At 39.2% G+C, this 216,224-nt stretch overlaps 1 protein-coding gene, 1 long non-coding RNA gene and 1 pseudogene across 4 annotated transcripts; 1 reads left to right on the plus strand and 2 right to left on the minus strand.

Moving 5' to 3' along the window:
- Positions 1-54,148: 54,148 nt before the first annotated feature.
- LOC118630865 lies at positions 54,149-60,508 on the minus strand. Its single transcript, XR_004959696.1, has 4 exons — positions 60,383-60,508; positions 57,432-57,578; positions 55,439-55,542; positions 54,149-54,254 (listed from the first exon to the last, which is right to left on the minus strand). It is a non-coding gene; the product is annotated as an uncharacterized LOC118630865 (long non-coding RNA).
- Positions 60,509-69,927: 9,419 nt separating this feature from the next.
- Positions 69,928-70,413, plus strand: LOC118622745 (annotated as a pseudogene).
- Positions 70,414-74,592: 4,179 nt separating this feature from the next.
- RFX7 (regulatory factor X7) lies at positions 74,593-203,968 on the minus strand. 3 transcript variants are annotated; one of them, XM_036262888.1, is made up of 9 exons: positions 203,804-203,968; positions 138,569-138,602; positions 109,395-109,477; positions 107,569-107,691; positions 88,213-88,329; positions 86,669-86,753; positions 85,832-86,039; positions 81,852-82,147; positions 74,593-80,710 (listed from the first exon to the last, which is right to left on the minus strand). In XM_036262888.1, the coding sequence occupies exons 1-9, from the start codon at positions 203,962-203,964 to the stop codon at positions 77,444-77,446; spliced, it is 4,374 nt and encodes a 1,457-aa protein (XP_036118781.1). In that variant the 5' UTR covers positions 203,965-203,968; the 3' UTR covers positions 74,593-77,443. The 3 variants fall into 3 exon arrangements, with proteins under 3 accessions (XP_036118781.1, XP_036118791.1, XP_036118800.1); XM_036262898.1 differs by lacking the exon at positions 203,804-203,968 and adding an exon at positions 164,088-164,129; XM_036262907.1 differs by lacking the exon at positions 203,804-203,968 and adding an exon at positions 156,357-156,454.
- Between the last annotated feature and the right edge of the window lie 12,256 nt (positions 203,969-216,224).

The following is a 216,224-nucleotide window of genomic DNA, read 5'->3' on the forward strand; positions in this document are numbered from 1 at the left end:
ACGTCAGCCTTTCCCCTGGGAAACCGAGCTGCGGTTTTCCCCAGCAACAAGTCGCACTAGATCGCCCCAGATTTGGCCTCTGGGATCAAGAGTGCTTCATCTCAACCTCACCGCAGTCTGAAAATCAGAGGCTTTCACCCTGGCCGGGTAGGACAGTTGGTTAGAGCGTAGCCTTGGACCCTGTACACCAAAGTCGAGGGTTCAGCCCCCCGTGAGGGCACATATAAGAATCAACCAATGGACGCATAAGTGAAACAATAAGCCTCAATCTCAGTTTCTCTCTCTCTCTCTCTCTCTCTCTCCTCTCTAAAAATAAATTTTTAAAAATCAGATCTTTCTTGTGGGTTGAGGCTGTGATTCCAGTGGAGGCTGGAGGTTGGGAACTCCAGGAAAGTCCAGCCTGAGCGTGGCAGCAGATGGGGAAGCCTGAAGGGGTTCATCAGTCCTAGACTCCGGATCTGACATTCTCCGCCTGTGATTTATAAACACTGTGCCAGTTCATAAGCTATTTCCTGTCATATGTTCTATCTTTAAAGCCTACCAATAACATCCAGCCTCCAGGCTTATCCTCCAAACTATTTAGCTAAGCCTTGAACTGCAAGGTCACTGGAAGGTAGCTAATAAGGGAAACAAACAAAATGAAGGAGGGCCTCCTGTGTTATGGAATAGTTATGCTTATTTTATGGTCGTGTCTAACGGGTTTTATAGTTCCAAAGTCACAGGAGGACCCTTACCAAATAAGCACCCATAAAAGAGAATGGGGAAAATTATAAGCACTTATTGTCAGAATTAATGTTGTCATTTTTCTACAGTCGTAGAAATTTGCAGAACTCCAGAATCTCAAAATCTAATTTAAATTTTCTTTAGGAATTCAGAATAAACAGTTTAAAGTGCTGAAAGGTGGGAACAAGACTATAGTCCATATTATTGGTTTGTAACATAAGATTTTTGTCCTACTTTAATTATGTTTGGCAAGGTCCCCTTCGTTTATAGGATGTATCAGAATTCCATTAATATACAATCCAAATGTAATCATCTGTATTGTAGGGGGAAAGAGGTGGCGATTAATAAACAGGAGTGCAAAATGGTCAGGAATTGTTGGCTTAACTAAATTTAAAAAGCCATCATAGCATTAATTCCTTTGTTTTATAAACTGTCACATACCTATGTTGTTTAGTGGATTAGTAGTAAAAGAATCTGAAAATATTCATTATGTCTTTCTACTCTGGAAATAATACTTTCCCCTAATTTCTCTCTAATACACTCTTTAAAAAAACTTCACCTGAGGATATGCTTTTTTATTTATTTTTATTTTCTATCTTTATTGTTGAATGTATCACAGATGTTCCTCATTTTTCCCCCATTGACCCCCTCCTCCCCATTCCCATCCCCCTCCCACCTTTCCCCACACTGCTGTTCGTGTCCATTGGCCATGCAAACATACATATAAATTCTTTGGTTTATTTCTTCCACCCCCCAACCACCCTTCCCTTTGAGGTTTGTCAGTCCAGCAACCAATCTGCACTTACCAATCCCTTCACCTTTTTCACCCATTCCCCCTCCCATCTGGCAACCAACAAAATGTTCCCTGTATCTTTGAGAATGTTTCTGTTCCGCTTGTTCACTTTGCTTGTAGATTCAATTGTTGATAGATACATATTCACTGCCATTTGTTTGTTCACATTTTTTATCTTTTTCTTCAAGAAGATTCTTCAACATTTTATATAATAATGGTTTGGTGGTGATGAACTCCTTTACCTTTTCCTTGTCTGGGAAACTCTTTATGTGGCCATCAATTCTAAATGACAGCTTTGCAGGATAGAGTAATCTTGGTTGTAGGTTCTTGCTTTTCATCACTCTGAATATTTCTTGCCACTTCCTTCTGGCTTGCAAAGTTTCTTTTGAGAAATCAGCTGACAGTCTAATGGGAACTCCCTTGTAGGTAACTAACTATTTCTCTTGCTGCTTCTAAGATTCTCTCTTTGTCTTGAACCTTTTGCATTTTGATGATGATGTGTCTTGGTATGGGCCTCTTGGGGTTCATCTTATTTGGGACTCTCTGTGCTTCTTGGACTTGTATGTCTGTTTCCTTCACCAAGTTAGGGAAGTTTTCTGCTATTAGTGTTTCAAATAGGTTTTCGATTTCTTGTTCTCTCTCTTCTCCTTCTGGCACCAAGATGTGAATGTTGACACGCTTGAAGTTGTCCCACAGGCTCCTTACACTATCCTCATTTTTGGGGGTTCTTTTTTTTTTTTTTTTACTGTTTTGATTGGGTGTTTTTTGCTTCCTTATATTCCAAATCGATGGTTGGCTTCTTGGCTTTACCTACTCTACTATTGAATCTGTGTAAATTATTCTTTATTTCAGTTAGTGCCTCCTTCATTCCTGACTGGTTCGATTTTATGCTCTTGAGGCCCTCACTAAGTTTGCTGAGGTTCTCACTAAGTCCACTGAGCATTATATAAGTAGTATTTTGAACTTAGCATCTGTTAGGTTGCTTATCTCCATTTCGCTTAGTTCTTTTCCTGGGGTTTTGTTCAGTTTTTCATTTGGGACCTGTTTCTTTGTCTCCTCATTTTGGCTGCCTCCCTGTGTTTGTTTCTGTGTATTACTTAATGAGAGGTGTGGGGCTAGCTGAGACCAGATGCTGCTTGTTTGAAAGAATTTAGGAAAACCTGAAACAGGATCTGAGACAGGCCAATCCTATGGTAAAGCAACTGGCAACAGCTTGGGTGGGCTTGAAAGTTAGGTGGGGCGGGGCCTCAGGGAGTCAGCAGGGCGGGGCTACCAGTGTGAGCCAGGTTGCTGAGTCCCAGATATGGCGACTGTCTGCCCCCCAGGGAAGGGCTCACCAAAGGAACAAAGGCCTCTGTCTGCACATCTGTCCCAGAGAAAGCCCCCTCTCCAGCCCTCGCTCCAGTGCCAAATAACTCAGTTCTTCCCTGTATGTCTCTGGTGCCCCTCGAGCTGCCTCCCCTCCAAGCTTAGAGGGAGAGAGTCCAATAAGTCCGTGCGCGGGCCCTTTAAGAGGAGCTGCCTGGGGCTCCAGCCGCCTCAGCCTCCCTGAGCCTCAGTTCCCGCTGGTTTTCCAATCAGAGGTTATGGGGACTTCTCTTCTGGGCACTGGAACCCTGAGCTGGGCGCCTCAGTCTTCAGGGAGGACCTTCCCAGCCTAAGGGTCCGTCTGATTTTTATCCGCCACACGTGGGTGTGGGACCAGCCCGTCGGCCTCCGCCCCTCCTACCAGTCTCGATGCAGCTTCTTTAATTCCGTAGTTGTAGGACTTCCGTTCAGCTTGGTTTCAGGCGGTTTTGAATGATGGTTGTTCTGTAGTTTAGTTGTAACTTTGCTGTGGTTGTGGGAGGACGTGGTACCGCGTTTATCTACGCCACCATCTTTTTTCCTCAGGATATGGGTTTTTTTTCATTGATTTTAGGGAGAGAGAGGAAAAAAAATCCATGAGAGAGAGAAACTTTTTTTTAAATCCTCACCTGAGGATATTTTTCCATTTTTGTTCAGATAGAGTGGGAGGGAGAGTAAGAAAGAGAGAGAGAGAGAGAGAGAAACATCGACATAAGAGGGACACATCGAGTGGTTGCTTCCCGCATGACCGCAATCAGGGCTGGGGTCGAATTGCAACCAAGGTACGTGCCCTTGACTAGAATCAAACCTGCAACTCATTGGTCCGCAGGCCGATGCTCTAACCACTCAGGCAAACCGGCCAGGGCTCTGATACACATTTTTATGATTAATTTAAAGTAGGACATTCACGTTATTTCAAGGCATAGTGACAAACAGGTATAGAAACACTTGCATTAGTGCTACTGAAATTTTTAATGAGTGAACAAGAAGTATACACATGCCCAAAAGCCTGTAATATAATAACCAGAACCCCAAAGGTTTGTAAAGTAAAGCATCAGCTGATATAATACAAAAGATAATTCCAAATGCCACTGGTTTTACCCATGATTTCCTCTTCCTTCTGTCTGAACCCAAAATCATAACAAATTAAGCAGGCAGTTTCTGATCCATAATGACCTCTCTTTTCTGCTCCTGGCCCTTCTGCATCATTCTGTGCTTGCAGAGACTTAGGGCCTGCCTCCAGCCAGCTGTGGGTACTCAAGTTTTGCATCGCTCTCCAGTATTGCTGCCATTTCACTTGCTGTGTGGTGGAGATGGTGGGTACTTCTGCAAAGCTTTCCTTGTAAGACTGCACCCAGGACATAGGTCACCTATACGTGTGAATTCCACAAATCTAACTGGGGGTTCTGTCATTCTGCAACTTTGAGGGAAAACTCAAGTGTTATAAGAGGCTCAGACCCTCTTCTTGGAGATAGTCATTGTGTTCAGAACTGTCCGATAAAACTTTCTGCAATGAGGGAAATCTTATATATCTTCACTGTCAATATGGTGGCCACTAGCTCATATGGCTATGAGCACTTGAAATGTGGCTAGTGCAAATGAAGAATTTTATAGTTAATTTAAATGTAATTAGTCACGATGGTTAGTGACTACCACATTAGACAACACAGAAACTGTCTAACATGTCTAACAACAAAATGAACACTATAAGAAACCAACACCCACTATAAGAAAAAGAATATTACCAACAACTTTTTTGCTTCCTTCTTGCCCTCCTATTCCATCCCCTTTCCTCCCCCACTGAGAGATAACTACTATTCTGAATTCTAGGTTCATTATGTCCTTGTTTTTTATTGTTTCATCTTATCTATATGTATTCCTAAATAGTACATTGTTCATTTTTGCTTCTTTGAACTTTATATAAATGGAATTGTAATGTGAATTGCATTTTTTACTCACCACTGTATTTGTGGGATTGTTGATGTGGTTGTAAGCAGTTAACCTATTTACATTGCTGTGTAAGAATCCATTGAATGACTCTACCACAGTTAATCATTTTTCTATTCTTGGCCATTAGGGTGTTTCTAGGGTTTGGTTTGGTTTTGTCTTAAAAACCTTCTATTATATGATTTAGCTATTTCAAATGTTTGTGGCACAATGTTTAGGTAAATTACAATGGTGTCTCTGAAATTTAATGATGGTTCAGAATTTGTATCAGTTAAGATAAATGAGGTACTAGTGAGATTACTAAGCTTTTCCCAAAGCTGCATTATAGTCAAAGACAAAATATCAGTGTGCAGTGATGGTATTAAGAGATTGATACATTAGCTCTGGACTGTTTTGCTCAATGGTTAGAGGCTCGGCCTGTGGACCAAAGGGTCTTGGGTTCGATTCCCGGTCAAGGGCATGTCCCTGGGTTGCAGGTTTATTCCCCGGCCCCTGTAGGGGTCATGTGGGAGACAACCAGTAGATGTGTTTCTCTACACAGATATTTCTGTCTACCCCTAACCCCCTTCCACTCTGTCTAAAAATCTGGAAAAATATCCTCGGGTGAGGATTAACAATGAGAGAGAGACCGATCTGTTATACTTTTTAAAATAAAATCAACTATAAAAGTTTTCCTCCCAAATAAAACATTGCGCTTCTTGTTTTAACTTTCTTCTCCAAGTCATGTTAAGAAGTTTGGATTTTACATTTCAACAATGAGAGACAGGCTTTTCTTTTTCTTTCTTTCTTTCTTATTTTTTTGACAATTTTTTCTCTTATTTTGTTTTATCATTACAAATAATGCTACTTAAAACAGCCTTGTTGATAACCTATTTTTAAGAAACATATTGTTGCCCTGGCCAGTGTAGTTTAGTTGGTTGAGTTTTATCCTGTGCACTGAAAGGTTGCTGGTTTGATTCCCGGTCAGGGCACATACCCAGGTTGAGGGTTCGATCCCAGTCAGAGTGTGTGCTGGAGGCAACCGATCAATGTTTCTCTCTCATATCTATGTTTCTCTCTCTCTCTCTGCCTCTCCCTTCCTCTCTCTCTAAAAAACCAGTAAAAAACATTTTAAAAGAAACATTTGGTTGTGCCAGAAAAATAAAAGTAATGATGGGGACATGTCAAAAGGACACAGAACCAGCTGGAGGAGGCTCCCACTGACCAAATCTAGACTAATGTGAACACCGAAATAAATTATGATAGCAACAGATTACAATCCAGTGAGTAAATCCAGTACTGTGAATCCATGCTAACGTAAATGGACAAATTAAAATAAATGGATAAATTAAAAGTTTGACTAGTGAGATATTTACAGAGTTTGACCTATCTTTCTACAAATACAGATTAATTATATAGGGAAAAGGCTGAAAGACACCACCATAATCAGTAATCAAAGTGAAGGCCAGTAATCAGACAAATCGAAATCTTAAGCCTGTAGGATGCAGTGAGGACAGAGCAGGACTTCAGTGCTATTTCTTCCTAACCTGAATCTAATCGTGAAAAAACATGAGACAAATCCAACTTAAGGAACATACTATAAAATAACTGGCCTGTGATATTCAAAAGTGTCAAGGACATAGAAGTCAAAGAAATCTGAGGAACGATCGCCGACTGACAGAAATGAAAGACTGTATTAGTCAGGGTTCTCCAGAGAAACAGAACCAATCGGGTGTGTGTGTGTGTGTGCAAATAATTTTTTTCTTGTTATTGTTAATCCTCACCCGAGGATATTTTTCCATTGATTTTTTTTTTTAGAGAGAGTGGGAGGGAGGGAGAGAAAGAAACATCCATATGAGAGAGACATATCAATTGGTTGCCTCCTGCATGACCCTGATCAGAGCCAGGGATCAAACCTGCAACCCAGGTATGTGTCCTTGACTGGGAATCAAACCCTTGACCCTTCGGTTCATAGGCTGATGCTCTAACCACTGAGTCAAACTGGCCAGGGCTGTGTGTGTAGAAATAATTTATTATAAGGAATTGGCTTATGCGGTTATGGAGGTTAGCACATCCAAAATCTGCAGTGTGGGCCAGCAGCCTGGAAACCCAAGATAGCTAATGGTGCAAATAAACTCCAAAGGCTGACTGCTGAAGAATTCTTTTTTTTTGGTATGTGCCCCTAGTGGGAACCAAACCCAGGACTCTCTGGTCCGCAGGCTGATGCTCCAACCGCTGAGCCAAACTGGCCAGGGCTTTTTTTTTTTTTTTTTACTGAAGACTTCTTGCTTGTTCAGGGCAGCCAATCTTTTTCAAGCCTTCAACTAATAAGATAAGGCCCAGCTACCTTATGGAAGGCAATCTGCTGTGCCCAAAGTTTACCAATTTATTTATTTATTTATCCTCATCCGAGGACATTTTTTCATTTTTGTTCAGATAGAGTGGGAGGGGGAGAGAGAAAGAGAGGGAGAGAGAGAAACATCGACATGAAAGGGACACATCGAGTGACTGCCTCCTGCACAAACCCAACCGGGGGCCAGGGACAAACCGCAACCAAGTACATGCCCTTAGTGGGAACCGAACCCTGGTCTCTCTGGACCACTGAGCCAAACCGGCCAGGGCACCAATTTAAATATTAATCTCAAAAATGCCCTCCAAGCCCTGGCCAAGGTGGCTCAGTTGGTTAGGTGTCCTACGCTGAGAGGTTGCAGGCCCGATCCCTGGTCGGGGGCATGCAGGAGGCAGCCAATCGATGTTTTACGATCACATTGATGTTTCTTTCTCCCTCTCCCTATAAAAATAAATAATAAAAAAAATCTTTAAAAAAATATCCTCCAAGCTGACACATAAAATTAACTATCATAGAAACATGACAAATAAAGGCACGTCATAATTCTGAACCTTATTATTATAAAAGACATTATTGGGGCATTTGCTGAAACACGAATGTATCTGAAAATTGGACAGCTGTAATGTATGAACATTAATTGCCAGATTTTTTTTTTTAATCCTCACCCAAGAACATTTTTCCATTTTTTGTTTAGGTAGAGTGGGAGGGAGAGAGAGGAAGAGAGAAAGAGAGAAACATCGACGTGAAAGGGACACATCGAGTGGCTGCCACCCGCACAACCAACCAGGGCCAGCGACAAACTGCAACCGAGGTGTATGCCCTTAGCGGGAACCGAACCCGAGTCTCTGGACCGCAGGCCTATGCTCTAACCACTGAGAAAACCGGCCAGGGCAGTTGCCAGATTTTGATGATTGCATTATGGTTATATAGATGAGAATGACCTTGTTGGTAAGAAGTATGCAATAAAGTATTATGAGGCGATGGAACAGCAAGGCAGCAAAGTACTCTCGAATGCTACAAGAAAAAAATGTTAAACTATACTTTCGCCCTGGCTGGTTTGGCTCAGCAGTTAGACTGTTGGCCCGTGGACCAGAGAGACCCGGGTTTGGTTCCTGCTAAGGGCACGTACCTTGGTTGCGGTTCATCCCCAGACCCGGTTGGAGTTGTGTGGGTGGCAACCAGTCGGTGTGTCTCTCTCACACTGATGTTTCTCTCTCTCTCCCCCCCTCTCTCCCTCCCGCTCTATCTGAAGATAAATGCAAAAGTGTCCTTGAGTGAGGATAGAAAACAAACAAACAAACAAAAAACTATTCTTTCAACTTTTCTGTAAGTTTGAGATTGTTTCAAATTTTAAAATGAAAAAATGAAATTGTGCTTGTTAAAAATAAATAGTTTTATTTATAGTCAGTGGTTAGAGCATTAGCCCCACACACTAAAGGGTCTCAGGTTTGAGTCCCACTGGATGTGTCCCTTTCACTTCGATGTTTTTCTCCCCACCACCCCCCACTCTATCTGAACAAAAAATGGAAAAATGTTCTCGGATGAGGATTAAAAAAAACAAAAACAAGCCATAGAAACCTAAAGAGACTTGATAACTAAATATAATGTGGCATCCTGAATGGGAAGCTGGAACAGAAGAGAACATTAGGTAAAAACTAAGAAAATCTGAATAAAATACAAATTCTAGTTAATAATAACATCAACATGTGTTTATTCATTGTAACAAATGTTTATGCTAATATAAGATGTTAATAATAGGGGAAACTTGATCTGGGGTATAGAGGAATTGTCTGTACTAGCTTCATAATGTTTCCTTAAATCTAACTGTTCTTAAAAAGAAAGTTTATTTGAAAAATCAATCAATCAATCAATCTGAATGTCGTTCAAAACTTTTACAATTTTGGGGGGAAAAACGCTGTGGTACAGCTGCATAGTATCTTTTGAGGCAACATGGAGGGACCTGGAGAGTATTATCCTAAGTGAAATAAGCCAATCAGAGAAAGACAAATATCATATGCTCTCACTTATTTGTGGAATGAACAAAATAAACTGACGAACAAAACAGATCCAGAGACATGGACGTAAGGAACAGACTGACAAGCTTCAGAGGGAAGGAGGATGGGGGGCAGGGAGGGAAGAGATAAACCAAAGAACTTATATGCATATATGCCAACCAATGGACACAGACAGGGGCGGGGAGCAGGGAGGAAAAAAGGAGGGACATCTGTAATACTTTCGGCAATAAAGATACATTTAAAATTTTTTTTTTACAATTTTCTCCACTACAATCTTAAACATATTTTGCTACATTTATTCCAACATACTTTTTTTGCTATTGTAAATGTGGTATCTTTATTTTTATTTATTTATTTATTTTTTAATCCTCACCCGAGGACATTTTTGCAATTTTTGTACAGATAGAGTGGGAGGGAGAGAGAGAGAGAGAGAAACATCGACGTGAAAGGGACACATCGAGTGGCTGCCACCCACACGACTGACCAGGGCCGGGGACAAACTGCAACCGAAGTACGTGCCCTTAGCGGGAACCGAACCCGGGTCTCTCCAGACCGCAGGCCAAAGCTCTAACCGCTGAGCCAAACCGGCCAGGGCTAAATGTGGTATCTTTAAAATTTTACATATCTACTTTGGCCAGTTTGGCTCAGTGGTAGAGCATCGGCCTGCAGACCAATGAGTCGCCGGTTCAGTCCCGGCCAAGGGCATGTACCTCAGTTTCAGTTCGTCCCCGGCCCTGGTTGGGGTTATGCGGTAGGCAACCAGTCAATGTGTCTCTCTCACATAGATGTTTCTCTCTCTCTCCCTTTCTCTCCCTCTCTCTCTCTCTCCCCCACTCTATCTGAAGATAAATGGAAAAATATCCTCAGGTGAGGATTAAAAAAAATTTACATATCTTAACAGCTTATTACCCATGTACAGAAATACAAATGACTTTTGTGTATTTATTTTGGTATTCAACAAACTTACTGAACTTCATTATGTCTAAAATAATTTTCACTTTCATGTAGAAATTAACATCTTTGGACAGTAACTTTGTTTCTTCCTTTCCAATCCTCTCAAGTTGCATTTATTTTTCTTATCTTAGTGTTCTAATACTTAAGTAGCTATATTGATAACTTACATAATTGTCATGTTCCTGGCTTAAAGAGAATGATATTTGCTCTAGGGTGTTTTTTTGTTTGTTTGTTTGTTTTTTTCTTATTCTTTGTTTCGTTAAGAAGTTTACTTCTATTCCTCGTTCACTAAGATTATTGATCAGCCCTGATTGGCTTGGCTGAGCAGCCTATGGACTGAAGGGTCTCGGGTTCAGTTCCAGTCAAGGGCAAGTACCTGGGTTGCAGGTTTGATCTCCCTCCCCCACATCCTGTCAAGGTCATGCAATAGGCAATTGATGTGTCTCTCTGACATTGATGTCTCTCTCTCCCTCCCTCCCTTCGAGTCCCTCTAAAAAAAAAAAAAAAAAAAATCAATGGAAAAATATCCTTGGGTGAGGATTAACAACAACAAAAAATTATTGCTCATAAGTGGGCATTGAATTTTACTTAACAATGTCTTCTGTATCTCTTGAGATGTTCTTTTTTCTTTTAATCTTTTAGTATGGTAAGTTTGGTAAATTATGGTAATTAGTTATGGTAAATTTTATGTGCAATGAGGTAGCCATTCCAGATCTTCCCAGTCTTTTCAGGTTTTAACTTAATTCAGTGATTATTTTTCTTTTTTCCCCATAATCTCATGAGTGGACTTTAAGTACCGGGAGTCATAGTGATGAAGGAGGGTGTCTTTTTCCCCTGCTGTCCCTGAATATTGGACTACATAGCTGGTGTCACTTTATCTACCATCCTCTGGTTGTTGTCCCACCTCTAAGGGCTCTTCTGGCTCACTAGGCCTCTCATCCATTTTCCAACATTTTTTAGGATTGTGGAAACTTCCACATGCAATCCCCTGCTACTTTGGAGACAGAAATCTTGGGGGCTGGACTCGAGCACACTGTCAAGTCACCATATTGTCATTTCTACTACCTCTCCTCTTGCCACTATATTCAAAATCCAGGCTTTGGAGACTCATAGAACCTTTTTTTCTCAACCTGTGTTCTCGATGAGGAAATTCAAAGCTCTATTTGGAAACATACACTGAGCATTGACTCATATCTGTCTTTTCATTTCTGTATTAACAACCTCCCTGAGGGCAGTACCTCTAGAAAGCATTCGCTGCTGCCTGGGTGAGGGGACAGAAGAGGAGGCAGGATATTCCAGGAATAATAAGTAATTCTCAACAGTAAAATATTGTGCCACAGCTTTCACACCCTGATCTCTTTCCTAAGCTTCAAACACGTATTTCCCACCAGCTAACTGCCTGATTGTCATGAAAAATCCTCAAACTTAATAGATCTCAGACTGAACTCACCATCCTCCTCTATTCTTGGCCTCTGGAAATGGCATTTTTATCATCTATCTAGTCTCAAAGGGTAAAACTTCTGAGTATCCTCAAATTTTTAACTCCCACCAGTAATTTCTTATAGAGACTCTTCTCCCTCCGAGCTCAGAATGTTAGTGTTGCTTTTTCTTTCATCTTTTTGGTATCTATGGCCAACATCAGTGCACCCACCGTTCTCTGGTTATTGACCCAGACAGGTAGGTAACACTTTGTCCTTCTGGAGCCAGCCTGTGTCTTCTGAGACAAATGTTTGTATGCAGGGAGTTTGTTTGGGGACGCGCTCCCAAGCAGCGGTGTCCTGCACTCAGCTCCTGTTGCTCCCATGGGCCACTTGGGCACATCTCTAGCCAATTGCAGATTTGGTGATATCATGTTGGTGACTTCAAATTACCCACAGAGTGAGTATCTACACTACAGAAGTTAGCAAACACTGCAAACCAGGGTAACTTTTTTTTTTTATCCTCCCCCAAGGATATTTTTTGCACTTATCCTCAGATAGAGAGGGAGGGAGAAAGGGAGGAAGAGAGAGACACGTCGACTGGTTCCCACCCACACAACCCCAACCAGGGCCGGGGACAAACTGCAACCGAGGCACGTGCCCTTAGTGGAAACCGGGTCTCTCTGGTCCAGGGGCTAATGTTCTAACCACTGAGCCTAACCGGCCAGGGTAGGGTAACTTTTTTTATCCTGGAGAGACAGTTATTAAACATTTACTAGCATACAACTGATCATAGGAACATGAGTGAGGGCCTGAGAAGAATAAAAGAGAGAAGGAGGTAAAACTAATGCAATAGTTTTTGAGTTCAATCAATACTATTGAGTTGACTTGGGGCTCAGTCTCAGTAAGGACCCCAGAATTGCCATGTTGAATGCACTTCCGCATTATCCTGCCAAGAAAGTTTTATCCACAGGTTTCCATTCCCCACTCGATAGGGGTTGCCTCACAGGGTGTTATCGTCCTTCCATGTCCAGATGTGCTGTGTGTAGAAAGGCCGAGTGGGTTCCTTCAGGCATCTCGAGCAGCAGGGGCAGTGACACTCTGGTGCAGAAAGTGAGGGACACTCTAAACAGCTGACTACATCTCCACACGGCGGGTTGCTGCAGCAAGGACCGAAGTAAAGGTTAGCTGAGAGGCTGTGAGGCAGCCTGTAAGAGGAACCGATACAGGGGTTAGTAGGATAAGCTGCAGTACCTCCTGCAGTAACTGGTCTCACCATAGCAATTAAGATTCATCGTCTCGGTGCAACTTACTCATGAGTTCACCTGCGCCATTGCGTCCTAGCCTCTTTTCTGTACCCGAAAAAAACTTGCTTTCACTCTCAAAAAAAAAAGATGCATCATCTCTCTTCTACAGCACCCTGCCTAGGTTTCCCCCTCCCTTTCCCAGCATATCAGTAAGGCTGGGTTGTTGCCTGGTGGTGACTCAGGTTTTTATCCCCAAGGGATATGAACCATCAGTTACAGTAGCGTTATTGGGCCTTGGTTACTGTAATATCCCATTTACAGTTATCACTGGACATGCGAATACTAAGATATACCCCAGTGAATCCCCTGAGTTCAACACACTCTTTGTTATGTAGCCCAAAACTAGCTTCTCATGATAATCAGTCAGTCCCTCTGCCCCACTTCCAAGATGGCAACTCATTTGTCTGTGGGTCCACTAGCTGAACAGGACCAAACAATAGTCATACTTGCAGGCATGGTGGGACCCTTACAGTATCTCCTAGCCGACCTCAGGAGCTAAGGCTTCTAATCCAGAAAAGCCTAAGTTGTGGGAGCAGGAAGCACACATCCCACAAAGAAGTCACTGGGATGCTGGTGAGAAAAGTCCAGCCTACCTCCACCCTGTGGGTCACAGACCTGAGAGTCTAGCTGTTAGAGACAGCGCCGTATGGCAGCCATCTCACTGTCCACTGCAGAAACGTCCACAGGCCTCTGCTCTCCCAGAACCCTGGCATTCTTACAAATACAGTTTCATGATAATATCTACTAGTTAGCTCCAGCCCTGCCCTACAGAGGATAGCCAATGAGTGCGGATGCCAGTGTATTCCTTATGGCCTCAGCAAAGCGTCCTCTTAGAAAACAGAGTTGGATGGTGAGTTCTCTGGCCCCACGTTATAAACTGATCTAATATTCTTCCCTCCCTGAGCCTTCTGATTTTTTCTTCAGTGATCCCGCCAAGGCAGTTCAGGCATCGGTACCTCATTTGTTATGTGTCCCCGTCATGTCCAAACCTCAAGCAGCATATGAAGACTGGATCCAGGCATCCTTGCCAGGACCTTAGACCCTGAGTCAGGGGAGAAGGCTCCTGTGTAGATCGGGTCTCCTCACACAGCCTTCATGGTCGACGCCTTCAAGATCTGCCCTTGCTGTGCTCTCCTGGTTTCCATCGGTAGTGGCGGTTGTCATGTGTATCATATCTCTGCTCAGAACAGGGACTAAATGTCCAGGTTTAGGCTGCGCTGGGACCTGAGCGCAGAAGTGTTCATTATTTACTTGGAGGAGTGGACGGGACGGGATCTTGAGGAGGACCAGCATCACCTGGCGGGGCACCTGCCTCATACAACCTCTCCGCAGGGTCTCCAGGTGTGGGGGGCTGCTCCCCCCTAGAGAGGGCAGGCGGCTGCTTCTACCAGGCAGAGGGCAGGGAAATCTCAGTGCTTCGTTTCCTAGAGCCGCCGTTACAAGTCACGGCGAAGCGGGTGGCTTCACCAGCATGCCTTTATTTCCTCGTGGTTCTGGAGGCCAAAGTCCAAACCCCACGTGCCGGCAGGGCTGCAGTCCCTCCGGGGTTTGGAAGACTCTTGCCTCTTGCAGCTCTGGCCGCTGTGGGCACCCCAGCTCGTGGCCTCCCCCCCCCCCCCCCCCGCTAGTCTTCCCCTCGCCTTCTCTGCGTGATCTCCCTCAGCCTCATCGCCCTCCGCCTCGATCTTTTTTTTTTTTTAAGGTATTTAAATTCTTTTTTTTTAATTAATTTATTTTTGTTACAGATGTTTCTCCTTTTCCCCCCATTGACACCCCCACCCCCCAGCCTGGCTGTCTATTCAGGGCCCACCTGGACAATCCGCTTATCTCAAGAGCTTTAACATAATCGTGTCTGCAAAGACCCTTTTCCAAATAAGGTGGTATTTACCGGTTCCCAGGGCAGGGCTGGATATGCTTGGTGGCCGTTATTCACGTTGCTCTGCGCTGGGTTTCGAGAGTCTCCGGCTCTTCCAACCAATGTCCCGCCCTGAGGTTTCGGGCCCAGTCCTAGCCCACCAGAGCCGTCCCCGACTGGGGCGGGCCGACCTGTTGAGGCCACGTGTTCGGTCCGCTGTGTAGCTTTGCCGGTGCTGCTGTTCAAGGCGGACCTTGTTTCCCCACCGTCTGCCCAGAGCTGTAGGAGACAGGTCTCTTCAAACGCTGCCCGGACGGTTTCTGACGTCCTTGCTGTCATTGGAGCTGCCTGTCTGCCTGCGTGCCCGCTGCCTCACCTTGCTTTGACTGGAAGGTAGTTACTCATTTTTTGTTAAATTTTTGTTTGTTTGATTGATTGATTGATTGATTGGTTTGAGAGAGAGAGGGGTCAGTTTGTTGATTCACTTCTTATACGTGCCCTGACCGGGGATCAAACCCACAACTTTGGCATATCGGGACAATGCCCTAACCCACTGAGCTTCCCAGCCAGGACCTGGTTACGCGTTTTTTAAGATCCAGCTCAGATGCCATCTGCTCCCTGAAGTTTCTCACAGTTCCCCTGACAGACTTAGTTGTTCTGCTTCACAGCCCTCCATTCTTACCTTAAAAGAAAAAGAAAAAAATGAATCGGGTTTTATTCTTTCAAAAATTTATTTATACCTCTTTTACAGTACCTAGTATATTGTCTTATCTTATAAACTGTCTTATAGCTCTACCTGCACGAGTCTGTGGGTCCCTCAGATAGTGGGAATTGTGTGTGTTAGCTTAGTACCCAGTCAACAATTATGTGTTAGATGAATGACATGAATGAAAGATGATATTTCTCAGCAGTGGGGGGAAATGCAACACTCATACTTTACCTCATACCATTTTATATTTATGTCTTTATATTGCTTTCTTATTGCTCGTGACTACTCAGGTCTAGAATAGATACGCCATACCTGTGCCATTTGATACTCTGTAGCTCAGAAATTTGAGCAAATGCTGTTGTTTGTTTTCACTCCCAAATATAAACTTAAAAAGAACATTCAATTTTAGTTATTGACCATATTTGAATAATAAAATAAAAAAGGGGGGGTTAGGAAAAATATTAATAATTACCATAATTACCACAATTGTATGTCTTTCTACCATACTTGTTAACTTCTACCTAAGATGAATAGCATTTAAGATTTTAAATACTTGTTTAAAGTACTACAAAGATAGAACAGTAACAATTTAAATTGCAAAATGTTTTATATTATTTCCTGAAAGAATAAAAGACATTGTACTTGTGGGTTCTTTTACTCTAACATGTTTTAATCTGAATTAGAAAATCTATCCATAAAAGTAATTTTGAGTTAAACATTTAAGTAATTGCTTCTATTTTATTCTAATACATAGAGTAAAGGTATTACAAGTGAGAACTTCTACACTTAAAACGATTCAAATGTGTAAGTAAAAATAACATTACCTTCAGATATGACCAAGAAGACAAGTTGGCAAACAATTAGAAGCTCGATATCTTATTTAAAAAGTGAAACCTATGCTATAGGTAATGTGGTTTGTGTTTGTGTGCATGTAAGTGGGTGCAATTTTGTCTTCTTTCTCTGTATGCCACATTTCTGAGGCAAAGACATCATTTCTAAGTTGCAGATGGCCTCAAATGTCTTAGCCATTGAGAAAACGATCTTCAAATTTGCATAGTGAATACATATTAACATTCCAGTTTTGTTATCAAAAGATGGTGAGTAATAAAATGGCTTGAGGGTTTTGCAGGTAACCACTTACAAATTAAGCTAAAGGTCTTAGTCTACCTGCATAAGCTCCTTTAGCTTTTAGTTGAAGAAACTCAAGTGCAGATAGATAACTTGCAAGTAAATTGCTAAATAAATGTGTTGCGTTTGAAGTCTTCCTTCTTCTCTTGGCTCATTTTTGAGGCCAAAAATAAAATCACTCCTATGGTGATATTTTTTAACTTAAAGCACTATGCCTGTCTAGTGTACATGAAAGTATAAAAAACAACTTGGCACCCTGGCCGGTTTGGCTCAGCAGTTAGAGCGTCAGCCTGTGGTCCAGAGAGACCTGGGTTTGGTTCCCACTAGGGGCGTGTGCCTCGGTTGCGGTTTGTCCCCACCCCTGGTTGGTCGTGCGGGTGGCAGCCACTCGATGTGTCCCTTTCACGTCGATGTTTCTGTCTCTCTCCCTCCCACTCTATCTGAACAAAAAATGGAAAAATGTCCTCGGGTGAGGATAAAAAAAAAAAGGAATTAGTGAAGACATAAGTGAGAAAATCAATGAAAATACTGTTAAGTATACAGTGCTACATTAATGTAAGGTTTTAATAAGCAATATAAAAGTATTATATAAGATTTGGGGTAAGAAAGAAAAGATAAAGTATTTAACCTAAATTACTCCTGATTCTTATGTAATGATAATATTGCAACGAAATAATTTTAGAATTAGTAAGAATCAGAGGACTTTTTAGGAGAGCTTAACATCTCTGGTCAAATGAGGAACCAAAATGCTGCCCCATGACGGATCCAAGACACTGTCATTTAAAAAGAAGGGAGCAAGGCATGAGTATTTATTTATTTTAATTTTTAGAGAGAGAGGAAGGAAGAGGGAGAGAGCAAAAACCATCTATGTGAGAAACATCAATTGGCTGCCTCCTGCATGCCCCCTAACCAGGGCTTGACCCCATAACATGGGCATGTTCCCTGACTGGGAATCAAACCTCAACCTTTCAGTGCATAGGAGACACTCAACCAACTGAGCCACACCAGCCAGGGCAAGGGATGAATATTTAAATGAAAACTGTTGTAAATTATATATCATTTGCTTTTGTCTGCAAAATGGATCTTCCTTTGGAAAGCTTCCTTTACTCCCATTTCCTATAATTCGGAAAGAATGCCAATCACAAGTTCCCACACCCCTGACAAAAGGGATGAGAATGTGGTCCAAGCTAGGCCAATCAAACTCTCTCCTGGGAATTTAAGTTTTAGGTGTAGAATCTAAGACCTCGATTGTAAAAAAAAAAGGAGATTCCAAAATGGTGGCAGAGTGAATGAAAGCTACACAGACGATCTCCCAGGACCAAACTGGAATTACAACTAAAATAAAGACAAATTGTCAGGAAAAGGCAACAGAAAAGCAGCTGGAGAGGACCATATAACCAGGAACACTGAATCGAGCCTGGTAGGTCTGAGGAAGCATGTGAGGGCAGACTGGACTGGAACTACATGGGGACACTCAGGATTTGGAGGGCGCTCAGAGATTTTGCTGAGTCACAGCCACACAGGACGGTGGTAATCTTGCTCCTACCCAGAGCTCGGGGGAGAAGAAGCAGCCCCTCTCTCAGAGATTTAACCCCACCCAGCTGGGCCAAAGAAATGAAAATTGAGGCTCGTTAACAACCAGCATTGGCCCCACCCTCTGGAAATCCTCTTATGCTAAACATCTAAGGGAGTTTTCATTCAGCTGAGGGCTACAACCCAAGGCTCATCAAGTAACTGAGAATAATAGCCTCCAAGCAAAAAGCTAGAGGATAACTGAACCTTTCCGGAGCTTGAAAATCCACCCAGGAAAGTAAGACTTAACAGTGGTGTTGAATGTGGGTCCTCCCACACTCATCCAAACCAAGTAGAGGGCACCAGAAACAGCAGAACACCAACACCCACAGGGAAAATTTGGCGGGCTCCAAAACCCACTGAGATGGCTGAAATGGTGAAACAAAGAAACAAATCCCAAATGAAAAAACAAGAGAACTCTACTGAAGATGAGATAAATGAAATGCAGTTAAGCAAGTTATCAGAGGTAGAGTTTAGAGCGATGATCTTGAGGAAGCTCAGCAGCATGAGTAAGGACCTCAACACCATGAGTAAAGATATAAAAACATTGAAAACCAACCAAGTAGAAATGAAGAATGACATAGAAGAAATAAAAAATACATTGGAAGGAATAACCAGCAGAGTAGACGAAGCTGAGGACTGGATCAGTGAACTAGAAGACAAGGTAAAAAAAAAAAAAAAATCAACCAATCAGAAAACCAAAAGGAAAAAACAATTAAAAAACAGGAAGACAGCTTAAGAGAACTGTGGGACAACTGGAAACATAACAACATTCGCATCATAGGAGTCCCCGAAGAAGAAGAAAATGAGCAAGGGTTAGAGAATATATTTGAAAAAAAAAGTAACAGAAAACTTCCCTAACTTGGTGAAGGAAGAAAGCATTTAAGTTTAAGAAGCACAGAGAGCCCCAAGTAAGAAGAACCCAAACAGGCCCACACCAAGACACATGGTAATTAAAATGCCAAAAATTAAAGACAGAGAGAGAGTCCTAAAGGCAGCAAGAGATAAGCAACAGGTTACCTACAAAGGAACCCCCATAAGGCTCTCAGCTGACTTCTCAACAGAAACACTACAGGCCAGATGGGAATGGCATGAGGTAATCAAGGTCATGAAATGCAAGGATCTGAATACAAGACTACTCTATCCAGCAAGGCTATCATTCAAAATAGGTCAAATAAAGAGCTTCCCAGACAAAAAAAGAAAAAGAAAAAAAAAAGGCTAAGGGAATATATTAGCACCAAACCAGCACTGCAAGAAATGTTAAAAGGACTACTGTAATTAGTAGAAGAAATAGGAAGAAAAATATAACCACTCTAAGATGGTAATAAATAAGTACATGTTAATAATCACCTTAAGTGTAAATAGATTGAATACTCTGATAAAAAGACACAGAGTAGCTGGTTGAATAAGAAAGCAGGACTCATATATATATATATATGTTGTTTACAAGAGACCCACCTCACAACAAAAGACTCACATAGGTTGAAAGTGAAGGGATGAAAAAAAATCTTCCAAGCAAATGGAAAGTGGAAAAAAAGCTGGGGTAGCAATACTCATATCTGATAAAAATAGATTTCAAAATGAAGGCCATAACTAGAGACAAAGAAGGCCACTACATCATATTGAAAGGATCTATCCAACAAGAAGATATAACCTTGGTAAACATATAAGCACCCAACATAGGAGCACCAAAATAGATTAAAAATCTTCTGGAGGACTTCAAAGGAGAAATCGACAGCAATACAATCATAGCAGGGAACTACAACACCCCACTGACATCACTGGATAGATCCTATAGACCAGTGATTCTCAACCTGAAGGGTGCAACCCTTTTGGGGGTCGCAGACGACCGTCGGAAAACACGTATTTCTGATGGCAATTCATAACAATAGCAAAATTACAGTTATGAAGTAACAACAAAAATAATTTTATGGTTGGGGGTCACTGCAACATGAGGAACTGTATTAAAGGGTCACGGCATTAGGAAGGTTGAGAACCACTGCTCTAGACAAAAAATTAACAAGGAAACAGAGACTCTAAATGAAGCACTAGATCAAATGAATTTAATAGACATCTACAGTGAATTACACTCCAAACTGCAGAATTCACATTCTTAAGTGCGCATGGGACATTCTCAAAGATAGACCACATGTTAGGGCACAAACTGAGTCTCTAGAAGTTTAAGAAGATTGGAATCATATCAAGTGTCTTCCCAAATCATAGTGCCATAAAACTAGAAATTACTTGCAACAAGAACATGCAAAGACATTTGAACACATGGAGGCTAAATAGCATGTTATTAAACAATGAATGGATTACCAAGGGGATCAAGGAAGAAATTAAAAACTTCCTGGAAACCAATGAAAATGAACACACAACAACACAAAATCTGTGGGATGCAGCGAAAGCAGTTCTGAGAGGGAAGTTTATAGCACTACAAACCTACTTCAAGAAACAAGAAAAACACTAATTGACTATCTCACCTCACAACTTAAAGAACTAGAAAGCAATCAAAATGAAAACCCCAGAGCAAGTAGAAGGAAGGAAATAGTAAAGATCAGAACAGAAATAAATGACATAGAGACCAAAAAAAACAATTTAAAGGATCAATGAAACAAAGAGCTGGTTTTTCAAAAAGATAAACAAGATTGATGGACCCTTAGCTAGATTCTCCATGAAACAAAGAGAGAGGACCCAAATATACAAAATCAGAAATGAAAGAGGAGAAGTAACAACTGACACCACAGAAATACAAAGAATTGTTAACAAATACTATGAACAATTATACAGCAACAAATTAGACAATCTAAGTGAAATGGACAAATTTCTAGAAACACATAGTCTCCCAAAACTGAACCAGGAAGAGATAAAAAATTTGAACAGACCAATAACTCAGGAAATTGAAGATGTAATCAAGACTCCCAGCAAACAAAAGCCCAGGCTGGGAAGGCTTCAGCGGGGACTTTTGCCGAACATTCAAAGAAGAACTAACACCCATTCTTCTCAAACTATTTCCAAAAATTCAAGAAGCAGGAAGACTTCTAAACTTGTTTTATGAGGCCAGCATAATTCTAATTCCAAAACCAGAAAACAGCACTACAAAGAAATAAAACTACAGGCCAATATTCCTGATGAACATAGATGCCAAAATCCTTAACAGAATACTAGCAAATCGGATCCAGCAATACATCAAAAAAATTATTCACCATGACAAGGTGGGATTCATCCCAGGATGCAAGGCTGGTACAATATTTGCAAATCAATAAATGTGATACACCACATAAACATGGTGTATCATAAAACCACATGATAAAAACCACATGATCATATCAATAGACGCTAAAAAAGCATTTAACAAAATCCAGCATCCATTTCTGATACAAATGCTCAGCAATGTGGGAATAGAGGGATCATATCTCAACGTAATAAAGGCCATATATGAAAGACCTACAGCCAACATCATACTCAATGGGCAAAAACTAAAAGCATTTTCCTTAAGAACAGGAACAAGACAGGGATGTCCACTTTCACCACTCTTATTTAACATAGTACTGGAAGTCTTAGCCACAGCAATCAGACAGGAAGAAAAATAAAAGGGATCCAAATTGGAAAGGAGAAAGTGAAACTATCATTATTCGCAGAAGACATGTATTTATACATAGAAAACCCTGAAGACTCCATCAAAAATCTACTTGACTTAATAAATGAATTTGGCAAAGTAGCAGGATACAAAATTAATGTGAAGAAATCAATGGCATTCTTATATACCAATAATGAACTCACAGAAAGAGAAACTAAAAAAACAATCCCATTTACCATCGCGGCAAAAAAATTAAGATACCTAGGAATAAACTTAAAGAAGTAAAGGACCTATTTGCAGAAAACTACCAGACATTAAAAAAAGAAATAGAGGAAGATATAAAAAAGTGGAAGCACATACCTTGTTCATGGATTGGAAGAATTAACCTCATTAAAATATCCGTACTACCCTAAGCAATCTATAGATTCAATGCAATCCCCATCAAAATACCAATGACATATTTCACAGCAGTAGAACAAATTCTTCAAGAGTTCATATGGAACCAAAGATGACCCTGAATAGCCACAGCGATCTTGAAAAAGAAAGACAAAGTAGATGGTATCACAATATTGGATATCAGGTTATACTACAAAGCTACTGTAATCAAAACAGCCTGGTACTGGCACAAGTACAGGCGTATAGATCAATGGAATAGAACAGAGAACCCAGGAAATGACCCAAAACATTATGCTTAATTAATATTTGACAAAGGTGGCAAGAGCATACAATGGAGTAAAGACAGCCTCTTTAATAAATGGTGTTGGGAAAATTGGACAGCTACATGCAAAAAAAATGAAACTAGACCATCAACTTACACCATACACAAGAAGAAACTCAAAATGGATAAAAGACTTAAATGAGACCCGTGAATCCATAAAAATCCTAGAAGAAAATGTGGGCAACAAAATTTCGGACATCATACGCAGCAGAATTTTCACTAGGGCATCACCTAGGGCAACAGAAACAAAGGAAAAAATGAACACATGGCACTACATCAAACTAAAAAGCTTCTGCACAGCAAAAGAAACAACCATTGAAATGGAAAGGCAACCCACTGTATGGGAGAACATCATTGCCAATGTTACATCAGATAAGGGGTTAATTTCCAAAATATATAGAGTTCTCATACAACTCAACAAAAGGAAGACAAAGAACCCAATTAAAAAATGGGCAGAGGGGCTGAATAGACACCTCTTCAAACAGGACATACAAATGGTCAAGAGACATATGAAGAAATGCTCAACATCACTGCTCATCAGCGAGATGCAAATTAAAACAACAATGAGGTATCACCTCACACCTGTCAGAATGGCCGCCATCAACAAATCATCAAACAACAAGTGTTGGCAAGGGTGTGGAGAAAAGGGGACTCTAGTACACTGCTGGTGGGAATGCAGACTGGTGCAGCCACTATGGAAAACACTATGGTGTTACCTCAAAAAATTAAAAATTGAATTGCCATTTGACCCAATGATCCCACTTCTAGGAATATATCCTAAGAAGCCTGAAACACCAATCAGAAAGAATATATGTACCCCCATGTTCATAGCAGCACTATTTACAATAGCCAAGATCTGGAAACAGCCCAAGTGTCCATCAATAGATGAGTGAATAAAAAATCTGTGGTACAGCCCTGGCTGTTTTGGCTCAGTGGTTGGAGCATTGGCCCGCAGACCAGAGAGGCCCGAGTTTGATTCTCACTAAAGACACATATCTCGGTTGCAGTTTGTCCCTGGCCCCTGTTGGGGTTGTGTGGGTGGCGACCACTCATTGTGTCTCTCTCACATTGATGTTTCTTTCTCTCTCTTCTTCCCTCTCTCCCTGCTGCTCTATCTCAAGATAAATGGTAAAAAAAAAAAAAAAAAGCAGTGGTACATATATACAATGAAATACTATGCAGCTGTAAGAAAGAAGGATCTCTTATCCTTTGAGACAACATGGAGGGACCTTGAGAGTATTATGCTAAGCAAAATAAGCCAATCAAAGAAAGACAAATACCACATGATCTCACTTATTTGTGGAATATAATGAAGAAGGTGGGCTGATGAATGAAATAGACTCGGAGACATAGAAAGGAGTATGGTTCAGACTGACAAACCTCAGAGCAGGGACCTGGGGGAGGAGGGGGGAATGGATAAGATGAACCAAAGAACTTATATGCATGTATGCATAAACAATGGACATAGACAACAATGCTAGGGGGTGAAGAGGGCGGGGTGGGAAGAGGGCGTGTGGGGGGGGAGGGAGAAACATCTGTAACCAACATAAATAAATAAAAATTGAGGGGGGAGGGAGACAGACAACCCAATAAAATACTTAAATACTTCACAAAGTATTTAAAATACTTAAACAGGCACTTCACAAAGGCGGACCTCTAATTATTCAACAAAGATATGAAAAAAAGGTGCTCAACAAGGAAATGCACACAATGAAATAACACTACTCACTCACCAGAAAGGATAAAAAATTTTAAGGGACACTACCAAGCATTGGCAAGGATATGGAGTGATTGGAATTCTAATCCTCTACTGGTGGGAATGTAAACTGGCATAGCTTCTTTGAAAAGCTGTTTGGCACTCTTTACTACATCTGGGTATAAGCTTACTTTATTACCCAGGAATTCCACTCTTTTTTTTTTTTTTTTATCCTCACCCGAGGACATTTTTCCATTTTTTGTTCAGATAGAGCGGGAGGGAGAGAGAGGAAGAGAGAGAGAGAGAAACATCGATGTGAAGGGACACATCGAGTGGCTGCCACCCGCACGACCAACCAGGGCTGGGGACAAACTGCAATCGAGGAACGTGCCTTTAGCGGGAACCGAACCCGGGTCTCTCTGTACCGACGCTCCAACCGCTGAGCCAAACCGGCCAGGGCAGGAATTCCACTCTTAAGAATGAAAACATATGTGAACGAAAGACATGTGCAAGAGCATTCATTTGTAGTTTTGTCTACAATGTCCAAATTGGAAACAATCCAAATATCCATCAAGAAAATAGTAGAGTGGAATACTATATAGCAATCAGAACAAACTACTTTACATGCAATAATAAGGATACATCTTACAGGCATGATCGATCTGTGTACTTTATGTGTGTTACACTTCCATTTAAAAGGTTTATAAAATTTTTACCAGAGACAAACAGAGATGGAAGGCAGTTAGAGCTAAGTTATCCCAAGGGTGTTCCCTAAAAGGTCATGAGTCCCCACCCCTAGAGTCCCCAGAGCCCTTAGAGCTGTTCTAGCTTCTCTCCTTCCCAAGAACAGGTGGGTTAAGTTTGTTTTTGTGTTTTGTTTGTTTTTTTAATTCTCTGGATCCTTATAATAATTTTTTTCCCCCTTTCTCCCAACACACTTGATTTCTTACTGAGATCCAACTTGAATTGCCAGGGAAAATGTTGGTGTTATTCTTGAGGTAAATAGTAATTTTTTTCTTAAAGCAAATACCTTGTAGGTAATGTGGCCAAAAACAATCTTCTTATAAATGATAAATGCCTAATTGAATGCTTTGGAATGTTTGGCTATAAGCAAGAACTTTATATAACTGGCATCTGTACTGTAAGGGGATGCCATCTAACTTAGCAGCAATAAAATCCAGATCTAACACCAGAATTAAAAGAATAATATCCACAAAAGCAAGAGCAGCTAGAGTTGGGGTTCTCTTGCCAATTACTATTCATGGCACATGGACCTAAATATGATTAACTGATCCCTAAGATTCCTTAGTGCAAACAGGAAGACTGGAATGTTTCAAGAGGAATGTTTAAAATTGCTAATTTATAAGGACAATTCTCTGCTAAAGAGGGTGGATTACGTTATAAGAAGATCCCTTTCGTTCTGCTGAATACCTGGATAGCTTTGAATATGCAAAGTGAGCCCCTAGAGTTAAATTTGAGATTTAAGAGTTGAACTGTTCTGTATTTTAGAGGCAGAGAAAATTGGAGTTACTGGTGTATTCCTAAGCACATGGGATGTTGAGGAAAGAAAGGAAAAGGATGGCAAGAACCAAGGGAGAAATGGGTAAAAATCCCAGGGACCACATATCCTTTAAGAGTGTTTAACATTCCTCAAAACTGTTTGCATTTTTACAGTGTAAGCCCCATATCTGTCCCCAAAAAATATTAAATCAAGATTACTAAACACAATGTCGTGTGTGTGTGTGTGTGTGTGTGTGTGTGTGTGTGTTTCAGATAAAGGAGTTATGTTTCATATAAAAGTTGGTATGATGTTTAACAAACAGCATCTAGTTGAACATACGTTAGAGAGTGAGATGACCCATAAACAGAACCATTGCCAGCAGCGAACATTTGAACACGAGTTCATCTAGAATTCAAAGGCATCTGGAGGAGCCTGAAATCTGGGTTCAAGGCACTCTCAACACAACCTCATGGGCAAGGAAAATTCAACTAGTATATGGTCTGCCCAAGACCTTACTAAAGGTAGGCAACAACAAAAGGGAAGTAAACATACCACTATGGACAAAGAAAAGTGGGGGGTTGTCTATGGAAAGTAATCTCACAGGGGAATCTGATCATAAATTCCTAACTGGGTAGGTAATGGTGGGTAGTCACGCCCCAGGCCTAAAACTTCTCTAATGAAAGGTTTTAAACCAGCCCTGAACATCCTTTTTGTACATCTAGGTTAACACATATTTGAAATACCAAAAGCAATACCTCTCTAAGGGAGTATTAACCCTCAAGAGAGCACATAATCTTGCTAACTACCCTGTAATCCAGTCCCCGTCTTGCTTTGTCCCACCTCCATGTACATTCCCTCCTTAATTTCAAATACATAAAAGAAGCTGCAAAACTGTTATTCTCTGGAACATTTGAGATCTTGCTCCCCAGAATATGTCATCAGTTTGGCTCAAAAAAACTCTCTATAAATAAAAATTCTCCACAGGTTTGGACATTTCTTACGTCACTACCACATAACACCAAACTAGGTTGTCTTCTTGTGATTTGCTCACCAGAACTCCCACTCCTCTGTCCGGTTGATTCCATATTACAGTTGTCATTCGGGGGACTACACCTGGACATCTGTTGTTTCAGTGAAGAGGCTTTCTACTCCATATAGCAGAAAACCAGCCCAAGGCTTAAAGAATTTGGCTCACATTACCTAGAAGTCTGCACATATTCAGGCTTCAGATACAATACGATCAAGGCTCTTGCCCTATTTTCCTGCAGTTCCCTTAGCTCCATCTTCCTCCAATGTTTAGGTTCTGTTCTCAGGCTGACTTCTCTCAAGGTCACCATATGGTTGCCAGCAGCAAACCAGGCAACAGGCTCCTTTGCCTTCATTCTGTACGGATGAGTGAGATTGATCTTCCATCACTATCACTCAAATAAAAGGAAGGACTTCCCTAAAAGTCTTCAGTAACTCAAATTTTATTTGCCAGTACTGGGGCACATTCCCATTCCTAAATCATTTGCTGGCCAGGGGCAGGATTCCATGATTTGCTTACCTTAACCAGTCTTGCCTTTGTGAGCCAAGGATGGAGTGAGCTTTCTCTGAGACACAAAGTCTGTGTAGGATGAGGACCAGTACCCGAACAAAATTGGAGGTCAATGAGGAAAGAGGTTTGGCAAATGGATCATAGACAGATACCAAGGATATTCACTAAGTATATTTTCTACCTTCTTCAAATTCTTGCTCTACTCTTAACCCTTGCTTTTTATAACCCAACAACACTGGCCTTCTTTCAGATCTTCAACATGCCTTCTGTTCCTTCTCATTCTAAGGTCTTTGCTCGGGCTCTGTCCTTACCCTAGAATTTTATTCTCCCACCCCTTTGCTGGATAAATACTACTCATCTGGCTGAATTCCACCTACAAGTCACTTCCTTGGCAAAGCCTTCCCACAGCCCCAAACTAGTTCACAAGATTCTTTCAACTCAAACTAATTTGAGCAGAAAAAGAATAGAAACCTCCATAGGAAACAAAAAGAGAATGTAAATCCTTTGCTTCACATTCCCAACAACAGTGCACAAGGATTCCCTTTTCTCAGCCTCTCCAACACTTCTCTCTTGTGGTGTTTTTTTTTTTTATTATTGTAGCCATTCTGACAGGTGTGAGGTGATATCTCACTATGGTTTTGGTTTGCATTTCTCTGATGATTAATGACGTTGAGCACTTTTCATGTACCTGTTGGTCATTTGTATGTCTTCTTTGGAAAAATGTCTATTCAAATCCTTTGCCCATTTGTTTTTAATGGGTTTTATTTTTTTCTGTTGTTGTTTTGTTTTTGCTATTGAGTTTTATGAGTTCCTTACATGTTTTGGGTATTAACCTCTTATCAGATAGGTGGTTTGCAAATATTTTCTCCCATTCTGTAGGTTGGCTTTTTATTCTGCTGATTATTTTTTGTTGTGTTATTGTGCAGAGATTTTTAGTTTGATGTAGTCCCACGTTTCTTGCTTTTTTTTTTTTTACCCATTCGATGGTTTTTAATATATTCACAGATATATACAACTATCACCATAATTTGTGGACATTTTTATTACCTCAAAAAACAATTCATACCCTTTAGTTATCACATCCCTTGCCCCACAACTAATATCCTTCAGTCATCACATACACACACCAACCCTAGCAAATACTCATCAGCTTTCCGTCTATAAACTTGTCTATTCCAGACACTGCATATATATGTAATCATACAATATGTAGCCTTTTTGTCTGGCTTTTATCATTGAGCATAATGTTTTCTAGGTTTAGCCATGTATTAGTACTTCATTCCTTTTTGTTGCTGATGAGTATTCCACTGTTTATATACCACCACATTTTGTTTATCCAATCACCAGATGATATATATTTTGGTTGTTTGTAATTTTTGGCTATCATGAGTAATGCTGCTATGTACCAGCCTTTATGTGGATATAGGTTTTCATTTCTATTGACCACATACCTAGCAGTGAAATTGCTAGGTCATATAGTAACTCTATGTTTAAACATTTGAGAAACTGTCCAACTATTTTCCAAAACGGCTTCACTAATTTTCATTTCCACCAGCAGTGTATAAGGGTTCCAGGTTCTTTACATCCTTGTCAATGCTTGTTATTGTCTGACCTTTTTTTTTATCCTCAACCGACAACATTTTTGCTTTCATCTTCAGATAGAGTGGGAGGGAGAGGGGGAGGAAGAGAGAGAGAGAAACATCGATATGAGAGAGACACATCTACTGGTTGCCACCCACACGACCCCAACCAGGGCCGGGGACAAACTGCAACTGAGGTTCATACCCTTAGTGGGAACCCAGTCGGGGTCTCTCTGGTCTGCCGGCTGATGCTCTAACCACTGAGCCAAATCGGCCAGGGCTTGTCTGACTTTTTGATTATAGCTATCCTTGTGGGTCTGAGTGGTGTTTCATTGTGGTTATGACTCCTTAAGATGTCCTGAGTGTGAGCCTATGATTGTTTATCTTTGAGAGACTCTTTAATAATGAACATCCAAACTGTGTAATAGCTGACACATACCTAATATTGCCTCATAGACCAGGTTCTACAGTGTTACATTTTTAAAAAAATATTTTATTTAAAAAAAAATATTTTTCCATTATTGATATTAGAAAGTGAGGACGGGAGAGGGAGAGAAACACAGAAACGTCAATGAGAGAGAACATCGATTGGCTGCTTTCTGCATGCCTCTCACTGGGGATTTGGCCCACAACCTGGGCATGTGCCCTGACCAGGAATTGAACTGGCGACCTCTTGGTGCCTGAGTCAATGCTCAACCACTGAACCACACCAGCTGGGCTACAAAGGTTTAGATGTTTACATTTTTTTTTTTTATTGATTAATTTTTGTTACAGATGTTTCTCCTTTTTTCCCCCACTGATTCCCTCCTCTCCCTCCCTCCCTGCCCCTTCCCCAGATTGTTGTCCATGTCCACTGTTCATGCATACATGCGTATAAGTTCTGTGGTTCATCCCTCCCCCATCTCCCCACTTTTTAGGGGATTGTCAGTCTGTACCCCGCTTCCGCTTCTCTGGGACTACCCCATTCCTCAAACTGTTATGTTCATTATATTCCACAAATAAGTGAGATCATATGAAATTTGTCTTTCTCTGTTTGGCTTGTTTCACTTAGGATGATACTTTCCAGGTCCCTCCATGTAGTCTCAAAGGTTAAGAGATCTTTCTTTCTTACCGCTGCGTAGTACTCCATTGTGTATATGTACCACAGCTTTTTTATCCATTCGCCTACTGATGGACACTTGGGCTGTTTCCAGATCTTAGCAATTGTAAATAGTGCTGCTACAAAGATGGGGGTACATATATTCTTTCTGACTGGGGTTTTATGCTTCTTAGGGTATATTCCTAGAAGTGGGATAACTGGGTCAAATGGAAGATCAATTTTTAATTTTTTGATGTGACACCATATTGTTTTCCATAGTGGCTGCACCAGTCTGCATTCCCACCAGCAGTGCACTAGAGTCCCCTTTTCTCCACACCCTCGCCAACACTTGTTGTTTGATGATTTGTTGATGGCGGCCATTCTGACAGATGTGAGGTGGTACCTCATTGTTGTTTTGATTTGCATCTCTCTGATGATTAGTGATGGTGAGCATTTCTTCATATGTTTCTTAGCCATTTGTATGTCCTGTTTGGAGAAGTGTTTATTTAGTTCCTCTACCCATTTTTTAATTGGATTCTTTGTCTTCCTTTTGTGGAGTTGTATGAGCACTCTATATGTATTGGAAATTAACCCCTTATCTGATATATCATTGGCAATTATGCTCTCCCATACAGTGGGTAGCCTTTCCGTTTTGATGATTGTGTCTTTTGCTGTGCAGAAGATTTTGAGTTTGATGTAGTCCCATGTGTTCATTTTCTCCTTTGTTTCTATTGCCTTAGGTGATGTGTCAGTAAAAATTCTGCTGCGTATGATGTCTGAAATTTTGTTGCCCACAGTCTCCTCTAGGATTTTGATGGATTCATGAGTTACATTTAAGTCTTTTATCCATTTTGAGCTTATTCTGGTGTAGGGTGTAAGTTGATGGTCTAGTTTCATTTTTCTGCAAGTAGCTGTCCAATTTTCCCAGCACCATTTATTAAAGAGGCTTTCCTTACTCCACTGTATGCTTTTGCCACCTTTGTCAAATATTAATTGAGCATATTGCCTTGGGTCCATTTCTGGGTTCTCTATTCTGTTCCACTGGTCTATATACCTGTTCTTGTGCCAGTACCAGGCTGTTTTGATTACAGTGGCTTTGTAGTACATCCTGAAATCTGGTATTGTGATCCCTCCAACTTTGTTCTTCCTTTTCAAGATTGCTGTGGCTATTCGAGGCCTTTTTTGGTTCCATATGAACTTTTGAAGTAATGGTTCTAATTCTGTGAAGTATGCCATTGGTATTTTGATGGGGATTGCGTTGAATCTATATATTGCTTTGGGTAATATGGACATTTTAATGATGTTAATTCTCCCAATCCATGAACAGGGTATGTGCTTCCACTTTTTTATATCTTGCTCTATTTCTTTTTTCAATGACCTGTAGTTTTCTGCGAATAGGTGCTTTATTTCTTTGGTTAAGTTTATTCCTAGGTATCTTAATTTTTTTGCCGCAATGGTAAAGGGGATTGTTTGCTTAGTTTCCCTTTCTGTGAGTTCATCATTGGTGTATAAGAATTCCATCGATTTCTTGACGTTAATTTTGTATCCTGCTACTTTGCCAAATTCATTTATTAAGTCTAGTAAACTTTTGGTGGAGTCTTTGGGGTTTTCTATGTACAGTATCATGTCATCTGCAAATAATGACAATTTCACTTCCTCCTTTCCAAATTGAATCCCTTTTATTTTTTCTTCCTGATTGCTGTGGCTAAGACTTCCAGTACTATGTTAAATAGGAGTGGCGAAAGTGGGCATCCTTGCCTTGTTCCTGTTCTTAAGGGAAATGCTTTTAGTTTTTGCCCATTGAGTATGATGTTGGCTGTAGGTCTTTCATATATGGCCTTTATTATGTCTAGATATGATCCCTCTATTCCCACACTGCTGAGCGTTTATATCAGAAATGGATGCTCGATTTTGTCGAAGGCTTTTTCAGCATCTATTGATATTATCATGTGGTTTTTATTCTTCATTTTGTTTATGTGGTGTATCACATTTATGGATTTGCGAATATTGTACCAGCCCTGCATCCCTGGGATGAATCCCACTTGGTCATGGTGGATAATTTTTTTGGTGTGTTGCTGGATTCGATTTGCTAGTGTTTTGTTCAGGATTTTGGCATCTATGTTCATCAGGGATATTGGTCTGTAGTTTTCTTTCCTTGTTGTGTCTTTTTCTGGTTTTGGAATTAGAATTATGCTGGCTTCATAAAACGAGTTTGGAAGTCTTCCTTCTTCTTGAATTTTTTGAAATAGTTTGAGGAGGATGGGTATTAGTTCTTCTTTGAATGTTCGGTAAAACTCCCCCATGAAGCCATCCGGGCCTGGGCTTTTGTTTGCTGGGAGAGTCTTGATTACATCTTCAATTTCTTCTGTTGTTATTCTGTTCAAGTTTTCTATCTCTTCCTGATTCAGTTTTGGGAGCCTGTGTGTTTCTAGAAATTTGTCCATTTCGCTTAGATTTTCAAATTTGTTGCCGTATAATTGTTCATAGTAGTTGTTAACAATCTTTTGTATTTCTGTGGTGTCAGTTGTTATCTCCCCTCTTTCATTTCTGATTTTATGTATTTGGGTTCTCTCTCTTTGTTTCTTGGTGAGTCTAGCTAAGGGTCCATCAATCTTTTTTATCTTTTTGAAAAGCCAGCTCTTTGTTTCATTGATCCTTTGAATTGTTTTTTTTGGTCTCTATGTCATTTACTTCTGCTCTGATCCTTACTATTTCCTTCCTTCTACTTGCTCTGGGGTTTTCTTTTTGTTTGCTCTCTAGTTCTTTAAGTTGTGAGGTTAGGTGGTCTATTAGAGATTTTTCTTCTTTTTTGAGGTAGGCCTGTAGTGCTATGAACTTCCCTCTCAGAACTGCTTTTGCTGCATCCCATAGATTTTGTGTTGTTGTGTGTTCATTTTCATTGGTTTCCAGGAAGTTTTTGATTTCTTCCTTGATCTCCTCGGTGACCCATTCATTGTTTAATAACATGCTATTTAGCTTCTATGTGTTCAAATGTCTTTGTATGTTCTTCTTGCAATTGATTTCTAGTTTCATGCCATTGTGGTCTGAGAAGATGCTTGATATGATTTCAATCTTCTTGAACTTGTAGAGACTTAGTTTGTGCCCTAACATGTGGTCTATCTTTGAGAATGTCCCATGGGCACTTGAGAAGAATGTGAACTCTGTAGTTTTGGGGTGTAGTTCTCTGTAGATATCTATTAAATCCATTTGGTCTAGTGCTTCATTTAGAGTCTCTGTTTCCTTGCTAATTTTTTGTCTAGAGGATCTATCCAGTGATGTGAGCGGGGTGTTGATGTCTCCTGCTATGATTGTATTGCTATCGATTTCTCCTTTGAAGTCCTCCAATAGTTTTTTAATATATTTTGGTGCTCCTATATTGGGTGCATATATGTTTATCAAGGTTATATCTTCCTGTTGGATAGATCCTTTCAATATTATGTAGTGGCCTTCTTTGTCTCTAGTTATGGCCTTCATTCTGAAGTCTTTTTTATCAGATATAAGTATTGCTACCCCAGCTTTTTTTCCTTTTCCGTTTGCTTGAAAGATTTTTTTCCATCCCTTCACTTTCAGTCTATGTGAGTCTTTTGTTGTGAGGTGGGTCTCTTGTGAACAACATATAGATGAGTCATGCTTTCTTATCCAATCAGCTACTCTGTGTCTTTTTATGGGAGCATTCAGTCCATTTACATTTAAGGTGATTATTGATATGTAGTTATTTATTGCCATTTTTGTTTAGTGTGGTTCTATTTTCCTTCCCATTTGTCCTGGTAATTACAGCAGTCCTTTTAACATTTCTTGCAGTGCTGGTTTGGTGCTAATGTATTCCCTTAGCCTTTTTTTTTTGTCTGAAAAGCTCTTTATTTGACCTTCTATTTTGAATGATAGCCTTGCTGGGTAGAGTAGTCTTGGATTCAGATCCTTGTTTTTCATGACCTTGATTACTTCATGCCATTCCCTTCTAGCCTATAGTTTCTTGTGAAAAGTCAGCTGAGAGCCTTGTGGGGTTTCCTTTGTAGGGAACCTGTTGCTTATCTCTTGCTGCTTTTAAGATTCTCTCTTTGTCTTTAATTTTTGGCAGTTTCATTACTATGTGTCTTGGTGTGGGCCTGTTTGGGTTCTTCTTACTTGGGGCTCTTTGAGATTCTTGAACTTGAATGCCTTCTTCCTTCACCAAATTAGGGAAGTTTTCTGTCACTATTTCTTTGAATATATTCTCTAGCCCTCGCTTACTCTCTTCTTTTTCAGGAACTCCTATGATGCAAATATTATTCCGTTTCCAGTTGTCCCACAGTTCTCTTAAGCTGTCTTCCTGTTTTTTTTTTTTCTGATTGGTTGATTTCTTCTAGCCTGTCTTCTAATTCACTGATCCGGTCCTCAGCTTCCCCTTCTCTGCTTTTTAGACCTTCCAGTATGTTTTTCATTTCTGATATGTCATTCTTCATTTCTTCCTGTTGGTTTTTCATTTCCAACTGGTTTATTTTCAACATTTCTATGTCTTTACTAATGGTGCTCATGTCCTTACACATGCTGTTGAGCTTCCGCAACATCATGGCTCTAAATTCCAGTTCTGTTAACTTGCTTAACTGCACCTCATTTATTTCATCTTCTGTAGAGGTCTCTTGGTCTTTCATTTGGCTTTTGTTTCTGTTTCTCACCATTTTGGCTATCACAGTGGGCTTTGGAGTCTGCCAAGTTTTCCCAGGGGGTGTCGGTGTTCTGCTGTTTGTGGCTCCCTCTCCTGGGTTTGGATGCGCCAGGGAGGACCCACTTTATTTTTATTTATTTATTTATTTTTAATCCTCACCAGAGGATATTTTTCCATATTTTTGTACAGATAGAGTGGGAGGGAGAGAGAGGAAGGGAGAGAGAGAGAGAAACATCGACGTGAAGGGACACATCAAGTGGCTGCCACCCGCACGACCAACCAGGGCTGGGTACAAACTGCAACCGAAGTACGTGCCCTTAGCGGGAACCGAACCCGGGTCTCTCCAGACCGCAGGCCGACGCTCTAACCGCTGAGCCAAACTGGCCAGGGCAGGAAGACCCACTTTAAACACCAGCGTCAAGTCTTAGCTTTTCTGGTTAGTGTTGCACGCCCAGGGAATGGTAGTTATCCTCTAGCTTTTTTTTGTTTTTGTTTTTTGCCTGGAGTCTATTAGTAGAGGTCACCTGCAGACCCTTGGTTTCTGAGTTGCCTGAAAAACTCCCTCAGGTGCTCAGTGTAAGAGGAGGTCCTGAGAGTGAGGCAGGTGTTCCTTGTTAATGGGCCTCAATTAGCATTTCAATGGCCACCAGGTGGGGTTGAATCTCTGAGGGAGGGGCCGCCGCCTCTCCCCAGGGCCCTGGGAAGGAGTAAAATGACCACAGTCCTGTGTGGCTGCACTAAGCAAAAGCTCTTAGCACCCACCAAAACCCGAGTGTCCCCACACAGTTCCAGTCCAGTCTGCCTTCCCTCTGCTGGAGCCCAAGGTGAGTGGCTGCTGCCAATTTAGCCTCTGTCCGGACTCTGCGTCCTGGAGCCGCCTGGGACTTTTAACCCGAGGGCGCTGCTTCCAGCCAAGGGCGGCTGCGGCTGTGGCTGTGGCACCAGCTGAGGGGGTTGCACTCAGCAGAAGCCCCAGGACTGAGCCGCGGTAGCGGGACACTGCATAGGTGGCAGTAGCGTCCAGCACAGTCCCCTGGTCCCCGAGAGTCTGTGTGGCGCCGGCCGGGGGCTTAGCACGCAGAGTTCGCGGGACTCAGCCTTGGTAGCAGAGTCCCCCCGAGTCCCCTGGTCCCCGTGAGTCCGTGCGGCACCAGCCGAGGGCTTAGCACGCAGAGTTCGCGGGACTCAGCCTTGGTAGCAGAATCCCGCTGAGTCCCCTGGTCTCCGGGAGTCTGTGCGGCTCCAGCCGAAAGCTTAGCAAGCTACAGAGTTCCCAGGGCCCATGCAGGGTGGCAAGGGAGACGGTAAGAGTAACTTCCCGCCGAGTTCCCTGGTCCCGCCGAGTTCCCTGGTCTCCGCGAGTCTGTGCGGCTCCAGCGGAGAGTTTAGCAGGTTACAGAGTTCCCAGGGCCCATGCAGGGTGGGAAGGGAGGCGGTAGCAGTAATTTCCCGCCAAGTTCCCTGCCTCTGCCCAGGCCTCTGTGGACCGTGGGCTCCCGGCCCCCTCTCGCGTCCTCGCAAGCCTACCAGGATTGAGTGGGTGTTTCTGGTTAAGTGGTCCTCCAAGATGTCTTTCTGCTGCCCTTTCCTGACGATTTGCCTTTATTTTCGTTGTAAATCCAGTTTGGTCTTGGGAGATGGTCTGTGTAGCTCCATTCACTTCGCCGCCATTTTCAGGTCTCCCTACAGGGTTAGATGTTTAAAAGCATCAAGGCAAACATGCATTTGAGCTCTCTAGTATGGTACAGGATGCCGATGTTTTGAGAGAACCAAGAACAAAAGTTGGGGCTGGGTTTTACTGAACTTGGAAAAATGATGTGCATATAGTGAGTACCCATTAAAATTTTTTTGAATGAATGAAGATGCATGGGTACACTGTGACTTGGCTTGGTCCCTCCCATGTGACTAAGCGCTGCACAGAACCTTTATCTGTAAAAAAGATGTCAGAGATTTAGCCCAAAGTTCCTATAGGAAATTGTGACCTAACTGGGTAGGCAAGACAAATGCATGAACAGGTATACAATGAAATAAGATCATAAAATGTGCTAAGAGGTACCGCACTAACTTTCTATATGAGAAGTACTATAATAGATGCTATTGGTTCAGAAGAGAGAAATCACTCTGGCTGGAGTAAGGTGGAAAAACAGCATGCAAGTTTTTCTTTTAGTTAAACATTAAAGGATGATGTGATCCTGGTAGGTGGAGAGTGACAAAGATTCTCATTGATCAAATTCCATCCAGGACCCTTAGAGCCGTCTTCTCAACTAGGCCTCAACCTCGGCCCATAAAAACTACAGATTCTCAGCACAAATGATTTTGTCTACTACCCTCCTCCCATATTAAAAGACTTAGCTAACATAGTTTCTAACAGCTCAAGGCCTCATCCTTAGGATGACCCTAGCCCTCCTTAAAGTCCCTGTCTGAGAAAGCTCAAGGCTGTCCCCAAAATGTACTCTTTGGTTTAGCCAACACTTTATTTTCATTTTTGTTGCTTATGATTTTGGTGCCACATCCAAAAGTCTTTGCTAAAACCAATGTCAAAGAGCTTTTTCCCTGTGTTTTCCTTCTAGAAGTGTTATAGTTTGGGGTCTTACGTAAATCTTCAATCCATTTTGAGGTACTCTTTGGGAGAGTATAAGACAGGGTTCCAGTTTCACTTTTCTGCAGTTTTCCCAGAACCTTTTATTGAGGAAAATACCCTTTTCTCATTGAGTCTTCTTGGCTTCCTTGTAAAGTATTAGTTGATCAAACTATCTCCATTTGAAAGAGCAGAAAGGCAGTACAAGCCGAAAATACAGAGAAAAAATGTAAAAATGTGCCTGGAATGGCTTCTGAATAGGAGAAGGAACTTTCATCCTAAAACCAGCTTTCCAAGCCTGACAACAGCAAAATACGTATTTTGAGAAAATATAGTCCTCTAAGCCCAAGTCAAAAAGACTGGCTGTGCCCTGGCCCATGTGGCTCAGTTAGTTGGAGCATCATCCTGTGCACCAAAAGACTGTGGGTTCTATCCCTGGTCAGGGCGCATACCTAGGTTGCAGGTTTAATCCCCAACTGGGGCACACATGAAAGGCAACCGGTTGATTTCCCTCTCTCTGGAATCGATGATCATATCCTCAGGTAAAGACTGGCTTTTCTGATGAACTCATTATAGCACTGTCCTCCATGAATTTATGTTCTGGAGAAAGAGACAATGAAGTGGAATATATAAATTCATAGAGGAGATACATCTACTTTAGAAACCGCATGTTCAAGCAAGCATTTCTAAATGCTTACATTGAAAAGTAAGTGCACGCTTGAGGTTGGAGAGTTAAACTTTATTATAGCTCACATGGAGAACTTATATATGAACTGACAGTGATATTTACTGAAAATCATGATTCAGCGTTTTACCACACAGCAGAGTTCATTTAATAAATAGTACAACTCAATTAAACTATATATATTTAAATACCATTGATTTAAAATCTTATCCTTTCTTTCTTCCTTCCTTCCCTCTTTTTTTGGGGGACTCATCTCATCAACCAGTTTGTACAGAGCTAGTTTGCCAAAGAGCTTATTTCTGTATATCACATAAACTATACTAATTTTCGATTTATTTATTTATTTATTTATTTATTTATTTTTATTTTATCCTCACCCGAGGACATGTTTCCATTTTTTGTTCAGGTAGAGTGGGAGGGAGAGAGAGGAACAGAGAGAGAGAGAAACATCGACGCGAAAGGGACACATCGAGTGGCTGCCACCCGCCGGACCAACCAGCGACCAACCGCAACCTAGGCACGTGCCCTTAGCGGGAACCGAACCCGGGTCTCTCTGGACCGCAGGCCGACGCTCCAACCGCTGAGCCAAACCTGCCAGGGCCTAATTTTCCATTTAAAAAACAATTTAAACTCTCAAATAATTCACTATTTTCTTTGTTAGCTCTTTCTATCATATATAGTCTTCCAGAACGATAAAGAGATTGAGGCTCTATACGCAATTAGGTTCAGCTGTCAGGAATGATCGGCCATCCTCCTAATCCCCAGAACAGGTGTAACCAAACAAAGCAGCCATGCAAGTCAGGCTGGTGGTTTCCTCCCTTCAGATCGATGGTGCATCCCAGCTCAGAGGGGGAAAAGAGCGTGGTTTTGTACTAAGATTATGGGATGGAGAATGGGATACATTTTCTGGATTTTCTAAGGTCAGTCTTCTAGCAAGAGTTATTTTGCTTGAAGAGAGAGAGAGAGAAACATTGGTTGCCTTCCGCATGTTCCCTGACAGGGGATCCAACCCGCCACCTTCTGGTGCACTGGAAGATGCTCCAACCAACTGAGCCACACCAGCCAGCGCTGTTTCCAAAACAAGTAGACACCAATTCTCAAATATAAAATTCTAAGCATAAGTCATAAATTCTAAGGGATTTTTGAAATAGTCATTCTTCATAGCCATCTGTCTTTCCTTTTACTAGAATAAATAATTTGGAGTTAACTGTAGAGGTAATACTTAGGAAATAAACCCCACATGACTTTTCAGGTTAAAGGTGAGAAACGAGGAGAAAGGTCACTTCCTGTACCTTGGTGAGTCACGGTCCTCCATCTGCAGCAGTTGCGGCTCACGCGAGTGACTCACGTTGGAACAGGGCAGATGCACAAAGAGCACCAGGTGCTGGCCGCCAGGGTGAGATGACAGGTCAGTTATCTCACGGGGCGGAAGCAATCCTGGAATTTCCTGAATTGAGACACAGTTTAGAATCAGAAGAGAGGAAAAGGTCCGTGGCTGCCTGGCCTTTGGCTAATTCTGGCTCGCTCCCCTCATTTTCTTAAGCACCTGTTTCCTTCTGGTGTGATGAGGTGATGGTTGCGGACAGTGCCATGGTGCCAGGCATTCATCTGAATGTTTTACTCTTGTAACCTTTACAACACTCCTACGTTACAGTAAAGCAACAGAGAGGCAAAAATCACCCGTAATTGCTGTAGGTCACACGGGAGAAAATGTAAGACTGTTCTCTTGGAGGCTGACATCTGAGGATCTCTGCCTTCTTCTCTCGAGTTGTGTCCATTTTCCAGGAGGCCCCACTCCCGGAAAGACCATGGCCACTGTGAGCCGCGACAAAGAGGCCACCGCCACCTCGGTAAGCTCAGTGCTCTCTGTTCATCCATTTTGAACCTTGAAATTGGAGCTTTCTTTTAATCATATTCAAGTTTTATTTTCCTACGGTGTTTCAGATTGCTTAGTATTTTAAGAGAGTCTTTAGTGTTTCACTAGAATAGGGTCACCACCTAAGATTTCCCCTCACCTTTTCAGAATTTAAAGAGTGAGATTCAGCCCAGGCTGGTGCAGTCCTACACACCAAAAGGTGGCGGGTTCAATTCCCCGTCAGGGCACATACCCAGGTTGTGAGTTTGATCCAGGTTGGGGCGTGTGCAAGAGGCAACAGATCAATGCTTCATTCTCACATCAATGTTTCTGTCTCCTTCCCATCCTCTCTCTAAAAATCAATAAAAATAAAACAAAGAGTGTGGTTTATTTACTTATTTACAGGGGTTTTAAGATTATTTTCAGATAAAGGCAAATGATCAAGTCCTAATTTTTTATAGTTCATTATGTTGTTCTGGGTTTAATACCAATATTTATATAAATAAGAGATCAGAAAAATGTGCAAGGAATGGGCAGTTCGCAGGTGATCCTCAGATGTCCCACGATCCAGAATCCACACGCCCTTCACTTCTCGTCATCAGAGAGGAATGGGAACTGGAAACGCTGACGGTCCGGGAGGCCACAGAATGATGGGTTCCGTTCAGCCTCGGACATCATGCTGTCACAGCTCCACCTGGTAGCTACACCCACCCAGACTACACATTTCTACTAGCAACGTGCTGGGAAGGCAGGAAGCACAGAGTGAGTATGGACTGACTGCCCAAACTCACTCCCTGGGTCCCAGGTACCCAGCACGGGCTTACTCCCAGACAGGAGTGGAACTGAACAGTCAGAGTTAGTCCTGGCCTGAGGCTCTTCCTACTTCAGTTGACTCTGAGACAGAGTTTAACTCTTGCTCTCACCTGTTCCTGGAGTTACTAGAATGTTTCAAAGGTTCAAGTCAAAGTTCTCTGACCTTACCTAGTGCTGGTCATTCTCTTGTTAGGGCCTCTGGCAAATGCTACTTTCTTATCCATCAGACTTAACCTCTGTTTAGAAGAAGACACACCATACCTGACTAATGTAGGATAGACAGAACTCTCCTACTAGAACTCTTCTGTTAGAATATAAAACAAATTAAATGAAAAGTATGATTTATAATCCCATATACACAAAGAACCTAACATAACCTGAGATGGGCCAGTAAGCCAGGACGAGTAGAACAGGGAAACAGAGACAGCTGAACAAACAGGCGGATACAGAGGTCTTTATCTCTACTTCTTTAGTTGCATCTCAGCTCCAGGCCCAGAAAAGCAGCAAAACCAGATGGGTCACACTAGGACCAGCCACAATGACTACCCCCCCCCCCCCCTGGCGCTGACCAATCAGTGGAGACCATGACCCTGAAAGAGCACACCTGGAAAACTGATGAATATTCTGCTAAGACCCTCCCCTAAGGCCTCCCCTAAGATTCCCACCTGCGAGAGAGATCAAACCTCAGGACAAGGGACCAGTGAGCACTCTCCCTCTGGGGAGCACGCCTGCTTCCCTCTCTTCCTCCACAGGCAGGCATCCCCTAAGCTCCAAGCGTCCCCAGGAGACTTGCAACCAGGGGAGCAATGGACAGTGGCAGCTTGTCTCAGGCTAACCCTTGAAGCTGTCCCCAAGGCCCCCTTTTCTCTGTCTTCCCAGTGAGCTAACGCAGCCCAATCAAGGCTCTCCTGTTGCTTCTTCTATGCTAAGCCCTTCCTTGTTTTACTGTCCCCAACTTTAATAAATGCACCCTAATAGTGACCTGGACTCAGGCTATGAAATCTTTCCTGCACGACGTCAAGAACCCACACGCTACCAGCCAGCCCTAGGCAGACCCACTCAGGGCCAGGTCCCCTGTCTGGTAACAAATCGGTGCTTCGATTATTGCTTATTTGAAGACTAATTGCTATCTCTCCCCACCTGGTGACACGTTAAATGTAATCAGTAGACATACATTTTCATGATGGAGAAGTACCTGTGGATGGGAAGTCAGCTGATTTACCCCACAGAACCCTGGAAATGCTCAGGAATTAGAAGTGCTGAGTACCTCAGCAGACAGAGGGCGATATGTGTGTGTGTGTGTGTGTGTGTGTGTGTGTGTGTGTAATGAGCAAAAGCAGGGGCGTTGTTTGGAAGTCTGTATAAGAACAGTGAGATAGCCAAGCTGGCCCCCACGCTCCCAACCCCAGTTCCTCCCAGCACTTGCAGCCGAGGGGCTGCTTCTGAGAAACTGGACCAGCGGCTCTGCTCTCGCCGCCGGGAAGAGAGTGAGGGTGAGATGACAGCTTTCGAGCAAGGTCCCTGGTGTGCACACTGAAAGGTAAAACCTCCCTCTCCTTTCCTCGCTGACTTTCAGAATAACATTAACCAGTCTTAGGAGCACAAGCAGGAGATGGGAAGAGGGGCAGCCTCAGGGAAAAAAAATATCTGTGGACGCCGACCTTCGGGGTTACATGAAGAAAAAGGCAGCTGGCCACCTAGCTGCCCTGGAGTGAAGATCACCGACCAACAAGCACTGTTGTTCATACTACTCGAACTAGGTGTGAAAAACATACGTGTGTGTGTATCCCAGTCATAGCAACGAAAAACACCAAAATTTGTGTAAAAACTGCATTGGAAGGATGGATTAGGAGAAAGTGAGGAAGTGTAATCCCTTTTCTACCATTATAATAGATAATTTAGGTAATCTGTAAAATTGATGACTAGATAGATAGAAATATGAAAGTAATGCCAGAAGAAACAAAAAAGTAGTTACGCCTAAGGAACAGAACACGAAGATGAAAAGGAGATAGCTGTGCTTTGTTACACACCTTTAGATTATATGCTATTTTAATACTATGGACTAATATTACTTTGGTGAAAGTAATATCATATACAGTTAGTAGTAAATTTCTTTTCAATGAGTGATTGAGAGAGTGCACACCTTAACGTAGCTAAACATGTTACGGGTAAAGTGGCCCCGTGCCCTTCCAGAAGGAGCTGGAGTGCCTCTTTTAAGAATATGGCCTGCACAGGAGCTAACCCGAATGAAAGACAAAGAGAGTCCCCAGTGGGTGAATTCCCTGAAGACATTAGAACCCAGAATAGGGAATGGGAAGACTGTCTTTTGGTAGATGGATCACTCTTTCTAAATTAGTTTGGACATCTTTGCAATAAATGGCTATTACCTACTTTGAAATTCTAATGTTTCTTTGTTTAAGAATGTTGCTGAGCCCTGGCCGGTTTGGCTCAGCGGTTAGAGCGTTGGCCTGCGGTCCAGAGAAACCCGGGTTCGGTTCCCGCTAAGGGCATGTACTCTGTTGCAGTTTGCCCCCGGCCCTGGTTGGGTTGTGTGGGTGGCAGCCACTCGATGTGTCCCTTTCACGTGGATGTTTCTCTCTCTCCCCCTCCCACTCTATCTGAACAAAATATCGAAAAATGTCCTCGGGTGAGGATTAAAAAAAAAAAAAAGAATGTTGCTGAGCCCTGGCTGGTGTGGCTCAGTTGGTTGGAGCATCCTACCACGCACTCAAGGGTCATGGGTTGGATTCCTGGTCAGGGGAGGCAACCAATCAATGTTTTTCTCTTACATTGATGTTTCTCTCTCTCTCTCTTCCTCTCTCTAAAAAAATCAATAAAAACATATATATATATTTTTAAAGAATGTTGCTGAGCTGTATAGTCTGAGGAGATGTTTTGAAAACTATGGAGGTACTGCACAAACAAAAAAATATTCACAAGTCTTTGATAAATGCACCATTTCCTTATTAATTGCACAGGGTAAAAGACTCTTTACAAAATACTTTATAGCACATTAAACACATTTTCTTCATCAATGTTAAGCCATTCCCCAGGCAGAAATCAAGACCAGACACAAATACTAAATGAAAAAAGTCTGCAGGTTCAGGAGACATAGATCAGGGCTTAATTATCTGATATTCAGTACAAAGGGTTATATAGATTATTTAAGACCCCTTTGAAGAAACACTGATAGTTTTTCTAGAATTTTCTTCTTAAGCAGTAACCAAATATTATGAGTAAAGTGGAGAAGAAACGGGCTGTTAAATAAAGTAAATCTTCAATTTACTCCATTTCCTCAAAAATGTACCAGAACAAGTTTTAATTCAATAACTAATCAATTCATGTCTTTCCCTATAAAAATATCTCCCAGACTTGGTAGGGATTCTCTCTAACAAGTATCAGACTACTAGAGATCTTAACTAAATAAGAAGAAACAACCAAATGTGATGAGGGGATCTCTAAGCCCAGCAACACAAAGGGTCAAAACAAAACTATACAATCAGCAATAATTTCAAAGCATAGCAATGTCTTGGCATGTGTGCTGAGATAGTATTTGGAGGTTTTAACCTTGGACATCTTTGTGCCCTAAAATCATTCTGAAGCTCTCTACCAGTGGTAAAGACATTCACTGTCTGAATAGGGCACACGCTGTTGCCTACAAAAGAAATAATTCGAATAATATAATTGAAGGACTGAGTGAATTTTTTAATTCATATCTGGCAAAAGCGTCTGAAATCACAGCATTCTGGATTTGTATGAGCCAAGCCTTTGACTGAGAAATCGTTTTGTTTTGAATTCAGAGAAAGCTCGGTTCCAAAGTTGGAGCCAGATTGGAGGATCAGAGTTTAGGCTTTATAAAAAGTCAGCACAGAACAGGGAACAATACATTCTGTGACTCATGAGCAGTTCCTCACCCGCCACCCTCCCGCCCTAACACCAGGCAGGAAAACCAACGAAACTTTTCTGGGACTGGAGAGGGGATTAGAGTGAGGGCGAGAGCAAGGAGCGGTAGGGCCCAAGGGCTGGCAGCTGTTTCTGGGAGCAGGCTGCCCTGCAGGGGGACAGGCTGATGGAGCTGGATCCAGTGGTCAGAGAAGAGGGAGCCCATGCCCACATCCCACACGAAGTCTGGGAGCACACCCTTGCAGCACGCCCCACCCCACCCCCACCCCCCCAGCCCCAGGAGAGGAGAAATGGCACTGTAATGGGGTTGGTAGGTGACGACAGCCTGAGTCGGTGCCCACTGGTTCCCTGTGACCTGGGTGAGATCTGTGAGTTCCTGAGTCAGGGCAAGTGGGGCCCTTCGTCCACACACCGGGTGTGCAAAGTGGAGGTAGACACAGGATAGCCGGCAGAAGAAAGGAAAGATGGTGGAATGCTGTATTTCAAGCTTCTTTCTCGGGCTCTGGGGCGTTCAAAGAACTGAACCTGTTTTCAGAGGGATACAGACACGATGCATCAAGCAAATTCGTCCAGAACTCGGCCTCCAAGTGTGGAAGCCTGGGGGGTATTTGGAGGCTAGGCTTGTCACCAGCCCCAGGTTCGTGTGTCTGACGCCTCAGAAAAAGGCCAGTATTCAGAATGTCAAAGTTTGGTGTGAGGGAATGTTTCCTGATGGAGAAGGCACCAGCCCAAGAAGATGGGGGCCTTGTAACTTTCGCAAATCTGTCTTAAGAGAGCCCGGAATTCGGGCATCTTGTATGTCGACGGAAGGGAGGAGGGGCAGGGCGAGAGGGGTGTGACATCTGCGGCCCACGAGATCGGGGAACAGCACAGATCTCTAGATCTGTTCCCCGGGGGGTCCCTGCCGCCTGCTGATGCGGTTCGCCTGCGGCTCCGGCAGAACTGCTCGAATACGAGCACATCTGGAGCCGGGCGGTCTGAAGGCCTGGGGGAAAGTGCAGGTAGAGTTCCGACGGGGTGAGGGAGAGCAAGCATCTCCCTGTTCAGGCACCGGAAAGGGGCAAGATTTCACAGCTGGGCTGAGGATCGCTAGTGAGGCAGGAGCTGCGCAGACCTCGAGGCGCCGAGGAGGCAGAGGACACGAGGGGCCACACTGGGGGGCGAGCCCGAGCGCAGGCGGTGCTCACAGCCCTTTCTCAGCCCCCGCCAAGGAGGGAAGACAGAGGGAAGACAGCGAACCACCTTGGCGATGTGAGGCGAGTCACAAGCACACCCCTACCGGTGGGTGGTGGTGTGATGCGCACGGGCCAGGGTGAGTGGTGCCCTAGGGCGGAGCAGTGCACAGTGTGCTCCTCCGCCAGGCCCCATATGCCTGCCTGAAGCTTATCCCCACCAAGGGAGGCTCTGTCTACATCAAGGCTAAGGCTTCCTAAGAGGCGGGGTCAGTGGGAGAATGAAGGAGAGCCTGATGAAGCGATGGACATGAGGATTTTAAGACCAGGGCCACCTAGGTCAAGGTAGAGGGCTTGCAAAGAGAGAGAGAAGAGAGGTCGACACAGAGGGGTTCCTAGAAGTGGGGACATCTAGATGAGAGTAAATGTCTTTGTGGTGACGATGGATAATTCATCTGGAGAAGAAATATATTTGGAAATGTGAGTGAGACTTGAAAACTTTTAACCAACATTTGTTTTCTTTCCAAAAATGCTACTTGTTGCCCAATGATTCTTCACCCACTAAAATGGCATTCACTGCTTCAGAGAAAAGCCTACTTAATGAGGTCAAAGGGCAGTGAAGGGCTGAAAAGTAGTGTGTGTGTGTGTATCTGTGTGTGCACATGTGTGCGTGCATGTGCGTGCGTGTGTGTGTGTGTGGTCTGTCTTTAAACTGAGGGCAGGCACAATTGCCTGAAACCATGTACAGGAAATAGGTTTAAAGTTTAGGGTCATAATGGCTTAGATGGAAAGAAATGTAAGTTTCTTTATTTGTCAATAAAAATAGAAAAAAACCTGTCATTTCTACAAATTCAACATTTTATCCTGCCCCTTTAAGGTAACTCAGACATCTCTAATTTAAAACCTCATCTCTGTTGGAAAAATAAATGAAGAGTGGCAGAATATGCCACCCCCAAATATGCCACTTTGGGGGAAGAATTATTTTGAGCTAAAGGCAATTGAGAAGAAAGAGGTACAAGAAAAGTCAGGAGGGTGAAATGGACAGCATGGTGACTATAGTAACACCGTGTTGCATATTTGAAGGCTGCTAGAAGACTGGATCTTAAAAGTTCTCATCACAAGAGCCCTGGCCGGTTTGGCTCAGCGATTGGAGCGTCAGCCTGCGGTACAGAGAGACCCGGGTTCGGTTCCCGCTAAGGGCACATACCTGGGTTGCAGTTTGTCCCCGGTTGCAGTTTGTCCCCGGCCCTGGTTGTTCGTGCGGGTGGCAGCCACTCGATGTGTCCCTTCACATCGATGTTTCTCTCTCTTTCTTCCTCTCTCTCCCTCCCGCTCTATCTGAACAAAAAATGGAAAAATGTCCTCGGGTGAGGATTAAAAAAAAAAAAGTTCTCATCACAAGAAAAAAAGTTTGTAGTCATGTATGGTGATGGATGCTAACTGGATTATTGTGGTGATCACTTTGCAATGTATACAAATATCAACTCATTATGTTGTACACCTGAAACTAATACATTATGTTGTACATCTGAAATGAATACATTATGTCAATCATACCTCAATAAAAATATTTTAAAATGCTATTTGTCTATGAAACAGTTTCCTTAAAAAATAAATAAATAAAAGAAGGAAAAGAAAGAAAGAAAAGCTCCCGACCCTCCCTCTATTTTCCTAAAAGCAGGACATAAATTTACAAAGATGTCCACCTCCCCTCTCTACCAGGAAGGACAAAAGTTAGTCATGGAGACTTCTGACCCTATCAACCCAGAGATGGCACCAGTGAATCTGCAAAAGAAACGTGACTACCCAGCCTCTCTCCCATTAGCTTCCCACCACCCCTGGAGCCTTAAACTCCCTTTCCTTTGTCTTGTTCCTTCTCTAAAATGTATTTTCCCTTTGCTAAGATACTACATCAACTGGAGTTCTAACCAAACCTTTGTCACTCACCTCTGGGGCCTCCCATGTGTCACATGCGTGATACACATGTTAATAAACATCTGTTCATTTTTTCTTGTCAATCAGTCTTTTCTTATAGGGGTCTCAGCTGAGAACTTAGAAGGGTAGAAGATAATAATTTTTTTCTCCCTTACTCAATTTAGGGTTCAAGTGTAGTTAATTCAAAGTCAAACTCCCTGTGCAGACTTTTCTAAGTTGTCCTGCCGTTTGACCCCAAGGCTGTGCTCCGAGTCCAGGTGGCAGGTGGCACGAAGCCAGCATGGTGCTGGGGAGAGGAGTGTCCGGCTCACCGCAGGTCGGCTGACCTCTGCACCTTGCTGGCCTACGGTTCAGTGAGGCGCCTTAGTCTCCGCTGTGTGCACCACAAGCCCTCGGCTGCTCGGACCACAGTGCTCGCGGTGCGTGCCCTGTTCTGCTGGAATCCAGCCCCTCCCCAGGAGCACGCTTTTAGCAGCTGTGCGTCCTGCACAGAGGCACGTGCCCTCTGGATGGTGCCCAGGAATCACAGGATCCCAGAAAAGCCATGGAAAACTATCATCACAGACTGTTTCTGTGCCTCAACATCCCCCCTCCCCCAATGCTACTTCCACTGTCCTTCCCAATTTCCTGACCAAAAATAGTCCACGAGGCCCCCTCCTCTAGGAATCTCAGGCTTGTGGTTCTTGATCCCCACCGATCCCCATCCGTGGAGCTTGGAAGTCCTACCCTCCCCAGCCCTTTTCTCCAAGCTTCTGCTTCCAAGCCAGGGAAGGTTTTGGTGGCATTTCCATGTGACAGGAAACTGCCATGAGCTCATGTCCTATGCCCCGTGGTTTGCATCAAACACTCTAACCTTAGCCTTCCATGCTTTGGATCTAGAGATTTAAAGAGAATGTTGTGGAAGTTGAAAACAAAACAAAACAGAACAAAACCCTGTTCTATCTCAAATAGCTGGCCTTTGTGATTGGTGCGCAGATCCTGGCTCGTTTGCCCTCCAGTCCTTTCCTGCCCTGCCCCGCCAGCTCTGGTTGGCAGCTGAAGCCTGCAGGCCTCCAGGGCAGCTCGCTCTGGCTGGGCTCAGCCCCTGGGTAAGCCAGCAGGATGTGGGCCGGGTGTGAAGGGAGAGGGCTAAGCATTTCTCTCTGCCTCAGTGGTGTCTCAGCAGGCGCTGCCTTGTTCCCTGTGGACCCATCTCCTGCCAACACCCCTCCCTCTGTCTCTCCGGGCTTTCTGGTGTTCGTCTCTGGGTGTCTCACCTCGCCCAACTCTCTCGTATCCAGTTACTTATGTTAGGTCTCCTCTGTTTTAAATTCTTAAAGGGGTTTCTGTTTTCCTCATTAGACCCTAATTATACCCCTGGCTTTCAAGACTCTTGCTTCTGAAATGGGCTTCAAGAGTTAAACAATGCGTCTGTGCATTCCTGCTATTAAAATCCTAATCCTTCTTAAGGCAAACAGGCTAAAAATTCAGGGGAAAGCCGTGGTCAAAGAAGTACAAACATAAAAATACATTAATATATTTCAAAAAATTTCATGAACCCCCTGGCCGGTGTGGCTTAGTTGGTTGAAGTGTGGTCCTGTGCACTGAAGGGTGGAGGGTTCGATTCCCAGTCAGGGCACATACCCAGGTTTTTCAGGTTCGATCCCCTGTTGGGCATGTACAAGAGGCAATTTCTCTCTCTCTCTCGACCCCTGTTCAATAACGCACCTGACTGCCTGAACAAAGGAATATAGTTCATTGATTAGAGCCTCAAAGAAACCCAGGCTCCCCACAGGTACCCCCATCACCGATTGAATTAGTTATAATCCCTCTCTTTTAAATATTCTCACCTGAGAATATTTTTTCATTTATCTTCAGACAGAGTGTGTGTGGGAGGGGAGAGAGAGAAATATCGATGTGAGACAGACACATTGACTGGCCACATCTTGCATGATCCCTACCAGGGCCAGGGATTAAATTGTAACCGAGGTACGTGCCCTTGACTGGAATCGAACAAGTGACTCTTTGGTTCACAGGCCGACACTCCAACTGTTAAGCCAAACCACCAGGGCTAGTTATAATTTCTTCATCTTCCCATTTAAAGCAATATAGTCCTAACCTACACCTCCTCTTATCTCTCTGCTTAGAAAACTGTACTATTTGGTGTTCCATGAACACATTATCATGCTTTTCTGCCTCTGTGTTGGTTTATGCAGCTTGTTGAAATTCTACTTGAATATCAAAACTCAAACACTGTACTACTTCACTCAAAAACCTAAGTTTGGGGAGTAATTCTTTCCTTTTATTTTCCATAGAACTTATCTGTGCTTTGACATTTATATCCTGCTTTGAAATATAGATTCTTGAGGTCGTGTTTTATCTCCACTAGACTACAGAAACATGTAGGGCATCATTTACATTTTACTTTTTTTCTTTTTAATCCTCACCCGAGGACATTTTTACATTTACCATCAGACAAAGCGGGAGGGAGAGAGAGAGAGGAAGAGAGAGAGAAACATGGATGTGAGAGAGACACATCAACTGGTTGCCACCCACATGACCCCTACTGGGGCCAGGGACAAACTGCAACCAAGGTACGTGCCCTTGGCGGGAACCGAACCTGGGACTCTCTGGTCTGCAGGCCGATGCTCTAACCGCTGAGCCAAACCGGTCAGGGCTGCATCTTACTTTTGATCATTTGCAGGCCCTAGCATGAAGTTTTGCAAAGTAGGCGCTGGAGATTTGTCTCGCTCATATTGGTGAGTTCCCCATCTAGTGGTGAAACTAAAAATTTGCATGCAACTTTTGCTTTAACACAATTATGATACTACAGATTGCTTCAACTTTAATTTATTCTGAGGAATGCATTGTGTTACTTCTCAAGAAGACATAAACCTCTCTTATGGAATTTTTTTCAGTTTTAAATTATTTTTTATTTTTCAATTACAGTTGACATACACGATTATATGAGTTTCAGGTGTACACCCCAGTGATTAAACATTATATAACTTACTAAGTGATCATCCCAATAAATTTCGTACCTATCTGACACCATACATAGTTATTACAATATTATTGACTACATTCCCTATGCTGTACTTTATATCCCCATGACCATTCTGTAACAACCAATTTGTACTTCGATTCATCCCTTCACCTTTTCCACACAACTCCCCAACCCCTCTCCTATCTGGCAACTGTCAAAAAGGTCTCTGTATCTATAAGTCTGTTCCTGTTCTGCTTGTTCATTCATTTTGTTTTTTTGTATTCAATTGTTGATAGATGTGTATTTATTGCCATTTTTTCATCTTTATTTTTTTCTTCTTAAAGAAGATCCTTTAACATTTCATGTAATGGTTTGGTGGTGATGAGCTCCTTTAGGTTTTTCTTGTCTGGCAAGCTCTTTATCTGTCCTTTCATTCTAAATGACAGCTTTGCTGGGTAGAGTAATCTTAGTTATAGGTCCTTGCTTTTCATCACTCTGAATATTTCTTGTCACTCCCTTCTGGCCTGCAAAGTTTCTGTTGAGAAATCAGCTGACAATTTTATAGGAACTCTCTTGTAGGTAACGAATTGCTTTTCTCTTGCTGCTTTTAAGATTCTCTCTTTGTCTTTAACTGATGTGTCTTGGTGTGGGCCTCTTTGGGTTCATCTTGTTTGGGTCTCTGTGCTTCCTGAACTTGTATGTCTATTTTCTTCACCAGGTGAGGGAAGTTTTCTGTCAATATTTTTTCAAACAGGTTTTCAATTTCTTGCTCGCTCTCTCTCTTCCTTCCAGCACCCCCAAGATGCGAATTGATACACTTGAAGTTGTTCCAGAGGCTCCTTACACTATCCTCATTTTTTTGGACTCTTGTTTCTTTTTGCTGTTCTGATTGGGTGTTGCTTCCTGATAGTCCAAATCACTGATTTGATTTTCAGCTTTATCTTTTCTACTGTTGATTTCCTGTAAATTATTCTTTATTTCAGTTAGTGCATTCTTCATTTCTGACTGGTTCTCTTTTTTTTCTTTTTAATATGTGTTTATTGATTGTGTGTGTGTGTGTGTGTGTGTGTGTGTGTATAAGAGACAGAGAGGGAGAGGGAGAGAGAGAGAGAAACATTGATGTGAGAAAGAAACATCAATTGGCTGCCTCCTGCACATCCCCTACTGGGGATTGAGCCCGCAACCCAGGCATGTGCCCTGACAACCAGGTATCGAATCAGGATTTCTCAGTCATGGGACAACACTCTATCCACTGACCCACACTGGCCAGGCATGACTGGTTCTTTTTTATGCTATTGAGGTTCTCACTAAGTTCATTGAGCATCCTTATAACCAGTGTTTTGAACTCAGCATCTGTTAGGTTGCTTATCTCCATTTCGCTTAGTTCTTTTCCTGGGGTTTTGTTCTGTTCTTTCATTAGGGACCTGTTTCTTTGTCTCCTTATTTTGGCAGCCTCCCTGTGTTTGTTTCTAGGTATTAGGTAGAGCAGCTATATCTCTTGGGCTTGATAGAGTGGACTAATATAGTAGGTGACCTGTAGGGTCTAGTGGCACAGCCTCCCTGTTTACCCGAGCTGGGCCTTCCAGCTGTGATACTTCTGCTACTGTCTGGGCTGTGTACACCCTCCTATTGCAGTTGAGTCTTGATTGCTGTTTGCACATCAATGGGAGGGATTTACCCCCAGGCAGATCTGCTGCAAGGACTGGCTGGAACCACCAAGGAGGATCAGCTGTGCAGGGGCCTAGCCCATGGAGCAGGACTTATTTCTTAGGGTCTCTGGTGTTCTCTGAGTCCGCCCCTTGAGTGTGTCACTTGTGAAGGTGGTTGGGTGGTGCTTCGATGTGGTCTAAAGCTCTCCACTAGATGCATTACCTGTGGGGCCTCCTAGGAGGTACAGGCCAAGGTTAGCAACCTCCTGTGTTCTGCCCAGGGCTACAAAGTGATCTGCAGATGGCTGCTACTTGTGCTGGGCTTGGAGATGCTCAAGAGAGAGAGGCTGGCCCTAGTGCCCAGCCTAGGGCCACTTACAGGTAGAGGGCATGCTGAGGATAGATGCTGATTGTTTGAGAGATTTTAGGAAAGTCTGAAGCATGAGCCATTCATATGGAAAAGCCACTGGAAACAACTCGAGTGGGCCCACAAATTGTTAGGGCAGGGTCTCAGGAAATTGCCACCATGGGGGGAACAGTGTGAGCCAGGATGATGGAGACTCAGATATGGTACCCGCCTGCCGGCTCTGTGTGGGGAGGGTTCATCAAAGGAACAATGTCCTCTACCAGCTCTTCTGTCTGAGAGAAAGCTGCCCCTCCAGCTCTTGCCCTGATGCCAGACAATCCAGCTCCTCCCCAATGTCCCTGGTGCCTTTAGAGCTGCTTACCCAGGCTGGAGCACAGAGCTAGTGAGTTCAAGTAAGTCCATGTGTGGGCCCTTTAAGAGGAACATCCAGAAGCTCTCTGTCTCCCTCAGCTCAATCCCCGCTGTGTTTTTGTTTGTTTGTTTGTTTCTTGTTGTTGTTGTTAATCTTTACCCAAGGATATTTTTTCCATTGATTTTTAGAGGCAGAGGGAGGGAGACAGGGATGGGGAAAGACAGAGAGAAAGAGAGAGAGAGAGAGATCAATGTGAGAGAGACATTTATTGGTTGCCTCCCACAGACTCCCCGACTGGGGCCAGGGATCAAACCTGCAAGCCAGGCATATGCCCTTGACTAGAAATCAAACCCAACGCACTTCAATGCATGGGCCAATGCTCTAACCACTGAGCACACCAGCCAGGGTCCCACTGATTTTTACAGCTAGAAGTTATGGGGATTGTTCTTCCTGGCATTGGAAGCCTGGGCTGGGGGACCTGGTGTGGGGCTGGGACTCCTCACGCCTCAGTGGGTACCTCTGCAGCTGAGATATCCCTCCCAATTTTATCCACCCCATGTGAGTGTGGGTCTAGCACTTTCCGAGTCTCTGCCCCTCCTACCAGTCTCAATGTGGCTTCTTCTCTATATCCTTAGTTGTAGGACTTCCATTTAGTTAGTTTTCAGGCGATTCTGAATGATGGTTGATCTGTAGTTTAGCTGTGATTTTAATGTGGTTGTGGGAGGATTCAGGCACTGCATTTATCTTCGCTGCCATGTTGACCAGAAGCTTCTCTTATAGCATTTTTTTTTTTAATACTCACCCGAGGACATTTTTTGTTTAGACAGAGTGGAAGAGAGAGAGAGGAAAAGAGAGAGAGAGAGGAACAGAGAGAGAGAGAGAGAAACATCGATGTGAAAGGGACACATCAAGTGGCTGCCACCCGCACAACCAACCAGGGCCGGGGACAAACTGTATCCGAGGTACGTGCCCTTAGTGGGAACCGAACCCGGGTCTCTCCGGACCGCAGGCTGACGCTCTAACCACTGAGCCAAACTGGCCAGGGCTCTTATAGCATTTTTTATCAAAACACTTTGTCTAAGAAATTTCTCTAGATGAAAAAGATAATACAATCATATAGATTCCTTTACATGGGCAAGCTTCCTTTATCAAGCTCAGACAAGTGTTGTTATTGCTTTCTGACCCATGGCATAAATATCTTGGAATAAATGCAGATATTCTCTGACTCTTCATTGAGCCAACTCATATTTGTGGAATTTGTGAACTACATGATTCTCTACGAGATCTGGTTCCCAGTACTCTCGTCACTATTAATCACTCAAGGACAAGCCCAGAAAAGTTTAGGTTAACACTCGGAAATGCAGGTTATTACAGACATTTTCAGAGCAGGATTCTGAGCGGATCGGGACCTACCCAAGGATCTCGAGGTCTTACCTGACTAAGCTGTCGCTGCTGTCACACTCCACGCCCTCCGCACTCTCCTTCCCCAGGCTTAACGGGTCTCAGGGGAGAACAGCTCTCACCAGCAATGGCATCCTCGTGGATGACCTCAAGAGAGTAGAAATGTCTGGTGACTCGTAAAACAGTTTGGAGACCCTACTTTAGCATTTGGCATCTTTCTTTGAAAACTAGCTTTCTAAAGCTAAATAAAAAATAAAGTCAGGGTGAACATAAAAGGGGCTGCGTGGCAGGCCCGACAAGCTCAGGGATGAAAAGTCACCACACAGGACGGTGTGATCCTAAATTCCCACCTGCACAGGTCACGGCGGGTAGGCATGTCCCAGGCCTCCAGCTCCCTTAGTAAAGGTCAATCTTGACTTACGTGAGCTCTATCCATTATTCTTATGCTTTAGGACAACATACCTTTCACATGTCTGAACAATTTCATTTTCCAGATTCCTCGGATGCACAACCGCTGGCACCAGAGCACAGAACCAGAAACTGCTCGTTGTTACCTTGCTGCCCACGTACCATTTCTACTTGAGGGAAGTGTTCAGTGTCTTGCACTCGCCGGTGTAAAAGAAGTATGTATCTCTCCATGTTACTTTTTATTCAGTCCCAGAGATTCCCCCTCTTTGCTTAGTCCGCCTCTATAATCTACCACCACTAGATTTCGTGTAACCTTCCTTAAATTCTCTTTGATTCTAAAAACATTTTTTTAAACTGCTAATGCTATTCTCTAGAGCATTTTCTCAGTCTCTTGAGATCTTGCTTCTGAGCATGTCCTCAGATTGGCTCAACTACTCGGGTCTCTGCTAGGTCCCCATCTCCTGAATCGAGGCTGACAGTTTGACTTGCTTTGACCAGTACCTTGTGGCAGAAGTGACACTATACAGGTTCTAGAGACTCAGCTTCAAGGAGCCATGAGGCACCAGCCTTTTCCTCCTGGGAACGCTGCCCTGAGACCACCACCTAAGGGAACTGGTCTGGCCTCCTGAAGGAAAGGGGACACATGGAGGAGGACCAAGATGCCCCAGCTGCAGCGAGTGCCCACTGGCAGCCTTGGGAGGCCCAGCTAGCCCTCTGCTGAATGCAGCCCTATGATGGAGCCCAGGCAAAACCTCTGCCTTTTGATAGAAGAACCCCAAGGAAACTTGAAGCCATCTTTGGTCCATCACAGTATTTCTGTTGCATTCATCTATTGCTTTGTAATAGCTATGGAAAAACTTAGCAGTTTAAAGCAACCGCATGTATTTACTAACTGTTCTGAAATTTGGGTTTGCTGGACTTACCAGGACAGTTCTTTGCCTGTGGCTGGGAATTCAAGAGAGGTCCTCCCACAAGTCTGGTGTTTCATGGTGACGGCTGGGACGTCTAGGGCTTGGCCAGTCCGGCACTGTGATAAAATAAGACACACATATTTGATCTTTCTTCCTAGTGCTTGTCACAGAGCTCCCAAAACTCTTGTAATTCCTGAGTGATGGACTGAGAAGAGTATCTTTTGTTAATTATAATAAGCCCCTTTCGACCATACCTGAGTTTATGGTAGCATGATGACGGGGGCTCCAAAAGCCCCCAGATCTGTTAAGAAAGGGGCTGGTCACCAAAGGAACCAACCACGTGATTCGACTGGAACTTTAAACCCCACCCCTAATCTCCAGGAGGAGAGAGGGGCTAGAGATTGAGATAATCACCGATGGCCAATGATTTCATTAATCATGCCTACATTATGGAACTCTCACAAAATGACTAAACTACGGGGTTCAGAGAGCTTCTATATTGGTGAACAATACATCCATGTGCCAGGAGGGTTCACACCCCAACTTCAGGGTACAGAAGCTCCTGTGCTCAGGACTCTTCCAAACCTCACCCTATGAACCCCTTCCTTTGGCTACTCCTGTATCCTTTATGACAGCCTTTACAGTAAGCCAGTAGCGGTAAGTGAAATCTTCTCCTGAGTTCTGTGAGCCATTACAGCACTATCAAACCTGAGGAGGGAGTCATGGACTCCCGATTTGCAGCCAAGCTGGACAGCAGTGTGGGTAACCTGGGAACCCGCTGTGTGTGCCTGACATGTGAAGGTGGGGACACTCTTGTGGGATTGAGCCCTTCACCTGTGGGTGCTAAGTCTGGGTAAACAGTGTCAGAACTGAATTAAATTGTGGGACCCAACGGTGTACACAGGTCCACAGAGAGTTGGAGAATTGTTTGGTGTCAGAAGTGCTGCGAGTAGAGACGTTTTTCTTTAGCCGGGCACCCTTCAGCTCCCCATCTGAGCAGCCGAACCTCTTCCACGTAGCCGGGGGCTCCGAGAGGGCCAAGTAGAAGCTGCCCCGACTTGAAAGACCCGGCACAGTGTCACCGCTGCTGCATTTTGTTGCTCAAAACGAGTCACAAAGCCAATCCAGATTCAAAGGGAGGGAAGTAGACCCCATGTCTCCATGCGAAGAACAGAAAAGAATCTGTGGCCATCTTTAATCTAACACAGTCTCTCCTCAGTCCAAAACTTACTGGCATTTCTCCCACACGCAACATATTTTTCCCTTCTCAAGAGGTGTGCCAAGTCTCATCCAAAAGTCTCATCCAAAAGGGCAGCAGCTCGGTGTTCGGAATGTCACCACCTGGATCAGGTCTGGATGTGAATGAGGTGGCTTGGGTATAGCTTTTCTCAACCTGGAAGCCTGCGATCTAAAAATTCAAGTTATCTGCTATAATACTACCCCCCCCACCACACACAACAGAGCGAGATAACAGCAATAGACACTCCTGTTCCCGGGGGGGAGGACATTGAAAGCACATAGCAGGCACAGGCCCTTAGCCAGTCTGAAACCCAGCCACCACATGGTGCCAGTTTCCCCTGATGCAGAGGCGGGACTGTTAGTCCGTTAGGGTCTGTTTCTGCTCCGTGGACATGGTTCCTTAATCCAGCTGTTGGCTGTATCCTCCTCGGACACCGTTTCCTTTTCCAGGAAAAATGGTTCATGTTTGCAGCTGAGTAATTTCTCAATCTGCTTCTTGCTTATAGAAAGTTGGGGGCCCAGAGCTCTCTTTTGATTTTGAATTGTCTTTGTTCCTTTAGTCTGAGCATGTACTATTCCTTTAAAAACGTTGTGAGTATATTATTATAATTTACTTTATTAGACAAAAGTCATCCACACATCTCTTGGAGACAGGCCCTCTTTTCTTTGAGCTGTAAAGTTTAAAAACAGGTCTTACAGCCACAATCTTAACTTGACCTTGTCTAAGGTCACAGTTTGCTGGTAGCATCCTCATGCCAGTTCTTACTTTGAAAACCCTTTGGGGCAGGAGGGTCTGGAAAAGAGAGTTTTATTTTCCATTACAGCAAGCCTGAGGTTGCAGGTATTTTTTCTAAATGCTGCTTGAAAACTGAACTCCTTTAGTTCTTTCCTTTCCGTATTTTATCTCAGGTAGCTAAAAAAAAAAAAAAAAAAAGAAAAGCAAGTTAGCCTCTTTAGTATTCTACTTGGAACATTACTTTGGCAAGATCCACATTTTCTAACTTCTACATTACTATACTCATTAGCTTCACTAATTGTTCTATTACTTAAAAACACAGATGACCACCCTCCCAGCCTCCAGTCACAATTTCCTCCCTGCTTTTACCACCCCTCCAGCCTTCCCCCGGCTCAGTCTCAAAACCACCTTCTGTGACAGTACCACACCACAGGTACTACGTTCTGTTTCAATGATCTGTTGCTATGTAATAAACCATCCCAAAATGCAGGGGCTAAATTTACACAATGGTTTATAATTTCTCATAATTGTGTGGGTTGACAGCAGTAATGTGGCTACATTCCTCTGGGAGCTCACTGGGGCTGAACTGTCCAAGGTGCACGCATCCTCCAGACTGCGTCCACGTGGCCTCTCATCACAGTGGTCCAGCCTAAGTCAGTGTTCCTAGCTTCCCGAGACACATGCCAAGAGGACAAACACCAGCGTGCAAGTCTCCATCCATCATGCTTGCTAACGTCCCATTGGCCAAAGCAAGTCACATGAGAAAGTCCAGCGTCACTGTGGGAGGAGACACCAAGGGCATGAACACTGGGAAGTGTGTATGTGTGTGTCTGGGGTGGGGGGGAGGGTCACCGTCTACCGCATTGTCCAACTTTGTGTCCTGCCGTTTTCTCCCGGATTCACCATGCTGAACATGCACCACCTGACTTGCACAGGCATCTCTTCCTTGCCCTAGTCTTGGTTTTGTATCTGGATTACTCTATCTCCAGTCTCAAAACTGCTGTTTCTTTTATTTCCTTCCAGCATCAACTGAAATGTCACCTTCCCCCTTTATGATCACATGACCATGTTCCTTTATTTTTTGCAATCTGAAATTATCTTGTTTATGAATTTTCAAACTTGCTTATTTTCTTTTTCTACCAACATATAAGCGGAGGGGATATTTTCTACTCTGCCACAGCTCTGTTCCCAGCACTCCAAACAGGCCAAATACACAGTAAGTACTTAACAAATTTTTTCTGAACGTATGATGAATGAACAAGTGAATGGACAAATAAAGTGCTTAAATCTTAGTGTAAAGAAATTTATAATAAATGTGTTTATTTTTACAAAAACTATATCAAAATTTTAAGCAACTGTTGACTACTAAAACCAAGAGTGATCCAAAACAGTCTTTTTGGAGAACTGGACTTCACATTGGTTATAGCCCATTGAGATATTGAAAATAAATGATATATCTGAGATTTACTTCAAAATAATCTGGAGGACATGGGGAAATGTCGGGGCACAGATGCAATGAGATCGACTGTGACTTGATACTTATTTAAGCTGGGCTAAGGGTACATGAGACTTCATTATACTGTTCTCTTAACTTATAATTTGTTCGAAATTTCTATAATAAAAAAGTTTTAGCCCTCGCCGGTTTGGCTCAGCGGTTGGAGCGTCGGCCTGCGGTCCGGAGAGACCCGGGTTCGGTTCCCGCTAAGGGCACGTACCTCGGTTGCAGTTTGTCCCCAGCCCTGGTTGGGTCGTGTGGGTGGCAACCACTCGATGTGTTGCTTTCACGTCGATGTTTCTCTCTCTCTCCCTCTCCCTCTATCTGAACAAAAATATTGAAAAATGTCCTCGGGTGAGGATAAAAAAAAAAAAAAAAGTTTTAAAGTTACATGTAGATTAATAAGGGATTGAAAAGCATTAGAAAGATTGTGAAAGATTTTCACAATTATAAACTAATTTATTAATATTCCCATTTTTCCTACTTCTTTTGGAAAGAGAATTCTATGCATATATGATGGAAGAAAAGCATTTTTAAAGATTATCTAGAGCCCTGGCTAGTTTGGCTCAGTGGTTAGAGTGTCGGCCCGCGGACCAATGAGTCATGGGATTGAATCCGGCCAAGGGCATGTACCTCTGTTGCGGTTCATCCCCCACCCTGGTAGGGTCATGCGGGAGGCAACCAGTTGATATGGCTCTATCACATTGATGTTTCTCTCTGTCTCTCACCCTCCCTCCCTCCCACTCTCCCTGATAATAAATAGAAAAGTATCCTTGGGTGAGTAATACAAAAATTTTAAAAAGATTATCTAGAAACGTCATTGGCTAGATGACCTGAGGCTTATCTAGATGTTGCATGTAACCTGTAATGGACCTCATTTTAAGATCTTCCTGGAATTTTGCATGCAGAACAGATTTCTGTGGAGCGAATCATTCCCCCATTGATTTCCCTTCAGTTCTGAAGCATGCTCTCCTACCTCCTGTTGACTCCCCTGTCTGCTAATGATAGCTCAAGGCAGCAGCTCATGTAAGCACTGGCGTTTTGCCTTGATCTGGAGCTCAAGGCAGGTATCTGATGCAACAAATTTCTGTGTTTTCTGCCTGGATCAAGAAGCCAGGGAGAGCAGGCGTTGGTGCCAACAGATGCCACCCTCAAGCTGACAGCCGCTTTGCCTGGCTCCAATATCAGGCGGGGAGTTGCTCATCTCTTGGCAGAATTCAATTAATAAGGGACTTTTAATTATTATATATCTTTCATATGAGTGTTAATTTGGGAGAATAGAAAAAAATATATATGGCTTCGTCCCTGATTTCAAATGGCCTGAAGACTTAAAGGGCTCGGGCACAAATCCAGCCTTAGTGCATTATCTGACATTTCCCAGCCAGAATCAGAAGAACACCGTTACAAGGTTGAAGGCTGCCATGTCCTGAGCACTCATTTAAGGAATCAGGACCATGGAGCCAAAGCCTCCAGTGACAAAGCCTACCTGTGAAATGAGCCATGGAACTGATGATGTAGCTGTGTGGGCAGAAGCCCAGGACGTGGCTCTTCTACTCCTGAAAGCCCTGGTTTGTAACCAGCCTCTGCAGGAAGACCATGTTGCTTGGGCATCTCTGCCTCTGGAATAGAGAAAAGGAACCAAATGTGAATTTGTTTTCATGGAAGTCTCTGCACTGGGATTTGTCCTCACCCACAGCTCACAGACACACACTTCATGCAATGCTGCCCAGTTACAAAGGTGGTTGGAGGAAGGCCAGGGCAGAAATGGAGGTGTGGATGGGAAGAACCCCGCAGTAAGAGAAGCATAGCACTTCACAGGAAGCTACAAGCATGGTTTGCTTCCTCTAATCTCACCTCCCCAGGCAGCTAGCTGCAGCTCCTCAGGGAGGTCCTGCATTGGTAGTGGAGAGAGCGCCGGGCTGGCCAGGCAGCATGGGAGCTGGTCTTGACTCATTACTTGCCTCACCTTCTGAACCCTGATTTTCCATCTGAACAAGGAGGGAGGGAGATCTAACTGCTCTAAGATATCAGTTCTAAATACCCAAGAACCAGTAAATAAGTGATGAGATAAAAACTTGGAGACCGCTGGAGAGGGGCGAACTTAGGAGGGGTTATACTGTGGGCCTCCAGAGAACGGGGGCTTCCTGAGGGTGGGCAGCAGACCTCTGAGAAGTAGGAGGGATTTGTCTTCACTTTGTGATTATGTTCAAAGCCCCTGACTGACCTCAGCTTTTTGGAATAAGTTAAATGATGGTATCCACCACAGTGCTCAATAAATGTTAGCCTTCTGCTCCTTCCCTTCCTATAGGTGAAGCCTACCTTCCCTACATAGACCACCTCACCCAGACAAGAAAGAGAAGCACTTCTGATTTGCAAATGCAAACACACACCTATCTCTAGACTTTCTTTATAAAAGACTATTTTTAGTCCTGGACAGTGTGGCACAGTGGTTAGAGTGTCAGCCTGCACACTGAAGGGTTGTGGGTTCAATTCCTGGTCAAAGGCACCTACTTGGGTTGCAGGCTCCATCCCCGCATGCAGAGGCAACCAATCAATATGTATTTCTCACATCGATGTTTCTCTCTCTCTCTCTTTCTCTCCCTCCCTCCCACTCTCTCTAAAAATCAATGGAAAAAAAACACTTTTAAAATTAAAAAAAATATATATATTAATATAGCATAATTTTGCAAAGACCACAGTAGACTTCAGTTACCAAATTAAAATACAAAAATATTTTTATTGGAATTCAGTTGGATCTGAGAATGTTCCCATTTACAGATTCCCACAATAAAATAGTAGCTTAATCAAAGACTTATTTAATGCAAATATTTGGCATCCTACCAGAAAGACCATAAGGCTATTGTCAAATCAGTTTAATTTCTGTTACAAGCAGTAAGGGGGCCATCTGCTGTGGTTGGCAAAGAAATGAACATACTTCAAAATGCAAACACATCTCAGTCTCCCCTGCAGATCTCAAAGCAGGCACCTTGGCTATTGACAATTTGGATCTAAGATTTAATCCAACGTCTTTTAATAGGCAAGAGATATTAGATAATAAAATGTTCTATTTATTTGCTATTATGAAGGATGACAATTTCTTAGCTTAATACTTTGTGCCTTCTTAAGACACTCTATTCGAAAGCATGAGTGGCAATTCAATTCAGCAAACTAGGATAGTGCCCCTGCTGTGGGCAAGTCACCGAGCTCTGTGCTTTGAGGCATAGTGAGAGGGTAGGGTGTTTAAGGAGCTTCCAATTTAGTGGGGATTTAGACACATACATGGTTGTCATACAGGGCAGGAAGATACTGTCACAGAGGCCACTGGAATCTTCTTATTTTATAGACAGGGGTGGCAAAGGCTTCCCCCCCAGATAGCGGTGAGGTGGATTTTGAAGGAGAGTGTGATTCATTAGAAAGAGAGAGGGGTGGGGGACACCTGAGCAAGACTCAGAGGTGTGGGAGTGTGTGCTCTGCTCAGAAAATAGCAAGTGATTCTGTTTGTCTTGATACATTTTGTAAAACGAAGCTCAAAAAGTTGTGTGGGAACAATAGTGGACATCTGTTACGGCTTTTTTGTTTGTTTGTTTTCTTGGTTTTTGCATGTCTTTGATTCCCCTTCTCTTGGAAACAGCCTCCTGATTTTTCCTTTAGGGAAACTATCCCCGTTTATTTTTCAACTCATGCGACTTGAAGCTGATTGTGCAATGCCATGAATACCATCCAAAGAAGCTTGGAGTTTAAGTAATATATTTTAAGTATCTTATTTAATAGAACAGGGGATCACAGAAAACATTTTAAATAATGTTACGTTCAAACATATACAGAAGTTTAAAAAAATCTCTATAAACCCATACTCAGACTAAACAATTACCGAGATTTTATCATTCTTCCTCTGTCTCTCACCAAAGTATTTTAAAGTAAATCCCGGACATCCTGTGTTTTCACTTCTACATATTTTAGTGTGCATCTCTAAAAAGTATGGGCATTTTCTAACAAGCAAAATGCCGTTATCATACCTAATGATTCCTTGTGATTGACTAATACCCTGTCCGTATTCACTTTTCCCCAATTATCTCAAAAACATCTTTTCCTGCTGATTTGTTTGAATCATGTTCTAAACAAGGCCCACACATGGCATGTGGCTTTTATAGCTCTTAAGTCTATTTTAACCTATAGCAGCCCTCCTTACCACACTTCTTTTTTCTTTTCCTTTTTTTTTTATCCTCACCCGAGGACATTTTTCCATTTTTTTTTTTGTTCAGACAGAGTGGAAGGGAGAGAGAGGAAGAGAGAGAGGGAAACATCGATGTGAAAGGGACACATCAAGTGATTGCCGCTTCTTTTTTCTTTATGTCATTGGCTTGTTGAGAAAATCATGTCAATTGTCCTGAGAATGTTCCCAGTTCCGACTGGTCTGGCTGTGTCCTTGTAGTGTTATTTAACTTGTTTCTCTATCTCCTGTATTTCTTGTACATGGAAATTACCCAATGTCTGCTTGTCTCACATTTATTAATAGTAATGCTAAGAGGAGCTCAGTGGGTTAAGGTGGCAATGACCTGATTCTTCCACTATAAAATTTCTTAACTATCTACTGCCTATCGATTTCATCCATTGATGATCTTTGCCTGATCACTAGGGATTGTAAAGTATTGGTTTTGTAGCCCTGGCCAGTTTGGCTCAGCGTTTAGAGCATGGGCCCACAGACCACTGAGTCGCGGGTTTGATTCCGGTCAAGGGCACGTCCCTCAGCTGCAGTTCATCCCCAGCCCTGATCGGAATTGTGTGGGAGGCAACCAATCGATGTGTCTCTTTCACATCGAGATTTCTCTCTCTCCCTCCCTCTCCCTCCCACTCTCACTAAAGATAAATGGGGAAAAAATATCCTCAGTGAGGATTAAAAAAAGTATTGATTTTGTAATTTTATTCCTCTTTCACACTTATTACCTAAACTTTTTCACTAAAGAAAGATGTTCTGTGTCAAGTATGGCTGTTTGGTGATCCTAAATATAGTTGATCTAGGAAAGACAAATTTTCTTATAATTGTTCATCTTCAAGATATTACTTAAAAATCTTTTAAAACTGAAAAATATAAGATGTAAAATATAAATAAAATATAAATAAATATAAAATATATTAAATTAATACCTTAATAAATTATTGTAAGCAAACACCTTTGTAACCACCACCCAGGTGAGGAATTAGAACCGTGGCAGCCACCCAAGAAGCCTTCCGCCTGCCCAGTTACTGTGATTTCTACAGTGATCATTTACTTGCTTTTCTTTGTATTTTATGACCCAGTGTGCATCCCTAAACATTATACATGAGTTTCTTTATTTATATCTTTTAATTTTAATATGAACTTTTTTTTTATCCTCACCCGAGGACATTTGTGTGTGTGTGTGTGTGTGTGTGTGTGTGGCATTTATCTTCAATAGAGCAGGAGGAAGAGAGGGAGAAAGAGAGAGAGAGAAACATTGATGTGAGAGAGACACATCAACTGGTTTGCACCAACACGACCCCAATAGGGGCTAGGGATGAACTGCAACAGAGGTACGTGCCCTTAGCAGGAACCGAACCCAGGACTCTCTGGTCTATGGGCCGACGCTCTAACTGCTGAGCCAAACTGGCCAGGGCAATATGAACTTTTAATATGACTATTTTTTATTTTTTATTTTATTTTATTTTATTTTTTTCCTCACCCGAGGATATTTTTCCATTTTTTGTACAGATAGAGTGGGAGGGAGAGAGAGAGAGAAACATCGACGTGAAGGGACACATCGAGTGGCTGCCACCCGCACGACCAACCAGGGCCGGGGACAAACTGCAACCGAGGTGCATGCCCTTAGCGGGAACCGAACCCGGGTCTCTCCGGACCGCAGGCCGACGCTCTAACCGCTGAGCCAAACTGGCCAGGGCAATATGAACTTTTAATATGACTGTTTTTTAAAAGTCTCTTTTACTCTACAGGTTCCTGTTTCACTGCCCACCCCCCACCCCCCTTAAACGTATTTGTTAAAACACTTGACTGTTTGATCTACAGAGTTTCCCAGCCTCTGGATTTTACTGATTGCATCCCCATGACACACTATTTCATGATCTATGTACTTGCTGTAAATTGGTAATTGTATAGAGGGACTCAATTAGATTTCAGTATAATTTTTTGGAGACCAGACTACTTCATTGTGATTTGTGTTCATCATAAGACTACATCATGCCTGTTTGCCTCTTTTTATCATGTTGGTAGCTATCAATACCTATTGTCTGGATCAATTCAATTCATTATGGGTTGAAAAATGATGATATTCCAATTTTATCATTCCTTCCTCATTTATTAGTTAAAATACTTCTATATAGAACCGCAAGGTATTATTTGGTTATCCAGGGGTACAGCTGACATAGTAAAAGTAGGAACCAAAGAACTGTAGAATTAGAGTATCACACAGTTACCATTTGCATTGTCTTGCATTATACACACAACAGTCTCAGCAAAATCACCCATTCTACCACCACCATTATTGAAAAAGTTTAAAAGTTGTTTGCATATAATATGCAAAAAATATATAAAATAAAAATTTAAAAATTGTAGGCATATACTCTCTCCATTTCCTATAGTTGTATTTTATCTACATTTTCAGAGCATATATCTGATACATATGCTCTCCTCTTCAACCCTCATGTAGTCCTGGTTTTATTTATTTATATATTTGTTTAGTCCTGGTTTTGTAAGTAAACAGGTAATTTAGTGCTCACCACCAGTCTTTGGGGCAACATCTCTCTAGTCATTTGGACATCTGAAGTTTGTTCTCTAGAAGATTCTTGAGGAAATGTGTGAGGAAACAACACTGAATGACTGTGCCCTCACAATGTTTCCAACAGAGGACTCTGGCAAACTTAAGAGTTTTGCCCTGGCTGGTTTGGCTCAGCGGCTAGAGCAGTGGCCTGTGGACCAAAGGGGCACTGGTTGGACTCCCAGTCAAGGGCACGTACCTGGGTTGCAGGTTTGATCCCCAGCCCCCAGATTAATGCGTCTTTCTCACATTGATGTTTCTCTCGCTCTCTCGCTCTCTCTCCCCCTCCCTCTCTTCCACTCTAAAAATCAGTGGGAAAATATCCTCAAATGAGGACTGAAAACTCAAACAAACGAAAATAACTTAGAGTTTTTGTCAACCTGATAGGTGAGAAGTAGTAACTTGGTATAGTTTTAATTCGTATTTCCCTTATTATGAGTCAGATTGAGCATTTTTAAATGTTTAAGGATCATTTCTTTATCTGTGAATTGTCTGTTTATGTCTTTTGCCCATTTTTCTATTGGTTTATTGGCTTTCTCCTTTTTTTCCATTTTTACCCCTTTGTATGTGGGCTCTTCTGATTTTGTCATTTCTTCTATGACTTATAGGGATTTTGACATGTGACTTTACAGTATGTTTAATACCTTGTAGGGTTACACACTTAAAACTTTTTTTCCAGATTTGTGTGTATGTGAGGGTGGTGGTGGTAATAATAGTTTATGTTCTCAATTTAAATGCATATTAAACTTGTATAGCTCTAGAAAAAGTTATTGACATTTGTGTTGGGGTCATGTTAAGTTTATCAATTAGCTTAAGGAGAATTGCAATCTTTATGATGTTATCTCTTCCCATCTAAGAACATGGTTTCTCATTCCATAGCTCTGGTCTACCTTGCGTCTTTCAGTAAAAGTGTCTTAAAAGTTTTTCTTACCTAAGTTTTGCATGTTTCTAATTAAGTTCATGCCTGGATATGATGTAAGAGATAATTCAGTATTTCAAGTGAGCAATAAATCAATATCCCAGGGCAGGATAGAAGGGAAAAGAAAAAAAATAAAGAGACATGTACCACAAAGGTATATGATTGGAAACTAACTTGATGTTGAGGAGAGGATGAAGAAAAGGGCACATGGGTGACTGCAATGACAATAATGTTAACAGATAATAGGAAGAGAAGGAGGTTGGGGGAAGAGAGAATGAATTTCACTTCTGGACACTTAAATTTTGAGTCTGAAAGAGAGAGGTCAAACCTGAGAATTTAGATTTGGAAGCCGTCAGTTAGAGCTGTAGGAGTGTTTGAAAATAACTGGGGAGAGAAAGAAAAGAGAAAAGCCAGTGGTAGAATGTCAAAGAATTTCTATATTTACACAATGGGCAGAGGGATCTAGTCCCTGAGAGAGACCAAGAACGAGGGGTCTGAGGTAGGAAGTGAATCAGAATACAAAGGTAGGGAACCCAAAGGAAGTGTTACTGCATTTAACAATGATAAAATCACCAGTAATTTTTGAAAAAGCTATTTCAAAACTGTCACCAGGGTGAGGTAAGATTGTGAAAGATTAAGTAAAGATCATATCGACTAAGGATGAATTTGTGTAGTAAATTTAAACTGTGTGTACTTCAAACGTGCAATCCAAAGGTCTCGTGGCGTAGATAATCTTTGTAAGTATCAGTTTAACAAACATGCTCAAATGACAACAGTTTGGCCTAAATTAAATTTTATTAATACTTACTTCTTGTTATGGCCACATAATCCAAACTTAAAAGTTCAGCCCTTTGCCTAATATACATTCTAACTTTCTCTCCTGACAGATGTGTGTGGCTTCAAGTAAAACCCCACATTCAAGTGCTGAAAAGAATAAGAACTTTTCCCACTACTACATAAATGTTTGTCCTTTTATTTATTTATCAATTTTTTTTTTATCCTCACCCAAGGACATTTTTCCATTTTTTGTTCAGATAGAGTGGGAGGCAGAGAGAGGGAGGGAGAGAGAAACATCGACGTGAAGGGACACATCGAGTGGCTGCCTCCCGCACGACCAACCAGGGCCGGGGACAAACTGCAACCGAGGTATGTGCCCTTAGCGGGAACCGAACCCGGGTCTCTCTGGACTGCAGGCCGATGCTCTAACCTCTGAGCCAAACCAGCCAGGGCAAATGTTTGTCCTTTTAGGTAGGCATTTATAACAATCCTTAGGTTTTACAAACTATTGTTGTATCTCGTGTTCCTTCACAAGATTCTGGGAAGTAACCAGGACATGGGTCATTATTCTTTTTTTTTTTTTTAATTTTTGTTCAGATAGAGTGGGAGGGAGAGAGAGAGAGAAAAAGAGAGAGAGAGAGAGAGAGAAACATCAACGTGAAAGGGACACATCGAGTGGCTGCCACCCGCACAACCAACCAGGGCCGGGGACAAACTGCAACAGAGGTACGTGCCCTTAGCGGGAACTGAACCCAGGTCTCTCCGGATCGCAGGCGGATGCTCTAACCGCTGAGCCAAACCGGCCAGGGATGGGTCATTATTCTCAAGAAAGTGCAGAAAGGGGCAGAGAATGACAGAACCGAGTCTAGATCTTAGGTGTTCTTGACTCCTAGCCTCCAAGCATGTTATGAGTCACAGTTGAAAGTAGGAAATTCTTTTTCTAGGTATTTTAAGCAGAAAAAGACATAATGCAGGGAATTGGGCTCTTTTATATAAATGGAAGAACACGTTTTAGACTGTGTCTCTAAAAATGACTCTCAGAACAACATGGTCCAGTTGACCATCAGGGGAATGAGTGTATACCTGGAATCACTGGAGATCAGGAAGCTAGACCAGGAAGTTTCTGATACTGTTGCTGCCACCATCATATATCACTGCTACCACTCAGTGGCAGTTTGCCATTTGCAGAGCTGATGACTTGGCACTGGAACACGGACCCTTGATACCTAAGAATGTCAATAATGGCCTGTTAATCCGGCCAGTGTGGTTCAGTGGTTGAGCATTGTCCCATGCACCAAGAGGTCACCTGTTTGTTTCCTGATCAGGGCACATGCCTGGGTTGCGGGCTTGATCCCCAGCAGCGGGTGTGCAGGAGGCATCTGATCAGTGATTCTTCTCTCATCGGTGTTTCCATCTCTCTCTCTCAAATCAATAACAACATATTAAAAAAAAAAGAATAGACTCTAGAACACTGCTGTTAAACACCGTCACTGTGACCTTGCTTGCAAGAAAGTCACCAAAAGTGGGTAGGAGAATAGCTTCTGCTTCATTTTCATGCTCCAAATCTTTCAAGGATGCATTGAATAGAGGGAATGAAACGAAACTCATATCCAGAACCCAAGCTGTGAGGAAGTCTAAAAAATGTAGTTTTAGCTTCCTAGGATCTTCATACCAGGAAGAAGCTGGAACAAAATTGAGCAAGCCAATCCACAATACTTGCTACAGCAATTCTTTGTGTCTTCATTCAAGATGTTGGCAAAAATAAGGGTTTGAACCATGTAGCCCACCCCTAGAAAATGCTCTCCAGATGGCTATCATTACTATAGCTTTCCCAGGGGCATGGTTGTAATTGACAGAGCTGAGACTTAAACCCAGGTCTGACTCCAATAACTAGAATGTCTATACTGCCTTTCCGCTGCATTCATTGTCTGTGGTTGTTTATAATCCACCTAGTTTTATCTTCACCTTTTTTTTTTTTTTTTTTATCCTCACCCGAGGACATTTTTTGTTCAGGTAGAGTGGGAGGGAGAGAGAGGGAGAGAGAGAGAGAGAAACATCGATGTGAAAGGGACACATCGAGTGGCTGCCACCCACACGACCAACCGGGGCCGGGGACAAACTGCAACCGAGGTACATGCCCCCAGCGGGAACCGAACCCGGGTCTCTCGGGACCGCAGGCCGATGCTCTAACCGCTGAGCCAAACCGGCCAGGGCTATCTTCACCTTTTTTTGAGGGAAAACTATGAAACAATATTCAAATGCTGTGCTAAATTCAGGGTATTCTGACTTACCAATTCCAATGGAAAAGAGATGCCATTTCCCACGCTGGGGAATCCATGCCTGTTTAATGATCCTCATGCTAATCTTACTTTCCTCATAACTGCCTAAAATGTTCTGGAGGCTGGGTCGGCTAGAATCTGAATTCGTGGGCAGAGTTTGTGTGCAGCACATGGTGGTCTCTCCTCTGCTGAACTTCCTGTCGGCGGATAAGTTCAGACTGAGAATATTTAGCAGCTGCTGCCTCTACAGAGGACAGTCACCATACTCATGGCCAGGATTTTGCACTTGATAGCTCAGGGGCCCCCGGGCAGACGACCAGCTGTGATAAAAGGTGTGTAGTCTCTTATTTGTACAAATTGGACTCATCATAAACTTACCAAAAATTCCAGATAAAGTGTTTCAGCTTTCACCTGCAGATCATGGAAAACATGGTGGGGATCCACAGCACCCTCACACTGTTAGCAGAATAAAAAGTACGAGATGTCCATATTGGGGAAAAGATGTAATAAAGATGCTTGGATTAGAAAAAGTTCATCTTCCACAAGTTAACAAAAACATGCCTTTGGTGAACGCAAAACTGAAAGTGGTTAACATTTGATAAGGATCAAGCCCCTGAGGTTGCCACAAGGCCTCCCAACAGAGGGCACAGCTCACATCTGCCTCAAGAGCACTTGGGGGTTAGTAGTGCAGCGGTGTCCAAGCCCCGTGGGCCAGGAAGCAATTAAGTCAGAATGCCAGAGCTGTTTCAGATGAAAAAGTGCAAATTATTTGTATTTAAAAATGGCGAGAAAATGTTCTCATTAAAATATATTTTAAATGCTAAAAAAAAAGAAATTGAATTTGCATTAATTATGGCTTTAACCAGAAATTTCTCTCATGTGAAACACACGCAGAGGCCCACAGTTGGGACTGGTAGGGCCACCCACAGTCATCAGGGCCTCCTGTTTATTGCACATCTTCCTCATTATCTCGCAAAATTTCAAAATGGCAGGTGTCTTCCCTTGCACCTGGCCCAGAGCCGGACATATTTTAGGCACTTTATCATTTGTTTAACAAACAGCCTAGTTTTCATTTCCTGAGGAAACTGTAAAAGTGGTTTAAAAATGTGATTTCACTTATATGTGGAATCTAATGAACAAAATAAACTAACAAACAAAATAGAAACAGGAGGTAGGGACTGGGTGGAAAAGTGAAGGGATTTAGCAAAAAAAAAAAAAAACCCCAAACCAAAAAAACTCCCCAAAACCCAAACAAAACAAAAACATTTCATAGACAACAGTATAGTCATTACCAGAGGAAAACAGGGATGGGGGTGGGGGAAGCAGGAGAGAGTAAAGGGGGCATAAATGGTGATGAAAAGAGACATGACTTGGGGTGATGAACACATAATATACTGATGATATATTATAGAATTATACACCTGAAACATATAATTTCATTAACCAATGTAACCCCAATAAAGTCAATAAAAATATGATTATGTATACATCTAAGAAATGTGCTTAAAAAACTGTAAAACAAAATTTTGTATATAAATCTTGTTTTTCCCTTGAATTCAAATATTTTAGGTCATGTACCTCCATGCAGGGTGTGGGAAGTGGGGGGGTCTGGGCCTGGAGTAAAATAACTTGAATAATTTAGAGAAAGTTGTAAAATACAGGTAAAATCCAAAAGCAACAACAATGAAAAGGAAGCATAAAGATATAAGAAGCAGAGGTTAACGAGAAATAAAATCCCCATAACAATCAAACACAATCTTAAGTTTAAAAAACAATTTTTTTTTCCTTCATTGATTTTAGAGAGAGGAAATGAGGAGAGAGAGATAGAAACATCGATGAGAGAGAACATCGATTGGCTGCCTCCTGCATGCTCCCCACTGGGTATCTGGCCCACAACCTGGGCATGTGTCCTGACCAGGAATTGAACCGGCGACCTCTTGGTGGATGGGTTGATGTTCAATCACTGAGCCACGCCATCTGGACTTAACTTTCAAGGCAGAATGGAGATTTCAAACAAGCCACCAAATCAAACTATAGTAGACAGTCTGAACAAGTATCTTACGTATTATGTAGCTTAATGGTTAAGAACTAGGCTTTGGGACCTAATTAATCCCAGCTCTTCCTGTTATTAGCTTTTACCCCTACCAGTTAACCTCTGAGCTAAAATTTCTCACCTGAAAATATTCTTTCAGAATATTACAGTGAGAATATATGCAAAGCATTTAATAGTGTCCAGTGCAAAGAAATACTCTATATAGTAATACCATTCTCATGATAGTTTATTTATAAAATTATGTTCCTTTCTCTCCAAAATTAAGTACTTAGAAATAAAACTTATTTCAAAAACTGTAGGTCCCCCCCCCCGCTTTCTACCCTTATAAGCAGATTATAGTTCCAAAGCTGGTTATATACATTTAAAAAAATTTCAGATTGATAAACCCATCCACAAATTTGTAATTCTAATGATAAAAAATTCATTTATAGCAATGCACATCAAACTCTACCTCTGCTTTATAGATTTAATACAATAAAAATGTTGGTCTTCTATTATGGTGACAGGTGCTGAGGCAATTAACATTTATAGTAATACCTGATTTTTCAATTCAGAGAGGGTAGGTGGTACACCAGTTCCGTTTACACCAGTAAACAGTCTACTTCTAAATGCAGTCCTTACTAAGAACCTTCTTTTGCTTTGTTCTTGGCTCCTCAGTGTAAATTCTCACTTTTAAAATAAATTACATAGCATATTATATATACCTCCAATTGGCACTTCTTAAAGAATATGTAATTAGTTCTTTGCAAGACTGAGCGCCTCTCAAAGGTAGGTTCAAGATTTTTTTTTTATCCTCACCCGAGGATATCTTTTGCATTTATCTTCAGATAGAGCGGGAGAGAGAGAAGAGAGAAACATCGATGTGAGAAAGAGACATTGACTAGCTGCCACCCACATGACCCCAACCAGGGCCGGGGACAAACTGCAACCAAGGTACATGCCCTTCGAGGGAACCGAACCTGGGACTCTCTGGTCTGTGGGTCGACGCTCTAACCAGTGAGCCACATCGGCCAGGGATAGGCACAAAATTTTAAGTCCTCAATATTTTCTCTAGGTTATAGAACTCACTTTATTTTATTGAATATTATTGGGGTGATACTGGGGAATAAAATTATACAGGTTTCAGGTGTACAATTCCATAACACATCATCTGTACACTGTACTGTGTTCACCACCCAAAGTCAAGTCTCTTTCCATCACCTTTATCCCCCCAACATGAACTGCCCCCATCCAATCACCACTACTGTCCATTGGAACTCAAGGAAACGGACCCTCCTTACAGCTATAAAGGCTGAACCAAGAATCTAAGTTAGCCCAGATGGCGTGGCTCAGTGGCTGAGTATCGATGCATGCACCGGTTCGATTCCTGGTCAGGGCACATGCCCAGGTTGTGGGCCAAATGCCCAGTGGAGGGAATGCAGGGGGCGGCCAACAGATGTTCTCTCTCACTGATGTATCTCTCTCTCTCTCTCTCCTTTTCTCTCTAAAATCAATAAAGAAAAAATAAAAAGAATCTTAAGTTAATTGGCTTTTGGGTGGGCCTTTGACCTTGTTTTGTCCGATGAGACTAAATGGGGTTGGAGGGTGGGACAGAAGTGTCTAATGGGAGATTCTGGGATTTTTTCCTCTCCGATAAAAGCTTGACAGCTGCCCACACCCCTTGTTTGGAATATGTAAGATAAACTATTCGGAGCTCTGGCAGCCATCCTGACCGTGAGGCAATAGACAGAAAAGTAAAGCTTAAAACGATGGAACAGAAACACAGTATCTTGTTCTTGATAACATGGAGCCACTCAATGAACCCTGCTGTCTCCAAAATTCTCAAGCTAAAACTAAGTGTCCTTACGGTTTTAGCCCGTGATATGTTTTCTCTTACTTGTAATGAGAAGCACCCCAGGTATTACACAATATCCGCCCCCCCAATATTCATACTGGTTCATTATATCCACTGGTCCTTATGTTCTTGATTAAATTTTTTTCCTTCTGTCATTGATAATCCTAAAAATTATTTTAAATTAACATCTAGGTAGTTCATGACTTTTATCTTGAGTGACTGTCATTCTTAGGATTGGCTTCATTTTCTTCAATCAAGTACTTCGGAATTTTGGTTTGAGGCTCATCTTGTGTGGGAGTCTTCCTGCCCCTCACCTCCTCCCTTCCTTTTATAACTGCTTCCACACCTGTCCACACTCGGGGTTCCAGGCCTGTGTTGATAGTAGGGCTATCACAGACCTACACAGACAAGTAGGCTGTTTGGCTCAGGCCCTGGCTACAATATGTTAGTTTCTATAATACAAGTTATATTGCTTCATCTCAGCCCCTTTCAAGAGTGAGGACACTCCACCTCAGATCCTGGCTTCATTACTCCGCAGCTGACATTTCTGGCTGCTTTCTCCTGCTTCCAGGCCTACAACTAGGTTCTGATTTACAAGTTCAATACGCTTACCACTTTGTATTTCTGGTTTGCCTAAATTGCTTTTGAATACAGCTGTGCTTTAAAAATCTTCTCCATGTTTTTACCAAAATATCCCTATCTAGGTACTCCACTGGCTAACAAACACTTTAAAACAAACATTTTATCATTATAGGAATGAGCAAAAGAAAAGCTGTTTTTTTGGACAACGTAAAACTCGATGCCATGTGCTGTCCATTGGTAATAAATCCTAAATGAACAGCAGAGTTCTGATGAGGAAGAGCGGTGTATCCTTTTGGATGAACAAACAGCAGAGAGCAGATTAGCAGCATGGCTGTGCCTTGTATTGATTTTTATCCATTTGCCCGAATTTCATGAACTCAAAGGAAGAATGGCATCAGGTGTTTATAAAATGACATGCTGCCTATATAAAACAGACTCCATAAATCACTTTAAGGTCCAGTCAGTTTAATATAAAACGTTTTTAATTGATTTTGAAAACATTTAAAAAACAATTTTTGAGCACTTTCAATAAAAAAAGAGAACTGAAATGCTACTGCAATATTCAACTACTGTAGTTTTAGCAGGTACAACAGACAACAAAACATTGGGGAGATCTGACTTTTTGCACTAAATGAAACATGAAACAGGGCTTGTTTTTGTCATTTATGGTGTAGTTAAGCACATTATAGTACAAGACTATTATATGAACCTCAGATGCACTGCACAAAACACTTTCCTTCTTTTCAGTTCAAAAGTCAGTGCTTATTGCAATTATATGCAAAATTATTTACTTCATGAAGTCTTATCATGATAAACAGTATGCAAAATGTTTTAAACATCAAAACAATGAAAATAATCCAAGAAAAGGACATATTCAACAATAACTAAGCAGAATTAGTAAACATAAAAAAGTAAATAACTTGTGAATAACTATGCTTGCCTGGTTAACACTGAACCAGTCTCAATACAGCCAAGAAAAAAAAAGTGGTTACAGGAATACCTAGTACTGTACAAGATAAGTCAATAACACTCATGCACATTTTGTGATCATGTATTAACATGGTGAAGCAAACTAAACTTAATTCTTCCTGCTGTAATATTCTCATGTAAGAGAATAAGAAATAGAAATATCTCATTGAGATCAATGCACATTGCTACATAAGACAATTTTATCTGTCACTTTGATGACATTTTGTCTTTTCATAATGAAACACATTTAAAAAGTTTAATCTGTGGACTGTATTGGTTGCATTTATCCTAAGAGATGTGCCTGCCACAGGTTCAACAAATTTAGTGCAATAATATGAACCCCAGAAAGTTTGCTGGACGAATTCAACCAAATTTAAAGTGTTTGCTGCAATACTGTACAGGGGTTAAAAATCCTCCAGTTTTTATATTTTTATCAAAAAAGATTTCCATTATTTTTATATTAGTAGGAAGCTAATAATGTAAACATGGGATTAGAATGGCCTCAAAATCTCCTTTTCAGAGTATCTCATATAGAAAGGCTTCCATCATTTATTACAAGAAATCAAACAGTTTCCTTTGGGTATTGCATACTTTGGTGTGCAGTAGTGCTGTGTCTCAATGTACAGTGAAGAAGTAACTAGCATCAAGAAAAAATACCTAACAGATCATTAAATCAAGATAACAGCAAACATACACAAATGCCAATAACTAGGACATATCAATATATAAACCTCTGAGCCAACCCTAGCACCATTTATTTATCAAAATATATTAATACCCTACCTTGCAAATTTAGTGAACAATGAAATCTTATTAAATTAAACCCTTCATCACAACTGTTAAATATTCATTGATTGTAGTCTTCTGATTGGCTTACTAATTGAGGTAAAGGAAAACTTCGCTAGGTTCAAGGTAGCATAGCAATGGTTTAATGTTAGCTTTAAAAACCTAATGGCAATTTTTAAATCTATCTCCAAGTAATCTCGAAAAGTTAATGGAGCTGTCAACTAGTGAACAGATCTGTGTCAACATGAAATTTGTAAATAATTATTCATAAAACAAAATGGGAGCCATTGAGAGAAACATTTTAAAACAAATCCTGAGTGCTTATTTTGCAACTGTGGTTATCACAATAAATAAATTAAGCATGTAATAAAATGCTCCTCTACTTCAAGTACTATTGATACCCCCCTTTGTTTTATTAGCAATACAAAGATGTGTGGCTTCAGACCTCAGGTGGTGAATTGTTTGTGTTCAGTTTTTGTGTCATCTCTCTCCTGCTTGTTTCTCAGAGGGCCCACGATCAAACTGTATTACCACATTCAGGAGACGTGATGGAGTCAGTGACAAAACTGAGGACTTAAGAATATTGTAATTTAAAACACTTCAAAATAAATCTTAAATAGAATTTTAATATGTGCATGCAGCCATTGTGATGAAACTTTAAAAAAAAATGCTTTTATTGTCCTTTTCAATTCCCCTATCTCAATTACCAAATAATAAAACATAAAATATTTTTCTAACATGCTTGTATTTATTCTATTAAATTACAATGTCTGAAGTTATTTACTTGTTTTGTGTGTTTGCATGTGGTGTATGTTGGCTCCATATTAAAATGAACATTTTAAAGTAAGACGAATGCAAGGTCACAAATATAAATGGCTACTAGTTTTTCCTTTGAAAAATTATAGTGCAGTTTTCACTTTCCTTAAATTAATATTTAATTTTTCGTTATTTTTCTTTCCTATTTAAGCCCTTCATTGCAGGTGCACATGGTACTGAAATCCCAGAAAGTCCTACAGAGATTTTTCATTCTACAGTAGCTCTATGCTTCAAGCCTAAATACTTTAATAACCTGAATATTATCCCTGTTTTGAGGAAGAACTTCTTGTCTACAATTCACCTTATCTATGATTTCATATCTAGAAGATAATGCCAACGACAACAACAAAAAAAAGCTTATGCCTAAAACCAATGGTTTCCTCTAAGTTCTGTGCAGATCAACCAATGAATTAAAACGAACTTATACAAAATAAAGATCTAGACTGCTCTTGTAAAAGCTGGTTAGTCAATTGTTTACTAGCAAACAATGTGATAAAATGGGGAACATTATAAAATTTAAAACCTAATACTTGTTCTTCTACAGCCTACTGTCTTTTCAGAATCTTTTTAAGAACTGAGGCGAGTCTAACCATTTCCTATTGAAGAAGAAACCACTTCTGCAGCAAACTCTTTTAAAATGTCACAATTAATAGTAAGTGTTTCTGCTGCGGGAGGCACTTCCATTAAGACAAATACAATACATATGTCTTTAAATACAGTGTGCTACATATTATAAAACACAATTTAACCCAACATTTCAACAGTAGGATGGTCCTTGCTTTCTATCCATTCAAAACCTGATGAAGTCATAGAGCTCATGGATTCACTACAGATTTGTTGAAATAATGGGTCATTCTTTAATTCTTCCAGTGTAGCTTCATCATCTTGTCCCTGCTGACGACCTGGATCAAACAGTAGATTTGGGTCTAAAGTGTTCAAATCATTGATGCTGCCTGAGAGCTCAGAAGACAACCTGATATCACTAGAGAAATCAGACGCAGTATTAGTGAGATCAGATGCTACCTGACCTACCAGCTGCTGGTTGGTTTGCAAGCCGTCTACACTCAACAGGTCTTTAACAGTGCTACTGAAATCTAATTGTTGCTCTCCAATTTCTGATTGTGCTTGATCATCTCCAGGAGAAAAACTGATCTGATCCGTGCTATTACTTTTGGTGAGGTAAGATGGTGTTTGGAATTCATAAACAGAAGTGCTGGAATCGATCATATTCTGAGGATTGGCACTAGGAAAAACAGTGGAAGTTTCCAAAATCTGAGTGAGATTCATCCGAGCTGTGTAATTGGAGGGCAGGTTGTTCATGCCCAAGCCTCTCACTGCATCATCATTGTCAGAATCCAGTTTACTCAACAAAACATTGGTTATTTTTTTACTGTTTGTTTGCTTCTGAAGAGCGTTCGGGAAAGCTGTCTGCATCATGACTGTCAATGGAACTGACTGACTTCTTTGAGCTATGTTGTTGGCACATGCATCTGTGTGAACATTTGTAAAAACATGAACTTCTGGGGTTACCGGACTTCCAAAGGGGGTCACATTCGATCGGGGGATGTTAGATACTGGATAGAGGGTGCTTCCACTAAGATTACGTTGGCGATGAACAGCAGGGCTTACACTCCGGCATCTGAAGTTGCTGCTGGCAGACGAATTAGTTCCTTTATTATCAAGAGGGGCAGGGACGGCAAAACCCTCCTGTTTGTTGGTGTTATTTACAGTGGCACCTTGATGCTGCACAGGAGAGACAGGAGTCAAACGACCAAAATGAGTGTCATGATGTCTGGATTGGGACTGATAAGACTGTCCAGGCACAGCAAAAGCATGAGGCTTCCTGAAGCGGTCTTCCACTAGTTCCTGATAGCTTGGCAGAATGCCATGGCCAGACACTGATGAACTACCGACCCCACTATACCCATTATTCATCCATTCAAGCTTGGTTTTGTCAGGGTGTGTGGCCATGGGTCTTTGCATCGGTTTCACAGGACTACTTGAGACAATGCTGGCATCATGATATGCCATACTGGAGCTTATAGGGGTAAATGCAAATGGATTCCTGCATTCGACAGGGCTGGGAGGGACACTACTGCTGCAGTTAGAATGCGGAGTACCAATGGGTGTGTGCCGGCTACTGCCTAAAGCACTGTCCACAGGTGTGGTCTGGGCTAGCCTGGAGCAAGGGCTCTCCCGTGACAGACTCTGAGACCCAGCGATCATTTCAGATGTTGGGGTTGGGGTTGGGGTTGGAGTGGGAGTGGGAGTGGGTGTGGGTGTGGGTGTGTGGATCGGAGTGCCATTGCTATGGATTGGATGGTAGAAGTGGGTGCTGGAGGTGTGGGATGACATAGGAGCTCCCGGAGTTACTGACTGATTCTGAAGGGTCATTCCCAAACAGTTACCGTAAGAATGAGAATTGTTCATCGACATTTGCTGCTCCATAAGCACCAGCTCTTCCACAATACTATCTTGTGTAAGTTCATCATCAAAAGGAAAATAGCTTTCATTTGTTTGGGAAACAGAAGGCTCAAACTCTTTCAGTTCAGATTGTAGAGGTAACTGATCTGAAGACTGTGCTTGTATTTGATTCAGAGAAGTCTCTTGTATCTGGCTATGTAGCTGCTGGGTATATGTGTCCTGCGGCATTTCTAACTCCCAGACAGATTTCTCTAAGTCACTGATATCAGAGTGCTCAGGAACTGTCATAACACTGACCTCTTGTTGTTCACAGGCAGCAGATACAAACTCAGAGCCCTTCGTGATCTGGTGCCATTCGTTTGGATTAAAGCTGCCATCAGTTTTTGAATCACTGTCCAAGAGAAAGACACTCCCTTCAAGTTTTACTTTTATATCTGGAGATGATGATGGTGTTTGCTGTTCCAAAGCTGAGTCACTGGTAATAAGAGCAGAAGAATTCAAGGACTGGTTTGCCATCATGTGTGAGTTGACATTTATTGAAACTTTGCTAGGAACTGGAGCACCTGCTGTTGAACTTTCTGTTTTCCCTGAATGTGGAACCTTTTGGTCCTTCTTAACACTGCCTGGTTTCTGACCTTCTGTGATAACTGCAGAAAGCGGTTCCACAATTGGTTTCTTTACAGGAGGCACCTGGGACTCTTGTAATGCTGAAGATAGTCGCTTTCTTGGACTTTTAGTGCATAATTTAGGGTCTTTATTTATTGAGTCACCATTAGATGGTGAGCTGGTGCTGGTGAATGTTAAGTTCTGAGTGGCAACTGAGAGAGTGATAGTGCTTGGATTATTGCCTGTCGAAGTGCCTGGTGGGATTTCATTACAACGACTCTTACATTTGGTCCTCTGGTCACAGACCTTAGTTGTTTTAATTTCGGTGACACTGTCATTTGAAGGTTTTTGCACTACTCCATCTGTATTACTTTTCTGTCCCAAAAGGGCACTAGGCGTTGTTTTAGGAGCTTTAGTACCTTCAGCATTCTCTTGGCACTGTACAGGGTGCTCATCTGATGACAATTCCGGTTCCATCTTGACTTCCACAGATGTGCCCCCAGCACCACTGGACTTGGATCCAGGAGACTGAAGTGAAACAACAGAACCATTCTTGATCTGTGGAAAGGTCCTTGCTTCTTCTGTTGTTCCTGTAGCACTGTTTACTGAGGCAGAATGTTTAAGGGGGGCACTACTGTTGCTGGGTGTGAGGGATATTGCTGTCATTTTCACCACATTTAGAGAACTCATGTGAGAAGTGGGTACAACAGCGGTTTTGATGGGACTGCTAGTAAAGAGGACAGTCGTTGGAGAGCGAATGGTGAGTGCACTGCTGTTGGCTGGCTTAGGTAAGATCTGAGGGTAGCGGTTCCGGGCAGAACGATCCCCACCAGGACTGGCTGGAACGTTCTGAGGAGTCTTAGGTGCCTGTTTCACAGACTGCATGTGCTGAGTGACCACTTGTACATTGAGGGGAAGAACTTTGCCGTCAGAAGAACTCACTGGACTCGGTGATGTAACCAATTGCCTGGTCCTCTGGACCTATTAAAAAAGTGAAAAACAAATCAGATTTAATGAGTCTAGAATATTAATAGTAAGTCACATATCTATATAATATTTAGGCATTTTCATATATGTTAACCTAAATGAAAAAAAAAGGGCAGTTCCTATGTTAGATGAGAGTTCTTCTAGATTAGTTCTATAGAATTAAACACACAAATATTATAATAAATGCAACGTAGTGCAATACAGTTACAAAATACAATACATAAGAACATTAAGGTAATGAATATTTGCTAAAACAGTGATTTTTTAAAGGAGATTATAGGAAAAGGGGATAACATCGTGAAGAACCATACAACTATAAAGGTATCTACTGGAGTCTGTGCCAAGGAGATGACTCACTCATGGGGAGACTGTTCTATAACTGGTCTGCCTTGGACAGTAGTAACTAAGCCACTGTAGGTAGGTTTCAAATAAAACTAGTGTCTTTTCAAGTTTGCTCTACAGTGAACAGTGCAAGCATATGGTTACCAGGAAGTCCATGTTTTAATGACATGATAACAACGTCAATAAACCAAGATAAAATATCTCCTTAGTAATATCACCTTTAGCACGATGCACTCTTATTTAAAAGGCCCTGTCATCACAATCTCAGTGATGTGAGACAGGAAAGGAGAAGACCACAACGTCTATTTGTTGTTAAGGAAACAAGACTTGGAGTAGCAAGGGACTTGCCCAAGGTCCTAACGTCCAGCAAGCCACAGAGCTAGGTCTATGTTAAAGCATCATCAATACATATTATGATTTTGCTCCATCTGAATGTTAAAAAGAAAAAGAAAAAAACATCTGTGATTGCATCACCCTGGCTTAGCTAGAGATGAAACAACTCTGAAGATGACTCCGTTCTCACATAAAGCTCTAATTGGCTATATGTATACTTTATATATCTTGGATCTTTGTATTCCCACTTACGTTCATTTTGTAGCTCACTTTGTAACCAACAAGGTATATTCTAAATAAAAGGCAGCCAAGTAAAGCTGAATCTATCTGTGGTAACAAAATCTGTTTATAACTGAATCTATTCCTATATTTGCCTTCTTCTCATGTGCTACTTTTAATTAAATGATCAATTTAATTTCCCATCATCACAACAAGGTCAAACACTCTTTAATGGTATTACCGGAATGGGACTAGGGACAGCTGCCACAACGATACCAATAGGCTGAGGAGAGATGATCGCAGGATTTCCATTGGAAAGACTCGTCACTCCACTGGTTGTAGTGCCTTCTGATTTTTTTGCCGAGGATTCTCCTGGCAAAGGGGACTGTAGTTTCTGTTCTTGCTGCTTCTTCTGGATTTTCCGTTGCAATTGCTGTTTAGCATCAATAGGTGATGGCAAAGTCTTCACTTGAGGCTGAAAGGAATTACTTTCAGCTGTAGGTATAAAAGCAGAAGGCTGGGTAATTCCTTTAATTCCTGAAAAATAAACAGAAAAGAGAGCAAAGATAAACACTCTCCTTCATAAAAGGCAGTTACAATTTCTTTGAGTATGTATCCCTATTGAGTATGCTATTGGACAAAACAACCCAAACCACCATATTTTAAATTACAATTTCCTTATAAAGCATAAGTATTAGACTTCAATTTATAAATATTTGTCAATATGGTTTTATAGTGGGACACCTTAAAATATGGTTAGACTGGTGACAGTTTCAGTTAAACCAACAATAACATGAAGATTTTTTTTTTTATCCTCACCCGAGGACATTTTTTGATATTTTGTTCAGATAGAGTGGGAGGGAGAGAGAGAGAAACATCGACGTGAAAGGGACACATCGAGTGGTTGCCACCCGTATGACCCAACCAGGGCTGGGGACAAACTTCAACCGAGGTACGTGCCCTTAGCGGGAACCGAACACCCGGGTCTCTCTGGACCGCAGGCCAACGCGCTAACTGCTGAGCCAAACTGGCCAGGGTGTAACATGAAGATTTTGAAAAGTAGGAGCTATGTCATAAAGAAGCTAAGATAAATAAGTGCCAAGAGAGCATATTTTACATTTTATCAGGTATCAGAAATTTAACTCTCTCCTTCTCAATTAGAAATTTATGAATTTTCCTGGCTATCCAGCCCACAAGGGGCACTCAATAAATATTTGCTGAAATCATCCATCCATATCATAGAAAAAATTTATATGGGGAAGTCTTTAGTTCTACCAGAAATCATGGAAACAAGTACTACTATTTTAACTGCTACTGTATAATGTTCCAGTACAACCTATGAGAAATCAAGCAGGTTCTTAATTAAGACTGAGGTTAAGATACTTTGAAAAAGTGTTACTGAGAAAACATTTTATAGCAGTAGTAAAATCAACACTGAGAAAAAGGAATGATAAAATAAGCAAGAGATAAATTTTAATTTAAGAAAAATTGATCACATAACTTTTTTTTTTTTTAAGTTCATTTCACACCGAGGGTGTGGCATTAGGGTCATCAGAAAGTAAGCTGCGGATGGTAGAAACAGTGGAGAGGGGAAATGAGAGGGCAACACCATCCTGTGGTTCCCCCACCATCCCTTTCCCAGCCCTATTTCTGCTTTTCATTGTTCTGTTAACAACCCTTGAGGGGAGGGGGCAGGAAGGAGAGAAAGAAGTGACTACACACTCTCCCACTCCTCAAATAATCACACATCTTTTGACCCTCCCCCCACCTCTCTTTATCTCCTAAGTACTTTTTTTTCTGTTCAAATACAACTCAAATTGCACAACTCCTTCCTGACCCCCAACGTCAGCTCTGGCTTCTGGGCACCTGCCCCTGCCAAAGGCTCAAAGCTGTCTTAACTCCTCCTGCCAGGGTTTGTGGACAGGAATGAGTTCCAAGCAGCTGACTTACCAAACATGTGTAACACAACCTGTACTATATAATATGAGGAATAAATTTATAAAAACTCAAATTCACCTTTGAAGGATGAAGAGTAATCACTACGCCAAAGGCACTAAAAAAATGTGGCAATGGCCGAGAACAAAATTTCTAGATATTCTAAAAATGTTTTCAAGCTGACTACTTTCACAAAGGGAAAACACATGTTCATATTTGTAATTTTTAGTATTTTTGTTTAAAAAACACACACCTTTCTTCACATTTTATGCTTTGGACATTCATTCAACATTTCATTCAGATTTTGTGAACAATGTGGGAAACAAGAAATGTTTCTTTCCCCCATGATACCTCCTAAGTCCTCCACTGGTTCAAGACCCTTTTAGGTGTAAGCAGGGGTAGGAGAAAAAGAGCACCAAGATGAAGGGCCCCTAACTTTTAAAACCTTCTTTTGCCAGAAGATAAGAAGACAGTATAGAGTAATGGAATTAACCTGGGTTTTTGAGACAGAAAAATCAGATTTTAAATCCTGGCCCCACTACTTGTCTGCCTAGGGACAAAGTACTTAACCTCCCCAACCAAGTCTGTTTCCTGATCTGTAAGATGGGAATAAATAGCACCTGCCTCACAGGACTGCTGGGAGGGGGGTAAGTGAGGTGACAATGAGAGCTACCCAGCTAGATGAGCTGCCCACACTCTCCGGCTCATGTGTAAGTATATGCAAACAAATCTGGGTTAAGGGTTTACATCCAGACAGGAAAAATTATGACAAGGCTCTAGAAAGAGATTATTTTGCTGAAGTGGGTCCTCAACTGACCGTAAAAGGAAAGGACAAAACAATTAAAACACGCACACCACAAAACTTTAAAACTTCTGATAAGTATAGATGGAATAAAAAAGATTATTAAAATGATTAATATAAAAAAAGTGAAGTTATGTCATAGACTATAATTCTGGCTGAGATAAATCTTTTGTAAATTTAAAAATATTTACAAAAATCAATCAGAATAATCATCTCTGGAAAACAAGTTTCATGGTAATACATTTTTTTTTTCATGGAAATTATAATTTCCTAGAATAATAACACAAGTTACTCTTTTTTAGGTTCATAAGGTATGACCGAAATGAGACATTAAAAAAAATTCCACCTGATAATATACACAATTAATTTAGGAAGAAATAATTTATCCCAACAATACTGTCAATTCCTAAAACTGTCAATTCTAAAATTTCTATCTGAATGAAAATATTCATTTACATATTAAAAATCACTCATTATTTTATAGTAATGTTTCACAAAGTTTATTTTAAAATTTTTTTATGTTTATTTGAGCCAAACTGACTACATAAGCAGGGGAGTGAAATACTCTGTGGGAATAACAATTTTGCAGCTTCTTTTATGCACCTGAAATAAGGAGGGAACTCCATGGAGGTGGGAGAAAGCAAGGCAGGGATTAAATTGCAGGGTCACTGACAAGACTATGTGCTCTCTTGAGGGTTAATAACCAGATAACCTAGGTCTGTCTTAAACCTTTTACTAAAGAAGTTACAGGCCTGGGGCATGACTATCCACCATGACCTGCCCAGTTAGGAATTTATGATCAGAAATACAGTTTATTTTCTGTGACTTCTTACAGTGTCCAGAGATAATTTTATTGATTTTTTTTTTAAAAGAGAGAGAGGAAGGGCGAGAGAGAAACATTCATGTGTGAGAGAAACATCTATCAGCTGCCTCCTGCACACCCCCCACTGGGGATCAAGCTCACAACCCGGGTATGTGCCCTGACCAGGAATCGAACTGGGACCTCCTGGTCCAAGGGATGACACTCAATCCGCTGAGCCACACAGGCTGGGCCAGAGATCATTTTATTTATAAGCATTAGTTATAGGGTAAGAGTCGTTCAAGTAATTTTAAAATTTAACCTTATCCTATGTTTATTAATTTAGATACACACATATATTTAAAAGTACATATACACATATTCTTTAGATTTTAAAACAACAATGGAAAAGTTCATATCAAGGGGAAAATCTTAAGTTTCATATTTTAGCAGAGCAATATATGTAACTACAACTTTAAGCTTTAAAATGAAAGGACTGTCATTATTATTTTTGTTGGCTCAACAAACCTACATAAATTGAGTGTTAAGTGAAGCAAGAGTGAATTGATACAAATACTAAAAAGACAACGAAGTTCTTTGGCTAAACTCTTCTTTTGCTACCATCTCTAAAGACAGCAACACCCAGTTACTGTCAGTCAGTTTTAGTTTGTTAACCATTTTGTACCTGGTGGTGCTGCTGCCATTACAGTGAGAGCTGCCATCGACTTGGTGCCAATATAATGACTTTTTACAAGGAAGCGGGCTAATTCCAAGACTGTATCAAATGGCTGGCTCAACACTTTCTGGGCCCACTCACACACAAGACGGCAAGCAGAAGAAATAACTTCCTCGTCAATATTTTGAAGCTGCCCAGAAGGTTCAGCTCCTTCCAACTAAACAAAAGAAAAAGAAATTGTTAACTTTTAAAAGAAAGTTCAGAAAAATTAAACTGAAGCACATTCAAGATATGTATTATTAATCAGAATATATAATCTAAATCTGCTGGGTTGAAGTATTACGAAGAGACCTGATGGGAGGCATGTACGAGCCTATCCCGCCAGTGCACAGCTATTGGCAGGACAATGATTATGACATTTAAATGTTCGTCAAGCATATATGAGGACTGAGAGACACTTTGAATGTTTCAAAAAGCCTTTTCTGATATTAGTAAAACTCTATCACTAGTATATTTTCTCTTCTGTAAACATTTATAATATGCTTATTACTCTACAACTTGGTTTTTCCTCCTGACAATATATACTGTCAATACAAACTGTAGACAAATTTATATACCAGTATGTTTAGATTTTTCTTGTTCCCCCCAATTTCAGAAGTCATGTTGATTTAAGTCACATACACTAACATTTTTGAGCCACTGTTTAATTTTTTTTTTCTCATTTATTTTGTAAAATGCAGAGTTCCTAATCCCTGGTTTTATCCAAATGAGACTATGTAGTATGCATTTCAATGTTGATATTAAGGTACAATTCAACTTATTAAAAAGAAAAGGCAGAATTCTTACCCCATCTCCAGTTTTGTGAAAGTCAAGGTTGGGCAGTGTTGGCATATGAACAAAAGCTTTTTTCCTTAGTCCACTGTAGCAATATGTAATAAACAGTTAAGGTTTGTATTCTAAATTAACTGCTTATATCATTAGCACCTGAGAAGTAACCATATATAAAATGAAAATAAAATCAGAATGAAATAACATCTACTTTCTGAGTTCTGCAAGAAATCTTAATTTTATAAACTCAGGATTTTTACTCCTTTGAAATGGGAAAGTCTTTATAGAATGTTACTGTCTTCAATGAAACAAAATAATTTGCATCTGTTATAAATTTAATGAATAAATGTTTCTAATAAGCCGTGCCAGCCACCAGTAATAAACAGGTCAGAAGGAAAGAAAGAACCAGATGGAAACCTGGAACAGAGAAGGGAAACTTTAGCCTAGGGCCCTGGGACAAAAACAGCTCTTAAGAGTGTCACAAGGGCTTTAACCTTTTCATTTCTCTTTTTCCACTGAAACACACAGGATTATCACCTGCAACATGCCAAAGACACATCAAGACAATTTTGTTTGTACTCAGAAAACAAGGACAGATCAAGTAACAAGTGGTTAAAGAACACCTGGAACCATTTTAGAAAAGCAGTCTTCCACCTCCCTCTTCCTCTCCTCTCCTCCATAGTAGTGAATTTTTATGCTGTGAAAAAGGCCAGGAGCTAAGCAAAAAGAGACAAAGTACTTCTAATATGATACAGAGACCCTCTATCTTCTCCAAGAGTAGGAAGAACTTTAATAAATTCTTAATTTTCACTTCCTTATTTCTGTTTATGCCTAAGTATTCTCCATCACAAGAGGGACTTGGCTTTAGTTTTTATACAGGCTTTAAACGGTTGGCTGAAAAATACTTTGCAGAGAGCATTAATCTTCCAGTACAAATTCCACAAGAAATTTTTTTGAATGCTATGAATTTTGCAAAGGAAATCCCATGTTTCTAAATTAGAGTAAGGAAAGAAGGTAAGCTAACATCTCTCTCCACTTTTATCAATAATTTACAACTGCTGTACTGTGGCATGCCTCAGTCATTCTTATTGTTAGGAGAAAAAGGAGATCAGACCGTTAAGAACACCATACAGTGACAGAACAAGGTGAAATCTATCACAATCCTTTTTAAAAAATATGTTTTTATTGATTTTTTGTTTTTTTAGAGAGAGAGAAAAACATCAATCACTGGGGATCGAGTCCGCATCCTGGGCATGTGCCTTGACCAGGAACTGGGAATCGAACCAGGACCTCTCAGTCCATGGGACGACGCTCAATCCACTGAGCCACACTGGCAAGGCTATCACAATCTTAATAACTAGCATTTGTTATTTCTCTTGAAGTCTGATAAGTAGCTGGGAAAATAACATTTGTAATTATTCTACTAAATACTTTTGAGTTGTTTATATTTATCGATTTAAATTTATTTCTAAATATAGCAGCTGGTTGAAATACTACAGCAGATGTTCTGTAATAAGTGAAAACTTACAGAGACTACTAAAAACTATTCTGGTAAAGGATATTTAGATTTGCCTCTCGTGCCCAGACGACGTGCCTTCATGTTTGGAAAAACATTTTTCATGATCTTTCCAAAGTCAGCAGCACTTAGTGGATGATAACCAAGATTGTCACAATAGCTCCTGCAAAAGAGGGAGGGACCAATTTAGAGAGCAACAGAACTCATAATTATACAGCACAGTGCTATTTCAACATAATTTGATCCCTCTGACAAAGTGAAACACAGATCTTCAAGTCATTCACCATAGTTTTCACCGATACATGATCACCATTCTCTGGAGGCTAACTCAGGGTTAGTTGGCTTGTTTTATCCTCAGGGGATGAAGCACTGCTGCTTTCAGTAGCATTCAAGAAGCTTTCAGCACGAGACACTGGTGGTATAACCCTGTGTTCTGAAATGAGTATATCCAACTCAAACTGTAAGGCTATACATTTCCACATATAAATTTCACACACTGGGACACAATTTCCAATATAAACACATGTATATCAGATATTAGAGACAAAACTACTACCCAGTTTAAAATAGAAACATGACCTATTAGAAGTAAAAGGGACCTCAGAGGTCATTTACACCAAAATTCATTTTACCCATAAGGGAAACAAACGAAGCCACAGAGAGAAGTTCCAAAGGTCCAGGTTCTCTCCTCACTCCTACCATCCTTACTATTGCCATGAAAAAATACTGTGTAAGGCAGTAACTTCAAATGAGACCAGGGAAACAAACTAAGTCTTAATTACTACTAGAATAGGTGTTCTGTTCTTCTCTAAAGTTGCCAATTGTAGTAAAAAAAAACAGTCCCTCCTCTACCAGTTCAGCAGCAGGCCAAGGCCACATCTTGTTCTGGCTACCAAGGCCTTCCTCCCAACAGCTGGCCTTTGGGAGAACCACTACCTGAGAAATACCAGAGAGGAACTCAGAGGAATTCCCAAGTACTTCAATCAAGCTCCCTCCACCCCCATTTTAGTATCAACCAGAGCAGCTTCTTGATGAAGACATGCTGTGGACAGCCAAAGAGAGAGATTTAGGATGAAAAAACAAAGGAGAACAACTGGAAGGCCTGGTGGGCAGGGTAAAATTGCAACTGAGACTTGTGTGTGTTTTTTTTTTTTTAAATATGTTTTTATTGATTTTTCTTTTCATCCTCACCTGAGGACATTTTTCCATTTTTTTGTTCAGATAGAGAAGGAGGGAGAGAGAGGGAGAGAGAGAGAGAAAGAGAAAGAGAAACAACAACGTGAAAGGGACACATTGAGTGGTTGCCACCCGAACAACCAACCAGGGCCGGGGACAAACCACAACCTAGGCACGCGCCCTCAGCGGGAACCGAACCTGGGTCTCTCTGGACCACAGGTCGACGTGCTAACCGCCCAGCCAAACTGGCCAGGGCTTATTGATTTTTTTAGAGAGAGACAGAAACATCAGTGTGAGAGAGAAACAGGCCCCCTACTAGGAATCAAGCCCGCAGCCAGGACATGTGCCCTGGCCAGGAATCGAATTGGCACCTCTCAGTCCATGGGACGATGCTCAATCCACTGAGCCACACAGGCTGGGCGGAACTTGTGCTCTTGTAGACTGCTGAGTAACCATCCTGGCAACTTTCCTGAAGTCATGTGAACACAAGAAGATGAGTTGGGAGATACTCAGGAGGAGGGAGAGACCCCGGGAGTCTTAATAGAGAAAAGGGGTAGGTCTGGAGACAGTGTACTTTTCTTGATCATGCCCTACCTAGCCACACACCAAAACCCATTATTCCTTTGGTGGTGGTGGAGAGGAAAAGAGATGCCCAGCAAATACATCCCCAACAGTGCTGAAGAGGAGGGAGAAGGAAAAAAGCTAACACATATTGAGAGTTCCCTCTACATAAGTGTTTAGACCCATCGTATACTTGAGACTAAATGTAATACTCTGGGGTTCAGGGATCAAGGTTTAAGTTATAACCTGAAGGGTGACCTTTTTTGGGTGCTAACAATGAAAATGAATTATATTAAGTCATACCCATTTTGATAGCAAGTTAAACCAGTCATCTTTACGGCTTAAACCAGCACAGGAAGAAAATGTGAATGAGTCTCCTTTGCACCTAAGGAACTGTCCTGACACGTTTCCCTTCCCTGGATCATTATTATTCTTACCCTTCGGGTCCCAGCTTCAATGTTATGATTTTGACTACCCTAATGCAATGCCCTCCTGCACACACTAACCACATTTCCTAACAGGGCCTCTTTCTTTTCTTCTCATGACATATCGAACAGCCCTAACAGCCGATTTACTTGTAGTCTCTCAATCAGGGCAGTGACCATATAAAGGGGAAGGCAAAAGTAGGTTTATAGCTGTAATACAAATGAAATGATATAATAATTAATAAATAGTAACACAAGAATAAACTGAAAATGTACTCACAACTGTACACCTGCTTTTGCCCACCCTATATATCTGATTCACAGCACTAGTAATAAGATTTAAGACTCACATTAAGCTTTAATATGACATTAAATATGTCTCATTTAAAATGAAAAGAAACTTTAAAGAAACACACAAAAAGACCAAAACAAACAAATAAACAAAACCACCCCAAAACAAAAAAAACAAGAACCACCAAACCCAAAGTACACTACTGTCTCCTATGACAGCATGGGCAGATGGTCCTAAAAAAACTGATACCAAATAAAGAGAAGCAGGGCAATGAGACTAAGGAGAAAAAGAATATATTCATTCTTATTCTGTCTCTGTGATTAGATTCTAATGGTTTTTTCTTTATATCAGTATACCAACATTTTCAACATGGTAGATGTGGTAGGTATAAGGTGGGCAAAGTTAAGTATCAAGACGACCAATTTGCTCATCAAACAACTAATCCTGAGTGTGATTTCAGATGCTAACTATCCAATTTCATCTGGATTTTGATTCTTAATTATTCTGCTAAAAAAGAGAAATTTTCATTTGGAATAATGATTTTTTTTTTTTTTTTTACAATGACCTTATCTTTAGTGGATGAATATAAAAAATATCTTACAGACCTATAAACAGGTCAAAGTATTCCTCCTTCTGAATCAAAAAGTGGGCAAAGTTTAAGAATAAACCTTATGTTTCACAATTCTATACTGTGATATCTGTCAAAGAGAAAATAAAGAGAGCCTCAATTTAGAGGCAATAATAATACTACTGGAAATGTCCTCAATTTCTTGAGTTTTGTGAAATCCTGGAACTGAAAGTGAGTTCAGTGGTTGTCTAGTTCAGCTTCCTGCCAGATGTGGAAAGGGCCGCACTCCTACATGACGGGTTACCTCAGTGTGAACACTTCCCCTGATGGGGGAGCTCTGTATTGCGAGGCAGTCTGTCCAGTTTTTAGCAGCTCTAATTTTCAAAGAAAACAATTTCAATGTTAGAGAGAGCACTTTCCCCGTTGGGAAGGTCTAGATAGTCAATGATTGTTTTTAATCTAATTAAGTAGGTATTTATAGGCTTTGTATTCATAATTTTTAAAGCCAGTGCTATATGAAAAAACAGTCATTTCAGGCCATGTGGAAATCTTGGTTAGTTTACATCTCATTTCCCTGTGTCTTAACTAACTGCACATTGATCAAGCAAGATATGAGTTAGGTATCAATTAACACCTAACTCAGGTCAGGGTATACTTATGTAAGACTCAAAAATGGGGAAGAAATAGAGAATGTTCTGTTCATAATAAACTTTAATATCATTCTTAAAATGAGATCTTATTTTGTCCCATTCTTTTTCTTTTTTAAAAAAATCCTCACCTGAGGATATTTTTCCATTTATCTTCAGACAGAGTGGGAGGGAGGAAAGGAGGGAGGGAGAAGGAGAGAGAGGGAGAGAGAGAGAGAAGGAGGGAGGGAAGGGGGAGAGAGAGAGAGAAGGAGGGAGGGAAGGGGGAGAGAGAGAGAGAAGGAGGGAGGGGAGAGAGAGAGAGAGAGAGAGAGAGAGAGAGAGAGAGAGAGAGAAACATTGATGTGAGCTAGAGACACACTGACTGGTTGCCTCCCGCACAACCCCGACCAGGGCTGGGAACAAACCGCAACCAGAATCAAACACGGGACTTGTTGGTCTGCGGGATGATGCTCTAACCGCTGAGATAACCGGCCAGGGCCTTTTCCTCTTTTTTAAAAGTATGTTTTAAGACTTTGAAATTAAGTTTCACATTCAACATGACCATCAACACATCACTCAAAATCCTTGATATCAAGTCATTCTTTAATGTAATCATATCATTTGTAAATTAATTTTATAAGTTAAAGGTATATACATTGTTTAAAGGCACAAAAATATAAACAAAAACCATAAAAGACTAATGGCAAAATACAGGGTGGAGCAAAAAAGGTAGATTGATAGTTGTTTGTATGAAAAATAATACAATAATTAATAAAAATATAAAAATAAACTCTTTTGCATATTCACAAGTGTAAACCTACTTTTGCCCCACCCTAGAGTCATAGGATGCCTTGTCATACCTGGACATTTTCTGTGTGCTTTGTATGCATTACATCATTTACTCCTCCCAAAAATCTCGAGGCAGATTCCCCCGCCCCACCCAAAGTTGTTTCTATATTCCTTTTGAGACACTAAGTTTTAAACCATTATTCAGAAACTTCTATTATAGATGTAAAAAAAAATGCCCTCAGAATTATTTGTGAAAACATGCACACATGTTTCAATATAAATAATAAAGATGACTATTATTTATAGTGCCTGAATTCAATAAACTCCAGTTGATGAAGATGATGATTAGTCCCTAAAATGAATGTAAGCTATGTCACTGTATGGTACATTACTGCCTACAAAAAGTGTGATGTACATGGATGATCTACACTATCACACAGAAAACCAAAAATACATCATTACATGTGTATAAAATGTTATAAAGTTTAATTAACTTACACTCTTTTACTTTGTATAGGAAAATTCTAATTGGTATATTCTCAGCCAAGGATTCCCAGAATTCATGACATACTATACCTCTGTCTTAACATATGATATCAAGACCCATACTTTATTTTTAACCCTTAGATTCCCTTCACCCATTTCTCCCAACCTCTGGCAACCACCAATCTGTTCTAACTATGAGCTTTTTCAAATTTCTTTTTAGATCCCACATGTAAGTGACATTATACAGTACGTATGTCTTTGACTTACTCAACTTAGCATAATGCCCTTGAGGTCCATTTATGTTGTCACAAATAACAAGATTTCATTCTTTTTTGTGGCTGAGTAATATTCTATTGTATATATACACACTACAATTTCAGCATCCACTCATCCATCAATGGACATTTCAGCTGTTCCCATATCTTGGCTATTGTAAATAATGCTGCAGTGAACACAGAGGTGCATATATCTTTTTGAGTTAATGCTTTGGTTTTGGGATAAACACCCAGAAGTGGTATTGGTGAATCCAAGTAATACTACTTTTAATTTTTTGAGGAAACTACATATTGTTTTCCACAGTGGCTGCACCTATTTACATTTCCACCCACAGTGCTCAAGGCTTCCCATTTCTCCACATCCACACCAATAATGGTTGGTTGTTGTCTTTTTGATAATGGCCATTCTAACAGGTCTGAGGTGATTATCTCAGTGTGGTTTTTATTTGCATTCCCCTGATGAATAATGATATTAAGCATTTTTCATGCACCTGGCCATCTATCTGTATGTCTTCTTTAGAAAAATGTCTATTCAGAGTTTCCTATTTTTTAATTAAAAAAAATTTTCTTTGGCTATTGAGTTGTATGAGTTTTTCATATTTTAGATATTAATCCCTTATCAGATATATAATTTGCAAATATTTTCTCCCTCTTTATTTTGTTGATGGTTTCCTTTGCTATGCAAAGCTTTTCAGTTTGGTATAATCCCACTTGTTTATTTTTGCTTTGCTTTTACTTTTAGTGTCACATTTAAAAAATCACTGCCAAGATCTATAGCTTACTGCCTACATTTTCTTCTAGGAGTTTTATGGTTTCCATTCTTATGTTCAGGTCGTTAATCCATTTTGATTTGATTTTGTGTATGGTGCAGGATACTGGTCAAGTTTCACTCTTTTTCATGTGGTAGTCCAGTTTTTCCAACACCATTTATTGAAGAGATTGTTCTTGCCCCATTGCATATTGTTGTTTCTTGAGATGCATATTTATCACTATGAACATCCCTCTTGGAACTGCTTTTGCTGCATCCCATAAATTTTGGTATATTTCCATTTTTGTTTGTCTCAAGGTAATTTTTTTATTTCTCTGTCATTTCATTTTTGACCCACTGGTTGTTCGGTAGCATGTTGTTTAATCTCCACATACTTGTGAATTTTCCAGTTTTTCTTTTGTAACTGGTTTCTAGTTTTATGCCACTGTGATTGGAAAAGACGCTTGATATAATTTCAATCCCATTACATTTATTAAGACTGGTTTTGTGGCCTAACATGCCATCTATTAAAAAAAAATGTTCCATGTGCACTTGAGAAGAATGTATGTTCTGTTGATTTTGGATACAATGCTCTCTATATAGCTCTGAAGTTCATGTGGTCTCTAACATGTTTAAAGCCAATGTTTCCTCATTGATTTTCTGTATAAATGATCAATCCATTGAAGTAAGTGGGGGTATTATAGTGCCCTACTTTTATTGTATTGCAGTCTATTTCTTCCTTTAGGTCTGTTAGTCCTTGCTTTACATATTTAAGTGCTCCTATGTTGAGTATATAAATGTTTACACATTATATTCTCTTGTTGGATAGACTGCTTTATCATTATATAATACCCTTTTTTGACTCTTATTACAGGGATTGTTTTAAAGCTGATTTTATCTGATATAAGCATAGCTACCCCAACTTCCTTTTGGTCTCCTGTTGCATGGAATATCTTTTTTCATTCCTTCACTTTGTCTCTGTGTGTCCTTATTTCTAACTTGAGTCTCTAGTAGACAGCATATAAATGGGTCCTTTTCAAAAAAACCCTTTCAGCCACTTCTCCTCAGATTGGAGAATTAAGTCCATTTACACTTAAAGCAATTATTGTTATTGCTAAGTATGCACTTACAGTCATTTTAATTATTTTCTGTTGTTTTTATAGTTCCTCTCTGTTTCTTTCTTTTCTATTGTTCTCTTCCTTTGTGACCTGAAGATTTTCTTTAGTGGTAAGCTTAGGTAGTTTTCTCTTTATCTTTTGTGTATTTACTATAGATTTATGCTTTGTCATTACCAAAAGGTTTACATATAACAACTTATATCTATAATCATTTATATTAAGTTGATAACTTGTTTGATTACATTCTAAAGCTCAATGTTTTATCTCTCCTTCCCCACATTTTATTGTTCTCTATAAAATGGAAAAACTGAAAAAGCTGGTCAATATCAACTCTTAAGAACTCTGAAAATTAACCCAAGGATTACAGACAAGTGGTGGGCATTTATCCAAGAAAAATAGCTGGTTGTCAATAAGAACAGCTTTGTATCATTTTTAACTTGCCCGAGGGATTCCCCATTCTCTAGCAGTAGCACTGAAAAGTAACAACCCATATTCCTGGTTCAGCCTGGTGGCCACTGGAATAAACATAATACAGCTGGAGTGTTATCATCCCAAAGAACTGTCATTATATGTCTTGTGAGGTGGATTCTACAGAAGACTCCACCTATAGGCTGTTATCTGACATGTCTTGGAGCTTGCCCACTGTAAAATGCTTTCTCCTTTGCAGGGGTGAAAGAATGGGGTGGGGAGGTTGTTAAAAAGAATTATAGGCCCTGGCCGGTTTTGCTCAGTGGTTAGAGCGTCCGCCTGCGGTCCGGAGAGACCCGGGTTCGGTTCCCGCTAAGGGCATGTACCTCGGTTGCAGTTTGTCCCGGGCCCTGGTTGGTCGTGTGGGTGGCAGCCACTCGATGTGTCCCTTTCGCGTCGATGTTTCCCTCTCTCTTTCTCTTACTCTCTCTCCCTCCCACTCTATCTGTACAAAAAATGGAAAAATGTCCTCGGATGAGGATTAAAAAAAAAGAATTATAGGCAAGTGTCTTAACTTCTTGGCTGCCTGAGAGTGAGTAACAGTTGGGGCAAACAACAGACTAACCAAAAACTTAAAAGAAAAAGCTGGGAAATAAGATGTCCATTGAAACTTTGAAAAACTCTGACATATTCCTGGGAATCTAGAAGGCCATGCACATGTAAACAGCTGTTTGCATTTCAAGACGCAAAAAGGCTCTAAGCTCCCACCTCTGGCTAAACTTGAAGGCTCTGCAAAAGCAGGAAGTGAAGGCAAAGGAAGGGGTTTCAATTAATTAACTGAGTGTTTATGATGTCCACCCTTCTCCACCCCTCTCCACCCCTACACACACATATCCCCACCTTTGACAAAGACTAGGAGATTTAATTGGTTCGAAATGTTAAAGAAATCTCCATCCAACCCATAGCTGACCACTAAACTAATCGAGTAGAGACTTCAATGAACAAAAATGAGAGAATTACTCACTAGCAAACCTGTCCTACAGGAAATACTGGAGGCAGCCATTCAGGTTTAAATGACAGTACACAAAATAGTAACTCAAATCTACGTGAACATATAAAGAACATCAGTAATGATCACTTCATAGGTAAATATAAAATATAGTCTAAATGTATTTTTTCTTGTAACTCCTTTATTCCTACCTGATCTAAAAGACAACTGCACAAAGCACCAAATACAATCTGTGCTACTGAACGAGTACACAACACATAAAAATGAATGGGAATGGGGAAGAGGTTAAATATATACTTGTAAAGTTAAGCTGGTTAAACTAGTTAATCCTAACTAGTTTTTATAAATTAAGGTGTTAACTGTAATTTCTAGGACAACAAAAGAAAATAATTTAAAAAGTATACATAGTAAAAGAAACAAGGAAATTATAATGGTTCAATAGAAAATAACCTACTTCACACAAAAAAAGTCAGAAATGATGGAACTAAGGAATAAAAAGAGACATAAAATATTTTATAGAAAACAAATAGCACAATGGCAAATATAAATGGATTAAACCCCCCTCCCAGTTAAAAGACAAGGATAGGCAGAACAGATTTAGAATAAAATATGATCAAACTATATGTCATCTACATAGTATATATATTATGAGTATGTGAAGCAGTTTATTCTTGTAATATTTACTCATTATTTCTTTATTTTTTATATGAAACATATAAAAAATACTGTAAACATACTTTTCCCCACCTTGCATATTTTAGATTCAAAGACACAAATAGGTTGAAGGTAAAAAGAAAGAAAAAGATATAGCATGAATGCCTCTAGAAAAAGACTTTAAGACAAAAATTGTTACTAGAAACAAAAAATGACATTATTTCATAAAAAGTCTGTCCATCAAGAAAATAACAATCAGAACCTATTATGTACCTAACAACAGAGCTCCAAAATACATAAAACAAAAATGGACACATTGGAAGAAGAAATAGATAATTCAACAATAATAATTGGGAGACTGCAATACTTCACTTTCAATAGTGGATAGAACGAAAAAGATAAACAAGGAAACAGAAGACATAAAACCACAGTATAAACCAACTATACCTAAAAGATATCTATAGAACATCCCACCACCCAGCAACAGCAGAATATACATTCTTCTCAAATGCACATGGACTATTCTCCAGGATATTGTATGTTAGGCTATAAATACAACTCTCAGTACATTTAAAAGCAATAACATTATACAAAACATTTCCCCAATTATAATTGAATGGAATTAGAAATTCACAACAAGGAAATGGGAAATTCACACATGTGGAAGTTATAAACAGGTCAAAAATCACAAGAGAAATTAGAAAACACTGTGAGATGAATAAAAATGAAAGTACAACACACCAAAGTAGTGAAAGTACTTAGAGGGAATTTATAGCTGCTTATGCCTACATTAAAAAAGAAGTAAGATCTCAAATGAATAACATAATCTTCCATGTAAAGAACTTAGAAAAATAAGAGGAAACCAAATCCAAAGCAGACAGAAGAGAGGGAATAATAAGGATTAGAGTGGAAATAAGTGAAATAGGAAATAGGAAAAAAAAAAAAGAACAAATCCAAAAGTTATTTCTTTGAAAAGATCAACAAAGCTGATATACCTTAGCTAAAGATCAAGATGGGAAAAAAAAAACCTCATTAAAAGGTAAAACCGTGAATGGATGAGGGACATTACTGCCAATGTTTAGAAATAAAAGGATTATAAGACAATACTATGAAAAACTGAATGCCAACAAATTGGATACCCATGTGAAATAGACAAATTCCTAGAAGGACACAAACTACCAAAATGGACTCAAAAAGAAGTAAGACACTCTGACCTATAAAAAGTAATTGAATTAGTAATAAAAAAATACCCACAAAGAAAAAGCCTATGCCTAGATGACTTCACAGATGAATTCTACCAAACAATAAAAGATTAATACCAATTCTTTATGAACTCTTTCATAAAAATAGAAGAGGAAATACTTCCAAACTCATTCTGTAAGGCTCTAACTGCTGAGCCATACCGCCCAGGGCAAAATCTTTAACACAATACTAGCAAACTGAATCTATCACTGTATATAAAGGATTATACATGAAAAATATAATTTATCCCAGGAATACAAGACGGGTTCAACATACAAAAATAAAAAATGTAATACACAATATTAACTGCATAAGGAAAAAAAAATCTGTTTTGGTCATCTCAATAGATGCAGAAAAAGTATTTGAGAAACTTCAACAACCAACAATTTGGTAAGAGAATGCAAATTCCTAAACCTGATAAAGGTCATATGAAAAACTCATAGCTAACATCATACTTAATGTTGAAACATCGAAAGTTTTCTCCTCCAAATCAGGCAAAACACAAGAATGTCTGCCTCACCATTTCTATTTAACATTGTACTGTTAGAATCCAGGCAGGGCAATTAGGCAAGAAAATGGAATAAAAGCCAGATAAGAAAGAAAGAGATAAAACTATCTTTATTTTTCAGATGACATACTATACATAGACAACCCTAAGGAATGTACTAAAAAACTGTCATTAGAACTAACAAACCAGTTCAGTAAGGTTGCAGGATATAAGATCATATACAGTCAGGTCCAAGCAAATGAAAAAGAAAAAAATGCTGGGGTAGCAATACTCATTTATCCAATAAAATAGATTTCAAAATGAAGGCCATAACTAGAGACAAAGAAAGCCACTACATCATATTGAAAGGATCTATCTAATAGAAAGATAAAACCTTGGTAAACATATATGCACCCAATATAGAAGTACCAAAACACATTAAAAAACTTGTAGAGGTCTTCAAAAGAGAAATCGACAGCAATACAATCATAGCACGGGACTTCAACACCCCGCTGGCATCACTAGATACATCCTCTAGACAAAAAATTAACCAGAAAATAGAGTCTAAATAATGCACTAGATCGAATGGATTTAATAGGTATCTACAAAGAATCACACCCCAAAACTGTAGAATTCACATTCGTCTCAAGTGCACAGGGGACATTCTCAAAGACAGATCACATGTTAGGACACAAACTAAGTCTCTACAAGTTCAAGAAGACTGAAATCATATCAAACATCTTCTCAGATCACAATGGCATAAAACTAGAAATCAATTACAACAAAAACATGCAAAGACATTTTAACACATGGAGGCTAAATAGCATGTTATTAAACAATGAATGGGTTACCAAGGAGATCAAGGAAGAAATTAAAAGCTTCCTGGAAACCAATGAAAATGAACACATAACAACACAAAATCTATAGGACACAGAGAAAGCAGTCCTGAAGGGAAGTTCATAGCACTACAAGCCTACATAAAGAAACAAGAAACATTTCTAATTGACTATTTAACCTCACTACTTAAAAAACTAGAAAGCAAACGAAAAGACACACCAGAGCAAGTAGAAGGAAAGAAATAGTAAAGATCAGAGCAGAAATAAATGACATAGAGACCAAAAAAATAATTCAAAGGATCAATAAAACAAAGGGCTGGTTTTTTGAAAAGATAAACAAGATTGATGGACCCTTAGCTAGACTCAACCAAGAAACAGAGAGAGAACCTAAATACACAAATTAGAAATGAAAGAGTAGTCACAACTGACACCACAGAAATACAAAGGATTGTTAACAAACACTATGATCAATTAACTGGCAACAAATTGGACAATCTAAGCGAGATGAACAAATTACCATAAAGACATAATCTCCCAAACAACCAGGAAGAGATAGAAAACTTGACCAGACCAATAACAACTAAGGAAATTGAAGAGGTAATCAAGACTCTCCCAGAAAACAAAAGCCCAGGCCCAGACGGCTTCACAGGGGGATTTTACCAAACATTCAGACCTTACACCCATTTTCCTCAAACTATTCCAAAAAATTCAAGAAGGAAGACTTCCAAACTCATTTTATGAGGCCAGCATAATTCTAATTCCAAAACCAGAAAAAGACACAACAAGGAAAGAAAACTACAGGCCAATATCCCTGATGAACATAGATGCCAAAATCCTTAACAAAATATTAGCAAATCAGATCCAGCAATACATTAAAAAAATTATTCACCATGACCAAGTGGGATTCATCCCAAGGATGCAAGACTGGTACAATATTCTCAAATCAAAAAATGTGATTCACCACATAAACAAAATGAAGAATAAAAACAACTTGATCATATCAATAGATGCTGAAAAAGCATTCGACAAAATCCAGCATCCATTTCTAATAAAAACATCCAGCTATGTGGGAATTTTATGTGGGAATATTATATCTCGACATAATAAAGGCCATATATGAAAGACACACAGCCAACATCATACTCAATTGGCAGAAACTAAAAACACTTCCCTTACGAACAGGAACAAGACAGGGATGCCCACTTTCGCCACTCTTATTTAACATAGTACTGGAAGTCTTAGCCACAGCAATCAGACAGGAAAAATAAAAGAGATCCAAATTGGAAAGGAGGAAGTGAAACTGTCATTATTCACAGATCACATGATACTGTATACAGTAAACCCTAAGGCTCCATCAAAAATCTACTAGATAATACATGAATTTGGCAAGGTAAATGAATAGAAAATTACCATCAAGAAATTTACGGCATTCTTATTGACGGCATTCTTATACACCAATAATGAACTCACAGAAAGAAACTGAAAAAAAAAAAAAATCCCATTTACCACTGCAGCAAAAACATTAAGATACCTGCCCTGGCCAGTCTGGCTCAGCGGTTAGAGCGTCGGCCTGCGGTCCGGAGAGACCCGGGTTCAGTTCCCGCTGGGGGCACGTACTTCGGTTGCAGTTTGTCCCCAGCCCTGGTTGGTCGTGCGGGTGGCAGCCACTCGGTGTGTCCCTTCACATCGATGTTTCTCTCTCTCTCTACCTTCCTCTCTCTCCCTCCCACTCTATCTGTACAAAAAATGGAAAAATATCCTCGAGTGAGGATAACAACAACAACAAAAAAATTAAGATACCTAGGAATTAACTTAACCAAAGAAGTAAACGACCTATTTGCAGAAAACTACAGGACATTGAAAAAAATATATAGAGGAAGACATAAAAAAGTGGTAGTACATACCTTGTTCATGGATTGGAAGAATTAACATCATTAAAATGTCCATATTACCCAAAGCAATCTATAGATTCAATGCAAGCCCCATCAAAATACCAACTACATATTTCACAGAACTAGAATGAATACTTCAAAAGTTCACACGGAACCAAAAAACAACCTGAATAGCCACAGCAATCTTGAAAAGGAAGGACAAAGTAGGAGGGATCACAATACCGGATATCAGGTTGTACTACAAAGCCATTGTAATCAAAACAGCCTGGTAGTACTGGCATAAGAACGGGCATATAGTTCAATGGAACAGAACAGAGAACCCAGAAATGGACCCAAGACATTATGCTCAATTAATATTTGACAAAGTAGGCAAAAGGATACAATGGAGTAAAGACAGCCTCTTTAATGAATGGTATTGGGAAAACTGAACAGCTACATGCAAAAAATGAAACTAGACCATCAACTTATACCATACATAAGAACAAACTCAAAATGGATAAAAGACTTAAATATGACTTGTGAATTCATAAAAATCTTAAAAGAAAATGTAGACAACAAAATCTCAGACATCACATGCAGCAGAATTTTCACTGACATAACACCTAAGGCAAGAGAAGCAAAGGAAAAAATGAACACATGGGACTACATTAAACTAAAAAGCTTCTGCATAGCAAAGAAAGAACCATCAACATGGAAAGGGAACCCACTATTATGGGAGAGCATAATTGCCAATGATGTATCAGATAAGCAGTTAATTTCCAATATATATAGAGTGCTCATACAACTCAACAAAAGTAAGACAAAGAACCCAATTAAAAAATGGGCAGAGGAACTAAATAGACACCTCTCCAAAAAGGACATATAAATGGCCAAGAGATATATGAGAAAATGTTCAATGTCACTAATCACCAGAGAGATGCAAATTAAAACGACTATGAGGTATCACCTCACACCTGCCAGAATGGCTGTCATCAATAAATCCTCAAACAACAAGTGCTGGTGAGGGTGTAGAGAAAAGGGGACTCTAGTACACTGCTGGTGGGAATGCAGACTGGTGCAGCCACTATGGAAAACAATATGGTGTTATGTCAAAAAACTAAAAATTGAACTGCCATTTGACCCAGTGATCCCACTTCTAGAAATATATCCTAAGAAGCCTGAAACACCAAACACCAAAATATACATACCCCTATGTTCATAGCAGCACTATTTACAATTGCTAAGATCTAGAAACAGTCAAAGCGTTCATCAATAGATGAATGGATAAAAAAGCTACGGTACATTTACACAATGGAATACTATGCAGCTGCAAGAAAAAAGAGCTCTTATCCTTTGAGACAACATGCAGGGACCTGGAGAGTATTATGCTAAGCAAAATAAGCCAATCAGAGAAAGACAAATATCACATTATCTCACTTATTTGTGGTATGTAATCAACAAAATAAGCTGATGAACGAAACAGACCCAGAGACATACAAGTAGTTGTATGGACTGACAAACCTCAGAAGAGGGGCTGATGTGGGGAGGAGGGAAGAGATAAACCACAGAACTTATATGCATGTATGCATAACCCATGGACACACAGACAACAGTGCTGGGGAACAAGCAGGACTGGGAGGAGGATGTCAAGGGAAAAAAGGAGAAACATCTGTAACAAAAATAAATTAATAAAAAATGTTTCAACAAATATAAAAAGTTCACAATCATTTATAAACTAAACTGTCTTTGCATGACCAAAGCTCCTTCAAGCTTTCTGGTTCTATTAATATCTTAATTTAGCATGAAAATACAGTTAAAAGAAGCCATATGTTTTAGATTAAATTTTGATTTTTTTCTCTCAAAGGGATTTTCATTTTAACAACTATTAAAGGGACTGACTTTTACATGTAAACATCACTGTAATAAATTATACAAGAGTTCATATTCAATACAAACAGCTTAAAATAAAGGTATGTCATATTACTAATATTTTTCCAGTGATATTTAGAACAGAATCTGTTAAGATTGGTCATTCTATTATAAGTTATTATTCAGGAAACCTGATTAAGGCACTCAAATAGGAAGATGACTAGTCTAAGAGGCCTTTAAGAAGGTACAAAATTTCTCTAAAAATCTTTACAAATAGAAAGTATTATTTTGTGTCTAATTGCAATCTCTCTTGTGATTTAAAACTTTTCTTCTTTAAAAAGATAGCTATACTCTATTTTGATTATTTTAGACAACATACTTTAAAAACTTTTAACTAGTTATTTCCTAATACTTTGATCAACTTTTTGCCTGTCTATAGTCTATTTTTCATATCTCTCAAGTTATTTAAATCCACACGGCAAATTATGATTTTCGGCAATGTATAATCAAATGAGAGAAGAGCCTGCAGCTCCCACATGCTATAATTCTGTGGAAACAGAAATATATTTTCTTCTTAGCACCTGTCATGCTGCTAATACCCATTACTGTGCTGTGTCTCTTATAATACACATACTATTTGTATGCATGTACACTAATTATATATATATGTACAAATTCATACCTTGAGCAGCTTATTTACTCACATTATGTGACGTCCTAGCGAACAGTATTTTGAGCAACTTGCCTAACCTTTTCTACCTAATCAGTCTGATATTACTCAAATTTAACAAGTTTGCCTTTTCATCTACTATGAACCACATGAAATCTGACTTCTAAGCTTATATTCACCCCTATGTAATTTTGTGACAGCGGAAGAGTCAACTAACTTCTCTGGGCTTTAATGTTTTCAGCTACACAATGGGGAAAAAGTGTTTATAATACAAATTTTATTATCAGTATCAGATCAGATTCCATCCTATTTACTCTTAATATTAAATTAATGACTTCTATATGAAAACACTGTGGGGAAACAATAAAGTATGTTCTTTAAAATTTTTTTATATGTTTTTATTGATTTTTTAGGGAGAGGAAAGGAGAGAAATAGAAACATCAATGTGAGAGAGAAACATTGATTGGCTGCCTCCTGCACACCCCCTACTGGGGATCAAGCTCCCAACCCAGGCATGTGCCCTGATCTGGGAATTGAACTGGGACCTTCCAGTCCATGGGACAACACTCAATCCACTGAGCCACATAGGCCAGGCAATAAAGTATGTTCTTAATGAAATGTTTTGAACTAAAATACACAGACTAAAGTATGGTACTATAATATATATATAGTATTACTATGGTTAGAAAGGCAGGCATACTCATTAGCATAATTCTTTCAAATTTATTTTTATTTTATTTTTATTTTTTATTTTTTTATCCCCACTCGAGGACATTTTTCCATTTTTTGTTCAGATAGAGCGGGAGGGAGAGAGAGGAAGAGAGAGAGAGAGAGAAACATAGATGCGAAGGGACACATCGAGTGGCTGCCACCCTCACGACCAACCAGGGCCGGGGACAAACTGCAACCGAGGTACGTGCCCTTAGCGGGAACCGAACCCGGGTCTCTCAGCACCGCAGGCCGACGCTCTAACCGCTGAGCCAAACCGGCCAGGGCAATTCTTTCAAATTTAATAGACAGAACTGATATTTCTTCCCTAGTCACATTATTACCAAGAATTTCCCTTACTTACTACTTCCTATTTATTTATTTATTAATCTTCACCGGAGGACATCCCTGCATCCATCCTCAGACAGAGCGGGAAGGAGGGGGGGTAGAAAGAGAGAGAAACATCGATGTGAGAGAGACACATGACCGGCTGCCACCTACACAACCCCAACTGGGGCGGGGACAAACTGCAACCGAGGTACATGCCCCCCGTGGGAACCGAACCCGGGACTCTCTGGTCCGCAGGCTGATGCCCCAACTTCTGAGCCAAACCAGCCAGCGCTACTACTTCCTTTTTAAACTCTAGTTTAAGTCACTTCCTTTCATCTCTGTTGCTCTCTACTGAACTGCAAATTAATTGCTCAAAGTTGGAACACCCACTCCACATACCAAAAAAAATGTTGTTTTGATTCTCTTTTAGGAAAACCCTTTACTTTTTTTTTTTTAGTAGAAAAAAAGTATAAGAATTTATGAAAACCTTAAAAAATGATTTAATAAAAAAATTCAGAAAAATATTTATAGAAAAATATAATCACGCCTTGCCAAAGGCAGATGATTTTAAAGAACATAGGATTGCATTGATGAGACAGAGTCACACTTCCACAAATGTAGTATGCTGTCTCTAACAGTGATACAAAGTGCTGGGCAGTGGAAGGACATCACTTTAAAAATATGTAAAACTCCTGGATTCCCTTATTAATTCATTATGGTAATGTCATACGTTAATTTGTCCAATTTTCCTTTTGGGAAACCAGTGAGACATTTTTGGGTAACTAGTTCTTTAACACTTTCTTACTTCAGACAACTTTTAGAATTTTAGAACTAAAAGAAAGTCTCACCTCTTAAATTGCCTCATTTTATAGATGATGCAACTGACAAAAAGAGTGGTTAAAATATCTGTCCAGGTCACAATAGTTCAATGACAGAATCTATTTTCTTGGTCCTCAAATCAGGGTTTGAACATACTCCACATTTGCCTGATATTAATTAGCTTTTAGTGAACACAAATTTGCTTCTTTGTAGTGTCATAGAGTTATCTCTATTTTAAGTAACTTGAAGTCAGTGAGGGCAGGAGCTGTGCCTTATTCATTGTATCCTCAGAACTTACTACAGGGTAGGGTACATAGCAGAACATAGTAGGTATTCAAAAGATGGTTGTAGAATGAGAAAATGAACTTTATAGACTTGGATCACAAGCACTCTTAGCTTTAATTTTCCTAAAGAGAAAAAATTCTAGTCATTCAGTTTAATTTTGTTCAAACCTTGGTCATTTCAAACATTTTTCTCTAGACTTTCTGTAGCTCCAGTATGTTTTTAAGGTGAGAAAACAAAAATTTTGAATGAGGGTAGAGAAAGTTTTCTTTCTAGACACCAATAATGTTCTTACTAAGTGAACAGAAATTTCCAAGTAAGATTTCTTCGCATCATCTTACACGGGTTAAAAAAGCACTTATTTGACAATTTTCTTCCACATTGTGTAAGTACAACACATTATTGCTTGCTGCTTTGACATTTCAATACCCAGAAAATTTTGGTTTTATTTATACTGCCTGAATAAATCTCCTTTTCCAAGTAAATTATAAAAATGTTAAACAAGACTAGATTTAGCATCTATTAACTTTTCTCTATTGAGAAAGGCTCATTAGCCTCTATTCTTTTGTTTCCTGTGTTGAAATAAATGATCTGTATAATCAAAATTATTTGAATGTCTAATATGTGCAAGCCACCAAACTCTCTAATCCACGAATAAATAATTCACAACACTCCAGAAACCTATCTTTTTCTTTGGTTGGTACAGAGAATGATTTTTAAAGTTTTAGATTCATAAAAAGGCCTTTAAGAAGTCTAAATTAAAAAAAAATAAAAAATAAAAAGTCTTAGTTTTTCCATATGCAATGATTTATTTATTGCCTTCCACTTTGCTCCTAACCCTAGACACCCTTCCTGTTACCTCCAGAACTCTCTACAGGAATCCTTTTATTCCGCAATCCTGTCATTGTTCCTCTACCCTGAGAGCCCTCCAGTCATCCAGATGAAAGCTAGAGAAATCCTTCAATTTAGTAATCCTGTCCTTTGTTACATATGCTACCAGAGAAATTTAGAGATGGAAGGAATATCAGAGATTTTTAAGTTAAACTCCTACACCACTGTGATATTCACCAATGATAAATCATTGTAGCCAAGTACAGTACTTAAACTCTTTAACACATCAGCATACTTGATGTATATACATAATACTTACTTGTACTCATCATAGACTTCCTGTTTGGGTAGTGAAGTCTCAGGATGTTCCTCCAGAGTATTCCGAATCCAGAAAAATGCATGCTTTTGTTGTGCCCGACTAGATGACATGGCATTCTGATCACTAATCATAAATCAAAAACATGTTTTAGCTGAACTAGACAGCAATTCATTGACAACCTTTGAGTTAGGCCTAAACATTCCATGAAATAATTGTGTATAAACACACTATAAATGACCAAACCAAACTCAGAATACACAGGGGATGCCCAGTTATCTATATACAAGTCATCCACCTGTGGTTGTGGGAAATTTTCTATAGCTAGTGTTGGACTCAAGGTACTACCCTGTTCCAGTCCACTGTTTCTAAAGTGGAACAGTTGATGAAGCTCTGGCAACAGGAGGTATTTGTTTTGGCCAAAAGTTTTTCTAGTTGGATATTTGCTTACTTACTTTACTTGCCTGTTCATTTGCCTAAACTTACCAAATCATCAAACTTTAAAAAATAAAGTTACGGAAGCAATTGTTTACTTTCTATTTGCTTAGTATTCACAAGTAACGACCTAGAAGTCTTACTAAAGCATTCTATGCACCAGAGAGATCTTAGAAAGACAAATATCTCCTACATTCCTTCCTGTAATTGGGCCCCCTCTCCAGGCTAGCAGTACAACTAGATATTATAAGTTTTTGTTATATGGCAGTGTATTTATAAATTAATTCCATGAAATGGACACCCAAAGTAGACTGAGGAAGCTCTTCTATTGATTCTGACATTCATCTCAGCTAACTATAACAATAATTTATTTAATTCTAGAGAAGACACTAAGCAATTTTCTAGGACAGAAAATGATTAAAATATTTGTAAAAGTTGTCCAAGGAAAAAAAGGCACAAGCAACAAAATTTTCATCCCATTTATTTTTACACACAATTTTAAAGTAACAGAATTTTCTTTTTATAAATTATGTGAATGAAATTCTGAGAAATACTTAAAAGGATATAGAAACTTTAAGAGCAGAATGCATGAACCACCGTCTCTAAATTTTCTAGATGAGACAGTAATTATTTTTTAATAATGAAAATATAGTAATACTCCCAAAACACTTAAAACATCTTGCATTTTGTGTGTGTATGTGTGTGTGTGTGTGTGGGGGGGGGTTGATCCTCACCAGAGGATATTTTTCCATTTTCAGATAGAATGGAAGGAAGGGAGGGGGAGAGAGAGAGAAACATCAATGTGAGAGAGACATATTGGTTGGATTCCTGCCCCACGACCCTGACTGGGCTGGGGATTAAACCTGCAACCCAGGTACATACCCTTGACCGGGAATTGAACCTGAGACTCTTGGTCCTTGGACTGATGCTCTAATCACTGAGCCAAACTGGCCAGGCAAAACATTAATCAAAAATTCATGCTTCATACAAGGCAACTGTTTTTTTCTTTTAATCTGTGATATGCTCCCCTAACAATACCTAAAAAACTCTTGCAGTTACTTTATTGCTCACAAACTTAGGTATCTATTCTTTGGTTTTCTATTCAATTTTCACAATCCCTATGTACTGCATAAATAATTAATCTGTTTATAAAATGTAACCCAAATTGCATTTCACAGCATTTACCCAGGTGCACAAATGAATTAGCAAAAACTGTAAACTCTAAACCAAATATGATCAAAGACTAAAAAGATCTATTGTTTGTCACTCTGTTTTCTGATGATTTTTGGAATCGTGTAAACCATAACAACTAAAACACACAGCCACACCACACTTACATCCTAGCGATGTCCTCCTATAAACACTGTAATTAGAGCAAAGGCAAGCAGACATACCATTTCTCTCCATTGCTGAGACCAGAAGGCAGCTGAAGGTAGAGGTAGAGTTTCTCTAGATCTGTAAACTTCTCAACTTCTTGCTGTTTACAAAGGATTAAAAAGAAAGATCATTTAAAAAATACTGTTTATTTCTTAAAATTTACTGACATTTCTTTAAAAACAAAACACTGTCTAAATTTAAACCAGATTGAATGAATCATCTGCCAAAGAAAACAAAATCTAGGCTTTTTCCTCATCATTAAAATAATAAAATAATACACTTGTTTGATCAGTTTTTCTGCATGTAAAAAGTAATAAAAAATGGAACTTTCCTATTAATGCTTATATTCTAGGTCTAAATAAAATCATAGACAAAAGTTTACCACTTTTAATTAAATTTAAAGAACAAAAAGTACTAGAAAAGTACTAGACTGGGAGTCAAGAGAATATTTATTATTAGTTAGTCTTAGACTAAATCTTACAACTATAAAATGGATGAGATGCTTTCTAGGATCCTTTCCTAATTCTCAAAAACCCAGAACATGTAACTAATGATGCCGTCACCTGTGGATAGAACTGAGGTTTAAAAATACTGAAGCATGCCTGGCCAGTGTGGCTCAGAGGCTGAGCATTGACTGATGTACCAACAGGTCTCTAGTTTGATTCCCAGTCAGGGCACATGCCCAGGTTTCCAGCTCAATTCCCAGCAGGGGGCATGCAGGAGGCAGCCAATCAATGTTTCTCTCTCATTGATGTTTCTTTCTCCATCTCTCTAAAGATCAATAAAAACGATTTAAAACAAATACTGAAGCATAACCGCAGCCCTTTTTACACTGTGTAGATTTTAATCATTCTTTGACTTGCAATAGTGGCTGCTATTTGGAGAATCGATGTATACAATTCTCTTTCACTACTGTTCTGCAACTATGTCTTTTGTCTATAAATGTACCCTTTAAAATAATTTCTGCCACACATATGACTCTATAGCTTTCTTTCCCAGCTGAGTTTGCCAGAGAATAATAGCTTTAAATGTACCACAAATTCTAGTGCAATAAAAATATGCCCTGACCCTGGCCAGTTTGGCTCAGTGGGTAGAGCGTCAGCCTGCTGACCAATGAGTTGCAGGTTCGATTCTGGTCAAGGGCACATAAATCGGTTGCGATTCGTCCCTGGCCCTGGTTGGGGTTATGCGGGAGGCAGCCACTCAATGTGTCCCTGTCACGTCGATGTTTCTCTCTCTCTCTCTTCCTCCCACTCTATCTGAACAAAAATGGAACTATGTCCTCAGGTGAGGATAAAAATAAATAAATAAAAATATGCCCTGGTCGGTCTGGCTCAGCAGTTAGAGTGTCAGTCCAAGGACAAAGAATTGTGGGTTCGATTCCAGTCAAGGGCACGTACCTTGGTTCAGTCCCCGGCCATGGTCAGGGTTGTGCAGGAGGCAACCAGTCCATGTGTCTCTCTCACATCGATGTCTCTCTCTCTCTTTCTCTGAGCCTCTCTCCTTCCCACTCTATCTGAAGATAAATGAAAAAATATCCTCAAAATTTAAAACAGTGTGTGTGTGTGTGTGTATATGTATATGAAATTATAAAATTTTGATAGACTAATTCATTGTATTGTAATTGAAAGTGTGGACACATTATTCGAATTCCTGGTGGCAGAATTTATTCTTACATAATAAAGCACAGCTTAAATATAGATCCAATTTTTAAAATAGCTTAAAATAATAGAACTTAGTCTATTCTTATTCTCATCAGAATGCATCCACTAAACAGCTTAATTTTAGAATTTGTCCAAAGAATTATTTAATCTATCAATTATGTGTAAATAACTCCTAAGTCCATATTTTTTTTTTTCACTCCACTATCTATGGGGTATTTTCCAATTAGAACTCACTCTAATACCTAATAGATTTACCAGCAACGTCCTTATCACTTTCCCGTTTAAAAAAAAAAAGGAAAACACACAGATATTTCCTTTCTCAACTGTTACTTAACACCTTCTTTTCTCCAGTTCCCCAGTGTTCAGTTTTGGAGTTTGCTTAACTTTGTCTGTCTTGGTGGAGTGGTGCATTCCACTTTAATTCTTTATTTATCCATCTTAACTCTTTTCCCCATATTCTCCCAGTCTCTTTATCTTCCCAGCCACCATATTAGTCTAGGTCTTTAGCTATCTTTCTTTGAATAATAAAGGACAATTCACTTATTCATTTATTTATTCAAGTTTTATTTTCTGCCATGTTCCACAAATGATTTATAGTAACTATAAACTTACACTGCACATCACAACATATACAAAGGCTGGAAATACACAGATGAACAACACAACAATTGTCCTTGCCCTTAAGTAACTTACAATGATTCTCAAATTATTAAAATGCCTAGCTGGTTTCCCTCCCACCAACCTCTCTCCACTTTAATCTGTCTTAAATAGAGTTCCTAAGATACTTCTTATTAAATATTATTAACATCAACCACTAATGCCAACAATGACTATCATATTAAATCCAAAGTAGATTATGTTACAAAAAAAATCTTTTAAGTATCATTATGGGCAAAGCCTGAGAAAATGTAATACAAAACATAAAGAAAATGTGGTATATATACACACAATGGAGTATCATTCAGCCACACAAAACCCTACAAAAATCTTTCCATCTATGACAACATGGATGGACCTTGGGGGGCATTATGCCAAGTAAAGTAAATCAGATAGAAATAGATAAACATGTGGGATCTAAACACCACCAACCAACCAAAGCAAGCAAACAAACAACCCCTTTCTTCTCCTCTCCCCACACAATGAGCTAAATGGATATAAAGAACAGATTGGTGGTAGCCTGAGGGTGGGGCTGGGGGTGGTGGTAGTGATGAATTGGGTGAAGGGGCACAAAAGTTACAAACTTCCAGTTATAAAATGAATAACCCATGGAGATGTAATGCACAGGATGATGACTATAATTAATAATACTGCATTTCATTTTTTAAAGTAGCTAGGAGAGTGTCTCATCACAAGAAAATTTTATTTGTAGCTATGTACTGTGATGGATGTTAACTGGACTTAGTGTGGTGATCATTTTGTAATATACATAAATATGGATCACTATGTTATACACCTGAAACTAATATAATTTTATGTCAATTGTATCTTAATTTAAAATAATCGAAGGAAAAAACCCATTTTCGATGACTAACAATTTTTAAAAATCTTACACTGTTGGAGAAACCTTGGATTCAATAGTTTTCAAATTTTATATGCTACAGAAAAGAACGGAGAATAAATTCCAGAAGGAATTCAGAAGATAATACAAGTTAGGATAACTTGGATATACTGTCATTTACGGTTATCTATTAGCTTCCAAAACAGTGATTAGTGTAGTAGAGACCTTAACCTTGTTTATGAAGGCAAGAACATCAGGTGGAAAGTATGTTAAACATCAGATTTTTATTTATTTATTTATTTATTTATTTATTTATTTATTTATTTTCAGAGAGAGAAGAAGGGAGAGGGAGAGAGAGATAGAAACATCCATGAGAACATGGATTGGCCCCCTCCTGCATGCTCCCCATTGGGGATTTGGCCCACAACCTGGGCATGTGCCCTGACCGGGAATCGAACTGCGACCTCTTGGTGCATGGGTTGATGCTCAACCACTGAGCCACACGGACCAGGCAAACATCAAATTATTTGATATGCTTTGTAAAGATTTAAATGTCAAGACTAGGAGTTTGTTACATGTTAAGATTCATTGGTTGTCAAAAAGAAATATGTTGGCTGGATTTATGAAATGAAGGATGAAGTTACTCAATTTTTAGAGCATTAGAAAAAAGATCAACTGCATTAAGTTTTAAAAATGGTAACTTTAAAATTCAGCCATAAAAAGGAATGGATTACTGATACATGCTGCAATATGGATGAATTCTGGAAACACTAAGTGAAATAGCCAGACACAAAAGGCCACATACTGTATGATTCCATTTCAATGAAATATCCAGAATAGGCAAATTGAGAGAAAGAGAGAGAAATGCTTGCCAAGGATTGGGAGAAGGGAAGTAGGAGGACTGACTGTTTAATGGGTTTCCTTTTGGGGTGATAAAAATGTTTTGGAGATGGATAGAGTTAGTGATAAATATACTAAATATCACTAATGGTACATTTTCAGTTATGTGTAACTTACAACAAAAATGACAATTTTTAATATAGCTTGGCATATTTGGCAGACATACCTGACATAGTTGACTTACAAACTTCAAATGACAAGTAGCAACTTCCCTATTCATTAAACTTGAAAGTTCATTTTCTTGAGTTGAGAACGTTAAGCTCTCAGAAGCAAAGTTATTGAAAATGGATTCAAGTTTGGGGAGAAACCTCAAATATTACCTAGTCTATTGAATGAACTAAGGTGATAATTTCCTACCACTGTGGTTGAAATCTTGCCAGAAAGCTAATGAGGACTTCCCTCTCACACAGTTCAATCTTTAAATCTTCCAGAAGGAATCTTTGAACTAAAGTTTGATTTATACGTGAAAGACATTCCAGGAAACCACTTATGAGAATTTTGGTAAAAATTTCCATTTACTCCAAATAAGCAAGCAGATCTGTGTGCCATCACATCATTCACATAAGCATATATTTATGAAACATTTTTTGAACCTTTGCCTATAAAAACAAAGCAATGCTACAGACTTAATGTTGCCAATGACCTAGATATACTTTAATCTTTCACATCCTGGACAGAGAAGCTTGTGGCTAACAATCAGATTCAACATTTACTTAGGTATCATGTGGTCCAGAAAAAAATAAAGGTGTAATGCAAAATATGCAAAATCAAGTTACTTTTAGAGGTTTCAGGTGAAGTTGAGTGTTTGAATCCTACCACTTAATCTTGTTCCCTTCTAAAGTTTTGGTTGATGAAGAAAATTCACACAAGGACTAGTAGCATGTAGCTATCTGGGACACAGATCGTGTTCATCAAATATCCCATTGTTACTGTTGTAATTAGCTAGTTAACATTAATAAAGGAAAGAAAGCAAAGGGAAGTCAGATATAGTAAGCAGGGTCACCTGTGAAGCTTTACCAGGAAGCTACAACTTCACACAGCATTGTTCCTCCATGAGGATTAACACCCATCCCTTCCCCCATCTGGTACTAGATTGTTGGGGGGAGAAGGGGAGATAGGCACATGCATAGTAGAAGTTGGGGTGGTGCAGGGGAGGTGCATGCCTGTCGGTCTAGCCTAGTGAACAATGTATTGGCTACAGGGTAGACTCCATCAGAAGCCTGCAAACTCTTGGAAAGTTAATTGGTTAGTTTGAAGAAGCTCTTGGTTAAAATCCCCAGACAGAGTTCTCTCTTACTCCGTGACCATCACTTTCCCATGCGTTCTCTCTCCACAGCCATGTGGCCTTAGCAGCTGCATAGCCCATGGCCATGTGGACCTCACATGTAGTATGCTGGACTGGACTGGACTTTAATATGGAGCAGAAACTATAGGCAATGGCCTTTATTCTGGCCCTGCTGAAGACAAGATTTTACTTCTTCCATGGTGAGACAGACGAAAACGGGACTTTGGAAACCCAGGGGTTTATTTCCACCCATCTAAATATTACCCATTCTTCCGTGCAAGTCTGAGGAGATTCTTTTCCTCACAACATGGAAAGAACTCGATTTCCACTAATAACACCATCTGCTCATCTACATTTATCAGCCTCCTTTGCGGTTAGCTTAGGGCCAGGAACTAAGCAAAAGTGATGTATGTATATGATTTCTCAGTTGACATGGTTAAGAATCAGTGTGTCATATCTATCCTTTTTCTCCTTTTGTGGCACCTTTGAAGCCATGTGTTTCCCTATACTATGCCTGTATCTGTCAATGGAGTTCCTGAGGGGCTCTGTGAGGCAGGGGCCTCCAATGATTTGTGTGATACACGTAATGTGAATGAAAATAAATGTTTGTGGTTAGGCCACTGATATTTCAGTCTTACTTTGTTATAGCAGCATATCCCAGTCCATCTTGATTAATACAAAAGTTAAGACTTTTCCCTGTAGCACTTCTGAGAGAACTAAAGATCCCTTTTATATATGAAGATAAAAATGTGGGGAGATGAAAAGGGCTCCTTTCTGTAATCAAAAAAACTTTCATTCACTCATTTTTAGAATATTTAACTTATATTGAAATTATATTAAACAAGAATATATGATAACCATGTTTATCAAAATGGAGCTTGAACTAGAAAAAGGTTGAGAAGCACCAGCTTAGAATATACAGCCTTCATGCTCTCTTCCACTTAACTTTTACTTTAATAATTATTTTTAAAAATCTAGTTAAAAATTAAACTTTAGTAACTTTTGAACACATGATCCTGCATATTCCTGTTTGTTCCTCTATGTTGGGCCACAGCAACTACTCAGGAATTTATACTCAATAAATTCACATTTACTGATTGTTTTAAAACTGTTTTTCAGTGTCTAGTTATACCTTCCCCCCTCAACTAGACCGAAATCCTTGTTCCAAATTCAATCACCTTTTGAAGGAAAGTCCTGGAAGATAAGACAGAGCCAGATGGGAATGCATTTAATATTTTAACACCCCACTTAAAATTTAAAATTATAAAGTATTTCAAATAAAGTCTACAAAGTAGATACATACGCATCACTATCCATATTTAAAAGATGCTAACTTTTTGCCACATTTGGTTCAGAATTCTTTAATTTTTAAACAGATTTATACAACAGTGTTATAAGTAATTAGTTACTAAAAAAAATCTCACTATTTCAAATAGTATTGCTATGAAAATCCTTATTTGTGATGGCTGTGTCCTTGTACAAGAGTTTTTCCTATGGTATGTACCTAAAAGTAGAAGTACTTGGTCATAAAGGATTTACATCATCAATTTTATTGGCTATTTCCAAACTACTCCCCAAAACTGTTATGCCAATTGATAAATCCCACAGCAATACTACAATTTCTCTACATCCTTGTGAAAATTTAAGATTAAAATTTTAGCTAATCTCTTGGATATAATTAAGCAAAGTATCTCATTATTTTACTTTACATTTTCTGATTGATGATCAGACTGAATATATTTTCATATTATTTATCACTCAAGTTTAATACAATGGCTATCAAATTTTAGCATGCACCAGAAACACCTGGGGAGCTTATTTAAAGATTGTAGGACCCCACTCCCAGAATCCTGAGCTTCTGATTCTGTGGGTCAGGAGTAAGGGCCTGAGAACCTGGATTCTAATAAGTTCCCAGTCACAGGATCACATCTGAAGAACCACTGCTCAAGGAACTGCACTTTTTAAAATGGGGATACTTATTGTGTGGTCTGTATACTAATCCTCTACTGGTTTTCAGTGCTGCTAATATCTTCCCCTAGTTGTAGTTTATCTTTTCATTTTGTTTTTGAGTCATGTGATAATTTATAGGCAAATATATCAATCTTTACATTTATAATCTGTGCTTTTTGCATCTTGTTTTGAAATCCTTCCCGATCCCAATGTCATAAAGATATCCTATGTTTATGTTTTAAACTTTTGTTTTTCATATTTAGGTGTCTCTGGGTCTTTAATTTCTCTGGAATTTATTTTTCTATAAGATATAAAGTAAGCAGAGAGCTAATGAAAAGTTTTTCACAAGGCTAGATTAATTGTCCCAGTAATAATTTACTGAATCATTCACAGATTCCTTTCTAATTTTTCATGCTACATCTGTTATGGTATTCTTGTTTATCACAGGTTAAAACCAATGCCATTTTTATTTTTAGTATTTAAAAGCACATTTCTCAGAGTTGGAATTGATTTTAGAAAAAAGTTAACAATTTATTCTTAAGAAGGACACATGATTTTTCTTCTTCTTTTTTAATCCTTACCTGGGAATATGTTCATTGATTTTTAGAGAGAGGGAAAGGTGGTAGGGAGGAAACATTGATCTGTTGCCTCCTGTACATGCCTGTATTAGGGATTGAACCCACAACCTAGCTATGTGCTCCGACCAGGAATCTATCCTACAACCTTTTGATGTATGGGACGATGCTCCAACCAACTGAGCCATCTGGCCAGGGTCACTGATCCTTTCTGAACTTGTGTCACAGAAACTTTTCATATCAGAGTATCGCCCAGTAACTGATTAGTAGAATAATAAAACAGCTTTGTGAAGCTTTAAAAAGCTGAGGTTAACAGGAATGTATCCTATTGGTAAATTAATAGCTAATAAAAATATAAGACCTATATTATATATTATAGATGCACGAAGCAGCTGCTACTTTAGCTTGATTGATTGACCCTTCAAATCTAGTCTATCCAAAACAGTAGTGGTAAGGTATAGGATACAGAATCAGAAGGCCTGGACCTGATTCTAGATTTGCCTCTCACTAGCTTTGTGACATTACACAAGCCATTCAAACTGGGCATTAATGTTCAAATATGTAAAACAGTGGTAAAATGCTCAATGTTTTGGTATTAAAAGCAATTTCTAAAATATATGCACGATAGGTATTATTACATAAATATTCTGAAACACAGAATTGCTTAAAATCAGATTGGGTAGGAGAGTTTATAATTCAATTATCAAGTATGGATTCTTTTATTTGAAAAAGCAAGGCTTTTTAAACAAATTTAGAAAATACTTAGCCTGGTGACCTCCACTAACTTGGGAGCTACACCGTAAGAGCAAGGCTCCTAGATTTTACATAAGCATCAGACTTGGCCATAGTTACTGAAGACAACGTTCCACCAGCCTGACTTTCCTCACGGTGAGTGTAAAATAATTCGAATCTCCTCCTGAGTCATTAAAATTAAATCCAAGTTAGAAAATATTTCTAATAATTGGGATACTAGAGAGGAAAAGTAATAAACCTAAGCAGAATAGGTCAAAAATACAAGCTTTTCCCAGGGTAGACTGGAAATGAAATGTGTAACTTTCCACTCGTCTTCTGTCATAAAAAAATACCTAAAACAATATTCCGTATTTCAAAAACAGAGTTAATATTTAGTGTTTCTGTTTGTCTGCTTAGGACATCTGTCTCTGAACTGTCAATACATACCAGATGGACTGCAGAGAACCAGCAAGAATTTTCAATGTCTTATTACTAAAACTTGAAGACCTTCAAGCAGATGGTAGGGAGTATGTTCCCACTATTTACTGGCAAAGAATACAGTATAAGGTAGTTTGAGTGGAGATCTGTTCCAGTTTTTTAGGACCATCTTGAATCAGCCATCTTGAAATGGTTCTACATTTTCTCAAAAGTTAACAAAAAAATTTTTTTCCTGTTTGGCATAAATTTCTCTGCAATGATATATTTTCTGTTATGACACTTCCCTCGCAGGTGTTAAGATAACCCACCACCACCACACCAGGTCACAAAACTGGGAAAGGGCTGATGCTTATAAAGACTTAATTGAAAAAAACAGAAAAATATCCTCGGGTGAGGATAAAAAAAAAAAAAAGACTTAATTGAGAAGTTTCTGTGTAAATCCTTGATGGTGAAACACATCCAAGGTATACTGGTTTTACTTCCAGAAGAAGCAGAAACTCTCCCTTTGAGATGAACTTTCAAAGAACTGTCCAGGTTGACAAAGACTGAGTTCTGATGAAAGATGACCAACGGGGTATCATAATTAGTTCTTTAAACTTTTACTTTTCAAACTGGTATTTTTTTTTTTTTTTTGTCCTCACCCGAGGGCATTTTTCCATTTTTGTTCAGATAGAGTGGGAGGGAGGGAGGGAGGGAGGGAGGGAGGGAGAGAGAGAGAGAGAGAGAGAGAAACATCGACATGAAAGGGACACATCAAGTGGCTGCCTCCTACACAACCCAACCAGGGCTGGGGACAAACTGCAACTGAGGTACGTGCCCTTAGTGGGAACCGAACCCAGGTCTCTCTGTACCCAGGGCCGACGCTCTAACCGCTGAGCCAAACTGGCCAGGGCTCAAACCGGTATTTTTAAAAAAGGTTTAAAAAAGTTTTAATTTAAATTTGCATTTAAAACAGTCAGCTTAAAAAATCCAGAAACCGAAATTCCCAGTTTGACTATTTCTTCATGAATGGAGAATATATATACTAATATGATAATCACGTTAGACTTTGTCCTTGATTTTGTAAACTACAAAAACAAAATGTGCAAAAAATTCTAAGTATGTTTCCTCTCAGGTGACACTAATTCAGGAGCATAGTTACTAAAAGGTCTCTTTCTTCACCAGTGTCACTGACATGAAGGACCAAAAGGGAAAAGTCTAACCTTATTCTATAGTCTTTTTATAATTTATGGAAACAATGAACATAGTTGATACTTTATTTTCTCAGGCCCCAGCTTTTGTGAAAGCTGTCCTTCCAGAGGACTGAATAAAGAAGATAGAAAAAAGTTACAGGTAATGCTTTTGGTTTAGAATTTTTATTTTTATTTTATTTTATTTTATTTTATTTTATTTTATTTTATTTTATTTTATTTTCTTTATTGAGTTTAGAGAGAGAGGAAGGGAGAGGAAGAGAGGTAGAAACATCAATGAGAGAGACCATCAACTGGCCACTTCCTGCATGCCCCCCCACTGGGGATCAGGTCCACAACCTGGGTATATGCCCTGACCGGAATCGAACCGATGACCTCTTGTGGGTCAATGCTCAACCACTGAGCCACACCAGCCGGGCTAGAATTTTTCTTTTTAAATGAGAGCATGCCCTGGCCGGTTTGGTTCAGTGGTTAGAGCATCGGCCCACAGACCAGAGAGTCCTAGATTCAGTTCCCACTAAGGGCACGGCACGTACCTCAGTTGCAGTTTATCCCCACCCTGGTTGGGGTCATATGGGTGGTAGCCAATCGATGTGTCTCCCTCACATTGATGTTTCTCTCTCTCTCTTCCTCCCTCTCTCTCTCTTGCTCTATCTGAAGATAAATGCAATAAATAAATAAATGAATGAATGAATGAATGAATGAATGAAAGTGAACTTTTCCTTTTATTTGAGATGAATGAATGAATGAATGAATGAATGAATGAAAGAAAGAAAGTGAACTTTTCCTTTTATTTGAGAACTCCATCCGGGCCTCAGATACATATTTACAGAATAAAAGTTTTTAAGAAATAAGAATAAAGATGAAAAGAATTCAACTCACGTAGAACCTTTCATCACTGCACTACCCAAGATGGTAGCCACTAGCCATATGTAGCTTCTTAATTTAATTACAATAAAAATTCAGTTTCTCTGTCATGATAGCTCATATCAAATGCTCTGTGGTCACATGTGGCTACTTTACTGGAAAATGAAGATAAAGAATCTTTCCATCATTGCAGAAAGTCATATTGGATGGAACTGTTATTGGAGAAATGCAGGATGGTCTTTCTCTGTTGCTACTGGGAAAGTAGGGTTCTTGGGGTACCATCAGAATAAGCATTTTCCAAGAACCCCATGGGAGGATGGGATGTAGTAGAAAGTTTATTTGTGTAAACTTACATCCCTGCATTTCCAAAGTCCCATTTCCCTTGTTTAGAATTCTTTTTTTGGGGTACGTGCCCCTAGTGGGAACCGAACCCGGGACTCTCTGGTCCATCTCTGGTCCACTGGCCAATGCTCCAACCGCTGAGCCAAAGTGGCCAGGGCGTGTTTAGAATTCTTAATTTTCAGTTTCCTAACTTGCTATGAGAACCATGGGTGTGTGTGTGTGTGCATGTGTTTGTGTGCGCGCATGTGATATTCTTTTGAGAGCTACCTACTAAAAACAATGTAAGAAAAAACAGTTTTTCCTATTCTCAGTTCTAAAAAATATAAATCAAACACAAGAGTATTTTTATTGTACTTGTATTATTGTGATGATTTACTCTATAAACCTACTAAATTAGATGTAAAATGAAAATTATTTTCATTTTCTGTTCAAAATGTTCTGTTCTGAAATAAGGAATGTGATCTGGGTCCATTTGCAATACATCTGTTACGAGGACATAGCTAAGAAAAACTGAATTAAGGCTGACAGGTAAACTTCTGCAAAACTAAGAATCTGTCTCTTGCTTTCTTCTTACTAATTCTGCTGGAAACCCACAAAATTCATGACCATCTGAAAAAAAGCTAACAAACAACCCCTTTCAACTTGCCTGAACTACAATCAAGCCTAGAGAAATTCTGACCTCAAGAAGCCCTAAGGGACTGCAATGGAAACACTGAAAGTCACACTCCAAGGTAGACATGTAAGGTATTTCTGGGTAAATTCTGTGTATGCTGGAAAGGTTCTGCACATAAAATTGAGACTAGATTAAACTGTAAAAAACAAAAGTTAAAGAGAGTGCCAAGGACATTAACTGTATTTAAACAGTGGTCATTTTTATGAATGTGCTCCAAAATATATTCTTTGATCCCCTCCCCACCCCCGGCTTCCTAAAAAAGGAGGAAGCTGAATCTCTGAAACTGAAACAATGAATAACAAGGCAGCAAGTTTCATGGCTACATAAGTGCCCAAATGGCTAAAGACCAAATAAAATGCTATGACAAGAGCATATTGCTAAAATACTCATATAGGTACTAGGGTTTGAATAGGTAGAGGGTACATAAATGCATAGATTTGAATCCCTTTGAAATACGGAGAAGGCTGTGTCCATAGTTAATTCTATAAAAAGTGACCATCATGGATGATCATGTAATGTTTCTCTGAATTACTCAGGTTATTATCAATGTTTCTGTATGCTGTCTGAAAAGGCTCCTATGCACTAGTCGTTGGGGACAGGGGAGGAGGGCACTAGAGAGAAGGAACAGTAAGGTTTGGATCATTCTAGTCACTTTTTTTGTTGTTGTTGTTAATCCTCACCTGAGGATATTTTTTCCATTAATTTTTAGATAAAGTGGAAGGGAGGGAGGGAGCAGAAGAGAGAGAAACATCGATGTGAGAAAGACACATCAACTAGTTACCTCCAGCACAACCCTGACTGGGGCTGGGGATCAAACTTGCAACCCAGCTAAGTGCCCTTGACTGAAATCAAACCTGTGACCCTTCGGACCGCAGGCCGACACTCCAACTGCTGAGCCAAACTGCCCAGGGCTCTAGTCACTGTTTTTAACTTTTCAGCATGGAAAAAAAGGGTGGTCCCTGAGAGCCCAGCTACTATTATGCTTCCAAAAAACTGTATTTCTAATTGATTCTTCAAAGCTACAACCTCAACAAAGGTATAAGCCACAGAGGAAAAAGTCAGTTCTTCAAATCCTGTCTCTGCTCCTAGGAACCTTTCCTTCTTTCTCTCTTAGTTTACTTTTCTGTAAGTTTGAAATGACTTAAAACACAGAGAGAAAAATTAGAATACTGTAAGAATTTATTTATTGTCTATCAGAGCACATGTTTATGTATTATGCCATTCTCTGAATCTAATATTAATGAAAAGTAAGTTTCTTTCAGGTAATAGTGAGAGGTTGCCATTGTACTCTTTCCTGCTCCTCTTTGTGACAATAAAATGAATTTGAAAGCTAGCTGACAATGGTTAACAGCATTTTTCATAGTTAGGAAACAGAAAAGTTAGCAAAATTCATGGTATGGGCTTAGTGGCAATTTAGAATTGAGTCTGTTTGAGTCCCAAACAGGAGAAAAAAAGACAAAACAAACAAAAAACATTTATCTATACAAGTGGGGCAAAAGTAGGTTTATAGTTGTTTGTATGGGAAAATAATACAATTAACAAATAATAATAATACAAGAATAAACTCTGGGTTTTGTGTACTCACAACTATAAACCTACTTTTACCCCACCCTGTATTATCCTCCCATACTAAAGATAACTCAGAAGCTTAATGTATTATAAAAGAAGCTTTAAAAAATATTCCAAATGTCATGGCCTTATACAGATTATTTCCTTTTGTGATACTCAAAAAACAAGACCAAACCAGTTATTTAAATCTGGCCTGTTTGTCAAGTCCCCCCCCCCCCCAAGTAAATTCTACACCTCTTTCTTTTGAAAGTTACCCATTTCTTCTCCACCAAATGCCTGAAAGTAAAACATGAGATTCTGAGATAGGTCTTTATAAACAGTAGCCCCAGTGCCCCATCACAAGATAAACCCTATTTTCTATTCAACAATAAGCCCTTTTCAAGCCATAATAAATTTTAATTAGATACCCCAAACAAAATTTTTAGTTTCAATCAAGTCTAGATCAGGAAGTTGACACTGGTCATCTCCTAGCACTCATTACTAAAAGGATTTGAGGTGAGAAAGTATGCTTCGCACATAAAGGAGAAAAGTCTCTTTAAGTTGCATACACCTTGTACATGCCTGTGACACATTACAGACCCCTGGAGGCAGGAGAGGAGGGGTGCCTCTTGCTGAGAATTATCCCTTGAGTGAGTTACTCACATTTATTTCTGAGAGTGTGTATCTATCTTAGAAAGTCCCACTCTAATAATACTAGTCTGGTTCTCAGGAGCCAACTGTCTCACATATCTTTTAGTTCCCGGCCAATGAGTACAACAGTAGGCACATCAACAGAACTGGCTTCTAACTTCAAACATAAACCATGGAATAGATTTGAGAAGTTTAAAAAGTAAATGAGATTATTCATTCATGCATCCATCCATCCATCCATCCATCCATCTACCCATCCAGCACTGAGTGCCTACTATGCTTTAGGCATGACCTTTCATTTTGGTACCAGGGAGACAGAAAATAAACAAGATTTAAAAGTAAAAGATATGCTACATGATGATGAGAAATGCTATTAAGAAAAAGTGTTGGAAGGAGGTACAATTTAAACTAGAGTGGTCAGGGAGGGTCTCGTGGAAGAAGATAAAAAATATTTTGCATTGTGAAAGATGCAAGAGAGTTACTATTCTTTCTTCTACCCTACTTACTGGCTTCCTACTGACCGACTGTTTTTTTTTTTTATCCTCACCCAAGGACATTTTTCCATTTTTTGTACAGATAGAGTGGGAGGGAGAGAGAGGAAGAGAGAGAGAGAGACATCGACGTGAAAGGGACACATCGAGTGGTTGCCACCCGCACAACCAACCAGGGCTGGGGACAAACTGCAACCAAGGTACGTGCCCTTAGCGGGAACCGAACCCGGGTCTCTCTAGACCGCAGGCCGACGCTCCAACCGCTGAGCCAAACTGGCCAGGGCTTGACCGACTGTTGTAATGGCCAGCCAGAGCAAGAATTGACAGTAAAGAGAAGCCACATAACTAAGAGACAAAAACAGAAGCTGCCTTCTCACTGTGTCCTCATGACTACTATGATAGATCCCCAACCCTGTAAAGAATGGCCCTCAGAAGAACCCTGCCCACAAAACAATCTAACATAGAGGTCACAAACTCAAATGCCAGGCAGGTAATGCAAATCAGTAAAGTAGACTACTGGAAACAAAAATATCTATGTTGAGGAACTAAACACATGTCAGGGTCTGAGAAGAGTGGAGAGCACATGTCATGTTTGAAAGGGATAACTGCTACCTAGGTCCAGCCAGCCACTGTCATGTAGAAATAAGACCTAAGTTTTCAAGAGAAACCAGACACCTACTTTTTCTTCTGTGAACTCCTCCAATTTTGAAAATTCAATTTTGAAATGTGGCAACCAATTTTAAATTTTAAATATAGTCTGTGGGCCCTGGTCAGTCTGGCTCAGCGGTTAGAGCATCAGCTCGTGGACAGGACAGTCCTGGGTTCGGTTCCTGCTCAGGGCATGTACCTTGGTTGCAGTTTGTCCCCGGCCCGGTTGGGGTTGTGTGGGTGGCAACCAGTCGATGTGTCTCTTTCATATTGATGTCCCCTCCCCCACTCTATCTGAAGATAAATGCAAAAAATGTCCTCAGGTGAGGAGATATATATATATATATATATTTATATTTATAGTCTGTGCGTCTCCAGTTTAGCTCTTCTGGTCCACAGGGTCAAGGGATGAGTTCTTCCAGGGCCATAAGCACTAGAATGTTTGATCTGCTGGACCAGGCCTGCTTGTCCTTACTATCCAGTCCATATCTGAGCAACCATATGTTTTAAAATCCAGGATCTCTGATATATACATTTGATTCAGAGCCAGCCATATGAATAAGATGCCATAAACCAAGGTGAAATGATACTAGAAAGGTTAAACCTAGACAATATTCCCTATTGCAGTACTCCAGATATGACCCTGGTGAGAATCCAGGTACTGTTGAACTTCCACATAAATATCCAAAATAAATGAACAGACTTTCTACAAACAGACTGCTTGGCCTGCTTTCTTTCCCCTTACCAGTTTCTAACCAGCTTATTACTATGCTAAATAGGATTTTTCAGAGAGGGTAGTTAGTACCTCTGTTGTGATTCAGGCTTTACAGTTTGTAATGGACAATTTGTGTGCCCAGAAAGTTGGTTCTTAAGGTTTATCTAATAACAGGCTTTGGTGCCCTCCAAAGAATTTTTATAGAACAAATCTTAGGCTGTTACTTTCCTGGAGAGAACAAACACTATTCCAGCGGGGGTAGGAGGAGAAAGCAGAGACCCTAAAGGATTATTTACTCAGTCCTCAGGACCTATCAGATAGACTGACTACAGATTCAACACAATTTCAACCTTCCAAGTTTTCTACCGTATTCCTTTGCTGGAGGACCCCTATTGAGAGTTTTTCCTTGGCCTATCTCACTACTGAACAATCTGACTGATGGCACCTGTCAGCTATTTTCAGGTTTCTTTACCCCTCCAGAAGAACAGGCATTCTGGCAATCTCACATCCCTTTCAACCTCCTTCTCCTAATGATGATCCTAGGAAGTCCTCCTTTGGTCAACTCTCGTGAATAAACCCTACTCCAGCAGAGCTGACTTAGGTCAGGAAGCCCATATACTCATCTGTGACAAGGAACTCTCTGGACATGTTCGATTTTTGCCCAGGTGAGTTTATTTCACTTTCCGGGTGCAAAACATAGCTTTCTCTTCAAAGCAGTAGTTTTACTGGGCTATGCTAAGTCACCAAAAAAAGGCCAATACTGTATTTTTTAAAAACTTAGAAGTAGCTGGCAATATATAAGTCTTTTCTTAGAACACTGGTCACTTACAGAGCCCTAAAAATAAGGCAGAATATACTTTTCCTGGGGGATTTAAAATATTAACTTAAATGGATTTAAAATACTTAGCCTCCCTCATTTCTGGTTTTAAACCTTTTATTTCTCCAGCTGACAGGAATACAGTAAACAAAGATTATTTATTTTTACTTTTATAATCTTACTAGGATTGCTGTTGAATGGATTAGTCCATCAGACAGAAATATTTTTCTTCTTACTTTCAGCTGATTTCCTGACAAGTTGAATGTTATTTACTGTTTATATTAGCCTTTCCTAATAGGAATCAAAATATATGGTCATTCCCCTCCTTGCCTTCCAACCCCCACCCTACTCCTTTTAACTGTTACTACTTCTAATAACCCCAAAGCAGAACTAATCAATTTAAGGGATCTGTATACTGAAACTGGTGGGCAGATTGCTTCCTGGTGGTATACACACCTAAAACACAGTAATAGAAACAGGAAGTTCACAATATCTGAATGGTAACGTGAGAAACAACTTTATTCTAGACACTTAACCAATGGTTTTTACCAATCACTTCCCAAACAGTATGCCCTAGATCACCAGTTTTATGAGGGAAAAAAGTTTGGAACACATTGAATACTCTCTAAGATTCATGATATACAGCAGTATGTTAACACTAGCTTTTAAGACACCTTTTATGCCAGAGTTCATGAAATGCATTTGACTTCTGGAAACTTTTATTGCATAACATTAACATCCTATGGGATTACTCTTCCAAGGACCACATTTTGGGAAACAAACTATTATTTCCCATCCTCCTGTGGTTGACTCTCACCAAACCATGCTTTTTCTATGCCAAACATTCAGTTTTATTTTTCTCACATTTTAGGCCTTGCTACGGCTATCAGGTTAGGCCAATTTAACTGAACTAAAATATAGACTAGTTAATATGGATGGAGCACTTTCAAACTCTGCTAGGGTCTAGCTAATCCTCTAGTGTTGAATATGTCAAGGGTAAGGTTTTGCCTTGACTATCACATTGGTTACAAAAATATAATTGGATCAGCTTTACAAATGTTATGACATTATAGATCTAAAATGGTTACAACTCAAGAGAAATTTAAGACATGGTTATTATTAAAATTAAGTAAAAATCAACTGTTTTTATTGCAAAAGCCCTTAACATTAACAAAAAACTTATTTACAATTATGCTACTGCAAATATTTTCATTTGTCTTTACTGATAAGTAGGCAAAGTGCAAGACTTTAAAAATATAGGTACAATTTTATATTTTTCACTTTTAGCATATTTCATAGTGCCATAGTCTTCACAACTGTAATTAATTTAAATAACTGAAATTATTTTAGCTATTTTGTTTTAATGAGCATACTAGAAGTTTTAAAAATTGCATTAAAAAACCTGCTTGCAAAAAACAATCTGCATTTAGAATTACTGATTATTAAAATTCAGTAAGATAAGGCCAACTTTTAATATTTTCATTTCACATCAATTTTAAAGGTGGAAAATTAATTTTAGAAACATTTTCTTAATTATAAAATAAACTGGAATTTAAAAAATTCATATGTAACCTCATATTTCAAACACTTAAAAAAATGTTTTAGTATATCATAGTTTTTAAAAGCTCAGGCTCTGGTGCCCTGGCCAGTTTGGCTCAGTGGATGGAGTGTCGGCCTGCGGACCAGAGAGTCCCGGGTTTGGTTCCCACTAAGGGCGCATACCAAAAAAAAAAAAAAAAAAAAAATACTAAATGCTTTTTTTTTAATCAGTGGGGGAAAAAGGAGAAACATCTGTAACAAAAATAAATTAATTAATAAAATAAATAAATAAATAAATAAAAGCCCAGGCTCTGGAGTCTGGATTCAAAGACTAATTCTACCAATTAGCAAGTTTTATGACCTTGGGTAAGTCACTTAAGCTGTCTGAGCCTGGTTCTTCATCTGTAAAATGAGGAGGATAACAGATTAACCTCATAGGCAAATTATGAGAACAAAATGGTGAAATATGTAATGCACTTGTCTGGCACATGTTAATACATACTCAATAAATGCTAATAATAACAAAGAAATTCTTCATTTAGGGGATATTATATGTATATTATACATTCTTTTTGATAATTACTATTTGTGAATAATCATTCAGCAATTATTTACTGAGTGTCTTCCATGAACCAGTTACTGTGCTAAGCACTGGAGATACAAAGCCCTAAAAAAAACCCTGTCCTTACTTCCAAAAGATTTTTGAAGGAGAAAAATTAATTGGTGATTAGCATACTATCTGGTAAAAGCTTTAATAGGGGGTGCATAAAAGCAGGGTCATGAAAGCAGGTATACCATACAGGTTGGATTAGTACATATTGCTAACCACCTTCTGTTTTGTCTTCCTCTGGTATAGAGGCTAGAAAACAAAATACTCTTTGTCAGTGGTTCTCAACCTTCCTAATGCTGCGACCCTTTAATATAGTTCCTCATGTTGTGGTGGCCCCCAACCATAAAATTATTTTCGTTGCTACTTCATAACTGTAATTTTGCTACTGTTATGAATCGCCATTGGAAATATGTGTTTTCCGATGGTCTTAGGTGACCCCGGTGAAAGGGTCGTTCGTCCCCCAAAGGGGTCGCGACCTACAGGTTGAGAACTGCTGCTCTATGTCCTTGTTTCCCTTGTGGCTAGGGGTACCCAAGAGACATTACTCCAGAGCAGAAATTTTCAACCTTTTTCATCCAATGACACACACAAACTAATTGCTAAAATCGTGCAGCACATGAAAAAAAAAGTTCTTGCTGATCTGACAGAAAAAAAATAGGTATAATTTTGATTCATTCATACTGGATGGCTACTGTCATGTTGGCTGTTACTTTTTTATTTGACAATCTAAGGGAGAAGAGATCAGCGTCCCTGACTAAATAGTCGGGTATTGCATGTTTTAAAAGTTTTTTGTGGCACACTGGTTAGAAATCACTACTGTAGAGAATATTACTCTAAAGTTCTGAAGTGGGTTTTCAAAATAAAAGCAAGTGTCCTGAAAATACAAACAGAGCTTCCCTAGAAGAAAGCCCTTGGCCCTTCCTTCCTTCCTCCTGCCTCAGCACTTGGACAGAAGGTATGGAAGTGCAGCTGCCATAAATGATGTAACAGGACAAAAGATGACAGCAGAAAAGAAAGAGCATAAGACTGGTGGCATCGCTTAGTTATTGCACCATTTCTCGAATGCCTAACTTTGGACTTATTAGATAACACAAAGTCTTACTTCTTTAAACCCCCGATAGCTGGCGTTTTCTTTTATCTAGTTGAATGCATTCCTAGTAGATAAATGAAGCTTTCTGAAAAGGTTTCAGAGCCAAGCCCAACAGAAAGAGTTAGGAATTATCCAAGTGAAGATATCTGAGAAGGGCACAGCTGGCAGAGCATCCAGCTCTGGAGGGGGGAGGGAGTATGGAGTGTTGATACTGGCATCTGCTCTACAATATGCACCTTCTGGCTTCCTGGAGAGCGTTAGCCAGATGATTCCCAACCTTCTCCATCTTCTACTTCCTATGTTTGAGAGATTCAATACTCTCCCCTCAGTGGTTCCATATGGCCAGTTCTGTGGTAAACATAAAATGTGATCTTTGACTAATGTTTAAACTTCTAGAAACATAAATTTATAGCAATTAAGTCAATTAGATCCACATACAATTAGCAATTTACACATACAAAGCCCTAAACTGAAGCTGCCATCAATGCTTACTATGAGCTGGGCACTGCATATACACTAGTTATTTCTTTAATATGTATTCACAACAACTCAGCAGGATAGGCACTGTTACCTCTCTCTCTCTTTTTGACAGAACTAAGTTAGGTTAAAACTATCCAGAGTCAGACAACCATGGCGATAATGGCAGGGGCAAAGATTCAAACTCAGGTTTGTTTCGCTCCACAGCCTTAGCTCTGAGCCATTCTGCTATACTGCTGATCAGTCTGTCTTAGTTTCTGGCCTGTATGTCCCACTTCAGTTGCTTAAATCCTCCGTTTCTATACAATAAAGTTTTAGTTTCCCATCTGTGCTCTGGGGATGAGAGTAGGGTGATTCAGGATGGTTATCTCTTCAACAGGAGAATATGGAAGGCAGTGGCATAACTAAGCTGAGTAAATGAGAAGAAGAGAGAAGGATGTTGGGGGGGGGGTCTTGCCCTCTAACGCAGCAGTTCTCAACCTGTGGGTCGTGACCCTTTGTGGGTCGAACGACCCTATCACAGGGGTCACCTAAGACCATCGGAAAACACATATTTCTGGTGGTCTTAGGAACCGAGACACCGCTCCTCTGTCTGTCTCCAGGAGGGTCCACCCACATGCAGATACGCCCACATACAAGTACCCGGCATGATGACATCATCGCGCCAACCCCATCACATACACCCTGTACAAATACAGGTGTATATGACAGGGTTGGCGCCATAATGTACTTATGCGGACCAGTCACACATGTTTAGAGAGCAGCTACTGTGTAGAAAGAAGCTACTCTGTTAAAAGCAGCTACCGTGTTGAAAGCAGCAGTATTGGAGGTAAAATGACACTTCATGAATTATAATTACTGGGTAAATGTAAAATCATGTACTGTAAAATCATCAACTACTGCAAATAAAAAATATCTGTACCATGGAACTTAATCTGGATGCTGATCGGTCTTTTTATATTCAGCTGTGGTTGGTGTGAATATTGCCCCCCTGTGATAGTAAGTTATGTAAAAAAAAACAACACAGAATGGTAAATCATAGGAAACTTTAATGAACTATATTGACTAAACTATGCCATGTATCATCTTTTGTATTAGTAAAGCTATTGTTATATATTATTTTCATTAGCAAATCATCCCATGACAATGGATCATGTAGAGAAGAATGTAAAGAAAAGAAAATATAGTGAGGATTTTTTACAGTATAATTTTACCTCAATAATTACAGCAGGAATTGAGAAACTGCAATGTGTTATTTGTTGTGAAGTTCTATCAGCCGAATCTATGAAGCCGAACCTCTTGAAATGACTACTGCATGTGATGTATTTGGTTCATTTCTGAAAGAGCATAAGATCTCTTGGGAAAAGGTTTGTGGTGTTTGCACAGATGGTGCTCCAGCTATGCTAGGATGTTGATCTGGATTTCAACGTTTGGTACTGAATGAGTAACCAAAGCCATTGGAACTCACTGTATGATTCAAAGGCAAATATTAGCAATGAAGACGCTGTCACAAGAGTTATAAGAACTAATGAAAAGCGTGATGAGTTCTGTCAATTTTGTAAAGGCGAACACTTTAAACAGTCAACTGTTTTCGCAACTGTGCAACGAATGGATGCGCCAAATAATGCTCTGCTATTTCACACTGAAGTGAGATGGTTGTTGACAGGAAAAGTTTTAAAACGTGTTTTTGAGCTTTGTGATGAACTCAAAAGGTTTTTTAATCAGAAAGCAAGTTCGAAGCACTTTTCAGCGATAAAAGTGAACTGCAGAAAATAGCTTACTTGGTTGCCATCTATGCCATCTTGAATGAGTTAAAATTTATCACTACAAGGACTAAATGCAACATGCCTCGATTTGTCTAAAAAGATCCGATCATTCCAAATGAAACTTCAGCTTTGGCAAAAAAAATTGGATGAAAATAAAATTTACTTATTGCCTACCTTATCTGCTTTCTTTGAGGAACATGACATTGAACCAGACAAAAGGATTACGATGATAATTTCTGTGAAAGAACACTTGCACATGCGTACAGACGAAATTTCACCGTACTTTCCAAATCTACCTGACACCCCATTTGCACTTGCCAGAAGCCCATTTACAAAGTTGAAGATGTTCCTGAGACAGCACAAGAGGAATTCATTGAACTTATTAACAGCAATGCAGCAAGAACTGATTTCTCTACAATGCCAGTTACAAAATTCTGGATCAAGTGTTTGTAGTCATATCCTGTTCTGTCTGAGACTATGTTGCACCTTCTTCTTCCATTTCCAACAACATATCTTTGTGAAATAGGGTTTTCCAGCTGGTTGTTTATCAAGTCTAAATACAGAAGTAGGCTTGTTGTGGAAGATGATCTTCATTGTGCTCTTGCAAAGACTGCCCTGAGAATTTCTGATCTGGTGAGAAAGAAGCAATCTCAACCTTCGCGCTGATGTTGGCTTTTTATGAATATTGTCGCAAAATGTAGCAATGTAGTTTACTGTTATATTATACTATACTATACTATACTACACTATACTATTCTATATTATATTATATTATAATATACTGTTATATACTGTTGTTATATTAAGACTGCTACTCATGCTACACCATGCTTCAAGACAAAATTTCATTTACTTGTAATTAGAATAAATATTTCACAATATATAATTACATATTGTTTTTGTGATTAATCACTATGCTTTAATTCTGTTCAATTTGTAACAACAAAAATACATCCTGCATATCAGATATTTACATTATGATTCATAACAATAGCAAAATTACAGTTACAAGGTAGCAACAAAAATAACTTGATTGGGGGTCACCATAACATGAGGAACTGTATTAAAGAGTCGCAGCATTAGGAAAGTTGAGAACTACTGCTCTAAAGGAATGTGATAATTTCTGTTCTTACTGGCAAACTGTGAATTCCAGAAAATAAATCCTAATATTTTAACAAATGTATGGTCTCTACAGGGCCTAAACTGAAGGTGGCAATACTTTTTAATATTTTAACTTGCAATATGTTTAATAATTGATTCATTAGTTTATACTCATTCATACATTTAACAAATATTTATTGATCATCCTCATGTGCCTCTGGCATAATCCAATGAATATGTTCCTATACACAAGAAGCCAAGAACAAATAAAAGTGAAATTATGATTATCATAGAGATGACTACACAATACAAATGAAGGTAAACAAAGGATTTTATGGGACCGAAGATATATCAAATTCAGACCTGAGAAATCCGACAGTTTTCCAAAGAGGGTGATATCTAAGATGACTCTTAAAATATAACTAGGTGTAGCCAAAAATAAAAAAAAGGGGTGTGTGTGTGTGTGTGTGTTGAGGGGGTGGGTCTAGACCACTAAACCAGAGTTTCTTAACTTCAACACTACTGAGAATTTCAAGCTGATTAAGACTGTTATGGGGCCCTGGCCAGTTTGGCTCAGTGGTTAGAGCGTCGGCCTGTGGTCCGGAGAGACCCGGGTTCGGTTCCCGCTAAGGGCACGTACTTCGGTTGCAGTTTGTCCCCAGCCCTGGTTGGTCATGCGGGTGGCAGCCACTCGATGTGTCCCTTCACGTCGATGTTTCTCTCTCTCTCTCTCCCTTCCTCTCTCTCCCTCCCACTCTATCTGTACAAAAAATGGAAAAATATCCTCGGGTGAGGATTAAAAAAAAAAAAAAAAGACTGTTATGGGGTGGTGTCTGGTGTCTTGTAAGATGTTTAAACAGCATCCCTATCCTCTACTCACTTAATGTTGGTAGCACACCCTGTGTGTGAAAACCAAAAATGTTTTCAGATATTGTCAAATGTCCTGAGAGGCAAAACTACCTCCAATTGAGAACCACTGTTCTAGACCAGCACCATCCGAAATGATTGCCACTAGCCACATGTAGCTATTTAACTTCAAATTAATTAAAAGTAAACAAAATTAAAAGTTCAGTTCCTCATGCTAGCCACATTTAAAGGGTTCCACTGCTACCCATGACTAGTGGCTACTATATTGAAAAGCACATATAGAGAACATTTCTACCACCAAAGAACGTTCTAATTGACAAGGCTGTCGTAGACTAAGAGTATCTAGTCTCTTCTCTAACTCTACAGCTATTCTCTACAGCTTGCTGATAGCCGATCGAGGGAGTGGAGAAAGACGAGGTTAAACAAGACAAGTGAGGCCTGAGGATGAAGGGTCTTCAGTACCTTAAGATGGAACAATGGGAGAGCCAGTAAAAGGTTTTAAGCAATGGTGTAAAATAAACAGATCCACATTTTATACAGATGATTGTGATGGTACTCTGGAGAATGAAATAAAAGTGGAGAAACTGAAAGCAGAAAAACAGTTGCAGTAATACCAAGTATGGTGATCTGGATTAATGCAGTGACAGTAGGGTTAGACAGAAATGGAGCAATTAAGGAGGCAGAACTGATGGGACTTGGTGAATGACTAAATGTGAGGTAGGATAATGAAAACACAAGATAACAAATTTAAAGGAAGCAGCTAAACCAGTGCTTAGAGGAAAATTTACAGCATTAAAATGCTTGTAATAGAAAAAATAAAGTTTAAAATTTCTTTATAAAGGAGCTAGAAAAATGAGTAAGGATTCCTTATTAAGGAGCTAGAAAAATAAGAGTAAGCACAAGAAATACATATTACGAAAGAAAGAGAAAAACTGACAAAAACGAGAGAAAAATCAGCGAAGTAAAAACCTGATTTATAAGGAAAGATGAATAAAATTATTAAACCTCTAGCTAAACTTGATCAAGAAAAAAAAAAGAAAAGGGAGATACAAATGGCCATGATCAGGAATGAGAGATAATAGCTACAGATCCTACAGACAGCAAAGGACATATGGTAATATAAATGTCACACCAACAAATTTAGTAATATAGCAAAAATCAACAAATTCTTTGAAAGACACAAATACAAAGTAATGGGGTGGGGGCGGGGAGAAGGGGGGTTAATGGGGGGGGAGGACAATGGTAATACTACCAACAATAAAGAGAAATTTTACAAAAAGAATAGAATAATTTAATAGCTTTATAAACTTTTTCTCACAAGTTTTGATGCTGTTGTAATTTAACTTAGTTATTAAGTAATAGGAAAGGAACAAAGCAAAGGTGAAATATCATAGTTATTTGTGCAGCTTTGTCAGGAAACTGCAGTTTAACACTCCCCAGGTAGCCACTGGTCTGTTCCCCGCTGGAAAAAGGGACTGGACAGGTGAAGTTTAGATACATGCCCAGTCAAGTCTGGGTGACATAGGGAAGGTACTTGCCAGTCAGTCACACCTGGGAACAGGCCCTTGGCCAGAGTAGGCATGGCCACTTGCAAGTACAGGAAGACTTGAGATACTTGAACTCTAAACAAAGGAGTTTGCTCTCCTGGTTCCAGCTCTTGTGCTCTTGCCTCTTGCACTGCTAGCTGCTCCTGGTTGTGGGACTCTCATGCTCCTGCCTTAGCCCACATGGCCCACAGTCATGTGGACCACACACAACGGACTAACTTTCTGCAACTAGATTAATGCTAAACTGGACCTGGCTGTAACATGGAACAGAAACTTTGGGTGCTGGCTTTGTTTCTAGCTCTATTGAATCCCCAGTTGTACATCTATCAGGACTGGATTAAGGGAAATGGGACTTTAGAATCCCAAAGATATAATTCCATGAAAATAAAGCTTCCTACCACATCTCACCCTCCTGTTGGGGCCTCCAGAAATGCTTATTCCAGCAGCACCCCAAAAACCCCACTCCCACTAACAATGGAGAAAGACCATCCATGCATTCCTCTGATTAGTTTCACTAGTGAAATCTATCAAACAGTTAAAGAAGTATAATTAATTTTAAATAATTTCTTCAGAAAATAGAAAAGGAACACTTCCAAATTCATTACATAATGGCAACATTACCCAGATATCCAAAATAGAAAAAGGCAGATCAACAGCCCTAGTTAACACAGACCAGATGAGTCTTTAAAAAACCAGCATGTCCAATGTAGCAATATATAAAAGTATAACACAACATATGAAGTTTATCACAGGAATGTAAAGATGGTTTACTTAAAAAAAAAAATCAGTGTAATTTACCACATTAATAACATATAGTAGTACAATGTGATTATTTTCATAAGTACAGAAAAATCATTTGATAAGATCCATGTATTTATGATTAATTCCCCTTAGCAAAACAGGAAGAGGGGAACACGCTCAACTTGAAAAGACCATTCACAAAAAAGATAATGCTAACATCATACTGTAAGGTGAATGAAAGAATAGTTTTCCCCCTAGATTGACAACAAGGGAAGGGAATCAACTCTAACCATTTCTATTCAACATTGTCCTAGAGGTCCTAGCAGTACAAAAGGTGAGAAAAATAGACATTTAGATTGAAATGGAATTAAACTTTTCTTTATTTATGTGCAATATGATTGAGTAGGCAGAAAATTCAAAGGACTCTTCATATAAGCTACTAGATTCTAATATGTGAACTTTGTAAGTTTGCAGACTATAAAGTCTACATAAATATTGGCAATAAAACACTGAATAACAAACATTTTAAAATGCCATTCGTGAAAGCATCCAAACTCTTAAAGTATTTATTTTAAGCAAAATAATTTAAGTAAAAAATATATAAAATATTACAAAACACTACTGAAATTACAGAAGAACCAACTGATATGAAGATATACCATGTTCATGGATTAGACTTGTCATTAAAATGTCAAATGCCCCCAAACTGATCTATAAATGCACTATAATCCCAGTCACCACCCTCCTAGGTCTTAACAGCATTCTTGAATATATATTGACAACAGACTAAATTTCTCTTTTCTTTCTTTTTTAATCCTCACCTGAGGATATGTTGTTATTGATTTTAGAGAAAGCAAAATGGAGAGAGAGAGAAAGAGAGAGAGAGAGAAACATCAATGAGAGAGAGAACTACCAACTGGTTGCCTCCCGTATGCTCCCAGATTGGGAATTAAACCCGCAACTTAGGTATGTACCCTGACCAGGAATTGAACCAGCAACTTTTTGGTGCTGATGATGATGGGACGATGATGCTCTGACTGACTGAGCTACACAGCCAGGGTCAGACTGAATTTCTTGAGAGCAAGGGAATACCTTTTTTATTCTGGCATTGGCAGATGTGGTATTGAGTAATAATTTTTTTAAGTAAGTGCAAAAGCATCAGTTTCTTCATTTATAAAAGGGAGATAACAAGATTACCTGCTTCAGAGAATTATTGTGAGGCAAATAAATAAATAAATAATGAAAAAAGAGTAAGTGAAAGGGGAAAACATCTCCATGAAGTCTACTTTCTCAACTATTAGGTTAGAAAAGCATAGAGATGATCAAGTTTACCTCTTCTCCCCTGAACTGACTAATCATTTACCTACCTAGAAGCTAATAAGCTAATAAAATCAAAAGCTAATAATATATCAAGTACTATTTCAACACCAGTCACTAAACACCATCCCTTCTCCACACTCAAAAAAGTCAGCTTATAAGAAAGAACCAAACCTTGAATAAGAAAGTTCTGCTGTCACAAGTGGAGAAAGAAGACTAACTACAATGACACTTAAAGGAATCTAACAGTGTAGTCATTAAATATTCTAGAACATATGAAGTATTCCATCAGCAGAAATTTCATGAAAGTCAATTCTATTCCAGTAGCCCTGGTAGCTGCATGCTTCTTCCCTCACATATTTACAAGAAGACCTAAGAAATTACAAATACAATCTAAATTTAAACTATTATAGTGGCTTTAATTCCTAAAGATCAGCAATTCAAACATGAAAAGTAAATTATAGCAACAAAAGCTAACCCATGAAGCATCTTTTTTATCCTTACCAGAAGATATGTTTTATTAATTTTGAAAGAAAGAGAGAGAAACATTGATCAGTTACCTCCCATATGCGCCCTGATGGGGGATCAAACCTGCAACCTAGGTATGTGCCCTGACCAGGAATTGAACTGGCAACATTTGGTGTGCAGGATGATGTTCCAACCACACAGCCAGGGCCCCATGAAGCATTTTAAAAAGCTTTCATTTAAACAAATTCTTAGAGTTCTGTAACTACAATCTAAATTTAAACTATTATTGTGGGATTAATCCCCAAAGTCTAGCAACCCCAATATGACAAAATATGCTATCTCAACAAAACTAACCCATCAAATATCTTAATTTTTATCTTTAAACAAATTTTTTAAAGTTATTAGGACAGAAAAATAAACATCCATGTTATTAAATATTTATGTGATCTTTAATGTAAGTTTCAAAAACATGCAATTACCTCAAATTGTGATCACATTGTTGATGGAATATACGAATGTAGATAGTTTATAGCCAGTTCACCCCTACGGTTGTAATTAAATGTCAAGTTTTATTCACTAAAATTGGGTTAGATATAAAATAAATACTGGCTTGGTAACAATATATTTTATATAGTGGTAAAAGCCTTATTAGACAAGAATTTTAAGATGAGTTATTTTACTTACCAAAATGCAGTCCACTTTAGATTGTACAGTTTTGCTGGGGGAAAAAAGAAAAAAAGAAAGGTTAACAAGAATGACGTGGTAATTAGTCTTCCCTACTATGAAAAAAATAAGTTAAAACTCCTTATTAGATCAGGCATTACATCCTAAAACTACATTTTCATACACACACAAAAAAATCTACTTCCCATTCACTGTACTATATTGAATCCCAAAGCATGATCAGAAATGTTTTCTGAATTCACTGCTACAGTCAAACTGTTACTACACAATATCATTTTAACAGATGTTCTGAATAAATAAGTTTTTAATGACATATAAAGTGAAGATGTATTATATTTAGATATAGGATACAGAGTTTACAACGAATTATGATTTTTATTGTACGCCTGCTCCTCTGGACAATAATTTGTTTAGCATTTAAAATGCATAATGGTATAATATTATCTGAAGTTCTAAAGACTTGTTATAGAGTCTCTCTTCCACCACCCCCACCTATTTGTGTATACACGCACACACACACCCCCAGAAAAGGATTCCCTAGACATAAAAGTAATAACAGAGATTAACTAATATGGTAATAAACTGGAGAGAGAGAATATATTTAGAAATAAATAACACAACAAAGCCAGTATATATCAATTTAAGTGAGCTGCTAAATATAAATGAACTATTAATATATAATATAAATGAGGCCAGTATAAAATAACTGAACTGTCATTTGGATTCTGTTGTAACACATTAAAGTAAAAATGCAATGAAATCATGCATAAATCCAGATTTAGTTTGTATAATTTTTAAAAGATGTTACAAATCAAATTATTTTCCATAAATATTTAGAGCCAAATAAATGTCAAAAAAAGAAAAGTGGTTATCTGCCTTTGCATATCGCTATAGAGTAAATAAAAACCAGCATTTAAATCCTATTTGTTACTGCAATCAATAATCTCAAAACTTTACACCTGTACTCAGATTTCAAATTTCATTTTCTAAAAAACAAAGTATGACCAAATTAAATTCAATTGCAAAGTTCAGAATGACTAAAACGAAGCAAGTAAATAATACCTCTAGGTAAGAGGAACGGAAATCCCCTTACCATAGTACTACAGAATATTTTTAGAGGTCTTGAAATTTTTTGGGATCATCTGTATAGCTTATTACCCATTAACAGCTGAAGTGTGCTATTTTTTCTCTCTTCTTAGTAACTCCCAGTTTACCTGAGAAAACAATCTATACAGTTAGAATTGCTGCTAAAAAGTAATACAGCAAGAATCCACCCATTCTCAGCACTACAATCATTTCCCGTCTAAAGTGTTATTATAACGTTCTAACTGGTCTTCTTGCTTCTGCCTTTATTCCACCAACAACAGGCTATTTCCCTCAAAGCAACCAGAGTGATTCTCTGTCCAAACCAGGTTAGTCCTTTGCTCCATAGACTTTCACGTAGCCAACAAAGCCCTGCATGGTTCACCTCTCTATCCCTTTCATCTCCTACTCTACTCTGCTACTCATTCATTCAGCTTCTGCCACACTGGCCTCCATGCTACTTCTCAAGGCAGGAGCAGGGCCTTTGCACTAGCTTTGTTGGTCGCTGCTGATACTCTTCTCCCACATAATTATCTGTTCATTTTCTTTTGACTTTGCTTGATGTTTTCTTTTACAGACAGTTCTTCCCATAAAAATAATTCTTCATCACTCTTTATCCCTCTTCCCTTGCTTTACTTTTCAGTACTGCACTTATCACTAGTTATTGTGTATTTTTATTAATTCATATGTTTATTATCTTCCTTGACTAGAATTTAAACTCTGTTTGAGAAGGCTCTGTCTGTTTTGCTCACTGCTATATTATTATCTGGCACATGTTAGGTACTCAATAAAATCTGTTGAATGACTAAGTTTCAAAAGACATATGTTGTCTCCCATATGAAGAAAATTCTGGAAAGATAGGGACCATGTAAGAAAAAGATTTTAGAGAAATTAACATGAAATTTAAAATGTGATTATTTTTATTTAAAAAACTTTTTTTCTTTATTGATCTTAGAGACAGAGGAAGGGAGAGGAAGAGAGAGAGAGAGAGAAACATCAATGAGAGAGAACAACTTGATTGGCTGCCTCCTGCGTGCCCCCCACTGGTTGATCCAGCCCACAACCTGGGCACGTGCCCTGACCAGGAATCAAACCAGCAACCTCTTGGTGCATCGGGTCAACACTCAACTACTGAGCTAAAAGGGCCAGGCAAAAATGTGATTATTTTTAAACAAAATATATTCCTATTCTATCAGAAACAGACTGCTCTATGGGATATATAAAGAGGATCACTATGTCTCACAAATAATGTGGTAAATCCCTAAAAGGTATATGTAAAAGACACCTTTGAAGAATAAGTTTATAAAGTAAAATAAAAGTACTTCTCAGTTAGATAGGAACCTTGGCAATCATTTAATCTAACCTTTGATTATTTTTACTTCATACTTAATACAAGCATAGTAGAAGGATATAGATGGAAATTTAAGTCCCCTTTGTTCTTCTGACCACTCTCATACCACCCCCTTCCTTCCCAGATGACCATCTGATATGTAACCTTCACAGTTGATATTTCAATACTGAAATCAGATACACAAATATCTATAAGCACCATAGACTATTTTTCAGTGAAGCTTTTAAATGTTGATATAAATGCCATTACAGTATATATTTTGTGCTTTGTCTTTTTTCATTCAACATTGTTTTTAAGACCTACACATGTTGATACACTTAAGATAAAGTTCATTCACTTTAACTGCTAAAAAGTATTCCATTAAGTGAATATATCAAATTTATTCATCCATTTCTCTACTGAAAGCCAACTTGTACTTTCTAGTTTTTCTACAAAACTGATTGTTTTTGTACATGACCTTGCACGTGTATCCTAGTATACACATGCAAAAATTTCTCAGTAATAAGTCAAGAAGTTGATTTTCCGGGGTTCACAGTAATATCTTTCCAATTTTATTATATATTACCAAATTTCTCTCCCAAGAACTTGTATCCATTTATACTTTCACCAGCAGTATATGACAGTCCCTGTTTTCTCACAACCTGCGTAAATATATATACATGCCTTTTATATGACATAAAAAATACAGATACTAACTCGCCATTCTAATACAGACTTTTTAATTTGTCATTTTCCCAATTGCTAGCTATGCTATGTACCTTTTCACCTGCTTTATTGTTCATATGAGTTATAATCTTTGCCCATTTCTAAGTTAAGTTAACTACCTATTAAAATGCAGGAGCTCTTGCCCTGGCCGGTTTGGCTCAGCAGTTAGAGCATCAGTCCGTGGACCAGAAAGTCCCAGATTCAGTTCCCACTAAGGGCACGTACCTTGGTTGCAGTTTGTCCCCAGCCCGGTCAGGGTCGTGTGGGTGGCAACCAGTCAGTGTGTTTCTCTCGCATCAACGTTTCTCTTGCCTTCCCACTCTAACTGAAGATAAATGCAAAAATGTCCCCCAGTGAGGATAAAAAAAAAAATAGTAGCTCTTTATATATTCTGGATGCTAATCCTTTGCTAAATACATTTAATTTTGTTGATATATTTTAATGATATCTTATGAAATGAAAGTAGTAATGATATTTGCTAAAGTTTAAAATTTTGACAAATGTATTAATTTTTTTCCTTTAAGACTTATGTTTTGCCCTGCCAGTGTGGCTCAGTGATTCAGCGTTGTCCCACGCACCAGGAGACTGCCAGTTCAATTCCTGTTCAGGGCACATGCCTGGGTTGCAGGCTTGATCCCCAGTAGGGAGCCAATCAATGTTTCTCTCTCATCAATGTTTCTATTTCTCTCTCCCTCTCCATTCCATTCTCTGAAATCAATAAAAACATATTTAAAAAAAAAAGACTTGTTTTTTTTGTCTTAAGAAATCCTAACATCTAGCTAAGATGTTAGACTTTCTGTATTTCATTATAAAAATGCTTAAGTCAGTGTTTTCAATCTTGATCTTTATTCTAGCTAAAATTTATTCTTATGTATGACGTGTGTGTGTGTGTGTGTGTGTGTGTGTGTGTGTTGTGTGTGTGTGTGTTTCCCCCTACCTGATAAGCCAATTGTTCCCTACTCTATTATATTATGCCAAGTTTCCATATATACTGGAATGTGTCTCTGGCTTTTTTTTTTAATTATTAATCTACTTGTCTATCCCCAAGCCAACATGACAGTTGGATTTTTTTAGTGCTTTAAAAATTAGGCCTAGTTATTTGCTTGCATGACCCTCCTTGCCCATTTTAAGAACAGTCTTGATAATTCTTGGAGCTTTAATTTTCCAGGTGAGTTTTTCAGTTCCAATTCCATAAATGTCCTGCTAAAATTTTTTTGAACTGTACTAATGTTATAGATGGAACTGGGGAAGTTGATTAATAATTAGATTTATTTTTGTCTAACCTTAAAAGTCTTGTGATTTTCTCTTTACCCTTTGTTGGAAAAGGTCCTAGGTAGCTTATAAATGGTATTGTGAATTGTACTTTTTTATTATAACTCAAACTATTTATTGCTGATGTGCACAAAAACTATTAATTTTCTATGCTAACTTTATATCCAGCAGTCTTCCTAAACTCTTATTAGTTCTAATAGTATGTAGACTCTATTGTAGGTAATAATTTCACTTACACATTAATGAAAACATTTCTCTTCCTTTCCAATTTTTATACCACTTCCCCCACCCCCTTTTCTTATCTAATTACTTTGGCTAAAATCCCTAGTCTAATGGTGAAGAGTAGTAGTGATAGCTGACATCACTGTTTTATTCCAAATTTTGTTTTAAAATTTTAATATGATGTAATATTCCATTTAGTTGGTGATTTTTTTTTTATCTTCACCAGAGGACATTTCTGCATTTATCTTCAGATAGAGGCGGGGGGGAGGGGGAGAGAAACATCAACTTGAGAGAGACACATCAAGTGACTGCCACCCACACCACCCCAACCGGGACCGGGGACAAACTGCAACCGAGGTACATACCCTTAGTGGAAACCGAACCCAGATCTCTCTGGTCCACAGGCCAACACTCTAACCGCTGAGCCAAACTGGCCAGGGCAGGTTGGTATTTTATAATTTCCTAAAACATTCCTTGAATACTGGATGCTTTGACTGACTCAAAATAAAATAATGTTTTAATACTGTAATGTTCTGCTTTGGAAAATGACATGGTTAAGTTACACTGGGGTAATTTTCCCACATGTAACCATTACGTATTGTGGACAAAATAAAAATGAACACAAGATGAAAGAGAGTGACCAAAAGCAGGTAGCAAATGGAGAGAACTCATCCTTAAAAGAAAAGAACTACACTTTGCATATAAGGCTGTTTCTGTGAGCACTTATCTGCCCACACAGCAATAATCACTCAGCATCGAAGCAGAAACCAGCTGCCTTCCCAGCAGAGGAGCCAGAGGACAAAGTGTGGGGCTGTCAGAGTGAAAGATGAAATCCCAGAAAGGAAGGTGCCACAAAATTTTTGTATAAACTATGTCCAAATATTTGAATGACCTTCGTGTGCAGAAGACTCTGAGGTTTTCAGCAAAAAGCAACAGCAGGAAGGTGGAAAGATCTGAGTTGAGCCTTCTGCTGCTGCCTATCTCAGGAGAGACAATGTTGGGAGTTTGAATCCAGCCATGTTAACTGTCTACCAGAACAACAACAACAACAACAAACAACACCCATCAGAAAAAATAACAGAATCCAAAGAGTACAATATATTTCCCACAATGCTCATTACACAAGCAAAATCTACCAGAATGAAGAAACAGAAAAAAAGAACCCAGAGTTAAGAAAAACAAAAACAAACAAACAAAAAACAGCTCATAGAAACCAAATTCTAAATGATCTAGCTGTCAGAATTAGCAGAAAAGGACTTCAAAGGAGGTATTATAAATATGTTCACGTATTTAAAGGAAAATAAAATCATGTTAAACGTATACACAGTAAAAAATCTCAGCTGAGAAATGGAAGCTATGAAAAAAACAAAAACAAATGGAAATTCTAGAACTAAAAAGTATATCTGAAATGAAAAAAAATACATCGAGTTACCTTAACAGCAAATCAGATACAGCAGAAAAATAAAAAGGTCACTAAATTGAAAATAAATCAATACATCTTACATGGCCAAAATTTCCCATGAAATACAAACTTACATATCCAAAAAGCTTAGCAAACTCCAAACAGGATAATTATAAAGAAAACCATACAAAGTTGCATCACAGTTAAAGGGATGAAAACACAAAGATGAAAAGCAAATCTTAAGGCAGCCAGAGTAAAGTGACACTATACATATACAGTAAAAAGGTGATATGAATGACAGCTGACTTCTGCAAAAGAGATACCAAAGCAGGTCAGGATGTACAGAAAACTCCTTTCAACAAAGGCTGATGGACTATCTGGACATATCTACCTATAAACAGATGAATATACCTCCTTCTACAGAAAGTTTTGAATTGGATCATAAAATTAACCCTAAGAGTTTAAACTATAAAGAGCTTAGAAGAACTCTTAGGAGAATATCATGACCTGAGAATATACAAAAGCATCTTAGGGTACAGAAGCAATACCATTTAAGAAAAATAAATAAGCCTCCATCAAAATGAAAATCAAGTTCTACTTTTCAAGACATCATAAGAAAATAAGCCACCAACTGCAAGAAAATATTTGCAAAATACATATCTGATATAAGACTTATACCCAGAAAATATAATGAATTCCTACAACTGTGGATCCTAAGAAGATAATCTACCAATAAGGACTCCTGGTGGCTAACTGGGCTCAAATTTAAAAGCAGAGCTTAGCAGCCCTTTCTAAAGAGGGGCTTCTCATACAAGCCACACTTCAGGGAGAAGCATGCACTAAGCTGCCTGCCTTCCACACTGTGTTCCTGCTACCTGAGCCAGTCCTTATAAAATTCCTAGACTAGTATTTCAACAGAACCGAGGCTTTCCCCGTCCAATCAGAGCTACATAGTTATATTCTCCATCAATGTATTCACCAACGAATCAAAGAGGTTCTATTCTGACCAATCAGGACAGTGCTTTCTGGGCTAATCATACTGCAAGGATTTGGAGTCCTCTTTCATGAGGACAGACCAACCAGGCACTAGGGGTGGAGACCTCTGTCTATATAAGTCAGCTCCCCTCTGGCTCAGGGAGCAGCACACTTTCCCTTTCCACTGAAGGCTGCATTTATGTAGCTGGAGCTGAAACACAGAAACTAAACTCCAAAGGTATCTGGAAGGACCAGAGTGGAGAAGAGCAGGCAGAACAAAGCAGACCAGCACAGAGCAGAGCTGTCAAGTCAGAGAGGGGCCTGGCCCCAAAGCTTCCTCACCACCATGCTGTTTCACAGCCTGCTGCTTCATAATTGAGTTGTAACATGACTGAGCTGTTCTCACCAGACGTGCTATATCACACTGAATGAAGTTTCCTTCTTCATCACACCCCACGCTGGGGGCTCCTGTTGGTATTGAATTGATGTCAATGACCATTGGTTGACACAACTCAATTAACAAAGACAGGTAACTCCATTACTAAATGAGCAAACAACTGGAATAGATAATTCATAACAAAAGTATACACAAATGTCCAGGAATAGATAATTCACAAAGAGAGGGTGTACATTTGTCCAATAAGCACATGAAAAGATGTTCAACATCATTAGTCATCAAAGAAATGTAAGTCAAAATCATAATGATATACTATTATATACTCAATAGGATGGCTAAAATTCAAAAACAAAAACAAAAAAAATTAACAAGAATTTGGAGCAACCACCACTGTTATACATTTCTGGTGGAAATTTAAATGGTAAAACTTTGGAAAAACTTAGTAATTAGGGCCTGGCCGGGTAGCTTAATTGGTTAGTGCCTTGTTCCAATATGCCAAGGTTGTGGCTTCAATCCCTGATCAGGGTACATACAAGAATAACCAATGAATGCATAAATAAGTGGAACAACAAATCAATGTTTCTCTCTCTCAACATCAATAAAAAAAAATTAGTAAATATAAACCTACCTTATAATACAGCAATTCTATTTCTATATATATATATGCAAAAGAAATGACACTGTGTCCCCAAAACAGACTTGTATAATAATGCTGACAAAATCTTTAGTCCAAAACTAGAAACAATCCAATGGCAGTCAATATATAAATAGATAAAAATGTGGTATATTCATAGAATGAAATATTGAGCAATTAAAAAAACACCTGTAATACACAGAAAATTAATAAATCTACTGTATATCATATTGAGCCAAAGACAATACCAAGAAAAGTTTATTGTGTACAATTCTATTTATATGAAGTTCTAGAATAGCAAAATTAATCTTTGATGAAAGAAAATTTAGAAACAATGGCTGTTTAGGAAAGAGTATGTATGGTCTCTATAATATACTGCCCCATTTCCCTTTTTCAGGAAAGGACATTGTCCTCCAGCTGCTGGAAGTGTTTTCAGCAGAAAGCCCTCAGCTGTCAGCCCTGTATGGGGATTGCCTCTGCTAAAATATCTTCACTCCTTAAGATCACATCTTCTCCAGGGACAGTCCACATCCAGAGGCTGTTCAATGAAGAGTTCAAAGACCCAGCTCTTTGTCTAAACTGGGGACTACTCTGATGGGTCATTCCAGCTTCAGAACTCTCTAGCACTGCAGCTTAACTTCTTCTCTGCTTTCTTCCTGTCTATTCCTTCCACAGATGTGAATCTCAAGAGCATTCCCTAACAAAGTGGGTCTTACAATATAATTACTGGACTAGCATTACCTGAGACTAGTTAGAAAGGAAAATTTGTGGCCCTCACCCCAGACCTACTGAATCAGAAAGCAGAAGCCCAATTCACCTGCAAAGAGCTTCCTATTAGCTTTGTGTGCATCTCTGAAATACATGCAGATAAGTATACAATTAAGACAGAACATTCCCCTTTAAAAAGGGGGCATGAGCTCTGGCTGGTTTGGCCTAGCGGTTAGTGTGTCGGCAAGTAGACCAAAAAATTGCAGGTTCAGTTTTCAGTCAAGGGCTCGTACCTGGATTAAAGTTTTGATCCTTGGCCCCAGTTGGGGTCATGTGGGAGGCAACCAATCCATGTGTCTCTCTCATATCAATGTTTCTCTCTCTCTCTCCCTCTCCCTCCTTCCCATTCCATCTAAAAATCAATAGAAAAATATCCTTGGGTAAGGATTAACCAAAATAAAACAAAAACAAAAAAAGAGGGGGTAAGGGGGCATAAAATCCCTACTTGGAAGAAGCAACAAAATTTAAATCCTCACAAAAGTAAAACACAAAAATTGGTGTGTGTGTGTGTGTGTGTGTGTGTGTAGAACTTTCAGAGAGCTAACGAGTGATGTCTTAGAAATTAAAAACTATTGAGCTAGATATTTGCTGTTTGCTCTTCCAAATCTACTTCCCACCCTTTGCAACAACCAAGGAGGCTGGCCTTTATGCATTGTATCTATATGGCTTCCTTCCCCTCTGATGGATATTAGTCACTACAAGGAGATAAGAGAGCAAAAGAAAGGATAGGAAGTATTTATTCCACTTGGCTTTCTCTCTGATAGGCAATGAGGCAGTGGTTGGGGAATTGTGGTTCTTCTTAGCAAATCTTGTAAGACCTTTCAAATATGAAAATCAAATTAAACATTTACAAATTTAAATTTAAATATTTCAAAGTTATCAAATAAGATATGGGATTACCATATTGGAGTATATTTGGAATTAACTTCTATTTTCACCATTACTCCAAGTTTAAGAAAATTTTTCAGCAGCAAGAAAAATACGTACCAAAATATACTCACTACTCAATAACAAACAATTGATGCACAGACTGCACTGTTTAAAAGGTAGATGATATTTGGTATTTTAATATTTCATTGTTTAAAAGTTCATTTTTCTTTTTGAAAATTATTTTTGTTAATTTAATTTACAAATAACTTATGTTCAAATAATAGTATATACTGAACTTTGGTATCATATTTGATATGCACTGAATGTTTGGTCTTACTGGTTTTTAAAAAATTATTACTTTTGGCCCTGGCCAGTTTGGCTCAGCGGTTAGAATGGCAGCCTGAAGACCAAAGGGCTGTGGGTTCGAAAACGGTCAAGGGCACGTACCTCAGTTGCAGTTCAATCCCCGGCCCTGGTCAGAGTTGTACAGGAGGCAACCAATCGATGTGATTCTCACACTGATCTTTCTCTCTCTCTCTCTCTCCCTCATACCCACCCCCATTCTATCTGAGGAAAAAAAAAAAAATCAATGGAAAAATATCCTTGGGTAAGGATTAAAAAAAAACTTATTTTTTTAATAAATAAAAAAAATTATTTTGTAAAAATTTTAAATAGTATCAATTTGGTATTTTGGTATTAGATAAAAACAACAAAAGTATTGTATCATAATTTTACTGTGGTCTATGGAACATTCTAATCATTCTAAATCTTTCAGTTCAAGCTTTTTCTTCTTTAAAAAAATATTTTTTCTTTTATTGATTTTAGAGAGAGAGGGGAGATAGAAACATTGATGAGAGAGAACACTGACCAGTCACCTGCTGCATTGGGGATCGGGCCCACAACCTAAGCATGTGCCTTGACCGGGAATCAAACCTGTGACCTCTTGGTGCATGGCGCTCAAACACTGAGCCACACTAGCCTGGCTCAGTTCAAGCTTTTGCATATCAAGTCAGACCACCACAAAGTAGGAAACACAATGACAAGGAGAACAGAAAATAATTTAAGGGAAAGAGATAAAGTCTCAGAAAGCATATTGTTTCCCTAAATCAAATTATAGAGTGAAGAGCTGGGGGAAAACACTTGTACTAAGTGGGCCTAAACAACAGAGACAGCAAACTTAGGAAGCACGTGTTTAAAAAAGAAACAAACAAAAACACCATTTAGTCTAAGCCTACTTTACCTCACAGAAACACTACATAAAAACACCACCTAATATTTCCCTTTCTTCAGAGTTAAACATGATACAATTAAATAAATTAGCAGTCTTGGGCCAAATATACATAGCACATAATAAATTGTAAGTAACAGTATGCCTAAAAGAACATTTAGAGACTTTGTTGCTAGGAACATTTCATAATCTGTCTCCCTGCCTATTTCAACAAATTGTTTATAAATAATTTGTTTATGCAGATAATATCATTCTAAGACACTCCCACTCATCTCTTCCAACACTAGCCTTGACCTCCATCCAAAAGTTCAATACTATTTCCACATTTATTTGGAGCCCCCAAGTCTGAATTCAGAGTGACTCACAATTCCTATATGATTCAAAGTTCTTGTGTTGCAGAAATAGAGATCTGTGAATACTAGATACTAGACTTCACCCATGAAATATATGAAGTAAGGAAGGTACAGTGTAATATATCAAATGTAAAAAAGCTCTTGCATTCCAGTCTTGCCAGGAAAAATAAAACTCTCCCATAAAATAATAAATTGTTAAAAACCTATTGACCTCAGATCCTTTTTGTGGATCAGGACTCTGCTCACAGTCCATCATAGTAAAACATATTTTTACCTTGTACTTGTCTATAACAGATGGGAAGCATTTACTTTTAGTTTGCTCCTCAATGAGAACATTTTACATTAAAAAAAATAACTATAACAATAGTGACTAATTCTATGAAGACTGAAAAGGATAGTCAGAAAACTATAAAAAAGAAAACAGAAACTACCCTGAATTCCCCACCGGACATTTTGATTAATTTACTTAGTACGTTGTCTTAAAAATAATTCGGATCTGCCCTCTCCGTTGTGGCTCAGTTGGCTGGAGTTGGTTGGAGTGTTATCCCATGCACAGAAAGGTGACAGGTTCAATTCCTGGTCAGAGCACATACCCAGGTTGTGGGATCAATCCCTGGTTGGGGCACATGTGGGAGGCAACCAATCAATGTCTCTCTTTGTGTGTCTCTAAAAATCAATTTAAAAATAATTAAAAGTGATAATAATTCGGATCTGTTGCTGATAATGTAGGGAAACTGGAATCTGCTGGTGGGAATATTAAATGATATATAGCAGCTGTGGAAAAACAGTTTGGTGTTTCCTCAAAAAGTTAAACATAAAATTACCATGTAACCCAGCAAGTCTACTCCCAGGTTTATATTTCCAAAGAAATGAAAATAGATATTCCAACAAAACTCCCATGAAACTATTCATAGGTGCACTTATACACAAGAGCCAAAAGGTGGCAACAATCCAAATGTATATCAATGGATAAATGGATAAACAAAAGGTAGTACGTATATCTATACATACCATGGAATATTATTCAGCCACAAAAAGGAATAAAGTACTGATACATGCTAAAACATGAATGAACATTTAAAAAAATCTGTGCTAGGTAAGAGAAGGCAGACACAAAGGGTCACTTATTGTATATGAAATATCCAGAATATCTCCATCTATAGAGATAGAAAGCAGACTGGTGGCTGCTAGGGATGAGAGCCACTGCTGGAGACTGTAGAGAACTGTGCTGAGTCACATATATGAAGGTTCAATATTCCACAAATGAGTCATTTTCAAATAGGATAGAAGTGTTTGTTAATTTTACCATAAAACTCAATTTAATGATTAACATTAAACACTCTGAACATTAACACTAATTTCAAATAAAATTAATTGTATTACCAGGTAACATTTGGCTACTATTTAATTATTGATAACATTAAAATTAAATTTTCAACTTCTTAGTGATATTATTCCAGTCACTAAGCTATTCTTTTCTCTTATTTTTAAATAACAAAGTTGCAAGTATATAGGAAAGTTATAAGAATAATACAGCAAATGTAAACATTTAGTCTTTTTTTCCCCCATAAGAAAAACTTTATGGAAAAAAACTGAAGCCCTTAAGGATCATTTTCCAATCTCATTTCACTCTTCTCCATGGTGATCACTATCCAGAAGCTGCTGTTACCATTCCCATGAATGTTTACATTTTTACTACAAATGCTGAGTATATCCATGAGCAATATAAAGCAGTTTTGTTTACTTTATAGACATGGAGTTATGATACATATATCATTGCATTTTTTTCTTTTACTTAATAGGCATTAGAAGAAGCTTATCTATTTTGATTTGTACTATTTTACCCATTTTAACTGTAACATAGAATTGTGTGTTGAATGGTGTACTTCCCACCCCCAAATTCACACGCTGAAGTCCTAATCCTCAGTACCTCAGAATGTGACCTTATTTGGAGACGGGATCTTTACAAAGGCAACCAAGTCAAAATGAATGAATCAGTCATTTTAGTAGGCTCTAATCGAATATGACTGGTGTGCTTATATAAAAAGGGAAATGTGGACATAGAGACACACATAGGGAAGATTATGTAAAGGGATGTAGGGAGACGGCCATCTACAAGCCAAGGAGAGCAACCTGAAAGAGGTTCTTCCCTCATGCCCCTCAGAAGGAATCAACCCTGCCATCACCTTGATCTTGGATTTCTAGCCTCCAAAACAGTGAGAAAATACTCTTCTGTTGTTTAAGCTACCTTGTCTGTGGTACTTTGTTAGAACAGCCTTGGCAAATAATACACATAGTACTCCACTGTTTGAACATACCACCTTTAACTTATACATTATTTCACTGAAGGACTCTTATGGTCTTTCCAGCTCTATACTGTAATACACAATATTGCAACAAACACCTGGCACATTGATCTTACTATACACCACTGCAAGATTTTTTCTCACATACACAAATACACACACACACACACACACACACACACACACACACACATACCTTGCAGTGGGATTCTGCTATGCTGATCTTCAACTTTCTATTATTGCTGAATTGCTTTTCAAAGTATATACTCCATCAATTGTGTATGAGAATGATTTTTTTCTATTCTCTCCAAAACTTGGTAATGACAGACTTTTGCCATTTGCCAATCTGATGCATGTGAAATATTTTGTTTTAATATGAAATATTCAGTGAACATTTTTACATGTTTATTAACCACTAAATTTTCTTTATAAACTGGCTACTCATATCTTTACTCATTTTTCTAACTTGGTTGTGACCTTTTAAAATTATTATTACTATTATTTTATTTACTTCTAGGAGTCTTCTTTACACTCTGAATACTAATTATTTGCCAATTATTAAAATTACAAATTTCTCCTCATCTGCAAACTTGTTTTTCTTTTCATGCTGTTCACTGTTACAGAAAGCTTCTATTTTAATAAAGTTACTAACATTTTTCTTCATGAAAGTGTTTTGGTGTCTTGTTTTTAAAAATCCTTATCATGAGGTCACAAAGAGATTTATTTTCTTCTAAATGTGCACTTTTCACATCTGAGGTTGAATTTCCCTAGATTCTGCGTGATGTGGGGTTTTTTCCTTTTTCACATAGATAACTAAAGGTGCCAGAAATCCTTACTTTTCCTTGCATGTCTTGTTGATCTGTTTCCTACGCCTAGCACTTTTTCTAGTGTGCATTAGGCAATGAAATCTGTGAGCAATAAATGGAGGAACAGAGGGAAGAGAACAGAGGGGAGTCAAGGTAGAAACTGGAGTGTGGGAAAAAGTATTTGGATTATGGTCCTTGATGCAAATTAAGTTTCAGAGCCATACAAGACAAAGGTTATTAATCAGATTCAAGGGAAAGACCAAAAGATAGGCTTTCCAGAACTCTGTAATGCTGGAGGCAAAGATATTGTTCATGTACAATCAGGTACTGAGTCTGCTTTCTCTCTCCCAGGATAAGAATATGACCTAACCTTGGCCGGTTTGGCCCAGCGGTTGGAGGAGCGTTGGCCTGCAGTCCAGAGAGACCCAGGTTCGGTTCCCGCTAAGGGCACATACCTCGATTGTAGTTTGTCCCCAGCCCCAGTTGGGGTTGTGCAGGAGGCAGCCACTCAATGTGTCCCTTTTATGTCAATGTTTCTCTCTCTCTCCCTCCCACTCTATCAGAACAAAAATGGAAAAATGTCCTCGGGTGAGGATAAAAAAAAAAAAGAATATGACCTTGCTGGTGCTGAATTAGTTCACAAATCCAGAAAACTGTGACTTTTTTTGCAAGTATCACTTGATTATTATGTTAAGTTTCTGCAGAATATTCACAAAAGCCTAGGTATAAAGAGCCAAGATATATCAAGAATTTGATATAGCAACTCTAGCTGAATTTTCCCTGCAGGAAAGATGCTACATGCACCATCAGAAATGCAGAATAATCAAAAAAGTTGTTTAAAAAGATGCTGCATTTACTACTATTCAGACTGGCCATCTAACTTCTATGTCCTTAACTAAATAATCTAGGAACATGTAACAGGTGGGTAGATAGTCTCTTCCAACAATCTCTAACCTGAAAGTCAAACTGTGGGGGTATGGGGACGCACAACAGAAAACAAAGGAAAAGAAGAGTGGGACCTAGAATGACTTTTGCCTCAGTGTCCCTCAACAGAAAAATAGCTCCCTAGAGCAACATCATGGTTGTCAGTATAGTAGAGGAAGTATGTTACAGAAGAGTAAAAGGGCACTTAGCATCCTGGCATACATAACAACAACCTATGAAGTATTCTTGCTGAAATACTGAACCATGTCTACATACTGAACCACATCTACATCTAACTACCAATATGTAGGAAATAGAGGGGAAGAAAAGATATGAAATCAATAAAACCCAGATGGTAGAAACTCCAGAGAATAAATGATCCAGTTTATTCAACCATTAAAAAACTGCAAGTACCCTGGCTGGGTAGCTCAGTTAGTTAAAGCATCATCCTGAAACGCCAAAAAGGTTGTGGGTTCAATCCCTGGTCAGGGCACATACAGAATCAATTAATGAATACATAAATAAGAGGAACAACAATGTTTCCCTCTCTCTCTCCCTGACAGTATGCTTGCTGATACTAAGGAATTCCTCTGATTTTTTTTAACGGTTAATCATATAACTGTTTACATATGAAATCATATGATGTCTGGGATTTCCTTCAAAATAATCAGGGGGGGCGGTTATATAGATTAGCTTAGAGACTAGTTGTTGAAGCTGAATAATAAGGACATGAGGGTTCACTATATTTTCTCCCGTTTTGTATATAATTTAAATTTTTCAAAATAAAAAGTTGAGAAAGAGGGTAGTTCTTAGCAGGTCCATTTCAAAAGAAAAAGCACATCAACCATGTAGGTCCTACAGCTAAGAGACTAGTTTGAGATCTAAAAACCTTCTGATGTTGACTAAAAACATGAAGGACTGAAACTCTATAAGACTATATAGAAAACTAAGACTTACGAATTCACCCACTGTAACCAATGTCTACTGACTTACTGTTAATCAATGTTTACAAATCAGCCACTGCGTGATACTGAAAGAATGTTAGTAGTATTAGGGAGTTTAGACTATAATGACACCTTTTTATAAAAAACTTTGAGCTGTTTTTCCTTTTTTTTTTTTCTGTTCTTTCACAGATAGGTATCTTTCATTATATGATTGTTGGTTGCTCCAAATGCTGAATCTTACCATTAGAATCTGCTCTAAAAGGACTGTGAAAATCTGTACTTTGGGGAGGCAGGGTACTAAACAAATTTAGCTGTTCTCTTTAGTCTCAATCTACTTCCCCAGTTTTTCTTTTTTCAACGCAAACAGATTTTTCAGGTTGGTAATAAAAATTCAGAGAGTCAATAAGATTCAAATTTGCATTCAAATACGAGGAAGGTATTTTCTCATACAAACTTTTGAAAGTTAAAAAGAACCCTTCAAACAAATTTATCTAGTAAGAAACACCATGGTATATATAGCAAGAAAAAGAAAAGAATTCCAATCTTGCCACTAGCTATATGCATGTTACTTAGATTAACTATTTCCTTCTTCAAGTATGTGACACGTGCTCCAACGTTTCTGTGAAAATTAAACAAGGTGGTTTATATAAATGGCCTTAGGGCAATAACAAGGAAGTAGCAGATTCTTAGTAAATGTTAACTGAAACTAAATCTAGTCTAACCCTTTCATTTACAGTAAGGAAGCTGAGAATCAAAAAGGTTAAATGACTTGTGCAAAGTCATACATAGATTTTTCTTTGGCCGATTATCTAGTAACAAGTCTACTTTTATACTCAACACTAATGCCACTATTTTACACTGAGTTTTTAATTAAGAAAAAAAAATTGTGCCCTGGTCTCATTATTTTGGAACTTCCTTCTCCAAAAAACATTAAGTATTGCCAGTAAGGGAGCAAGATAAAGGTTTTGGCTAGTCCCCAAGTCATGCACTCTTTGTTGGCCTTCAATGCCTTCTAGTCCTAATCTGCAGAGGCACCCTGAGGTTCCTAATACAGGAAGATTTACCTGGTACATAGCACAGGTAAAAATGCTCATAAAAATAATGAAATAAAAAATGGGGTAGGGCCTTGGCCAGTTTGGCTCAGCGGTTAGAGCGTCAGCCTGCAGTCCAGAGAGACCCGGGTTTGGTTCCTGCTAAGAGCTCACACCTCGGTTGTGGCTCATACCTTTGTCCCTGGCCCTGGTTGGTCATGTGGGTGGCAGCCACTCAATGTGTCCCTTTCACGTTAATGTTTCTCTCTCTCCCTTCCTCCCTCCCTCCCACTCTATCTGAACAAAATATTGAAAAATGTCCTCGGGTGAGGATAAAAAATAAATAAATAAAAACAACCCCCCCCCCAAAAAAAAAACCCTGTGGGAAATAAAGGTAAGTTACCTCATATTGTTTGGATGTACCTATAAATCATCAATATACTTACAACGAAATATGTTGTCTTTTTAAACTGAAAAGTGTCAAATCAACCTATTGTGTTTATTATTGGACTCTTACCTGAGATTCTAAAGGAAGGAAACCAAAGTAGGAATGGCTGTAGAGGACCAAAGTTAAAATGAAATTTCCTCTAAGATGGCAGATTCAGCCCTGGCCAGTATGGCTCAACGGTTAGAGCATCATCCTGTGGATGAAAGGGTCGTGGGTTCAATTCCTGGTCAAGGGCACATACCTGGGTTGGTGGTTCAATGCCAGGCCCCAGTCAGGGTCATGCAGGAGGCAACCAATCGATGTTTCTTACCACCCCCTCCCTTCCACTCTAACTAGAAAGTCAATGGAAAAATATCCTTGAGTGAGGATTAACAACAATAAAAAAGATGGCAGACTCAGGCAATGATGCTTGATGTGCAGACTGGAAACTATGTTAATGTCTCATGTAAACTGCTACAAGAATAATTCAAAGTTGAAATGATCCTTGTGTATACTGTCTTTACTCTTGAGACCTGAGTTACTACTTTTTTCTGGATTTTATTTGGACAATATAGGGAAGGTTAGTATCCCAATATCTGTTCCAAAACAACAACAAAAACGAAAGCCACCAAAGGTTTTGATGTCTTGTTGTCCTCTGTTTAATCAAGAATCATAGGACTGCCTGGCCGGTGTGGCTCAGTGGCTGAGCATTGACCCATGCACCAAGAAGTTACTGCTTCGATTCCTGGTCAGGGCACATGCCCAGGTTGTGGGCCAAATCCCCAGTGGGGGGCATGCAGGAGGTGGCCAATCCATGTTCTCTCTCATTGATGTCTCTGTCTCTCTCTCCCTCTCCCTTCCTCTCTCTCTAACGTCAATAAAGAAAAAAAACCAAAAAAAAAAAAAAAAAAAAGAATCATAGGACTTTTGTCATAATATAAGGCGACAACATGAAAACCAATGTCTTTGTTAATATTAAAATTATCTCCCCAAAGCTCTAAAAGAATCAAAAGCAGAGAGCCTAATCTAAAAATGTTGTTCCAATCTATAAAATAGAAGGCTACCTTAGGAGATCAAAGAATACTTCAAGTTCAAATGATGCTTTAGAGAGGAAGATACCAAGACTGACATATTTTGAAGGTAGAATAGTTATCAAGGGAAATAGGTAAAATAATTTATTAATGACATAGTTTGAAAAGTCTAGATTTTTCATCTTTCTTTCTGTACCTAGAGTATAATCCCACACAGGAAGATCTGGTAGTAATCTCTTGTTGGGATACTTCAAAGACACTTATAGGATAAAGGATCATTTGATCTTAGGCCAAAACAGAGATCTTCCCTGGGGAAGAAGCCTTTTCAAAAACCTAAATAATGAGGTTCAGTCTCCGAAAACTGTCAGTTTATGAGAAAAGTATCTATAGTCTCACTGTCCAAAAAAAATATAGCCACATAAGTAATCTTAAATTATCTAGTAGTCACATTAAGTAGTAAAAAATAATTAAGTTAACTGTAATAAAATATTTTATCAGTACATCAAAAATATTACCACTTTCCTATGTAATCAATATAACAATGAAATATTTTAGAACCTTTTTTCATACTAAATCTTTGAAATCCAGTATGTACTTTTCACTTAACCACACATTTCAGTATGATTTAGCCACAATCACAAGTAGCTAGTGGCTAGTGTACGACAATGTAGATCCATGGCACAGCACGTCTCATGGGTTACACTTAAAAGAAAGTAAGAAAGTTTTACAACTGATTCAGAGGTAAGCATGCAGAGATAAAACAGGTTATCTGTTATTCTCTAATTATAGGACTTAGTCTTTTATAAGTATATAAAACTGACTGCCTTCAATCATATTACAAGCAGAGAAAGTCCTTTCTAGATGTCACTAGATCAGTACATTGGTATCTCCCTCCCCTCCACCCACAAAACATCACTAAGCTAATATCCTAGTGTCCTTCACTTAAAGCCAAGAATCACAGGCAAAAATGATAAAGCATTTATATGTTGTAGTCAGTAAGGGATTATATATTATAACACAGAGACAGCTGTCAAGTATAAAGGAGTATAAAAATGTTAGAAGCCAGCTTTCTGGAACATATGGAACCTAAGACTATCTGGAACAGAGAACTGCAAAGTTAGTATGTATATATACATTAGTGACTAGAGCTCATTTTGTGAGGATTGTTCCTCCCAATATAAATAGGTATCCCATGGGAAAGGTAGTCAACATTCAAGTAAATTTAGGAACCGTGGAGTTCAATGAAATTAAACATATTCTAGGCTCCCCTTTCCCTATAACACTTAACAATTTATAGACCTTAATGTGCTATCATGTACTATGTCCATTTTAGAGTGGGTTAGAAAAAGGACTATAGTATGCAGCATTTCCCAACTAATTTAATACAGAAACTGTTTTCACAGATCATTTTAAGGAACTAGTATCCCAAGTTGGAAAATAATGATCTAGAAATATAGGTAAGACCACTCCCATAACCCCAGGGAGAATCAATGCTCAAGTACTGGTAAGGATGGTAAGAAAAAAATATATTGCTCGACTAGCTTTGAGGGTCAAATTATTAACATTCTAACACAAATTCTAAGGACTAAATGATCAGGGACAGCTTTTTAATTTGGTCAAATATAAAAAAGTCTGTCTTTAGAGATGCAATACCCACCCTGCTCCTACATTCAAATAATAGCTATGAAATAAAAATTAATTAAAACCCTACCAAAACATCTTATTTTTGCCCTATACTCCTACAGACCAAAAAAGAAACTTTATAAAATCAAATGGGAGTGGTTCATTGGATTCTAAAACTGCTGCAGTTAAAAGTAGGCATGTTTACAAACTTAGTGAACTTCACAGCACAAAATTAAATAAGTAACCAAGCAACGAGAATAATTAATGTACATAGAAACATCTAAAACAGCTATGGTGCAAAAACAAAAGGGCTGAAAAACCTGTAAGAGTATCATTAAAACAATACGAGTACAAAAAGTTATTTCCCCAAAGGAGGGAGGTTTTTCCATGGCTTGTGGAAGGAGGCTATCATTGGTAAAACAAAGAACACATACCAAAAAGTAATCTCTGATCTTTCCAAATCCCTAACCTGAATTAAATGCTCCCCCTAAATGATCAAAGGAGAGAAAACATAAAATGAAGGTAACACTTAACAAAGTATTCAGGAAAGATAGTTATGTAATAACTGCCAGTAGCAGGATACATTCGATTTTTGCCCATCTGAGAGGTATGAAAAGGTTCTCTTGATTTGTCTTTCCCTGAGCACTAACCAACTTCTAGTGCTGCTTTATATGTTTTACACATATTTGTTACCATGTTTCCTTTTTATGATATGTCTGATTATGCTTTTGCCCAAATGTATTTGCTCGTTTCTTTTTCTTAATAATCTTCCATATTTCTTTATATATTTCAAATACTAACATTCTTTCAGTTGTGTTGCAACTATCTTCTCAGTTTGTGATATCCTTCCACTTTCATTATGTTGACATAAGATAAAGAAAACTTTAGAATTAAGCCCTGGCCAGTTTGGCTCAGCGGTTAGAGTGTCGGCCTGCAAACCAGAGAGGCCCCGGTTTTGTTTCCGCTAAGGGCACGTACCTCGATTGCAGTCTGTCTCTAGACCTGGTTGGGGTCATGTGGGTGGCAACCAGTCAATGTGTCTCTCTCACATCAATGTTTCTCTCTCTCTCTCTCTCTCTCTCTCTCTCTCTCCCCCTTTCTCTCTCCCTCCCGCTCTATCCTCGGGTGAGGATAAAAAAATAAAAAAAAGAAAACAAATTAAATATAAATGCCCAGAAATGCTAAAGAATTCTACCAAACGTTTAAGAGAACAGTTCACAAAAAGAAAATGGTGCTGGAGCAACTGGATGTTTCTAGATTAAAAATTGAGATACCACCTTAAGTCATTAGAAAGGCTACCATAAAAAAACAAACAAACAAGTGTTTGTAAATATATGAAGAAACTGGAGCAATTGTGCCATTAATACTGTAGTCATGACTGTAATTAGTTTTGGCATTTGGCATTGCCAGTTTTTTAACTTTGTCCTTCTTCTTATAAGAATACCTTGGCTATTCTAGGCCAGTTTCTCTTCCATAAAAAGCTTAAAATCAGATTGTGTGGTATAATAAAAAACATTATTTTGATTAAAAGTGCATTGACTCTGTAGACCTTCTTGTTAAGAAATTTAAAATTCTTTTTAAAAAAAAAATATTTTAGCCCTGGCCGGTTTGGCTCAGCAATTAGAGCGTCGGCCTGCGGTCCGGAGAGACCCGGGCTCGGTTTCCGCTAAGGGCACGTACTTCAGTTGCAGTTTGTCCCCGGCCCTGGTTGGTCGTGTGGCTGGCAGCCACTCAATGTGTCCCTTTCACGTCGATGTTTCTCTCTCTCTCTTTCTTACTCTCTCTCGTACAAAAGATGGAAAAATGTCCTCGGGTGAGGATAAAAAAATTAAAAAAAAAAAAAATTTATTGTTGGTAGTATTACAGATGTCCCGCTTCCCCCTCTCTGCACCCCTCCACCTAGCCTCTACCCCCCAACCCAGGCCTTCACCACACTATGTCCACGGTCTATGCAAAAAAGTATTTAACTTCTTTGGTTTATTTAAAATTCTTTATGGTAGTCTTTACATCAACAAACATGGAATGTTTCTCCATTTATTTAGGTTTAAATTATTTTAAATCTTTCAGTAAGGTCCTACAATCTTCTAAAATAAAGGCTTGCACATCTCTATTTAAGATTTACTTATAAGCTCTAGCCAGTAGCAGAGTTGGTTAGAGAATCATCCTGATAAACCAAGGTTGTGGGCTTGCTCTCTGGTCAGGGCACATCCAAGAAACAACCAATAAATGCATAAATAAGTGGAACAGGGAATCAATTTCTTTCTTTCAAATCAATAAAAAATATTTTTGGAAATAAATGACATAAAGAACAAAAAAACAATTCAAAGGATCAATGAAACAAAGAGCTGGTTTTTCAAAAAGATAAACAAGATCGATGGACCCTTAGCTAGACTCACCAAAAACAAAGAGAGAGAACCCAAATACACAAAATCAGAAATGAAAGAGGAAAAGTAACAACTGACACCACAGAAATACAAAAGATCATTAACAGCGACTATGAACAACTATATGGCAACAAATTCGACAATCTAAGCAAAATGGACAAATTTCTAGAAACACACAGGCTCCCAAAACTGGACCAGGAAGAGATAGATATTGAACAGACCAATAACAACTAAGGAAATTGAAGAGGTAATCAAGACTCTCCTAGCAAACAAAAGCCTAGGCCCAGATGGCTTCACGGGGGAGTTTTACCAGACATTCAAAAAATAACTAACACCCATTCTCCTCAAACTATTTCAAAAAATTCAAGAAGCAGGAAGACTTCCAAATTCGTTCTATGAGGCCAGCATAATTCTAATTCCAAAACCAGAAAAAGACACTACAAAGAAAGAAAACTACAGGTCAATATCCCTGATGAACATAGACGCCAAAATCCTGAACAAAATACTAGCAAATCGGATCAAGCAATACATCAAAAAAATTATTCACCATGACCAAGTGGGATTCATTCTAGGGATGCAAGGCTGGTACACTATTCACAAATCAATAAATGTGATACACCACATAAACAAAATGAAGAATAAAAACCACATGATCATATCAATAGACGCTGAAAAAGCATTCGACAAAATCCAGCATCTATTTCCGATAAAAACGCTCAGCAATGTGGGAACAGAGGGATCATATCTCGACATAATAAAGGCCATATATGAAAGACCTACAGCCAACATCATACTCAATGGGCAGAAACTAAAAACATTTCCCTTAAGAACAGGAATAAGACAGGGATGTCCACTTTCGCCACTCTTATTTAACATAGTACTGGAAGTCTTAGCCACAGCAATCAGACATGAAGAAAAAATAAAAGCTGTCATTATTTGCAGATGACATGATATTATACATAGAAAACCCTAAAGACTCCATCAAAAATCTACTAGACTTAATAAATGCATTTGGCAAAGTAGCAGGATACAAAATTAACGTCAAGAAATTGACAGCATTCGTATACACCAATGATGAACTCACAGAAAGAGAAACTGAAAAAAATCAATCCCATTTACTATCGCGACAAAATAATTAAGATACCTAGGAATAAACTTAACCAAACAAGTAAAGGACCTATTTGCAGAGAACTATAGGACATTGAAAAAGAAATAGAGGAAGATATAAAAAAGTGGAAGCACATACCTAGTTCATGGATCGGAAGAATTAACATCATTAAAATGTCCATATTACACAAAGCAATCTATAGATTCAGTGCAATCCCCATCAAATACCAATGACATATTTCACAGAACTAGAACAAATACTTCTAAAGTTCATATGGAACCAAAAAAGACGCCAAATAGCCACAGCAAACTTAAAAAAGGACAAAGTAGGTGGGATCACAATACCAGATATCAAGTTATACTACAAAGCCACTGTAATCAAAACAGCCTGGTATTGGCACAAGAACAGGCATATAGACCAGTGGAACAGAACAGAGAACCCAGAAATGGACCCAAGGAATTATGCTCAATTAATATTTGACAAAGGAGGCAAGAGCATACAAAGGAGTAAAGACAGCCACTTTAATAAATGGTGTTGGGAAAATTGAATAGCTACATGCAAAAAAATAGAAACTAGATCATCAACTTACACCATACACAAGAATACACTCAAAATGGATAAAAGACTTATATGTGACCTATGAATCCATAAAATCCTAGAATAAAATGTAGGCAACAAAATTTCAGACATCATATTCAGCAGAATTTTCACTGAATACATCACTTAAGGCAACAGAAACAAAGGAAAAAATAAACACATGGGACTACATCAAACTAAAAGGTTTCTGCACAGCAAAAGACACAATCATTAAAATGGAAAGGCAACCCATTGTATGGGAGAACATCATTGCCAATGATACATCAGATAAAGGGTTAATTTCCAAAATATATAGAGTACTCATACAACTCAACAAAAGGAAGACAAAGAACCCAATTAAAAAATGGGCAGAGGAGCTGAATAGACACCTCTCCAAACAGGACATACAAATGGCCAAGGGACACATGAAGAAATGTTCAACATCACTAATCATCAGCAAGATGCAAATTAAAACAACAATGAGGTATCACCTCACACCTGTCAGAATGGCCGCCATCAACAAATCATCAAACAACAAGTGTTGGCAAGGGTGTGGAGAAAAGGGGACTCTAGTACACTGCTGGTGGGAATGCAGACTGGTGCAGCCACTAAGGAAAACAATATGGTGTTACCTCAAAAAATTAAAAATTGAACTTCCATTTGATCCAGTGATCGCGCTTCTAGGAATATACCCTAAGAAGCCTCAAACACCAATCAGGAAGAATATATGTACTCCCATGTTCACAGCAGCACTATTTACAATAGCTAAGATCTGGAAACAGCCCAAGTGTCCACCAGTAGACAAATGGATAAAAAAGGAGAGGTACATATACACAATGGAGTACTATGCAGCTGTAAGAAAGAAAGATCTCTTATCCTTTGAGACGACATGGAGGGACCTGGAAAGTATTATCCTAAGTGAAACAAACCAAGCAGAAAAAGACAAATAATACCACATGATCTCACTTATATACAGAATATAATGAACATAACAGTCTGAGGAATACAGTAGACCCAGAAACATGGAAGTAGGGCACAGACTGACAACCCTCAGAAGAGGGGATGGTGGGGGTAGGAAGAGATAAACCACAGAACTTACATGCATGTATGCATAACCAATGGACATGGACAACAAAGCTGGTGATGGGGCGGGGGGGATGAGAAGGGGGTGCCAATGGGGTAAAAAAAGGAGAAACATCTGTAACAAAAAAAATAAATAAAAATTAAAAATTAAAAATATATATATATTTTAAAAATTTACAGAAGTTATTTTTACTGAATAATTTTAAATTACATTTTATATTTATGTAAAATTATCATTGTATATACAAATGCAAATAACTTTTGCCAGACTATTTTAATTTCAATAACTTTATGCAGATTGAGTTTATCATACCTATTAATATATGATGTTTGTTTCTTCCTTCTACTTATTCCTTGTACTCATTTTATTTTCTTTATTTCTGAAAGTGTTAAGAACCTCAATAAAATGTGGATATAGGGATAAGAAGCATACCCATTTTTGTTTTTAATTTTAAAAGGGTGTTTTAAATCTTTGTCACTAATAGGTATGTACCCTTTATCAAGTTAAGGAAGTGCTATTCCTAGTTTGCTAAAAAATTTTCTCATAAACAGATACTGAATGTTATGAAGTTATTTTCCTGCATCAATTCACACAATCAAATAATTTGTCTTCTGTCATTTCTAGTGGACTAACCTTGCACTCATAATAAAAGCTGGTTAAGATTTATTACTTTTCTTATACATTTTTGTCTTCAAGTTTCTAATTTTTGTTTTGGACTTTCTTATTCCTATGTTTGAGTGGGATAGTAGAATTAAAAGCCATTTTTATCTTCTATCTGGTTTGGGTGTCAAGATTATACTAGCTCCATGCCCTGGCCAGTTTGGCTCAGCAGTAGAGCGTAGGCCTGCGGTCCAGAGAGACCCGGGTTCAGTTCCCACTAAGGGCATGTACCTCGGTTGCAGTTTGTCCCTGGCCCTGGTTGGGCCCTGTGGGTAGTGACCACTCGATGTTTCCCTTTCACGTCAATGTTTCTCTCTCTCCCTCTCTCCCTCCCCACTCTATCTGAACAAAAAATGGAAAAATGTCTTCAGGTGAGGATAAAAAAGATTATACTAGCTCCATAAAATAAGGGGGGGTAGCCCTGGGCAGTTTTGCTCAGTGGTTAGAGTGTTGGCCTGTGGACCAAAGGGTCATGGGTTCGATCCCCAGTTGAGGGCATGTGCCTGGGCTGCAGGTTCGATCCTTGTCCCTGGTTGGGGTCCTGCAGGGTCAGCCAATCAAGACATATCAATGTTCATCTCTCTCTCTCTCTCCCCCCTCTCCCTCTCTTTAAAAATTAGTGGAAAAATTCTCTTGGCTAAAGATTAACAAAAAAAAAAAAAAAAAGAGTGCATATTAGTTATTGCTGTATAATAAATTATCTAAAAACTTAGTGGTTTAAACAAACAAATGTTTGCTATCTAACAGTTTCTGTGTGTCAGAAACTTGGGAGTGGCTTAGTGGGTGGGATCTGCCTAGTTAGTTTCTCATGAGGTCTCAGTGAGGATGTCAGCAGGGGCTGTCATGTCTACTTCAAGATGGCCCACTCACATGCTATTCCTCATCCATAGGTCTCACCATGGGCTTGAGTGTCCTCATGACAAATAGCTGGCTTCCCAGGAATGAGTAATGAAACAGCAAGAATGAGGAAGAAGCTGCAGTGCCTTTTATGAACTATTCTCTAAAGCAACGATTTTCAACCTTTTTTCCTCTCATGGCACACATAAACTAATTACTAAAATTCTGCAGCACATCAAGAAATATATTATGATTTTTGCTGATCTGACAAAAATAGGTATATTTTTGATTCATTCACACTGGTCAGCTATTGTTGAGTTGGCTATTGTCATTTTTTCATTTGACAATCTAAGGGAAAAGAGGTCAGTGGATATAGGGATATCCACCCCTATAGTGAGGGACTGCACATTTCAAAAATTCTTGTGGCAGAACAGTATGCTTCTTGTGGCACACGGGTTGAAAATTGCTGCTGTCAAGTCCCACACCATCATGTCTGCTTTTTGATTCCCTGTTAGAATTGCATCATTAGGTCCAGCCCATATTCAAGGGGATGGAATTAGGAAACTCATAAAAGGAAGAATATTAAGAGTTTATCATATGTTATAATGACCACAGAGTATTCCCTCTTTTTCTAATTTCTGGAAGACGGGAATCATTTGTTCCTTGAATATTTGGTAGATTTCACTTTAAAATGACTGGGACTTGGTATTTTATTTATAGGCAGTTTTTATGTATTTACTTATTTTTAAAGATTTTAAAAACTAATTTTTAGAGAGAGAAACATTGATGTGAGAGTGGAACATCAATCAGCTGCCTCTGGCACATCCTCTAGAGTCCTCAACACAGGCATGTGCCCTGAGTGGGAATAGAACCAGTAACCTTTCAGTGCACAGGACAAGGCCCAACCAACTGAGCCACACCAGTCAGGGCTATAGGAAGTTTTTAAAGAGTTGATTCAACTTCCTTAATGAATACAGAGAATCAAGTTTTCTGTTATCAAGGTAATTTCAAGTTTTCTGTTATCAAGGTAATTTCGAGTTTTCTTGGAATTTATCCATGGCATTCAATTTTTAAAATTTACTGGCATCAAGGATGCTTACAAATTCCCTTATTTTAATCTCTGCTACATCCATAATTATGTCTCCTTTTTCATTCCTAATATTATTTGCATCTACTTTTTTCTCAATACATCATTCTGGAGTCTTGGTCATTTAACAAGATTTTGCAAAGAAACAAACTCAGATGTTGTTGATCCTATCATATCTTAGTTTTCCACTTAATCATTTTATATTCTTATCTTATTACTTCTTTCAATTTTCTTTGGGTTAAGTCTGTTGTTCATTTTTCATCTTAAACTGAAAGCTTAGCTAAATTTCTATTTTTCCTTTTTCCCAGTACAAGCCAGTAAAGCTATACATACCTCTATTAAGTACCAGTTAGTTACACACATACATTCTGATAGGGAATCTTTGCATTATCAACCAATCCTCAATTTTTTCTAATTTTTATCCTGATTTCTTCTTTGAAGGTATTTTTTTAAATTGCCAAATGTGTAGAGGTATTCTCTAATTTTTAAAAATAAAAATAGTTAAAAACTTTTTGAAAGAACAGTACAATGAGCTGTATACACTTCACCAGGATTCAATAATAATTTGCCAAGTTTATTTTCTCTTTCTACATACATACATACATACATAGTAAATATAACACATGTATTTTGCTGTATCACTTAAAAGTAAATTATAGACATTAAGACACTCAATCACTTTAAAAAGCTGTGAGATTATATATATATATATATATATATATATATATATATAATGGAATATTACTCAGCCATACAAAAAGAATAAAATCTTACCATTTGTGACAGTATAGAAGGGCCTAGAGAGTATTATGCTAAGTGAAGTAAGGCAGAGAAATATAACTACCATATGATTTCACTTATAGGTGGAATCTAAAGAACAATATAAATGAACAAACAAAACAGAAACAGATTCATAGAGAACAGACTGATGGTTGCTAGAGGTGAGCAGCACTGGGGGACTGGGTAAAAAAGGTGAAGGGATTGAGAAGTACAGACTAGTTGTTACAAAAGAGTCATGGTGATATAAAGTAAAACATAGGAAATATAGTCAGTAATATTGTAAAAACTATGTATGGTGCCAGAGGGGTACTGGAAATATCAAGGAGAACATTTTGTAAAGTATACAACTAACTACTATGCTGTATACCTGACACTAATACAAAATAATATTAAATGTAAACTGTAATTGAAAAAATAAGACACCTAATCACTAATTTGGCATTCATTTCCCAAGAATAAGAAAAATCTCCTAAACAAATCATAATTCTTTTGTCACCTAAGAAAATTAACAATGATTCCACAATGTAGCATGTTGTTCACATTCATGTTTTTCCTAATTATCTCAAGAATGCTTTATAGAGCTTTTATCCCCAAACAGATCAAATCCAGATTCATGCACTGTAAGTGGCTCTTGTATCTTTTGTCTAAAATAGTCCTTCCACCTTTTCCCCCTGTTGTTTACTTTCTGAAGTGTCTAGGACAGATGAGTTCAGAATGTCACATACTCTAGATTTGTGTGATTGCTTCCTCTTGATGGTGTAAGTGAATGAGCAATAGACTATTTTAAAACAAATGCTTTATTTTTTAACACTGAACATTTTAAGTTAGGTGTCAATGTCCATATAATTTGAGTACCAGTTAGGATGTCCGAGTACACATTAACTGAAATATATGATATGTAACATTTATTTCACACAAATGTAATGATATGTATAATTGTTTCCTGTGGTAAAGCATTCAGGCATGAATACTAAATAATAGCTCATGTAAATGAAGTAATCAACATTCTTTTACTCAGCCACACCAATTGTCACAATTTTTTCTTCATTTTTATTTCTCCAGCAATAAGCCAGCACCAATGTCTATTACATATGAGCAATAGCATAGAGTTTAATCCTCAGATTCAATCATTCACACATTAAAAGAGGTCCAAATTCCCTGTTCTTGCTTTCCTCCCTTGTACAGTTATGACTGAGACATAATCTAATCTTTCTCTATACTGTCCCTAAAAGGGGACTCCTTAAGGAATCAGTCCTTCAGCAATTCATTAACTACTGATTGTCCACATCATTAGTCTCTCAGGTCTTAAATGCAAAACAGAAGAAACACAGTGTCTCTAGACCGTGAATAGCCCATTTGAAAAACCACAGCTGGGGCAATGTACTACCAGGCTTATGAAGTAGGAAACTAGAGAACACAGTAAGCCTGGTTTATAGATCTACAGCATCTAGAAGGAAGAGGGGATAACAAAGTACAGTTATTTTCCATTTGAGAAGAAAGTAGAGACCCAACTTTAATAGTGAGCAACAAGAAGGCTCTAATCACCTCCATCTAAAAGAAACAAACAATAAAAAATAATAAAACAAAACAAAATAATAATGCTACCATGTATTGAGTGCCAATACATACTATGGTATATACATTAATTATAAAATGAGGTACAAAGAAATACAAATCTAGAAGATGAACCAGAATTCAAATCTAGGTCTGTCTTACGACAAATCTATATTCTCACTATTTACCAATACCAGATAACAGAAAGACCTAATTGCACAATTAAAGAATTAATGTATATTAAAACAGTAAATAAACAAGTGAAGAAATTCACTGGACTGCAAAGTTTCTATTGAGAAATCAACTGACAGTCTTATGGGAGGCTCCCTTGTAGTAACTAACTGTTTTTCTCTCGCAGCTTTTAAGATTCTGTCTTTAACCTTTGCCATTTAAAAAAATAACACCTGGGCCCTGGCCAGTTTGGCTCAGCAGTCAGAGTGTCAGCCCACAGAGCAGAGAGTCCTGGGTTCAGTTCCTGGTAAGGGCACGCACCTCAGTAGCAGCACTGTCTCACTCAGTCACAATCTCTGCTGGTTTTCACAGATAGAAGTTATGGGGACTTTTCCCAGCTCTGAGACCCTAGGCTGGAGAGCCCAATTTGGAGCTGAGATCCCTTGCTCCTCAGGAGCCAAGATAACCCTCCCAATTTTAAACTACCACACGTGGAAGTAGAGCCAGCCCATTCTGTGTCTCCACAACTCCTACCAGTCTCGACACTGCCTCTTCTGTATATCCTTAGTTACAGGACTTCTGTGCAGCTAGACTTCAAGCTGTTCTCTAAGATGGTTATTCTGTACTTTAATTCTAATTCTGATGTGGTCATGGAAGGAAGCAAGAACAAGCATTTACTTACTCTGCTATCTTGATCCAAAGCCTTCCTTTGTTTTTACTATGCTTTGAGCTTGTTGACTTCTACAGCTCTGAGGATATTCATCAAATTTGAAAATCTTTCAACTTGTATCTTTAAATATTCTTCTGCTCCAATCTCTCTTCTCTTTCTGAGACTCCATTTACACATATGTTTTACCATCTAATAGTGACTCATGGGCTCCTGGGCTTTGTTCATTTTTTCTCTCTCTCCTTTTTCTCTCTGTGGTTCAGTTCACTGAAGTTTTCCTCTGAAGTTTCCAATTTTCCATTAAACATATCCAGTGAAATTTGCATTTCAGATAATGAATTTTTCTCCTCTAAATTTTCCATTTAATTCTTATTTAAATTTCTACTTCTATTGAGATTCTCTATCTGTGTATGATCATGCCCATCTTTTCTTTGAAATCCCTGAACATATTTAGAGAAAAATTTTAGTTTCTGCCTGCTAATTCCACACCTTTGTCATCTCTGGGTCTGTTCCAACTGCCCCCCCCTCTCAGATGAGTTGCATTTTCCTGTTTCTTCACATGTCTAATAATTTTTTATTTAGCTGAACATTGTAGGTACTAGATATTATTGAGCGTCTGGAGGTCTTTCAAAGTAGGTTTTGTTCTGGCATGAAGTTAATTCACTGACGTCTCAACTGATATATCTGAAGGTTAGTTTTTAGATATATCTGTTAGGCCCTGGCCGGTTTGGCTCAGCGGTTAGAGCGTCGGCCTGCAGTCCATAGAGACCCGGGTTTGGTTCCCGCTAAGAGTGCGTACCTCAGTTGCAGTTTGTCCCCGGCCCTAGTTGGTCATGTGGATGGCAGCCACTTGATGTGTCCCTTTCATGTCGATGTTTCTCTCTCTCTCTCTCCCTCTCTCTCCCTCCCACTCTATCTAAAAAAAAAAATGGAAAAATGTCTTCAGGTGAGGATATAAATAAATAAATAAATAAATCGATCGATCGATCTGTTAGAATGGGTCTAGAGTAGCTCTTACTCCATAGGTAAATTAGCTTTAGTCCTAAAATATGACTTTCTGGAGTCCCAACTAATGCTCAAGGTGCTGAGCAAGGTCTTTTTAATCTGGCTGGTTGAAATTCTGTCTCTTAGCACTATATGTAACCTCCAAAATTTCCTGTTCACTTTTTGACCCCGGTAGTTGTTCCTGAAAAGAAACCTTCTCAGCACATATGGAGTTCAGTATTCAGCCAAAGAATTGAGGACCCCAGTGGAGATTTCTGAAGTTCCTTCTCTAAGTACCTCTTTCCTTTCTAGTACCCCAAATTTCACCTGCTTCAGAAGCCATATACTCCAATCACTATTTCTTCAATCCTGCTAGACTTCCGGTCTCTGTTTGGACTCTACTTCCCTGAGCTGCAGTTTTGAAAGCCAGAGGGAGTTTGCCTCTTGCATTTTCCTTTTCTTAAGGATCAGAGCCCTTACAAAAAACACAAACAATCCAATTAAAAACTGAGCCGAAAATCTAAACAGACATTTTACCAAAGACGACATACCAAAAAAAGATGCTAAATGTCCTTAATTCTTAGAGAAATGCAAATCAAAACTCAATTAGATAGCATCTCACACCTGTTGGAATGGCTGTTCTAAAAAAGTCAAGAGATAATAAATGCTGGTGAGTATGTGAAGAAAACGGAATCTTTATGCACCATTGGTGGAAATGTAAATTGGTGCAGCAACTATGAAAAACAGTATGGAGGTTCCTCAAAAAATTAAAAATATAACTACCATATGACCAGCAATCCCACTTCTGGGTATTTATCCAAAGAAAACAAAAAACCTAACTCGAAAAGATATGTACGCCCCCATGTTCACTGCAGCATTACTTACAATAGTCAACATACGAAAACAATCTAAATAACCATCCATGGTTGAATGGATAAAGAAACTGATATATATGATGGACTAATTTTCAGCCCTAAAAAAAGAATGAAATCTTGCCATTTGTAACAACATGGAAGCACCTCAAGGGTATTATGCTATGTGAGATAAGCCAGAGAAAGCAAAAAATGTTATGATCTCTTATATGTGCAATCTTAACAAAACAAACACCAAACATAGAGAACAGACTGGTGGTAGTCGAGGCATGGGGTGGGAATGGAGGAGAAATGGGTAAAGGGAGTTAATAGGTAAAAAGAAGAAAAAGAGCAATGCCAGGGACAGTTAGACTGTATGCCACTGTACTGCCAGAACTCAATTGTGCTTTTCATAATAAGAGAGCAAACAATATTTGCTGAATGAATTATCTAGTCAACTCGTTTAAAAAAACCTCTATTATGTATGTGTGTATATATATTTATATGTAATATCCCTCTATAAATACAACTCCTTTATTCTATACTTTATATTAAACATGGAGAGTGGAAACTGCATGCTGCAAAAATAACATAAAACCTCTTTGTTTCAAAACAAAAACAAAATGTATAACAGCAATAACAAAAGATGACAGCCCAATGCTTTGCTATCTAATGCTAAGAGAAGTTTCAGTTGCTTCATATATTTTATCCAGTTTAATAGTTGATTATGGAGAAAGGGTAAGTTCAATAACCGTTACTCCATTATGGCAGGACCTGGAAGCTAAGATATATAAAAATTAATTTTAAGTACTTTTTAAAATTATATTAATATATACAGTGAAACCCTGGTTCTCAAACTTAATTCGTTCCAGAAGGCTGTTCAAGAAGTGATTTATTCGAAAACCGAATCATTTTTTCCCCATTATAAGTAATGTAAACTGAATTAATTTGTTCCAGACCCCCCAACTGATTCCATTTTAACCTTATATTTGGTACATGCTTAATGCACTGTTGAACCTATAATCAAACATTTCCTTTCTTAAATTTATTGAGCCACCCCCTCCTCGCCATAAACAAATCACTTTCAGCACTTGTTCTGGGGGTGTCTTTCATGAGGTCAGCATGCAGCATCTTCACTTTTCCTCTATCATTGCCTCTGAAATGCTGTCACCAGCTAAATGCTTTTTGTTTATCCAAATCAACAACAGTTTTACCTCTTCAACTGCTTGTGATCACTGTTTCTTTTACACTTTTAGAAACATTAGCACTCTTGATGGCCTCTTTGTATTTTAAAATTGTGCTAACTGTCCATTTCACTAGCAAAAAAGCCAAAAAACAAACAAACAACTCCACAAAAATATTCACAGCACAGTTTCCTGACATGTTACCAAGGTGGGGTTTAGCAGTAAACTGATTTGAATCTTTCCTTTGTGGCCAGAGAGATGCTTTTTGTCATGCTGATGTTCCAGCATTAAAGAGATGTCTGAGAATGGAAGTTTTATTCAATGACCAAGACATTTTTTTCTGTTAACAACTTGGTCCAAAACCAAACTATTTGAAATGGGAGACATTCAAGAACCGAGGTTTCATTAAGAAAACTGAGAAACAAAAATAATTTTAAAAAATTTAAATCAAGACTTCATCCCATATAGAACTTCTGGTGCTTTTCCTTCTGGCTGTATTTGTACTGTATACAGTGATACCTCGGTTCTCGAACGCCTCGGATTTCGACCAAATCGGTATTCGACCAGGAGATTCGAGAAACTTTTGTCTTGGAATCCGAACAAATATTTGGAACTCGAACTTCCGAGATGAGCCGAGTTGAGCCGAATGGCGTTCATTCGGCCCAGCGCGCCTTGCTGCGTCATCAGTGTGAGTGCAGAGAGAGAGTCACGCTTTGGGGAGAGAGTCACGCTTTACACTGAATTTAACCCTTAGACATACTGTACACTTTTATTTCTTGTTGAGACTTATGTTTTTCTACATATTATATACAAGTTAGGCCAGTAAATAGGCATTTTCTGGGGCTTGGAACGAATTAATCCAGTTTCCATTATTTCCTATTGGGTTTCATTGCTTCGGTTCTCGAACAATTTGGTTCTCGACCGTCCTCCTGGAACGAATTATGTTCGAGAACCGAGGTATCACTGTACCTTTTTTTTAAAATCCTCACCCGAGGACATTTTTTTACATTTTTTGTTCAGATAGAATGGGAGGAAGAGAGAGAGAGAAACATCGATGTGAAAGGGACACATCAAGTGGTTGCCACCCTCACGACCCAACCAGGGCTGGGGACAAACTGCAACCAAGGTACGTGCCCCTAGTGGGAACCGAACCCAGGTCTTTCTGGACCGCAGGCCGACTCTCCAAACGCTGAGCCACACCGGCCAGGGATATATATATACATTTTTTAAAATCTTTTTAAAAATTAAGGTTGCCCTGGTCGGTGTGGCTCAGTTGGTGGGGCATCAACCAGTGCTCCAGCAGGTTACTGGTTGGATTCCTGCTTAAGGACACATGCTCGGATTGTGGGCTCGTTCCTCAAGAGGGGGCCTGGAGGATGTGCTCTCACACTGATGTTTCTCTCTCCCATTCTCTTCTTCTCTAAAAATCAATAAACTATTCTTCAAGAAAAATAAATTAGGGTGAAATTAGTTTTATATTTTTCTTTTCCCTATTAATATTGCGTGATAGGCATTTCCCCAACTCATAATATATTAAATGGCACAGGATCTTTCCATGGCTATACAATCAAATCTTGATAGTAATATTAAAATAATAAGCATTCTCTTTTTGTTAGATATTTAGGTCCCAGCATTATAAATAAATGCTTTGTGTTTAGATGCCCACATGGCTTACTTCACAATTCAGGTCTTTATTCAGATGTTATCTTTGTGAGGGTTCCCTGAACAATATATTTAAAACTGTCTTCCTCTCCCTGACATACATAGTCCCTCTTTTTCTGTTTTTCTTTCCTTTTTTTGTGAATCCTCTCCCTAGGATATTTTTCCATTGATTTTCAGATAGAGTATAAGGGAGGGAGGGAGAGAGACACATCGATTGGTTGCCGCCTGCACTACCCTGACTGGGGCTGGGCATCAAACCTGCAACTCAGGTACATGCCCTTGACCAGAAATCGAACCTGTGACTCTTCAGTCCAAGGACTGATGCTGTAACAGCTGAGCCAAACCGGCCAGGGCCCTGCTTTGCTTTTCTATAGAGAATTTACCATCACATCACATAGCACATTTTATTCAGTGTTTATTATTTCTCCTTCCACCACAATGCAAGTTTTATGAAAGCAGATTTTCTTTTTATTTTACTGCTATAACCCCAGAGTTATAAAAGAATACTTGCCTAATAGCAGGTACTTATTAATATCTGTTGAATGAATGATTAGATATAATTAAGAAAGGATACACTACACAGTGATTTAAAACAGACAAAAACAATCAAAAAAGTTATTCTTAGGAAAAAAGAATAAAAATATTTTATATAAAGTGAAAATAAATTCCTTTTGTGGTTTTCTATAATTAATATTCTTTGCTTTGAAGATAAAAAATATTCTTTTTAAAAAAAGTGTATTGCAATTAAATTTCAAATACGAAATGCATATGGGTAAAAATAGACTAAACATCTTTCTGACTAGTGATAAACTGTGAAAAATCATTATTTAAATCAACTTAAGACCAAAAATATTTGCAAACACAGCACTGTGGGAGATACCAAGATGAGTAAGATAGGGTTGCTGCCCATCAGGGGCTCAACATCTACTGGGAAAGAAAGACACACAGTAAAAAAATACCGTACGTGCAAACTGTGATAAATACTGTACTGGAAATACAAGGTGAAATGGGGGCAAAAACAAAACAAACAGTGGGAAGAATATAGTCTACTGAGGCGGCCCACTCATGGTCTTGAAAGCTGTCTTTGAATATGCAGAGGAAAAAGGGAAGCAGCACTGCTAAAGGGTAAAGCCAAAGCCAAGGAAAAGAGGTAGAAGAATATAGGACAGACAGCAAATACTCCAAAGCACCTATCAGGCAAGGGGTGCCAGGCAAGGATATTCTTTAGGGATAGACATATAACTTAAACATGTGATAGAGCTAGACATAATACAATTAAGATATGGTAGGCCATGTAGTAACATGGAACAAGTTCAAGTTATTAACATTAAAATTTTTGTAAACACTTGTAAAAAGCACTGTTAGTCCCTGGTAGAAACAATTGTGCGTAAGAGAAGGGAGGGCAGAGAAGATGAGCTTGAAAGCCAAGCTGGACAAAAATTATGAAGTGTCTGGATTTGATCCTATAAGCAATTTAAATTATATATATTAAGTAAATTGCTTTTTTCAGAAAGCCTCAGAAATATACAAAAAATAATATAAATTATTTTGAAAATTACTCATAACACCAAACCCAACATTATTGAAAGGCAATATTTTGGTGCGTTTTTCTCCCATTATCTTTTTCTAAGATTACGGTTATATGTATGTATGTATGTGAGCATGTGCACACATATGTGCATTTTTGGTTGTGGGTGAAATTGTGTAGCTACGCTGTTTTTTAGCCCACTAATATTCTACCAAAAAAATTTATTCATTTATTCTCCTTAAACACTTTTAATGGGTAACATAATCATTCAAATTTTATTCTGTTGTGATTTATCTTTTAATTTGGAATAGAAAGTGAAAAAAATTTAATACCTATGTATTTTTGTTTTTCATTTTAAGTAGTAAAATTTTTTTTTTTTTTGGTTTGTTCTGAGATTGTCTTCTACTATTTCTAATAAAAAAAGAATCTTTCACTTCACCAGAAATTCATTTCTATTTTGTTCTAGGTTTGTTTGTTTGTTTTAATAACTCCAAGTTTTTCCCCAATTCTTCCTTTTAATATTATTTTTAGTCCTCACCTGAGAACATGTTTTTATTGATATTTAGAAAGAGAAACATCTAGTGGTTGCCTCCTATACGAGCGCCCATCATTGATCAAACCTGCAACCAGGTATGTGCCCTGATTGATTATCAAACCTTCCACCTCTTGGTGTACAAGGATGATGCTCCAACCAACTGAGCCACCCCACCATGGCAATACTATTTCTTAAATAATCCTCCTGCTGATTTGTGATGCCCCCTTATCACATATTTGTATTTTAATTGAAATTCAACTTTATGATTCTAAATTTAAAAAGGAAAAACAGTAACCAACAAGATTGTATTATTAAATATTTCTGAATGTAACAGTTTTATATTTGAAAATCAAGGGATAAACAATTGCAACCCAAAACAGCCAAATTATGCAAGTCCAAAATATACTGTTTTGTTTTTGATCTGCGAAGCCCATTCATCTCTTAAATTATCACAATGGTTAAAGACATGTAACCTTATGCAGTTTGTCCCCGGCCCTGGTTGGGTCGTGTGGGTGGCAACCACTTGATGTGTCCCTTTCACATCAATGTTTCTCTCTCTCTTTCTCTCCCTCCCACTCTATCTGAACAAAATATCAAAAAAAAAAAAAAAAAAAAAAAAGGACATGTAACCTTAGCTACATAATCAAGTAGCTATATAATCAAGTACCCCTGACATCCCAGAACAATTTCCTAAAAAACTGGATTTCTCTGGCCGGGTTTCAGTTCTAGACCCTCACAGCTAGGACACTCTCTCCATCCAGGACAGCAGCTGCCTGAGCAACCTAAGTTTTCTTTTTTTACTTTATTTTATTTTATTTTATTTTTTATCCCCATCCAAGGATGTTTTTTCTATTTTTTGTTCAGATACAGTGGGAGGGAGAGAGAGAGAGAGAGAAACACAGACGTGAAAGGGACACATAGAGTGGCTGCCTCCCACAAGAGCCAACCAGGGCTGGGGACAAACTGCAACCGAGATACGTGCCCTTAGCGGGAACCGAACACGTCTTCCTGGACCGCAGGCCAATGCTCTAACCGCTGAGCCAAACTGGCCAGGGCGCAACCTAAGTTTTTCATAATGCACTGCCAGTGCTGGGCTACACATTCCAATTTCCTTTAAAAAACTGATTTTCAATAACAATAGAGAACTTGTTCCATTATTTAAATAAAGTAAGTTGTACCTCTATCCAAATAGGCTGAAACTTTAGAGAAGTTACATTTCACATCTCACTTCAGGAGTTAGGAAACCCAAAGTGTCCTTTTTGCTTCACTGCTCTCTGTCCTTAACTGGTTGTAATTTAGTAGCCTTATATCTGGAGACTAAAGCAAGCAAGCAATTACCTAGAACACTTCTGTTAAACTTGCCTGCTGGCTCACACTTTCTCTACACTACACTATTAAATGATTTTGCATAATTTTTTTTCATATCAAAGGCTTATCACATCTTTTCTTAAACAACCTCATTAGGCTTCAAAACAACCTGATAAAGAAATGTAAAACTGTCAACTTCACATACTATAAATGTAAGAAAAGTAGAAATAACATTTTAATAAACTATATAATTTTTAAAATAATGGGGAGAGGAAGGTGGGAGACAGGTAAAAGAAGTGGGGGGAGAATAACAGAGTTCAAGACAATAAAAAGGGATAAAGAAAAATTCAGGCCCTGGCCAGTTTGGCTCAGTGGCTGAGCATCAACCTGCAGATCAGAGTCCCAGGTTCAGTTCCTGCTAGGGGCACGTACCACCAAAAAAAAATTTTTTAAAAAATAAAAATTCAGGGAGACAAACTAAGAAGTTCTAAATTATCTGCTATAAACACCTTGTACTATATTAATACGAGTGCTGCCTGTGAGGAAATACTTCTCTTCATGATTTAATGGAAATTACCTAGTTTTAGACTAAATGATCCACACGTATAAAATACAAGTTTAAAAAAGTGGATATAATAGACTGATGCAGATATTTTGTGGCCAGAGAAAATCTACCTAAAGTAATGACTAGAAGGAAAGATGAGGTGATTTAATTATAAAGATTAAGAGGAAGTACAGGTATCAACATTCAAAATTTGTTATCCAAAGGGAAGTCACCTAGAATCAGAAAGCAAGGAATAGCTTAGGGCATGGTGACAAACAGATATGTGTCAACTTCAGAGGAGGAACTAGAGGAAAAAAAGACAAAGTGATGAAAGGAACTGAGAAAGAAAACCCCGGGCTTAAATGCGCTAGAGGCAAAGATGGAACAAGAAAGTAATACAGAGAGAAACTGTACATACACCTACACATTGTGTTAAGGCCTGCTCTTCTGCGCAACCAGTGTGACCCTGATGTAAATTATCTACTAGTATTCAAGTCTGTATCCAAAGATGTCCTTATCATGATATATGTGATATATAAAATGATAAACTATAAATAACTGTGCATATACTATGCGAAACCCTCCAGAGACGAAAAGCATAAAAACAAAACCACAGCCTGAAAAAAAATTGGCAACAGTAGGATGGCAACAAGAGTGGTAAACCACTAGCCAAAGAACAAAAGGGAGATTTCTTTCTGTTTGGAGGTTTTATATAGGAGAAGTTTTTTTGAGTTCTCTGTGTTTTGTTTAAAAAAAACAAACTCTGAAAATCCCTGTGATTTTTTCCCTCTCCAAAGCGGGGTAGGGGTGGTTAGAATTATTTTTTTAAAGAATTGAAATAGACATAAAAGCTTAAATGTGTAGTTAATCTTGAATTCTCTGGGAATGGCCTTTAAGAAAGAAACCACATCACCCCCAAATTAAGCCTTAAGGGTCACAGCTAAGTACATAGGTTGTCAATATGCCAGACCTTCTCTCATACTTTGTTTTCAGTAAGAAGTCAGGCTACACTAATCTGACATGTCATAATTTTCAGAGGTCAAAACTAAAAAGCGTGGCAGTGACACCTGAAAGTTGTTTTTTCTACTCCTCTATCCCCAGTGAGAAATTATAAAGGATTTAACAAATCTCTATTACGGGCACTTAACAGTTCTTTACAATAAAAAATTATATTATAAGGCAGCATCCAACATATACCAGTAAAATCTACATACTAGGGAAAAAGGGAACCATGCAGGTAAGTTTCAGAAACATGTTTTATACGTCAAATTAAAACAACTTGAGATTATATACACTAATTTTAATTCTGATAAAATGGTTTGTTTTTGGTAATACTGTCTATAGTAACATAAATTAAACATTGAAAAAAGTTATCTGTAAACAAAAATTTACAACAAGCTATACTTTTATACTGTTGAAAATTATATATATCAAGAAAACAAGATTTTTAATGGTAAAAACAAGTTTCTATTTTTATTTATAACTTCTACACTTAGTACCTTAAAACTTAAAACACCATGAGGGGTGGACAGAGGAGAGTGGGAAGAGGAACAGAAGGAACGAATCCCCACCTGAAGTCTGAAAGTCGGCTAGTTACTGAGTTAGTGCCTGCGCTTGTGCACGCATTCATTCCGCACTGGGGAAATATCTGAGACACTCATACACAGTCCCTGACTTTATGGTGCTGGCATTCTATCAGAAGATACTAAGACATTATGCCAACAACTTATTACAATTGTAATGCGTAGTAACAAGAATTAGAGCCTAGGAAGAGAGTGATTAAGGACCTAACTTACCTTAAAGAGCCTTTACTTTTGTAGTTAACAGAGGTGTGCTCTGAAGGAGAGTAGAAATTTACTGGGGGGAGGGTGGGGGTTGTCAGTTTGGCAGAGTGTGGACAGGTGGCAGAGGACAGCAGGTGAAGGAAGGCAAGAACAAGGCCAATTAGAGATCTCAGAATCGTGTTCTAGAGTACTGAAACCATTATCTAAATTAAATTATTTACACAAGAGTCTGAGAGTTAAAAAACAGTTATTTACAAAACTCCACTGCTAGAGGAAACCAGTAGTAGTAAGGCTACTGAATTGTTATCATGATAATCATTCGTATGTCTTTAAAATAGAACCTCTAATTGTTAATCCAGTTTCATTCCAGTTATTTAAAATAACTGTATTATATTAAAAATATTCTATATTCTAATTCTCACTTTTTACTAATTTAGTTAGGTCATTTATTCCAAATTGATGATAATTCATTATATTCCAACAGACAGATTATGAACATTTTGTCTCTTTGATGGCAAATCATTCAAATTTAGTAATAGCACTTGTATTTAATATGCAAGTGTCCCTCTAATCAGAGACTAATATGTGGCATAATTTTTTATCTCAGCTCTATTTTTTAAAAATGGTAAGTTGCTTATGATTATAAAAATATTTATTTAAACGTTTTAGAAAAGAGAACAGGAAAATGAAGTCCCTCATAGCTAACTGCAATACCCTGAGACCATCACTTAACAACTACTGAGAAGTATTTACTTCATCTTTTACACACACACACCCCTAGTGTAAAATGTCAGTAACCCATCACAACCTGTTCTCCCTGTTTCTGCCCTGGCCCCTCTAGAGTCTCTTCAACATACAGCAGCCTAGTGAGTCTTTTAAACCACCAGCTGGGTCATGTTACTTCCATGCTCAGAGCCTTCCAATGGCTCCCATCTCAGAATGAAAGCCCAAGTCTTACTGCTTACTAGACCTACAAGGCCTCATACCAATCTGCCTCTCTGCTACCTCTGAGATCACTGTTACACTCCACCAGACATTTGTCATGTGGCCTCCTGGAGTGGCTTTCTCACGACCTTTACATTTGTTGTTTCTTCAGCCTGGAAAACTCTCCCTTCAAATTCATCGTGGTTCCCTCTATTACAGTAAAGTAATACAGTAATAAGAATCAGAAGTAATCATATAATCTTATAAACAGACAGTGTGTTAAAGTTCTTTGAATTTTATTGTGGTTAAAAAAATAACAGCCAAAATTGATTGAATACTTACTATATGCCAGATTCTATACTAAATGTTTTATACAAATTATCTCATTTAATCTTCACTACAACCTTATGAGACAGGCACTATTACTATTTCCATTTTATGGAAAAAGGAAACAACTTCAAAGGTTATGTGCTTGGATAGCAAACCCAGGCAACTAATTTCAGAATTCATTATGACTTATACCACTCCACTGGACTGCCTCTTTGTGACTCTGATTATTTTCACTTTAAAACTGCTAAATATGTAAGGTTTTTAAAATAAAGTAACTCTATTAAGTGTTCATGCTTAGCAGATAAATTTTCTAACCATCTTAAAGAGAAAATTTAAGAAAATATAATCACCTCACTGTATAAAAATGTTACAGAAAAGTGACAGCTCGCATTGTGCTCCATAATTACAAATATGTGAAGTAGGAATGTCTGAAAATAACATGTGTCATGGGAAGACTCACACAAGTATTTGACTGGTTATGATGAAGCTCAAGGCAATGCTTAGTGAATTTTCTTTAGCAATAAGAAAAAGAAAACACACAGAGCCAAGAGCAACATCATCTTTTAAGTTTCTATAAACCCATGTCCCATGGCTAACTAAGTCTTATCAACATGTAAAACAAAAATGCTACCTCTCCTAGTGCCTTTGAACATTCGGAATTATATAATTAAATAACCTTTCCACTTCTAGTCAAACCAGTCAATATAATTCACTTTCAACTACTTAAAAAAAGAAAGAAAAAGATTCTAAAACTAGATTATGGTAATGACTGCATAACTTTGTAAATATACCAAAAGCTATTAAATTGCATGCTTAAAACAGGTGAATTTAATGGCATGTAAATCATTCATGCTGTTCTTTATCATTTAAGTACCTCACCATTTGCTTGCAACTCTTATAGCAAAGGTTCTGAAGTATGTTACAAGTAATTGGTTATTAAATGATGAAGTACCACAGTCTGTGAATGATATACTTGTAAACATAGTTGGGTCTTGTTTTTTTTTTTAAAGTGTTTTTTTTTAATGTTTTGACAGTTATCTATTAATTGGTATATTAAGAACATTCACATTTAAAGTGACTATTGATATACAGTGATACCTCGGTTCTCGAACATAATTCGTTCCAGTGATACCGAGGTATCACTGTAGCAGGATTAATATGTACCATATTTGTAGCTATTTACTATTCATTCTCCTTTTTCTTTGGTCTTCTAGTTCTGTCTTCTCAGTTTTATTTGACACTTTATGTTATTCTTTTTTTTCTACTCTCAACATATCAATTTCACTTGCTTTTAAAATTGTTTTAGTGGTTATTCTAGGGTTGTCAATTTTTTTTTTTTATGGCTAATCCAAGTCCTTTCAAACACTATACTGCTTGTTAGTGCAAGTACCTTTTTTTTTTATCCTCACCCGAGGACATTTTTTCATTTTTTGTTCAGATAGAGTGGGAGGGAGAGAGAGAAAGAGAAAGAGAGAAACATCAACATGAAAGGGACACATGGAGTGGCTGCCACCCACACAACCCAACCAGGGTCGGGGGACAAACTGCAACTGAGGTACGTGCCCCCAGCGCGAACCGAACCCGGGTCTCTCTGGACCACAGGCCGACACTCTAACCACTGAGCCTAACCGGCCGGGGTGCAAGTACCTTTTAAAAATATGCTCAATTCCTCCTGCTATCCCTTATAACATTGCTGTCATTCATTTCACTTGTCCATGAGGTATAATCACCAAAAACAAAATTATCTGTTAGATCAACTAAATTTAAGAATGATTTTATCTTCATTTATTCCTTTTCACTCTTTATGTATATCTGAGTTCCTGACCTATATCCGTTTCCTTCTCTTTATAGAATTTCTAACATTTCTTGCAAATCAAGTATACTAGTAATGTTGTCAGTGGAAATCATGTTCTTTCATGGGACTGAGAGAAAAGCATTTCACAGACCCACACACGGGAAACTATGGTGCGGCAAGATTTATTTGGGTGGATATAAAAGGCTGCCCATCCGGGGTTTCCAATTTCCCATCTCCGTCCATCCAGCCATGGAAAAAGTTCAATCTTGTCTTCATCAAGGCCAAAACAAAGGCCAATGTCCAGAGTCTCTGTTTCATATTAAAGTTTAGTCCTTTGGAGCCCCTGCAGTCTGCTGAGGGCCCCAGTTGGCTGCTAGGCCTGCATGGTTGAGTGTTTCTGGGAGGGAAGGAGGGAGGGAAAGAAGGAAGGGGAAGAGCGCTCTTCTTTGTTCCCTGGGGATTATATCATCTTGGACTTGGGAAGAACCAGAACCAAAATAACCAATCAACTTCCCAAGCTTTTGGGGCTTCTGCTGGGTCCACTCCCTAGTCAATGATCCCTTTTCCAGGATAGACTGACAGAACTCTATAGTCAAGCACCACCCCTTGCGCCATTCTGACTTCTATTGTGCATATGCTGACCTCCCTGTGCCCCTTCCCACAATCCAGTAACCAGAGTTGGTGGGAAGGGAGGGGTGTTAATCCTTGGTGAGGCAATGCTGGGATCCCCTGGAGTATATGTGAAGCTGTAGTTTCCTGGTGAAGCAAACAGGCTCATGCTCCCCAGTGTTAATATTCTTAATAATGTCTGATTCCCTTTGTTTCCTCCCTTTAGCAGTATCTAGCTACCTAAGCTAACAGGAACAAATTGCCTCCATTTTTTGGAAAGTTTCTATTGACATACCTTTATGAAACTCACTCAATCTTCCTTGGTCATGTCCGTCCAGTCTACAGACGGGCCATCAAAGGTGTTGTTAATTTCTGTTACAGTGTGTTTGATTTCTAGCATTTCCTTTGGGTTTATTAGAGTTAAACCTCTCTGCTTATATTACCCATCTGTTTCTGCATGTTGTCCACTTTTTCCATTAGAACCCTTAGCATATTAATCATACTGATTTTAAATTCAGTCTGATAATCCCAAAATCTGTGTCGTATCTAGGTCTGGTTCTGATACTTGGTTTACCTCTTTAGATAGTGTCTTTTGGCTTGTAATTTTTTATTAAAAGCCAGACAACATTGGGTAAAAGTATCTGAGGTAGACAGGCCTTTAGTATGATATTGTATGTTTATTTGGCTAGGAGTTAGGCTCTGTTTACTGTTTGCAAAAGCTATGGGGTCTGAAGCAAAAATTCTCTCTAATGTCTTTATTCATTTTTTAATCCTCATCCAAGGATATGTTATTTTTAATTGATTTTAGAGAGAGGGGGAGAGAAAGAGAGAAGTATTGATAAGACAGAGAGACACTGATTGGTTGCCTCCCCTATGCACTCTGACCGGGGATCGACCCACAACCTAGGTATGTGCCCTGACTGGGCATTCAACCTGCCACCATTTGGTGTATGGGATGCTCCAACCAACTGAGCCAGCTGGCCAGGGCCCTAAAGTCCTTGTTTTGTCTCCCATGTTCTCTTTGGAAGTCCCTAAAGAATTCTTAAAAGTCTGAGGCTTATGGTTGCTTTATCAGTAATCCTATTATTATACAGGATCCCTATTGATGTAGTGATAAAGTAGAGGGCAGAGGATGCTCTTGTCCCATGTTTCCCTTCCCCCACACAGAAGACTAGAGAGGGCTGGAGTTGGTTGGGTGTTTCCCATCCCCTAGTTGATGAGGATCTAAGAAAATAGTTTCCCTAAGGCAGGTCTTGTTAAAGAGAAGAGAGAGCTCTGGGCTATTTCAAATGGTTACTTTTCTCCTCTTCCCACTGTCCCTCTCACCCCTGCTCCCCCATGTAGGAAATAAGAGACTTTTCTCTCATTTCACAGGGAGAACCTGGTAGGGCTCCTGAAGGTTAAACTCAGGAAGATGTGGGGATTTCCCTAAGACTGGGACATTCTCAAGGCATCTATAGTGTTTTTAGCTTTGGGCTTCTGCCATCTATCTGTAAGCTGCGACTCTCTGTAAAGTGTGATTCTCTACATTTGCCTGCCTATCTTCAGTTTTCAAGGCAACAGTTTGCCCTCTGACCTCAATTCTCTCATGGATTCAAGAAGAGTTGTTGATTTTCAGTTTGTTCAGTTTTTTTTTCTTGTGATGACAGGAGTGAGGCCTCCCACGCTCTTTACGTGTCAGACCAGAAACCAAAAGTCAATATATTTTATCTTCATCACTGGGAGGTGAGTTAAGAGTATCCCTGAAATACAACTTTTACTCAGTTTGCATTCTAATATGCTTTACACATAATCCTGGGTTTACCCAAGGAAAAATTACAAGACAATTAATATTAAGCAGGTGACTATCATCCACTGTTTGTTAATAAAAGGGAGAGCAGATTGAGAACTGTTGTCTGTATTCTTTGAATAGTTTTCCCAGTGATGGAATACAGGAGTCAGGAGTCCACAAACTGCTGCCAAAGGACCAAATCCCACAGTGAAACAAATCTGGCCATATCCATTAATTTATATATTGTCTCTGTATACTTTCCTGAAACAATGGCAGCATAAAGTAGTTGCAACAGAGACCCTATATCCTACAAAGCCAAAAATATTTACTATCTGGCCCTTTGCAGAGAAAAAGCTTGCTGACTCCTGGGTTATACATCCCATGCTTTCTTGCACATGTCATCACTGGTACTCTGTGTGTGATTATGTGTGTGTGTGTGTATATCTGCACGCATGAATGTCTTAATTGTTGACCAGGGCTGAGTGCAAAATGACTATGCTATCTGTTTAATTTTTATGAACCGAGTCATCCATCAATTCATTTAATATACAATTACTAAGACTAACAATTTAGGTTTAGTGGATATCTTGTACAAGGCAGTGTAAATGATGCAACAGCAGAATTATATTCAAATGAAAATTAAAACAAAGGAGTTATTAACTCTACCTGAGTTACTCAAGAATTAAGAATACAGAAGTTTTGCCACAAAGTAACTTGGCTTAATATTTGTTTATTAGAAGATATATCCTCTAAGCTAGTGGTTCTCAAATTTCACTATCAGAATCACCCACAGGGAGGGCTAGTAAAACAAAGACAGCTTGGTCATACCCTCAGAGTTCTTGTTATAATAAACCTGAGGTATAGCCCCAAATTTTACATTCTAGTAAGTTCCCAGGTGATGTATCATATAGATACATTTTTTTTTTTTTTTTATCCTCACCCGAGGACATTTTCCCATTTTTTGTTCAGATAGAGTGGGAGGGAGGGAGGGAGAGGGGGAGAGAGAAACATCGATGTGAAAGGGACACAATGAGTGGCTGCCACCCGCACAACCCAACCAGGGCCAGGGACAAACTGCAACCAAGGGCCGGGGACAAACTGCAACCAAGGTACATGCCCTTAGCGGGAACCAAACCCGGGTCTCTCTGGACCGCAGGCCAATGCTCTAACCGCTGAGTCAAACCGGCCAGGGCATAGATACAATTTTAAGCTAACAGGGTCTTTTAAAGGTAATCTCTCTAAAAGAAAGAATATCAGACCAAAAAAAGCAAACAAACAAAAAGGCTCTGTATCAGATCGAAAGCTCCAGCAGTCTAGCCTGTTTTATGAACTTGAAACACTTGGGGCCCCTCAGAATTGTTTCCTATTTTAGTCATTCCCTCCTTATTTCCTAGATAAATCCACCTCCCTCTGTTATTTGCCCTTAGCATACAGATTTTCTTTGCCATCTGGCTTCAGGCTTTGGCTATGACTCAACAAGTTACCTTAGCCTTATGTCTTGGCTTCTAAAATGAACAGGTCAAACCCTCCATCTGGGCCACACTTAAAAGAAGCTATGTTGCCCTGGCCAGTTTGGCTCAGCGGTTAGAGAGTCAGCCTGCAGTCCAGAGAGACCCGGGTTTGGTTCCCGCAAAGGGCACATACCTCGGTTGCAGTTTGTCCCCAGCCCCTAGTTGGGTCGTGCATATGGGAGGTAGCCACTCGATGTGTCCCTTTCATGTCGATGTTTCTCTCTCTCTCTCTCCCCCCCCCCTTTCTCTCTCTTCCTCTCTCTCCCTCCCATTCTATCTGAACAAAAAAAATGGAAAAATGTCCTCAGGTGAGAATATTAAAAAAAACAAAACTATCTCTAGCTCAACATTAAGGTGGAGGGTGAGGGCGGTCTTCAAAATCCAAGTTTATCTCTTGGGAACTAGGATGGGACACAGAGAGTTGAGCAATCCATAAAACCCTTACTAAATACTACTGTATACTCATTCATGAAAGGCTACTGAACTATGCAGTTGTCATCTGCTCAGTGTTTTTGTTTTTGTTTTTTCATTAATTAATTTCTTTTTGTTACAGACATTTCTCCTTTTTCCCCCAGTGACCTGCTCAGTGTTTTTAAAATGAGGAACACAATGGCTCTCACTTGAGGTATACATTATTTTAAATTTAGATATATGGTGAAAGATATTTGACTAGTAGAACTGAAACTCTAAATAATTATTTCAGTTTCACCAGTGCAATCAAAAAAATCAATTGCTGTAGGTCCTCTATTCTGTAAAACACAGTAAGAGTTTAATATTTGTTTTGGGAGAAAATTACCACATTAAAAAAATCAAATATAGAAACATTAATATGTAGAAAATAAAGTCCTTCTAAGAATACAGCAGACAAAAATGGTATTCACTATACTAGTGCTAGATGAAAAGTAGAAAGATGCAAAAGGTACTGCCACCAGCCTCAAGGATTTGTTTATTGAAACAGCATAGGTCAAGATGGCAGTGTAGGTAAACACAGTACCAGCATCCTCCAAAAACCACATAAAAAACACAACTAAACAATGTACAACCATCATGCAGAACTTCCTGAAATCTAGCTGAACGGAAGTCCTACAACTAAGGATATAAAGATGAAGCCACATCTAGACTGGCAAGAGGAGTGGAGATGTGGAACAGGCTGTTCCCACACCTGAATAAAAATCAGGAGGGATATTTAGGCTGTAGAGGTCCCTCCGTGAGAAGCAAGATGTCCCAGACCCACACCAGAGCTCTCAACCCAGTGTTCCAGTGCCAGGAAGAAAAGTCCCCATAACTTCTGGCTGTGAAAATCAGGGCGGGTTGTGTCTGAATGAGAAACAGGGCACCTGGAGTCCCAGACCGATCCTCTTAAAGATCCTGCACACATGGACATACTCACTCTGAAGGGAGAAACTGAAGTGCCAGATCTAGAGGGGCAGCTTTCTCACAAACAGAAGTCTTGGCAGAGGGCACTGTTCCTTTTCTGAGCCCTCTCATCACAGAGCTGGTAGGTAGGCACCATATCTGAGTCTCCATCAACCTGGCTCACACTGTTTGCCCTGTCCTAGTGATTCCCTGAGATCCCACTCCACCCAACTTGCAGGCCCACCCAAGCTGTTTCCAGTGTCTTTTCCATATGAATGGCTGGTCTTGGCTCGAGCGTCAGACTTTTCTAAAATCTCTCAAATAAGCAGCATCTGACTACAGTGTTCCCTGTACCTCTAGCTAAGTGGACCCATGCCCGGCACTAGTGGCAGCCATTGGCAGATCACTTTGTAGCTCATGATAGATAGCCCCGGGCAAAACACAGGCAGTGGCTGACCTTGGCCTGCACCTCCTGGGAGGCCTCAGAGGGAGTGCACCCAGTGGCCAGCTTCAGACCACATCGAAGCACCACCCAACCACCTCCACAAGTAACACACTCGAGGGGGGGACTCAGCAAACACCAGAGCCGCCCTGAAGTAAGTCTTGCTCTGTGGGGTGGACCCCTGCACAACTGATTCTCCAGTGGCCACAGCCAGTCCCAGCAGCTGATCTGCCTGAGGGTAAATCGCCTCCACTGATGTGCCTTCTTCTCTCTCTAAAAAATCAATAAAAACATGTTAGAAAAAAGCATATCCTCAGGTGAGGTGAGGATTAAAAAAAAAAGCATAATTTACAGGGAATCAATAGTAAAGTAGATGAAACTGAGAATCAAAATAGTGATTTGTAATATAAGGAAGCAAAAAACACCCAATCGGAACAGCAAAAAGAAAACAGAATCCAAGAAAATGAGGACAGTTGTAAGGAGCCTCTGGCACAACTTCAAGTGTACCAACATTTGCATCATGATGGTACTGGAAGGTAAAGATAGAAAAAGAAATTGTAAACCTATTTAAAAAAATAATGATGGAAAAATTCCCTAACCTGGTGAAGGAAATAGACATACAAGTCCAGGAAACACAGAGAGTCCCCAACAAGAAGAACCCTGAGGCCCACATCAAGACACATGACAATTAAAATGCAAAAGGTTAAAGACAGAGACAGAATATTAAAAAGAGCAAAAGAAAAGCAGTTAGTTACCTACAAGGGAGCCCCCATAAGACTGTCAGCTGATTTCTCAACAGAAACTTTGCAGGCCAGAAGGGACAGGCAAGAAATATTCAAAGTGATGAAAAGTAAGGAACTGCAACCAAGATTACTCTACCCAGCAAAGCTATCATTTAGAATTGAAGGAGAGTAAAGAGCTTCCCAGATAAGAAAAAGCTAAAGGAGTTCATCACCACCAAACCAGTATTACATAAAATGTGAAAGGGTCTTCTTTAAGAAGAAAATAAAGATAAAACATATGAACAGTAAGATGGCAATAAATACATATCAATAATTGAATATAAAAAACAAAATAAATGAACAAGCAGAACAGAAACAGAGTCATAGATACAGAGAACATTTTGACAGTTGCCAGATGGGAGAGTGGGGTTGGAGGTTGGGTGAAAAAGATGAGGCCTGGCCAGTTTGGCTCAGGGTTTAGAGTGCTGGCCTGCGGACCAATGGGTCGTGGGTTTGATTCCAGTCAAGGGCATGTACCTTGGTTGCAATTCGTCCCTGGCCCTGGTTGGGGTCGTGCAGGAGGCAGCCACTCGATGTGTCTCTTTCACGTCAATGTTTCTCTCTCTCTCCCTCCCATTCTATCTGAACAAAAGTGGAAAAGTGTCCTCCGGTGAAGATGAAAAAAAAAAATGAAGGGACTAAGAAATACAAATTGGTAGTAACAGAATAGTCATGGGGATATAAAGTATAGCATAGGGAATAGAGTCAATAATATTCTAATAACTATGTATGGTGTCAGAGGGGTACAAGATATATCAGGATGATAACTTAGTAAATTATATAATGTCTAATCACTGGGGGTGTATACCTGAAAGTAATATAATCTTGTATGTCAACTAAAATTGAAAAATAAAAAATTATTTTTAAAAAAGGGATAGTAAAAATTATTAAGAGTATTTAAGTGCTTAATTGTACAGAACTCGCTATACGTGAGGTCAAGAAAAGGTCAATTTGGACTACAGTAGCTAAAAAATGTTTCAAAGTCCTATAATTTCAGCTGTGACTTAAAAAATGATTAAAACATGATTAAGTAGGATTTGGAGACAGGGAAGTGTAGAATCCACAAAAGTATAAAGCAGGAATAAAAGCAGAACCACAGGAATAAAAGCAGAACCACAAAACATAAGGCAGACAGTGAAGTGCCCACTGGACTGAAGTGGAGTTAAATGCTGATTAACGGCAAAAGACAGGGTTGGATGGATGGTACAGGGCTAGATTACACAGGACACTGAAACCTAATGGAAATCTTTTTTTTTTTCCTTTTTGGCACATGCCCCTAGTGGGAACCGGACCCGGGACTCTCTGGTCCGCAGGCCGATGCTCCAACCACTGAGCCAAACCAGCCAGGGCCCTAATGGAAATCTTTAGATATGACATGGTGGGCAAGGTGAAATTGTTGAAGGTTTTTAGAAGAGGACTACATGAGAAAGGCTATTTTAGAAGACTTATTTGGCAAGAATATGCAGCATCGTTCAATGAGCCAGGAGGGAGGAGGTCCGGGCAGAGAGCAGCTATGTTGCTGCTGTAATAATCCGGGAATGAGACGGTAAAGCACTGAATTATGGTCCTGGAGTATAAATAAGTAAATAAGGAGAAACTTAAATGACAATGCAAACTTGGCAACTTGTTAAAATACTGAGCATAGAGATGAGAGAAAATCAAATATGAAGTTAATATTACTAGCCTGATAGAATGAAGGAACAGTGATATCTACCACCAGAAGTAGAACTGGAAATCAAAGCAAACTGAGGTAGCAAAGTACCATGGCACAGAAGGGTTCTTGTGAAAATGCCAAGTTTAAGATAACAGTGGTAGCTCCCTGTACCCTAGTGAATGAATGAGTAGATATGGTCGAGTTCTCTGTTTAGCCCACCTATATATTTTTTTTTAATCTCACCCGAGAAAATGCTTTGATTGATTTGAGAGAGAGGAAGGGAGAGATGTGAAGACAGAGAGAGAGAAAAAAATATTGTTGGTAGAGTGAAACATCGATCACTTCTCTCCCTTGTGCACCCCAACCAGGGATTAAACCTGCAACCTGGGTATGTGCCCTCCTAACTGGGAATTGAACCTGTTACCTTTTGGTGTATGGGACAATGCTCCAACCAACTCAGCCACACGGGCCGGGTCCAGCCCATCTATTTCTTGACTTTAGCAAAGAAGTGAAAAAAGAAAAACAATTGATGGCTGAGAAATAGGGTTTGGACATTCACAATTAAAGAGCATCTAGAGGAAGGGAGCAGGAAAAATAAAATGTTAATCAAAAGTAAGGTCCATGAACCCAAGACAATATGCTCAATTAATATTTGATAAAGGTGGCAAGAACACAAAGTGGAGTAAAGACAGCCTCGTTAATAAATGGTGTTGGGAAAATTGGACAGCTACATGCAAAAAAATGAAACTAGACCATCAACTTACACCCTACACAAGAATAAACTCAAAATGGATAAAAGACTTAAATGTGACTCATGAATCCATAAAAATCCTAGAAGAAAATGTAGGCAGCCCTGGCCAGTTTGGCTCAGCGGTTAGAGCGTCGGCCTGCGGTCCGGAGAGACCCGGGTTCGGTTCCCGCTAGGGGCGCGTACTTTGGTTGCAGTTTGTCCCCGGCCCTGGTTGGTTGTGCGGGTGGCAGCCACTCGATGTGTCCCTTCACGTCGATGTTTCTCTCTCTCTCTCTCCCTTCCTCCCATTCTATCTGTACAAAAAATGGAAAAATATCCTCAGGTGAAGATTAAAAAAAAAAAAAGAAAATGTAGGCAACAAAATTTCAGACATCATACACAGCAGAATTTTCACTGATATGTCACCTACAACAACAGAAACAAAGGAAAAAATGAACACATGGGACTATATCAAACTCAAAAGCTTCTGCACAGCAAAAGATACAATCATCAAAAGGGAAAGGCAAGCCACTGTATGGGAGAGCATCATTGCCAATGATATATCAGATAAGGGGTTAATTTCCAATATATATAGTGTGCTCATACAACTCAACAAAAGGAAGACAAAGAACCCAATTAAAAAATGGGCAGAGGAACTAAATGGACACCTCTCCAAACAGGACATACAAATGGCTAAGAGACATATGAAGAAATGCTCAACATCACTAATCATCAGAGAGATGCAAATTAAAACAACAATGAGGTATCACCTCACACCTGTCAGAATGGCCGCCATCAAGAAATCATCAAACAACAAGTGTTGGCAAGGGTGTGGAGAAAAGGGGACTCTAGTACACTGCTGGTGGGAATGCAGACTGGTACAGCCACTATGGAAAACAATATGGTGTTAGGTCAAAAAACTAAAAATTGAACTGCCATTTGACCCAGTGATCCCACTTCTAGGAATATACCCTAAGAAGCCTGAAACACCAATCAGAAAGTATATATGTACCTCCATGTTCGTAGCAGCACTATTTACAATAGCTAAGATCTGGAAACAGCCCAAGTGTCCATCAGTAGACGAATGGATAAAAAAGCAGTGGTACATATACACAATGGAGTACTATGCCGCTGTAAGAAAGAAAGATCTCTTATGCTTTGAGACAACATGGAGGGACCTGGAAAGTATTATCCTAAGTGAAACAAGCCAAACACAGAAAGACAAGTGTCATATGATCTCACTTATTTGTGGAATATAATGAACATAACAGTCTGAGGAATGGGGTAGTCCCAGAGACATGGAAGTGAAGTACAGAAATGACAATCCCCAGAAGAGGGGGAGGTGGGGGAGAGATAAACCGCAGAACTTATATGCATGTATGCATGAACAATGGACATGGACAACAAAGCTGGGGACAGGGAGGGGAGGGAGAGAGAGGGGGGAAAAGGAGAAACAAAAATTAATTAATTTAAAAAAATAGAAAAGAAAGAAAAGAAAAAAAAAGTAAGGTCCATGAAAACAGGGATTTTGCATCCTTGCTCATTAAATCCCCAGTGCCAGGTAGAGTAGCTGATACAAAAGTAGCTCTCAAAAAGGAATGTATGAGAATTTTAAAAATGTGAAGGAACCATAGTGACAAGAAGAAAAGTTAGAGATATAATGAAAGATAAAGACTGAAGTTGCCACTGAGTTGGCAAGAAAAGCAGGAAGCCAGACTGCAAGAGTTGAAAAGGAGAAGAGTAGAGAGAAAAGACCTCTTGGAGTATGGGGGTGGAAGGCTGGTAGACAGACGTCAGCTAAAAGGAAGAGCAGCAGGGTAGACAAAGGACATTATTTTACTTGTTTGGATATTTTTCGAAACTAAAAATAACACTTGCTTCCTTAAGAAAATTTGGAGAACATAATAAAGTGGGATAAAAAATATCATACATTGTTCTACCACCTAAGAGCAAATGCAGTTAACACTTTGAAGATCTATGTTCGAACCTACTTCACCAAAACTTTGAGTGGGCTTACATATCATACACCAGGATAGAACTTGAGAAAGTGGAGGGGAAGGAAAGGAAGAAGGAAAAAAGCAAAACTCAGGGCAAGTCAGCTAGCAATGGTTACTATAGTTTTGTTGGTTTGTTTGTTTTTTATCCTCACCCGAGGACATTTTTCAATATTTTGTTCAGATAGAGTGGGAGGGGGAGGGAGAGAGAGAGAGAGAGAGATCAATGCAAAAGGGACACATCAAGTGGCTGCCACTCACACAACCCAACCAGGGCTGGGGACAAACTGCAACTGAGGTACATGCCCTTAGCGGGAACCCAACCCGGGTCTCTCCAGACCGCAGGTCAACGCTCTAACCGCTGAGCCAAACCGGCCAGGGCTGGTTACTATAGTTTTTAAATCTTTTTCTTAGTGGTCAAAAATAGTACTTTTCTGCTTTATTTGTTTTTTTATTATCAACAGTAAAGATTTTTGCATATTCGTTAACTGTTTAAATTTCATGTTATAAAATGAGTATTTACATTATTCATTTAGTTACCTAATGACATTATTTTTCCCCTTAGAACTATGAATGAGCTCGTTAGGTCACTGAAAGTTCAACTCTGTTTTAACGCAAAAACTTTTTCTCCGAGGTTGTTGGTGCTGTTTTAAGGACGTCATAAGAATGTATAAAGTCACAGGAAAAGTGGCTGGTAGAAAAGAACAATTTGATGATGCTTACAAAAACAGGGTATGTGTTAGAACAAATTCCATAAATACATGGAAAGAGATGAATCCAAAAGGGGAAAACAAACTGCTTCTGATAATGGAAAAGTACAGGTAGGTGCCACAGGTACCATGATACAGAACTGGAGATATGACCGTGGCCAGTTTGGCTCAGCAGTTAGAGCATTGGCCCACATTCCAGAGTGTCCGGGGTTTGGTTCCTGCTAAAGACATATACATTGTTTATAGTTTTTCCCTGGCCCCAGTTGGGGTCTTGTAGGAGGCAACCACTCGATGTGTCTCTCTCACATTGGTGTTTCTCTTTCTCCCTCTTTCCCTCCCGCTCTATCTTAAGATAACTGCAAAAATGTCCTCAGGTGAGGATAAAAAAAGAGGACTGGAGCCGGTTTGGCTCAGCGGTTGGAGCGTTGCCCTGCGGACCAGAGAGTCTTGGGTTCGGTTCCCGCTAGGGGGACATACCAAAAAAAAAAAGAGGACTGGAGATATGGGCTGAATGAGATCCATGAGGGACCTCACGCCAAATACTCCAATCATCTTCATGAGGTAACCATCCTTCACTGAGAGTCAATTCAGGGTACACAGTCTTCCAATACTGCTCCAGAAGCAGCTCCTGGTCCACTGCTCAAGTTCCCACCCACATCCAACCTCTTCTCCATTATTACTTTAAATTCTTTCTTCTACCTTTGTACATTAAAATTTAGGGAAGAGGATTGTGATTGATAGAAACCACACTCCTCAGTCAGGCAAATTTTGTCCTAAGCTATTTTTCTTTAATTATTCTCATTACTAACAAGGTTTACTGTTATCAACAATTCTCAATATCACTCCTCTAGTGGGGATAAAGATTTCTCAGTAAGCATAATGATAAATGTATTTGGATCAACAGCCTATCCCCTGATTTAAGCTACCATCTTGAACTTTGCCAATAAAATTATTCTGTCCTCCCTGAATCCCTCTCTCTTCTAATTCTGTACTTGTCTATACCACTAATTACACTTTCAGTGCATTTAATAACATCTTTCTTTTGTTAGATTCAATTGATGACACATAAACTACCACACAAGGGATGACTGCTTTAAAGATAGAGAGTATTATTTTTTAACCTTCTTCTGCCTGTATGTAGTAGTCATTAAAATACAAATGTATTGAATTCAGTTTTCCCTGACCATTATATTCTGTAAATTCAGGATTAGTTTTTGACCTTCTCACTTTAAAATGCATGTGTACAGAATTTGGCCACATTCGTTGCTAGTATCTCCTCCTTCAGAAAAAGGGATCATGCATTTACTAATCTAAGTTAAATTTTAGATCACATTGCATACACACACACACACACACACACACACACACTTAATAGATCTAATGACTGTAATCAATTTAGCGAAGTGATTCACTTACACTAACTAAAGCACCTTATTCAAATAAATTTCCCAAACTCCCAGAAGCACCAACTTTACTCTAAGCCAGATGTCACTGAAGTGACACTTTTATCCAATTACATTTTTAAAATTTCATATATACAGCAAAAACAATGGCAAGTTCTTGGCTACTCCACAATATTTTATTTCATATTGTAAATTACTTATTATGTAGTGATTGTTTTGTTTCAGGCATATTCAGTCTCTGAATTTTACATATAAACTTTACACATTAGAAATGTTTACATAGGGAATGTTTCATTAATTCAGTAAAAATTCACTAAAACAGACTCATCTCAGGTAAGACTAGTCTAAATTACTGAAAAAAAAAAAATTAATTGACACAACTTAAATCTTTTTTTCCCTGGAAGTTGGGAAGAATTTCATTGAAGCAGTGGCACAGGAGTTGGATATTAAAGTCAGGCACTTATATCAGTAGAAAAAAGAAAAAGGTTTTTAAGGTAGCAGGTAAAGAGACCAGCACAGGCATGATTAGAGAAACAAGACAATGCAAGTGAAGAAAAGGTTTATGGATAACGCAAACTGAAGTAGCCACTTAATACAGTAATCCCCTATTCTCATGTTGTAGCTACTTGGCAATACCAGGTGATCAAAGTAGGAAAGTCATAAAAAATAAATAAATAAAAGAATACAAGTAGAAAAAAGGCCTGCATCTTAAATTTAGATATCCTAAATGTAAACGCCATAGTCCTAGGGACTAATGTAATACCCTCTAAGATAACCAATAGTTCTGATGCTTTACTTACCTAAAATAGAGCTCAAATTCTAAAAATTACAGATTTCAGAAAGAAAGCAGGAGGTAATTATAGGGCATATATACTATCATCACTTCCTATCCCAATGGTCCTTGGTAAGCATCACTAATTAATCAGATTGAGCATTAAAATTCAAGTGAATTTGCTAATCCAGTGTTAGAATGAGTAAAACAGTAACTTTTGCTATGTGAACCTTTGCTATCCAAACCCAGACTATGAATGGATTCAGGTAAAAAAAAATTTTTCTTAGATAAGGTTATTTGGAGGAGATGGTATTTCACACCATATGGATTCTTGTTTTCCAAAATTTCAAGATTTAACAGATTGTAATCTGTCACTCTTTGAATTTAGAAACCAAATAGAGATTCAAGTAGCAAGGAATATCTGTATGTTTTCAGTTTGTTCTATGATATGATGAATACAAAAATCTCACCTCCCACACAACTTTTTGTAATATATATGGGAGCTACCATAATAGATGGCTGACAGAGGTACTCTGTGCATAATTAACCAAACTTCATTGTTTTCTACTTCCTCTTATAAACTGGAGGTACATAAATCATAAAACAAAAAAAGTAAAAAAGTCTCAAGAAAAAAAAATTAAATGTTTTAGTTTTTATCTATGTGGGTTAAAGTTAAGTGTTAACTATCTTAATCTCATAGTCAGCAATCAAGTGCATTAAGCTTCACAGCTTACTGTTCCTTATTTATTATCCTTTCCAGGGCAGAAAGATTCTTCTTCCTACATTCTGCTCATCTTTAACCTGAACTTTTAGAACCCTTGAGAACACAACTAGATAAGAGAGACTGATGGAAAAGGAGGCACTGGATAAATGCAGTCTAGTTTTCCCTGGCCTTTGTGGTCACTGTGTGCACTGGAAGCTCAACAGTTTGTTTCCAGGTCAAGGCACATACCCAGGTTTGGGTTTGGTATCCAGTTGGGGTGCGTAGGGAGGCAACCAATCAATGTTTCTCTCTCACATAGATGTCTCTCTCTCTCTCTCTCTCTCTCTCTCTCCCCCTTCCTCTCTCTCTCCCTCTCTCCTTTCCTTTCTCTCTAAATCAATAAAAACATATTTTTAAAAAAGTTGTCTAGTTTGGTCAGAGATATGGAGTAGCAACCATTTTATTGTCTTGTTCTCTATACTTAGAAAGAACACTCTTTGTAATAACTACACATTAAAATGTCTACCCTAGATGAAGAAAAATTAGAAGCTCAACACTACCCTAAATTATTCTGAAAAGAATACACACTTTTCTTTTTTACATAACCAAATTTACAATAAAACATTCACCACTGCTTTAAAATATTAAATTATTACCACAGGGAAAAGTTCCTGTGTGAGGCGCTAATAAGAATTGAGCACCTGTTTTTAAACAAAACAAGTACACTAATAACTACCCCCAGTGCAATCTCTCAACTAGCAACTAGTAAATTTCCCAACAACAGGGATTATTGCATAGCCTTACTTATATTTTTGCATAATCACCAACAACTCTTAGAATAGTTTAAGTAGAATACTAGTCCAATAAATATTTTCAGATTGAATTACACATAAAAGAACTCTTGCATAAGGTAACAGTAAGTGAATAACACCTTCAGATAGTCTTCCAGGGCTAAAACCCAAGGGAAGACTGACAGATCCTAATAATATGTCCACTGAGAATGTACTGCTGATTGCCTGTGATTAGTTAATGCTGTTAGTCTTCATTGTGCTTATGGTATGCTTTATTATTGTTGTCAATATTAATTTAGTAACAAGAGTCATAATTTAACCTAAAGGAAGTTGCAAGGTCATCTAATATAAACCTTTCATTTTCTAGAAAAGGAAACTAAGGTCTACTTTTCCCACAATTAACACTCTGGCACTTGTCACCTCTTTTCCTGGTCGCCTAACTGAATCAAAGAGATGTTTTATTGCATACTTTTGCTTAGGTTAATATTACAAGTGAATGGACATTCCTCAAATGCCAGTCTCTAGCATAGTACTTCATATATAGATACTCATGTGAGTACTTACACAATGATCTTGTATAACGTGCTCAAATTTGAGTAAATGTCAATGTTCATTTGTACAATTTTATGTGCGACATTTTTCTAATATAAAAAGAGTTTAAGTGTAAGTTTTCATTCAAAGCAGGCTTGATAACAAATGAGACACTTCTGTCATTTCTACCACTGTTAAGCTCATTTCTCTCAATAAGACCAAAAACTAATAGTGATATAGAAACTAAATCACTTCTGTACATAACACCATTAAAGAAAACTCCCATAGGGAGAGCAAATTGGTCAATTATTTATACACACACACTCATTGCCTAAGCTAAACAAGGCCAGAAAGTCAAGGGGCTTGAAATTGCTTAACTTGCCTTTCTGGTCAATAGAGAAGACAATTTCATCAGTTTCAAATCACAGAGGAGAACAAGGAACTGCCTTCTTCTGGAATCAGAAACACTTAGTGTTGGGCTGCAACCATCACAGCTGGCCTCAATACAGACAAGCAAAAAGCACCCTAAGTCTTCAGTGTGAAACAGACTAACCTCAGGGCAGACAGCAGGTCAACCAACTAATGGAAAATATATGAAAGCCAGTTATTGTACTAGTCAATCTCTAACTTTAAAGCAAAATGAAGATCATGGGCTACGATTAAAGTAAACTCTACAGTTAGGACCTTGATATTATATGTGACCTAGTGCAGCTGAAGGACAGTAACTGTTTCTCAGACAGGGTTAATAAATGCCTGACCCAAAACCAAGGACAAAACTACCAAGTTCTAGGGCAGGGGTAGAAATCAGGACTAATATAGAATCATTCTGTAAACCTTAGGATTTTACCATACTTTGCTCATTGTAACTAAGAATTAAGAAAGTTAAACAAAATTGCTCAATTTGGGATTAAATTAGAATTTAGATAACACCCAAAATGGTCCACATATGTAATTCTAATTTAATATTGTAAATCTAAAATGTACCAGATTCAGAAGTCTGTATGACTTTCAAGACTGAATAAAGACAAGGAGCTCTGGTCCCTGCACTACTTCTAGGGTCTGATAATGAATCAGAGGAATCCTGCAGTTTACCTGTCATTCAAATTACCTGTTTCCATAAAGTAGGTAGAACAATGACACATCTGTAAGACTTTAAGAAATGGTTTACAAAGTCTTACTTGAAAATAAAGAGTCATATGAATAAAACTAACAATTAATAACTACGAATTCTTTTAAGAATCACTGAATTTGTTTGTTGAGTAAATATAGTATTGGAATATTATCTACAATAAAACATCAGGATTTTTTTAGACCTTCTAGGAAAAGGTTTGTAGTCTATACATTAAGGCCTAATTGCAAATATGTTAATTGCTGCCACCCATGTAGGTATGGTTATTCTTAAAAAATACTAATCATGGACAGAAGAGAACACAAATGTAATTTTTTCTATATGTTTTCCCCATGGCAATTTTATTCTATTCTATCAGGGTTTCAAGTAAAACTGCTTTAAAAAGGAAAAGAAAAGCACTTAGTAAATTCGTTTTGTTTAAACTAGACACGATTTTTAAAAACCCCAAAACTATGAAGACATTTGGAGATAAAAGAAAAACTTGCCTTGGTTCTTTTTTTAGGTGCAACATAAGTTAAAGAAGTTTGCAATAAGATTAAGTTGTGGCTTTGTTTTAGGTTGTCACTATGAGTCTTTATTTACAGAAAAGACATGGGTTACTAGTTTTCTTTTTTATTGAAAAGTTTATTTTATAATTCTATTGTTTAGAAATATACATAACAGTCTTATAGTATATTCAGTATTAAACACACCTCTGCAAATAAATCTCCTTTCAAGCAAGTAGTGTAAGTGATTTGGACCTTTGTCTATGGAGTGGGAATGAGGAAGGTCAAGAAAGGTGCATGCAGGCTTGTGAACTTGGACTTCAGTTGAAGAGAGTCATAAATATATTACACAAATATTATACCACTATCAAGTTAGTAGTATCTTTATTTTATAGAGTTATCTTAAAAATACGTATTTCCAATTCTTAAGAAATATAGTTTCTGATCTCATTAAGGGCCACAATTTCAACTTTGACTACTTAATCTTTTTTTTTCAAAGACTCATTTGATGCTTGAAATTACCATGGGCATACTTTTATCAAATAGCATTTTAGTTTAACAAATAAAAATAATTATGAACTGAGATAATAAATAACTCATTGTCCAGCTAATGGCCTACATCACACACTATATTTATATTTGTTGAATAGGAGAACAAGTACAGACATGTTTGTGATGTGCAAGTCCAATATACTCTAATCAACCTAAATGCAAAACCCACTTAATAATTTTTAAATGTCACATTTCTGTTTAATGTTACTTTAAATTCTCATTAGTAATGTTACCAAAGATTGATATAGGAAGTGACAAAATTTATAATCTCTCAGAATATTATCAGGTGGTAAAAAAATTAATAAGATAGCTATTAAAAATTAGTTTAACATATACACACACACACTATTTCTTAGAAGATGGTATTGTAGGTATACCATTTTTCATGTCTTTATTTTATATAGTTACTGGATAAATACTATAAATCCAGTCTTGTGGAGCATTGGATATGAGACTATACGTTAAATATATCCACTAATGTTGCTTATGACCACTAATGTTTTTATAAAGTTTTAAATATAAAGAAAAATTTTTGCAAATAGAATTTCTAAAGTTGAAAATTAAATGCCAGTAAGTGTGCCATTATAATTTTAAAATAAAGATTAAAATTGTACATTTGGGAATTAAGGTGCTTGTTGCCAATTATTTTTTCAGAGCAAGTTACGAAAACTAAAGTGCACTCAGCTTCAGGATAGTTTTCTCACATTAAAGTCAATACAGTTAAGTTGTAATGGATGTGTAAACATAAATTATCAATGAAAGAATAATTAAATCACATGATTTACCAAAAAGAGCACTCCACTATCATTATTATTCCAACACTCAATCAGTTGCCCATACAACTTACTCTTACTTTAAAAATATAAAACGGAGGTTCCTTTCCTCCTATTGTTCTAATAATAAATTAAAATATATATTACTAATTCAACTTTTTAAGTAAATCTTTCTTAAAAGATTTTAGTCCTTTTAACTTGGATGTCCCTTACCTGAATGTAAAACCCAAAGTGCTTACATTCAATTTAATGATGATTCCAGGGACACTTAAGTTATGTCAAGTCAATAAGGGGGTGGGAAACACTCTGGTTTCTGTAAGCAGGAACTTAACCATCTTCTTCCTTTAAATCACATCTTTAAAAAGGGGGTGAGGTTATCTATTGAAGAATAAAGCCCTCTCTCTTTCTGTCTGTCTTGTCTCTCTCTCTCTCTCACACACACACACACACAAAATACTATTTTTCTGACCTATTCAAGTTGCCACAACATGACTGTTGTCAAAGTCAAAAAAATTACCTTTAAAATATTTAAACTACACTATAAAATAAAAACTGAAAGCAAGATACTCAGCTGCCAACTACTGTTAGTATAAAACTATTAAAGCCTGCACTGACCTACTTCATATTAGCATCATGACAATATGGATGTACACCAGGAATATAATGAAAATTATCATATAACAAACCTTAATTTTGTATTTCAAAAATTGTCACTGTTTTTAAATGTGTAAATACTGAACAATGTTCGTTATTTTATGGTATATTTATTTTAAACTCCAATATAAAAGGAGTTTTGATATTTTAGTAGTCATATTCAATGATGGACATGCAAGATTTCATTTTAAAATCAGAGCTTTTTTATACCACATTTAATTCTATTTTTTAAATGTCTATAAAAAGTAGTCTCTTAGACCAAACTCCAAATATTGCTTTGCATTTTAAAAATAGCACTACACTTTTTTAAAAATGTCAGTTAATGAAGAATCCTACAAAAAGAATGCAAGTTCATGTTCAAAGAGTATTTGCAAAGGCTCTAAAAGGAATAGAGCCATTAACTCAGTGTATTTAATTATTTAAAGACTGCCACCAGTCTTTCCGAGTTTAATCTAATGCAGAAATATTGGAAATTCTCATACAAAAAAGTACAGGAATGGCAAAAGATATTTCATCTATGGTTCTAAAAAAGACATACAAAGTGGTAAAACATTTATTTTAAATTAAAGATATCTTTTTAAATTAAAAAAATCACTTTACAGTGTAAACTACCACCTAAAAATGTCTTATACTAAAGAAGCCTTTTCTTCACAATTAATGCAAAGAATAAACCCTGGAAGAGAAATTTAATCTCTGAATAAAGAAGGCAAAAACATTCAGAAACAGCCGCTAAACCAACTGAAAGGAAGAGGCACATTAGGTTTTGTGCTGCCTATTAATATTCCTACGCACAATGTCTGTTTGGTGAAAATTCACAATACACTTCTTCTTCCCTGTATGACTGCAAATAGGAGTAAACACATTTCACATTCCTCGGTCCCAAATGCATGCTATCATCATGCAAGATGACTTAATTTCGACCCATATTCCTCTTACACAAAAGTGAAAACCACAAATAACTTGTTTATCTGCACTCACAATTGAGGAGGGGTGAGTAAAAGCATTTCGGGGCTAAGCAGACCAAGGGCTGATGCACATTTCCCACACATCCAAGGGCCCTATAAATATGCATTTGACCCTGGATACCCACATTCAATGAAGGCATCAGCCCGCTCCTCCGCCCGCCGCCCCCACCCCTTTTGCAGCAGAAATGTGCCTGGGCTTTTTTACCCCGGCGATGGTGGATCCTCTTACCAGATGGAGTTCTTGATCTCGTGTTGCAGCGCGCTGGCCTCTGTCCCTGGCAGCCCAGGCACAAGCGCTGGCAGAGCCACCCCCGAGTTGGGGGTGCTGGGGGAAAGCTGCTGATGGGCATCAGGCTGCTGTGGTGGCGGCTGTTGTTGTTCTTCTGCCATCGCTGCTGGAGGGGTGGGAGGGAGGGGGGGAGGGAAGATGGGGGCGCGGGGAAGGGTGAGGGAAGAGACGGGGAGGGGAGGTCGAAGGGGGAGAGAAGGAGGAGGGGGAGGGGAAGAGGAGGAGGAGGAGGAAGGAAGCTGGATAAGCTAGGCCTTTACCCCAGGGCTCGAGTGAGTCGCTTTCGCCTGCCGCCTGGGGGACATCACCGGGGAGACCGAGAAGCTCCTGACGGCCGGGGCGCTTCACCGCGGGAGAGGCATGGCGGCGCCCCTCAGTCCCCGCCGCCGCCTCCTCCCGTCAGCGGCCGGGGCTGGGGCTGAAGAGGGAGCGTCTGAAGACGAGGTGGGGGGCAAGGCTCCCCCAAATCCAAGGAGAATGGTTGCTCAGGGACTTCACGGCCTGGCCTTTCTTTCTTGCCCCCGGGGCTGACTACTCCGGGAGCCCCGCGCTGCTGCAGCCCCAGGCTCAGCTCCACGCCACTCCCCAAGCTGCCGCCGCTCGCTCCCGGCCCCGCCGCCGCCGCCGCCGCCGCCGCCGCGGCCGCCGCTGCCCTGCCAGCCCGGAGGCAGCCCAGTGCGCGCAGCCGCACTGCGGCCCGGCGCAGACGGCAAAACACCTACCGCTCGGCCGGGCGGGGGGTGGGGGGGCGTGGACCAGTGTGTGCGGGTGACCCGGCGCGGGCGCGGGGGGCTGGGAGGGGGGCGCCCGGCTGCGGAGGACGGGTGCGGGCCAGCCGGGCCCGGAATGCGCGGGGCCTGGGCGAGGAGGCAACTGGCGGAGCTGGTGGAGGAGAGCAGGAAAACGTGGGGGAGGTGCTGGCGAGGGAAAGAGGACTTGCGGGAGGAGGAGGAGAAACCAAATTTAATATTTGGCATAGAAATGGGATTTTTTTGTTTTGTGTTTTGGCATCTTCAAAGCAAGGAAGGTAAAATTAATTAGCATTACCACCACCACCACCACCTTCCTAACCCAAGTGAGGATTACTTGCTCCCTGGGTAAATGAAAAAAACTGAAGCAGGTAAGAGGATAAGCTGACTTTTCAGAAGCCCCCAAAGAAAGCACCCGTTGGAATTAACCACCCTATAGGTAATTCAGTCTCGAACGGAAATCGCAAGTCAGGAGCTGGGTTGAGTGCTCCTCAGTCGGGCATTCAAAGCCCTCCAAATCTGGCCCCACTTTAGCTATCCAATCATAACTGCCTCCATCCCCCTGCAAGAACTCCCCGCTCCAATCAGTGAAGTCTCCATGCCTTTCTCAACGCGCAGCAGATTCATTCTTCCTTCGTGCCTTTGCTGATGCTGTTCCCCTCGCTTCCCCACCTCACCCCCTTTCCAGGAATGCCCGCCCTCCTCTGTGCCTCTCACTAGCCAACCCAGGCTCTAAGGCACAGCTCAAGTCACAGCTTGTCAGGGTCCCTGGCAGCCAAGGCCCCTGCCTGCTTCTGAAAGAAGAGCGTGTAGTTCTCTCTACATGGAGGCTCAGGCTCCAACCACAAGCTACTTACTTTGGAGCCAGTTGAACCCCTGGACTCACTCTCTGTCCCTTTCCCCCTATTCCTACTTAAGAGATACCTTTGCCCACTAAGAGTAAGACTCCCTACCAGAAACAAGCAAGTTCCCTTTAAGAGCAGAATTGGCTTTTCTAGGTGGGGCTGATCAGGGAGGCCTAAACTGCCTGGGTGTAGAAGACAACAGCCAAGTCCCCTGGCACCAGATGGAACAGCTGCTTAGCTCACACTGACCTTTCTCTGGGCCCGTGGGTGTTATGCGCTCTTCAGCTTTAACTTCTTTTATAGTTTCTATCAGGTCTCTACCTGACAAGATTCTCTGGCCACTTTCCTGCTGTGCTTGGACTTTGGGCCATGAGGTTCTGCCACCTTTTAGATTCCTGGTGGGTGGGGAATCTGATTGGCTTGGGCTTCCTGGCCTTTGGAGTGCTGGGTTCCCTTCCTTGGCCTGGAACCCTCTTGCTTTTGCACCCCTGTGCCCTCAGGCCTGGCCCACAGGCTCCACTCCCAGATTCACTCTGAATGTTTGCTATGATGGGGTTGGGGGAGGGAGGAAGGACACCTGTGTGCAAAACACAGCTCCTCTATGCAGATTCCAGGCCTCGGGTTCCTTTGGACTCTGAATACCCTTCACACTGTTTGTTTCACACAAACGAGCCCCCTTTTCCATAACATAATATCACTGTTAGCTTAGCCACTTTAGGAAAATACAGGTTGTTTATGAATTCATTTGCATATGTACCCTGAGTCCTATGCAAATATGGTATTTTTCTGTACAAATTGATAAGCATACTGTGCACTAGACAGAAGCTTTGACGAAGAATAAAAATAGCTAATGTTTGTTGACCACTTTAAGTGTGCCAGACCTAGTACTTTCCATTCATTACCATAGTTATTCCACTCCAAACTGTATATTGTAGGTACTATTCTCCATATTTTATAGATGAAACAGAAGCTTAAAGAGGTTAAATAACATTCTTAAAATTACCCAATTAGTAAATGAAAGAGCCAGGAGTTGAATCCTGGAAGTCGAATTCCAGAACCTGCAAGCCATGCTGGAAATGAGGTTATATTGAAAAATCTTGAATGTATATATAAGCTCTGTATTCATGGGGAAGATGAAGGAAGTAAAAAGGCATTGGGGAAAGTTGCCAAGTCACCCACATTCTAATTTTCTACCTGGCCAAGAAAGAATGATGGTTCCACATTGCCAATACCCTGGGAGGGTGCGATCCTAGGGAGTGGGAGATTCATCCAAGAAAGGTAATATATCTGAGACCTGCCAAAGGCCTTAAGAAAGGAAGCTGAGAACCAAGACGCTTTCTAAAAAGTTCACTACCGGGTGTCACGTAGGCTGGCTTCCCTAGTGCAACTTCTGAGTTTTTTATGAGTTTCATGAAAGAGCCAGGTCACCCCAGCAGCCACTAGAGGGCTCAGCAAAGCTGCAACCCTGAGCTGCCCTCTAGCGGCGGTGCTGAAAAGAAGGCATTGTGTAGCCTTTGGGGCCTTCAAGAATCAAGCAGGTGGCTGAAGGAGACATCTGGGACTCTTAGGTTTCAATTGTCAAATAAGAGGGGTGGCAGTTAGTATTGGACTAAAGAGATCTTATTGCCAGAATGAGGATCCTTGCAGGGAGGAGAGGAGCAGTCCCCACTTCTCACTTAACACCTGGGAGTAGAGTATACATTTTGTTACAGTCTTCAGAGATGGCTGTAAATACAATTATGCCAGTAGAAAACTAAAAGAAAACATGATAAAGTTAGCCCAAATCTTGAGTTGGAGCTCAAGCCAAACCCAGACATCCCGAGTAAAGGTAGCCTTGTAGCCATGTGCTTCTGAAATTGTATGTGTGCCCCTCTGGTGTTGAAACCCTATACTGAAGTCCCTCAAGGACCCAGAGTCAATGAGGCTTATTTTCTCAGACCTTCAGTTTGACTCAGTGAGAAGTAATGGAAAACATTATAGTAAGCATGAATTTTAAGATTACACACTAGATTTTGAGCTTATATTTCCCAACCCTGAGGAATATAAGTCTATTCTCCTTATAAAAGTGTACTCAGAAGTGGAAGATTTTGAGAAACACTGATGTAGTGGGCGAAAAAGACTTCAGTCAAACCCTCTGTTTCCATCTCTATAAAAATGAAAATAATGACCTACCTCACAGGGTTGTTATGAGGAACAACATGGAAAATGTTATCTAAACCACAGGAGTGCTGTACACATACATATAAAGACAATCTACAAGGTGAATGGATTGTGAGCACCTCAAAGATAGTGACTGTGTATCCTAGTATCCCTGGTGCATAATTCTTTACTCCTAGGTGTTTAGTAAATGTTTGTTGAATTCAGTCATTATCTAATTTTCTTAGCCCATTACATATACCATCTTCCTCTCCTATGTCTTTGAACCTTGTCTCCTTTATGAAAATGCAAACTTTTTATACTGTTCATACTGTAGCATGTACATGTATCCTATATTTAACATGCTTGATACATAATAGTATTGGGCACAGAAAATATAAAGGAAAGAAGGAAGGAAGGGGAACCTGGTCCCGATTTGAAGTAGGTTACATTCTTTGGAGAAGAGAGACATATTAATATATAATAATTTTACAACATGATGAGATCTAAAATAGAATCATGTCTACTAATGCTATAGAGACATAGTGGAGAGAAATATTAGCCCTGCTCAGGGTAAAACTTTTGGAGAAAGCCTCTTGGCTAGCATTTGAAGTGGTCTCATTGGGTAAAACAGAAGTTCAAAAGGCTGAGCGCTGAGGGAAGGGAATTTCGGGTCAAGAGCAGCATGAGCACTGGTGTGAAATCATGACAGATCACGTGGGATGTGCGAATAACGCATAGCCCAGTGTTAGCTCTGCTCTGATCCTTCATTAAGTATATAGGAGAAGGAAAAGAAGGGGAAGGAGACACAAGCCCATTTTACAGACTGTTACTCTATGTTATTAGTTATGATTGTTCTGACAAAAGGTGAGGCCTAAAATAGATTTTGTCAGTGGTAAATATGTGCTTAAAGTTTACATTTCATTTTCACAAATTATGGTTGTTTATGGATACAGAAAAGATAAGGTTCTATCCTATTTTTTCTTTCCCCCTTAAAAATAAAAACAAAGTATTTTCTCATTCTCTTTTCCCTTAATCATTACTTCCTCTGCCTTTTTCCATTGCAAACTTTCACTCTAGGAGCTGAAAGACGAATATGTAACCACCTTCATGTTATTATTATTTGGAGGAACAAGGAAGGAAGGCTGCCCACCTCCAAAAAATGTTTCTTCATATCAGAAAGTGATAGTTAATTTTCTTAGTCTAACTGATGTCTTTCAAAATGCATATAGTCCTAAAGGAGCTGATGTATTAAGTTCCAATGTTGTAATATAATTGAGTCTTCATTCTTACTTTTAATAGCATTAGAGGGAGTGAGGTAGGGAGAGTGGGCAGGGGGCCAATAGAAAAGAAAGCAAGATTACAGAAGAGGAAGGCGGTGGGATTCGAAACCAAATGCATATTGGCAAATTTGGATAAATTATCTACATGCTGTACTTACTAACATAAATATAATGTGAAAGTAGGAATTGTCCTGTTAGAGCACAAATATTCCATTATGTCATTAAAACAATGATATGTTAAGGCAAAATAGCCTAACTGTTCAAATATTGGGCAAGACAGCAGGCTGTTAACAACACTGTCACTACCTGGCTATGTGACCCTATTCATTCAGGTCTCTCCCTTTACTTATCTCTAAGGATTAATGGGATAAAATTCTCATAATGTACTTGGCTTTCCAAGTGAAAGGTATTATGAAAATGAATGCTAGGTACTGCTTTGATTTCACTTAGAGATCTTCCACTATTGTTAGAACCAAATACATATGTGTGTTGTGATCCACAATTCTCTTTATATTAAAGAAGGTTCACGTTAATATCATCTGTCTGAATTTTAAAAGAACTATTTACTTTTACTTAAGACTAGAAAGGTCCCAATATGGAAACATCTACACTTATATAAAATGTTAATGTAACATCTAAAAAAAAAAAAAAAAAAGGCTAGGAAGGTCCCAAATACAAATTGATATCTCAGAAATTCAGGCCAGCAGCAGCTGTGAACAGAAGCAGGTAAAGAAAAACCATACTTGCCTAACCCTAAAAGTGACAAGGAAAAGACCCTAGAGCCCCTACAATGAGGAAGTCAGCCCTGGTGCTGTCTGAACTGGTGGAGCCAAGTCAGTAATCCACAAACTCTATTATTCCTCAGTTCATTTCAAGGCACTCATAAGTACCTATTATGTACAAATTATTATGCCGAGACCTCTGAAAGATTTAACAATAAGTGGTAAACACAGTATTGTTCTAATTTTCAAGAAGTTCATAATCAAATTGGAACACTAGACGTATCAGCTCATATATCTTTTTTAAAGTGAAGTAAAAATACAGGGGACAAACAAATAAAAGAAGTAAGTGTGTGACAGGATAATTTATTGGGCTATTAATTTGGTTTATGTTCTTATATTCTCCCTCCCATCCATTCTGAACAGGTTTCCAGGGAGTATTCGTAGGCATAACGAAGCTGTCTGACAGGATCTCTCTCTTAGACTGGGCACCACTCGCATTTTAAATAAAACCTCCTGGATCACAGCTCCTTAGACTGCAATGTCAGTGTTATCCCTGGAGTTGTGCCCAGCAATCTGCCTTCCAGATTCCTTGCTCCTTGAGATTTTGCTAGGGGATTAAGGAGGTAAGAGCATCTGGGGAGCAAGGCAGAGAGAGAGGGAGAGAGGGAGAGGGAGAGGCAGAGGGAGAGGGAGAGAAGGAAGTAAGGGTTGTGGGTAGGTGGAATTGCAGAAAAAGAAAAAAAAAAATCCCCCAAACTGAAGCCCTAGCCAGTGTAGATCAGTTAGTTGGAGAGTCATCCCATGCACCAAAAGGTCGTGGGTTCGATTCCTGGTCAGCGCACATGCCCAAGTTTTGGGGTTTGATCCCTGGTTGGGGTGCATAAAAGGTCAGGATTCCAGTAATGGGGACACCAGCCTTTCTTCCTAGAGGGATCCCAAAAGATACCCAAACCTCAGATGTATGCATGATGGCCCTGGAGAGCTGGGTGCCCTGCCACTCTGGTCCATGAACAGAGTTTTGCCTGCCTTCTAGGGACCATATATTCCTGAACAATGAGGATGCAATGCCCATCATCCACCATGTTATAGGCTCAACATAAATCTTCCAAGACTCCAGTGCACCCCTAGGAAGGAAGGGAGGGAAACCCAATAATAACTGGGATTTGATATCCTTCTACTCCAGCAGAATTAAAGCTGGGATTACTGCAGGGAATTTAACTGAATTTAAACAAAATAAAGAAATGTGGCATTTCTTGTACGCCCCAATGTATACTTGCAAATTAATACCTACTAGTTGTGGATACTATATGCAAAACAGTATTAGGTGAGATATGTAATATTAATAACCGCAGTTATTGGCACAGCTAATAACTGCTGCGAAACTTTAGAGAAAGAAAAGAGCTAAAGGAGCTAAAGTAATCAAAGAGGGCTTCATAGCGAACTTGGGACAGAGCTAGACCTTGGAAAGGGAAAAAGTTTATAAAGGTGGAAAAGAGTGGAGACAAGCCAGAAGAGAAAAGCAGTGTGAACAGAAGCAGGAAAATGAGCAAGTGCATGAAGAGACTCACAGGAGACTGGCCTAATTGAAGTGAACAGCTGATTATAAAGGTTATATAGGGTATCAGATTCCAATCTGAGCTTCTATACTCACTGTGTAAGGCAGGCTCTGTCAAAGAACAACTAGTAGGAGGTACATGAGTATAGATTTTGTTATGATATTATACTTTATTATAATGCTAATTATTATATGTTTACTATAATATTTATTATAATGATTTTATTATAATATATAATTGAAGGAATGGGCTTATATGATTGCAGGAATTGACAAGCCTGAGATCTGTAAGGCAGGCCAGCAGGCAGGAAACTCAGGCAGGAGGAGATACTTCAGTCTGCAGGTAGAATTTCTTCCTCAGGAAAATCTCAGTGTTGCTCTTAAGGACTTTCACCTGATTGGAGGGAGCCCACCCAGATTATTGAGAATAATCTCCTTTACTTAAAGTCAACTGATTGTGGAAGTTAACCACATCTACAGAATACCTTCACAGCAACACCTAGATTAATGTTTGATTAAATAACTGGCTGCCATAAAAGTCACCCGTAAAAGTAACCATCACATTGACTACACTCTTTTTTTTTTTTATCCTCACCTGAGGACATTTTTCCATTTTTTAGTTCAGATAGAGTGGGAGGGAGAGAGAGGAAGAGAAAGAGAGAGAAAGAAACATCGACGTGAAAGGGACACATCGAGTGGCTGCCACCCGCACAACCCAACCAGGGCCGGGGACAAACTGCAACCGAGGTACGCACCCTTAGCGGGAACCGAACCCGGGTCTCTCCGAACCGCAGGCCAATGCTCTAACCGCTGAGCCAAACCAGCCAGGGCACATTGATTATACTCTTTATGTCATCCATTGTGTATTTGAGAAGAGAATGAAGTCTTCAGACTTTTTCTTATGGACTCCAGGAAAGATAATTTCCTATGAAATAGGGCAATTTGTCTCCTTTCCTTGGATATATATTTTCTATGCCCTTTCTTGTATATAAATACATTTGTTCCCAGCAATTTTCTTCCTTCTCCTCCCCATCCCCCCATCACCACCACCATCACCTGAAGTTATGCCAAGGGAGTATTGTGGTTGTATTAGTATAGTTTTGTTTTTGTTTTCCATTTATAGCACCTCTAATGTATCTGTTAGTGTCATTCTCATGAATTGGCCAAGCCTCAGGTTGTCTGCCATACCTACAGTCCCCTTCTAAATAAGACTGCCTTCTGTAGGGCTCTATCGATGTAAACCTCTGTCCTTGTCACCTGTAGCCCTGGGCCTCTGGTTGAAACAGGGCTCAACCTCTGACAAAAAAGCAACCAATCCGCTGGCTAGACAGTGACCTGTGAGCTGGCTGAATGTAAGACCTTTGCCCAAAGAAGAGGTTAGTAATTATTTAACAAAAGCATTTTTTTTTTTTTTTTGAGAATATGAGTACGATAAAGAGAGAGCTTCAGGTAGTTGGCAGTAAAAACAGTCACTAAAAGACACACGAGAGAAGGCAGATCTCAGAAACCATTAGACAACAGCATCTAGCGGAGGCAATAAGGAAGCAGGAACTGTGAGAAGACAAGCTGAAAAGGCTCACAGAAGACAAGATAGTTGTTTAGTAAAGGTAGTAGCAATAAGCCCAGGAGTTCATAGGACCAGTAGATTTTCTGATGGAGCTCCAGAGGGAGGGAGCAAAAATAAGGAAGAACAGATAACTGGCCAGGTCTTATTCTGGGAAACCCAGAGTAACCACCAAGAAATCCAGGAGCATGCATACAAGTGACTTCATAGAGACTTGAAGAAAACTTGGGACCTAAAAGTTCATCTAGGTTCCAATGCAGTTCTAGTAACTGGTCTGTTTTCTTAGACCCCCCAGGAGGAGACTTTCATTGCTTCCTGACTTTGGCGTGATTCTCTCTTCCTCCAACAGAGTCTTACACATATAGTTATGGTCCTGATCATTGGAAAGGCTCAGTCATATGTCAGGAATTGCATCCACTCTGAAGTCTTCCCTTATCCTTTCCCCACCCCACACCTACCCCGGTTGAGTTAGCCGTCTCCTTTCTGTAATCCTAAAGGACCTTCCGCAGCCTTATGTCAGACACTTTCTTACTATATGGTAATTGTAGATTTACTTATAGGTTGTTGTATCTATCCTCCCTACACTTAGCTTCTGGTACTGTTTTCCCTATATCTCCAACATATAGCATAGTCCCTACCATAAAGTAACCAAACAATAACTGTTTGTTGAATGGAGTTACTGAATTATTTAGGCTAAGGGGCAAAATCCCAGAGAAAGCAGAAGTGGCTAATGAGAAAACTCAATAGCTTATCCATAGTAGTAGTGCAGGGGCTAAGAACTTAGTCAATTCATAGTTAAAATAGACATCTCCATGATTCTACAAAAATTTCCCAAGCAGCCAATTCTGTCTGTTCAGCTTGATATCTGGTGCTACAGTTCTGCTGCTTCAAAGGTACTTTAGCCAGTCCTATTCCTTTTAAAGAGAGGAGTCAGCCATATTCTTCCTTCAGCCTCCAGTTTCTCATCTGAATACAGACCCACACTCTTGGGGGGCCAAGCTTGAGGCTCACTCTGAAGCGGATACCCTGGGCTTTGGAGCTTAGAGTCCAGGATCCAAAATCCCAGCCCTACCACTTACCACTTTTGTAGTCTCAGGCAAGTTCTTCCCTTCTCTGAGTCAGTTTCCTAATTGGTAAAAATGAGGATAATAACAACATCCTCACACACATATACTGAGGGTTTGATTAAAAATATTTATTAAAATACCTAGCACAGATGCATACAGTAAGAGTCAAATAAATATGAGTTTCCCTTTCTATTCCTCAGGTGGTGGAGAGGAGCAGGGAAGTCATAGGGTGATGGTGGACAAGGGCCCCGAGAACGACAGCATCCTTGAAAAGCAAAAGTGCCAGCAGTCTAGGAACCATGTGCCACCTCTTTAAATCTGATAAAGTACAGGTCATGGTCACCCAAAGCCACACTGTACCTGAGACAGCAATATTGGGAGATTCCTTGATCAGAGCTTGGAAGGATATTCAAACCCTGCAATAATGAAATTGGGGCACAGCAGATAGTGAGATAGACACTCTTGATGGCAAGGGAAAAAAGGTTTGCCTACTCCCAGCAAAGAAAATTGAGAGATCCATCAAATACCTTCTCAGAAAACTCTGGGACTGTACAAAGATGTCTGACAGCAAACCCCTGCAAATCACAACCCCGGGACTGAAGAAGAAGAGAGAGGGGAAGGTGTTAATAATCAGCTGGGAAATCTCAGAGTATTCATAGGAATTTCAAGTACATATTTATCCCTTCTGAGGTCCCTAAAGAGAAGCTACTGAGACCAGCTACTCAGATTTTCAAGGACTTAAAAGCCAAATAATGTGGAGGTTCAGGTCTATGCTTTCTAGTTGCTCTAGGAAGAGTTCCCTTAAATTTGTATTAAAAACTGATAATGTGGGGTGGGCCTGGGGCTGACTCCTGGCCACAGTGTGAGGGTGGCAGTGTGGGCAAGTCTGGGGGGCAGGCAGCTAGAGGTCTGTGTGCAGGGCACACACTGTCTTTTTCCTGCTGGGTGCTGGATTCTGGTGTAGGAACTGGTGACAAGAAGGTGACTTGGGACCTTGAGTATGGAAATCCACATAAGACAATGTCAGAAACACTCACAGCAATGGATCCCCCACCCCAACCCCACCCCTGAGTCTGGGATTGTGTGTCCCTGAAGCTGGATTAGGGGGGCTATTGGGAAATCTCGAAGGGCAGAGCCTACAGAGTTCCTTGTCTCAGGAAGGAGTTTCCAAGCAGGTGACCGTTACTGGAAGATCCAATAAGAGAGGTAGCCCAGGTGGGTAGTGAGTTAGGAGGAAGCCCAGTTCTTAGCACAAACCTTCTCACACTTCAGAAAGAGCTTATAGACAGGGCAGCCCACCATGTAAAACTTGTGACAAAAGCTTCCCATTTAACTTGGACCTAATTAGATGCCAGATTTCTCACACTGAGGAGAAATCTTTAAAATGTGATCAGTGTGGGAAAGGCTTCTGCCACAGCTCCCGCCTTGCTGAGCACCTGAGAATTCTGACTAAGGAAAGACTCCATGTGCATTACGCTGGTGGGAGAGATTTCCCTCACCAGGCAGATCTCATTGAGCAGCAGAGCACATGCAGGAGAAAAGCCATTCAAATGCACTCAGTGTAGGGAAGCATTCTGTCACAGTGCAGACCTGATGCAACCCGAGCAGGTTCATACCCAGGAGAGAACTTTTGAAAGCAAAAAATGTGGGAAAGGCTTCAGGCAGCGTTTGTTATTCACTTGACACCAGAGAACTCACACAGGAGAAAGACCCTATGAATATAATGAATGCAGAAAATCCGTCATGAGGAGCTCAAGCCTTATTAACATCATCAGATCCACACAGCATGAATGTAAGGAATGTAGGAAGGCTTTTCTTCATTTCTCAGACCTCATCAAACTTCAGAGCATTCACACTGGAGAGAAGCCCTTTGAATGGAATTAATGTGGGAAAGCCTTTATTCAGATTTCAAAGCTTATCCAGAATTGGAGGATCCATATCGGAGAGACGCCTTATGTTTGCAATTAAGGCAGGAAGAGCTTCAACTAGATGTCAAACTTAACTCAGCGTCAGAGAATTCCCACTGGGAAGAAACTCTATGATTGTAAGGAATGTGGGAAAGCTTTCTCTCTGAGTTTATACCTTATTTGACACCAGAAAATTCACACTGGAGAGAAAGGCTATGAATATAAGGAACTAGGAAAGCTTTTCTCCAGAAAGCTCATCTCGCTGAACATCAGAACATCCACGGAGGGGACAAGCCCTCTGCGTGGAAGGACTGTGGGAAAGCTTTCCTTCAAGCTCCAAGCTTCTTCTCCATCAGATCATTCATACTGGAGAAAAGCCCTTTGTGTGTCGTTATCATGGGGTATAGTTCATTCAGAGGTCAAACTTCCGTCAACACCAGAAAATTCACACTGAAGAGAAACTCTATGAATGTAGTCAGTATGGGAAAGCTTCCAACTCTACCCCAAACTTGAAAAATAATTAAGGTGTTCAC

This window comes from Molossus molossus, unplaced genomic scaffold, assembly GCF_014108415.1.
Source record: "Molossus molossus isolate mMolMol1 unplaced genomic scaffold, mMolMol1.p scaffold_m16_p_1, whole genome shotgun sequence".
Lineage (NCBI taxonomy): Eukaryota > Metazoa > Chordata > Mammalia > Chiroptera > Molossidae > Molossus > Molossus molossus.

What these genes read in the sequence shown, in the direction of transcription:
- RFX7 (XM_036262888.1), bottom strand. Translation starts at nt 203,964, where the DNA reads ATGGCAGAAGAACAACAACAGCCGCCACCACAGCAGCCTGATGCCCAT. An exon ending in GAGATCAAGAACTCCATCTG is followed by an intron (nt 138,603 to 203,803) that starts GTAAGAGGATCC and finishes TTTTTCCCCCAG; the next exon opens with CAAAACTGTACAATCTAAAG. An exon ending in CTCAGCAATGGAGAGAAATG is followed by an intron (nt 107,692 to 109,394) that starts GTATGTCTGCTT and finishes ATTTATGATTAG; the next exon opens with TGATCAGAATGCCATGTCAT.